This window comes from Siphateles boraxobius, unplaced genomic scaffold (genome assembly GCF_051911475.1).
Source record: "Siphateles boraxobius isolate OS27281-9 unplaced genomic scaffold, OSU_SipBor_1 66, whole genome shotgun sequence".
NCBI classification, from domain to species: Eukaryota; Metazoa; Chordata; class Actinopteri; order Cypriniformes; family Leuciscidae; genus Siphateles; species Siphateles boraxobius.
Genome location: NW_027509193.1, coordinates 16,204,967 through 16,493,324, shown reverse-complemented (window position 1 = coordinate 16,493,324; position 288,358 = coordinate 16,204,967). Strand labels below are relative to the sequence as shown.

At 39.4% G+C, this 288,358-nt stretch overlaps 4 protein-coding genes across 16 annotated transcripts; 3 read left to right on the top strand and 1 right to left on the bottom strand.

Annotated features, from left to right (window-relative positions):
- The first annotated feature begins 52,382 nt into the window (after positions 1-52,382).
- On the top strand, positions 52,383-210,538 carry rbfox1 (RNA binding fox-1 homolog 1). 12 transcript variants are annotated; one of them, XM_077212596.1, is made up of 13 exons: positions 52,383-53,346; positions 164,026-164,268; positions 173,012-173,155; positions 174,119-174,172; positions 175,092-175,184; positions 176,820-176,880; positions 183,741-183,794; positions 191,128-191,263; positions 192,519-192,558; positions 196,661-196,725; positions 203,592-203,644; positions 206,240-206,315; positions 208,511-210,538. In XM_077212596.1, coding segments are annotated over exons 1-13 (1,038 nt in total). In that variant the 5' UTR covers positions 52,383-53,328; the 3' UTR covers positions 208,512-210,538. The 12 variants fall into 12 exon arrangements, with proteins under 12 accessions (XP_077068711.1, XP_077068706.1, XP_077068703.1 ...); XM_077212590.1 differs by lacking the exon at positions 52,383-53,346 and adding an exon at positions 82,473-82,907; XM_077212599.1 differs by lacking the exon at positions 52,383-53,346 and adding an exon at positions 129,695-130,048.
- Positions 210,539-229,029: 18,491 nt separating this feature from the next.
- Positions 229,030-255,509, bottom strand: tmem114 (transmembrane protein 114). Of its 2 annotated transcripts, XM_077213851.1 has the most exons (5): positions 255,371-255,509; positions 255,133-255,254; positions 254,966-255,043; positions 250,655-250,792; positions 229,030-231,043 (listed from the first exon to the last, which is right to left on the bottom strand). In XM_077213851.1, the coding sequence occupies exons 3-5, from the start codon at positions 255,018-255,020 to the stop codon at positions 230,814-230,816; spliced, it is 423 nt and encodes a 140-aa protein (XP_077069966.1). In that variant the 5' UTR covers positions 255,021-255,043; positions 255,133-255,254; positions 255,371-255,509; the 3' UTR covers positions 229,030-230,813. The 2 variants fall into 2 exon arrangements, with proteins under 2 accessions (XP_077069966.1, XP_077069965.1); XM_077213850.1 differs by lacking the exon at positions 255,371-255,509 and having other exon boundaries at positions 255,133-255,310.
- A 904-nt stretch (positions 255,510-256,413) lies between these two features.
- Positions 256,414-264,333, top strand: mettl22 (methyltransferase 22, Kin17 lysine). The gene is made up of 11 exons (XM_077212604.1): positions 256,414-256,496; positions 256,741-256,882; positions 259,422-259,682; positions 259,774-259,814; positions 259,894-260,038; positions 261,565-261,636; positions 262,148-262,201; positions 262,477-262,557; positions 262,734-262,836; positions 263,133-263,301; positions 263,540-264,333. Exons 2-11 carry the CDS (start codon positions 256,771-256,773, stop codon positions 263,570-263,572), a joined length of 1,071 nt encoding a protein of 356 aa, XP_077068719.1. The 5' UTR covers positions 256,414-256,496; positions 256,741-256,770; the 3' UTR covers positions 263,573-264,333.
- A 16,092-nt stretch (positions 264,334-280,425) lies between these two features.
- On the top strand, positions 280,426-282,822 carry LOC143721753 (uncharacterized). The gene is made up of 3 exons (XM_077212503.1): positions 280,426-280,900; positions 281,088-281,177; positions 281,757-282,822. Exons 1-3 carry the CDS (start codon positions 280,480-280,482, stop codon positions 282,776-282,778), a joined length of 1,533 nt encoding a protein of 510 aa, XP_077068618.1. The 5' UTR covers positions 280,426-280,479; the 3' UTR covers positions 282,779-282,822.
- Positions 282,823-288,358: the final 5,536 nt, after the last annotated feature.

The following is a 288,358-nucleotide window of genomic DNA, read 5'->3' as shown; positions in this document are numbered from 1 at the left end:
AGAAAGTAATTTTGTGCTGCAAAAAATAGTGAAATGAAATGGCTGTTCTCTTGAGTTGTCCTGCAGGCTTCAACAAAGTACAGCAGGATCCACAAACAAATTACTCTTATAACCGATTATTTTTAGTGAATCAAAAACATGCAGCACAACCCGTGTATCCTGATTTGCGAAGAAGTTATTTTTATGGGCTGATTTATTTCAGTGAGTTAAAAACATGCTACATTCTAGTCCTACAAACAAAACGTTTTGAACAAGATTTTTTTTAGTTAATCAAACACATTCTGCAGGAAGTGTGTGTAGTCCAATTCATGAACAAATGACTCTTATGAACTGATTCAATTCATGAATTGTTACTGGTTCGAATCAGTCTGACAAATCCTTCATTGAACTGAATATATAATGCTGTGTGTGTGTGTGTGTGTGTGTGTGTGTGTGTGTGTGTGTGTGTGTGTGTGTGTGTGTGTGTGTGTGTGTGTGTGTGTGTGTGTGTGTGTGTGTGTGTGTGTGTGTGTGTGTGTCAAAAAAATAACAAATAATAATATATTCAAATAAGCATTTGAAATAAAATATACCTTTTCTCCGGTCTAGTTTTAGTTTCGTAGGGAAATAAAGTTAATCAAATAAAATAAGCACACCAAGCAAGGTGTTGACATTCAGATGCAAGTGCCTTTAACCTTCTCACATAAATATCCATATTCAAAACTAATATTATATTTCAGGAAACACACTAATGCCTATACGTCTTTCACATTTGCGTATACATTCTTTGGTGCGTTTCACTGAAAGATATATTAATGTGGCAGTTTAATTAGGCAGACCTACAGAGATATTGATTATTCACTTGCCCGGGGTAAAGTTTTCCTTTGCTTCGTAGTCATTTATCGATCTCTCTGTGGGGAAGATTGACAGTCACTGTGTCTGAATATCAAGTGCCCCACCATACTGAAGGCTGACAGTTTTAGATTCTCCACAGGCTTACTTGCACTCTCTCCATCACCAGCCCAAAATATCTCTGTATATCTCACTTCCCCTGTGTGCTATTGATAAAAATATGGCAGTCCTTATTAAAATGATGCATTACGTATAGTGAAATTTATTCATGGACATTATACTTAAGAGTCAAGGTTTGTTATAATTTCAAAAAGGGACCAGGAATTTAAACTTCCCACCAGGGTTTTCTCTCTCTGGGATTTGAGGTAGTAATTGTTTTGTGAAGACATATTCAAGAGGCTTTATTCATTGTGTGCGCTAGTTTTGCTTTCTAAAACAAGTAATAATGATTTTACCTGAGATAGACACAAGTTCAAAATCTGTATGCAGTTGATAAGAAAAAGATATCTGTGATAAGGATTATAGATTATGACATGCAAACAAACCATTCTCATGAATATGGAAAATTTAAGGCAAACTACCTCCCCTCAGGCAAACACATTCATGCAAAGCTTAAATATCAGTGCTTTGTGTTTTGCTTTTTAAGTTGTTACGGCAGGAAAAAAAGAAAAAGAAAAGTTGATGAATGATTTTAATGCTACTGCATGAGGTGCAAATTATAGAGAAGCTATGCCTCAAAAAGCATATCAGAGACTCATTACGTTTCCACGATTCTGTATATGCAGGGCTTCTCATTTATTTTTCATTTTAAAACAACCACACAGCCTCAGCGGTTGCCATTAGGCCATTAGCTTCATCTCATTAGTTGTGCAAAAGTTGGGCATTTTCTTTCATTTCTTCTCCTCCTCAACAGCCTTTTAAAATGCATTGGTTTCAGAGTTTGAATCGCAGTTCATACTAAGCCTGTCACTGTGAAAACCAACACCACTTGAAATACATTGATGCTGTTTTTGTGTTTTGATCCAATGTGTCCAGCCAATGCAGAAGATCCTAGATTTGAAACCACAAACAGGTGCATTGTAATGTTAGTTAATTATTTATTTTTTTCATTTCATCCTGATTCCTGACATTACAAACATAGAGATCAAGAAGTCGTAAAGGCTGTGAGTCAGAAATATCTAATTTGAAGGTGGGGGGTGGAATTGAAGTCATGTTTTTCCAACCCTGTATTATTTTATTTCTTTGAAACACAAAAGATATTAGGCAGAATGTCTGAGATGCTCTTTTCCTTAGAAGTAAAATTGGATGGTGGTTTATACCGACTGATGATGATGCATTGTGAAAAAAAAGGAATTCAGTCTTAAAGGAATAGCCGGTGTCAGAATAGTGTTTGGTTTTGTATGAATATTTTACCTCCAGTTGTTATTCAAGAGATCTGGAACATGTCCTGCTGTCTGAGGAAGTTTCATTGTACATGTTTAAAAAATCCTGGATTCATAACTCAACCTTGACCTTTATTTGAATCACTGTTTCTATTCAGACATTTGGTCTCGCCTTTAGCATTGCTTTTTTGTATAAGCACGATTGTCACTGATAGTGCTTTTGTTAACTTGACCTTACAGGCTTTGACTTTTAGTGATTTCAGAAAAAAAAAAACTGTATTTTGTGCACAATGTACACTATCATTCAAAAGTTTGGGGTCAGGAAGTTAATACTTTTACTCAGCAAGGACACATTAAATGGATCAAAGTGTCAGAAAAGACATTTAAAATGTCACAAAAGATTATATTTCAAATAAATTCTGCTCTTTTGACCTTTCTACTAATAAAAGAATCCTGAAAAAATGTATCACACTTTCACAAAATTAAGCAGCACAACTGGTTTCAACATTGATAATAATAATAAATGTTTTTGAGCAGCAAATCCGCATATGATTTCCAAATGATGACAGTTTCCTTACTGTCACAGGGATAATTCATACATATTCAAATAGAAACAAGTTATTGTAAATCGTACTATTATTTCACAATATTACTGCTTTACTGTATTTTTGATAAAAGAAAATCAGCCTTTATGCTCATTAGAGGCTTCTTTCAATAACATTATATATTATCTTACCGACCCCAAAGTTTTGAATGTTAGTGTATTTTGTGGAGTATGTATTCTGTTAGAAAAACCTAATCTAGCAGATTAGTTAGTCGTGGCACTAAGGTAAAATATGTTTGTATAATGAGTGCTAACCTGTATATTTGACTTCAAATAAAGCAACATACCTACTTCTACATCTCTCGTTTCAACTCTTGGCTGATAGTTTTTTTTTTGTAAAACACATGCCAGTGGCCTCAATGCTTTAAATTTTTCATCTTTGTACTGTAATCAGTGTTAGATCTCGTTCCTGTGGGGCCAACAACACCTCCAGTGTTATACCTCCACCTCCATACACATATGGATTTAGTATGAGCTCTTGCAAATTTCTTACTTTCCATTTTATCCTTGGAAAAAAATCCATAATATAGTTGGTGTCAACAAGGTTAACACCCTGAGATCGCTCCCAATAAAATGTTTGCTGATAACTCAACACTTTATGTTCACATTTTACCTCTATGACATTGATGCTAAAGGATTTATCAACATTTTATGCCTTACATGAATCAGTCAAATGTTATTGGTGTCTCGTGCACATATTTTCAATGTTAAACTACTGTTTTGAACCTACTTTTATAGTGTTTACCCAGAGGTCTCTTGATATTGTGTAGTTGCTGTGCTAACTTGTCTGTGTACAGCAAACCGTGGAAGGGTTAGCTGAACTGAATCAGCCTTTCCTCTTTTGTGCTGTAAAACATTGACACTGTTTTTATACAGTAACCACTAAGATAGTTTTTTAAAATATGAATACATAGACACGGATGCTGAGTTTTATGCCTTTGAGCAACATACATCTGGGAAGTGGAAGGTCAGAGAAACATAACTTCAGTCTTTGACACAAGAATTAAAGGCTTTATGGTATTCTCTTGATGGCATGGCCGATTTCCATGACTGCTAGCTCTTTAGACGTAAACGGATCTGAAAGGTCAAGCTAACAAGCGTGAAATGCAATGTCCGATTCTGAGGAAGGAGAAGCACCTCTGAACCCGAGCCCAGCGTTGGACAAATGGCGATGGCTGATGGCTCAAATCAGATGTGATGTTTCTGTACCAGCCCTGTTTCAGTACACTCCAAACATGCCTCAGCCCAGTTATCCGGCCAAACCTCGGCAGCGTCCAGTGCAGTTCTGATCCTGTAGAGTCCGTGCCACATGGTTAGTGGCCTGCACTCTTAGCCTCGGGCTGCGCTGTAATTGGCAGCTGTCCGCCATGTCACTGTTTCCAGTGGTTAGTAATGGAGCTACTGATGGACACTGTGGCATTTGAGTAAAGATCAAAGGTGAATCACGCTGTCACTGGGCAGCCATCTCGTTCGCTGGGGCTCTGGTGCCCTGCCAGCGCTCTGGCTTTGTATTAAGCTTGATTAGACTAACCCAGAATTCTCGGTCTCAGCTTGAGCATTTTTCACTAGGTCAACATCAGTGGTTCTTCACCGGTATGTTGCAACCCACAAATGGGTCGCATGTTAGGTGTGACAGGGTCTTGGATAGCAGAGAAAGAGAAACATCCTCAGAGTAAAAAAGTTGTGACTTTATATCTTATAATTGTGATTTTGTATCTTACAGTGTAACGTTACACTGTGAGATACAAAATCACAATTATGAAGTACTTCATATGCTACAACGGGAGTTTATTATTTTACATTTTCTAACAATTGCACTTTTTTAATTAAATAAAAAAGGGGATAATTTATATATACATATATTATCCCCTTTTTTATATATATATATATATATATATATATATATATATATATATATATATATATATATCCCAGTTTTAATATATATTATATTTATGTTATGTATTAACAGTGGTTCTCCACTAGTGGGTTGCAACCGGGAAAACATATGGATAAACATGAGGATATGGTAGGGATAGTAACAAGGAAAAGAAAATATCTTATTTTTGTTGTTGGATTCAAAGGATGTGCATACATTCACACACTATGGTAAATTTGTCCATCATTTGATAATTTAGTTAATACTACATAAATACAACATTTAGGCCAGTGTTCATTTATCCCATTTCTGCTTATATTAATGCATGACAGATGTCATTTTTCCTAAAAAAAACAAACTAATACATTAAAATCATTCAAATTCAGATTAAAAATTTAATGAAATTAAAATCGTTGTCATTTACTCACCCTTTCAACAGAAGAAAGTCAGTCATATTGGTTTGGAACAACTAGGTAATTTTTTTTTTTTTTTTTTATTCTGGGTGAACTGTGCTTTTAATAATTTTGCATATTGATGGGACCATATACAGTAGTTCAGGGTAATATTATTTCATTTGATTTTAATGTAATTTTTACATTCTAAACAATTGCTATATTGTTTTAGGTTAACACTTGGGTCCTAATGCAAAACTATTTACATGATAGGTACATTACCATGCCCGTTCCCGTTTGGGCTCCCTAACCCCAGAAATTACATCCGTCCCCATCATCCAGAATAACTCCACGTGCCATGGAGAACGCATCTCTTGTAAGCTACATTCCAGCGTAATGAATCGAGTATTTTTTTTCACAGTTCCGTTTGACCGGTTTGACTAGTAATGGCATCCTGGCTTGGTCTGTCAAAACCAGCTGCTTTTGATATATTCTGCTAGCATCTAAGCGTGACAAACACTCAACATGAGCTTGAGGACAGCCCGGTGACCTTTGCAAAGCTGGCCCTTGTCTCTGCTATTGTAATTACGCTAGAAAAAGTGTATATTTTCAAATCAATTCTGCCCATATTGGTACAGATGTTGTTGTTTTTTTTTTTCTTTTTCTGCAGTATGCCTGGATTATCCAGCAGCATGTTATTATAATGTCTGTTATCTATCCCATATAACTCTCATCACTGCCATTATGGAAAAAAAGTACAAGGGATGTTGAAAAACACATGCATGCACATTAAGCTTCCTTCAATTCCACACACTCGGCTGCAGTTATTTAGTCATTTCCTTGGCAGAATTTACATTACGTTAGAGTGCACAGCAGTCAGCTGAACTGTCAAGCCTGCCATGGAATCTCATGTTGTCACTCTGTCATTGTCAGAGCAGGCAGGATTTTCTCCCAGTGGATAGACAAGTCTCTGTCTAAACCCCTACAATGCACTCTCTCAGGCAGCTCACCGTCTCCATCTGCATCTCTCTACATAATAGATGTTGGCCACCTATACTGCTAGTTTCAATTTCTTCGGTCTAAGGAGCCGGAGATATTCCAAAATGAGCCAAGCCAAAGTCTAACCCGCCGGCCATTATTGTATATACAGCATTGCCACATGCATTGCCTGAGAGCTGTTTTTGACAGACTGTCAGTCTGTGTGCCTTAAAATTCCTCAAAAAGTTTTGTGTTGTTTGGCTGTGGTTACTTTCTGAGGTGAACTCAGAAGTGTCTCTCAGTAGGAGATGTTGTTGGGCGGGTAGTGCATGAGCTCTTTTATTTGTTATGCTAGCGCTTTTCTGTGGGTGACCTGAGTTTGAATCCGGCTCAGGTCATTTTCAGATCACTTCGCTCTACTTCTCTCTATCGTTTCCCGTTTCATCTTTGTTTGTCCTTGCCATTAAAGGGACTGATGATATTTCCATTTCCATCAGAGTAAAAACTGTGACTTAATATCTCACAATGTGACTTTATATGTCACAATATGGCTTAATGTCTTGTAATTTCACAGTGACTTTGTATGTTACACTGAGACTTTTTTACATTTTATTTCACAATTTTTTTAAATCTTAGATGGAAATGGGGACATTTTGTGGTCAGTAAGGAACAGTCTGGGTTCAAAGAAATTGCTACTTTTTTTTCAGAAAGGACGCATTAAATGCATCAAAAGTGACATTTAAAAATAAATGCTTTTTGAACTTTCTATTCATCGAAGAATCCTGAACAAATGTATCAAAATATTAAGCAGCACAATTGTTTTCAACATTGATAATAACAAGAAATGTTTTAAATATCATATTGAAGGATCATGTGACACTGAAGACTGTAATAATGATGCTGAAAAATCATCTGTGCCACCAAAGCAATACATTTTTAAATATATTAAAATAGAAAACAATTATTTTAAATTGTAATAACATTTTTAAATATTACTGTTTTTACGATATTTCTGATCAAAGAAATTCAACCTCGGTAAGCATTAGAGACTTCTTTACAAAAGAACAAAAGAAACATTGCCTTTGTACAAATGTTTTGTACATAAGCAAAAAAATGTTTTCTGAAAAAACATAAGCTTTTAATTTTTTTATTTAAGCGAGTAATGCCAACAGTGAAAAGTCCCAGTGCTGTTGCATTGTATAGCCCTATTCGGACGGGACTATAGTTTAAAAAAAACACACACACACATTTAAGTAAACTTCATGAGTTTATAGCAGTGGCTGTTTATAATAGATAAGTGAGCAGAGAAATCTAGACAAGTATCTTACGCTTACCTGACACTGATATTAAAATGGGCAGGCTTCGCAGTTTCCACAATTTGGTTCAATTTATTAATTGTATGTTATTTTTTCGTTGCATACCATCCATATTGAATATATAACGAAATTAAAGCATGCCAACGATTGGTGCACAAATGGTAGCTCAGGTAGCTCAAAAACACATGAGGAGAAGCGTTAGGATAATACAATATTAGCAATCACAGACATTCGCATTCGGACGGGATTCGATTTGTATAGGACCCTTGAGCTTGCAGAAAAACAGTAGGTAATTTGCCCCAGAATTTTTACATAGGTTGTTTGAGAAAAACACAGACTTGGCAGATCCGGATGGATTAAAATCGCAAAGTACGTCTGTGAAAAACCAATTTCTCTAACGACCGCCTGGAAAACTAGTCCCGTCCGAATAGGGATTATATCAGGACCCTAGCAATGCCACTCCACCAATCAGAATTCAGGACCGGAACTAACTGTTGTATAATATCCGATCATGAGTAAATATTTGGCCCTTAAATTCTATTTTATCTACTTCATTTTCATTCTCGTACATGAAAAAATCCACAGTGCAGTCTTCGCTGAGCATGTGTCTTCAAAATGTGGAAACGCTCATCTCCAGTGCAGAGTCAAGGTTTTTCTTGCTGTATATCAGACGTTCCTCCCTGTCTGAGGGAGCCACTTAGCAGTTGAGCCATGCGCAAAGTCTCCGTTTTACCTTTCAACTCTTTGAAAGTCACCTCAGATGTCAGGGTACGTTTCTTATAGTAAAGTGAAAAGACAGGTGCTCTGTGTTTGAAGGTGTGGGATGCGAATGGGCTCTGGCTGCCTCCCCACACTTCTGATCAAGGCGCTCAGACTTTATGCGGTGATTTCCACACGCTCCTATCAGACGACTCTTAAGGTGTTGTTTCCCACATCTGTCCTTTAACGCCTGACATCTTGATGAATACACTGTGTCGGAAGGTTTGCATAGATTTAGCAAATACCCATGGGCATTATTCATTGCAATCAGCGGGAACACGCCCTGCTATGCCTTTTATAAAGCGATACGAGTACAGTTATTCTGTAACTTCAGGAAGGACAGGTCAAAGAGAGGTTTGACTCTGGTAAAAGTCGCAAATTTGACTTGATTATTATAGATAGGATGTTTAATAATGAAAAAGCTTTGACAACTGTTTTGAGTGGTTGTCAGAAGTCATTACTATGTCTTGGCTCTTGTATCAATCATACAACTTTATAGAACTTGCCGATATGGAGATATAGTGCTGTAAATGTGCAACCTTTGACCCCATACTTTATCCAGTCAATTCATAGTCCCCTAAAGAATGTTTATCAGTATTGTAAATCAGCAATGGTGTAGAAGGGATGATGTAGATTAGGCTCCTATCAGGGAATGTTAAAAGTGCCTACAGCCATGCATGCACTTTTAGACAGACGTAACTGGTCATTGTGTCTTGTCGTAAGCTGTTTTTTAAGTGTGTGACATTAATTGTTGAGCTAAAGGATGTCAAAGGAAGTACAAAAAAGTCAAATTTTTAATCTTTAGCATTCTTATCTAAATGCCCTCTACATTATAAGAAAAGAAAATGTATTGTCGAACCTTTTTTGCATTGTTTTTTTAATACAATTATGAATTATGTATTGCACAATTTGTGTTTCTTCCATGATTCTATGGGTTTTTTTCTGCAAATAACAAAAAAAATACAATAAATGAATCATATTCTTAAAAAAAGTATTAAAATACTTAAAATAAAATACCTAAACAACCTAAATTTGCTTAAAGAAATGAAGGGTGTGACGAGATCTAATTTCTCGTCGAGGTGAAGAACAGCCTCAAGCCGCCTTTCCACTTTACATTTCAAACCACAGCCGTTGGACCAGAAGTCATGCATTTCCAATGGAGAGTAGTACGGGAACTGCGTGGAGTTCCGATCATATCCGTATGCGGAAATTTCAGATCCAATTTGAGCTTCGGGTGCGACCGTTCAGATGCGGCCGACCGGATGTGATGTATTCTAATCAAAACTATGAGCTAGAATTACCAATATTTTAACACTTTTATGTTATTCTGTAAACACTATTTAACCATTTATTGATAATTATGGCAAAAATTATTATATTTTATAATTGTTGATTTAGCTCTTTACAATCTAGCCTACTATGTTTTTGTTTAAGATGTATTGATGGTCATTTGTTTGGTGTGGATATATTCATACATGCATGAATAAGCGAGGTAACGGTTGCTTCGCAACCAATTTCAAAGTTCTATGTGACTGCCGCTAGGGGGCGAAATGCGAAAATCGTATGCGAATGTCTTGTGCAGTAGAAAGTTGCATTCATGATATCAGCATGAATGAGTCCAGTGTGTGGAAAAACCTTATACAGTGCTTGCATTATATTGTTCTGTCTTTTGCTGAATATGATAATCCATACTCAGAAAGTAGAACTGAAGTGACATTCATAACAAGATGATTAGTTAAAGGGCTGTCACGATTCCTCGATAAAAATTCGAGAGCACTATTAAAACAAATTCTCGATTGCAGTTTTATTGATTGCAAATATTAAGTGGACATTTGAATTAAATGTTGTTTGGCTAATATTAAACAAGATCATTGCTGATTTGATCATGGTGTATGTGTAAAAACAATCACCAGGGGTCTCATTTATAAAAGTGTCCATAGATTTCTTTGTAAAAGTGTGCGTACTCAAAAAAGCTAGATTTTGTGTACACAGATATTTTTTTTTTAATTTTCAGAACCTGCACAAAATTCACTTTATAAAACCCAGCCAGCAGAATATTGTGCATAAATCCATCTCCATCCTGTCTCCTCCCCGAAATTACCATATATGGAGCTTACAGCGCCTAGTATTACTATGCATAACGTCATCTGCATATCATTTCCATGCATATTTCCATCCGTGATACCCTTTTGAACAGTACAAGACATTAGGAAAATATGAGATACGGACTATGTGCCGTCACATTACATTGCTAAAAATCATTCATTGACCAGTAGCCTTGTTTGAGAATAAAAAAAAAATTGAAATTGTATGACATTTCAGAGAAAGTTTTCAGAGAATTATTCTCAATCTTTTCCACTTAACAAATTGTATATTTAATTGCTTTAAACAAATCAAATATGCAATTTTGCCTATAAGGTAAACATATATTTTAGGATGTTTATATATTTTTAGTGGAAACTTTTTTGTGCAGTGTAAATAAATTGTCTGACTCAGCACGCCACTGGCAAAACATTTTAAAAATAAAACGTGCATATCTTACCATTTCCTTTAAATTGTATTCTTCAAATACAATGGTATTTTCTATAATATTGGGAAGTGAGGAAAATGGTTATCATTACGCTACTGTCTGTCTATGCACAACACCAACAGCACACCTGTGAGCAGCAGAGGTTGTACAGTACTGTGTCATCAGACCTACGGGACAATGGACTGTTCAATCACCAAGCGAGTCCTTCGGTGTCTGTCATTATACCATCTATGTTGCTAAGCCATCTGCTTAGACAGAGTCAAGTGTGCATTAATGATCAGTATTCGCTTGAAAATATCTTCTCAAAACATGAGTTCTGCTATTTAGAACACAATTTAAAGCCGAATTATCATGCACCAAGTAATCCTCTCTGAAGTTAAAACATTAAAACACAGTATGCCACAGGAAGTGTTTAAAAGCAGCGCATCCACTACAAATATTGCTATTTAAATTCATTTAAAAATGTTGTAACTTCTGGATAATGATTTAATTTAATTTGAGTGCTAAACTCCATTAATTAGAGTGGCATATTTTATCTAAATGTGAAAATGGAAATATTCACATGGAAAACTCATACTCGTGGTCTAGGGTATCCGTACGGCGTGCACATATTTATGCTAAGGTTTATTTTTTTATAAATCCTGATATTTGCTAATAAAGTTGCCACGTTTATATATCAGGCCCCAATGCAGACGCCCTCTGCAAGCATTTTTTATAAGACTCAATGTACTGATGTACATTATGCTGAATACTGAATGTACTGATATACATTATTACATTATGTATTTTAACAGGGTTGTTCAATAAATCCTTAAAACTACTTGCTTTTGATACTTATTATATATGTATTGAAATCATTTTAAAGGCTATTCATTTAGGTCTATTTTTATTACCACAAAAAATATTATCCAATTACTCAATCATTTGTCTCATCTCGTTCTCGTTAACCCAATATCATGTCTTGATATTTGTATCAGATAATATCGTGTCTGAATGTTATTTGTCATACAGCTAGCGTTATTTTAGCCACATTAAACTGAATACCTTTGATTGTTTTCACAATGAACTGATTTATACTAATTCTAATCATTTTTAATAAATGAATTTAAAAATATGATTATTTAAATCAAATTGAATAGATGCAAATAGCTAATAATAAACTACTACGCCAAGATTTTGTTTAAGACTTCCATAAGAAAACCCACAACTAGTTAGTTTTGTTATTTCTTTTAGACATGGCTGTCGCATTTTACATAGCATCTGTTGCATCTTTTCTTAGAACTCACAGGACATTTATAAAAAAGAAAAAGGTGTAAAAGAAACAAAACAAAAGCTCTTTCTCTCTCTATATACACAGTATATACTGACTTGAACCATGCTACAGTATATACCCTGTACTCGTTTTGCTTTCAATAGTTCATTTTAAATGAACCTGCGGTGTGGAAAATTATTTTTTAAAAGTACAAATTGCATGCAGTTTCTCAGTTAGTACGATGTCTTTAAAGCTGCATGCTTATAATTATAAAAGAATTAGCTAAATGCAGTTAATCTAAATGGCTTTAGATGAAGTATACTGTAGGATGTCTCACCGCAGGACGCTCAAAACTACTTCAACTACCCAAATGATGTATTATAAAATGGCTAAAGACCAATACTAACAGTGATATAGTGATGACAATGGGTGCAGTGAAAGATACAAAAATTTCTACCTCACTGAAAGGATTGCAGTGAAGCAAAGAAACAAGTATTATCTAGGGTTTGTGTAGCATACGTGCTTGAGTTGAGGATGGACAGTCCATTTGAGGGTTGTCAGGTGGAGTTATTGAGCAGTCTTGACAGCTTGTGGGATAAAACAGCTATTTAGTTGGGTTGTTTTGGCTATAATAGTACTTAACCTTCTTCCAGATGGTATGGCTGTGAGTACACTATGGGACGGGCGAGTGGGATTTTTACCTGATACTGTCGATCTTCCTTCATTGCATTGCTGATTTTACCACCCGTTGCAGATTTCAAGCAGCTCCCACACCAGAGAGTGATCCAGCTGTTCATGATGCTGTTTTTGACACGTGGCTGTCAAGAGTTTGACCACTTGAACCTCTAATGTGGACAGCAGGCAACCAATAGCTTAAAGACGGCTAGATTAGAGTTAAGCTTTGAGGTCAGCTATCTCCAAAATGTTGAAAAACATGCCTGCTTCAATCGGAAATGCAGGAGAGAATTCTGCACTCACAAAGCGATTTCATGAGGTCTTTAAAAAACAAAGTTTGAACAAGTATAAAGGTTAAAGAAGGATAACAAATATAGACCTAGTTTTCTCTCCTTTGAAAGACACAAGGTGAATCAACTTCAACTCACTTTGATTTCCCATTGTTCTCTCAGCTTACATCCAGAGAGAGAAAGAAAGATATGAGATTACCTTGATCCTGACCAAGATGGATCATGAAATATTTATTTATTTATTTCCTGTGCATGAGGATGCAACTTGCGAGTATGACAGCTCTGAGGCCCCACGATGATCAGGCGCCGACTCTTAACAGGGTGGAGATTCCTTGCCTCCCAGATAAAACAGACTCAATCCCCAATGTGCCCATCTCCTGATAGGATTAAACATGTCAAAGTCCTGCCAATAAACCTGTCAGAGAACAAAGGGTGAGGTTTGCAAAATGGTACTCTGCCTCTAAGAAGTGCAAGTTGCTGACGATACCTCTTAAATTGAGATGACATTTTTTCAGCTTACGCATCTTAATGGGTGTGGAGAGGCAAGCGGATCCAATTCTAAGAAGGGCAAGCTAATTAGAAATCCTAGTCTAATCATGTTTCCTTTTATAGGTTGAGTTTTTGAAATAACACCGCCATTAAAATGCTAGGGGAAACACTAATGTAGAGGAAGAAGGTGATGGGAAGGAAGAACAAAAAAGGAGGTTGAAAAGAAGAATTTTTTTGGTCTGTTATTTTTAGATTGATTTTTTTCTATGAAAACATAGCATCTTTTTCACTTATTCCATAAATATACCTGCACAGTACACTCCTCCAAATGGACTTCTAAACCCGGCTCAATGGAACTATGTGCCTTTCAGCAATTATATTAAGTTTCTGCTTGCACTTTTCAAAGTGGAATGTTCAGTGAGCGGTGCTAAAAGTGTGTTCAGTTCCCTTTCGAGGGAACTCGCACTGCGTCGTAAGAATGACACTTCGGCGACGCTCCCTAAGCATACGCCTCTGAAGTATGAATGAAACTATTTAAATCCTGATTGGTGTTGCGTCATGACGTAACATGTGACACGGCACACACACGCTTTAGCTTGCGCTCTTCAGCAAGCGCTCTCTGTTGTTGTCTGTACTATTTGGTGTTGTCTGTCTCATATCAGCATTTAAAAAAAAGAAAGAAAAAAAAGATAATTATGGCAAGTGAACAATTCAGACGATGTGTGCACACACACACACACACACACGCACAGTGGTAGAAAGAGTACTAAAATATTGTACATTAGTGTAGGGTATGGACCAATCAGACACATACTAATTATTCATTATATACAAAGGTTTATGAAACTCCTCACACAGCCCAAATGAACAAACACAAGGGCAGAAACAGTGTCATGTTACAGGGCATGATAAGGAGATTTTACGACCTCCGAGGAATGTGGCCACATACTCAAGAGAGAGACTATGAAACAGAAACCCTCTTTAAAACAGACTTTGCTGCATTAATCATAGACTAACTGATCTATAAATGAACATGCATAAAACTGTGAAAGAAACAGTGTAAATGGTTTACTGTCTCGTGTACTATTAGGTATATATTATGGTATGTATCCTGGTATACAACCAACTAACGATCAATGTAACCTCACCTGTATCATGCCTCCTACCGAATTAATGCTCATTTAATGACTCACACTTTGATGTACATCACCTTCTTCTAGAATGCAGTGTGGATGTGTTATAGCTATCTGAGCATTAATGAAGGTATAATCATGCTAGGGACAAAGATCCGTAAATCAACTAAGAGCCACTTTCCCTCTCAGACATGTCACCTTTCTGATTGGTCGAGTTCAACCCTTAGGGGAGGATCTTTTCCAGGCCTTATTAGAGACAGTCCACATGTGACCTCACTCTCTTAGTTCTTTCATCCAGCCGCAACACTGTTCTGGTGATTCCGGGGAACCCCCTCCCCCTCCACGGGGGCCCCAGGGCCCAGCAGGCCTCGATTCCAACCAGATATGGGCTCAGGCAGGAGAGAGAAGACTCTGTCACAAAGAACCAAGGACAATCTCAAGACTTTTTGAACAAAGACTCCAACCAACAACGACTCCAATCACCCATCCTTCCGACTTCCTCACTTCTCCTGGGTGCTCGGCGTGGCCTCAACAGAGTCCCAGGCCTTCACCAAACCTGTCATGCGTTCCTGGAGAAAGAGAACGCTCAACCAACTTCCACTTGACACTGCCGGAACCATCAACGACTTCAATTTTCAACAACTTCAAGAATTGTTCCCATTACAAATGCAAGTATTCAATTCAATGAAATGTGAAAATGAAATTCTGATGGTTCTTCTCATAGACCCTCTTCCGGTTTCCAATTTCATCCTATCACTAACCTATTTATGTATTCATGTGTGTATGTTGTTTAGTTTATTTATATTCATATAAATATCTATATTTAGTTAATAAAACTTGTACATAATATGTATTTGGTTCTGTTTTGTTTGCAATACAAGTCACTTTACGATCACGTTTTTTTCTACTGGCTCAAAGTACTGTACAGGCGAAGAAATAATTATTCTTCGGTGGCCATGGAAGATACCCTTTTCTTAGAATAAATTAATAATCAAAAGAGTTCGTTGGAAGAACTGATTAATTGATTGTAATATTAATTCAGCCACATCAAGTTAATCCAATTAACTGACCCAAATATTTATAATTAATAATAACAAGATATTATTGATTATTAATATTCCCAAAAAGCTGAGTTCCTTACATTAGTAAAAGTATTGCTACTTAAATAATAATTTACTTGAGTACAAGTAGAAGTACTGAAAAATAATATGACTCAAGTAAGAGTAAATAAGTAGTTGGCTTAAAAACTACTCAAGTAACTACAACGTTACAAAGTACTTTCATATAATTTTTCTATTTTACTCAAAATGGGGCGATTATGATAGCTATACAGCTGATACAGTGATAGTGTATAGAGATACACTCTCATGTTATATCTGTTAAATTCATACTGGAAGCCCAGTACATATTGATACATACCTCCCGCAGAAAGTCCACAAGTGAGATTCATAGAAGTATTAAACTTATGACGTTTTAGGAAATACCTTATATGGATATAATAACATGCAAATAGAGATATTTTGACTAATGAAACATGAAGACAAACATGTGATAGTGATAATATATCTGTGTTCATCAAGATATCTCAGGTATTCTCATAAAGAATGATGTATGTCTTTAAAGGGATAGTTCACCCAAAAAGGAAAATCAGCCCATGATTTAGTCACCCTAAAGCCATCCTAGGTGTATATGACTTTCTTCTTTAAGACGAATACAATCAGAGAGTTATATTAAAAAATGTCCTGGCTCTTCCCAGCTTTATAATGGCAGTAAATGGCTGGAGAAGCCAAAAAAAAGTTCATCTATCCTTGATAAAAGTGCTCCAATTTTACTCCTGGGGGTTAATAAAGGCCTTCTGAAGTGAAGAGACGAATGTGGAAGCTCAGAGGTAAGAGCAAAACAAAATTTTGGTCGCGAATTAGCAATTTTGAAGAGAAATGTCGAAGGATTTCTATATAATAAAAGAGGAGCTTCAGTTTGTTGCACAGCCCTATTTGTTTAAACCGCGAGAGGCGTCTAAGCTTATTATACTCCTACATCCTACGGCATACATGTGTCCCGAGTCACTCTTGTAAAGTCAATTTGCGTAGTATACTTACGGTCGTCTGGCGGAAGCTAGTTATTTAAGATTATAAAGTTAAAAATATGTGTATTTTTCTTACAAAAACCCATGGCTTCGCTTGCGAAGGCCTTTATTAACCAACTGGAACTGTATAGAGTATTTTTTATCAAGATGGATGCACTTTTTTGGGCTTAAAATTTTTTCGTCTGAAAGAAGAATGTCATATACACCTAGGAGGACTTGAGGGTGAGGAAATCATGGGCTAATTTTTGGGTGAACTAACCCTTTAATACAATGGTAATCAACATAGCCTGTTTCATAGAATTTAATAAAATAATATATTCTCATTCTGTGTTAAGAAGCAACATGAAACCACAGAAGTAATTTCAAACAAAACTGACATGTATTGTGATTTTGGAGTAAAACATGATATTAAACACATAAATTGTAGTGTTTGACGGTATGCTACGCAAACATACTAGCTTTCCCTGGCTTTCACTGTTGTTAAGAGTAATTGTTTTATTACTAATTTTGAAAAGTAAGTCCAGGTAAGATCATTTCAATGTTTTCATTTGAATCCTTTCAGCAATAAAAAAGAGAGATGTAGGCCTACAACAGTATGAATAAAAAAGTGGCAATAATAAAAAATAAAAAAATAAGTGGGGTATGGTTAACATGTTAAATTAAATGCTCTTTTTTTTTCCGTTCTACCGTAAATTTCCTGGGAGCCCACTGTTGCTATAGTAACAAACTACACTTTTACATGCATCTGATTGACAGATAAATCATGCGATAATATTTCACTGTTGTTGAGTTTTTTTCAACTTTGTACAAAATTAGCTTTGTATATTTAATTTAACTGTGTTGTTAAAGAGGGCAAGCTTTACCATTCAATTGAACTGTGTCCATGTTTTTAAGACACTTACATTGTTCTTGCTCTGTCCATGCAAGTTCTACGTCCATGTTATGAGCCTACTTCAACTGCTCACTGCTCTGGTATTTTCATTGGGATGACCCATTTCATGAGTTGCCATAATTAAAATTTAAAATAAGAATATGAGCATAGCTCACTTACATTCACTAAAATTCAAAACACGAGCACCAGTGATTGAATGTCAAAGCGCATTTTGAAGTCCCGCCCCCCACCCGAACTTGAAGTTTTGATTGGTTTTGTACCACATTTTAATTATAAAAAATCGTAAAATCTACACAAGTACTGTAACGAAAGTATTTGTAATTAGTTACTTTCCACCTCTGCACACACACACACACACAGCCCCTCCCCTCCATGCACACCGCATCTGTCTATGAGGCATGCCGGACTGGACAAAAGCGAAGCAAACCTCTCGAGTGAGACCGAGTAAGTGAGACCGAGTGTGTCCGAGAGCGCGCTCGCAGTGCACGCAAGAGACCGAGTGTGTCCGAGAGTGCGATCGACAGTGCGCGAGAGAGACCGAGTGTGTCCGAGAGCGCACTCGACAGTGCGCGAGAGAGACCGAGTGTGACTTTTATTTAAACTTAAATAAACTAATATAATTTATTTTACTGGACAATTTAAAGCTCATAACCATTAATATTTTGTTGTTACCTGAAGTACTTCGAGTGCAGTGTTTGCATCATGCAGTATTTTTCCTGAAAAGTAGTAGGCTAAATGTGATGTTTTTACCTCAATAAATTTAAGGTCATTCCTGTTTTATTTGTGTACATTTTAATCATTAACAATAAAAGCACACTCTTTTTACGACTAAAATAACAGTAAAGGGTAAAAAAAATGAATTCCCAAAAATTTAAACCGAAAAAAAGGAATTTGGAAAAAAATAAAACGGATGTTATAGGGCCCTACTAATGGGTGAGGACACGCATCAATTGTGTGTGAATTGTTTGGCAGTACAGCACTCCCGGGCAGCTCTTGAGGGGGCTGCTTGTGGTGATTGTGAAGCACTCCCTATCAGAGTGCTGCGCTCTGGCCTGACTATTTTTGATAAGGATGGCCAGGTTTGCGTAAGGACTTGGATGAGGGCGAGGGACCAACTCCTGAAGATATTGCGGAGTTACGTAAAGCCACAGATTTGTCTCTCCGGGCTACTAAGGAGACGGCCCGTGCCATCGGCTGCTCCATGGCAGCTTTGGTAGCCACTGAGAGACATCTTATCTTGAATAAAAGAGAAGGATAAGTAATTTCTCCTGGATGCGCCGATCTCGCCTTCTGGCCTGTTCGGTGACACAGTAAATACTGTCTTCGACAGGTTTCAGGAGGCAAGGAAGCAATCCGTGGCATTCCAGCAATTTATCCCTCGCCGAAAATGGTCCTAGCCGATATTTTCTGACTGATTATCTCTAAGGGCTGTCCCCCCGCGGCAGAGCAAACAAAGTTCTTCTCGCACGATGTTGGTTTCCCGCTGTCTAGTACGCTTTGGGCCACATCAATTTCCAGCGAATGCACACCGTATCGTTCGTCTCAAAAGCTTGCAAATGGGCATCGACTATGGTCACAAAATCGGTCTCGATTAATCCCTGTCCGTCATCCGCTTCAGGGAGTCGAGAACAATGCTCTAAGAACACCCAAGGCCAGCCTCGAGAGGCTAGTTCCCTTAGTAGATTTTGTAGAAGCGTGGCAACGCCTACCAAATATATCTGCAAGGGTCCTGTGTATAATAAAATTAGGATACAGACTGCAGTTGGGTCACCGCCCCCGAAATTCGCTGGGGTGGTACAGACAGTAGCGGTTCCAGAGCAGGCTCGGGTAATGGAACAAGAAGTACTCTCTCTGCTGGTCAAAGAGGCCATAGAACATGTTCCTCCTCCAGACAGGGAGTTCGGGTTTTATAGCCGGTACTTTATAGTTCCAAAGAAGTATGGAGGGTTGCGGCCGATTTTAGATCTGATGCACTTGAATCATTCTCTGAGGATGTTCAGGTTCAAGATGCTCACTATTCCCATCATCGTGAACCAAATCAGGTCCGAGGACTGGTTAGGTATAAAAGACTCATACTTCTATATCTCCATCCTTCTGTGTCACAGGCGGTTCCTGAGGTTCACTTTCAGGGGCGAAGCGTACCAATATCGGGTTCTTCCGTTCGGACTAGCTCTCTCCCCTTACACGTTTACCAAGTGCATGGATGTAGCCCGGGCCGCGCTGAGGCTCTAGGGCATCCGTGTACTGAATTATTTCGACAACTGGCTCATATTGGCCCAGACTCGAAAGATGGAAGTTCGGCATCGAGATGTCGTCCTTGGTCATATTCAAAGCTTGGGGTTGAGACTCAACACGAAGAAAAGCGTGTTGATGTCCGCCCAGAGAACTATGTTCCTGGGAGTGGTATGGGACTCGACTATGATTTGGGCACAAATGTCTCCCGCACGTATCCAGTCCAGGATAAAGCTAGGCAACACCATCACTGTAAAGCAATTTCAAAGACTTGGTGGGCCTCATGGCAGCTGCATCCAAGATAATACCTTTGGGCCTCCTGCACATGAGACCCCTTCAGTGGTGGCTGAAAGCCTAGGGGTTTTCCTCGAGGGGAAATCCATTCCATATGATCAGGGTTACGCGCAGATGCCTTCGATCCCTATCAATATGGAAGAAAACTTTGTTTCTGTCCCAAAGTCCACTGTTGGGAGCTGTGGGTCTGGCCCCTGAGGGTGTTCAGTACCTAGATGCTGGCCTCTCAGCAATAGTGGTCGAGACCATACTTAGTTCCAGAGCTCCTTCCACTAGGAGATTACATGGCCTAAAGTGGAATGTGTTTTCCACCTGGTGTAGAGAGCATGAGTTAGACCCAGTTAACTGCCCGGTGGCTTCAGTTCTGGAGTGCCTTCAAGATCGCTACTCTGCTGGTCTCACACCGTCCACATTTAAGGTGTACGTGGCTGCCATTGCGACTTTCCATGCATCACTTAGTGATGGGCCTCTGGGGAGGCACCAGCTGGTCATACATTTTCTCTGTGGTACATCGAGGATGAGACCGACGACCAGGACCAGAGTTCCAACCTGGGACCTGGCGGTGGTTCTTGAAGGGTTATCGCTGGCACCCTTCAAACCACTTCAGTCGTCATCAGCTAAGGACCTGATGCTTAAGATGGCCTTTCTCCTAGCCATTACCTCGCTTAAGAGGGTGGGAGATCTCCAGGCCCTGGCAATATCGCCAGCTTGCTTGGAGTTTGCCCCGGGAGGAGTTAAGGCCGTCTTGCATCCGAGGCCTGGCTCTGTGCCCAAGGTGCCTTCCAATATGGCGTGGCCTACGGTCCTGCAGGCATTTCATCCTCCACCACATGTGTCAGCAGAAGAAGAGAGGCTCCATGTGCTCTGTCGTGTCAGGGCACTGAGTATCTACCTTGAGAGGTCCTCTTCTTGAAGGAGGTCGGACCAACTGTTGGTGTGTTTTGGGTCACCTAAGAAGGGGCTCCCTGCATCCAACCAAACAATTAACAATTGAATTGTAAAAGCTATTGCCTCGGCCTACCAGGTGTGCAATTTGAATTCACCTTTGGCCGTGAGGGCTCATTCCATTAGGGACATGGCGTCCTCTAGGGCCCTCTACCTGGGAGTGCCCCTCCAGGAGATCTGTGAAGCAGCCGGTTGAGCTACCCCACACACCTTTAACAGTTTTTACAGTCTGCACTTCCCCAACAGGCCAGTTGCATGAGTGCTCTCGTCCTAGCTTGTCCCTCAGACAGTTTCACTAGGGAAGGCATATTTTGAGCGTGGCATAGTGGGCATTCATTTTCCAAAGTGTCGTTCTTATAACACAGTGCGAGTTCACTTGAAAGGGAACGTCTCGGGTTATGTCTGTCACCTTTGTTCCCCGAGAAGGGAACGAGACACTGCTTCGCCTTGCCACGCCTTTATGCCTGGTAGCGGCTTGCTTCATCGTGAGGCTAAAGTGTGTGTGTGCTGGCGTTACTTTATATTTCCGGGTATGCCTACACATGTCAAGTCATGACCTTTCTTCTTGTCTTTTTCTTAAACAAAGCTGAGAATGAGTTCAAAAAGACTTATATGAGCCCTATTTATAATACTTTAAGATTCTGCATTCCCTTTTATTATATTGAAAAGACAGAATTTTCATTTTTGAGTGATCTTTAGCTCAGGGTTAAATTTGCCTTTTCCCAGGGTCTTTAAAAGGCATTAACCCCAAGGTTGCACATTGATGGTGGTTGAGTAGATGCCCCCTTCCATATGTAAAGCACTTTGAGTACCCAAAATCTCATTCAGACAACAGACAACAATTTGCCTGTGTCTATTAAACCTTTGACAAAATCACAGTGGAACATTGAAAACTGCATTGCCACTGCTGCTGACCCAGAGATTCATCTAGAATCATTCATTCAAAGCTATTTTTATTAAATATTTTTATATTTACATTTAAAAAAAGTCTGCAGCAATCAACAGTTTGTCAGAACCTTAAGTAAATTGCATGTTATTATGTTTATTTGTCTGTTCAGAATCATGATCTCTGTTCGAAACAAAAAAAGGTGATTCTCAATTTATCCGGAATCATGCAGCTCTACTTGAAACATGATACCTTTCGAATTCAAGGCAATACAGTATGTGAGTAATTGGACAGATTCAGTGTACTATATGCTCTATCGTAATTTAATTTTTTTGTTTGCCATATAGAACTGCACAGCATTTTTTTTTTTAGATATGGCAAGGATAACTGTTACTTTAACTTTAAAAGAAAACTTTTCTATAGTGTTGGAGTTGCAGACATGGATTGGTTTAAAAGCAGTTATTCTACTTATAAAAATGTATTTTTGTAATTTCTGTATAGCATGCGGCAATGCAATACAATGTCGATTACACATTCTCATTAAAACTGCATGATATCCACTGGCAGAGAAGAAATATCTACAGGAATCTGCATTTGAAACCGTATTGTTCCACAAGATTAATATTGCCTCAGTGTTTTCAGAATTTATTGGGCATAATCAGATTGTAGTAGCAAGAAGTGCACACCACGCACATATTTCTGAGTTTGCCCAAATGATGAATGATGTATCCAAATGGAATTTGCATCTTTCTTGGAATGTTAATTTTCACGGTTTCTCGCGGTTAATCTTCTTTTACATGTTTTTAATCATTTAGGGACAGATATTGAAATCTGTAATTTGATTAGAGTTTATTGCACAGAGTGATTTGATGTTTTGCTATGACATTAAAGAAGTGCAATCTTGTCCATATGCCTGTGCTGATGAACCTTCCAACACAAAGCACAACAGTTCTGTTTCAACACCCATTAGATCGCCATGTAACTTATTATCCATCACAAAAACAACAAAAAAAGAATATATATATATATATATATATATATATATATATATATATATATATATATATATATATATTATGAGAACAAGTAGATATGTTGTAATATAGCGTAATGTACATAATATATCTGTACTCCACATATTGTATGCATCCCTGCATTTTTAAACAGATATTTTTCTTTCTGGTAAATGTAAGCTGTAAATAACTAGATTTGACCGCTACAATTCTACCTATTCTGGCATATTTTATTTTATTTTATTATTTTATTTTATGTTAGTCTGATTATTTAATGTTTATTATAGAAAATAACCAAAACAGTCAACGTGTTTTGATTGTTATGCAACTTTAACTCCTTTATCCTATCAATAATTTTAAAGAGTGTCAGGACCTATTTTGTACCCTATTCATGGAAAGAGACAGAGAAATATATATGTACACCTCTTGTGGGAAACATGCTGAGGAATCATATAATTCAGGCTGTAATAATTCATCCCGTACTTACGCAGAATTCCAATGGAAGTATGCAGAGAATCTTTGATGTTTGACATCATAATATATTTTTCTGTCATTTCTTTGCCTTCCCCTGCGTGAATTGATGAATGTACAGAACAGGATTCAGCGTACAGTAATCCCTCACGTGTTCTTTAAAGGCAGCACACGAGCTTGTGGTTTTTCTCGTGGCATCTCCACGTTTAGAGCTTCGGAACTGCAGTGGGCCTCTGTCTCCGGCCCCGTTCTAATTTCTGAGCGCCTCTGTGATCCATCTGTCTCTGTCTATAACTACGCGTACCTGGCGTCTCTGGGGTTTTGCATCCTCTGTGCTTAGAATAAACATAATATCCCTCTGAAACCCATTAGATTATCCTCCTCTCTGCCTTTATTTAGGTTTATATTAATTAACACACTCTCTGTCAAGCTTGTGGAATAACCTGCTTTTCCTATGTAGCTCGACGACTCCATAGGCCGATGCCTTTGTAGTGCCTCTTTCCCAATAAGACCAAACTCCCGGAATGATTCGAACTAATAGAGAGCGTAAAGCACACACTTATTTCTGCATTCTGTCGTGGAGTAGGGCTTTAAGCAGGAGGCTAAACTGCAGGCGAGTTGCAATCCAATTATGCCCACCAGCATGCGTTTTAAGGGACAGGCCGCTCTTTTTCATTAACTGAACAGAGACAGCAGATACATCATGTTCCCCGGATGCTGGGGGAACAGGTACCTAATGGTTTGGTGAGTCACCTGTGAGGGGTAAGAAGGGGTGATGAATGCTGGAATTTGGTCTAAATGTTTTGGGTTTACACTGGCTAGTGGTACGCACTGCATAGAGGAGATCCGGAATAGTTGTATCATAGGGGTTTAGTGCAATTCCTCAAATTTTGAATTTTTACTTTTACTACTTTTTTTAAATGGTTTAAATTTGTGCAGTTTATTAATTGCAATATTTGTTGGCCAAAACAACTGCCATTTTCTCATTTAACCTTTTACATTTTAGACATGTACATTTTACATGTTAATGTAAATGTAATGTTTTTATGATTGTTTCACTGTTTATATTTTGCTGAAAATTCTATTATAGGCTGTTTAATGGCAGGTTCTATTGTGGCGACTTACCCGTTTGTGACAACATGCCCTGATACATGTGTTCAGTCGGTTTTGGAATTTTTCAATAGCTTTTTTAAATTTTTTTTTAGAAAATATATTATGTTTTGTACATGCACAACATGACTTACAAAAACAAACCTACCCTGAGAAATAATTACTCGAGTAAATAAGACTAGTTGCCCTGGTCTCCGTTATAGCCATGGACAGGGAACATTTAAAAGTATGTTGGAGACGTATTATTATGTTCTGTTATTTTCATCATGGTAACTTAACACTTGAGCTAACTTTTCCATTTGACGGGTTCTTTGAGAAAACCTTGGTTTAGTTGTCCTTTTAAGGCAGTTTTCCAATCATAAAAATTGCTCTCCAGTGGACCCTTTTCACAGACTGTGATGACTCGTTTTAATTGGTCATCAGCATTGTAAGTTTTTTATATTTTCATTTTCATTTTTTTTTATTTACCTTCATTTGTAAAACGATATTTAGTATAATATTACCTTTGCATCAAATTGCAAAACTAATTAACGTTGCTGTGAGGGTGTTTCTAATATAGCAGCTGTGCGGGTGACGGTAAAGTTGACATCTTTGTCTCTTCTGACTGCCGTTATCAATCTCTCTATATTTTTTTCCTATTTTAGAAAGTTGTGAAAACGCTGTTGTGGAGTTTTTCTGTTGCTATTTGAGCAACTGGGAACACAAAAATATATTTAATGCATTCTTTAATTTACCGCTATTCAATTTTAGTCAACAATGGCGACTTCTGCTTCCGAGAAACCTTGAAAATATGAAAAGAGTAAATTGCTGATGCTTGCAGACATTTATGCATTTCATTAACCCTTGCAGCTCTCAACAAAAAAAAGTTTTTTTCCACTGACCGAAAAAATGCAGAAAAGTATCGTCTCGGTTACATATGGTAACCCTCGTTCCCTGAGGGAGGGAACGGAGATGTAGGTCATGAATGACCAATAGGAATCTCGCTAGAGAGGCCAATCTACTTCGAGTGAAACTAAAAAAAGCCTATACACACTGGCGTGCAATCATTTGCATCAGCTACGCAGCCTCGCAGCGCGGGTATATAACAAGCAACTGCTGCAATTGCACTTCAGTTCTTTCCTGAGGAGCCAACCTGATAAGCTGGTCGACCCAGCGGGTGGCAGCAGATGAGGCGACGGGACCTACGTCTCCGTTCCCTCCCTCAGGGAACGAGGGTTACCACATGTAACCGAGACGTTCCCTATTCGGTCAGTCACTACAACGTAGGTCATGACTGACCAATAGGACTCCATATCAAAGCGCCACAGCCGCTGAACCCCATCCAGTGCCCTGTGCAAGCCTCTACACCTTCTTGCACTGGGAAAGCGTGCCCTTTCTGTTTAGGAAGTAGAACGCTGCGGAAGCCACTTCTTCAAAGAGTTATGTGGAAAATATATATGGACTAACCCGAAGGTTGTACTGCATATGAAATAATGAGTGACTTAGCCGAAGGGAAAGACACGGCTTCCATATTAGGAGCAGCCGTGGAGAATATACACATATGGGATCCCAGTAGGGTCACACATATGGAACCCAGCCCAGATCCAGCTCTCAAGGATTCAGCAGATAAAGGCCTGGCACTGGACGCTCCGCCCTGTCCGGGCCAAGGGTGTTGGAGGACTCGACAGGTTTTTCACTCTGGAGCAATAAGGGTGCACAGAAGGGTGCCAGCGCCCAGGAGGATGCAACGCCTCTCATGGAGTGTGCATGCAACCTGAGCGGGCAGGGCACGCCTTGTGCTTGGTAAGCCAAGGCGATGGCATCCACTATCCAGTGGGCCAACCTCTGCTTGGAGACAGCCTTTTACCTTCTGCTGGCCTCTGTAACAGACAAAGAGCTGGTGTGAGGTCCTGAGACTTTGGGTTCTGTCCACGTACAAATGCAGGGTGTGAACAGGAAAGAGCAAAGTCAGGGCTGGGTCTGCCTCCTTCAAAGACAGCGCTTGCAGGTTCACTACCTGGTCCCTGAAGGGAGTGGTAGGAACCTTGGGCACATAGCCAGGCCCGAACTCTTGGCATGATTCGTCGACCGAAAATGCATGCAGTTCTCCTACCCTCTTGACAGGGGCCAGTGCAACCAGTAGCAAAGTCTTCATGGAAAGAAACTTTAAGTCTACTGAATGCAAAGGCTCAAAGGGAGCATCCTGAAGTGCTCGAAGCACCAGGGAAAGATCCCAAGAGGGTATGGAGGGGGGTTGAGGAGGATTTAATCGTCTCGCCCCTAGGGCTGGGACGGTTAGCGCATTACCGCAATACCGCGGTCACGTGACTCCAACCGCAGGTCTGAGTTTGTCACCGTCATCACCGCCAAAAAAAAAAAAACATTGGCCTGCACATGTGTGCACGTTGTGTCTAATGACATGGAAACATTGATTCTAATAACATGGATTATGTCTAATGATATTGTGTCCTACATGGATTCAAGTTTTCTAAACTAAACTTTTCATCAAAAGATGGAGCAAATACGATCTTTCGCGGGTTGCGGAGCACAATGTTCCATGACACATAATAACATTTGTATTAGAGATGCGCGAATGCAACCGCATCACAAAACTCATCATCTGTCTGCCATCCATCCGCCCGAAGGCAGATGCACGGGGACTCCGCCCCTTTACAGGAACGAGAGTCTCGACCAAATTGAAGAGGTCCGTTGTAAGAGGCTTGTCTTCTCAGATTCACTCTTGAAAACAGCATCGAAGTATTGGCTACGAAGCAAAAAACTGAAGTGCAATTGCAGCAGCTGCCCGTTATATGCGAGGCCGCGCTGCTGATGCAAATTGCACTGCTGATTGCAAGCCAATGTGTATTGGCTTGTTTTTAGTTTCTCTCGAAGTAGATTGGCCTCTCTAGCGAGATTCCTATTGGTCAGTCATGACCTACGTTGTAGTGACTGACCGAATAGGGAACTAAAAATTACTTATAGTGACATAATTTTACTGTGTGTATGACTAAAGAAACCAGTGGTAATAATAAAAAAATAAAAAAAATTTTGCAGGAAAAGTATGGTACACTATTAAATATTACTGAATTGTATATGTGACCTTGGACCACAAAACCAGTCACATGGGTACATTTTTTGAAATTGAGATTTATACATTACCCGAAAGCTGAATAAATAAACTTTCCATTTATGTATGGTTTGTTAGGATAGGACAATATTTAGTCGAGATTCAACCATTTCAAAATCTGGAACATTGACATTGCAGAAAAATCGAAACATTGAGAAAATCACCTTTAAAGTTGTCCCTTTTCGCGATTGTGCTGAATTCACTCACAATAAAATAAATGATTTATATATTTACGGTAGGAAATTTACAAAATATCTTCATGGAACATGATCTTTACTTTAATATTCTAATGACTTTTGGCATTAAAGAAAAATCGATCATTTTGACCCTACAATGTATTGTTGGCTATTGCCACAAATATACCTGTGCTCCTTGTGACTGGTTTTGTTCTTTTACACAGACCCTCAGTTTAAATTAAATATTTTCTATGAGATTTTTGAGCAAATCTAAACTGAGCTCTCGTCAATTACTGTCAATTCCTCTGGTTTTACTGTGAAATCATTAGGACTTTATTTATCTTTTGGCTGTAAGAGCTGGTATATTCTCATGTGGCCCCTCTCAGAAGGAATGGACGTAAAATCAATACATTTTGGATTCTGCACCTTACTAGTGGTAACTCACTATAGGTCAGATTTAACAACCGTTTTGGGTACTGTAAAAAGGCTTAAATGCCAAAGCTGTTATTTTTGTTGACAAGGATACATCATTTGGGATCTTTGTGTGCCCCTACGGAAGCAGATGTACAAGCACAGAAATATGGTTATACTCCGAAATCTTTTGTTATACCCCATGATTCATACATATTCATCTGTCATCCTGGCATAAATATCAATTGGAAAATCTTCTTTTGACCTTGCAGTTTAGGTCAAGATACTTATAGGAGAATTGCCCAGTTGTGTCAGCCCCCTCTAAAGAAATGTGCTGAAAGTTTAACTTTGGAGATTGTATTCAATTTAAAGAAACACCAGCTTAAAGAGACTTTCTTTTTCAATAAATACTATACTTACTTAAAATTAATAGTGCAAAACAAATCAGCTCTAAGAAATATTAATAATCAATAATAACTGGTTATAATTTATTATGAATATTTGGATCAGTTAATATAATTAACTTAACGTAGTAAAATTATTTTTTACTTCAACCCACCTGTTTGTCCCGTGGACAAGTTAATTGTTTATTAATTATAAGAAATATTCATCTTCAGGGAAGGGAAATGTCTTTCTTACTGTACAGTACTATTAAGAGCATGTAGTCACAATCTAGATCGTAAGGTAAACTTCGTATGCAAGCAGAGAATCAGAACCAAATACATATTGTGCACAAGTTTTATTAACAAAAACACGAAAACATAACTAACATACAAACAATTACACATTCATTCATGCATTCAAAGGGAGATGGTTAAAGTGAGCGAATGAAACCGGAGGTAGGAAATGGAACTAATGAATCATTTTCAATGCACCTCATTAAAAGTATACTTGCAATTTGCCTTTTTGCAGTGGACACAATTCTTGAAGTTGTTGAAAATTGAAGTTGTTGATGATTCCGTGAGTGTCAAATGTTGAAGTTGCAATCGTTGTCTTCTGAATTGGATTGAAGAAGATATGATGAACTTGCATGCAGTTCATCTCTGTTCTCGTGGCCGGAGTGTAGCTTGTGGCCTGCCGGCCATGGGCCTGAGAGGACATGCAGAGCAGATGGTGGGAGTTGAGATGGACTTCTTCTGCGTTGAATGAAGACGTTTTGACCAACTCTTGAGGTTGTCCTTGATTTTGTCGTGCTTGAGAGAGAGTCCTCTCTCTCCTGAATGAGCACATGGCTGATTTGGTCAAGGCCTGGGGCCTGGGAGGACATGCAGGACAGCACAACACCCCGAACGTTTCTGTGAAGCCAAGAGAGCAAATGTTGGGTGTAGATGCAATATAAAGCCTCAGAAAGGTGCCACCCCTCAGGATTGGCTCGGCCAATAAGAAAAGTGGAAGTTCCAAGCGGGAGAATTTGGTTTATGGCTCTTTGTTTCAAGGGTGCTCATTTGCATGTGCACGCTGGAGGGGTGGTAGCTGATGAAGAAACTATGAAAGATTCTTGTAATAATAATATGTTGTTGTAATCGACATATCATGTACACAGTCATTTCGATCTTCAAACATTAACCAATTAGAGTTTACAAGAAAAACAACATAAAAGGAAAATCATGAGAGGGTAAAATTAGATACATGTTTATACCTTTCTCAAGTGGTTATATATTTAGAATATATAGGATTAACAGGGTTTATTTCTCCTTCTCAGAAGAGTGACATCTCTCAGGAATTCCAGGGTCGTAAAAATTCGTATCAATGTAACCGGACACTGAGTTCTGCCAGTGGTGTTAGTTTCAGGGGAAGTTGGCCACATATCTTAGTTGGGAGAGTGAGTTTGCCAGACTGTTCATTAAATATAATGAATAATTTGTGTGTGATTGGTCCAGACACTACAATAGATTAAATCATATTATACTAAGGGGCTGCTAAATGCTTGAATCTGATTGGTTGACGAACGTTCTATGGTGTGCAATTATTTTCAGGGAAACGCACGGCTAAAGTGGTTCCAGGCAGGTCTTGACCGCATTACATATAATTTTGCCAAATGATTTCAGTTATTTCAAAGGTTCTTTCAGCCTATAACAACAAAATAACCAAATCCCACAAGGACACTGACTAAGCATATAAATATAGTCAATTAATGCTCAAACGCACACACACATACAGCATGGACACACACTTGCACTGCTCTGACAATTTTAACTGTAAAATTGTTTAACAACTTAAATGCTTAATGACATTTCTCACTAGAATGGCACTGTTCCTGGAGCAGATAAACACAGATATTAGTAGATACGCTGCTGCCGAACAGTATTGAGACTCGGGTAATTCGAGCTTAATCTCCCCCCCCCCCCCCCCCCCTCTCTCTCTCTCTCTCTCTCTCTCTCTCTCTCTCTCTCTCTCTCTATCTCTCTCACTCACTCACTCACTCACTCACTCACTCTCTCTCTCTCTCTCTCTCTCTCTTTCTCTCTCTCTCTCTCTCTCTCTCTCTCTCTCTCTCTCTCTCTCTCTCTCTCTCTATCTATCTATTTACATTATCTGTTGTGGTTTCATTGAACAGACCCTGTAGATTGATGAGAACTTTGGATTTCAATAAATTTGGAGCTGGAGAAGATCCATTTCTTTTCTTCAGACAGATCCACCCACTTCAGCCAAACTCACCATTACCTGTAGCATAGCTGTAGAGCTGCGTGGAATGTGGTTGGAGAGAGGGAATAGCCTCTTTTGGTTGGCTGTGGGGAGGAGGTGAAAGTTGTCTAAAGCACTTTAAGGGTCTCTGAAGGGAGAAGGGAGAGAGAGATGTCATCAAGCAACTCTGCTGGTCACCATCTGCTGAAAAGCAAGTGGAACGGATGACTGATCAATGTGTCATTCCCTTTGCATTTAACATTAAAGCCATTTACATTTTATGAGGGAGAAGTTCCTCTGGCCATTAAAAATGAATCACAAGAAAGTTGTGTGGGAATATTGATCTTCTATCTGCTGGCCTTCTAAGAGAATGTGCTATCTCTTGCAGACAACTCAAAAATCTTACCCTGAATTCCTCATACCTGCATTGACATATTTCAGTGGCAGGAGCTTCTGGGGGATGAACTGGCTGTCGGAAGACTGATGGAAGGCTCTAGAACAATCGTAAAACCCCAAAGAGTGTGTTTTTGATTCTGACTTTAATTCATATTGGCTAGTGGTTTCCATTTTTTTCCCATTCCAGAGGTGAATATGGTCAGTTTCTTTTAAAAGACTTTTTTTTTCAACATTTTATAATAGTCATTGTTACGAAATGTTTGTCTTTTATTAAAGTCCCTGTAAAGGCAATTTAAAAAAAAAATTCTAAACATATTAGAAATGTTAGAAATGTATTGCTAAAACATATTACAAAGACTGTGAACTGTGAAGTACTGAATTGTGGAGTTAGACCATTAAACAGTTTTTAACCATTGCTATTTTCCGGATTTTTTGGGCGGGTCTAAAACGGGGCTCGGTGACGCACTGGAGCCCCAAAGCTCCTGGACACGCCCCTACTTGATGACGCACTGGAGCCACAAAGGCTGGCCGCTCCCCAAACAATATAAATAGAGCACATTCACATCAGTTTGCCGCTCAATCGCGATTTACTGTCAGTATCATTATTCATTAGTTACTAAAGCCTACAGTTTGCTAGCTAGCTATGCGTTCGTCACGGAAATGCGTACTACCTGGATGCGGTCACGTACAAAACAGATCAGTGTCCTTATTTAAATTTCCGAAAAACGATCACATCAAGAAGAGGTGGATTCATTTTGTGAAGAGCCACTTTGATGGAGAGCTGAGGAAGACCGCAAACACCTGCCTATGTCGCTTTTACACGGGATAGTTTTATAGACTTTCATCGGAGACAACTGGGATTCACTGATAATCCGCTGTCACTGGTGAATGGGGCCGAACCGACTATCTCCCGCCTCGGCCTTCATCCTCCCGTCACGCCGACAATTGGTGAGTGCTTCCCGAGTGGGCGTGGTTTCAGCGCAGACAACGGACACACCCCAGCGTTTGAGAGCAGAGAATACTGCTCATTTTTTCAAGATTTTGATAGCTTATTTTATGTACTTGCCGGCTTTTTTTATCATTCAAATTTGGTTGGGTGGCTAATAACACATTTTTCTGTGGTGTGACAAACTCAGAACACATACTTAATTTTGACTTTACAGGGACTTTAAAGTGCTTGCAAGGCACCCGGCTATACTTGATACATTGATAGAATTTTTAAGTTACATTTATTTATGCAATTTTTACAGAATTGTTTGTGATTGGTCTTACATTCTTTGCATATATTTTACCATTTACAGTCACATAATATGAAAATGTATCATTTACATTTTTTTGAATTAAAGTTAGAAAAGAGTACATTGACTTACATTGATAGAATATTGATAAAAATGTAATAGATTCTGCAGAAATGATCATTGTGTTATTTGCATAGTGATTTGTCTTTCCGCCTTTGCGTTTTTTTAACCATTTACAGCCTCACTTATGGAAATTTTAACTTTAAAATACTTGACTTACATTGTGTTACGTGTAGATTAACAGAAACAGTATTCAAAATGTCTTTTTCGATAAACCAGGAGAATACGCAGGAGAAAATCAACAAGGCAACTACATTTAACATAAACAACGGAGAACACTGAACTGGGAAAACCAAGGGCTTATAAACACAGGGAGTAATCAATGGAAAATGGAACTGTTGTGGAACTAATTACAAACCATGACAATGGATGATCGAACAGCAAAACATGGAGACAATGAAAACCAAACCAAGCAAGTCATGCACGTGACACAAATGATTCAGCATTTAAAATGTTAACAATGATGTCATTGTGCTATTTGTTAACTAAATTGTAATTGATCTACAGTACTCTTACTTCTTTAAATTTAATAATTTATAGCTGCCTTTACAGCACATTCGTGTGATCGGTGTCATGACAATGCAGAACCAAAGCTAAAAACATCAACTACCTACAATAAAACCTCAACATTATTCTTTTGCAGCCTTGCAAGCGCTGGTATTTCCTTCAGGAAATGCAAATCTACTTGAAAAATCATCATCATAAATATTCAATCGATTTTAAGTACATCTTGTAGATAATTGAAACATAGGCTATATATCTTGCTTGTTTGCCTGTGTGGGGCAGAGATGATATTTTATTAGTGCAATTCCTCAAATGCAGCTTGTTTTGATCTTTGTTTTCATTAACGTCATCCAGACCTATTGATTTACTGATTTCTGCATCTATTCCTCCAGGCAAATGCAAGTAAAGGGTCTTTTTTCCCTCTCCAGTGTGGTACGCCTTGGCATAATTCTGGTGTATCAAGACACAATACCTTCCACCTCAATACATCTGCTCTGGCCCTCTCCAAATCTAATGCTGCTAAGAGTAAATCCCCATTATGATGAGTCATTTGAACCGGAGTGGAAGTACTGTGTAAAGTATTCCTTGCGGCAAACCAAAACTTTCTCACGGTTATTAATGCACCACATCAGCAGAGCAGAATGTCACGATACATAGGTTCTTATGCATCAGTTTTTGCACTAAATATTTTGACAAGTTAATTGCAAGATTGTGGCAGATGGAGGTGGAGGGTGGCTTGGCTGGGGGATTGATTGCATGTCACAGGCTCCTGATTTAAACTTTAATGGTGTATCAGCTCAGCCTTACATTTCTGCATATGCTCCATACATTTATAGAGCTGTCCTGCCCACAACACTCTTGTTGAACCTAACTGACAAACCCTATAGCGCAAGCACAGGTAGGAGCTATTCTGATAATGAGCTCTTCCCGCTTTAGAAAACTCATACATATCCTTTAAAAGAAATCTTACAAATCATCTAGGGTTTGACCAGTAGGATTCAGGACAAGCTGTTATGTTATTTTGCACATAAATTCTCCAGAAACCCACTGAAACATCACCTACTGATCATCATTAACAAGATTATACTCAAAAAATTCATGGGCCACCCGAGCAAATGAGTCTTATGATTATGGCATATTCCCGGTCTTCAAATTATTTATCCGTCCCACATGGTGCACTTTTGCAGCTCTTAACAAAAAGAAGCTGGGAATTTTCGCCTGTGAGCTTGCCTCGATTAGCCAAGCAAAGCATTGCTTTATGAGGCCATTAAATGGGCGCACGCAATCCAAAATGCTCATTAGAACTTAACCTTCTAAGTCCTGAAGTAGCATTTTTATTATCCAGACAAAAGAAAATAGTCCAAGTCAGCAGTCCACCCTTTTTCAATTCCTAACGCCTGCACCCCTCCGTTCTTTTTATGAGCTGGTACAATCAATAAAGAATTGAAAAAGAGAGGCTCATCCAGCGGTGAGCATAATTTGTTTCTGAAATGTCTACTGTCGTACAATGGTATATTGACTCTTAAATAAAAAGCAGGATGACATACATATCGAGGGTGCAGGGGTGACGGCAAGTCGCGTGGAGCTCTTTTTATGGATTATTAAGTTTGGTATTATTGGACATGCACAGGCTGGAATGCGGTGGTAATTTCTGATTCTTAATTAGGGTCTCAAGCACATGCATCCCACCATCATGTTAGCTTTATGCCGCTTCAGGAGTTCTCACACACTGAAGCTGATTTTATGATGGGAAACATTAAAGAAAGCAAGATGTGGAGATGAAATTGTCATTACGAAGATGAGGATTGATGTGGCAAGGCTGATTTTTTTTATGGAGATGTTCTTTATAGGTGATTGAATGCTGGCTGATTGAATGGTTGAACAACAACTGGCCAATTCGTGGTATTTATTTTTTGGCGTACAAAGCAGGAAAATTTTATTGTGGAAAAAGCGGGATAAATCAGCAAACAGCATACTATGTGATCTACTAACCCCTCACCCTGGCTCCATTGTACATTTCGGATGTGGAGATCATCGCTGATGCGACCGAAAGTGACCCCTAACTTCCGGAACTGTGGATGTGTGGAGGATTTTGTGAGCTATTAAATATATATCAGCACTCTAGTAGCAATGCTAGGCACGGAATGAGAGTTTTTCCACACTCCAAATCCAAGCTTTTGTGTTTGTGTCCAGAAACAGACTTGCAGCCTTGTCAGAAATCTCTTTCTAAGACTCCTACCAGCAGAAAAGCTGACACCCACTACAGCCTACCACACAGGTTCTTTATGACATCACATGCCACTGCCAGCACCACACTTGTTCTTTATGACATCATCTGCCAAAGCAAATGTTGCAGAAACCGAGCCTTCTCAGAAAACACACAGCATCAGCAGATATCCCTTTAATTAACCACAATCCCTTTTGTCATGCATTTTATGACACAGAAAAAAGCGAAGCCCATATAGATGACTTGTCTTCGCTGTGCTCTTGCACTATTCAATAAAGTAGCTGCCATATTTTTGTTTAAGATTCAATGACACGATCAATAGAATCAATACTCATATCTGATTTTAAATAGGCGATCCAAGCCTCCGGTTTGTGCATAGACAGCTGGCATGTTTTACAAGAATTACACACATGGATTTTAATGTGTAATAGCGTGCATTGCGTGGTATCTGGAGGAGCATGCGTGGGTCCTGGAGGCTGCAGCAGCTGAAATGCCTGACCAGGGTAGAGAGATTAAAGAGCCCACATTCCTGCTTTGGCAGCTTTGCTGCGGGAGGCAGAAGTGCGACCATTGTTCTGCAGTTAATTGAGCCCCTACGGCCCAGCGAAGAGCCGCACCCCTACCGCAGGAGACAGGCTCAGGTCGGTCGGCCAAATGGCAACATGGTCAATCCGGACACTAAAGAGCAGTGTGGTGAGAGTTGGAGAGAACGCTGCTCTAGAGGGAGGATGTCTTCTCTGAGAATTTCTGTGCGCTGCGGCAGCGTGAAGCTAAAGGTGTGGTGTAATACACAATGTAGAGAGTTTGCTAACTTAAAGTAGCTAACTGCATTTTTAGTACCATGACAGTCAGTAGGGCTGCTATTCAAAACAGATTAAGGGTTGGTTCACACAAAATGCTTTTTTCATTGTTAAAAATGCAAAACACAGGTCAGTGGAACAAAAAAAGTGCACGGTCTAGAGATGCGTTTTTTGAGTTTAAGGGCCAGATTTACTAAACAGTGCAAATTTGCGTGGGAGCGTAATCCCATAAAAGTGCAGATGGGAGTGGAAAGTTCTGCACGTGATCTACTGATGACACGCAAATAAAAGAACACAGACACTGCCGGATCATTTCAATTGCATCAATTCAATGCAATCTACCAAGAGCAGCGCAAATTAGCGTCTGGTTTTTGACATGCTTTTTTGGCCCGTAAATAATGGCGCAAATACCAGTAAATTGACGAGCACAAATCTTAGTAAATCACCTTGCGTGATACATTTAAATACTCTCCTCCCATAAATTTTGCATCTGAAAGGGAAACTCCTACAAATCCATATGCAATAAGATCAGCCGCAAAAATAACTGTCCACGCCTTTTCAGCGCTAATTCTTTAGTAAATCCTGACAGTGTTTTTTTAACACCAAAAGATGGTTTGCACTTACGCAAGCTGTTTGGAAATCTGGCCCTAAAATTGAAGTGAAAACTTAAAATATAAGAATGAAACTAATTCGAAATTTTAATAAATAACATAATATTATATAAATAATACTAGAATAACACTGGTAAAAAAAAGTATCTTACTGTTGCCCTGTCATATTTGTTTATATTTTTTGATTCATTTTAATAAATTGATTGGTTCAGAAATTAGTTCAATTTTATATTTAGACAAATATTGCCATCCATTAAATAAATAAATAAGTAAATGAATGAATGTAATAAGCAGCTTGTAGCGTAGTTAATTACTGTTCTTTGACTAATTTAACTACTTAAAATTATGGGTAGTTTCAGAGTATTTTTTCCTGCTCATAGTGTGTGGAGAGACAGCAGACCTGGATCTATATGTTTTGGATCAATGGTTCTACAAACTGAAATAGCTTTCATTTTATTTTCTCTTTCTGTATGAAGGTAGGTCTGCATCCATGCCATGCAGTGAATAACAAATACTGCTTGTATATATATATAAGCAGTATTTTTTCAGAAAGAAACAAAATAATTGTATATATATATATATATTTTTTTTTTTTCTGATTTAAAATGGGCAGATAGTATGATAATTATGTTTGCTTGACATAAGATGCATTCCATTGAGAACAGTTAATTCCAGTAGCATGCAAACTAGGTAGTAGTAATTTTTTCTATGTGCAAAGGAGCTCCCGTACCAAATCAGTTATATTATCTATTCAGATGAACTCTGAGAGCTTTGAAGGCCACTTAATTAGCCTCCTCAGTGGTGACTGGATATTTGACCTTTAAGACTAAATTGAGTCTTTTATGGTGGTTAGGTTACTCTTAAGTAAGATTTCCAGGAGTAAAAAGAGGAGAGGGGCATAGGGAGAAGCAATGTTTCTTGATTTTCCCTCTCAAGCATAGCAGTGGGCCTCAATGGCTGAATTTGCAGCTCTGCAAAGTTGCCTCAAGAGAGGATGAGGCTCAGCCATGTTACACTTTCCTGACAACCAAGGCTTGCATCAACCTTATTGCGCATCACGTTGTGGGTGTGAGTGAGTGAGTGAGTGAGTGAGTGAGTGAGTGAGTAAGTGAGTGAGCATGTGCTATGGCGTGAAAAAAAACTTTAAAAAAAATGGTGGAACTTGTGGCAGGAAATGCATCACGAAATGTTAATGCTCCTTTCCTCCAATCCATTCCAAATGCCATGCAAATTGCTCCATAAGTCATTACCTGTGCTCATTGGCTGGAAGTGAAACTGCAGCACCAATCTCTGAAGCCTTCCTTGTGTTTGACCGCGGCTCATAGTAACCCGGCAGAATTACTGAACGATGCTGATGCCATGTGACTGCCAGCGCAATTCATTGCTTGGCCTAAAAAGCTTTGGATGCACTTAAGAGGTTGCAATGGACGTAATGAATAAATGAGTGCTATGAAATTACTCCTTCCGGGAAAGCACTTTCTATCTGTGTTGGTAAGCGATCGCATATCTGGCTGCTGTGGACACCTTTGTAAACATCTAAATCTCCTGGCATTGACCAAACCCCAACTGATCATTATTTCTACTTCCTCTTTTAATCAAGGGTTCTTCTCGAGAAACATTCCTCTTCGTCTTATACGCATAAATAAATGGGGACAGCGAGAGCAGGAAAAGGAGAGAGTGGTTAGGATTTCTTAGATGGCACACTCGTATCTAATGATTGTTTTTCATTAGAAATGGTCTTCGAAAGTCTGGATGTTAGTCATAGGCTTTGAATGCTTGTGTTTGGTTGGTTAAATAAAGACACTTTTAATTGTATAGCTTTTTATTTTTATTTGAAAGATTTTCACAAGTGTTTCAAAGCAGTTTTATATAGTAAATCATCCTTTAGTCATGTGACCTTCTAACCTGCTCTTCTCACTCTTAACCCAAATTAAGTGAGCACAAGGACACGGGAAGACCCCCGTTCAAAACAAAAACTAAATATCTGCAATGAGGGTCACAAATAACAAATTGGGCTACATAATAGACCTCTAAGAGGCACGCGCGCACATACAAAAAAAAGCCCAACCGAAGCCCTCCTCGAAGACAGTTGACATCACCTTTTATAGCCAATTTCCGGCGGAGCAGCATGGAGACAACGGACAAATCCCGGATGACTGACAGGACGGAAAGCCAATCAGAATCTGATAAAAAAAACACAGATCATGAATACACAAACATGACTGATCGTAACAGCCCCAGTGATGAATCCAAAGGCAACTTTTGTTTTTGCTAATGAAAATCTAATCACTAATTGTATGTGAATTATATGTGAATTAACATCCATTTTTAAACAGGAGTGATGCAAAGTAAATTAAAGTCTTTTGTTTGCAAGGTTAATTTGTGGGAGGCATTATTTATCTTTTTTGGGGCATATGTTTGATTGTATTGAGATCTAATAAGTCTTTTTTGACATTGCAATTGTATTGCAATACTTTTTTTTTTTAGGTTAGATAATTTCTCTCTACACAGTTGAATTTTCAGATTTCACATACATATACGTAGAACAATTAGCATATTTCCATATTCCCGAAATAATTGTTGTCAAGTTGAATATGCACTATAATAAAAAGTACCTCTGGCAACTAACAAAAGTGAAGGCAGGGTCAGTATTTTATATATGCCCCATCCTAAAATCATCCAGTTTAAGTGGTGAATAGCTCAGATGCTCCGACAGGATCTTTTGCGTTGGCATCTCCTGGCTCTGAGGCTTATTGCATTTTGGATGGTTTCTTAGTGTCTTTGATGGTGCTGTGCCATTCTAATCATTTTAAAAGTTTGGCACAATCCATGTAGATTTGACGGCAACAGAAATGGGATAATTGATGGAGAAAATGGCAAATAAATCCTGAAGTCTCCAAGCTGTGCCATAGCAGCAGTTCTTCTTTCCGCCGGAAAGCTGTTCTCGTCTGAGTTATGAGAAGGGCGTGTGCCTGAACTCGCCGGTTGTATCTCTGCTGCCTGCTCACAAACAGAACAGTCCATATAGAATAATTATTCAATGCATTATAGGCATCGCATTCGATATGGAATTGCTAAGACAAGTTATTCACTGCAGGATGCTGACACTGACCACGCCATGGCTCGTTCACTCATTCATGTTGTTTCTGCGATGTATCACCTATATGAACTAGATTAAGCAGCTATCATGTGTTGAGTGCATAATTCCATGATGTGTGTGAAAATGGCAAGCAGAGATTTATCTCACATCGTTTGTAACTGAGACCTTTCCGCCAGCCCCTCAGTGCCCGGCCATCCATTTGTCTGCCTCTGCATAAATCATTTACCATTGTAATTAGCACCTGTAGCCATCAATGAGGAAAGCCTGTTACTAAATAATACCGTTCTGACAAAGCAGAACCACCCTAATCAAGAATTAATTATCAGAAAACTGTATCATACTGTATGCAGTTAAGATTTGCCCTTAGTGGCGCATAGGTTATAAGAGTAGGTATATACACACATACACTGACGTTCAGAAGTTTAAGGTAGGAAAAACAGTCTCTAATTCTCACCAAGGCTGCAATCAAAAATACAATAAAAACAACACAATATTGTGAAATATTATTAAAATTGAAAATAACAGTTTTCTATTTTAATATATTTTAAAATGTAATTTACTCCTGTGATGATGAAGCTGAATTTTCAGTCTTCAGTGTCACATGATCCTTCAGAAATCATTCTAATATGATGATTCGCTTCTCAAGAAACTTTGGTACTTCTTATTATTAGTGTTTGAAAACAGTGCAGGGCTTAACACTAAGGATTTTTTTCTACTGGCCCAGTTGGGACAGTGGTTACATTTTTTACTTGGCCTGCCAAAAGTTTCACTGGCCTCACCAAAAAATATAAATAATTAAATTGTTGTTGTTTTGACCCGTGTAACATTGTATTCTTATAAATAAGCCACCAAAATTTTAAATGCCAGGGAAATTTTACAATTATTGATTGATTCCAATGTTGACACCCTAAAAAAAACTACTAGCCTAACTGATATACAGTACATGTCTTTAGTGTTACTTTTGATCAATTTAATGCATCCTTTTTTAATAAAAGGATTAATTTTTGAGGGGAAAGAAAGTGCTGACTCCCAAGTTTTGAACAATAGAGTATGTTTATATACTATAAATTAGCCAGTTAAAACAATGTTCTCAAAAAAACCTGTTTTGTTGACTTTGAAAATTTTAATTTGAGGAAGGAAGCATGGTATATTTCTTAATAAATTGCTAGTTTAATTCCACATGCCCAAAATGGGCAACATTAGCTCAAACCAAAGTAGAAATTATGTGAAATCCACCACATGTCCACTTAATTGTGATATTGTGTTAATATAAAACTAACTAATGTGATTTCCTGCGGTAAACAGAACAAACGCTTGATCAAAGCACTAGTGAAAGTGAGCTGCTTGCATGGACACAAGACAAACTGCATTAGCATTCGCCGAAGCAGCTTCCCGACATGTGATAAAATAGCATTCCGTTCAGTGTATTTGCATTTAAAATTGTAATTTCCATTCACATGGTCTATCTACCTGCTAGATGAGATTGGTAGCCCTTTAGAATAATTGAGAGGCACGAGACAGGAGGGATGAGAGATGTTTTTTCCCGAGCTATAAAACACACAGACTGCTCATGTGGGCCAGGAGAATATATTGATGGGGTTCCAGAACTCATCAGACAATTGTTCGGTCAGGCTACTTGCATTAATCGTGAAATAAATTGAAAAATGCAATCAATGATTGGAGAGAATGTTCTGTGGTAATGATATCACTTTGAGATAATCCAATAATTGAGAACTTGATGTATTCTGTGCTGGTATTTCTCTGCTCAGCCTGTCAAAATAAAGTATCTGGAGCCATGCGGAGTGAGGGGAACCGGCTCATGGAGGGCGACTAATCCTCAAGCTCCCCTTTAAGTGTTTGGGGGATCAGAGCCTCAATTAAACATCAGAGTATGGTTCATTCTCACTGTGTAAAACCAGTTGTCCGAAATGGAGGTAAAGGCTGTCCTGCATATAAGAATGAATTGGGTCCCGTTGAGATGAAATGTTGGAGACAATACTGCTTTTGTCTCTTATGGTTTTGTTTGTTTATTTGTGTTTTTAATCCTGTTCTTTCTTTGAAGAAACCTCCTCTAACAAAAGTAAATAAATGTGAATCTTTGCCCGTGACCATATCAATAAAGTATGAGAGAGCGGGGATAATTGTAATGCATGTAACTTTGCTAATAACACACAGTGCACATGCACTCACAGTGACCTTTTTGGGCATGTGTGAGTACTCTACTTGTGATTACTTTTACAATCATTTATGAGTTATAAAACAGAGTGAAGTTATCCCTCCTGAAAGATGTGCACTCTTCCCCCTTTTGTTTTTGGGCCTGATGTGGTAGTAATATTTAATAGTTCATCCATTATCCATAGCTTTGTTGTTACAGTTTGATTTCACTATTTTAGCCCGTCATTCATAATTTAGCATATGTCTAGTAATTGAGGGTATTATTTTAATTGACAAACATTTGATATGTACCCATAAATTGTAATTAATGACATTATACATTTTACTATTGCTATTTTTTTCTATTTTACTCTGTATAAATGTATACACATACTGTGTGTGTGCGTGTGTGTGTGTGTGTGTGTGTGTGTGTGTGTGTGTGTGTGTGTGTGTGTGTGTGTGTGTGTGTGTGTGTGTGTGTGGTGTGTGTGTGTGTGTGTGTGTGTGTGTGATAGATAGATAGATAGATAGATAGATAGATAGATAGATAGATAGACAGACAGACATAACAGTTTTCAACATTGATAATAATAATAATAATAACAAATGTTTCTTTATTAGAAATGTTTACCATATTACAATGATTTCTGAAGCATCACAATATTGCTGTTTTTACTGTATGTCTGATCAAATAAATCCAGCCTTGGTGAGCATTTCATATGTAAAATGACACTTTAAAGTTAATTTGCAAACTTTTAGGCTAAACATTTTCTGAATCAATGAGCAAAGTGTTCTAATTACCCCTATAGCAAGCAAATGAAGTAAAATCAAGCCGTTTGAAAACAAAAGATGTTGTTCTCTCTCAAACAATCCAGCAACTGCATGTGCAAGTTGTTGGATTGGTATTAACCTCAGCATACAGCCAAGCAGTTTAACAGCTGTATACATGAGGAACATTGCTCAATTGACGAGGGGGATCATTTAAGGTCCCAGAAGTCCCAGCGCATGTTTCTGTGTTAGTGCGTGTTTGGGGGGAGGGTTGTAGCAAGCAAATTGGCCTCTGTTTTGCCATTTTGTTTAAACTGAGCCTTGGAGAAGAGTTGGGGTAATTGTGGTGGATCAGCAAGAACAAAGCAGGATGCATCAGTGAGTGTGATCTCTTTTGAGAATATGTCAGGGAAGGCTATGTGAATCTGCAGCCCGGGCTGATGAAGGTCTATAGATTAATGAGCACTGAATTCAGCTCTCTCTCTCTCTCTCTCTCTCTCTCTCTCTCTCTCTCTCTCTCTCTCTCTCTCTCTCTCTCTCTCTCTCTCTCTCTCTCTCTCTCTCTCTCTCTCTCTCTCTCTCTCTCTTTTTTTACCCTGCCTGTTATATCGACAGCTTCATTTTGCTTTTAAGCCTCAAACTCAATATTGCAAGAGAGAACCCTTTTCTCTTGTACACGTTTGGATTGACAATGAGGAAGCACTATTTGTACCTTAATGTTAAGATACAAATTATGTCACTTTAATAATCACCTTAGTGTGGTTATCTTTTTTATAATTCATAATTTATTCTGTAATTTTAAACAAATGGCTATATTCTCTTCCTTTTTAATGATCCAGAATAATTGGATCATACAAAGTGATGAATGGGTGAATTGATATGGCCATGTTGCTGTTGTTTTCCGATGATGTTCATATGGAAGTGGAGGAACAATTTTAAATGTTGTTAAGGGTATAGGTTTTTAAGGGTGATCTCACAAAATGTCAGTTAAGTTATAAAAGCCAGTTGCCCATTCATTCATACCATTTTGTTTTTCGTCTCAAAACAATGTATCAAATTATTGGTCAATGAAAAAACTATATTGATGAGCACTAATCTGACCATTTGGGCAAATTATCGCCTTAAACGACTATGGATGTTACGACCCTTTATGATAAAGTGCATAAGGAAGAAGGTTCTTCTTTAGTCGCATTCCTTCAGCGTAGAGAAATTGCAGGCTCCTATGGACCTTATGAAGCCCCGCCCCTTTTTACCGCTGCACTCGTTGTGTTCCGTCTTTCCGGTTTATATTTGAAGGTAAGATCTTACAAATTTATGAACGAACCTCTCGTTTTAAATTACATTTTTTATGGCATCCGCTTCAAACATTACAATGCTCATGATACAATACTCTACAAAAAGTAAATCCACTTCAACTTATTACTCTTCGACAGCGATGCCATAGAAATATACAGGACTACCACAAAAACGGATGTTAAAACACAAAATTCTGAAGATGGCTGCGTGCTTATTTCTCTGGCAAATAAGCTCTATGGGCATGTTTTCTCTCAACAGCTTTGGCCACATCAGCTGCAAACCCTAGACGTATCTCTCATGTCCTCAAAAGTCTTAACTGTGCATCTAAAGGTATGAAGGCCCTGCCATTCCAGATATTCTAATATTGATGAAGAGTCTTAAAAGGCTTAGATCTGGCTGCCTCTTCCCCTCCACTCTCACTGATAAGCTTAGTGTTGTGAAAGTGCAGGATTCAGTAGGGCTACTGCAGCATTGGGAATTTCTGCAAGCTCAGCTCTCACTTTCTTCACCCACCCTCCTTTCTCATTATTCCTCAGAGCAGCGCATAAATTAGCAGTACCTATAGCTCTCTCTCTCTCTTTCTCTCTCAGCCAAACATTTTAGAAATGTATTCATCAATGCTTAAAGGGACTGAAATGGCTTTTCTAATACAGATGCTATTAGCATTTTATTAGCATTACCTTTGATCTAACATCAATAGCTTTAATTGAAATAAAGTGCAGCGTTTTCACTGTATAGAGAACCGTAGGCGTCAATTTTGGGCTTATCGTTATTCTAACATCAGTGGATTGCTGTATGTTATTATGGGCATTTTATGCCCTGGAGCATGTCATGATTCTGTGACTCCAGTGCTTCCTGCTATAAGTGGTGAAAGATATGGCTGTAGATTTATCCGGTAACATTTTCTATGAACCCTACATTTGTAATGCTTTATAAAATTATTATTAACAGTCTTATAGAAGGATAATTGTCTTATAGTAAATCTGATAATGAGTTCAATGTTCTCATAAATAATGTTAACCACACACACACACACACACACACACACACACACACACACACACACACACACACACACACACACACACACACACACACACACACACACACACACACACACACACACACACACACACACACACACACACATACACACACACACACACACACACACACACTTGTCTTAGATCAAATATTATATTATTATGTCTGTTGGAATGCTTGCCGCCTGTGCCAAAATACCTGTTTAAGGGGCCTTTTACACAACCCAATTTTCAACTAAAAATAGAAAACTTTTAATGTGTTTTTGCCAGTCATTGACAACGGCAGTTTGAGGCCCTGAAAAGGCAAACTTTGAAAACGGATTTTAAAGTGCTCGTTTTTTTTTAAACAATACCGTTATCGTCTCCATGTAAACTACCAAAACACAAATATGTGAAATTGGTAACATCATGCACATGTGTATTCTGTGTTCAGTCTACGTAGTTTTTCTTTACAGGTAGAATACGTCAACTACTGGCCTGGCTGGTTTTAGTCGTTTTGCGGATCCGTGTGAATGGGGATCGTTTTGACAATGTTGTCGTCTGTACGTGAGAAACCCAAAGGAAAAACTGTTGTTTTTTGTTTTTAATACATCATTGTTGTATAAAGGTACCGTTAATTCCATCTCTGGGGGTCTGGTGAAGTTTTCACAGATTTATCAGGGGATTGATTTTCAATCGTAGCACAGTGCCGACTTTCCTTTGTTTAGTTTCTGTTTTCTGTTATACTTTCTTCCTCTGTCTTGCTCTCATCCCCCTCTATCCATCGGTCCGGCTGAGCGCAGTCTTCTGTGTCAGCTTAATAAAGTCATTTTGCTCGGCCGTGTTCTGCCGCTTGTACTCGGCAAAGAGCTACTTATTGACATTTTTTCATTCCGCGTTTTCCGCTGCATGTGTAAGACCTATAGAGCTCATTGAGGGACTGAATTAGGCCTGCTCTGTCTCACTCCCTCTTTCTTTAGCTCTCCATCCTGCAATTCTGTGCCGCAACAGTTCAGTATTACCCTCCATCTCTGTCTGTCTCTCTCAAGTACTCCACGTAAGTCAGCGAGAGAGAGAGTGTGTGTATTCTGAGTGTAAAGGAGGGAAGCAGACCATTAGAGGTAAAGGATAAGCAAGTCCTTCGAGAGTCCTTTTGTCCTTTCATACGGAGGAGGGCTGTTTGCGCTACTATTGTTGGTTTTCCCCTTGATTTCATCTGGAAAGTATCATTACCGAACAAGAGCCTCTTCTGAGGGGTTTGAGCCCATCTCCACGCAGTATGCCGCAGCTTTTGTGGAATCGTGTGTGCCTGAGAAGCCCTTAAAAAGGAACTTGAAACAATTTACACCCTGTGAGCAATCAGACTCCACTCAACACAGGATTTAGTTCATTTAATAATGATTACATTTGTTAATGAAGTATACTGTACCTATAAAGTATTTTTAATGAACACATAATTGTTTTTAATTCACTGAATCATGTCCCCTTACCATTATGCATGCGTGTTTATATATATATATATATATATATATATATAATATAAATTCTACAATTACTTATTATCAGAGACTAGATATTGTATATATATATATATATATATTAGTCAATTTAGGAGATTTAAATCAATTATAATATAGTGATGCCTCAATTTACATGCTACATATGTATACAATTATTTATTAATATAAGTATAATAACTGTGTGTGTGTGTGTGTGTGTGTGTGTTGGCCAACTGATCAGTAGCAAATATGAAGCATATTAAAAGTAATATCACATATCAATATATCATGGCTGTCAACTGAATAACAAAAAATCTTATTTGAACAATAATAAAATATTCAGTATTTTTAATTAAAACACACTAATAATTATATAACACAGCAGAATAAAATATGTTTGTGTATGTATATATGTAATTTATTCTACTGTGTTAGTGTTAAAGAGTGTTTTGTTTATTTAAAATAGTAATGAAGAATTTTATCATTAGGCTACTTGAAAATTGAGAAATTACTTAAATTACTTTAATTGACAGCCATAATGATGATATAAAATGGTAATGTTATTAAAAAAAAAAATTAATTTTAATGTTTTTGATGTTGGCCACTGAACAGTAATCAACAATAAATTCACGTTTGTTATCGGCCCAAATTTTGATATCCGTGTATACCTAAAAACAAACAATATATTTATTTCTAGTTTCACCTTTTCTAATATCTCTTCAGGTATTGACTCCTCTGCCACACATGTCTGAAATAATCAGCAAATACTGACATTTAAAAATACTGTACATGGCATGAAATAATTAGCATATCAAGAAATGAACTGTATTAAAATGAATTACTTGAATGTTTTTAATCAATTGACAGCCTTCAAAATATAATGACACAATATAAAAAAGACAAAACATGAATGTTAGTTCTTGTTAAAAAATAACAGAGAAGAAAAAAAAGGAAATTTCAGATTTCAGCAGCACAGAACTATATATAAAAATGTATGCCAGCGGTCTGAATCCAGAAACATGCTGTGTGCCCCAGAGCTATTGAGAAGCTTCTCTTAATGACCTGCTAGGGGCCAGTGGCTGAAAGGAAAGTGCTACCAAAACAAGTGAGCCATCATTAAGGTCAGCGGCTCTTAATAATACAATTCCTACCCTACAAGAAAACCTAGTGGTGCCCTGATTTTCTTTGCTTCTTTTTAACAGGGAAAGGATATTAATTTGCATAAAACTTTCATAGGCATTTTGTTGAGCTATGCGTTAAAAAAATGCTGATGTCATTCCTGGAATTTTTTTATGATTAATTTAAAACTTTGCACACTATATAAACTTCACTATAAAAGCGTAACATTTCACAGTCAAGAGTGGTTTGCCAAACACCAGCGAGTTGCCGTTAGCAGAAGGCTTACTACGCAGATATTTTGAGGTGACAAGGTTAATGCATCTGTTTTTTTCTCATATCATATCAAATCAAAGCAATTTTCCTGGCCTTTATTCCCTCTATCTGTGGGTCATAATCCTCTTTAGGGTCTTTCGGCAGCTATGTCCAGTTACTAAATGATGAAAATCTTATTCGGCTTCACTCAGTGGCCTGGCTAATGGGAAATGAGCACACTTTGAAAAACAGCTAAGTGTTTTAGGCGGAGAGGAAAGTGGAACTGTTAATATCATTACATTTGAAGAGAGCGTTTGTAACACAGATTCTATTTCTTAAATGAAGATTGGCCAGTGCATTATGGATGTATTGACGGCAGGCATGAGGGGAAGATTAGTGGTATATCCAGGAACCCTCCCAGCGTAACCAGACCCTAATCTCTTAATTGTGTAGTTCTCTTTCAAACACTCAACAAGCATTAACAAAATTAGAAATATTGTTCTTCCCTCCTCCTTTTTGAGGGTTGAGTGTGATTGATTAGTGTTTGAGAAACTCTGTGCATCAAGGCATGTAGAAATACTCTGCTCAATAGAATTAAATGTGTTTTTTTATAACAGTGGTTCTCAAGTGGTGGGTTACAAACCAAAAATGTGTCGCATATTTCTACTAATTATATTAGTTTGTATTGTACAAGCCGCACAATCATATTTAGTTCATAAGTAGAAAACACTTCTAATATTATTGTCTTTGACATCACATCCAATCAGACTATAATATTTTGGGGCAGACACATCTGTCTCATCTGTGAATAGCAGATGCCGGCATAGACAGGTTGCTTGACATCCCCTCGTCCTCAAAATCCATGAGCAAAATCAATTAAAAGAATACACATTAAATATAGGTTCACTTGCATGATAAACTTTGTGTGAACAATGTTTTTTGTGTGAATTATTGACTGCTGGGAGACTATGAAACTAATGAAAATAATTTTAGTTTTAAAGTTCAGTTCAGCTTGATATTATTGGTCCAATGCAGTGCATGGTAGTATCAATACATTTCAATAGACACACATATTTTAAATGTTGATGTATTACACTGAAAAACTCTATATTAACTCTTTAAAATTTTATACTTGGTTTAACTCCTGTATTTTTTTTCTAACATATAATATAAGTATATTTTAAATGCAGAACGATGCAAATTTAAACCTTCACAATCAGTTGTTTTAAACCAAAAATAATACTTAAAAACAAACCTTCATTGTTAAAAATCATAAACACACATATTCTCTCTGGTAATTTGATTTCGAGTGATTTTAACACAGACATACTTTTGTTCAATTCTGGTACTATATTAGGTCGCCTCTTGAATGCCGATGTAAAATCTGTTTCCTGAAGCAAAACCAGTTGAGATCCACTTGCTTTATACCACTCCCATTATTTGGAGGGGAAAAAAGGGGACAATATTGTTATGTGTACCGTTTCTGGCATGGAAACTACGTCTTGCCTGTCTTATTCCCTGCTCTCGCCACCGTTTGCATGGTTCCATGTTGCAAACCTCAATTTTGACAGATCTCATTTTCTCTCCCCTCAGCCCACTCTAGATGATTGACTTGTAATTACTGAAGGGAGGTGCTGTATTTGGTGTGTAATGTGTTACTCTAATATTTATGTCTTTGTTGACAGATTCCAGGACAACCAATGAGTTGTGATACGGACCAACTCAGGGTAAGTGATACTTTGTGTGGTTGTGTGTGTCTGTGTTTTTGTGTGCTCCTTTGTGCCTCCGTTGTGCTTCTGGATGTTGTTGGTATCGACCTTTAATTAATCAATCCATGAAGATCATACAGCTGCGATTCATTCATGTAAAGACAAATCATTTCGTCACAATGACTTTAGAATGAATTCTTGTGTATCCTTCATGTTCATTTCAGCATCTCAGGCTGAGAAGATGGTGATATTAAATCAATAGACAAAACAAGAAAAAGAAAAACCTGCAGTTTTAGTCTCAGAACCAAAACCTGTTATTCCCTCATACTCTGCTGTGTCCATATTAAAAATACAACAAAGCTTACCTTGCCTTCTCATTAAACTTTAATAGTGGCTCTCAAACCCTCCTGCTCACTCACTGGCCTGAAAAGCCAGGGTAGCAAAGGTGTCAGCTTCACTCCTGATGAAGACCCTCCCAAAGATCTTCATCTTCTTCAAACACAGTGTATCTGTGTGGAGGGATAACCATGTGTCCTGATGGCTCTGCCTTGATCTCACATAGCACACAGTATGTATGTGCAGCCCTGCAGAATCATAGGAGAGATGCAGGATCGGTGGTACTGCAGTCCCCTCTCAGTGCTGTAATTTATCATGGTTTGTTGAAGGGTCTTAAGTCTGATAGGGCTGATATGATTAATACCCAGACCTTACTGTTCATACACACCCATCACTCTCATTTTTTATGGCAACTCCTTTCTTGATTATTTGTTTTTTTTAATTATATTTTTTTAATTTCCATTGAAATTAGAGCAGTAAAAGTGGGCTATATTTAATTAACGATTCATATATATTAATAAAACTAATAACAATAAGCAGGCCAGTGCTGATTTTTCTCTTGGAAACATGAAAATTGCCATCTCATTTCCTCTTGTTAGTGACTCACTCAATAATCTGAAGACTTTTTTCAGAAGTGCTTTTTGGAAGCTTGCCTTTGATTTAGATTTTAAGTGCAGGATCGAGGGTGATGTACATAGTACTTTTTAAACAGGAAATCGACAACCTAATGCTACCTTTTTTTCTTTTAGGTTATGTTTTTGTCATAATCCAAACAAATGAGATGCACTACTGCTTTTACTGCTACTGTTTCAGACTTGTAGCTTTTTTAATTGGGTTAAAGGGCACAATCGGACCGAGGAGACGGCAGCTGAATCGGTCTGCTCCATGTAAATGGACATGTCAGCTGCACTCAGTTTCCTTGACCATTAGACCTTTCTTGCCCCGAAGTAAAATGATTTAACGAAATTGTATGCTGAAGTATGTTCGTTTTGCTTGGGTGCACAAACAATGGGCTTTACATTGTACCTGCCATTTATCTTTGTTTAATATGTCAACAATCATTTATAGCTTTCAGAATGTTGTTCAGAGTATTGACCAGATTTCTCTGTATTAATCGTTTCGTTCGGGGGGGAAAACGCTCCATCTTGTTGCAAAAGCGAGCACAGCACTGTCTGTTATACATTTCAGTTTTTGGTCAGAGAGTTAAGCCTTTAAATTCTGCTGAAAATGCACTCAAAGTCAATCATTCCTGCTAGGCAGTACTCTATCATATATAATGTATCGAATAAAATATTTTAACTCATTTAACTTCTTACATTTTTTAAAAATGTCCAATTTATTTAGAAATACTGAAAGTCAGTTTGTAGTTTTATCCAGTGTCCTCAATTTTATTTTGCATCATATTTTGTAATTTCCCTTTAACTAACAAAAGCCAGTTCCATAATGGAATCATCGTCCCGGAAGTGACATGATTTTTAATGGGAACAGCACAAACAAGTCAGAAACAATCAATAGCAATAGATCTGATGAATTGTGTTTTATTTATTTGTGATACGTTGCTGTACTTCACTCTAAAACATCCCATCCTTTTAGATAAAAGTACAGAAATCATAATCTTTAAAAAAACGAAATATTAAAATGAATAAGTTAAATGGCACATACATTTTATACACAGAGAATATTTAATAAGTTAAAGCTCAAAAGACACTGCATAACAGGAATGACCCTATTCAAATTATCATTAAGAAATGTAATTTATTTGAGCATTGTTGTCTTAAATTGCTGTGACTGACGGTTTGTGTTGTGCCTTAGAAATCATTTACCTGTGGTGAAATCACTTTAACGTTGCCTTATTGCTTTAATGTGTGCGTGCGTGCGTGCATGTGTGTGTGTGTTTGTGTTTGTTAAATGTGTGTCTGAGCCTTTAGCTTAATCATTTGTCCTCCTCAGACACTCTCACTCTCTTTCTCTTTGTGACGGTTCTACTTTTTTTATTGTTTTCCTTTTAAAGGGGAGTCGAATTGCTTCCTGAGGAGAATTTTATATTTAAATTTCCCTCAGAATTTAATTTCCCTCATAAATACACTGGCAAATCTCATTGTGTTTGTGTCTCAGACACACATAAAACAAAACAAAAAATGGCCCTTGCTCAAATTTCCATTTTGTCCCCTCTTGGTTTGAAATTCATTTACAAAAAGGTTTTGTCGGTGTTTTCTGTTACTCTTGAGTTTCTCTAATACCTGCGTTTGATTAAAAATCTCGTCCCTCTTCTGAAGAGTAGTAATGAGTTTTAGCCTCATATGCGCTTGAGCTGGCTGGCTGCGTGTCTGGTCTCTCAGTAGCAGTAGCGTTGTAGAGTCAGCAGATGGCTGTAGAAAAGTGCTGTATGAAGGCAGCCAGTGCGTCAGAGCCAAAGCAACCCGAGCGGGAAGGCCTTGGCCCCAGTACTCGCTGCTTTTATCTCCAGCACATTCACTCAGGACGAGGAGCAGAAGAAGAGGGGGGGAAGTCATCCAGGCTGCAGAGTCAGGTGCAAGCTTCACATTTAGGAGAGGGTGGTGCTTTCTACCTCCTTTTCATCCCATTGTGCCATTTTTGACTGTAGTTTACTTTATTTTTCCCCCTTTTTTATTTACGTGAATCTCACATAGCTGAGATTGCAGTATTTTTTGGAGGAAAGTAAGTTGCAAGCTTAATTTTTTTTTTTTTTCCGGTCAGTTGTCTTCTTACCTTCCCTCAGGACAGAAGATGAGCCTTTTGAAGTCCCACTGATCTCTTCCCCTGCGCATCAGCTTCCGGATGACAGCGTCTGAGGATCTGAGCAGCATTTTGTTAGAGGGAAAAGTCCTTTTTGTGTATGGGGGAAAATCTGCTTCGGATCGTCCTATCAGCTGTGCGTTAACGTACACGTACCTTTCTTGAGGAGCCTGTGCTAGAGAACCCTGCACACTCTCTCTCTCTCTCTCTCTCTCTCTCTCTCTCTCTCTCTCTCTCTCTCTCTCTCTCTCTCTTTCTCTGGCACTTTGAGTGCACAGTTGTACTGGACTTCCTTGGTGTACGGATCTTCTCATTAAATAGATACGTCAGGAATTGGCGCCTAAGCAGGAGTTGTCAGTGAAAGGGTGAGGAGGACCAAGTGGGGAGGCAAGAAAGAGCGAAAAAAAAAGAAGAAGAGAAGAGCAAGAACAAGACTGCTAGAAGCATCTCAAACCTTGTGAAGTAGCTGCTTCTTCCTCCAAGTGTCAATTTTAATAAGCTCTATTATAGTGATATAATAAATTATACAAAAGAACTGTGAGCCTGAGAGAGTGGAAACAAGAAGGATTCATCCGGGTTTCCGTAGCTGAGCTCGATAGTTAAAAGAAGATAAGTAAGGAAGCGTTTCCTCACTGCCGGAGAGCCCCTGACTCCTCGCTCAAGATGATGATGTATTTGTGGGTAGGTATCAACCATCCCGACCGATTGTGTCGCATTCGTTGGTGTTTCCAGGCTTCGCAGTGCATGTGTGCTGTAAAAAAAGTGTTGTGTGTGTCATTATTGATGTTTATGTGTTTTCTCATGTGAAGAGTCTGATAGTCTGAGCATTTTTGTAGCAATTGGTTGCAGGATGGAAATCAGTCCAAATACATTTGATCCTCTCTGTATGCGATATCCTCTGTTGTGTTGTGTTTTGTATACCAGTTAGCAATCCGTCATTTTAAAGTTTCATCTCTCTCTCTCATCTCGTCCTTGCCGAGACTACTCTTTCTTTGGAGTAGAGAGTGTCAGAGAAGCGGTGCGTGACATGTTGATTCATAACTGCAGGGTTAAAGCACAGGAAGTCATTTTAGAGAGCTGTAAGCGTGTGTGTCTTGGCCTGCTCATTATCTGTCTCTTCACCTGCCATTACCACTCAAAATCAGTCCTAGCTGAGGAAATCTCGCTGCACTTAATTGCCCATGGAATAAATTTAAAGCACCCTGATGACTTCACTGTGAGGTTTTATCAGGAAATTAATCTTATTTGAACAGATCTTAATCTGATGGGCAGTTCAAGTGAAAATAGAAATAAGGAACGCGTTGATCCTTTACATAATGTGTCAGCCGGAGGTTTTTTATTTTCTTTTTTTTCCATTAAGAGTCATGTTTGATTTTGACTGACTGATTTTTTTTTAACCATAAAACAATGGACGCAAGATAATAATAATTATTATTATATAAATAATAATAATAATAATAATACATTTTCTTGTGTTATTGAAAACTGTTAAGCAAGACGAATGAGAACTTGTATTTTAAGTATTCTTACAATATTAATGATTAAAGCGCAAACATTAAACTTAAACTTTGTCAGTTGTACGAAGAGCTCGGAATCAAAAGACTTGATAAACACACAAGACAATCTCCAGTTACTTAGTCATGCATCTACGGCAAACTGAAATTCTATATTAAGAAAATGAATATTGAATGTTTAATTGGAACATGGGTGGTCTGGAAGGAATATGCTTCGTAGGAAAGATTCAAGGATGAAATTTCCCAGGAGATGCAGAAATTACTGTGCTGTATAAAAGTATACAGTTCTTACTAAATATTTAATTTGTGTCATTTTAAGTTGGCTTGTGACAAGAAATTTACTGAATATAGACACACACACACACACACACACACACACACACACACACACACACACACACACACACACACACACACACACACACACACTATTACTTTTAGTCTTTAGTTTACATAATAAAGACAGAATGATGTCCAGCGGCCTAATATTGTGGAGACATGGATAATACCAGAGTACATTCTGGGTCAAGCTGAATGTAACATGTTTTTCTTTTTAAGAGGCCTCTGGTAGCCATTCGACAATCCAATTCAGGCTCTCTATCCGACCCTTCAGTATTACTTTTGTCATAGATCGTATGGCTGTAAACTAGAATTAATTGTGTGTGTTACTTTTTTAGCCACAGGGTTTTCATCTTAACAGAATTTAATAGATCAACAGAGCGTTGTGCCACGTCCAAATTGGTCAGATGTGGTGATAGTCTTAATTGCAAAATAGACCTCATGTCTTCTAGCATTGTCTTCAAGCAAATAAATGAAAATAATAATAAAAAAAGAAGTTCAACGTAGTCCACTTTTATGCACTGCTGTCAGTTGTGGCCCGTCAGGCTGAGGAATGAATCACTGAGGTAGAGAACAGACTGAAGCAAACAGCAGTGTCAGAGCTGCGGTGCTGTCCAGGCTGATGTTATTGCCTTTCTTACTATTTACTCCCCCCTGCTGCTGAAAAAACTGCTGTGGAGGCACTTCTAGCCTCTTGTCAGAGTTGTCTTTCAATAGATGCTATGAAAGCAGTTTATTCAATTGATTGATAAAGGCTGCCCTCCATGATAACCAATAGAGGAGCCACAGGGCCATGCGGCCATGTAGGAGGCACATATTGCGACTTAACTTCTTGACACCAATATATTGGTAAACGTGTCACTTTTCTGAAAGAATCCGAACCTCTTGTGCTCAGTTATTTTTTTAAGTGCCACAATTTAAACTGTAATTATATATGATAATGAATAAAATGACTCTTATTAATGCAAGCATAATAGAATAGTTTGAAAGGTTAGGCACTTTGTATGCATAATATCATGTCATGCTATTTTTCATTTTGAATGTTGAACATTCAAGCTCTTCTCATTTAAGTCGTTAAGACACAGAAACGCTACGACCGGAATCAGTAAATATATAAATATAATTTTTTATTAAAATTTTTTTTTGTACATTTGTATCATTAGATATTTAAGTAAGTTGAAACCCAATACTTAAATTTAAAAGTGTAATCCGGCAAATTCTCTCAAAAAAGTTCTGTTGTCACAGGAGCGCAAATAATTTTGGGGTAGGGTAGGATGCGAAGAATCCATCCATTGTATCCTTCACTGCCCACGAAATGAAGGATGCATTTTGATGCCGCGTTTGATGGAGGCTTTGAATTGGGACAGGCTTTGACGTTTCACTGCTGTGACGCCATCTGCCTTCGAAGGATGCAGCCTCTGAATTGGTACGCAGTCAAAGTGTGTAGAGAGAGAGAGAGACTTTGAGTATGATAGAAAAATTTAAGTGTACTATTGGCCATTAAGATAAAGATGTGAAGTGTATTGAATCTTTAGCTGTTTCTTTCCATAATTTCTTTGTTTTTATGGCAATTTGCATGTTGGGAACCCCCCAATGACCCAAGACCCCCCCCACCACCCCCCCCCCTCCCCCGACCCCACCCCCCCAACCATTTTCTCCTTTGTTCAGGGCGTCTATGTGTAAAACTGCGTCTATACGCATATAAAGTTTATACATTGCATGTGTCGTAAGATGAATATGTATGTAGCCGGGTAACATAAAAATGAGAATTAAAAACATTCAATGTATTCACAGTGGATATAATTGACATTAATGCAAGACAATTCAGCACACACCATATGGTATTTATACACCTTCTAATTCCCTCTTTCTCCCTGACAGTAATGATGGGACCTGGGTGAGAACGCTCCACTGTCAGTTACTATCAAATATGTTCTTATTTAATTAGCTGTCTTGCAGTAGAGCGCAGCTTATATATCATAATTCTTATCTAATATACTCAATCCTGTCTTATTTTATTTCATTGACTGTGCTGAAGTGCTTAGCATGTCTCTGGTTTCAGAGGGCCTGGGCAAGTTGCTCTTAAATCAAGAGCGATTGAATAGCATTAATGCTAATGCCACAGCCGTTGAGGCATTGCTGCAAAGATTTAAAAATTGCCCTTCTGATAGAGTTTTACAATGTATGACAAATCAATGCATAGCATTTTCATAATGAATGGCTTTGGCATTTGGAATGCCAGTCCCCCGAGCAGGCTTGGTTGCTGACCTGTGACAAGAAGTGGTGTTATATTTCATTATATTCCTCTGACTTATACTCACTAGCCCCAGTCGTGTGAGAGAGGGGCAGGTGCTCCCTGTCTGGTTCCACTGGTATCCTAGCATGCACTAGTGTCAGTCTGTCTGTCTGTCATCCATCTATCTATCTATCTATCTATCTATCTATCTATCTATCTATCTATCTATCTATCTATCTATCTATCTATCTATCTATCTATCTATCTATCTATCTATCTATCTATCTATCTATCTATCTATCTATCTATCTATCTATCTATCTATCGTGATACCACATTGTATAACCGAACTATCTTTTAAATTTACTGTAGGGTACAATAAGAGCAATAGGGTACTACTATGGTATAGTACATCACTTTCCAAAACATCTGCTTTTCAAGATGCACGTGGAAATTAGTCTGATCCTTGACACGATCGCGGGCAGCAACTCAAAGTTGATTATGTGCTAATTTGATCGAAAACTTTATGTTTTTGAAATGTTGTAGATTTAAGTGGAAAATGAGAATCGCTAAAATTGTTAAATGTATTTTGAGACAAAGGTCTTTTTAATGATTTTCAGTTATGTTCAAGGTTAAATGAAATCAACAGTTTTTCAATAGCAGAATAATATATAAAATGGTATTTGTGGTAAAAGGCACCCCTGCTGTTGGGGCGAAAGGCACAATAATTAACATTATAATAAATAGCTGGCTGACTGTACCATTTGTTGACATGACATTATTCAGATGGGAAATATCACATATTAAATAGGGTGTCCATTTTAGAGTAAATCATTATATTTATAATGAAACCTTCAAATTTAAAAAAAAAACATGATAGGTATTAATCATATCATATAGTAAAATATCATGTTTATTGTTACTACTGTGAATCTATATTTAATTATTATGTGATCTCATTCAATGCTTTCAGAATCTTTACTTTTTAAATAATTTTAATTTAATTTAAAATATTTTTATATTAACGTATTTAAATGAAAGTGTATTTATTGAACAAAAATTAATTCTTTTTTATATCAAAATAAACAGAAAATAGTACAAACTTTGCTAAAGTGATTGTTTTGAACAAGTACTAACTTAGACATTATTAAAATCATATTATTTTAGCTAACATATTTGTATCAATACTTTGTGCCTTTTGCACCATGTGTGGGATAAAAGGCCCACCTTGCCACCTCATACATTTATACGATTTTTAAACAAAACACACCACTTTTATGATTAATTTTAACATAAAATCTGTTGTGCCATCAATGCTCAATACAAACATATGTATTTATTCTGCAATCATACACTATGTGAGTAGAGAAAGCACATTTTTTAGGGTGTGCTTTTAGCCCGTTGTACCCTACTCACACTTGGATTTTGAGTGTGTTTGGTTAACTTGTGACTGTGAACCAAGCCGCACCTGCCACTATGGTTACATAGAATATAAGAGAAGCCTCACTGCAAGCTGTTGTATGAACAGAACAATTCGAGAGTCACACCCGTTGGTCAACATGTTTGTCCATCCTGAACTCAATCTCTTTCCAAACTCAAGGATATTGCCTCTGAGGTTTACTCGCCATTGTTTGGTATTAGATTACAAGTGCATGAGGACAGATTCAAATGACCTGCCATGTCATTACCTGTTCATTCACGAATACTGAAAGCACAGTTGTGTTGGTCATTATCGCCTGTCATGAGATGACAGTTTGTGGCTTTTTTCATTGGTCTGTTATGATGATTGATGGAGACAGGTGGCTGTTCTTTACAGATGGCAACATATCAAAGTGGCATCATTGTAATGACAGAGCAGCCTATGACAGATATCAAACCAGTGCTTAGATGCTTTTATGTTACACTGCTCAAAATCCAGAAATGTTTTACTCCCTATTGGTCATTGAAACCTTCCATCTGATTCCACCGTGCCAGGTTGTGATGTGGCCATGACAGTTTTAATCTGATTTATAAAATGCAATATATGTATATATAAAAACCTCTCTGGGATTGAACCGTAAATGCAAAGCAAGAATAAGAGGAAATTTTGCCTGGATCAATGACATTTTAAGAGATTGTCTGCTTTGTTATAGATATACTGAAATCATTACCCTCCTAATGAAATTTCCTGCTATAGAAAACAAAAATGTAGAAGCACTACAAGCTCTTTCATAAACAGCCTTTATTACATAAGTATATTCATCACCATAAAAGCATCAGGCCTATACACATATGGTCTAGAGCTTTGCAGTAGTGGAGATTTTTATTGGGGGCTATAAAATACAATACAACAGCATCACATACCACAGAGAGGAAGAAAATCACTTTAGCGCCTTACACTTTTTCGCGCTCTTGGATAAAACGGTCAGGCCAGGAAAACACCTTTGTGATAACAATTGCAGCCAGGCAGCCTAATGCACTTTGAAGCCCTAGTAAAGGCCCGGATGAAACTGGAGATTATTGCCATTTTGAGAGAGATCAATGAAGCTTTGCTAATAATTCACTGTGGGAGAACCTCTGGGGATGTGGTATTTATCTACAAATATCAGCTCTGGCCAGACCAATTGCAGTGTTCTCGCCTCTGGTGCCCACACTAGTTCAGTTGACCTAGTTGATATTGAATGTTTCCTCTTGACTAGGAGGGAAAAAATGAGGAAAGGAAGAAGGGGGAAAAAACATGATTTTGCTAATGATGTTATGTGTTTGAACAAACGGGGACATGGTGCAGTACACTTGATGTGAAAGGGTTAGTTCAGCCAAAAATGATAATTCTGTCATTGTTTATTCACCCTCATGTTGTTCCCTGTCCGCTCTTTTCTGTATAATGAAAGTGAATGAGGAATAGGGTTGTCAAACTCCAAGATAAATAAATAAAAAAGCACAGGAAAAGTTTTTTATAAAAGTCTTGCACTATTTTCCAAAGCTTTGTGTGAGGAACAGACTAAATTTGAAGGTGCTATTCACTGTACATTTTAACATCTTCCCCAACGGTCCTTTGAGAGTTTTTGTGAATGAATAATTTGAATAATTTGTTCACAAAGTTACTTAACACAAACACTTACTTAATGATCTGGTCATAGCGGTAAACTGCTCACTGTAGCATAAGACTATCAGGGAATATGAGGTAATTTTTTTTATACTTTTACTTATTTATTTATTTACCACAGTACTCATTGACTTTAATTATACTGAAAAGATAGTCAGAATAGTCTATACAATCTCTTCTTTTGTGTTCTGCAGAAGAAAGCAAGTCGGTAAAACTTTACAATAAGGTCCCGTTAGTTAAGGTTAGTTAATGCATTAATTGACAATGACCAATACATTTTTTTAAAGTTTTTATTAATCTTAGTAAAATTGTTAAGAAAAAAATAATTGTTCATAGTGACTTTAAGGACTTAAGTAATATCAAGATAACATTTTTTTGAGTTTAAAAATGTATTAGTAAATGTTTAAATTGTAATGAATTAAAATTAATAACTGCTTTATTAGTATTTTTTCATTATCAATCAATGATTCAAGTATCTTTGTTAGTTTATACGGTGGTGCAATGCTGCCATATACAAATTATTTTTTCCACTCAATTTTGTCGTAATAACGAGATATGTCATTAAAACAATATATTTTCTTGTAATAAGATATGTCATTAAAATGACATATTTTCTTATAATAATCAGATGTTATGTTGTTAAAACAACATATTTTGTATGTGACATACAAAATATGCCTTTATCCACTGATCTATTATAGAAATTTTTTATCGTGCCTTTATCATTCTGTGTTCTAAAACTGTGTTAATTATTTTTATACCGGTAAAAAGGAAATATTTACAAACATTATAAATATGTATTTTAAGTTATTTCCACAACAAATCCTTCAAATCCTTCAATATTTTTATTCCTAAATATGTCCTGAATGGTGTACAAATACCTCTGCCAATTATCTGACTTATCCTCGCCAACGAAGAATTTATTATCTTCATATACATGTGACGGGTAGGTCCACGGAGGCTTCCATGTCGTTCCGCCATCTTGAAAAACTATAATAGCAGAGAGGGTCAAAAAGTACTAGGCCAACGCATTTCCACAACGCTTTTTCGTTCAGAAATCGGCGTCACGTAACTGAAAGCAGCAGAAACGGAGGAGCAGAGCAGTGAGAGGCTTGTCGATGCCCTCAGTCAGTAATTCATACTGTAACATTCGTTTGTTCGTTGTGAAACCCGACGAAATGCTAAGACATCCTGTCATAGCTTTTTGGTACATATCAGCTACCGTAGATGCAACACGCATTTGAAAAAGCAAGCCGCTGGAGAGCACAATTCGTTTGAATGCAAAATACAATTTCACCGCTAGATGGGAGAAATTCCTACACAATGTCCCTTTAAATGTAATGGTATTCAATACAAAACAAAAATGAAAAATATAAGTATGAAATAAACCTAAATTATAGTGGCATTAATTAGCCTACAAACAGTATTTATTTTAAAGCCTAAACAAATTTATTTAAAGCGAAACTGAAACGGAAACCGGTGTTGGGGTCCTCTCTCATTTGGCACGAATCCAAATTTTTCTTTATTCGCACTTGGATGCTAAACTATATGTTGTGTCTCATTATAACAGGAAAACATTTTGTTTATATGACATATGTCATTATCACAAAAAAATATCTTTTTAACAAGAATATGTCATATGTGATACCAAGTGAGAACAGAATATTCTTTCAACTAATGTACTAGATTGATTTTAATTTAATAAATACATTTTAACCTCAGCAATCACTGTATATTACAACATGGCTCAATACTAATGTATCTCATGGGTTTGTGTTTTAATGGGGGTGCTTCAGTAACGACAGGGAGCAGCGCGCTTAGTAAAGAGACAATTAAGGCAACAACTTGGAAAAATGAGTGTGTGTCTTTCATGATTTTTTTTCCCCATCTTGGAGCGTACACTTTGTAGTCGTTAATTTAATTGCTGATATTCCCTGAATCCCTGAAGAATATAAAGGATTAATCATCCAGTTCATTTCGACGAGAGATATGGCCTTAAGTGAATTGCAGTTTTACCAATTTAACCCTGTCTGCCCCTGAATGTGACAAGATTAACATTTTCAATTAGCAATACGTAATTGCGGTGCACGCTCAACGGCCTGCCTACATCCTCAAAGGTGGAGGGGCCATTTCAATGGGCCATGCATTTGGATCTAAAGCCCCCCTGTCTCTGTAAACGCACCCTCGACGTTCTGTCTTCAGCGATGGATGAGAGTTTTGAGTTGTGTCTGTGTGTTTTTGCAGGCACGAATTCCTGCATCTTTGAGACAACAAATCTGCAGATTTGAGGATTATAAAAAAGTGTTGTAAAAATGACGGTTTCTCCTTTCTTTCTCAGGGGCGTTTGTGTTGATAAGGCAGAGCAGGATCAGCAGTCTCTCCCCTGTCTGTTTTTTAATGTCTGTGAAGAAACAGATATTGATTTAATCAGACCAGACTGTTGCGGCAGAAAGGTATATACTGCAGGAAAAATGCCTTGTGCGTTGAGGTAATAAATACTGCAGATGGACTCGTGCGAGCCGTTAAGCAGAACCTTTTGTGGGCCCCATTGACTGAAGGCCCCTGTGAATGAAAAGGCAGGCGAAGACGGAGAGTTTGTATTTTAGAGATAGGTGACTGATTTCACACTCAGAGATTTGTGCTGTGTCCTGCACATGCTAGGATCTTGCCAGATAGCGGGGCAGTCGCATATCAGCCTTTCCCTTCAAGGTGCTTTCTATCGCATCGACTTGATAATAGAAAAGCAGCTTTTTGAAGCTGACACTGTATTCATGGTTCCCCATCAGTGGGGCATTACCTGTGCAGACAGATGCATTGTGGGTATGTTTGAGATACTGTGGAAATTTCAAATGCAGGGAATTATCATTTGTTTGACAGTGACCAATGAGTGTTTACATTCAGCTTGATTGTGTTTATAAATGTTTCTTCCTCACATATATAACCAATCATTGTTAGAGGTAACCATTCAAGCCAATCAGCTTTCAGCATCACTATATTACGTCATCAAGTTCGCTGGTTAATACAGCAAGTGTGGTGAAACTTTTTTAATATTTACAATGTCACAACATTTTGGCCTCAGGAAAAGTGAGACTGAATGGCAGGGCCGTATATGAGTGTGTGGAGGTTTTCCTTCACATAGGTGAGTAGATGTTAGATGTAATTGGGTCCTCCACTGATGTAGGCTTTAAGTGTTTATAATGGTCAAAGTCTGTATATGAATCCATTGTTTATGTTTTGTTGATTTTTTAAATATATTGTGTTGTGTTGATGATAGGTGATTATATTGCGTCAATAACTATTGTAAAATATCAGGGGAATATCGTCTGTATAAGAAAATATATCAAATTCAAACCTGCTTCTGTCTTTTACAGGTTTGATCAATGGTAATTTACATATCATCCTCTTCAAATTATATCTTCTTGGGCTGGGTATACACTTTCCGATTAATCCGTTGAATTATTAAACGATGCCGATGTATTTTTTTTTAAATACCTAATTGAATCTAAATGCTTGTTTTCAGTAGTTGTGTGAAAATGCATTTGTGTAGCATTGTCAATCTTGTAGATGTGAATGTGTTTTGCTGAACTATAATGCTGCCTTCACGTGCTATCGGAATTATCATTAACTACTTTCCTCTCAAGTCAACATTTGAATGCAATGAGCTCATAATCACGACTTCAGAAGTGGGAACTAGGACATTTCCGATAGCATGTGAAGAAAGCATAACTCAGACAGCCACATAGCTTGTTTCAGTGCCACAGAAAAAACTTTACATGATTTCCCAGTCTATATTGTTACAATAAATAGCTAGAAACATCTCTCTGTTGAGTTGTCTTTATGGACTGTGTGCAAAAACCTACAAAACAGTGCTGGTGTAATCTGATTCCCAAAGCAAATGACTCGGTTGTTTGTCTTACTGAATCAAAATATGTCTGAAACAGAGGGTATTTTGATTCATAAACAAACTTCTCTTGTGACCCGAATCTTTTTCCGAATCAAAAACATCTAGCGTGAACAGTGTAGCTCAGTTGCTGAAAAATTGACTCTTTTATTTAAATAATAATTTGGTTCTTGTTAATGGATCAGAAACAGCGGAAACAGTATAGTCTGACTCATAAACAAATTAATCTTATGAGCCTTTTTTGTGTGTGTGAATCACAATCATGATCGATTCCTAAAAACAAAAGCATCTTATGAGTCGGTTCTTTTAATAATTTGTTTAAAAAACAGATTTGAAACAGCATTAGCATATAGAGAATATATTTCAAATGTAAGTATAATGAGACATTGGCATACTCGGGTGATGTTTTGTGCAGTTTGTGTCATTGTGAGCTGATAAACGTCGTCTTATAAATGGAAGTCTCACTGTCTTGTTCTCCCAAGGTTTCTTGCTCTTTTATGTACTTTTCTCAGAAAGTTTTTCTTTGCTACTGTCACTGTTCTTTGGCTTGCTATAGGCACTATGCTTTGTAAAGCTGCTTGGAACGTATTGCAGTTGATTGGAATCCAACAAATTTGAATCTATTCATGTGTTTAAAAAAAGACACAAAAGCCACACATATAAATTGCAATTCAACACATTGTGTTATTGCTTAGAAAACTCCATCGAGCTTTTGCACTAGCCTGACCCATATTTTCCGACTGGACACTAATATCAATCCTTTTTGTAAATCCAAGCTACCATTTATCCTCATTATTCCTGTTATCTAATTCAGAGCTGACCACGTTGCAGAGCAAGGATTTGTCCAGCTGTAACAGAATAACATGAAACTAGGCATATCCTAAAAGGGCTGAGACAAGAAAAGAAGTTTCTAGGTGGCTCAGATTGGCTCGCCTTTCATGTGGTTCCAAATTGGAGTCAGTGTAGGCAGGGAGGGGCGAGGGGGAGCTCGCGGCCCTCATTAGGCCCCTCTCTCTCCTCAGGTTGACCAGTCTGCAGGCCTGTAATGAGCTGGACATTATGCACAGCAGAGGGGGGAAGCAGGTGATCCGCTTGTGTGTCAGAGAAACATCACATCCAAATGCTTCATAATGAGAGCCAAATCCTGGCCCACGATGGCCTATTTGACAGCACAATATCTGTGAATGATGCCTTAATTATATGAATTGACTCATCCTAGTGTTTTTTTTTTCGAGGTTCAAGAGACACTGTTTTGCACTGCCCCATCCCCCCTCCCTGTCAACCAGATGTAATTTGCAAGTCACATTGTCTGCCATCGCCGTTCACGTAACTGTTGGGCAGCCCTGCGCGGTTTGTCGGTGAGATGTAGCGGTACCATTATCAACTCATATCTTTTGTGAAAACTGTGCATTCGTATTACGTGTTCAGTCAATAGGCACATAGTGTTTCTTTTCAAAGTAACATCGCCAACTACTGGCCTGGATAAAACAGCATTTTTCGTTGTTTTCTCAGATCTGTGTGGACGGGATCATTTTGACAACATTATCGTCTGTACGTAAAAACACAAAGGAAAAACTTTTCTGTGTTTAGTTCAACCATTTTTGTGTAAACGTGCTCTTAGAAATATGGTGTCACATACTCTCTGTTCTTCTTTTAAATAAGTCATTACTTCAGGACCATTGAAAAGTATGTTCTATATACTGTAGAATTAATGTAATTTGTCATGTTGTCATGTAACCTACCAACGTCAGTTGGGTCACTGCTATTCAAAAATCCTCTCTTGTGACCTCATGCATTAGTAAAATGACCATTGGATGTGCACTTCAGAATCTCGCCTGAAGTAGTAGGTAATTAATTCACTTTTTGTCTTTTGTTTATGAATATTGTAAATTCAGACATTCTACTAGTCGTCACACTGTTTTTACCTACTAGGGAAGAATATTTGAATGCAATCCTTTTTTCTTTTAAATTAATGAGCGCATTTCCAGGATTTGATGTCATGAATTTGGCTCATGAATATTAATAATAATAAAAAAATCTATCTATCTATCTATCTATCTATCTATCTATCTATCTATCTATCTATCTATCTATCTATCTATCTATCTATCTATCTATCTATCTATCTGTCTATCTGTCTGTCTGTCTGTCTGTCTGTCTGTCTGTCTGTCTGTCTATTTGAAATACTTCTTTCAATAATTAGTTTATAAAATATATAAAAAACAAAAGGTATATAAAGTTTATTCAAATGTTTTGTGCACATCCCAATTAATAGTCTGTCAAATATAACATTTAAACAATTTCTACAGAATACTTTGAGCCATTTTCAATGTAAAATAAGTTTGCTTTAACACATTGCACGGTGATTTGAACGAAACAGTCATTATTGCTGGCTAATTCAAAAGCTCAAATGAACTTGTGAAATATTTTAATTTGATATTTTCTGTGTAAAAAATTAGTTGAAGACAAAAATACTTTGACTAAGGCTTTGGCTTTTACTAGGTAGTTTCAAGGAATTATTTATTTATTTTGCCAAATAACCCTGCGTATGTGTCTACCCCTGCAACGCTCACCCACTTCCCCGGAAAAAGTTCAGGCTCAGGATTTTGTTTTGCTTTAATCAATGTTTATCCACCTATTGATACCCTTCACCATGTCCCCTTGAGAGGAATTTAGCTAGTGGTCAATCAGGTAATAACCAGGAGGTTTTTAGCGAGAGATAACAAGCCAAGTACACCTTGGATTATAGTATGGATTACAGTCTAGTTTCGTTCTACCTTAATGGCCGCTGAGCCGTGTAGAAATGCTGATTGATTCTGATTGATGAGAGCTTGTGTCTCAGGGACTGTATGAAACCGAAAGTGTGTTGTGGCTGCGTTAGCATTTGCAGATACACTAATCATACACAATTAATAAATCATTGCTAGTTCAGTTAGTAATTAGAGAAGGGAGGCTACAAAGCACTCAGAGCCGTCAGGTAATTAACGGGTAGGAATCTTAATGAAGAAAAGGTATTCTAAGAAATACACTAGCGCTCACAGGTTAATTGTGCAGTTTAGTTATTAATACAACGCGATGACAGTAAGCAAAAAAACAAAGGAAAACAAAATGACCTCAATGTTAGAAAGAAAAAAAAGCCTCATAACTTCTGCTCTGCTCCATTGCTGCAAATTTGCTTCAATATTAGCAAAATTCTGCTGACAGGATGCAAGCTGTGAGGGAGGCTTAAAGTTTCCAGGCACTCCGGCTGTGGCACACACACATTCTCATCACAGAGGGCGTCAGCTCTCTCTCCACAGCATCCCGCATGCTTAACGCCCCCCCCCCCCCCCCCCCCCCCCCCCCCACACACACAGATATACACACATGCCATTTGCTAGGAAGCCTTTGAAACAATAGGGAACATCATTAGCTCACTGGAAAGCCCGGCACAGATTGAATAGGCGAGGAGAAAGGGTGTTGTGTCAAATAGTCCAAATGGAAAAGGCGATGCCCACGGGGAGTGTTGCTCCACCTCTCAGTCTATTGACGTGCAGAGAAAAGGGATGGCACTGGGGAACAACAGAGAATAGCTCGTATCTCAGCGCAGACCTCTTCTTGGAGCCCTTACATTACCAGTTCATTTATCTTAACAAAACGCTATTCAAATGACTCCGCCTGATGGGTTTGGGAGACTTGCGACAATCTTTTTACCTATTTTGTTTGTCCCTAATTGCACCATTAGTGTATGACGAAAACTTCAAATCAAACATTGCAGACATCTGTCAGTAACTTTATTATTTAGTGAACATAAGGATCCCTTCACACTGGTTTTGCAATTAATTGTTTTTTTTTTTTTCCTCCTGGCCAAGGTCAAAGTTTTCTTGATTGTAGTATAAATCAAAAAAAAAAAATTTGTGAGACTAATGCTTAAAACAAGATAAAAGCCTATGAATTTGCCAGTGGGGTGTAGAAAATGAACTGACACTACTGTAGAAAAGTTTGGGGTCTGTACGATTTGCTTACAGAGGCTACATTTAGCTGATCAAAAATACTGTAAAGTTTTAAATAACTTTTTCTTTTTTAATTTATTCCAGTGATGGCCTGGATTAGGCCTACTCCAGTCTTCAGTGTCACGTGGTGCTTCAGAAATCATTCAAATATGATGATTTGCTGCTCAAGAAACATTTCTTATTATCACAATTAAAAACACATTGTGTTGCTTACTATTTTTGTGGAAACGGATGTTTTTTTCACATTTGTTGAATGAATAGAATGTTCAAAAGAACAATATATTTTATTTTTTGTAACAAATGAGTTTTTACTAGAAGCAGTTAGAAGCAGTTAAACTAACTGCAGGACAACAATATGCAAGTGCTATGACCCTTCTCAGTTTAATCTAACGCAGTACATGTCATTTTTTATATATTTTTTTATAAATAGAATAGAAGAGAAGAGAAAGTTATAGAAACATCTACTCAATTTTGTGGAATTTAAACATTGTTTCGCCAAAATAGACAAATTAGTTATAGTAAACAAGCACACAGTGGTCTAAGATTTGTAGAACATTGTGAATGGCAGCCGTTCAAGGTACAGATCGCATGAAGGACTAGACGTTTGGCATCATAATTATTAGTAAGGTCAATTGTTAGTAATAGTACAAGGAAGTCTTATGATTATCACGACTGAGTCTGGATCCGGAACAAACCACTGGTCCATCTCATTGATTGGCGTATTCTTAGTCTTGAGTGTTTGAAGCTAACGGTCTTTTCGTCCACCCGCTGCTAGCAGTGACATATAGTGTAGCGTGCAGAGCAGAAGAGCAGGTGAGGCATGCGCAGAGATCCGCCGCAGCCCTGCATTGTTAAAGTGGGACCTAAAGAAACAGAATAACAAATTCATGCTGCATGTCGAGCTGTAAATAATTTAGTAGGAAGCTGTCCACTGCTTCGGCTTGTTTGGTTTGCTGACAGCCATGTTTAATAATACTCTTATTTACTGACCCCAGAACTTATAAAGTAGCGCTTCAGCGAGGACCTAGACTTTAAAGAGATTTGAAGAATAAAAAGTTCGCTATTGTGCAGAGCTGTTTGTGTATTCAATGACTTGAAAAAAACAAACAAATGTGCTGTACCATAGTCTTCAGGACTGTTGGGTTTTGACAGTTTGCCACTCTTTGATCACTCAAATTTCTGGAATAAACCAGTAGACAGAGTTCACAGTAAAACCGGGACTGTAATGGGCTCTTCCATGCGGCATTTCGTGGCATGTGTTGGGACCTCTGAATTTTTTAAAGACAGATTTTTCCACTATGAATAGATGCGGCATGAAGACAGTGTGACTATGAATATATTTTCCCTAAGAAATAGATGGGGGTATTAATCAGAATTATGGGAACAGTTGATAGGCATGGAATATAACTTTGATCCATAAAGATGAGGTGACATTTTTACGCTCACCCATCTTATAATTTATTAAAGAAATGTTAAATTTGACATAATCGAGTCCATTATATGAATAACACTAAATAAGTTATTATATCAATATCTAATGCCTAACCTTATATCATTTTCATTGCCACACATATTGCATGAATTATTTCTCAAAGAACAAAATATTACTTTGGAGTGAGAGTGAATCCTTGGGATTAAATTTTGAATATTTTTATTCCTGTTCCTCTCTGTAGATGCCGGAGAACACGGTCATTGCACAATTTTGCAAGGTCTTTCATCAAAATTGAGTGAACCTTTAAGCTAACCTTGTAAACAGAAGTTGAAAAATAAATAAACTCAACAAAATGTAAGCCACACAGTTTTGAATGCTCAAAAAATGATTTCTGTCAGCAATAAATAGTGCATTTGGAAGCTTGCGTGAACAGATTTCAAGCAAAAAAGGCAGATAAAGGCAGTTGATGACCACGAGAGTCACGTATATAGCCACGATAACCTTTATACATTTACCTTTGAACAGTTTACTGTATTTTTCATAGGTTTGTTCTGGATGAAAATATTGTGGAAAACCATTAGCAAAGCTTTATCATAGCATGCCTATTACACATTATTTGATGCATACTGTATAGCTACTCATAATTAAATATTTGCGGTTATAAAACACATTAGTCATTGAAATAGCCTATTTTTTCCATATATTTCTATAGCCTACATGCTTGCAGGTGCATGTGGACGCAATTAAGATAAGAGCATAAGAATGATTTCTGAAGGATCATGTGACTGAAGACTGGAGGAATGATGCTGAAAATTCAGCTTTGCCATCACAGGAAAAAAAATACATTTTAAAATATATTAAAATAGAAAATTGTAATAATATTTAACAATATTACTGTTTGTTTTTTATACATAAATGCAGCCTTGGTGAGACTTCTTTCAAAAACAATATACACTTTTGACAGGTACTGTTAGGATAAAGAATAAAAAGTCTTTATATGTGTTTGTCTTTACATTAATGTAATCAGCTTCAGCTTATTTGTGGAACTTAGACAGTTTGTGCAGACCAGCAGAAAGGATGTGAGAGTTTGATGTGACAACGTCTTTTAATTGTACTATGAATTACAGCAGTCCTTTTTTAAGCTACAGGTCACCACTCGCACCTCCGATCTTGTCAGGCACGGATACTCATTTCCATTAAGTGCGGCCTGCACACAAGACTCTGGTGAACAAAGGTTTAAATCCATTTAACTTCTCAGCTCTATTTTAGAAATAGCAATTCCAGCTCTGTCACAAGCGCAGTGGAATGACAGAAAACACTGCCTATCTGAATTAAAGATAATGAAAGATCATTCTGCAGCTACAAGCAATAGCCTGTGATGATCTCCCACATTCAGTCGGCCTTCTTTTTTTTTTACTCAGACAGAACATTGTGTCGTTCGTAATTCCTTTGTTGAACAATTAATGAGTAATGGTGGAGAGAGGGGGGTCTCAATTGAAATATTCTTTTGCTGAGAATGTTCTGCTACCCTTGGGTATTTATTTTAAAGTTTGTGTTTAATCACACAATCTCGACCATGATGGTTGTGACAGGTAATTTCCGTAATGCCGCTGACAGAGATGGATTACATTGGAGGCCTATTTGATCCCATGCTTTTGTGTGCCGGTGATAAGACCAGGTAAGGGTTATCTTAGTATGAGTGCTGGCACAATATAGCTACCTAATAAGTCCCAGGGTAATACAGTGTGAACGTTGAGGGAGTCGTTGTGCACGACAAGAAGAGTATAGCCTTAAATAAAGAAAGAAAGACAGACAGAATGAACGAGTCACATTTATTGGTGGGAACAGATTCAGAAAAAACGTGTGTCAGTATTTTTTCATTCGAATTTTTTTAGTCAGTAGTAATTTTTGGCCATATTGGACATTTATACCCTTAGTTTAGGCATAAATCTAACAAAATGTATTGAGTCTTATCCTTAAAACATGGTGGTGGGTGGTGGGTGGTGGGTGGTGGTGGAGGGGGGGGGGGGGTTCTGTAAAATTAAATTTTTACACAATCAATTAAATTGGTTTTAAATATTTAAAAATATTACTAAAATAGTGCTGCTACTAACATTCAGTATTATTATAATACATGTATTAATATTAATAATAATTAATTTATATATTTTTTAATTAAAATATATTCCATCTTACTAAATTTGTATTAAATGTATGCTCTCAAGAAATATATTTTATTTTTAGTTCATGATATTTTTGAATATCAAGTAGTACAAGAAAGTCTTATGACTTGAAACAGCAAATTGAAAATAAAATGTTTTCATAAATTTGGATTTGCTTTAAAATTTTTAATTTGCACTTCATCTTTATACTGATGAAGGCCTGTAGTTATTTTAAGATTATAATAAGTAATTAGTTTAAGACCACAAAGTTTTTGACCACAAGTGTTGCTGGCTTTTTTCTTTAATCCAAACACTTTGTTGAGTGGGTAAAATTGCGTCAGTTTTACTTTTTCATATTTATCGGTGGTAAGATCCAGTGTGTGGCTATTTCCTGTTGTCTCACACTCTGAGAGAAAGTGCAATGCATTCCATACATGTGTGAAACCTTCATTGGAATGCATCAGATGGCTACCGCAATAGTTTTTTATAGGCGTCTCATTGACTTCAATGATATCTAGGTGCTCGCTTTTCCTTTAAATTGGAATCAGTGATGGAACAGTTGGAATATTAATGCTTTTCTGAGTCGTTTAGCATTTATGAAGCTATGGCAAAGCAACATGAGTCCCATTGTGGACCTCCTGTAGTGTTCTATCTTCTCTGTGGTGCATTTAATAATTGGTACTCATTTTCATTCCTGCCACCCTAGTAGTTCAGCAGCTGGGTAATTACTGCAAGCCAGCTTTAAGACTATGCATGTCAGTTCTGTGTGTGTGTGTGTGTGTGTGTGTGTGTGTGTGTGTGTGTGTGTGTGTGTGTGTGTGTGTGTGTGTGTGTGTGTGTGTGTGTGTGTGTGTGTGTGTGTGTGTGTGTGTGTGTGTGTGTGTGTGTGTGTGTGTGTGTGTGTGTGTGTGTGAGTGTGTGTGTTCCTCAACATGTTTGCCAGATAATTTCACCCATTTCTGTCGGTCTCCTCGCTTTTTTCGCATTTCGCAATTCACTTATTAACACCTTGCATTATTTGTAACACACAACATCGTGTTACATCACATTAACACGAGAATTGCATCCCTCAAGAAAACTTGCACTCAAGAAGTGAATTTATCTCTGTCCAGGAACATCTTGATCCCATTTGCCCCGGGGCGACAGAAGGCTGAAATCTCCGGTCAAGGCCTGTCATAATAAGACACTGACATGATGTGCAGATGTAATCTACGGGCTGTTAAGCTCATTGTGCATTAATTTGAGGAAGCTCAGACCTAAAGTTCTTTTTATGCAGCGCTGGAAAAGAGGATGTTTCTTATACATTGACATAATTACTCAGGAGACAGTGTGCTCCCTCAATTAACACTGCAGGGAAAAGTGGAATTGGCCTCTTTTTGGATGTTGTGGCAGATTTAAGGACCTTTGCGGTGAGCAAACAAATGGAAAGGCCTTTAATGAGCAGCAGGAGTTGGACTAATATGTTGGAAAATTTAGTACGAATGATGGTTATTTTAAGTAGTGAGGTAATTGATGATATTACGGGAGAATGTGGTGGTTGGAAATGGAGGATGTGAATGGATCATTTGGAGTTTTGTAATTGATTTTGCGCTTCAATAAAGGGGTAGTTCACCTAAAAAAATTATAATTTGTAATTATGTAAATGTCACTCCAACCCAACTATTTTCCAATGTAAAACAGAAGTTATTTAAAAATAAAATGCTTCAGTGTTTTTCCCCCCCTGGGTGTCCATACAATGAAGGTCAATGGGGTCCAGTTGACTTTGTTTGGACCCCATTTATTTTCACTGTAAGGAGTGGACTGTTGAAAATCAACTTCTTTTGTGTTGCAAGAAAACAATAAGTGATACAGGTTTGGAACTACGTAAAGAAGAATAAATTATGGCAAAATATGAATTTGTTTAGATAAACAATGCCTTTATAACATTGCTAATACAGTATGCTCAGTGTAAGGCAAAATCTTGCAGAAGTTTATTTGGAGTTTGCTTCAGTCGGAGTGTGATGTCTGTAATGGTTTGCATCAAGATTTAGTTCTGTCAAATCTCATAAAACATCATGATGGCGAAGCCGGTTTGTTTGCCTGTACATGCTAAAAGTATAACCGAAGAAACGGTACCATCTGTCCTCCTTTTAGCAAGACTGACTGGCTCAGAAGTTGAGCACAAACATCAGACATTTTGATATAATTTGCCAGCTGCTGGGTTAGCTGGCGTTTGAATTACAGGTGCCGCGGCGGGTTGGTTGTGATTTGAATGAGCAGGGCGTGTCTCAGAGCAGCAGCTGATGATTACAGGGAGTGGTCTCGGGAGACGAGTACTCCTCCGATTGTTCCCTACCTCACGCTGCCACTTAAATGAAGGCGAGTCCCTCCGGAGGGCCTTTGCTCTTTTGCAGTCTTAATAAGGAAGTGGGAAGCTAATTAATGATATGCTAATGACTACAATGCAGCATCCCTTCACAACACTTTCTCAATATTGATGTGTTTGGACCCGCTGTTGTATTATACTGTAAATGGAGACGTCTTTGAAACTGAATCACTTAAAATGTACCTCTTTTTCTGAAGGGGTTACAGTGTTATATAGATTTTTGGTTTGCTCATAGTTTTAGTCTTTTTTATGAAAATGTAGTTTAACTTCATTAGTAATATTTTATCATTTTATATTCACTGATTTTAGTCAGTTTTACTAAGAATTATGTCTAATTGTAGTTGACAAATTTAAGCTATTGAAGTTACATATATTGAGTACACCATTATAACATTGTGAATGTTTATGCAGTAGTTATTCATTGTCCATGCTTTAGTGTGTCGTTACAGAAAGTAGAAATTTACAAAAGTGACATACATATTGATGCACTCTAGCAAGTAACTTAGGTCAAGATCACTTGTACATTTGTGCCATTTTATGCAGATGCAAGTTGTAAGATTATGTTTATATTGTGCATATATCTGATTAATCTGGTATGTATTAGATGCGCTTCGGTAACTTAATTAATCCAATAATAACGCACTTCCATTTGCCAGTGTTCATTCATTGTTCATTGTTCAGCTTTAACTCGCGCAGCTCAAATGAATCAGTCCCTGACATTATTGACTACGACTGGAGTATTTCTTCTTCAAAAACATGCTAGTTCATTCTAATATTATATTTGAAACGGTTCTTATTATAACTGTAGAATCTATCCACTAATAAATATAGAATGCCCACATGAATGTAGAACATATTTAGGCTGGAACCCTTGTACTTCTATTATCTCACTGTTTTTCATTATTGGTGTGAATCTTTCTTTACGTGTGTATCTCTTAAAAAAAAAAGAAATTGATTCACTCGAATCAAGACAGCGGCATGCTCAGTGGCGCGGGAATTTCAGAGCTCCACATATTAAGCGGTTAATTAATGGACTCCTGTCCTCGCGCCTCAGTCGGATCTGTGGTGGAGGAGGCCTGCACGTCAGCTCTGATGGATCGTGGATCCGTCAGCTCTGAGGCTTTTCCTGTTGGTCGGTGCTGAACCGTTACTTCATGTGACAGCCCCTGGTCCTGTCAGAACGAATCGCCCCCTCCTCACGGGCTCTGCAGCAAAGGAAAGTGACACGTTAATGGAAGCTAAAGCACTCTAATGGCAGTGCCTGGTGAAAGCACGGGGAAGTCATCCACAGCGTTTGCCCCAGCTCTCTAAGATGTCGCTCCGAATCGGTGTCTGGGCGTAAAGAGCACCTCCCTTCGCCCCGGCCCTGTCCGCAACCCTTCCCCTGTCCCCATTTTTACAAACATCCTTTTAGTGTGTTGTTTTTTTTATAGCCTGTATATATTTATATATATATATATATATATATATATATATATATATATATATATATCTGCTCTGGACCTTTGGGGTTTCGATTATGAGCTGAAGAACTAATTGGTAGAAAAACACTTCAGCATTACTTGTTATGATTTTAGCACCCACAAACATCTAATTAGCACTCTACCGCTGGCCTCCATCTTTTCTGAGCGTTTGTCTTCTATTTAAAGGATATTCTGTTTCCATGGTTTTTATATATAGGAACACTGGAGGAGAAAAAAAGGAGAAAATAGACAAAGAAGAAAAGGCACTGATTCTTTTTTTCCCCACACGTTTCCACAGAGGTGATTAACGGTGAGATGGGATTGTTTTTGTTGCCAATTAAAAAGACAGCAAAGTCTTAATGCATCGAAATGAGCGCAGATCAGCAGCTGCTGTCAACCCAAAGCTGGGGGTGGACAGCTAGCATCTCTGCAGCTTCTGCTCTAGGTAACCAGCTGTGTGGAGGTGCTAAGGATCGCTTGCCTCGTCCCACCCAGTAATCAATTTGCAGGCCCCTAGCACAGACAGCAGCGGGGTAACAAACGACTCGCATTTCTGTTGCTTCCAGACGCACACTCAAGTGCTAATGAAAGGCAGTCTCAGCTGCCATGCAATCTGTCTGCACTCCTCATTGCCCCCGAAAGTCCCCCATGCATTGGGCCCATTGTCTCCGCGCCGCCGTATTTTTGCCGGAGCCCCATCTGTTTCCGTAATTACTGTCATGTAAACTGACTTTTCCAAATTGTGCGATGTCCAAAGTAAAAGAGCGGCAAGGAATCTCTGATTAGCCTCCCGGCACTGATCGTCACTGATGCGGCCGTCTGTGGCGTTTGGAAAAGTGTCACATATCAGGCGACGGTTTGAATTCCTATGCAGAGCGTGACCGTGCAGAGTTTGTGCCCTTCTATTTCCAGCCCAAAGTAGAGAAAATATATCACTCCTATTCGGTTATGGTGTTTTTTTATTTTATTTTCCTACTGGAAATGATTGGAGAAGTTGCCTGCATTCTCCACCAACCGGGAGAAACAAACAATACTATTTACAATGAGTCTCAGCCATCACAGTCTGAACGCCAGGCTCATCGGCCCGGCAGCCCGGCTAGATAATGGCTGATTTTTCTGCACAAAACCCATCACACTGTGGCTGAGGATGTTAGCCATCACCCTGACTTAGGATTTACATTAAGCAAGCCGGGATCGTAATGAAAAATAACACTAACAATGACCAAACCGGCTCCCTGCAATCCACCTCCATGTGACTTCATCAATCTTCCCTACACGTTCAGCACCTGCTGCAGTCCTGTCAACTTCCTGACACGGGGTGGAGGCAGCCAGTCCTTCCTTATTAGTCTGTCAGCGATGGTGATGCTCACATCGGGTGCACAGCCTGAAATGAAGCCCGGGCCTGTAGCTCAGCACCCTGCTACTGAAATACACCCAACCTGATCCTAAATGACAATGTGGCAAGCACTGCCACAGCTCATTTACTTAGACACTCGGAGGGATCTAAACACGCCAAAAGTTGCGTTGCACCTCCGAAGCTGCCGTGGTTTGTCGCATACATCTGAAAGATGTGTTGTTTGTCATATGTATATGGATTTCCTTTGTCATCTCTTTCGTGTTTTGTCCTCTAAGTGGGACAACAAGGTGATATTAGTTGTCGTTTTGATCGAAAACATCACAAGTACGTGCTGGCCTGTTTAGCAAAACGCATCTCCATCTTTGACTTTGTTTTCCTGTTGATGTGCGTTTGAGAGCTGGCCATGCATTAATAATTTAAAAAAACATATTGGAAAAAACCAACCATGTTCCCTTTTAACAGCAGAGTCAATTGGTTGTGGTGTGGTGGGAAGCAGTCTGCTTTTAGAGAAACACAATTCAAGAGGAGGGATTTGTATTCGTGTTTGTCATATTTAACTGATAACGCCACAACAGACGCAGAGCGTGTATTGCAAATGAGCAAATGGCAAGGCAAACTAAGTATTAGCCACTGACACGTTTTTTTTTCCTTCAGGTGTAAATGCAGCAGGTCCTTCTCATTAGTGTTGATGTGTACCATGGCACACAATAACAGTTATTACATCGAGCTCACTTCTTCTGTCAGTTACTGATAAAATGTCAGTGAAATTCTATCTAAACCCTAAAAGCTTGAAATAACCGTGAACTGTTTTCCAGCTCAGGGTATGATTAAATTTTATTCTCACCTTAAATGTTTTCTTCCTTATTCTAGGGTGGTTTCTATTGTTGTTGTGCTGTTATATAAAAGCACAGATTGTGAGAAACTGTCATGATCTGCTCTGAGAGGTTGAGGATCCAAATGCAGTATTTATTGAACAGGGTAATCCAAAGACGTAATCCAAAGTACAGGCAAGGTCAAACACAGACAGGCAGTCCATACAAACAAGTACAACAAGGCAGGAAACACGGGCCAAAGAGTAATCCATGGAACAGGGAAGGAATCCAAAACCAAGAGACATGAAACCAGTGAGAATGCTCGGAATTTCAGTGTAACACTAATCAAGACTTCGAAGATAATGGATGAAAAAAACAGGCTTATATGGGGTGAGCTAAACAAGATAATGAGATAAATGAGACAGGATAAAACACAGGTGAATGTGATAATGGATGAAGAGTCCGGGCAGTGGGTTATGGGAGATGTAGTTTGTGAGGGAATGACAATAGTCTGATGTGGAGTGCCCTCTGGTGGCTCTCAAGGGCACTCCAGATTATGACCATAACATATCCCCCCTCAAAGGAGCAGCTTCCAGATGCTCCTAAAATTGTCCAGAAGGGAGGTGGAGCGGAGGTGGGCCTGGGGGCGGGTTGGAGGGCCAGGCCCGTGGAGCGGAAGAGGGCCTGGATACCGAGGCGAAGCAGGCTGGGCCGGCGGCCAGGGCGGAGCAGGTGCTCTAGGGGCAGAAGCAGCCATCTTGTCTGAAGACACTGGCGTAGACACAGGTGTAGAGGCGTCCATCTTGTCCGAAGACACAGGCGTAGAGTCGGCCATCTTGTCCAAAGACAAATGCGTAGATGCTACCATCTTGTCCAAAGACACAGGCGTGGTGGCGGCCATCTTGTCTGAAGACACAGGCGTGGTGGCGGCCATCTTGTCCGAAGACACAGGCGTGGCGGCAGCCATCACGGGGCGAGACTCTGGAACTGCGGCGGCCTACTTGGCTGAGGCATCATGGGATGGAGTTGATGTGTGTGTTGCCCACACACACACAATATGCCCACACACACACAATAGCCGTGGCCATGATGATCAGCGCTGTATCATCCGGAGCTGACTCAGGCACAGCGGCCTCGGCGTGAAGAAGCTCAGCTCGGCAGGCATGACGTGAAGAAGCTCAGGCTCAGCGGGCATGACGTGAAGAAGCTCAGGCTCAGCAGGCATCGCGCTCAGACGCTCAGACTCGGCATGCATGACATGAAGACGCTCAGACTCGGCATGCATGACATGAAGAAGCTCAGGCTCAGCAGGCATCTTCACTGGACATGGTGGTGAACATGGTGGGCCAAGCTCTGCGGCCACCAGCGCTTGGTGCATACTGCCCCCTCCCAAAAAATGTCTTAGGGATACGTCCTTAAACTCCCCAAAAGTGAAGGAGGAACCAGTCAAATGAAGGGTATAATCTAGGAAGTCGCTCAGTGATCCTCGGGGACCATCACGGATTAAAGTGGATTTTAACGGGTTGTTGAGTACATAACAAAAGAGGTCAATGAGAGCATGGTCTGGGAGGTTAGTGAAATTGGCAATACCTAGGAAGTCCTGAATGCGGTCCTCCAGTGAGCGAGTTCCTTGATGAAGGCGGACGAGACGTACTGCTGGATCCATAGTGGCAAAAACCTCACGGGCAAAAGAGTAATCCATGGAACAGGCAAGAAATCCAAAACCAAGAGACATGAAACCAGGGAGGATGCTCGGAATTGCAGTGTAAGACTAAACAAGACTTCGCAGATAATGAAGAAAAACAGAAAAATTACATAAGAAAACCAGGTTTATATGGGGTGAGCTAAACAAGATAATGAGACGCAGGTGAATTTGGTAATGGATGAAGAGTCCAGGCAGTGAGTTATGGGAGATGTAGTTTGTGAGTGAATGACAATTAGTCTGATATGGAGTCCCCTCTGGTGGCTCTCAAGGGCACTCCAGCTGGTGACTGTTACAGAAACGATTAACAGTGGTAATATGGTACGTTTGGGTCCATCTAAAAGTAGAACAGGGCCAAATATTTTTTGGTCCAAAATGTACTTTCTATCCAAAACTATTTACTTACTTTTCAGAATTGTTCCTGGTCTTATTGTGCACGTTAATCTAAAGAAAAAAAGAAAAAAAAAATCATAACTTTCATCAAAAATGTATTAACTTTTCGCAGCCTCTGCTGATGTAACCAAGGCTGTGCAGGTGGGGAAAATAATATTCGCCAATAAAATCATGTTTCACTTGACACAATTTCAACAAATCCCAATGGATACTGTGAATTCCCGCCTTAAATTTCATTCAGCTGGTTTCACTCTCTAAGTATTTCTTAAAGGGAGAGTTCAGACAAAAAATTAACTTTCTGTCATTATTTTTAACTCTATGTCATTCCAAACCTGTATGACTTTGTTTTGTTAATCACAAAAGAAGATATTTTGAAAAATGTTTCATTCTTTTTTTATGCAATAAAATTAAATCAGCTCCAAAGTCATTTTGGACCCCACTGACATTCATTGTGTAGGTAATATACATTATTCAAAATACCTTGTTTTGTGTTACTTGGCAGTTAAAAAATGCCATACAGTAACAAGACAAGTAAATAATGACAGCATTTTCATTTTTCTCAATTTCATTGCAGACATCGTAAATCCATTTTATTTTTAAATGTCAATATCTGATGTAGAAATATGTAGTAAATCATTATCCTGAAATCTTAACCAGTTTTTCAGCATGGCAAACATCAGAGCTTTCTCTCATTTCATTATTAATAGAATTGTGCTATTCCTAATTCTTTGGATGAATTTGACATTAGGTGTTCTCACAGTGCAAAAGGAAAAAGCACACAAGCTTTAGAAACCTTGTTGCTTCCCTCCAACCTCTCTCCTCCCCCTCTTTCTGCCCATCACAGACAGACCAATAACACAATGTACACAAGAAATCTGAGAGAGAGCCATCACTGACAAACAAAGAGATAAACGAGGTTTCTCTCTCTCAATATGCAGTCCCTGCTTATTTATTCAGTAAAGGCGAAGACAACAGACGCACTGCAAAGGGCAGCCATGCCTCATCACATGTCAAAGGCACAGTGACATGCAGCAAAATAAACACTACTATCTGCAATGAAACGCTGACCGAATCCTCTTTTCTTTCTTTCTTTCTCTTTTTTTTTTGGAAGATGCACTGGTTGATGGTCCAGTTATTATTTTGTACTCTGTAGCATCAAGAGAGGAAAAAGCTAGAAGAAAGAAATTCAGGAGGAAAGGCCGAGAAGACGTCTATGGGTGGGGAGGGGGAAGAAATGGTCTTGCCTTCAGGCTATGAGAGGGGTGGAGAAGAGAAAGAGTAAAATGGAGCAAAGCAGTCTGCTGCCCTCTCCATAATACATGTCTGCCGGCTCCTCAGAAGACCGTTTTAATTACGGCCCCTCGTGCAACATAGAAAAACATTGATTTTTATGACTCTGCTCTTTTAAAGTAACAAGGATATGAAATCTTGCTATGGATTTGCAAGTCACCTTAGGTTGAAACATGGTGCAAAGAGGGGGGGGGGGGGGGGGGGGGGGGGGGGGGAAGATTAAAGAGAAAGAACACGAATAATTCAACTTTTTTTTCCCCCCTACTGTATCTTTGCACTTTCTGCTTAGACCTTGGTCGGCCTGTCGGTTGAATATCAGTTGTATTTAACATTAAACTTCTGTTAATGAATTTACAATAAAGACCTTGCTGCTGATAGGGAGATAAGGCCAAAGTGATGTTAAAAGGAGCATGTTGAACAATAAATTCAAACATTTGTGTGTGGTTTAATTAATTATTTAGTGCCTAACATTTGGCCTAGTGCACACAAAAGCTCTTTTATGATTTAGATAAGCATACTCTCTTGCGTTGGCCTTATATGTCTCAGTTTGCTGAACCCTTTTTGTCCTATTTCCTTTTCACTATAGTGTTCAATGATATGGCTCATTCAAAAAAATGTTTTCCCTGATTTCATTATATTTTAACAGGCCTTTCAGTCATTTGGTAGAGCACTTTTTGAGGATGTAACTCTGTGAGTGCTGTATGTAATTCACAGAAATCATTAGCTATCACTGCGGTTTACAAAAATACAGTTTTCACCATCAGCATTGTTTCCAGGATATAAGCAGTGAAAATCAATCATAACGTGGGATTGTGTTTGTGAATTTTTTTCAAAGGCAAGCATATTTTTTGATGCAATAGTTTCAGAGGGCTTCTGGATCAACTAAATAGTAAAATAGGGAGAGAAAAAAATAAAATAAATTAAAACATAAACCAAATGGTCCTTAGGTTCAGATGGTTCTGCATTGATCTCAGTGAAATGTTTTATTTATCTATTTATTTATTTGAATTCTGAAAAATAAAATCTTACAAATCAAACATGTTTTTGATGACAGTGGTTGTCTATAGCAATGATACATTTATTTTGAACCTTAATGGACATTTCAACTGTTAGAGACTCATAATAATAATGATAAAAATAAACAGTTGGGTCTATTTTTAAATAATAATAAAAAAAAGAAATATTGTAATAATTGTATAATCGAACCAAAACGTGCTAAATAAATATATATTTATATATTTTTTTTTCTAGGTATACCCATTAAATGGGTTAAATATTTACATTTTTTTTGTAAAATACAAAAGAATACCAAATACCAAATACCAAATTAGCATTAAGTCAAACCCTCATCAATTGATATCACAGTCAAATGTTTTATTTTGTAAATGTGGAATGGTAAATTGTGTTATAAGTGATTATAAATTCACTAAAGGTATTAGGTTGGACAGGTCTTCCTTAAAGCACAAAGCATTACAGACTGATATGAAATGATTTTAATGGAACACAAATGTGATGGCAGATTGTTTACGTGGCTGAGAGGTTCATTTCTGTGCGCATGCTTTATGTGGCGCCATAATAATAAATTATAAGAACAATTCAGTTTCACGCAAGAGAAAAAAATGGAGAGATTCCCCCACCCCCGTTAAAAATGAATGTGTGATTTAGGATTGGCCCCCGCCCCGCATCTCTTCGCCTAGGAGATTCAGATGCTGCTCAATGAAACAGACGGTGCGCCCGGACTCTTCTGACAGCGAATGGAAAAACAGATCTGCTTCAACTTCACTACGTCCAGTCACCAACTCTCGTACCTCTTGCCTGTGATCAAGTTTATTTACAAAAGCGAGAAACGTGCCAAATAGACTTTCGTGTGAACTACAAAGTTGTAGTTTATTACTGAAATCAGACAAGCGCTGTGTTTTCGCTCACCACCGGGACACTCGTGCTCGCACGTTCACATTCGCTTGTAGCCGGTTATTCTGCCGCGTTTGCGCACCCTCCGTGGCTGCTTCAAGGTTCATAACCGCAGCCGATCCTGCTAAAGCAGTCTTAACGAACCCGTGAAACTCGGCGGACAGGACAGGACGAGCGGACGAAAACACGATGCAGCATCCCTTGACGGGCGGAACGTGCGTCGCCCTGCCGAATGTGGACATGTGTCCGCAGCTCTCCTGTGCCTTGACTTTCATGTACTTACAGCAGGTGAGTGAGCACGCGCACGCGCGCGCCAACGTTCCTCTCCGAACCCGCGGAATAGAGTGCAAATATGAGAAACGCGGTTTGTGGCAAGCCGGCTTAACAAGTATTCATTTGAACGAATGCATTTCCATGTTACTAGTATCTATGTTTTGTTATTACTAAGTAGGCTAATTATTCATTAGATGCAGGCGCGTCTATTATATTAAGATAGTCACTACTTCTTCATAAGGCACTAGTAGGCTATAGCCTACTTCCTTTGCTGTAGTTACTATCCCAAATCACTATCCTGTACAAGTAGTAGGCCTATATGTTGCAGACACTGGTGTTTATTAGACACTAGTATATTTCAGTTGTTAGTAGCCAGTTTTAATTGAACTTTAAAGTAGCTATTTTGACTAGTCATTGGCCTACTTATGACAAGTGAAAAAGCAACTAACTATTGAGGATATTTTACTATGAAATGTTAGTCATAACAATTGGGATGGTTTCTCATAAGCTTGTAGACTAGTAACTATAAAATACTAGTGTAAAAATGGAATTCATACTAGCCACTAGAGATAGCCTGTTATAGAATCTATTGACTTTTCAGTTGGGAACTTTTGAAACTGAAAAAGTTACCAGCTATGACTGGATCACTACTAAAAATAAATTAATAAGTGCTAGTAACATAAATACTAGACAGAAAGGAGTGAAAGTTAAAGGGGCTTGCCACAAACGGTGTAAGTGGAACACATATGAAAGTGGACAGTGTGGTAAGAGAGGGATTTTGTCTACTAGTGTAACTGTTGGTCATGAATCTTTTGAGAAACATCTGTCGCTATTTAAGTTTGTGCATGATCAATTTAAATAAATAATCTGCCATGTCATCCGTAGTCTTAAAAGTAGTCTATATATAACCAAGCATCCTAAGGTATTTTAAAAGAGTGCAAGCTGATTTTCCACGTCTCGGGTTGAGGTGAAACACTTCATGGTTTTACCGTGTGATAAACAATTCTGCTGACTCTTATGACTTTGCTACATGATATCCTCATGTGCTCAGCATATTGTGTGTGCATGTCTGTTTAATGCCTTTTGCTTGCCTTTTGTTATACATGTACAATCCTCTTAATTTTTAAAAAATATATATAATTACACTTATTAGATCATATTTAAATCTCTTTTATGATTAACTTGGTTCATGCTGCAAAAAAAAAAAAGATTTTTAATTTAGAGTCATTAATGTTCTAGACTACACCCTTTGGGCATCTTTTCATCCCCTGATTATCTGATACACTTCAAATCATCAGTGCCTTTTCCAAACAGTGAATCAGCTCCTAGAGTGTTGACAATTCAAGGGGATTTATCAAATCAAAAGTTAATCTATGGAATCGATCAGTCTTCAGATCCTATATGCCATTGCATGTCTCTCTCCAGACTCGGCGTGACTGAGATCAGTGATCTCATTTAACTTTCATCTGTCGCACCGAGCCACCATTAACCTTCAGTGACACCTCTAACCTTTGTCTTATCCAATAGAAATTGCATTCCATGTCAGTTTAATTGCAAATACATCTGAGTGATAAATATATTTTTTTCTAACAAAGAGACAGCTTTTATTTCTCTAATCAAGGCAGAGTATGTCAGTCATTCATTTCTATGGGAGAACAAATGATATTTTAACTTTATGATACCTTGTTGCTTAAGGTGTAAATTTATATCTTATTATTAATTATCAATTTTAATATTTTCTTGCTATTATCAAAGTTGTTATGGATTTTATAAAGCAATTCATTTTTTAGTTTGGTTTTTGTTTGTTTGTATTTGGCTAAATTTTCTTTTCATTTTAGCTGGGATGTGTGTTCTAAGGTCATCATGACATAGAGGTTGATTGATTACTTGATCTTTATTTTTCTGATTCTCAAATATGTATGTGCCTGCACAAGCATTTCTGTTTTTGAGTGTGTGTGCGCACACATTCATGTGTGTTGAGTGAACTGGGAATCTGGGTCTTTGAGACTATTTATAGCTGAGATGCAAGACATTTTGAATACATCTCACTACAGCTGGGGTCTCATTCAGGACTAGGCACAGACAACACGACTATGCTTTTTGGGGGGGGGGGGTTTCTCGATTTGATTTCTTTACATGTGGGTCACGTTACCTAGCATGCGGAACAATGTTGTCTAGGAATAACTTGTGTTTGATTGTGCATCAGCAGGGCCACTTAGTTCGAGTGCTTAAGGAATGTTTGCATCCATTGGTAGAATTATTTTCATCTATGCAAACTAATTACTTCAATAAAACAGGAGCGTCTCTTAGCGACAGATTCAAGTCGAACAGAGACGTTTAATTATTTGCCTCTATTTAAAGTCACAGCAGTCAGTGCATATATAGCATATGTTATCCCTATGTAAATGTGTGCTTTTCCAAGCACATTTTACCAGTGCTATTTGTTTGCCTTCACCCTCAGGACTATGGCGTTTTGTACAGTGCTTGTGTCAGTAGCGGGGCAGGTTTAAGCAGCTGCCAGTTAGACCTCACCTGACCCTTAAAGCCGGGGGCGTCCTGCACCCGCTCCTATCTCCCTCCTGCCGCAGGACCCCGGCCTGACCTGGAGTGGGCGGTGTGGGAGGTGTGGTCACCTGGTCTTCACGGCTAAAATCAATCCGAACCAAAGTCACATGGCTATTGCTTTCTTTCAGCAGACCTTTTACAGCCCCCATCTCACACTCTCTCTCTCTCTCTCTCTCTCTGCTACTCCCATCTGTGCTGACTATGCGTAACTGCTCCTCTCTCTTTCCTTCCCATTACATCTGCTCAGTGCTGTTCATTTATTTAAGTACTAGCGCACCCATACACCATCACGCCTCCTGGACACTGCTTTTCACTGTTTCTTTCTCAAAAGGCTCATGCACATCACAAACACACACACATATTCATTTAATTCATTTTTTAGTTCTGTTAGAGAGTTGAGATTCTATGGTAAACACTATAAATAAATAATATAAATTATATACTAAATTAAAATATAAAAAAATGTATAAAATATTTGTAAAATGAAATGAATTATAATGATTATGCATTTTTATCCAGCTGTTATAACCTTAGACCACATGGAGTGTTTGTACTTTTAAATTCATTATACATTATATAGTTCAACAAATAGAACACCTTTTACAGAACCTTTTTCATATTTATGAAAAACTTGAACCTAAAATCTTTGTTTTTATTTTAAAAAGATCAATGTACTTATGTGTCATCCGCTACCTATTATAAAGCAACGCTTGCGTCAATTTAAAAAGTGCTTCTTTATTTCTTTATTTGGACTTTTGGCTTCAGCATTTGTTATTCGTTTATTTATTTATTTTCAATCTCATCCAAAGAGTAGTGTTCAGAATTCATTTAAATTCAGATTCAGATCAAAATATGGTAAATGTCATTATTTCATTTTTTTAAATAATGTTGGAAATGCACTTTTTTCCCCCTTCAGGTTAGAATGACACTTAAAGTGATTGATACTGAATTTCAAAAGTATTTAAAGTGTAAAAAACAAGGAGATGATTAAGAGCTCAAGCCTGAGAGTGAACCTGTCCTGTCATTGTGCTGGGGTAGGTTTCTGAAAGGGCAAATATGCAGAGAGTGATATATGCGTGTTCAAACAAAGACAGTGAATTTAACATTTAACCTTCAATTTGAAAACCACCTCCGCTGTAGATGTTTTGTTTTTAGGGCTAATCTCTGATCTCTCGATGCTTTAAAAGACAACCAGAAAGTTTAATTTCTGTTGTTGCATGGCATTGAAATATATCCTTGGCTCTTTGTATAGCGCTTCATTTGTTCCATCCCTTTCCCATCTCGCAGCCCTCAGCGAGTTGCTGAAATGAGAGATTGGTCATGTCATCAAGTCCTGATGAGTTTTCAAACCCTTCAGTAAGCATTGACAGGCAGGTAAAGGCCAGGGCTATTGCGTTTGTCATGGGCCATGATTCTAAATGATCACATCCTTTTGTCTGCTCTGTTTGAATGCTCTTAGTGGAAGTTGGTTATTGCTTGAATGCAAACAAGAGGGTAGTGAATGTCCTAGGTCATGTGTGCGTATTGTGCACCGGTGCATGGCCCTCTGGGAGAGAGAGATTGAACGAAAGGAAGAATGAGGTGGGAGATTGCTGAGGGATGACAGAGAAAAAGAGAGAGAGGCAACGCGTGTATGGAAATGGGGGCGGAGACCATCTGCCGGGCCTTGCTGGGCACATGTGTTCCTGTTTGTGTGTTTGTGTGTAGAAGAGTGATTAGTCTCTCACATTCATAATAATGTCTGTTTGCTTTTGCAGCTGTTGCACAATTTACCAATCCTGTCCATACCCCCCTTTTTTTGTGTTATTTTACAGTTCAGTTGAAGCATCTTTATAATGGTATTGGATTTGTTTTATTTCTGGAAGACCATGTGTGATAGTGTTTTCAGTATGATGCCGTAATATGTGCATTTGTCATACCGTTCTGTGGTCAGCCCTCATCCCTGTTGACTGTTATTAACAAAATACCAGATCTGTTTCTGTTTTTAGCAGTTTTAAGGATGAAGTTATCAAATAAATTATAATGTGCATTAATGCAAAAATATGTCATTACTCTAAAGGAATAGCCAATCAATGTGCAATCGACCTATTTGTATTTAGTTGTTTAATTATATGGAAAACTTTGGCCTTGCATCAAGGTCATAACCATGTCTTGAACATCGGGTGGGACAAAAAAAATTGCTGTGGGATTGGTGGTGATGCTGTCACAAATATAATGGCCTTTTTTTTTAAAGGAATTAAAGAAATAATAAACTTAGTAAAGTCATTCACATTCAATTACAAATTAAATAAGTGATATTGGCTATTTTCAATTCAAAACTGAATTTAACAAAACTCGAATAGTTTGCCTCATTGGACATTACTTTCATTTCTGTCATAAAATATGTTTAGCTACTTACATCTTACACTCTCTCACACTCTTTCACTATGTAAAACTAAACGGTCATGTTGAAATTTGCGCTTGGTTTTTGTGAACAGTAAAGCCTGCCGCCTTTGATTTGATTGGCCATCTCAAACATTTTGAGTGCTGTTTTGATTACTTTTTGTCATCCTAATATAAAACAGAGAATATCAAATATTGGGGTGGGACAATTTGACCATATTTGATTATTGGGTGACGTCTCTGTCAATGTCTATGGTGTTCACGGCCCTGTTTCACACAGTTTCTTTTTTTTGTGTTTTTTTTGTAGTATCTCATGTCATGAGTGCCTCATTTTTACGATGCCTTGTCAAGTAGTTCAGTTGTGCCTTGAGGCTGCTGATGTCTGTAGTAGCAGCTGGGACTGCAAATCACAGACCTGCTTTGATAAAAAAATATTGTATTACTGAATTTATGTAAGTGATTTTTTTTTAGTTAATATCAATCAATTAAAATGTTACATTGACAGCTCATTTTTTATTATTACTATATATCATTTTGATATTTAAATAAAGAAAAGTAAAAATATCTGAGCAAACGTAAAATTAATATTTAATTCTAAGATGGCATTGAACTTCTATGGCTAATGAATATTAATACCTTAACTTGACCAGACAGTCTAGGAAGACTACTGTAGCCTACTTTGCAATCTCAGCTTTAACAAATGAATATTCATGAGCTCAGTATTCGTCACATAGTGATGTGATTATCCTCCCAAACTGCTATATGTGGTCAGCTCAAAAGTGGTGTGTCTAGGTTTAAAAGCGGCATCTACATCAATGTGTGCTGACTAACAACAACGTCTAAACCTGCATATAAGACTGAAGACATAGAGCAAGACGGAAAGATGCGATAGACTGATTAAAGCGAGGCAGGAAAGCATCGAGAACAGAAGCAGACAGAAGCAGAAAAGATTGAGCCGAAGCCCCATAATGCGCTCGTGTTCGTGTTTGTCTTCTGGCTGCCTCAAAGCAGTGTTGGGGAAAGTTACTTTTAAAAGTAATGCATTACAATATTGCGTTACTCCCCCAAAAAGTAACTAAGTACGTTACTTAGTTACTTTTTATGGAAAGTAATGCGTTACATTACTTTTGCGTTACTTTTTCTCACCTGCATGGGCTTGTTTGTTTGTTTTTTAATAACAGCTAAAACAATCTATTTTTGCCAATTGTTAAGGCCCTTTCACATCAAAAGTTAAATGAATAAGCCTAAGGCTGAAGGAAATGCATATTTACTGTAGACGGCGCCGCTCAAACAAACCTTTCAGCTGCTGCTGTAATTGATTAAATAACAATAGGATACAGGAGAAGGAAGTTCAACACTCTTATTTCCAAACCTAATCTAAAGTCATTTTTGCTTATTAGTATGATTGAATTAGATCATTGTAGGTCAGCAGCAAAGACATTGGTTAATAAAGTGAGATTAAATACATAAAGTATATTTGTGTAATCTAACATAGTTAATTATAAAACTTTTGCACAAAATTCTGAGATTGCATTTGACTGTTTTTATTCATTTTGAGGAATACTGAATGTTTTTGTGCAAGTGAGATGAGTAAATGCATGTTCAATGCAAATGCACACAACACCTCACTTTATTTCTCTCAACATGGGGACAGGAGAGCTGTCAGTCAATAAATGTGAAAAAGTAACTAGCGTTACTTATTTGAAAAAGTAACTCAGATATTTTGTTGTAAATTGAAAAAGTAATGCGTTACTTTACTAGTTACTTGAAAAAGTAATCTGATTACGTAACTCAAGTTACTTGTAATAAGTTACCCCCAACACTGCCTCAAAGTAATTATCCAGCTGCTGAGCGGCCAGGCTCGAGCGATGTTTTATGAGCTTCTGTGTTTAACACATCCAAATGAACAAATGTCAGCTCCCGTCGTGCTGGTTAACTCTGTCCAGCAGGGCCTTCACTCAGCTGTGACAGGCCTTGCTTAATGTGAGCACTCCCTGCTTATGGTCAGTCAGAAGAGGCAGCGAGACCGGAGCCCGATACGGGGAGGAGGTGGAGTTGGCATGTTGAGGGCTTGCTGTAGATTATTACGGCCACTGTAATTGCTCTGAAATGGAACTGCATCCCAGCCAGCAGGCAGCTCATTAGAAACAAACCCCAACATATCAAGTGAACCTCAGGGAGCTGTGGAGAAAAAAAGAAAAGGAAAAAAGGCAAATAAAAGCAAGGCAAAAACCTGCATCACCAGCCTCCACATCTACAGCTGTGTCTATTCAGTTCCTAAAAGAGTTGTTCAATTATTCGGATCGGTGGGAAAAACTGGGACAGTTTTTTTTGTTTTTTTTCGCGGGGAAGGAGAGGGGGAGGGGCTGAAGTCTCAATAATGTTAATCAATATTTAATCAGATGCACGAATGTGGCGCATATAACAATATCAGGAAAACTCAGTGTTTTGCGCTATTCGTATCGTTCTTTCTGTTGGAAAAGTGAAGCTGGTAGTTGGTGTTAATTGTGTGCCGGAGAGAGTCTCCCGAGGAACGCTGTCAGCGCAGGGTTCTCGTCTCACTCACTCACGTCTGATTGACTGGAGCCGCAGGCTTGCGTCGGGCTCCTCCCTGGCCAAGGGCGTGCATACGGCCTGTTCTGCTCACAAGATAATTAGACAGGGAGCGATCTTTCCACTGCAGTGCCTGCCCAAACTCAAACACGCTGTACCGGCCTCCAGCTGAGCAAGATCTTTGAGTTTTGATCTCGGTCGCTTCATGTATTTGCTGATCTCACAAACGTACAAGGGGGTGATAAATTAGTTAGTCAGGCTGTGATTTCTAATGAGGATGCATCATAAAATGCAGTGGCACACTCCACTTCAAGCCACAGAAGAGAAGTGGCTGATATTGTCATTGCGCTTTTGTAATAAATTTACTGTGGAATCTTTCTCCCGGCATTCTCGCTCTTCCTTTTCTCCACTTATCTTATTATTTCCTACTATTTGTCCCTTTAGTGCTTTCTGACTTGATTTGTTCCGCAAGCAACCCTGAGCAGTGCAGAAAGCTGAGCGTTTTGACATATATTGGAGGTTATAAAAGACTGAAGGATGGGTGAAGATATCCGGGCATGGCTTGCCGATGATTCGTCATATGTATGTGCACGTGGCCCTTTAAGGCAAGTCAGTTCACACGGCGACCATCTTGGTAATTTCCCCCAGCAGCTATTTTGTTTGTCGGTAATAGAGTGCTGCAGGGATGACTTATGACTTATTTCGTAGGCCAAAACCCAGAAACGAGTTAGCATTCTAGCACTTCCAGTTCCATTGCATGGGTTTTTGGTTAAATGCTTGAAATAAGGTCTGTGGTCAACACAAGCTTAAGATATTTTCACATTTTATTCTCCCTTTGGGAATTATTATATATATATATATTTTTGTTTTGAAAAATCTGTTTCTAACAAGGGACTACAGAGGTTGTTGGGGACTTTAAACATCATCCCACCAAAAAGGAAAACTCATCTACACACTAGTCCACTTTCACGGCCTCATTGTGCTTAGAACCATGCTCTTGCAAACTATTCTAAATCAAACTTTCAGGAGAAATGTGTTAATTCTAATGTGTAATTTTAAATAAATACTAATAAGAGTTTTCGGAAGCTTAGTAATGGTGACGACAAAGGCACATGGCCATGGTGTAGTTTGTTTATAGTCTACGTTCAGCTTTTTAATTCTGGCAATTGTATTTAGGCTTTAATATCCATAAAAGTTGTTTTCATTTGTGAAGATTGTCATGATGAATGAAACATGTCAGAATCATAAACTTTTGTAGCTCACAGAGATCGTTTTCTGTAATTATACAAGCCAATAAACTTGGGTGATGCTAACTTCTGGGTTGGCCAACAAAAATACATCATCACTTCAGCACTCTATTGGCAACAGAGGTGGCCTTTGCAATTCGGAGGCCCGTTCGAACAAACAATTAGAGGCCCCCATGAAACGATGGGAAAAAAAATGAATGAAACTAAAACTGCCAGTAGGTGGCGGCAAATCATTGTCTTAACGATTGAGTCATTCAATCATTCAGTCAAACTATCCCTTAAAAATGCGGACTCATTCAGTTGCTCTGAGACGCGCAATGGCTTTACTGTGGATTTGTTGCAAAAACAGGCAAGGTTCCAAGTCTAAAATAAGTCACCTAACATTAACCTCTTGTTTACTGAACTGTTGTATAAAATCATTTGGCTATAACATTTGCAATTGTGCTAATATTCGGGAAAACAGCAACTATATATAGTTATAAATATTGAAAACAAGAACTCATACAAGGACATTTTTGCCATATACATTTTGATTTTTGAGTGGCATTTTTTCCCCAAACCACCATTAACTTCAGTGATGGCGGGGGGGCAGGGCTCTTTTTCGGGCGTAAGCGGACATAGGCCCCTTCTGATGCAAGGCCCGTTTCAAGTGAAACATAGCAAAGGGCGCTACTGATGGGCATACAAGTGCGTCTTTTGTGTATTTTAACGGGGAAATATAAAGTTGTTGTTTATAGTTAATTTAAATCATATATTAACTATAAACTATATTTTTCAGGCTGGACCAACTAATGTGCATGGATTTTGTAGAATTTCTTTAAAAAAAAGTGATTGACTCTTTTTAACTGTTTTATTGAGTCGCCATGTCTTGCGTTATGATCTGTCTTACACTTACATGGTCTCTGTTGCAACTCGGTAATATAGAAAGCCTTATTCTTGTTTGGATTTTTTCATAAACCCTGGTCATGTGAGACACCCGTATCCCGTAATGTGCTTTATTTGAGGTGACGGGAACGAGTGCAGAAGTTAATGTAAATGAAATAGATGGGGAGGAAAAGATAGTATGTGGATATTAGTAATTTGAGCAGGGAGGTTGTAACATGGCAGCTTGGATTAATTAATGCCCTGCTTGAGGGGAGGGAGAAGTCAGAAAGGCAAGCATAGGCAAAACCATTTTTGAGTCCTCTGCACCTTTCTGCATCTGTAATATGAAGAATGCCAGTTGAAATTTTTCATTTTTTATTTTTCATATATGTGATATTTAACTATAGCAGTTTGTAAACAATTTTTCAAGACACAATATGAGTCCTTTTCTGTCCGTCAAATTGATGAGGAGTCGTGTTTGGCACTGCTTTATTAGCAAGTCTGTCTTTTCAATTAAATTATATTTTGTTGGTCCCTCAGAGTTTTTGTCTTTTCAGTGTTTGTTTAAGAACTATCAATTCATATTCATATACAAACATTAGTATTCTATTTATGCTGCCCCAGAATGCACTGTGCGTCTGGTTTATTCAAGAGCAAGATGAATGTGCTGAGAGGAAAAACACTCCAAAGTCATTGATATTGGTGCATTATTTTGACATCATTATGTGACAGTTTTGTCTGAAACATTATGCCATTATTTATTGATACAGTATGTATTATATATTTTTATTAAAAAAACTAGATTTGATTAATATGTATATATAAAATTACATGTTATATTTTGTATTTATATATAAAAATATATGTTTTTAAATTTATTTATTATGTAAATATAAAATATCTAATGGAATTTTATCGGATAAAATATATTTCATATTTCATATATTGGTTCTGTTCTGTGACGGTCTATGGCCAGTGACAACTTAAAGCCATCACATGCATTTGAACAGTCCTGACAGTTGTGTCGTCAATCAAATGGCGTTCATGGCAGACATTTCACCAGGTGTCCATGGCAACTCATTTCCCTGTCTGGTATGGGATGAGCGGCCCGGCATTAGGCAGTGGACAGGTTCATCCTCCACAGGGCCCACCCACAGAGACGCAGATCAATATCTGCAGACAGCAGCGCAACAATAGAGAAGTCTTATCACAGACCCCAGCAAGGGCCCTCAATTGGCTCGTCCATTTTGAACTTTCAGGCCTTTGATATTCAAACACAGCTCACTGAATAATTGAAGAATCACCGTCATTACAAGACTCTAAGCTTTCCCCCCTCGAGAACAGGAAGTGCCAGCCCAGGCGCAGTACGGGTCAAGATTGTTAGACTAATTCCACCTAAAATGACAGAGAATCTAGTACTAAGTCTACCCCATTAAAAGGCAGAAAAATACAATTAGGTTCTTTTTCTGGAGATCTGGTGGTGACCTAATTATTTTGTTTTGCATCTTGGTGTTGCACAACAGTAAACCCACTCAAAGGAGAGGGAAGGAAAGAGCATAGAAAAAAGAATCAGCGTGCACGCTCCCTCTATTCAACCTCATTATGTCTACTGGCATTTTACCTCCTTTTGATGATTAAGTGAGAAGAGAGGCAACGGGCTACATGTTGTCTCCTCACTTCTGACACCATCTCTCTGCACTCTGCTTTCCTCTTTGTTTCTTTACAAAATGTGCTTTGCTGGAGACGGAGAGGGTGCTTTAATGTCGGATTCCCAAACACACTAAATCCTTTATTTTATCTGGGTCAAAACCGCCTCAAGAGCCTCATCAAAGGCCGAAAGGCTACAGAGGTGCTGCCTGAGACAAAGCCGGGGTGGAAGGCTTTAAATAATTTTGCCTTCCCTTGTATTTTTTTCCCTCGCTCTGCCTGAAATAGCAGCTGCGGTGTTCACTATTTTGTTATTTGGGTACGCCTCTGGACATCATCTCCTTCTTTCCTTTCATCCTTCTTTTTTCCTCTCTCCATGTAGTTGTGTAAGGCCAGCTAAATGAGGACAGTAGAGTCCGTCTCCGGCTGTTATGCTGAGAAACACAGGGAGATCTAAAGAAAGGGCCACTGCAGGAATCCTTGTCACACTAGTCGAGCTTAACGGAGGGGCCAGGTGCGGCCCAGATGATGCCAGGGGCCCCGTGGCCGTGAAAGGAACAGGGTCGTGTGCCGTTCAGAATTGAATAGAGAATGCCTTTAAATTCCAATTAAATGGCTGAATTGGAATTGAGTTAGCAAATAGGATACATAATTCAAATTTGAATGCAGGGAAGTTGAATTAGGGTTAATTACATTAAGTTTTTTCATTTTTTACAAAAAAATCAGCTTTTGTTAATGATGAATGGATGGATAAGGTCATAATAGATAGTAGGTGGATAGATGTGTTCTTCCACCTCGGAAGAACACTAGATTTCCTACTTTTTTTTTTTTTAAGTTCTTTTCCTGTCAATCTCATTCATCTTCCTGTAGGGTGTGGCCAATTCAATTAAATTAACATTCACAAATTGAAAGGGACCCAGTTCATTACTTCTGAAATTTACACAACCCTGGAGGAGAATACAAGGTGACACTGCAGAATAAAAGGTAAATGTTTGTGGCCAGGTCGCAGAGGTGCGTGAGTAAGGTATTACGCATGACTGTGTCCACAAGATGTAGTGCTACACAACGACAGCTGTGCCATTGTCTCTTTTGTTTGCACATGTGCCAGTGCAGTATAGAATTATATATGCAGCACTACCAAGGGGACAGAAAATAATAGCCAGATAAGAAAGTATGAGTCCCTCACGGCTAACCACAGCAGCTGGACAGAAGGCCAACCGCAACCTGGAAACAAACATGCATTTGATAAGTAGCCATGTTGACTTTTCTAGAGGATATACCAGTGGGCGGATTGGTAAATGTTTTGTGGGAGCCCATTATTCTGGGCTTTTCTCTGTATGCCTCCACAAATAACCACAGACCTTTTTTTAATTGTGTCATGCTGAAGGTTTTAAGTTTCTGCCCAAATATGAGCTCACAAATAAGCAGCTGTAGAGATAAAGAAGCTTTTTGTACGTTGAGAGGTTTGCTGCTTCTATCTCAGTTACGTAATTTCCTCAAGGACGTCGCTGTGGCTCTCCAGCCAAGACCGCAGCCTGGACCGTTCTTGATGCTGTTCTCTCCGCTCCCTCCTGCAGCCATTGGACTGATCACTCCTGTAAACACTCTGCTACTGTAAATTGATCCCAGCGTGGGCTTATCAGAGGTAGCTAGCCTGCAGGTCCGTGACTCGGAAAAGCAGAAAACCGTATTAACATTTAACACATTCTCCCTATACGACGGCAGATAGCAACAGCATGTCAAACCCCATCTTCCTGACATCATTGTGGTGAGGCCGGGGCAATGATCTGAGAATTGTTCACTAACATGAGAGCCTCCGTCTCTTGAAATGTTTTGGGTGAGGGGTGGAGGTGGTGTTAGGGGAGAAAAAACATGTTGTTGCACATGAAATGTCAAGAAAAGGTAACGGCAATGAGGGCTGGTTAGGAAAAATGTGGCCGAGGAGAAACAGGTGCGGGACACGGTAGGTGTCTAAAGCCTTGGATCCCAATGCGGCATGTGCTACGCAATTCACAATTCATTGACTAACGGCTAGTGTGTCTGCCTGAAAGCAAAGGGAAAACCTACAAACAAACAAGAGCACTGCGGTCCCCATAGATGCACTAATTTCCTATGAAAATAATGAACGCCTGCTATACAGTATGTGTAGAGAATGAAATTTTGATGAGAACCCAGTTAGGAAAGAGGTCATTACTGTGTTACATTTCCTTGTTTATCTATTTAGAGATACAGAGTAGGAGAATAAAGCTTCTCTCCTCGGGTTAGGTCATTTAACAAAGCCTCTTGCGTTTATCATTGGAAATAATAATTATCTGGTATTTACCCTCGTGAAATTACCTACTCGGGCAGAGGAGAAGTGCAGCGTTTGAGCTGAGAGTGTGATGCTGAGAGAAACTGAATACCTTTAAATGCTGGATCTGATAATGGTAAACAAATTGATTTTGGCTCAGTGGGTAGTCATAGGAAACTTATCTGATGTGCAAAATCCAGGCGTGAGTCTTAATTCGACTCGCCTCTTCACTACGAACAAAGCGTCTTGACGAGGGAGCCATCCGTTTCACCTCCATCAAAGTGTGCAGATTCATTATGACGTTTGCTCGAATAAGATTCATGACGACCTTGGGAGCGATTACCATCGGCTCGTATGCATGCGGGAAGCGAGTTTTAAAAGTTGATATTCCACCACGAATTTGCATGATGAATGCTGGGTCATTAATATCACATTTCATGTAGTGCCAGATTTAGGCGGGGAGACCTTTTAAAGATGCCAAAATCCAATCCATGAGAATCTCATGTGGTTGGGGCTAAGAGGGCCGGAGGTGCTGAATACCAAGGCTGTAAATTATTTGCCTCCCCATAATGCGACACCACACCTTCACCTCCATCGCCTGTAGTCCCTCGGGCCACACGGTTTTGTGTTTCTGAGTAAGAGTATAGGCTCTTAAAGCATCAGACCAGCTGTCATGAAGGGAGAATTCATGACTGTGAGATAGGCTTATGGATTGCTGTTACAAATCTTTGATTATGAGTTATTAGATTATTTGTTTACTTGGCCTTTTCAAGGGGATTCATACAGCTAGTAATATACTACAAGCAAATATCTTCTGAGGGCTCTGAACAACCATGTAGAACAATAGATTTTTGAGTCTAACTTGAATTGACCACACCATACCGGAAGTTGAATTGGAATTAGAATTTTTCATTTATTAAATCAGTCAGTCAGTCAGTCAGTCAGTCAGTCTGTCTGTCTGTCTGTCTCTGTCTGTAGTTTTATCGTTAAATCTGTCTATGATTCACTCTGTAGATTTATCAGCCTATAAACCTATGTTAAGTTGTTTGAATTGTTGCTTCTTTTAATTCTACTACCTTAATAGCACATTCTAATTGCAATTCTACGTCCTGTTGGCTGCCTCCGTTCAAGAAATTTAATTGGAATTTAAAAGACATAATCAATAATTAAATTCTGAATGACTTGAACCCTACCATGAAGCTAGTCCTTCCCACTTGTACACAATAGATTTGCAAAAGCCCACTCATGAGAAACTTTGTCATTCATGAAGAAGAGGGTTCACAAATACTTTAAGTATTAGGACAAAAATGACACGTTGAGATATTCTGCCAGCTAGCTGTAGAATTTTCCTTGAAACACTCATGAAATATGTCAGAGATTTTCTAAATATTCTACGTTTTTATGACAACAGAATGCAGCCGTCTTCCCAGAGTGTGGCGGCCCGTTAAAATGGTCATTGTTTGGTTGTGTAAGGAGCGGGCTGTTCTCTGTGCACTTGATTCATTAGTTAGTCTCTGGAGTGGGCTGACGGCAGGCAGGGGTGCTCCTCTGTCACCCTAATGGAATGGAAATTCACTTACATGCACAGACGGCTGCCGTGTCTGCGCACAGACATGTGAAGGCGCCAAAGGGAGGTTTTCAGCCTCCCCTGATCTGATTTGCTTTGATTGGAAATGCTTGAAGACACTCACCATTGTGTGCACCTCTTGTTTACAAGTGCACAAAGATGCGTGAGCTTGAACATACGCTGCATTACACCTTTGAAACGTTTATGTATGCTCTAAGTGTTTGGGTAGTTCTGTGGTTGTCCAATCTGATGACCTCAGCAGGAAATCAAATGGTGGAAGAGGTGAGAAGACATATTTATACCTTGGTATCATTCTGCTAATATTGAAAGTGCTGTACAGTGTTCTAGGTGTTATATGCATGCAGTTTAGCGGATGCACTGATATTGGCCCGATATTTTTCAAAACCTGATGAGCCGCCTACGTATATAACTTTTAATGTCATAAACTTGATTATGATTTTGGCCAAATTCAAAGACTAAAAAGCATAGCTTTGTGCCTCTTTGTGCTTCTACAATGCTAAATATATTAGCAAAAACATGCTATTATTGGCCGATATTGATATATTGTGCATTTTATAGTTTTAGTGGGAACCCCTTACAGTAAGGTAACGTTTAATTTGTTGACATTAGTTCATTCTTTTTGTGAATGAATGAACAATAATCAACTTGTTTATTTATTTAGAATTCCTTAATCCAGGTTAGTGTTAAATTATAAATAATATTGCTAATTGTTAATTCGTGTTCATTCATAATGCATTCATATAATTCAACTTAAAATTGAACCACACAAGTTTAATTCCATCCATTTGACATTTAAAGCTTGAAGGGTTTACAGTACTACTTTTTTTGTAGAGACCGTTTCTTTAAATGCTCACAAAAATGTTGTTGGTGCCAGGATCTTTGGCCATTATTCTGTGGTTATACTAATTACAGGTCTCACAGTGGAAGCCCTTTCGGTGCTCTGAAAGTGTAACTGAGTGGAATCATTGCCATATTTGTGTTCTCACCAGAGCCTCATTCTGTCAGAGGTGCTCCCACACATTTAGACATGCAACAGCAGGATGAATTTCTCATGCAGGGAATAAAGTAGCAGCCAGCCACCAATGATTTGTGCATCTGTAGTTACTCCATTAGCTGGTTTGATAACAGAGAGAGAGGTGTTGAACTGGCTCACTCATAGAGGAAACCATCATCAAAGACTACTGCAGACCCTATCATCTGTTTTGTGAATTAAAAATGCTGATTGTGACGGACTCGCTGCTAGAAAACTGCATTTGATTTGTCTGCCATGGAACTTACGTTAATTTACCTGTTTAAAAGCATAATTTCATCTTGTAATGTGCTTTGATAAGTGAGCAGAAGTTGTTCTTTTTTCCCTTTACGTACATTGGTCCTACGGTGCATTGAAAACATTATATTAATAAGCTTCTTAATCCATTTTCTATGACTGTCTTGCTCAACACAAGCTGCAACCTCCCCAAAGGCGTCTGATCTCAAATGTGAAGGCATTTTGGGAGACGGGTAGTATGCCTGCTAATTAGTGGAGACTCTCATCCTTTGAACCCTAACAATATGCCACATGTCTAACCTCTGCCTTACAGTTAAGAGTCAAATGTCTCTTGGGTAAATTATTCTGCATTTGCTATTTGCACTTTTTGGTTCGGGGCTTGATTTGCCATGCCGTAATCACTGCATGTTACTGTTTCTCCCTCTCAAGAAACAAGCACACGCTACAGTTCAGCCACAAGTGAATTGGGAAGAAAATAAAAGATATCTGCTGGCAAAACTGTAAACAAGATTACTTTTATTTCGCCAACATTTGTATTATTGCTGGAGTTCAGGAATTGAAATGAACATGAAAAACAAATTACTAATGTCAGGAACTCTTGCCAGGAAAGTTAGGATCACTTGGTGAGGGAAAAAGAGGGGGAAAGTCTTGCGTTTCATTTTAAAATGCCCCACGAATGGCACCATGTGAGAGCCAAATTTTGAAACTCGAGATGATGCTGAATCCATGCTTGGGTAGCTGATGGCATCACAACACAATCGACTGAACCGCCATTGATTTCTGCATTTTTACCCCCTCCCCCCTTTGGCTCAGACTAAAACACATGAATCAAATCAGGGCATTACAGTAGGAAGACAATCTGAAAGCTTCCTGTCATCTCACAAAGTCTTTTCTCTTTCCCCCGCAAGGCCCCTTCGCCGTTTGCCCCCTTTCCTTCTTTATTTCACGTCATAACGTTGGAGCTGCACCCCAGCGAGCGACTCAGCACTGCTGCACTTAGAGCAATAATTGGAATTTTTATGGTTGAGAAAGCAAACACTTTTAATACAGGCAAAAGCCCTCATGCAGTCCATGTGGAAGACAGTGGGAAATCAAAAAGATGGATCACCCTAATCTGTGTATTGACATCTCTCATGGCTGAACAAATGGTGCAGTTGAGCTATATTCGCCTGTATTGATCCCCAGGCTGCTTAACATTCATGCCCTTGCTCCTGGAGGTTGACCACAGGGCAGGAGATTTGCACTCCAGTCCAGCCTTTCCAGGCCCACCAGTACCCCCACCTCACCCTTAGCTGACTCGTCTCAGCCTCATCTCATACACGTCAAGTAACTTATCAGGCAGTCGGAATCCATATTTTACACATGCGTTTCTCTGAAAGGGTGTAGACTTTGCATAGTAAATCGATTAAAGTTGCTAGTACTGTTTGAAAAATTCAAGGATTGTGTAATCATGAGTTTTGAAAATAGCAGCTTTGAAATGGGCATACTTGCCAAAAATAAATGTTCAATCTTTTTAATCGTTAGAGCATAGTGAATATGTAACACATTAAATCAATATTTTACTCATATGTCTCATCTTACATGGTAGTGTGAGTAACAATGAGTGAGTCATGGAGATGTACAAGATAGAAGGACCTGTCTGGATGAACGGTATAATTGATACATATCGGTTGTTGGCCCTATATTAATTTATTATATCATATACATATACATTTAAATAATAATAACAAAATATCTATGATATTGTACTTCATTGCTCCTGCAAACTATTGGCCAATAATTGGCTACTGGCTATACAATTATAATAATTTGGCTTATCGGTATCTTCCAGAAATGTTACATCATTGCATCCCTATATTGTAAACATAGTGACATACTACAGCATTGACGCCTGAGCTCTTGCTTTGTTTTGTTCTTGTGGTTTCTTGTAAGGTCTCATAGGCAATTACTAATGACCATCTATCCTGCTGATGGGACAAAATGCAAATGCACTTTCCGGAGCTTTTAGGACAGATGAGCTCCCCCGCCTCACCCCAGCCCTTATTATGCCTCCCTGCTTAGTGAGGTGGATGTAGAGTTGGAAATCAAGCCATGAGCTATTTAGTAGTAAATTAAATGGCAGGGAGCCCATGTGATTGGATGGTTAATAGATCTTCTCAGTCAATGCAATGATCAGTACAGGATCCTGTTCGGTTTTTGATGGCGAGTCAAACCAGATCAATTTCAGTGTATTTGTTTACCCAATCACACGGCGGATTAACTCTCTCAATTTCTAAGTATGCATTCATGCCGTCTCTACGTGATAGGTGATGAGTGTGCCGAAAAAACAACCTTTTTTCTTGAATCAAAGAGATTGGTTAACACTCTGTGCCTTTTCCGCTCTTATACAGGCACATGGTCATGTGTAGTACTGTGGCAGGGCTGTTTGATCTGCATTTGGCACACCGCTGCACAGAGTTCTGCTCATCTGAGAAGTGGGTCATACAGCATACACCACATTAATCAGGCTCCTGTTGTTGTTGACCTGAATGAGAAAATGCTTGGATCACCAAAAAGATGATTGATTGTTACAGATCTGGCTGATCCTAATGAGTCTTTATAATCTCTGCTCTGTTTATGTCATGACTGTATATTTCACCAATACGACCTTATTTGCTTCCCTCCTGAGGTTTCATTCTCCATTTTTTTTCTTGGAAACCAGCGTATTGCTAACACAGATTTTGAGGCACTCAGGGTTTTTGTGGCTTTGTTTTATGCTAGTGTGGGGTCAAACCAGGGTTCAGGCTGCTCCACAAGCTACTGTCCAATAAATAATTATAGCCAAATGGCACCTAGCATGCTATGTTAATAGAGGCTGAAATTGCTTTTGAAGGTCCTCATAAGTCCCCCTTATAGATTAAGTGCCTGCATTGGAAAAATAACAGCACCCAGAAGAAAATGGGTGAAAGTAATCAGGTTTAATGGACTCAGAAGCTCAGTGAGAATTAAATAACCATTGATTTGTTGGAATGTTCCGGTTATTACCAAACGCTACTACACACACATCAGTGAGGCTGATGATATTGATGTTGGGGCCTTTTTTATTTGGTCTTTATTGTATTAACCCCCCGTGAACTTGATTGTTCTCCGAGTTGGCTCTTCAATTTATCAGTCCTGCAGATTAGAGGTGGGCAGCTCCTTTAACCTTTGCTAAATTTAAAGAAAAGCTTCCAGTGGTAAATAAGAATTATGGTAATGTCTAATTTGCAATAGCTCTCATCCCCCGCTCAAAGTGTAAGCACATATTTATAGTAGCTAGCGCCGCATATCTTATGGAGGTCATCAAGAAGATCTTTATTTATTAAGTCGCCGTGAAGGCTGTGACCATGAAATGGTTCCTGCTGGAAGAAATTCCTGCATTGAGATTATAGATCTAGTACACATATACACTCCTTATGAACCCATTATCTCAACCGCTGGGACTTCATATGGGTAGTAATATCAACAAAACCTGATCCTTTTAATCCATTTTAAACCCAGAATATCGCAGCATATTGAGGAGACATCAAAACCCAGCACTGGTGTGCCAGTAAAACAAACGCCTGAACGCTTTTCCTCCGTATGCAAGAGCTAAAGGCTTAGCCTGACAGAACAATCACCTAAAGCAACAATGGAGAAACATCCTGAAATGTTTTAACACTTTTATGTTGGATATAATTTATATGCTTTGCTTTTTTTGTGTGTGTTCAAATGAAACTCTCGAACCCTCTGAAGTGAGTCGCTGTACTGTGAGTGTTTATTGTGCTTTTACCTCAGTAATGAGCTATATTTAGATTTTACAAGCTTGTTATTCTGATTTAGACTGCTGGGTTTTAAAAGCCAATAGCAAGTACTGTGAATCTAGCCAATATGTTAATTTAAAGCAGATGATTTGTACATGTCTAAAGCCTTTAGTGCATCTATTTTTTTCCCTTGTAGGCATGGCTCTGTCGTTGCTTCGCAAGAAGATGTGCTATTTTATCAAATTAGTCAATGAGAGACTTGATCACTTGGATAAATGTAGTGGCTGAATCACATCATGTTAGTGATCTCACTGAGCTTTAGTTTAAAAAAAATCTCCACCATTGCTTTATTCTCTAAAGGCAATAAAGTCCAGGACTCTTTCCCTCAACAAAAAAATTATCAAACTCCCATCAAACGGAATGAAACATGCTTTAATCTCAGGCTACAGCCCGAGCCTGCTATGCCACAAGCTATATTTAGCTTTCCAGAGGTTGTCTCCGTGCCGTAGTGGAAAATGATCTCTTACCATAAGTAAATGCGCAATGTTGTGCTTTGATATGACATCAGTGCTGTGATATTTCTTGTGCCAGTGAACCCTGGGATGAACATAAGGATGGAGAGTCAGGAACTAGGGAACTATTCTAAAATGTGACCCGAGAAGTCTCCTTTGAGTGAGTGCGAGTGTTCGTCTTATGTTGAAACCCCCAGATGGATGATGAGGCTCAGAGCTCTGAGATGTCACATCTCATAATGTGGACAAGACCGCTTTCATCTACTGCTGCTGAATCTGAAGGAACCAAGTGCTTTGCGGTGTTAAAATGAATGTGCCGGTTAGCCCAGCAGAAACCGCATTTGCTGTCGATAAGGCTATGCTAAAAATATTGTTATTGGTAATGAAAACTATAACAAAAGTGAACAGTGGAAATTAAAATATGTTCTACATTTTTGTAAAAATTCATATTTTTAGTAAAATGCGCAAAAAAAAAAACTTACTGAAAACAAATAATAGAAAATTCCAAAAATAATAATAATAATAATAAAGGATTCTATATTTGAATTAAATAATTAAAAATAATTAAATATATAAAATAAATAAAACATTATTAGTATGTAATTTGTATGTAAATTGTTTCACTTTTTTTGTTTTGTAAGTAATTTCTTTCACTACTAGTTTTAAATAGTAATAACAACCTTGCTGACAACCGCCCAACTCCTAACCAATGTGGTTTCTATGAGGCTATGTGACATGTTAATTCAAATAAAAAATGAATACAAACATAAAGAAAACATTTTTATAAACATAAGATTTTAATTTAGATAAAGTACAAAAATAAATTAAACCTAGTGAAATATTCAAAGCTATAATAACCCTTGTTCTTGTGCATGTAGATGCATTTGTAGTAGTGTTTGTCATTATACAGATTCTTTGCTGTAGTTGTGTACTGTAGTTGACTCAGATTTGTAAAGCAGGACCTGTGGTCAGGCCAGTGTTTGGCCACAGAGAGTTGGAGCAGGCGGTCAGGCAGTGTCAGGGAGGGAAGGGTGGGGGTGGATGGGGACATGAGCCCGGCAGGTCGGCACAGATGATGGGTCCAGATGGAGAGGTACTGGGCAGTGCCAGGGGCGGAGGAACCACGAGGAGGGACCACTGCTCCACAGGCAGCACAGGGCCTCTCTTTCCGTTCATGCCAGCTTGCACATTACCAGGCCCTTTGCTCTGAACTCAATTCGGCACCCGTAACGCACAAGGTCTCTGTACCAATCTTTGAAGGACGCACAGCTAAGGACATACTCAGAATGATGAAGGGTTACCTTTTCACAGAGAAATAAATATGCCACGCCATGAACAGTAGATAAAGGGTGGTTTTAGTTAAAACGTCAGTTAATCACTGCTAATGGGCGAATAATCACAAGTCAGCTAATTACATCCCATACAAAGGACAATGTTTATGAAAAAGCAACTTTTGCTGGATACATCAGCAGTAATCAAAAAGATTTAATTGGTGCTGATAAGAACGGCATAATATCTAGAACAACCAGCATGCTTTTGTCATCTTCAGGGAGAGGGTATTTCTTTACCTGCCTTTTACTTAAATTAAAAAAAATTGTCGGTGGTGCTCAGCAAGGTATTGTTATCAAAAACTATTGTTAAAAAATATATTTTATTTTTTATGGTATAATAATAAAAATAACCTTGTTGATCACCACCCTACTCTTAACCAATGTGGTTTCTACAGGGCTTTGCGACATATTAATTCAAATTTCTTTACTTGCGTTTTACAGTATAGACCCCGCCCCGCTTGTCCTTTCTTCCAGTGGTCCCTCTGTGGGCTGAACAGTTCTGGAGGGGATTCAAAGTTAGACAGATGGTTCCTCACAAACACCTCCTCCAGCACTTTCATCCCTCATCAAACTATTAATTCATCTGTGCGGATGAGTACATTCACATGGCGCCATCCGGATGAATATTAATGACATTTTTGATAAGTCCCTACATTCGCTTTCCCAGTAACTCGTTACATGGTTCGAGCTGATTAAAATGAATCATTTACATAATTAACATATGGTTCTAGCATTGGCTTTAATATGCTGATTATCCCTATACTTTTTTGTGTGAAGTCAGTGAAATTGAGACCATGGCAATTGTTTGAAGTGAAAATGGTGAACTCTATGGAGGACGCGACTTATTAGCCTGAGGGCTTTTAAGAAAGGTCTTCGTACATGTACTGAATACAGCAAAATATCACAAACAAAAGCCTTTTTTATGGTCCTAGGCGACGTGTTGTCCCCACGGAGTTTGACTTTTCAATATAAATGAGGATTACCATTGCGGTCTTTGTCATAGTTGTTGACAGTAATTGCTATGCGAGCTAGTGCAGAACTGGTTTGAGAGTATGCTAGCTGTAATCATCTCCAAATCCATGTGGGTATACATTTTTCACAGCGCCATGGGATCTGTAAAGTATGGTGACTTTTATAGTAGTAACTGCAGATTATTCTTTGTGAATCAGTTTGTAGAACGATACCACACGCCGTTGTCAGCGTAATTAAGAAGAGCAGCGCAAGAGTTGTTTACTGTGCATTTTTAGAGCTGAAGCCCGGTACTCCGACGAGGCCTCTGCAGAGTCTGACAAACATTTGCACAATGAAGGCAAGGCCAAACTTTTCTCACTTATGGAGTAATTGGGGAGCACTTCACACCATATTCAGAGACAGTGACAGCACTTCACACTGCGCTGGAGAGTGGCTGCTGGGATTTATCACGGCAGGTCTTAGAGATATCCCTCCCCTGCTGAAACTCTCAAACCGTGAAAAGACCGTTCTCACTCCTTCCCACAAAACCCTTGCTAAAACACACCAGTGTCATCATCTGCACCGTCTCCATGATGTGCCGCTTCCTAAGGCCATTTCCCACGCTCCGCATCCACAGTATAATCAAGTGATTTAGACTCATGGACATTGATAACACATACATGAGGTGCAGTGCAAAATAACTATTGTTTTGGTCTTTTTAGCAACTTTTTATTTTCACAGATAGTGGAGAAAAAGACAGGAAATTATGCTGCAACCAAGTGTTGGTAGAGTAATGCTGTAGAAATGCATAGAGAAAATGGTCAAATGAGTTTATAAGTATAGCTATCTATCTGGCTGTATATCTATCCATCTATCTATCTATCTTCCTGGCTGTATATCTATTCATCCATCCATCCATCCATCCATCCATCCATCCATCTATCGTATAGCCACACCTGCCAACCTATCTGTCTATCTACCTGTAACACAGTTAGACGTTGTGGGAAGGAGGAGGTGGGAACCGGTGAACATTTAAAGACTTTAATAATCATTAAATAAATAAACACAAAATGAAAGTAAAGACGGCAGTCCCTCACGGATGACTGCCTTCACACATAATTAAACAAAACATCAAATAAAACAGTCCAGGCCTGGTCCTCTCTCAATCTTCCCTGTCGTCGCTCCTCCTTTTATCCTTCCGCTCCTCCATGAAATGCGAGACCGGTGCGTCGTGCAGGTGTCGCTCATTATCAATCATGCCACCGGCCTCGCGCCGTTCTCTCATGGCCCTCAGCCTCATCCTGCTCGCCACACTACTTATTCTGTTTATTGATCTATGTCTTGATCGATCAATCGGTAAGACGTATAAACCTTTTTTCAAAACTTTCAAAACGCTTCCAGCCAGCATTCAAAATTAGTCTTGACAAACATCGATTTTGTAGTTAAAAATTTCAGTTGTATACATTTCAGCTCATTTCAGTTCTGCTTCCTTACATTTATATTCAAACTGCAATTTGGAATTAAATAGGAATTTGAAAGGCAGCTATCAGTTCAATTCTGAATGGCACACAATTTGCTTTAGGAACACACTGGGGTTGCAAAGAGGTCAAAAAATACTATTTTATGAAATTAAGAATTCAGTTTCACATGTCCCATCAAATTCAAAAGGGATAAAATGACCCGGCTGGGACCATTTCTTCCACAGGCACGACTCCACTCTCTCTATGCCACACTCTCACTCGGCTCCGAAATGCGACTGTGTACCTGTAGTCCTGTTCAATATGCAGCACAGTGCTCCTCTTCCTTCTCCAGCCAGAGGTACTGAAAGAGGCATTTTTGAACCGGAGCCAAAGTATCTGTTTTCACCATCTATTTTTCTTTGACAGGCATTATTGCCTATCAGAACACGATGATTAAAAACAAATGCAGGGCACAGCGTTTGTATTGTTAGTGCATTATGCAACTGTTCTCCACAGATGGATCTAATGAGAGCCTATTGACCTTTTTTTAGCTCTCAATATAAGTAGGCTAGCTAAAAACAAATATTGAGATTTGGGCACCGTACGGATAAAAGGCTTGGCACAGAAATGTCATTTTCACCCATTCGCGCTTCACCAGAGGACCAGCGTCTTCCCATGCAGAATAAATGCTTTGCCAGTTAAAGTAGTTTATTCTTGGATCTTTTGTTTTGAGTGATCGGGAATGCTCACAATGGATTAGCCCTGTTTGGAGCCGTTTTCTGGGGCAAGTCGCATATCTCCCTATGCACTATATTTTACAGAAAGTTTGAAGAGAGAAGAAAGAGAGAAAGGAAGAGGAAGGGAGTTGGTGTAGATGAATACAGGGCCATACACAGGAAGTATTACACTGTGAGCAGTGTTGGGAGTAAGTCGTTACAAAAGTAATGCATTACAGTAACATATTACGTTTTGCTGTAACGCAGTAGTGTAAGGCATTACTAATCAATTTTCAGTAATATTTTACTCGGTACATGTTCGGTAAGGCTTGCGTTACAACAGACTTTTAGTTTTAATTGTAAAACAAAACAAAAAAAACAAAAAAAACAAAAAAACAGCAAGACCGCCAGACATTAACAAATGAAAGATGCAAGTAAGCTAAATTACCTGTTCGTGGTCAGTCAATAGCCGCGTGTGGTGTCCAAGTCTGTAATTAAAGTCTAAATGGCAGCGTCTGATATATTTGTATAGTGATTTATTTTTTACCGGAGTGCCGTGAGGTATGATTTCGGCCTCTGTGCTCACGCTGGCCAGTGGAAAAGCGGCTAATGGTGAAGATGGCATGAAGAAGACTACATTCGCGAGATGGACGTATGCGCAATTAGGCTATTCGTTCTGTGTTTTCTTTATAAACAGTTAGGCTATGTTTATGTGGTATTTTTCATGTTTTCATCACGCAATCATGTTTTTGATGCGGTGGTGACGCGTTCATGTAAGGGCGGCGGCGCTGCCGATAAAGCACCTAAAAACTGTCACAAAGAACCGGCAAAAGCAATGATTATTAATATGTCAAATATAGCAAGGAGACATTTGGATTTTTAAATTAATAAAGTCAAGATGAAGTTGACGATGCTGACTCGCGATCTTCGCAGTAGGCTAGTGAATGCACCAGAGAGAAATGCACAGTTCATTTCATAAGCAGAGAGCAGTCTGTTTTCTTTCGTTTTGAATTGTTCTGTTTACAAGTAGACATTTCAATATAGATATATTTTTCAGGTCCGTACAATTAATATAAAACGAAATTCACTTTAAAGAAAGGATTCGTGTCTTCTGAGTAAGGTGTCTGTGAAAGTTTTAAAGCAGTGTTTTAGTGCCGCTTCAGAGCGGTCGCGTCCGTAACGGAGAACTGTCACGTATGTAGGTAACATTGTTTTTTCCTCATAAATGCGAACACGAAAAATAAAATAAAATGAATATTTTATGTTCTGTGGAGAGCCAACCCTTCTTCATTAGATTTGCGCAGTGTAATTCACAGAATTACACAAAAAAAAATCGTTGCCTCCTAAAAGTTAAAGATTTTTTTTTGTCACACATGACTGTCGATTTCCCTAATATTAAATATAAAACGCATGTGTAGACTGATATTTTTCTAATATCTGGACTCCTTTCTGGGAGGAGCCTATGGATAAACAGACGTTTCAATATTTTGGTATTAATGCATTTTCTGAGAATTTATATAATTATATAAGTTTTGATTGCAAGTCTGCAAATGTCATGTCCATAACGCTGGAATTCAGCGTTAATTTATCCTCAACTAGTTTTGTGGTGTAGGTCTACATATTTTATATTGTTAAGTTAACTTCAAATAATACTAATAGTAATTTAAAGATGTGGTAGCATTGGATCTGACGGTATGGATAAGGCCGGGAGTTGTAAGGGGTGTGTCGCCATTCTGCAGGTTCATGGATCTGAGTGTCGCGATTTCGGTTTCATATCGCATATCGTTACAGCCCTAGTCATTTTAGAATGTTAAGTTCTACTTCTGTATAGTTATTTTGGTGAAAGTAACTCAAAAGTAATACAGGAGTAATGTAACGCATTACAATTCTGAGACAGTAATATTGTAAGGTAATGAATTACTTTTAAATAACAGTAACAATAAATATATAATGTATTACAGTTTGGAAGTAACTTGCACAACACTGACTGTGAGTGGGCAGGTTAATCCATAATACTGGTGGTAATAAATGAGCGTTATTGTTGGTTAGGTGATACATACAATAGTATTGAATATCCTCAATACTAGTATTGAACAGAATGTCTCTGTTTAAAACAGATTATTTCGTTATAAAACTTGAGATTTGTAAATTCTCCATTGAAAACTAATCCCCAAGCAAATGCGTTTCTTTGGACCCGAATCACTCCAGCAATGTTTTCTCAAAAGAAAAATACTTTTGCCCTCTGTTTTTTGTGCCCAGCCTATTGAAATCTCAGATGAAAGGTATTAATTGAGTAAACATTTGTTTGTTGCCAAAATGATGGATTGTTCTTGATGATACTCTCCCTGTTTAATATGCTTACAAATTAGGCATGTTAACAGATGTTTGCTTGGCTTACACCTTGCCATAGTTCAGCCTCAAAATTAGCATTTGTTTATCCAACCTTGATTAGGGCGGCTATGCTTGCTCTTTCCTGATTTCTGCAAATTGCTTGAGGGAGCGCACTTAAATATTGGCTAATATGAGATAATTTAATAACACAGTGGAGCTGTGCGAAAAACAAATTACCAGGCTACTAGTCAGTAGTTAAGCAGGGAAACATGCCCTGCATTTGTAAGTTGCTGTAATTTGCTGCATACATTTGGAGTTATGTTAAACTGTGTATCATTAATCATTTTTAACTCGATGCAGGGTCCTGTGGACCAATCTCATAAACTTAGTCTTCATACCCCTGCATACTGATGAAATTAATACGGTATGTCTCAAAAACTGAGTGTATCACGGTCTTTGTAGTCTCAGACAGTGTGTGTTTAATACGGTTCAATGACTTTCAGGGAGTAAGCTTTATAAAATAATTTCTGTCCTTTATATCTTAAAGTATGGTCGCAGTAATTTTCATGGCACTTTCAGTTGAGGTTCATCTTATCTTACCTAAACAGTTACAGTCCAAATTGTAATCCAATTTTTGTCGTAGCTTTTTAATATCAGTGGCAGATCATTAGGTCCACGTTTTGTGGTAATTAAACCTAAGGATGCATAATGTTGGATCATATTGGTGACCTGCCGACCTGCCGAATTGTGGATGTTAATTTTCCCTTTTTTACATTTAGATCACCTTTGCCACATTTGAGATGGGGATGCAAGAACCACAGTGAATAAAAATTATTTTGTTTTGTAACATTTACCCCATCCATCACGCTTGAAATGGTAGTATTGTGTCCTATGTTGGCATATTTCCTATTTCCTTTTTTTAGCAATGCTTTTTTTATCATCCAAAATATGAACATAGTTCTACTGGTGCATCCTTAATTAAAACATTGTTGAAACTAGTATTTGCATGTATGTGAAAAAGAATGCTTTTAAGACCCATCCAAGCTCTTTTGTAGGTGCTCAACCAATCAGTTTGGTCGAAGGCCCCAAAACCCCACCGTAATTTGCATCTGGGCCACAATCATTTTAAAGAGTGGTCCCATTGGTACCACATGTCACTCAATGACTATTTAAGTTACAGTTGCCACTCTCGTTGTCTCGAAAACATGTGCACACATGGATGCATACACCCTTCCCCCTGCTTTTTTTTGTCACATCAATTTAAAGCAATCTGTCCTCTGGGTCATGTCAGTCTTCATGTTCTCACCCATATCAGAGAAAGAGAGAGGGGGGGGGGGGGGGGGCTGGAGGGCTGAACACCTCAGGATAGGACTCCAGTGTTATGGCACATTCATGAGAGACAGACTCCAGCTGTCGTGTCTCAGTGGGCTTTTTGCCTGGTCTGGTTAAGAGTCTGCTGCTCAGGAGAGTAGCTAGAGAGAGAGAGGAGATGACTGCACAGCCCCACTGGTCCCAGGTGCAGGATAGAGGAAGAGGAGGAGGAGGAGGAGGAAGAGAGAACGAGACCGTATGTCTCACTGCAGAGTACAGACCCTTTATCTGTTGTACTAGCCTTTAGGTCTTTAGATCAACCCATCTCATCCTCTCTGTTTGACTTGGAGTTTTCAGTTCTCAAGCCATTTTCTCATTTCTCTCTCTCTCTCTTTCTCTCTCTCATGTACTCAGAGTGGAAGCTTGTATCTGTGAGTAGCCGTGCTCCTGGTGTAATTGTCATGACAGGGTTATGGGAAATTGCACCATGTCAAGCAAAGCCGGTACACATAGTGACATCTGCTGTGTTGCTGACCAGACATATCTGCTATTGCACTGCATGCTTCACACTGTAGCTTTTGTATATAGGATATTTTATTTATTTGTGCCTATCTGTTATGTAAATATATGCTCTCAAAAGGATTCGATTACTATTATTTACTAAATAAATAAGCTGGTCACAGTTTGACAGAAATAGTTCAAGAGAACAGGAATTTATTAAGTATTAAAAAAAATTAAAACAAAGAAAAAAATATATATGTATACATATATTATTATTATCATTATTTTTTTTAATTTTTTTTTAATCAGCAAATCAGCATATTAGTGACACTGAAGACTGGAGTTATGATGTTGAACATTTATCGATGATCATCCATCCATCTATCACTTTGTTGCTGTCATGTGTTTTATTCAACACAGATATTTGTAAAATGAGTTTGATAAGTAAAAGTTATAACGCTGTCAGATGTATTTCTTTTCTGAATCTCCTGCATTCACACTTCTCTCTTCATAAATCTATGATAATGCATGTCCCAAAGATTTCCATTGGCTCGATGACATGACAGAGAATAGTAATTCAGAGGATCAGGAGATGAGAAGCAAGGAACAGAGAAAAAGAGAGGAGGAGAGGGGAAGGATGTAGAGAGAAAGAGAGAGAGAGAAAAAAAAGAGGAGACACCGTAGGGTAATTGTGATGCAGTTGAAGATGAGGCACCTTAGGGATTGTGAGAGCTCATGGTGAGATGAAAAGCCACTCCGGGCCAAAGGTTGCTGTGAGAAAGTGACATCTGACTGAGGTTTAACCTCTCTCCCTCTTGCTTATACACTCGAAACGGTGACACGGAGCAGCGTAATCATCTGCTCAGCATTTCCCTTTTGTTAATCGCAGACGATAGCAGCAGCTGAGAGGGGTTTTCTTCCATTTAATGAATTGACGATTACTGTTATAGATACAGAAATATTATTGTTGCAGTGAGTGGCAGACTAAGTGTTGGAATGAGTGGAGTTATTTCCAACCCTGTGAGTCATAGGCGCCTCACTAGAGATCGTCTCCCTGAGCAGGAATTTGGAACGAGAAAATTGTGGCACACATGATTTTCCACAGTCTCGGTGTCCATTGTAATCGAATATAGGGCCAGTGGCCCTGCCGCAATCACCAGCCAAGCTCTGCATTTCGTTGGCCAAAATTGCCGCTATGGGTTGATCAGGCTCCTAAAGCGCAAAAATAATAGCAAATGTGTTGTGTTAGGTGCTGAGAAAGAGCAAAGCAAATGAGCTGTGTTGATGAAAAGCACTGCTTCCTAATGCCAGGCAGGCTAATAGAGAGTCATGCTAATACGTTTCGCCACAAGCCCCCCTTGGCACTCTGGCAGGTAAGGGCTCGAGAAGGGGGAGGACGAGGGGGAGAGCCAATTAAATTCCCCTTTTTTGAATATTGACCGGCTTGTTATCTGTGCTGAAACCCTGGAGTCAGAATTGCTAACCTCGGCAGCTTTCACAAAATGCTTTTCAACTGCCCAGAATTATGTGTGAAAAAATGCTGAGGATGGCAGGATCAAATGTGCGGTTTTTAGTTATCAAGCTTAATACCTCCATTTATTCTGGAGACTGTGTGAGCTGCAACAGTTTTTTTTTTCCTTCCCCTTCCCAGGTCAGTAAAATGGCCTGAGGAGAAGCAGTCACTCATTCAGCGAGGATCTGCTAGGAACAGTGCTGTCACTCAGACGTTGTGAGAGGCATTTTCCAGCGAGAGTAGTGCAGTTAGCCTCAGTCTCCCATAAGGCCCTGTACTCATCCCATAAAGCGTTGCTCTCCATCAACTGAGGCGCATATTCTTTTCCTAAGTTACAGCGTGCCATCATCATCTGTCAAAGTATTGCTGGAAAAAAGAGTAACTCGCTCTCCATTGACCAGTGGCAGCAATGAAGAATAAAAAAAAATGGGTAGCCTATTTCGCTCTCCGCTAACTAATGGCAGCAGTGAAGAATCAAAAAAAGATATACAAGATCATCAGACTGAAATATGTAAGTGTAATAAGTTATAGGCACCAGTTTTCATTTCAGATCCAATCAAATAAGCATATTACACATTTTTGTGGTTGTGACAAATGCATAGCTTGATATTTAAAACCATCTTTTTTCCCCAGTCTGTGCCTGCATGACATTTATAGGTTTTTAATAAAATGTAGGTAAATATTGCTGTTTTGTTTAATTAACCTCAGTGGCTATTTGGTTGAAAGGATGCATTATATAATAACACCATATTATATAAAAGCCAATTAGATTAAAAAAAGATTAAAATAACTAAACAACTAAATAAACACAAGTAACAGTGATATTTGTTTATTTTCATATAAAATACCATTCAAAGTATGTTTTTTTATGTTTTTGAAAGCAGTCTCTTGCTCACTAATGCTGCATTTATTTGATCAAAAATACAATAAACAGTATTATTGTGACAAGAATTGACCCTTCGCAAAGACCCACCCCCCTTAGTTACTGTCGCTATGGCCGACAAGCTACGCCGCTCTCACGCACTCACCATGTTCCCACGCAGTGAAAAATACATCGCGGATCAGAGAGGAGACTGACAATACGCTGACAGACAGGGCAGACCAGGTTACTTTTCGGTCACTTTTACTTTTCGGTAAACATATTAAACAAAGACTCACCTTTCAAATTTGGTCATTTTTAAAAAGAAATTTAAACAATAAATACCGTTTTGTGACTCTTTAATGTGTCGTGACAGATCCCTGTAGAGCCTCAGTTAAAGCTGCTCGTGAACCGATCATCTCTTCCTTCTAGTTCATTTATAGCATCAAATAAACATGAATGAACATAAGAAGGAATGTTGTTTTAACTGCGGAAAGGCGTCAGTATATTCAGTTTTTCAAGTTCAAATCCTCCCATGTTAATCTACTAACTCTCCTGACTGCTTTGTCAGACAAAATGGCGGATGGCGAAGTATGATTGGTCAGATCACCTGTCAATCAAGCTCCCTGCGAAGGGTCAATTGTTACAATTTTTCTTTTTTAATATATTTAAAAAATGTATTATTTAAATTCAGCATCATTACTCCAGTCTTCAGTGTCACATGATCCTTCAGAAATCATTATAATATGATGCTCAAGAAACATCTACTATTATCAATGTTAAAACAGTTGTGCTGCTTGATATTTCTGTGGAAATCATCTTTTTTTCATCTTTAATAAATATAAAGTTCAAAAGAACCACATTTATTTGAAATAGAAATATTTTGAAACATCATTAATGTCTTTACTGTCCAATTAAATCAATATGAAAAGGTTAATTTAAAAAAAAAATCTTACTGACCCCTAGCTTGTGAAAGATAGTATGCAGCAATATAACAAATAAACTTCAATATTTGACTAAATATATATGTTTATTAAACGTTTTATGCTATGGAAAATTGTCACATGCAGGCACTGAGTGATGGCTGAATCGTTGAATCAGAAATTTAAATGTTTAAATGAAATAATTACACTTTTTGCTACTGATGCTAGTAACATCTGCGTCTTAAGTTGTGACACTAATGTGAAGACACAATCTTTAGGATATTTAATGGCCAAATGAAAAACTTGTTAATTAACTGTGATATTAACATTGTTGCTTAAAATCGAAATCATCATATTGTGAATATTTGCTATATCGCTCAGCAAGTTTCAGTGTGCCAAACATGATTTGGAAGGCTTTGTGAATGTGCTGTTTTTCGGAAAGAAAATCTCTTTGTGGCTGCCAGTTGGTCTAAGTGCTTGTGTAGGGTTTAATTTAATTAAAGTGCATCATAATTTAGGCAGGACAGAATGGACAGAAGGCTACGTCTCAGAAAGGCTGAGGCGCTCAACAACCCCCCCTTTCCTCTCCGAGTCCAGTCTGAAGGGAAATGCCAGCGCTTGACCATATAAAATAAAGATTCATTGCCGCCGAAGCTCTGAACGCAAGCGAGCAAATTAGATTAATCAAAGTGTCACCAGTGTCAAACCAAACAAATAGCAGAGGGATTTAAGTCAAATACGATGTCTGAATATGTGTGCATGTACTGGGGTCTCAGCTTGTTGTGTGGGGATTTATGACAGGGAGTTGATGGTCTGGTGGAAATAACCTTTATGCACCAGACAAACTGGGGAATGCCCTGGGAAGGCCTTAAGGCCAAACAAATCCAGATTCATCATTCAGCCCCCTCAACAGCAACTGTCCATGGGGCTGATGGAGACCTGCAAATGCATCCCATGATGCACAGATGGGCAACCTGCAGTTTTTAAGGCCATTTTTCTGTCAATGGTGAAGTAGTATATCATAGTCACTGCTGAAATGTGTTTGTTTATTTTTTTTAATCTATTCATCTATTTGAATAGTTATTTTTACAGTAAATGAGTTTTAATGGACAACACTGAATGGACAAAAAACAGATTCAAGTGGACCTCCTTAGCAAGCTAAAATGAATACATTTTATCACACTTTACTTATATAATAGGCCGGTACTTTACTTTACTTTACTTTACTTTACTTTACTTTACTTTACTTTACTTTACTAGCATATATAAGACAATTTTAATGTATTCATAGTCACTACATAACATTTATAAATAATTATTTGATTATAATACTTATATTATTACATTTTCATAAATAATAGTAACCACAGTTATGATACTGTACATAATACTTACCATTTTATGGTTACAACATTGAAGAGTGCTGTATAAAGCATTATAGCATAATAAAATTCCCATAATAGACCGGAAATGTTGCCGAAATGGAGCGAGGTTCAGCTGCCTTTTAATGTATATATGTGTATGTACTGTATATATACAGAATATATGACAAAAAAAGAAAACCTCTCTCTGCTCTAGAATTAGGTCTAAATAGATGCTAACTTTAATTATATGCCTCTTATTCAGTGGAGAATTGGAAACAACTGTGACATGCACTATTTACCTCTAATTATTATCCTTGTAGAGTAAAATCCATCCTCCTTTCACAAAAAAAGCAAAATTATGTATATATCATGCATTTGATAAAGTTACATGAATGTTTTTAAGCATCATTTATTTTGTTTCCCCTCTTAACATCCTGCAAGCTCTGACAGAATATGTGATTGACACCCCTAATATATCTCATAATATTGAGTGTTGGTCATGTGTTTTAAGATTCATGACATGATGTATCATAATTATGTTTACAATATTTCATGAACACAGCTGATTATAAGGCTTATTTGTGTGAAGCATATGATCAAACTGACTGATCTGACTCCTATGTGAATTTTCAGAAGGGTAATTTCTCTTCCTTTCACATTTGGTGTATTTTTGAAACAAGGTCCAACTCTTGCGTGCTTCATTGAGTGAAAAGCTATTTGTAGAATTGCCGGAATGATTGAACCTCTCCAGGCGTCTCCACAGCACAAGCAGCTGAGAGGTGGATTTAAATGACTTCTCTCAACATCTATCATCTTTTTTTTATGTATAATCTATGGCCTATTTCACTAACCGTCACTCCGTCTTCAGATGCCTCGATACCCCGACTCTTATGGGTAGACTGGAAATGTCGGCGAAATGGAGCGAGGTTCAGCTGCCTTTTAATGTGTTTGATGAGAGGGGTGAGATGTAAATGACTCCTGTGGGAATATGCTTGTTTATTTCACTCAAATATGAGAACATGCTGAAGTAAATGAAACACGGCTGAGGGACATCAATCAGAGGAAGGGGCTGTTTATACAGTAATTACATTCATGGATTAATGAAAGGAATCTCTCACTCTCCCACACCCTTCTCTCTCTCTTTTTTTTTGCCTGTGGAGTGTTCGGGTGTTTGACAAATAATGTGTCCCTCCTAGTTGTGGTTTCCTGCTTAATTTTAATATTTTGATTCTTCGCTCTAAGTAATGGTCCTCGGTTTATTGAACGATTAACCCACAGCATGTTTAAAAAGCTCTGAAGTCACTAATGCAAAAATACCCCCACAGATCAAATGTGGAGTATTTCTGCATTTCTTCATCAGCGCCTATAATGGAAAAATATTTCATTCAAATTGTGTCAATTTTGTCAGGAATGAATGTGGTCTCAGTTACTAAATCATCATTGGGCCATTCGGACACTCAATGTAGAAATTTAGGGCTGTAGTGTGTATTTCTTTTAAGATGTTAAAGATGTTAAGAAAGCTTAATATGTCGAGACAACTATAAGAAATCTACACTTATTTCCCATGATAAAATGTGAACACTGTCTCTGTGGCTTTTTCCGGCCAGCCCAACACGGCAACAGTGGCTTAACCAATGGCGTGAGCCTGGGGGCGGGGGCTATCTGTTTAGTAAACCAATGGCAAGCAGGGGAAGTGTTTAGGAAACCTGTTTGAAAATGTTCCGCATGTCTGTGACGGCAGAAATAAACTCTTTGAAAAGCTTTTAATTTCAATGGAACAAGTTCAGAAAAACAAAAAAGGTATGAAAATGTATGCCATAAATCATTATTAAATCCCTCTAAGGTAAAATCACTATCAGTATTCAGACTACAAACCGAGGGGACCGTCTTGGGCATCAGGTACATTAGAGCTCTTATTACAATCATAAACCAATAACGAATGAATATGTAAAAGATCGGCACAGGAGAGGTATTCCAGGGAAAGGGTAGCATCCCAAAGGAAGAAAACAAATGGCACCCTTCACTCTAGAGATGGAATGGCTCTAGTTAAGATTGATTGCTTTGGCGTCTCGGCAGTAAGGTAAAGAAAAAAAATAGAGAGAGAGAAAAGGGAGGGTGGTTGGAGGACTGACCCTGTAAAGCTGCTGATTTCAGCAGTCTTGTTCAGGGGCCTGAAGTCTCATATATTGCCTCGGCTGACTGTGATTTGTCTGGAGCCCTCTGTCGATTTGTGAGGACTGACACGGGACATGCCACCTCTGTAAAATACCCGAAACAAAGAGTGTTTCTTCACGACTGGCTAATTCTCTGTGTTATTTCCCATGCTGCAGCAAAAAAAAAATGACTGACTTTTTGGGCTGGGACGTACCCCAAGGTCTTCTTATGTCAGGGAAGCTTTCCTTTAACGCTAGAGGACTGTTGACACATGAACAGTCCTCGAGGACACTTTTTAAAAGCGTGTCCTGAATGAGCTCTCTTTGAGTGGCAGCATGCTACATTTGAGGAGAGAAAATGGAGGTCGGAGTCAGTCCTAGAAGCATTACTGTTCTTTTAGTGGGATTCTTCAGAGACCTCTCTTAAACCTGTTAGTGACACTTCAAGCTCTATTCTCTAATCAACTTTGAAAGCACCAGTTTGAGCATATTCTCTTGTTCTTTGTGTATTGAAAATCAACAGCGTTATCGAAGCTGGTGCCTCTTTCTGCGGTCTTCAGACTCGCCCTCGCTACTGACGTGCCTCAGTCACACTGCAGGACTGCAGTTGTGAATCAATACAATTCCTTAACCTGTCACACTCCCAGCATTGTCACAATACCAGTTTTATGAGGGTGATTTAGGCGTGGGCTGAGTCAATCAATCACGGAGAGGGGGCCGTACTAAATGATCATTTGATGTGGTGAAGGATGGCGATGCAGGGAGATTGCTATGCCGGCTACATACCTCAGCAGTAAGAGAGAGAGAGAGAGAGAGAGAGAAGCAGAGAATGAGCACAGTTAAGACAAAGGGCAAGTGTGCAGCTTCCTGTTGGCACCTGGGGTTTATAGGCCCACTCTAAGCAATTAAAGTTATGTCTTTATTGTATGTACACTCTACAAAATGTTGCCTTTTAAGGGTACATCAGCTTGTCACTGGCGCGGTAACCTTAAAATACTTAGTACCTTATTTATCCCTAAGGTTCAGAGTAGTAACTTAAGGGAACTTGTTACTACTCTAAGGTACTAATATGCACCTTTTATGGGTGGATATAAGAAATCAAATTTTTTTGTTACAGTGTACATCATTTTACCTCATGAAATCACAAAAAATGGGGGCCCGAGCTTTCAAGCTTTAAAAAAGGACACAAAAGGACCATAAACTTATCATGTAAGTAGTCCATATGACTCATGCGCTATGCAGTATATTTAAGTCTTCTAAAGTCATACAATTGCTTTGTGTGAGGAACAGATTGAAATTTAAGTTGTTATTCACTGATAATCTCCAAAGAGCTGTTCACTACTATAAAGGGATCAAATCTGTCAATTGAGCTCAAGAATCAGCTCGATTCATGAACGAATGACTCATTGTTAGACCAATCCATTAAAAATATCTGACTCAATAGAATGCTTATCTTTTGAAACTGTGAAGTGTATGCCAAAGTTTCCAGTTGTAATTGGCTTTTCAAAACCAAAATTTCAAAACACAAAAAATATCATATGGCTTCAGAAGACATATACACTGAGAAAAAAATGATGTAGTATTTACTTAGAAAAAATTTTACTCGGAAATTTGAAAAATACAAAACAAAGAAACAGCAAGTAACACATTGAATTAATCGACTGAAAGACTGAAAAAGTATTTTCATGTCAAAGTGTATATAATCAACAAACCACATGGATCACGGAAAACAGTGGTCTACACATTCTATAAAATATCTCCTTTTGTGCTCCACAGAAGAACAAAAGTCATACAGGTTTTAAACGACATGAGGGTGAGTAAAGGATGAGCACATTTTCATTTTTGGGTGAACTATCTCTTTAAAGGCACTGGTTTCTTAGTGTCTGTTCTTCTACAGTGTAATAGATGTGGTGAGGAGCTTGAAGATTATCGGATTGTAAATACTCCTCAAAGCGGCAGGGTGGAGAGAGGAGGGTGGAGGCACTCCCTGAAGCCCCGGCCCAGACAATGCAGTCAATTAAAATGAGATTGTGTGTGTGAGCGGAACGCACTGCAGAGAGAGAGAGAGTGTGTGTGTCGGTAATGCAGTGGGGGAGAGTGCATGAGCATTACGTGCCTGGCTCAGATCAGTTAAGTGATATTTGGGGGATTCTCCATCATGGCAGGCAGGCAGGCCAGCGGGCTGATGGCTTCAGCAGTTGGAGCGGGCTAAATTGAAGTGTCAGGTGGCAGAATTGTATTTTATTTTCTAATATGCTTGGCTGTTAGCTGTGGGAATGTTTTTTAGGGCCGGATGCGTACAAAAGGGATTGAAACCGGCGCAGTGGTCTTATCGTGTAAGACGGCATTTCTCAAATTTATGGCGGAGATCGTCCGCCCCATCCCCTCGGCGCTTAAAGGGTTGCTGATGATTAATTAGGGGGAATCGGAAAGGCCACACTTTTATTGAAGGTTTTTAAAATGTAACACTGTCATAAGAGGCATGAATGATTTTATTTCCACCGTTTCCATTATACAGCCAAGCTAGCACAAGAACCGGTCATGTTTTTTTTTCTTCCTCTCACGCATTAAATGAAAAATTGCTTTCATCCTGCAGATATCAATAATGTGATGCCGGGGTCTACTAGAACAGCTATTAGATTACATTAGTGGAAATTGTGGTACAAAAGCCATGTTTACCATTAAACCATAAAAGATCGGGGGGGGGGGGGGGGGGGGTGTTCTTGCGTTAATACTTAAAGCAATTCCTTTATTGCCTATTTACCTTTAATTGCGCTTGAAAGGAAGGAGAGAAATGAGCAGAGGGGCTGAAAGAGGTGGAGAGATGGCATATGCGGGTACTTAAAGTACTGTATCATTTGCAAATAACATTAAATTCAGGGCTGACAGAATTTTTCCATTTCTGTAATGGAGGGTGTAATGGTTTTATGTTGACCCCTGCCAATTGTTTGGTAATATTGGGCTGTCAGCCGGCTTCTTGACACCTTGACATCATCCGTGCACTTTTATTTGTGAAATGAGTTAGTGTGAAGGTGGCTAGGCAGCATTTCTTAAAAAAAACCACAAAAACAAGACCCTCATTAGCAAATTGGGAAGCTAGCGAGCACCAATCTAGTCACTCTTTCTTTTCTCCATCCATCCATCCATCAGTCCTGCCTGCCTGCCCACCCTCTGGTGCCCCCACCCTCTATACCAAAAAAAGGAAAAAAGTCCAAGTGGCTTGCTCTGATAAGTAGGTTAAGCTCCTATCTGTTAATTAGGCTATTCCAGATGTGACTAATTTACCAGCCATGGGCATACAATATGCTAAACACCAGGGAATTAAAGCGATGGAGAGGGACGCTTCCCATGTGCATTCTCTCTGATAGGACAAGTCATTTCAAAGCTGCAAAACCAACACAAGTTGCTATTTTAATCATCGCTCACCCTATCTGTTCCCACATAATAGTGCCTGCTCGAAATTAAAACATTAAAAGAAATTGAGATAATTGTCATTATCTGTTAAGTCGAAATCCTTGCCGCTTGCTGGAGCTGTCTGAAAATGCAAATTAGATTATTATTCAATTATCACATTCTAAAGATGAGATACACATGCTTGGGTTTGTATACAGTATGTGGACGGACTGCGGACATCCTGCTGAAACACGAGCAGGTCCTTGTCCTGTTCCTGCAACAGCGTGTGTGTAATTTTTTCGGGCCCCAGCAGATGCTGCCAAAGTGCATTGTTTGTACAGCCAGAGATGAATCAAGCATATGCTGGTGTTCTGCACTCGTTTTTCATCCTTGTGATTAGATTATCTGTTAAATTAACCTGGCAAACTAAAGAATTCATTTGAGATATTGAGGGTATTGTAGGTGGGTCAATAACTTATAAGAGTGTCCATGATAAAGAGAAAAGAAAGTCTGGTTTAAGACACATGCCAAGTTCTTAGAACCATGTACTCTTTGTATTCATATTTGTTTTATGTAGTTTGAAAGACTTTTTTTTTTACTATTTTCAAGAGAAGTTTACATTTAATAAAAATTTCTCTGAACCTTTAATGCATGTGAGTGTGCACAGCTAAAGCATTTCAAGTTTTAAATATATTAGTATTTTAATTAATTAATTAATTTAGAAATATCATGCATTTTTACATAATATAACAAATTCATAAATATTACAGTTTAGGGGAGCACCTGATTTTCTTTTTTTACTACGTGGTCTAACCATGCGTTTTCATATAAAGGTCAAATTAGGGGTCCTCTCTATCATATAATCTATTTATTTATATATATTTATTTAATATAATTTTTCTGAGATATAATGATAAATGACTATGGCAACCTAAGACTTAATCACCCACCCCCCCACCCCAGTTATAATTTTTTTAATTCATACATGAAAAACTTTCTTCATAGAAGAAGAGGTGTAAGTCATTGTATGTATGAATTGCATTTTTTATGTATTTTTAAAACAATAGATATAATAGGTTACAAAGGGAAAAAACAGTCATGTCATTGACCCAGGCACAATTATAAATATTCATCGGCAGACATTTTTATCCAATGTGACTCGTGGTGCATTCAAGGTATATTTAAATCAGTTTGTGTGTTGGTTGTAAATCAAACCCATTATGTATCCCGATTATTCTGCACAGAAGAACTTTCAATGCCCCCGGCCTGCTGTAGTGCTCCCGAGGGTCGTCTCTTTGATACTTCTTAATTGAAGACATCACGTCTTTGCTGTTGAACACCACGCACCAGGCTACTATATGCTGCAGAAACATTTACATTTTTCCTGGCACATACAAAGTGTCTTACAGCAACAAATCTCAACTCCTTTCATTGGAAGCCTGACTCCACAGTCGTCTGATAGAAGTGGGTTAACCAGATCCCTTCGGCCATATTGCAGTTGCTTGGAAGAAGAAAGCCCCAGAGTGCCTCACATAATCTGTTTTTCTCTGACTCTCTCTCGCTTCACTCAATCATATAGCTCCTGCATCCTTTCCTTAATTAATGCATCACAGAAATACATGAATAAGCAACTTGGTAATACGTGCCCCTCTGCACAGCACAGATCTTGTTTCTTTGTGGTTTCTTTTTAAAACATGGTTGTTCAGAGGAGTCCAACTGATCTTGGCTGTTAGATGGTCTGGGCTATTATGGAGATGTGTGAATGGCCAGCAGGCATGTCTTACTGGGATTTCAGAGTGTGTAATTCTGCTGTAGTCTCAGAAGTTGCTAAGCAATCACTTGAATTAAATTGATAAATTCAATTTGTATATATATATATAACTAAATAAAAATATATAAAAAATATATATATGTAATAAAAAAAAAATTTTATACTCTATTTAGTTATTTAATTTTGGAGCATATGTGAGTTAGTGAGAATGTAGTACAGCTGAAATTCATTAAGTTTTAAAAACATAAAGCCGTTGAAGCCGTGCTGCAGCTGTAGCAAATGAGCATGTGACGCATTGGATATGTAGTGCTCCCATTGGGACACAGGTTTGAGTCTTGCTGATCAGTTTCTCTTTGCTCTCACCAATATTTTCCTATATCTCTATACTATCTACACTAAGTAAATTTTCCCATTTTGTATGAACTTGTAACTTGTACATACCTATGGTGGACACCAAGGTATTGCTATGCCATTGCTAAAGTGTTTGGAGGGCTTTTAGTTTGTTGGTTTAGTGTTTTTTTTAGAATATGTTTTATTGGTTGTAGTTTGTGCTAAGGCAAGCAGCACAGGTCTTTCCCAAACCCTCCCCATTACACTGCTTGGAACTATACACCTGGTGGAAACCCATTCAGACACAGGGAGAACATGCAAACTACACTCAGAAAGGCTTCCTGGCTCAGCTGGGACTCGAAATGGAGACCTCCTTGCTGTGAGGCGATAGATAGATGGATAGATAGATAGATAGATAGATAGATAGATAGATAGATAGATAGATAGATAGATAGATAGAATTTTGTCATTCTTTTCTTTTAAGCTACCTTTTCAACAGCTGTTACTCATGTTATACAGTATGTTTTTAAATGTTGAGCAGATCTCTGCGAAAAAGTTTAAGATGAAACAAATGAAAAATGTCTCTGTTGATTATTCAAGGATAAAATATAAATAGATTTCAAGGACATTGCAGAATCGGCAAAAATGTAACTATAGCTATACTCGATATTTGTTGAACTTTCATTTTGTTACTAGGTTTGTTGGGATCAGCAGCGGAGCAGTTGGGTCAAGTGAATCTGGAGTCTCGGGGACTTGGCGAGTTTATTAATGTCTCTAGGCACAACCTCCTGACCCTGTCAAATCAAATCTTCTGTGTGCTGATCCACATCCTCAGAAAGAACGGCCTCAGATGATAGATTTTGAGTGAACTGCACCCCTTCAAAATGGCATGTACCAAAGTGCTCTCATTGCTCAAAAGCCAGTTAACCCCCATCGCCTTTTTGACACAAAAGCAAGAGACCTGGAGTGCCATTGTGTTTTTGGCCACTTTCAACTATATAAAAGCCATTTGTTTATAAAACACATTAGCCCACTTTCTCAGATCGTGTCCGGGGGGAAAACAGCCCATGTCTTTTATTGTTGTGAATGTGGTCCCTCAGAGTTCGGTTCTTTTGGCCCCTCTGTGTGGCTTTGAAGACTGTGGTTTTTGCTTTGTATTCAGCCATGCAGAGTGTTTTTTTTTTCAGTGTGTGATGAACCCTACTCAACAGTGTGTTAACTGAAATGGGAAGTGACAGATTCACTAAGGGATAATCTTCCTGCCAAAGAAACCGATATTACCCCTTGCTTGCACATTACTACCCCTTGCTTGCGCAAATATTCATAATTTAATGCTTTTAAAAAAAAGTCTAATGTTCACCAAGGCTGCATTTATTTGAATAAAAATACAGTAAAAACAGCAATATTGTTAAATATTATTACGATTTAAAATAGCTGGTTTCTATGTGAATATATTGTAAAATGTAATTTATTTCTTTGATGGCAAAGCTGAATTTCTTCAGTGTCACATGATCCTTCAGAAATCCTAGTAAAATACGCTGATGTTGAAAATAGTTGTGCTGCATAAAATTTTTGTGACATTGTTACATCTTTTTTTCAGGATTCTTTGATAAACAGAAAATTCAAAAGAACAGCATTTCTATGAAAAAGAAATATTTTGTAACATTACTGTCGCTTTACTGGCTTACGGGTTATACTGTGGTAGGACTAGATTGAGGAGCTTGTGTTATGCTTTGCGAGGTGTGAGGAGTCAGGGGTAGGCGTAATGGAGAGGGGGAGGGGCCAGGCCATTAAATAAAGTGTTCATTGCTGGCTTTAATTAAATGGTGACTGTGATCTGAGTGGAGCGGGAGATTGGATTGTATGACATATCTCTAGCCTACGCTGAGAGCTCACATCAGCTGTGTCAAAGATATCGGGAATGGAGCATAAAGTCAATTACAGCTCCAACAGTGAACAGATAGAAGAGAGGAAAAACACTCCCAAATGCTGTCATTTGAGAGCGTTTCAGACACTCTTATGACTAACTACAGCAAAGGGGGTTGGGGAGCAACGCAGGTGGACACGGCGCAGTTTGGACATCGTTGGGTTGTTGGTGACCCAAGGCCGTCTGAAGGAGCCACCCAGGAAACCCTTGTGCTTTGGAGCTGAGATTAATCCTGGAAGGCAGTTATTGTTTGCGCAGCTTGAAAGGTACTTCAGGTGCTCGAGGTCACAACTTCATACTCAAATTATTTCAACGAGGACTTGAGGAAGCCTTCGGCACTGCGGACGCTGCTCCCAGGGCCCTCTCGAGTCTGAACTCGACGAGGCAGCAGGGAATTCACAATATGCTCGTATAATCAGCACAATTAAAATGGCTACGCTTTGGCATGAGATAATGCGGAGGAAATCCTGTTTGTGTATGTCTGCCATTTTGTGGGTACAGTCTGTTCAGACCAGTGGTCTGTTGAATTTTGCTTTAGCGAGAATTATGTTAGATGTCGATTTCCTCTGGGAAAGTGCTTAAAATGTATGAGCCAAGCTCTGTCCATTGTTTATTTTGTTTGTCACTGAATTGCTTTATATGGTTGTCACAAATATGAATGTCACGGAAACAGATAAACAGCTTTTCAGGATCAGATCGAAAATTGTGATTAAACTTCAAAAAATAAACCATTTTTTATTTAATTTCTTTAGATGTTTTTCAGCACAGATGAAAAATTGCAGGTCATACATCTAAGTTTTGACAATATAATTGATTTTCTATTGATGTAGTACCCAGCTGCTCTTATCCTTAATTCTATCACAGAATTTAATGACAGAAAATAAAGGCAATAAGATCTTCGTAAGCCCAGTGAGATGAAAAAGAGCTGACAGGGGCGGACAAGAGAACCATCGCCTAGAGCCGTCCATGTGAAACAACACTTATGGTTCGTCTTTTCCCCATTCTTAATCTACAAAGTAGAAATATTTCTTGAATATTGATGGGATCTGGACATGTTTTCCAGAAAAGAACCAATTCCCAATTCTGGTTTTGCTTGTTATCGAGCTATGCAGTGTACATAAACGCACATTTAACCTACGATTAATCTCAGGCACTCCAGTGCTGAGCGCTTGTAATGTGATAGAAAGTTCTGGATGAGCTTCAAGCCAGGTTTGGATAAAGTCCTCCGCGTGTGCCGCGGCTGAATGAGACAATCATTTTCAATGGGCTCCCATTGCTCGCTTTTACTCTCAGAGCCCCCTCCTTCCCCACATGGAGCGGCAAGGATTCAATGGAATGAATGTTTGTTGATTTCCCTCTGAAATCAAGAAGTAGATTAGCTTGAATTGGTGGGGAATGAGGTGAGGAGGCTAGGTGGCTCGCTATCGCCCGATCCCATTTCCCATTTCCTGTGTGTGCGCACTGGAGGTGTGAGAGAGAGGGCAATGGTAATTACCGTCTGTTTCTCTGGCGCAGTTATGCCACTGATACACATCCATGCTCCCATTATCCCGCAGATCAGCCAAGCAGTTTGTGTTTGCGTTCGGAGAGTATCAGATTCCAGATCTGGCCCAAGATGTTACAGAAAATGAGAGAGAGAGATGTCACAGCTCAACCTCCCGTTCATACTTTGTATGAGCTTCTAGTCCATCTTGTTAGTGTTCCCTTCCATTTTTTTTTAAACGTTGAATAATGAATTTGATAACAAATGGAAATGTGGCAGCCTTCGCGGGCCTGACTGAAGTGCTTAATTAGCTGATTACGACGAGCCAGAATTGGCCTCTCACCGCTCACATTCGGTCTGCGATTTCACATGACTGTCCTCTTGCCATATCCAACTGACTGTTCATAGCCCCCCTGCGGTGGCTGCTTTTTGTGCCAAAATGTGAAATTACTGTGGCACATACAGCCATTGAAATGTGCTGCCCCGGTCTGGATTGAACCAATCTGCACACAATACAATAAAGCTATCAGTTCTACGAGTGTGGTAGGATTACTCTTAGCACACCTCGAAATTACATATGAAGTAAAATAAGGTTAGGTTAGAATGGACATTTGGTTGACTAGCTTTTAGATGGTTTGCACAGTAAAACCTGAACTGATGTTAAAGATCGAATCCCGCATCAAATAATGTATTGCTTGACTTGATTTTTTTATTTTTTTTATTATTGTTATTATTACTATATAAGCATAATTTTTTTTTCAATTGGTTCCAATTTTGACAAAAAACTCCAACATTCATCAAAATAAATTCTTTAGCATATTTTATAAACATCCTTAAAATAATTAGAACCTTTTTAGAGTAACATTCGTGAAGCCAATGTCTTAACGACCATCGTTTTTTGTCATGGTGAAAAATAAAAAAAACGGCAGCGTTTTAATTTACAGATTGTTCAACAACGTAGCCCTGGCGAAGACCGCACAGTTGCGCACAGGAGCGAAATAAGCCTTTCCTCTGCATCAGCTTTTTCACTTAGACTGTAACACAAAACTACATGTAAAGCATCAGATTTTGTGGGGCCGATGTGCAGCCTCAATAATTGATGAGCTTGGCTGAGTGTGGAGGTTTGGAGACTCGCTTCGCTTTACTGCAACGGTAGAGAAAAATAGAGAGGTGAAAGTGTTAGATATTCTCTCACATGGTGTAGGTTGTTATGCTGTACCACCCACACTTTAGAGCAAGTGAGCTGTGAAATGTATTCATTGTATCATGGAAAATGGAGGCAAGGAATTGCCTGTAATGTCTGACAGCAAGGGCAACCAGCCAACATCACCTGCATTATTCCCTTCCCCTCTCTTTTTTTATATATTATTATTATTATTATTATTATTGTTGTAGGTTTGGGAAATAGCCAGCAATATCATGTGATTTGGGAAGAAATTGCGCACCAATGAGTGACCCCTCCCTCCGCAGAGAATCAAATGGGAAGTCCGCTCAAATAAAGTTAATAGTGAATTAACTGAAGGCAGCATTGCTGGGCCCCTACGCAGTGTTCCTCATTAAGCGCATTCCCCTCTCCTTACTCCTCTTCCCCCCTTTTTAGCTCCTCATTTGTCTTTTATCCTCTCCTCTCTTCCCTCTCGTGAAACCGCAAGGCAGCTACTGTATTTGTACCTAGAAGGCGAGGCGATTTTTTTCCACACAAAAAAAGTGGATTGGCTGCGATGTATAGGAATGAGGCACGCAAACCAATGGAGTGTGCCGTTGGCCCCTCCCATCTGCATATCTCCGCTCCTCCGCAGCTTGCAAGAAAGCAGCCTGATGAATAACACAGAGGGGACTTGTCTCTGGGATTATTAATTTCCCATCTCTCTCTTTCTCTCTCTCTCTCTCTCTCTCTCTCTCTCTCCCTCTCTCTCTCTCTCTCTCTCTCTCTCTCTCTCTCTCTCTTCCCTCCCTGTCTCTCTCTCCTTTCCCTTCCCTCGTTCTGTCTCTGTGTGCTTCCCCCTTGCGCGTGGCTTTTTTTGTTTCTTGCCTTGCTGTTTGAAATGATCCTTTTCCATTCAGTGTGAGAGTGCATGAGTGTTGCTTCATGGAGCTGTGCGGCCACTGTTAACACTGCCTGGTAGCTATTCTTCCACACAAGAGCTCTCGCGTCACGAGGGGGTGAGTTGGTATCTATTAAAATCAATATAGTGTCGTGAGTCCCGGGGCTAAGGCAGTGGGGTGGGTGTACGGCAGGTTTTATAATGAAATTTTCAATCTGAGTATGCCTGCATCTAAGTCTGACCTACAAAGGAAAGGGAATTTCTCGCCGAGGACTCCAGTTGAGCACCGGTGCGCTGACGGATACGCGTATTTGTGTGTGCGTGTGTGTGTTAATGTCAGAGAACGCCTGGGTCTCATAGTGTGATCAGTCAGAGCAGCGAGTTGCTTTTGTTGCTAAACACCGGGCATGCTTTTATCACAGCTAATGGGGATGAGTGTGAGAGACCTTGATTTTGCTGGGGGAATGGCAATGGGATGGAAATGCGAGCTAATGATGGGTAATTGAAATAGTGGGAAATTATAGTTTGTTTTGTTGATATTCTCTCCCTTGCACACGCTCGCTCTCCCTCTCTGAACCTTTGTTGGAATATTGATGACTCTCTCAGGCTGCAAAAATGATAATGATTATAATGACATATGCATCGGAAAGTACTTACGAGAGCAATTACAACTAACAATTGAACTTAACACACTTTATGTGACACTCTTTGGCCGTGACTTGACTCTCACATGAAGGGGCGCTATAGTGAATGTTGTTCAGTACAGATCTGTTTGATTGAGAGTGTGGATTCATGTGTTTGTACTGCAGAAGAAGGTTGAAATGTAACTTCTGACGGATCATTTGGTTGCGACCACATGGCTGTGTTTTGATTGGTTGTTAGTGTGGAACATAATTTGTGGGAGGAGTTAAGAATGCAGCTGCTTGTTGTGAAACAACAGCATTTCAGGGCCGTATTTGTATACTTATTAACTTACAATTTAGCTAAGATCTTTTAATATTTGAATTTGATTAAATGTGTGGAATCACATAGAATCTCACATGTAATATATACATGTAAAATTGTATTAAATTCTGACCACATGGCGTTGATTGGCTGTTTGTGTGTAGCCTCATTTGTGGGAGGGGTTTGGGGTGTAGTTGCTTGTTTTTATTTACATTTTGTGGCTTACTTTACATTTTTAGTTTCACCAAGTAAAAATATAAGTTGAAATAAGCAATCATACTGTATGTCCCAAAAATGCTAATAAAAACCATTGTCAACAAATCAAAACACAGTCTTGTGTAGACATTGAGTGGTATTTTGGAAGTTATATTTTTACCAATGTATACTGTACAAATGCTTTATGTGATTCCACTCATTTATTAAAATTAAATGAAATGTGTATTTGATTAAATGTGTGGCATTGTATATTTGTGCAATATAAGCAGGTAAAAATGTCAACAAATATAATTGGTTCTTTTTGATTGGCTGTTTGGGTGTAATATAATTTGTTGGAGGGGTGTAATATAATTCGCTAGTAGTTGATATTTTTAAACATATTTTATTTACAAATTGTACTACAGTTATGTCCTAAAAAAATATAATAAAAGCTTTTGTCTCCACAAATTTAGCTAATCATGTGTAGACACTGAATGATATTTTGGAAGTTACATTTGTTCTAACTTATACTGTACAAATACTTAATTTGATTTCACATTTTTATTCAATTGCTAAAATTATTTAATATGACGAATCACATATTTGTACAAAAATGTATGCTAATTTCCAGTGTATCATTCAAAGTTAACTATATGTTTTAATTGGCTGTTCACGTGGAACATCATTTGAGGGAGTCATGTATTACAAATTTGTACAAATATTCAGTAGGTTCTATTTACATTTGGCAAGAATTATTTTTTTACTTATTCTCATTTGAACTTTTTAAGCAATTTTCCCTCAAACTTTTTTATTGCTTTATTCTGTTGAAAACGAAAGCTAATTTTCAGATTAAAATTAAGTAACCCCCCCCCTTTTTGTGTGTGGTTTAATCTCCCACACTTTAGTATACATTGTCTACCCCCTATCGTCGTAAAGAAAACATGATTCTCTACATAAGCTGACATATCTTTTTATACCCTCATTAAATTGTTTTCTGTAGCTTTGTTCAGTTGAAAATGATTTTGGAAGAAATAACAATATGAGAGAGAGAGAGAGAGAGAGAGAGAGAGAGAGAGAGAGAGAGAGAGAGGTTGAGAGAGAGAGAGAGAGAGAGAGAGAGAGAGAGAGAGAGGTTGAGAGAGAGAGTGAGAGAGAGAGAGTGAGAGAGAGAGAATACCCCACATTCTGTTTATGTAATTTAGTGAGTCATAACGTGGGTGCATGAGGCATTATGCAAGTTCTGGTTGTGCTTTGAAAAATTGGTTATCTCCACAGCCCCTACAAGGCCCACAGATGGATGCGCCTCAGTTGTGGTGCGCCTGAGCCCTGGCAGTGCCAGGGCGTCTCAAAGCAGGGAGCCCTTCTGGAGGAGGACAGGTCTTTTTTTCTCGAGCCGTCAGAGCTTTGGATTGGTAAATCCTGTGGGCTTGACCGAATTGAGGAAGTGCAAAGCTACATGAGGGTGAATAATCATAGTGTGCAGGAGAGGGGATTTCGCAGGGCACTGCATATGCCCTGTGCCTACAGTTCAACCCGCCGCTCATTAGATGCTGAATACATCATGCAGATTTCTGCCAGTCCTCTAATTTCAAATGCAGCTCCTCTTGACAGGAATTAGAAAAGAGAATATATAATCAAATGTGTGTGTGTGTGTGTGTGTGTGTGTGTGTGTGTGTGTGTGTGTGTGTGTGTGTGTGTGTGTGTGTGTGTGTGTGTGTGTGTGTGTGTGTGTGTGTGTGTGTGTGTGTGTGTGTGTGTGTGTGTGTGTGTCTCTGTTCCTGGTAAACCCTATGTGATGGGGACAAAATGTCCCAGCAAAGATAGCAATATCCAAAATCCTTGTCCTTGTGGGGACATTTTTTGGTCCCCTAAGGAAAACAGCTTAAAATATAATAAGTGATGTTCATTGAAAATGTAAAAATGCTGAAAAGAGAATATATAATCAAATTGGTGTGTGTGTGTGTGTGTGTGTGTGTGTGTGTGTGTGTGTGTGTGTGTGTGTGTGTGTGTGTGTGTGTGTGTGTGTGTGTGTGTGTTTTCCCCATTTTTCCATATGATTTTTGATAACACTTTTACAGTAAGGTCCCATTAGTTAACAATGAGCATTAGATTTGTTACAGGGTTTATTCATCTTTGTTATCTGTCTATTGTTAGTTCACGTTTGCTCAGGTCTATTAAATAATATTTGTGAACAGATGCAACTTTCACTTTTATTAGTGTTTTAAGAAATGTTAGTGAATGTTAATGAAATGTTAATGAAATTAGCATGCACTGACAATGACTAATACTTCCAAAGGATTTATTAATCATATCATATTAGTAACTAATGTTAACAAATTGTAGATTGTTACTGTTTTAGTTTTTGTTGTTTTTTTAATTTTAAAAAAACGTTGAAAACGCAATATTATATTACACATAATATCACAATATTATTCTCAAATAAATATGTTTAATATAATCTGACACGATATATTCATGAATTTCCTTAAGAATGCTTGCTAAAAATAAAACATGCGCCCATTTTCGGTATTTGATTATTGCCCTTAACTTAACAAAGATTCAGTCTGTTCAAACACCATGTACGTTGACTGTAAAATATCCCCGGGCCGCAGTGATTATATGTTTCATCGTTTGGAAAATGCATGGCCCTTGAGTGTGAGAATGAAGTATAGTGTTAGATCACTCCCTCTTTTATTTCCCTTGGAAGCTGGCGAAGGGTTGCTGCGTACTCTGTTATCATCAGTGGGAGTTAGTGCTGTGTGTTGAGTACAATCAGAACGTGTTTATTGCGGCGATTATGTAACTGGTTATGGTCTTAGCCTGTCCTGTGCTGTGCTGCCGAGGCCTCGCGACGCACATTACGCTATTTGCTAGTGTTGCTGTTTCGCTTGCTGCAGGGCAAAGGGGTGGGGGGTGCTGGTTAAACCACACACCGGGCAGACGCCGTTTGCTATCAGTTGTGGAGTGGAAATAGAAACGGAGCATTCTGCCACTCGCCGTTGTGTCATACTCATATTGAAATGATAATGGAGCACATGCCGATGTAACGGGGGCTCCGCTCTCATCCCCACAGGGAGTTGAAGGAGAATACCACGGTCGATAGTTCTGCACCACAGAACAAAACTGAACAAAAAAACTGTCCCTGCACTCCTGGTGATATGTATAAATGCTGCCTTCTTATTACGGCATTGTTAACAAAACACCACGTCCTAGGCAAAGGAGCCATTAAAGAAAACAGTGCCTGTTATTAAGTCAATGACTGAGTGAAGCACACTGGGGGTGATAAAATGATCATATTAATACCTTGAACTCCTGCTTTTGCTAAATGGGGCAAGTATATTGCTTTGTAAACATTTCCACATCAATAGTACGGTGCCACAACAAAAGATAAACGCCAGGTTGAACAAGGAGATAAAGCGACTGTTTCTCAAGATTAAATAGAAAGTGATGCCAGCTTGGCAGCCAGGCCGTGTGTTGCATGGATTATTTATAATGGGCGGGAAAAAAAATGCAAATCATACAATTACAGGCCGTAAAGCCAAGTATTAAAATAAGAGAGCAGAATTAAGCTCTTTAGCTGATATGATGAAAATAAATGTATATATAACATTAGCATTTTGAAAAAAAGAAAGAAAAAGAAAGTCAGACTCAGAAGACTATACTATAATAATAATATAATTTTTTATTTATAACTTTTGTTTGTGTTGCGCATGAGCCTTTTAAAGGGTATCTGTGTTTTCAATCTCCGTACTTAAAGCACAATAGCTTCACGTCTACTTAGGATATTGTTTTTTAATCTACACAGGCAGCTTTTCTAATGTATTACATGACAGGAAATTACCTCATAAAGAGTCATGAAATTTTTCCTACATGGAATTGTTGTGTTGTTTGTAGATCTCTGTGTTGTAAAGAAGGCCTCCATAATCCATTTACTTCAATTTGTAAACACACAAATGACACCGTGCACCAGCGCAGATGTTATGAACCCTGTATTTATGCAACAGAAATCTTCTAATACCTTGTATATCAAATCATATTCAAATTAGGAAGTATGTCTGCACCTTGGTTTTGTAGTGGAAAGGCATAAAATGGAAAGAAGCATTCAACAAACGCATTATTTTTGCATAAGTAGTGCATAAATGGACTTTTTGTGGTTGTTGTTGTTGTTGTTTTGCTCATTTAACTTGTTTAAATTGTTTATTATTAAGTAGATCATTTAATATCAAATGTACATTGTCATATTCTACATACACAATAATGGATTTTTTTTATTATTTATGTTAAATGTACATGGGACAATATTTGTGTTTTGTCCTTGCTAAGTTTACTTTGCACGTATTGTGCTTGAGTTTATTGAAAAAGGATAGAAGTCTGTGGCTAAGCCTCTGGTTTGTACATACTGTTGGCTTTGATACAGGAAAAAATGAAGATGCCGTGTGGGTGTGCAAGATTAGGCTTATCTTCAATTGCATTGTATAGGGATATCCACGGTGACATTGACAGAATAGAACGCTCCTTCCTTTAAAACAAGCCAAAGGAATTTGCCGGTTGAAACAGTGGAGTCGATCAGGAGTGGCCCATGCTGCAGTTTGTTTGTGGTGGCGTGCGTATGCATGATAGCCCCAGCTCAGGACAACAGCGGGATGAATAAAACGCTCGGATTGTTCACACTCATTGTCCCGCTGCGGTTGCTCTTTGTCCTGGAGATACATTCGCTTAGCTCTCAACATCATGTTCTTACCACCCCGCCACAGCGGCTCTGTCCTTCAGGATGTTTGAGACGCCAGAGCATCTAATGGCCCCTGCCAAGATACAAAGACAACCACTTTTGAGATGGGGATGCACACGCCACAACAAATCAAACTCATGTTGTTGTGTCAAATAATATGTTGATCAAGTAAAATGTCTTATTTGGCAAAATCACTGTGATTCTAATTTCTATTGCTGAGAGATAGCAACATTTTTTTAGGGATGCACTGGTGATATATCTGTACTAAATTGTTGTTGTTGTTGTTTTTATTTGTTAGCATCAGTCAGTATTGGATATTTAGTTATACATGCCCTATTTTTACATTTAGATTTACTTTTTGCAAATATCAATTAATAATCCATCTTTCATACATTACATGATGTTGTGATGCCTAAATTCACTTGAAATGATTGCTTGACTTTAGTTTTAATGTTTTATTTTTAACTTATTTAGAAAATATATCGAATTTTAATTTTGGTCATAACCAGTGATGTTATTGCTAACTAAAACTATTAAAAATTATTTAAATCGGAAATCTAAATAAGGCTGAAATGATAAAAAACTTATTTCAGTTAGTTGGCAAAGAAACATTTCTAATTTCCATTTAAGTAACTAAAATTACCAAAACTGAAATAAAAATTAATTATGTTATGTAGAATTATATAGAAATAGTTGTAAAAAATAAAACAAAAACTAATAATGACAAGCATAAAATTACGTAAGCCTTAAACTAAAATTAAAAGGAAAATCTAAAGATAATTCAGAATAATAATAAATACTGTAATAGTATATAAATAATACTAAAATAACTCACAACATGAAAATACTAAATATTGCCACATCATTTTTTTAGCCAATAGTCTTTAGTTAGGTCACATTCATAAACCATGACTTTATACTTTCAGCATTAGAGCAAGATGAATAGTCAATATTTTCGGTTTGTTTACCTGCAGAAAAAGACTGTAAAACTTTATATATATACAGTATGTTTAAAGTGTTTTTTAGGAATACGCTAGGACATAGATGACTTCAAAACTTATATTACTGGACTAAGAGTAACCAAGTAAAATAGTAAACAAGTCCATAATGAACATATTTTTCTACAGTCAGTGTCGATAAAAGCGCAGAGGTCGACACAACAGCTACTGTGTCAATCATTACAGATATTTTTCCTCAGTGGCCGAGCTGACTTCTCACTATACCTCCAGCTTGCGTGATTGATGTCGAGCGAGGTTAGCAGAAAAAGAATGCACTGTATTCTTTGACCGGCAGTGGGCCGCTGTCCTCTTTCTATCTCTCCCTTGCATACCCCCCTCCTCTCTCTCTTTCAGGAGAGGCCTGCTTCAGGACTACCACAATTTTTCAGCTCCAGCCCCGAGCACCTCTGCCCCCAGACTTAGCCCAGCTGCTGCGGTCCACAGACACACTAATTGGCCCTGATTTAGTCGGCTCTGCTTTAAGTGCACTCTGCTGTGTGTGCTGCGTGGGGCTGCCATGTCAGTCCACTCTTTTCCCACTGGCTCTTTAGGCCATTACCTAAATGAAGTGCTGCCACTGGAAGTTGGTGAGCACATGCTAACGGTGAGGTATTGATTTGTGGGCTATTTCAAGTGATGATATCTCTTTCTTCAACCCTGAAAGAAGAAAAACCATCGCCAGAGAGCTGTTTTTTATCGTGCGCTTGGATGATTTACAAGTTAATTATACATTTAGTGATAACACGGTTTGCTTTCATAAGGTTCACTTGAGGGCTACACACTATAAGTAAAGAAAATAAGCCATGAATAGTCAATTTAATTTGTACAGTGTTTTTCACATTACACAATGCTTCAAAGCAGCTTTACAGAAAATCAAGATGTTAATTTTTATAATATCGTATGTCTTATACTGCTGTCACAATTAGCTGATTGCTGTTTTACATTTTGCAACTATAAACAATCATGCAGTTGAGATTTGAAGTAGTATGTCGTTGTACGTATACTGTATGTATGTGGGCAAAGTTGGATAAACTTATATATCCAACTTTATATAGAGAGCTGTGATTAATATAAAAAATCTTTTTTTTAAACGACATGTCTCTGTGTAAAAAAAAAAGTTATATATATAGGTCTCTTTCTGTGATGCACAAACGTGTGGAACAGATTCAGCATCAAGTTGTTTACGGCGTCACATTTCAGAGATGCCAAGGCCTGAATCAATTTAACTTCACAGCTAGCGGGGCATGGATGGAAATATGGACAATTGTGCGGCTACACCCTGCCAGTCCTCAGAATTAAAGCCATTAATCCATACACAGGTGATTGTTTTAGCACACCATCACAGTAGATTCAGCAGGGAAAAACATGTTCGCTTGAAGAAAACCAACAGTGTTAAAACAAACAAGTTTTCCACTCGCAAATCCTGTTAGGAGACTCAACGGAAGCTGCTCTGCTTAAAATCATTAGCATCTCAAGTTTCTCAAATTAAATATGTATATCAGATGCATGTTTTCTCAAAGTGCACTTTGAAACGCATGTGGTCCGGCAGCCCAGAGTGGCGAAATGACTTGGGTTTGCCGAGCATATTATTGTGTATTTGACAGTTCTTGACAGTTCAATTTTAGCCTTGTGTTGGGCTGACATTATTCTATCAGGACCCTCCATAATCTGAGCCTGTAGTACGCCGGATGCGGCAAATGCTTATTTCCAAGACCTCTGCGGCAGGGGCTAGACTGCGCCATCACTCATATCTCAATTACCTAATCTAATGCATCTCAGTGGGCTGCTGCCCGAGCTTCATTTACTGTAAGTGCTAGAAGCTCCTCTGCAATTGTTATGTGTGCCAACACCAACCTGCGCCGTCCATGGGAGAGTGAGCTTAATCGGAGAGGGGCAGGGAAACACACCAGAAGAGGGGAGGGGGACACGGAGGTGGAGAGAAAGCGAGAAAGACTCGGGGAGATAAAACAAGTTGGTGGGGGGAAAAAAGACAAAGAGAGAACAGCAAGCAGGGCTCTGTTAGAAGGTGTCATGCATCGGCAAGCGGAGAGAAAGAACTCTGTAGTATAGATGGTATTAGCAGATATGACCAGGCTGTGAGGAGAGCAAGAAGCAGAGCTCCTCTCCTAAAGTGTTCGCCTCCTCATTTTTGGGAGATGGTAGCACGGTTCTAAAACGTAGTGAGCTGCCTGCTGCTTACATAGGTAGCTGACTACTAAGGCAGCATGTTGTCATGGAACTTTACAGCTGACTAATTTGGAACGCACTGTGCCTCAAATGTTGTGCACAATTAATTACAATTCAGTTTAATATTTACATGTTGCACCATAATTGAACCATAAAATACACTTCTCACAAATATTGGGTATTTAAATATAGATTCATTTATAATTACTTGGCTAGTTATAATGCATTTTTATCTGCAAAGATGATGCTGTCTTCGATTTAGGCTAAAATGAGATCGCATACTTAAGTTACACTGGTATTCAAAAGTTTGCGGTCTGTAAGATTTTTTAATGTTTTTGATAGAAGTCTGTTCTGCCCACCAAGTCTGCATTTATTTGATCAAAAATACAGTCAAAACAGTAATATTGTAAAATATTATTGCAATTTAAAATAACCTTTTTTCTATTTTAATATTTTACTGTGATGGTAAAGCTGAATTTCCAGCATCATTACTCCAGTCTTCAGTGTCACATGATCCTTCAGAAATCATTCTAATATGATGATTTGCTGCTCAAGAAACATGTCTTATTATTATCATCAATGTTGAAAATGAAGTATATAGAAAACTTTTATAAAATGTTAAAAGTCACTTTTGGTAAATTTAAATCATTCTTGCGAAATAAAAGTATTCATTTCATTACAAACAAACAAATGAATGAATGAATACTGACCCCAAACTTTTGAACATTGGTGCACTTTTTGGGATAGATTTTACATTAGGAACTTCTTAAAATTCTATTTCTATAGATGGGTGGATTTTTAAAAAAAAGACATTGAATATCTGGGGTTTAAAATCTTGCTAAAAAAAGGTTAAGAATATACTAACTAAATTAAAAAAATAAAACATTTGAAAAAGAAACATTGTGGCATATTATTTAAGATCTACAAATCAAATTGAAATAGATTTGGGGAGTTTATGCAGCACAAGTGTCATTAATGCATGTGAAGAAATAGTAAGTATAAAGAAATTCTGAATTACATGCAAATTTTTTAATTAATTTATTTATTTCATTTGTATGTACACTATACTGTATAATGTGTATAATTAGAAGCTAGTGTTTTTGATAATTTTGGACTCAACTGTATGAACTAAGGCTTGTGAAAACAAATGGCCTAAGTGTCTGCTTGGTTTTTCTAGAGTGAGAACAATGGATGAGAACAGCAGGAATCTGGAGATATTTCACCCAAACTAGCCTCTCCAGCGAGACCACAGGCAAAGGAGCCTGTTCCCCTCCCCGATCATTTCGTGACAGCTGGAGAGGGATTCGTCCACAGCCTGATTTACTGTAGTGTGGATGAGATTCACATACTAAGCTGGCTTTTAAATCATTTTCAAAACTGTCAAGTGAAATGCTTTCCAGTAACACTGGTGAGCTAATATATTAGCGTTGCCTTGGAAACGCAGGGAAAGAAATTGTTTGATGTATCCTCAGAGGGCTTAAATGAGGGTAGGATGGCGGCGCGGCAAAAGTTGCTCTCCGCTTGTTTTTGCATTCTGTTCCAGTTAATTGTCTTGGATGGCTAGTAATTAATCAATGCGTTTTTGTCAGGTCGCCGCGCACGCTCTAGAGATCTGTCAATAAGTCACGTCAGACTCATCAGATATATCAGTGACACACTAGAATCACCACAACAATTAAAATTGCAATTAGTGCAGGCTATGCGTTCCCACGGCGGCACACTTGCTTGCGTGCACTAAGTGTGTGTGTCAGCGTGTGTGTGTGTGTGTGTGTGTGTGTGTGTGTGTGTGTGTGTGTGTGTGTGTGTGTGTGTGTGTGTGTGTGTGCGTGCGTGCATGTATGCAGATCATCAGCAGGTTTAAGCACAGAGGTGTGCACTGAGAACTCCACCACTAATATGTTTTGTCAGGGAGGCGAGTATGGGTGATAGAGTGGCCATGTTTACATCTGTATTCCCCGGTGACAGAGTGCGGTTCCCACTTCCCTGTCTGTCTATTACGCAGTGCAAAGGTTGGCCTGTCAGCTCTGTCTGTCACCCCCACTCTGCATCAGGAAAACGTGCCACGGGCCAAGTCTCACACACACACACACACACACACACATGCATAATCGCACATCCCTCCCGTTTGCCCAGTGACCTGTGCTTTTCCTGGTGTGTGTTACAGAGACTGTGCAGTGCTGGGATCAGCTGACACAAAGCTCCTAAAGCCACGGCTTTCCTGCTCAACCACCGCAAAGCAAATCCGCAGATCTACCTGAGCTCTTATGATGCACAATTCCAGCTTGTAAAAGCTGTAAGTTCACCCAAAAAGGAAAATTCGGTCGTAATTTACTCAGCGTTATGACATTTCAAACCTTATGACTTTAAATCATCTGTGGAATGCAGAAGATGTTCTTAAGAATGTACTAGTTGTTCTTTTTACAATTAATGGGTTCTGGGGGTTTCAAACTTCACAAAATGTTATAAAAAGGTCCATATGTACATATTTATTTTAAGTCTTTTGAGCCATACCATAGCTTTGCATGTGGAAAACACCCACTTTAGATCTCTTTGGTGTTTGTGGTGTTTCATGTGAGAAGTATTGATGCAAAATGAATCGATGATTTGAGTTGAATCTTTTCAATTAATCATGGTTTCATTCACTGATCTGAATGATTTATTCACAAATCAGACTTGATTTGGTGGCTTGAGTTTAACTTAATGATTGTCAGCGAATAATGACAAGGCTATTAGCCTATATATTCTCAAAATATTACGACTTTATTCTTTATTCGGAAGCCCTGAACCTCAATTTAAAACAAAAAAAATTCTAGCATTTCGAGATTAAAGTCGAATATTTTGACTTTATTCTCATAATGCTAGATTTTTTTTTTTTAACGTTGAGGTTCAGGGCTTCCGAATAAAGAATAAAGTCGTAATATTTTTAGAATAAAGTTACGAGAATACAGTCTTCCATAGAAGTTCTTGTTTATTTTAAAAAAATGCACTCGTGAAGTCGAACTGCTTCTGATGGATCTAAATATAATAGTAGATTTTACTTTTATTTGGGCTTTCAACAAAAGGAAATTCTAACAACATGGCATTGCCATTTGTTTTAGGACGCCTATAGACGAGCATGAAGACTCCGCCGGAGTAGGTACCACAATCCTGGTCCAAACTTTTTGTGGCACGTTGACTCGTAGCCTACGTGTCTTCGTGCTCGTCTATGGGCAACGCCATCTGGGTCGAGAACACTTAACAGTAATCATACTGTCTCCCTCTTCACCGTAAATCCTTTCTGGATACATTTTAAGTGCATCATTCTGTATTCAATCATTTGGCCGGATCCTGTGATTTCCTCAGATATAAAGCTGGCTACCTCCATCCAGTCGGAAAAGAATTTTTTTGAAGCAGTAAGTTCTTCAGAATATGACTGAATGTCCTTTTGTATTAAATGAACTAAAGTCATACAGGTTTGGAACAACATGATGGAGAGTAATTAATGACAAAATATAAATTTTTAAAGGTGAACTATCATTGGTAACACTTTAATTTGATGATTCTCTTTTTACTAACTTTGCAACTAAATCTCATTAGCATATTAGTAGACCGTGTCTTCTTAACATCGTCTAACACTTATTTTTAATGGTCCCCAACAGACATTCTACTGACTATAAGTAACTTTGCAGGCCACTGTCTACAGTCTACTAATACTCTATTGAGAGTTAGTTGACATGTAGTGCCAAAGTTACTTATAGTTAGTAGAATATCATAAGTGGAACCTCATAACTCTATCCTTTTAACAAAACAGGACATTTCCCAGCAGCCTCTTTTTTTAAAAGTGAGATGGGAGGGGGTTATGATCCTGGGCTCAACTCAGATAGGAGAAAATACCTGATATGAGGAGACAAAGAGCTACATATATTGAATTTAGAGAGAGAGAGAGAGAGAGAGAGAGAGAGGCAACACTGCTTTTGTGTTTGGTAAAGCAGAAGGCCCTTGGGGCTTTGCGGGGAGCCACAGCGATACTGGAAATGGGCCCGGCAGTTTATGACACTTCACAGGAACCGTCGGATGTGTGATAGGAGATGCTGATGTGTGGAAGCCCCCGATAACCCCAGTGTAAACCCTTGGGCTTCCACCAGTCATACCTTTAATTTACAGTGATAACTTTTCACCGCACCTCTCAACCTCACATTCCCACAGTGCTTTGTTAACATTACACAGCTATCGTGGAACATGGGTGAAACGTATGTGTGTGGCCTGTTTAACCGATGACATATGTGCTCAAAGTTGCACAGGCGTACCAAGCGGACATGTCGATGCCTGGATGATGCTGAAATACGACCTTTTAACTTTGAGCGGCTGGCGTTTGCAGTGAAAACGGTGATGAAAATAATTTGATGGAACTGTTTTCGTAAAGTAATTTGGGCCATTTGACGCCATAACAGATGGGCCATATTCAGAGAAGTTGCATCCTCTGCTAAAATTAATAGCACAACTTTTACAGCAGCTGACACTAATGTTTTTATGCTGGCTTTTGGAGTATTTTATGTCACTAGTCGAAACTAATAGCTTGGGTTACTACACAGTGTAAACATTTATAATGTCAATTTTAAAACATCTGGCAATAATGGGATGTATCTTGTTAGATGGCGAGGCTTGTCAACACAGGGAATGTAATTATGACAGATGCCAGTTCTCCAAGCTCACTCATAAAGATACATGTGAGTGCACACACGTGATGCCAACCCTCCATTCTGCGTTCGCACAGAAAATCACTGGGCTGCTTAACAAGCCATTCAATTAATTGTTTGTAACTAATGTAAATATTTTCAAACTGTGCAAAAGCATGAAATTGGCCAATATAGGGAAAATGAAACGTAATTAATCCACAGCTCCCATAATACAGATAAGGACAGATAATGCACATGAAACGACGTGCAATTAATTTCACTGGTTTAAAGGCTTTTTAACTAAGATAGAATTTGTATATACAGGAATGGATGACTAGTCATCTACTGGTCGAATAGCTTATGCAAATTTTTGTTTTAGTTTGACTATTTTTAGCTTTTAAAGAAGATGATTTAAGAGACAACTGTTTACATATTTTTATTTATTTATAAATGGTATATATATATATATATATATATATATATACATATATAACAGTTATGTACACCCTGAAACAGATATATTTGAACTTTTTTAACGTCTTGCATAAGTATTGCATTTTTAAGAGTTTTTTTTTTTTTTAAGTTAAAAAACATTTTTAAACACCTTTTAAAAAAACATCTTATAACCAGTACATTTTGATATTGTGCACCATCCAGCTGTGAACGTCCCGGGTTACGTATGTAACCCTAGTTCCCCGAAGGGACGGACGCTGCGTGAAATCGCAGTGGGAACGCCCTCAGCGTGACGCGTCTGAAGCATGAATGAAATCAGTCAATGGAGAGAATGAGCGTACGGCGAGTGACGTCATCGACCAGGAAGCTATAAATATCCCCTGAGTACACAACACGCCAGCTTAAAAGTTACTGAAGCAGCGACCCAAGGGGATGCCGAGAGTATGGCAGGACACGCAGCGTCCGTCCCTTCGGGGAACTAGGGTTACATACGTAACCCGGGACGTTCCCCTTCAGGGACTACCGCTGCGTGAAATCGCAGTGGGAACGCAATACCCACATCCCCATTCGACCAAATCCCCGTCGTGTGTCATTAGGAGACACAAACCGACGAGAGAACCTGAGCCCCGGGAGTGGAGCTAAGATCGAGGGAATAAAATCTAACGAAAGTGTGCGGTGAGGACCAGCCTGCCGCATCACAAACGTCCTGAAGAGAAGCTCCTGAAAGAAGAGCTGTAGAAGCAGCCATACTCCGGGTGGAATGAGCCCTTACAGCCAAAGTGAAGGCTGATGGGCCGAACCATAAGCAAGTGGGATGGCCTCGACCACCCACTTGCTCATCCTTTTTCTAGATGCAGGACATCCTTTCTTAGGTGACCCAAACAGACGAACATTTGTTCCGATCTCCTCCACAGGGCAGCTCTGTGGACGTAAGCATCAAAACCCAAACTGGGCAAAGCAAATTAATATTCTCCTGGTCTGACCTCAGAAAAGGCGGAGGACAGAAAACCTGCAGAACTATAGGTCTAACTGAAACAGTTGGAACCTTAGGAACATAACCTGGTCTCGGAAAGAGAAAGGCCTTAACCAACCAGGAGCAAATTCCAGGCACGAGGGAGCCACCGAAAGTGCTTGAATATCTCCAATTCTTTTTAGAGATGAGAAAGCGAGAAGAAGGATAGTCTTTAGAGTAAGAAACTTTTCCGAAACTTCCTCGATGGGCTCGAAAGGAGCAAGGGAGAGACCTTCTAAGATGACGGCCAGATCCCAAGCTGGTACCCTTGTGCGAACTGCAGGCCTCAGCCTCAAGGTGACACGAAGGAAGCGAGACATAAGCGGGTGTTTCCCGAGGGAACCTCCACTTGAAGGGTTGTGGTAAGCAGCTAAGGCCGCCACATACACCTTCAGTGTGGAGTGGGATAACCCTGTGGAGAGACGGTCCTGCAGGAAATCCAGGACTGTACCAACCGGGCAGTTAACTGGGTCCTGCTGGCGCTCTCCACACCAAGAGGTGAAAAGTTTCCACCTCGCGGCATATAACTTCCTCGTGGAGGGAGCTCTGGATCGGAGGATGGTCTCAACGACCTCAGCCGAGAGACCAGAATCTATGAGCTGGGCCCCCTCAGAGGCCAAGCCCACAGCCTCCATAGCTCTAGACGGGGGTGAAAGATCGACCCACTCGCCTGAGAGAGCAGATCTCTCCTGATCGGTATCTCTAGGGGAGAGCCGTTGAGGAGAGACACTAGGTCCGCAAACCATACCCGGGCCGACCAGAACGGGGCTATTAGCAGGAGACTGAGCCCGTCCCGGCGAACCCTCTCCAGAACTCCTGGGAGCAGAGCGATCGGGGGAAAAGCATACAAGCGTGACCTCGGCCACGGATGTACCATCGCATCCAACCCCAGCGGGGCTGGATGGCTGAGAGAGAACCACAGCGGGCAGTGTGATGTTTCTCGAGAAGCAAATAGGTCTACCTCGGCAAGACCGAAATGTTTCCATAGGAGTTCCACCACCTCGGGGTGAAGACTCCATTCCCCGGGCCTCGGCCCCTGTCTTAACAGGATGTCTGCCCCCTGATTTAAATACCCCGGGAGATAAAAGCTCTCAGAGAAAGAATTTTCCCCTGGGACCATAGAAGGATCTGACGTGCCAGTTTGTAAAGCGGGCGAGAACGCAAACCCCCCTGATGGTTGATATAAGAAACCACCGATGTGTTGTCTGTCTGGACAAGAACATGGTGGCCCCTTAGGTCTGGGAGGAAGTGTTTCAGAGCCTGAAACACCGCCAACATCTCTAGGCAGTTTAAGTGCCACAGACGATGATGGTCCTCCCACAGACCCTGAGCCCACCCGTGAGAGAGGCATCTGTCATTAGCATAACGCGACGACAAGGAGCTCCTAACACAGGGCCTTGGGACAGAAACCAAGGATCTTTCCACATGATCAGGGCGTGATGACACCGTCGCAAACTCACGATCATGCGAAGCGGATTTCCCCTCGGGGAGAATCCCTTGGTCCTGAGCCACCACTGTAACAGTCTCATGTGCAAGAGGCCAAGAGGTATCACGTTGGACGCAGCTGCCATGAGACCTAGCAGTCTCTGGAACTGTTTTACAGTGGATGACTGGCCTAGCTTGACCTGATCTACTGCAGAGAGAATCAAAGCAATACGAGCAGGTGACAATCGTGCCTGCATCGTCGTTGAATCCCACACTACACCTAGAAAAGTGGTTCTCTGTAATGGAGAAAGAACACTCTTTTTGGCGTTGAGCCTCAGCCCCAGTCACTTGATATGAGCAAGAACGACATCTCGGTGCCGAACCGCCTGTTGTTCCGATTGAGCTAGAATCAAGCAATCGTCTATATAGTACAGAAAGCGGATGCCCTATAACCTCAGCGGGGCTATAGCAGCATCCGTACACTTCGTGAATGTTCGGGGTGACAGTGCTAGGCCGAACGGAAGAACCCGATATTGGTACGCTTCGCCCCCGAAAGCGAACCTCAGGAACTTCCTGTGTTGAGGGAGGATAGATACATGGAAGTAAACGTCCTTTAGATCTATCATGACAAACCAGTCCTTGGATCTGATTTGAACATCCCCAGTGACAGACACAGCGCCCTGTAACGTACTGGCAGGGAACAGCTGGTCTGGGCACTCCACAACCCTCCTCGGAGGGGGCGAGCGTCCCTCGGGAAATCGCTCGCCGAGTCTCTCTACGCCCTGTGAAGGCAGGGTTAGTAGAGCAGACCACTGAGGGCATCGGAAAAGACAGGGCACCGTGTTCTCTACGCCCTGTGAAGGCAGGGTTAGTAGAGCAGACCACTGAGGGCATCGGAAAAGACAGGGCACCGTGTTCTTGTGCAGTGAACTCAGGTCTTTCACGATAGGGACCACCCTCAGAACCCTGACGTTCAGCACGTCAGGATTTTTTTTTTTTTTCGATGAAGTAGTATCCTAACTCCCTGCTGGGTGGGGGACCCATTCCGCCAGGAACTCTACTAAGGGAACCAGCCTCTCGAGGCTGGCCTCCGGATGAACATCCCGAGTGACAGACACAGCGCCCTGTAACATACTGGCAGGAAACAGCTGGTCTGAGCACTCCACAACCCTCCTTGGAGGGGGCGAGCGTCCCTCGGGAAATCGCTCGCCGAGTCTCTCTACGCCCTGTATAGGCAGGGTTAGTAGAACAGACCCCTGAGGGCATCGAGAAAGACAGGGCACCGTGTTTTTGTGCGGTGAACTCAAGTTTTTCCCGATGGGGACCACCCTCAGAGTCCTGACGTTCAGCCCGTCAGGACTTTTTCGACGCGGCCTTTCTGGCGACAATGACTGTCCTCAGATCAGTCCTGCCCCGAGAAGGCCGCGCCGGAGAGCACCCCGCCTCGTCCCTCCAGTTTCTCTGCAGGGGGGCACGAGACGTGACACTCCGCTTCTGCTGTGCTCTTTTTGAAGACGAACTCGACGAAAGACTTTGCTCTGGTTGAACATTCTGCGTGACAGACACAGTGCCCTGTAACGGCGCACCGGCAGGGAACGACTGGTCTGAACACACTAGAACCCTCCTTAGAGGCGGCGAGCGTCCCTCGGGAAAGCACTCGCCAGACCCTTCTACGCCCTGTTTCGGCAGGGTTAGTAGGACGGGCCCCTGAGGGCGCCGGGAGAGACAGGGCACCCTTAAGGGAGGTGAACGCAAGTCTCTCTCGGCGGGGACCCCCCTCAGATTTCCTTTGAGCAGGTTGGCCTGAAAAGCCTGCATAAAAGTCATCGTATGCAAACATGCAGCCGCCTGCCGAGCCACCGAGTAAGCCTTCCCCACCAGCACAGAGGTATATATATTTATTTATTTATTTATTTTTTGGTGGAAGAGCCGGTGCTTTAAGTGAAGACGATGAAGCAGGAGAGAGATAGCTCGCAAGCGTCTCCTCCGCCTACAGTATCGTCACATAACCAGCAGATTTAGCACCAACAATGTTACCATAAGCATTGGACTGATTTGTGTAAATTCTGCTTGAAACCGGTCTAACCCAGGTCTTTGAAAACTCAGCATGAAGATCTGGGAAGAACGGTAAGCACCGGCTAGAAGGTTGAGGTCGTGCAGACAGAAATCTATCATCTAGATTGCTTTTAATTCTAGAAACCTGTCTATCAGCTGGCCACTCGATACTGTTATTTTATTATTATTTTTTTTTAGCTTTTCAACAGCCCGAGATAATACATCCATCAAACCTTCTTCATTTGCAGTATAATGTGATAAACTAGTTTTCTCTGATAATAAACTTTCGACATCCAGCTCCTCAGAACTGGAAAATCTCAATTCAACATCATCATGTGCCTCCACCCGGGCAGAAGTAACCGCCGCAGCGCGTGCTTCCAGAGCCGGGTGAGAGGCACTAGATCTCGTCGGAGATAGCTGAGATAGGGCGGAGCCCGTCTCAACGTCGCCAGCGAGATCCATCTGCGAGCCCCAAGACAAGCGCCGCCGCTCTGCCTCAACAGAAGCGGGACCCGAGCCTCGGGGAGCTCGCAGCAAATCACTCTCCTCGAAGAGCGATCGCCGCGAGCGCAGAGTTCTCAAGGGAAAACGCTCGCAATGCTGACAATCGACTCCCTCGAGAGCCGACTGGGCATTGCTGCACTCCCAAACAAGCCACACTTAGCTCGTGTGAATCCCCACCCGTGATGTGCCGAGTACAGGGGGGAACACACTTCTTATACTGCTCGCTCATATTGGTTTTTTTATATAAAATATATATAGTGAAAACTCCTGACAAAACAGACAAACACAATCGACAGATTCAGACACACACAGAGCTGCTGAAGTAACTAAAAGCTGGCGTGTTGTGTACTCAGGGGATATTTATAGCTTCCTGGTCGATGACGTCACTCGCCGTACGCTCATTCTCTCCATTGACTGATTTCATTCATGCTTCAGACGCGTCACGCTGAGGGCGTTCCCACTGCGATTTCACGCAGCGGTAGTCCCTGAAGGGGAACTTGTGATCACCTCCTAAAATGTATGGGACTAAGGATTAAATGTTCAATATGGGCCGTGTCTTTCCCATGCTCAACATAGCCCGTTGCGATTACCCTTAAGAAACGCGTGTCTGATCATAAATCATGTCAACCCACACTGGTCTGTGTAGTAGAAAATATGTGTATCCTGTACCTTCTGTTTGAGCTGTTCATGTCATGCACAATACTGTCTCATCCTGTTTAGGGCATCACTGACATGCTTCCAAATGCACATGCTTTAATAGTCATGATTAAAGAAAGATTGGAGATGGAGCTCGTTCGCCGGCCTTTCCGAAGGGCCGTAAGTTCATTTCTGGCAGAGACATCTGTGTGTCCTGGCCTGCTCCTGCAGCTCTCTGTAGGTGTCCATCTGTGTGTGATTAGTTCTGCTCTTAGTGTACCTGTGCGCTCGCTCCAGAAATCATTAGGCCTGGTCATACCTCTCCTAGCTACGCTTCAAAACATCTGTCATACACAGTCATCAGAGACCCTGCAACATCTGCCAGAGTCTTAGCCTTTGTTTCCTCACACACACTCCATTTCTTGTTCTCCTTGTTACCACTGTTGTTACCCCCCCCCCCCCCCCCCCTTTTTTACTTCACACAAACCAGAAATAGGACAGCTCTTTGATCAAAGAGTATTAACGTCCTACCCCTTACTCGCCATTGATCCACAGATAATATGTTTCCTGCTATCTCAAAGAATGTTCCACCTGGCCTGAAAGCTGACGATGATTTCAGTCCATTGGTCTTAAATTAAAAGGGAAAAGATGGAAGCTTTTATAATATTTTATAAGTGAAGTCCAAAAATTTTAAATCTAGGATTCGTTGTTTATTTAAACTTGGAATTAAACAATTTGAATTATTAATAATTATATTATAATTAATATAATATATAGTGCATTTTTAATATTGTTTTTTCGATTTTATGCACACACACACACACACACACACCCACACACACACACACACAAACACACATGTATATATTCACTTGGTCATTATCACAAAATAAACTGGGTGATCTGGTCTTATATCATCATAAAGTGCTTTATTTTGCAATAATGACCTAATCACTATACATTATGTCTGTTATTATTCAATAAATGGGCATGGAATATTGATCTTGAGTTGAAATTGTTTGTGAGAAGAAAGAGACAGCAGAGCAGAGTACTGAAATGAAACTAGCACAGCTAGGTAGGAAATCAGTTGTCTGCAACAAAAATCCATTTTACAGTTTTTAGTCCATTATATACCTTTTTATATAAAATTATATCAAATATTTAATTGCGGAAAGCTGCTTATGACCAATCAGAATAAAGTACTCCAAAAAGCAGTGTAATAAATAAAAAAATTCATAAAAAATATTAGGCTAACTTCATATGATACAGTGTAGACATCAAAGCTAACAGTAAATGACATGATTCCAAGGTTAAACATGATGCGTGATTAATGTTCTTACTGCATGTTCCTTTCACCCAGAATGGGAGGAGGGCAGGGAGACAGAGAGAGAAAGAGACACGGGAGAAATAGTAGACCGTGAGGAGGGGGTGGGCTGGATGGAGGAGAGAAAGGCGAGTAAGGCAAGGAAATTAGCTTTCTCCAGCCAGTAAGAGTGCGTGGCTGCCTGACAGCCTGGTTCAGTGCCACTTTGCCACTTTGTTTCAGCTGTGTAAATAATGGTTGTAATTAAAATCACCTGTACCTGACAAGCATCAGAGTATCTGCAGGAGATGCGCTGGCCTGATGAGCACTTTGTGTTCATGCTGCTGTCGCATTCATGGCTGTGACAACTGACATTTTGCATGTGCATCTACACAACTTCATGAACTGCACGGGAGATTAGGGCCGAACCTTGTTTGCACGCACACACAAATGTGCACTTGCAGTTCGCCACATGCATACAAAGTGCAGGTCAGCATAGGCTGACCTGTTTCCTCAAGTCTGGTCCTGAAGTGTCGCTGCCCTGCAGAGTTTAGTTCTATAACTGAACAAGCTATCAAGGTCTCATAGTTCCTAGAAAATTGCAGGTAGGTGAGTTTGATCAGGATTTGAGCTAAACTCTGCAGGACAGACGATTTCGGCCAAGAATTTGAGGAATGCTGTTAGGAAAAATTATGTCAGTATTTACTCACCCTCATGTTGTCCCAATTCCGTAAGACCTTCGTTCATCTTCGGAACACGAATTAAGATATTTTTGATGAAATCTGAGAGCTGGATCACTCCTCCATACTAGTCCATAGGCTTCTAAGGGATTGTAACTTGCAGGCCCGAAAAGTTATTAAAGACATCGTTACAATAGTCCAAGTGGCTACAGTGGCTCAATCTTAAGTTTATCAAGGGACGAGAATTCTTTTTGTGTGCAAAAACAAACAAAAATAACGACTTAATTTCAACTATTAATTTCCTTCTCTGTGGGCCTCTAGTCAGTTAACTTAGTGTGATGGCCGACGCTGGTCATGTGGGTGATGCGTGTGACGTACAACAACAGAAGCTTACGCTTTTACACTAGTGAACTGACTCGAGGTATTCAGAGTATTCTCGTATATAAAAGTATTCTCGTCGTTTGATACACTTAGAATTGAGCCACTGTAGTCACTTGGACTATTTTAACGATGTCTTTAATATCTTTTCGGGTAACAAGTTTCAATCCCTTAAGAAGCCTATGGAGGAGTGATCCAGCTCTCAGATTTCATCAAAAATATCTTAATTCGTATTCCGAAGATGAACAAAGGTCTTACGAGGTTGGAACAACATGATGGTGAGTAAATACTGACAGAATTTTCATTTTTGGATGGACTATCCCTTTAATAAACATAAGAACTTGTCTGAAGTTCACTGAGGCTGTCAGCTTTATGACAAGCTGAATCATTTAGAAAAACCTATAGTCAGCCGATTGTATTTCTCTTTGCATTAGGTACCTGTAATAATAATTTAAATGAGTCATCACATTATTACTAATTATTTTAGACAAAAATACACCAAATTGACTCACAAACAGCTGGAAATTTCAATGACTATGTTTACATGTGCACCAATAATGGATTTAATTGCAGTAAGATGTTTATTTGACATGGGCAAACCTCTTCACTCCCATTTACAAGAAGTGTGGTTATTTTTACCACCATTTTACAAATTATGAACTCAGATACAGTAGGCATGTTACTGTCCGCTGTTTTATCTACTTGCATCAAATGCAAAACACATTTGATGTAACGGAAGGTTATTTGGAGCTGTGATGAACATTACGATGCTGCTGTAACTGGGACTGGGTTTGCCTACGCTGCATTACTTTCTGGATGAGGATACGGAGCAGAGACTGCGCAGAGAGTTGTGTTGACTGAGTTTAGCGATTCTGAGAATAGGGAAAACTTCAAACTAATGTCAGAGTTCATTCATGTATTTATGTGAACAACACACGACATCCGTGTATGTCCAAGCACATGCGCACTATGGTCAGAGTGGTAATTGTGGTGTTTACATGCATGTTTATTGCGATTAAAATCAGGGTACACCACATAGTTAAATGTGAGAATTGTTACTATGATTATGAGCTTAATCGCATTAGTTTGATTAAAGTATTGTGTTTACATGAGATAAAGTTTAATCTCAATATAGCCAAAATCCCATTACAAACGCATTATGAGGATGCACGTAAACTCACTCAATGATATATTGACTTAATGATGTCCACGTTTTCATTTCAGATATTTGGTGATTTTATGCATGCGCATGGATCCTTGTATACACTGCTAATGTTATGAACAAAACATTCAGGCTGACTCAGAAAGATTTGTGCAATTTAATCATAAAAACATAAGCTACAGTCCTCCTGATAACATTATTAGCCATTTGCTGTGTTGTGCTACTGCTTCCCTCCAATTTATGTCTTATTGTGATCACAGGGCGATGACTCAGACCCCATCCCAGACTGAAGCTAGTGCGTGTTAGCCGCAAGCTACTTCGCCTTCAACACCCACAGAAACACAATTTCCTTACGAACATTGTCACGCCACATCACAAACAAATCGTTGATCCAGGGCTGATCTACAATTCATGAAACATAATAAAGAAATGAAAAAGCCAAGTATTCAACACTTTCAAAGGCAACACTAGCCGTCTGTGTGAGATCTGCTAATAGAATTACCCGCACACTGTTAAAGCATAGCCAAAGCACGCTAACTTTTAAGTAAGATTTCTGAGGCTCTCTTAGATAACCCTAGAGTCGGCCTGCTGCTGTGGCATTCTCTTTGTTGTATGTTACTTTTAGCTCATTTATAATTGACTGTTAAACTACTATATTTAGCACAGACACAATGGACCAATTTTGCAGGTTTCGCAAGAATGCAGCCACAAACTTCTGAGATGGCCTCCTTTTGTGAATAGTTCTTTAATTCTCCTCTACATCTTGTCTCTACGGTGACAAATCTATTTCACCCATAATGAGACCCCTTAGAAATGGGCAAAATGGAGAAAGAAGGAGGGAAGCGGGGCTGCTGAAAAGATTGTTAAGAAGTGATTCACGTCCCGATCCGCGTTCAGCCCGAGGATCTGTGTTTATTCCATATGAACCTGCCTTCCTGAGTCCCAAAGGACAACATCTATTAAGTGAGCCTGACAGTTTTCAGGCTGTCTCCATATGGCCGAGACCCTACTGCTGAGTGCCTTTGCCTGCCACGCGTTCCCTTTTCACCCACATGACATCCACCACATATAATTACAGCACATGGGAGCCCAAGCGTGCGCGTGTGTATATGTGTGTGTTGTAGGAGGAAGTGGTACAACTTCTCAGCACAAGGAGGTTTTTGGGTGGTGACCCTGACTCTCTGATTAGAAAATTAGCCCAAAACATGGCACACTAACGACCTAGGCTTATTAGCGACAGTGCCAATGTTTAGTGGGCGTGCTGGGCTGAGCTGAGCAGTGAGTGGCGGGGAGGGCCGACAGTCTCTGGAGGAGCAGAGAGGGATATATTCTGTGTTGTGGGGGAGAGAGAGAGAGAGCGATGTATCCGACACCGTTCAAACCCCTCCAAATTCAACTAGAACATGAGATTTGCGACACGGAATGGAAAGCAGATTTGTTCCAGTCGAGCGGTGGGGGGAAGGCGATGAATTTGTGATCTGGAAATGTATATGAGCTCCTCATCTGAAGCGGCAAGCCAGCCCTAGAACACGCTGGCCGAGACTGATGTGTATCAGAGGAAAGCTGGCAGGGAGAGGAACATCTGCAGGGGGAAGCGGCTCTGACTACATACCCCCCATCTGATTTGACCAACCTCTTATTTCTTTCTCGCTGTTGTAGTTTCAATCTATATTTGCTCAGTAGGGGTCATCCCTGAAGGTTCAAACATTATGCGTGTCATGAGTTTTTAGTCTTGGATCAATTTATTTAAAAAAATATATTTAAATATATTTTTAAGAAATATTATAATATTATAATATTATATATATATATATATATATATATATATATATATATATATATATATATATATATATATATATTGAGAGAGAGAGAGAAATATTGTTATATTTTTCTGTTTTTTTTTTTTTAATATTTTTAATATTTTAAAAATGAAATGAGTATGTATTATGTCAAAACCAGCTCATGTTTTTCCACTGTATATTGGGGCGTTGAGTATGGGAGGGTGTGGTTAAGTCCATACCACAAGGCAAGTACCCCATTTGCATTTATGCTCTTTTATGTGTGCCGCTGTTCTTGAAGGAGGATGAAAATCCTCTGCAGTTGTATAAAGAAACCTTAAAAGTGATTGTGTGCACAAACGTCGTATCATTTGGTTATTATGAAATGATGGCCCAGGAGGCAATGTACCAACCAGTAGTGCTGGTCATTATATGCGGTTGTCTAGGTAGTACTCATCCGAAATTCCGAGTAGCACGAGGATGCAGGCTTGGATCCATTTTACTGCCTCTTCATACCGTGCACAATATGTACTCAGCGACTGGTAATACACAAGCCAAAAGTGTTTATATTTTCTCTCAGAGTTCAACAGGGAAAAGGAACTGGGTTATGATTGCATGGCTTTGTGTTCAAAATACACCCACTTCAGGCTCTCATGCAAGCCAGCTATTGAGACCTTATTATTGCATCTCACTGACTATAAAAACATCATCCAATGCCATTAGACCAAAGCAAAGACTAAGTCTGTCAGTGAAACCATGCCTCAAATGGGTATTCTCAACTCACAAAATGGTTGCCTGTAGTTTTAAGCTGTGTGTGGTTGGATAGACGTGCGTGCCAAAGCATTCACAGTCTAAAACAAAAGTCTGAGAGCCAGCGAGGAAAATTGTATGTGTGGACTCTAAAAAAGGAAAACATAACATTTACAGTAGTCTTCTCAGAGAGTTCACCATATACTTTTAAAGGTTTCCACAAGCCCAGATCTGATGAAACTGACCTGGTTAACAGTACATGACTGATCTGAAATCAGAATAATCATTATGTGTCATTAGTCCAATAAGAAATTAAACAAAACCATTTTAATAATGTTAACATAAAATACTCTTTACAGTATGGGATACCGGAGACAGTTGTAACTTGGAGTGGGGTGTAACACGATCAGTGTAACCACTTTGAAATTTGGATCAGTTCAGTTGGTTCTCTAACTTAACTCTACAATATAACAATTATTTAAAACTTTCACCTAAATGTAAATAAAAAATACAAATATTAGGTCTGAGCAGACAGCTGAGGGTTGTAACACTAGTTTTAACAAAATGGGAAAGTGTATAAGCAGAAATTGATAAGTATGGATTTGAAAGAAGAGGTTTATTATTATATAGAAATAATTGTACCAGCACCTGGTAACTTACATCCGGTGCAATTCCTGATTACCATTCTCTCTAGAACCACTTGACCTGAAAATAAAATGGCGGCCCTTTTTATTTGCTGTCCATTATTTGTATAGGGTTTCCTTTGTTTGCCTCTTAAAAAACCCAGAGCTGCCACAGTCATCACGGTAATGTCTGATTTCCCATCAGGTGACGATTTAGCTTATTAAGGTTGCACAGATGGAGATGCTTCTGGAGGAGGATTACCAAAAGAGTTTGTCGACACACTGTTCAGAGGACCGCAGAGATGTTTGCCTTGTGAAAAATGGCAACTGCAGCCCCACTATGCAGGAAGTGCCATTGGCGAGTGCTTTAAGATGTTTAATTAAAGACGCTGTGTGACAGGAGGGAGACCTGCGCGGGGTCCAGGGACTATGCGGCTAATCCTCTTCCTGCGCACACTATCCCCTTGCGAGTGTGATTGATGAACTGATTCCTCTTTACATCTTCATTTGCATGGTGTGCTAATGCCAGCACAGGGCTGAGCGGCGGCAGACGAGAGCTCTTGCGCTAATGCCGGCTAATATGATAATGGGAAACAAGGCAAGGTTAGTCACCACTCGGCTCATCCGCAGTCTAGCCCATTAACTTTGGGCTTCAGTGCACCACTTTGCTCGCAAAATGAGGTGTCCCGCAGGCAACGTTAATCTGTTAACAAAGGGTTCTTCGATTTCGTCAAGGACGTTTAACTTGTTTTTGTGAAATGGTTAAATTAAAAAATAAAACCTGTGCAATATTCTGTGCCATTTTGTAGTGTAAATAGTGTGAGTAATGTGTTCACATGAAAAATTCCAAAAAGAAGAAGTGCACTTCAAATTCCTAGTTGTACTTAATTAACGAAAGAAAGAAGTGTGGAATGTTGAACACCTCATGCACTTGATTGTCCCAGCTTTCCTTATGCAGCAGAGGGGAAGGGGCTGTCAGAATTCGATGTTTGATGCTAAAATAATGTTATAGATGTTATAGAGTTCATGGCGCATAGTATAAGTGTATAATACATAGCATGTCATTTGGGGGGCTGTTGTATTTTCACAACGTCTGCCGGGTCCCTTTTTCTTTTGAGTTTGCATGTTTAAAAGGTAGCCTCCTGCTGGGAAATGGGTTACTTTCAAAATAGTTCACACCCATGCGCTACAAAACCTCTTGCATTATTAATTTGTTTACTCTGAGACAGGGAGTGCGATTTGATGTCTGGCTTACCGAGTCATCACGCACTCACCAAATGGCGAACTCCCCCAAAAGTGTTGGATAACGCTCACTGTGTGCGAACGCTAAAATGTTTGATACGAAAACATAGTGCGAAGCTCAACGGGAAGGAAGAGCGTCTGAGATAATGAACGGTCGAGGGGGTCCTGCCCCGCTCTATTGCTGCATGTCACTGGGGGTCTGTTGGGGAATGGTTTGCCCTCTAAGCTGAGAGTGTGTCCAGCTGAAGTGGCACTCCATGGACCTGGACAGAAGCCAGCTAACTGTCTGAAGCAAAGGGGCAGCATGCCGATCCTTAAACACCCTTGCTCGCATGCGTACTCACACACACAAGGAGCGCCTGTGGTGAGAATCCTGCATTGAGCGAGAGGAGAAAACAAAGGTGAAGGTTGATCGAACGACCAATCTATAGGAAAGAAAGGGCAGGCCCAGCAGGGGCTCAAGAAGGCCTTGCCTCAGCCTTTTTCTCTTTTTTCGAAGAGTTGGCCCAGGATTTCGCTGTGCAAGTCAGTGTGATTGAAAGAGCAAGGACAGTGGATCTTGATCCTGTTTACCTCTCAGTCTGGCCCAACCAAAATCACAGCATTGATGGATGGCAAGAGGTCAGTACTCACTTTCATTGAGTTGCACGTCCTTAAATGAACCAAACCATAAACAGACCTTACCATACAAGCACCTGATACTTGATTAAATAAGCATTATGGTTCTTGTTTACTGAAGAAATCAAGCATACACAGTGTGATTCCTTCCCATCAGGAGCGATAATATGAGTGTAGTCGAGCGTCTTATTTAAGTTCCTGATTTTTTTTTTTAACATGCTGACAAAATTCGGCTTGGATTTGTAAAGTTTACGCAATCCTATTCTAATGTGAAAGAACTTAGACGACCACATATGATTGCTCAGAATCATTTTTGTATTACCATTTTGTTTATTTTTTACAAAATAACTCAATTTGTTACTGTGTGATATAATTTGACTTATTTTCAGAAAATATATGGATTTTAAAAAAAGGTGGTTTTTAGAGAGCATGTTTTATTAATAGGCTATTTTCCTTACATTTTTTTAATTTGTTGATTTGTTTTCAGAGGGGAAAAAATTATCTTGTTTCAATATTAAATTTTTAGACTCAAACTCCCATTTAGACTCCCATACTCTTCATTATGGAGCCCCTAAAGGGACTTGGAAATGAAACAAAATAGATTTCAATTCTTTTGCATTCTCTCGCAAAAGTTTCACGTTCCCCCTAGAAACGTTGTGTTCTCTTGCAAAAACCTTTGCGTTCCCCTAGAAATGTTGCTCACAAAAAAATCTAAAGTTTTGCAGCCAATTTGCATAGTTTCTCGGGGGAAAACAAAACATTTCTGAGAGGACACAAAAGCATTGAAATATATTTTTTCCTCCAATTTCATTTATTTTCCCATCACCATGCCCCTTTAGGCTCCATTCTTCATAGTTTAAACCTATGTTTAAAAAAAGAGGGATTCTGAGATTAGTGTTCATTTCACCATCAGCGATACAATCCAAATCCAACAGATGCACATTCACAGACAGACAACAGCCTCGCCTTTAACATCATTTCACAATCTATATCACAGCTCTAAATTAAGTTTAGTTTACATGCTTGCTTAATAGCCTGAATCGCTAACATTTCAGAGTGTCGAACATTAGTTATGAACAGAGAGAGAGAGAGTAATTTTGGAGCTTAGCTTTCGCTTGCATTAGTTCCCTCCTCCTTCTCCACCCCTCCTTTCCCTTCCGCTCACATACTCACACACTCACTCTCTCCCTCTCGCTACACAGTGGTTGAACACACACCCTCATCTATAATTGATGCTTGCTTTAGGCAGATGCTGCAGGGATTGGGACTAAGGCAGCTGCTTAGTTTATGGAGGAAAAAGGGAGCAAGATGGTGGAACAGGTATTTTTTCCCTGTTATTCTGCTTACCAAGCGCATTAGTGCATTTTTTTTCCCCTGCCCGTCTTCCTTTTGTGCTGTGGCTGCACAAGAGAGCGAGTGGCTTGTGAGTGAGTGAGTGAGTGTGTGAGTGTGTGTGTGTGTGTGTGTGTGTGTGTGTGTGTGTGTGTGTGTGTGTGTGTGTGTGTGTGTGTGTGTGTGTGTGTGTGTGTGTGTGTGTGTGTGTGTGTGTGTGTGTATGTGTGTGTGAGAGAGAGAGTGTGCTCTTTGAAGAAAGAGGGAGCCCCCTTCAGCAACTCTTTTTCAGGCTGCCTTAGCAGCAGCTGTTTTGCTCTCTTTTCACACATTTCGCCATCTCTTTCTTTCTCATTTCTCTCCAATCCATCTCTGAGCTCTGTTTCGTGTTGGTCTAGGTGGCTAAACTCACAAATTTGGCAGCACACAATTAAATGAGCCGAATTCTGTCCTCCAGCCTGAGAAGAGTGAGTGAGGCAGACGAGAGTTAGACGCGCTGCTCTTCAAACTGTTTATTTTGCTCCATAATAGTCAAACACTACCGGCAAGAACTTTGACACGTACCGCTTTAGTGCTACTGTGCTCCACCTGGCTTTCCATCATTTTTAAGGCATTAGCATGCGGTTGAACTCATCGTGACCGTGAGCTGCGTCTATTCGCGTACATGCAGAATTTAGAGCGACTTCTTGCCTACGGGAGTGAGGTAGGAGTAGTCTCGTTGTGTGCAAAATTATATTTGCAAAGTGTTGTAAAAAGCTCCTTACCCTAACATAGCCACTTTTTTATAGCTGCGTATGCTTAAGTGTTCGCCTGGAAGCCGAGCAAGTGATGAATCCAGTGCGCTGCCACGTAAAACATATTTCAGTCCTCCAAATGTGGTTCTCATTAGGGTGGAGGCCAAAGCGTTTAGCTAAGGCTGACTGTCTGCCATCGCATTTTTTCTCCCAGTGTTTGCCAACAGCAATTTTACGAGGGCCTCCAAAAAATCTCAGCGACGGCACGACTACAATGACCGCAAATTTAGAGCTCCTAGCAGACTTGCACCGTCAGGGTCTTCCCACACCACGGAGAAGCACCACTGTCTTTACTCTAACTTTCCTTCCACCCTCCCCTTAACGTCTTTGACACTTGTGTATAAAGAGTTTAGCACTCCTGATCAAATGATAGTCTAATTATGGCGTGGTGTGCCCGCTCTTGAATATTAATGTGCTATGCGAAGTGCTGATGGTGTTAATGGAAAACAGCGTGATGTGTGTAACATCTGCTTAAGGAACAGCAGGGATTTTTTTTACAAGGTCCCTTTTACAGAGTAGCAAGTTGCGGCTTCCCTCCTGGCTCTTCTCGGCTCATTCAACTTGCCAAGAATGAAAATCCTGTCATTATTTACACGTTATTCCAAAGCCGTGTGACTGACTTCTGGGGAATGCAAAAGGTGAATTTTTGAAGAACATCCTGGCCACTCTTTTCAGTATTTGCATTTACAGATTTGGCAGATGCTTTTATCCAAAGTGACTTGCATTCAAGGTATACCTTTTTATTAGTTCATACATTTCTTGGGGATCGAACCCATGACTTAGCCGTACTGGAGCTGTTAAGCATAAAACATGATGCAGAAGTACCATAAAGGTATCCTAAATGTGGTCCATATGACCGTATAATCTTTCTAAAATGTCAATTTTCACTACTAGTAGGTAATTCGAAACCCAGTTTTCATTTATTGCCTTCCACTCCAGTGGGCAACCAGATCACTGAGACAGTGAGGTAAACTTGAACAAATTATTTAGTCCAGTTTTCCAAAACATAGCAACTTATTCATTGAAAAGATTTGATTTAAAAGAACTGTTCATGGATATGGCATCACTATACATGTACTGTACACTATACACATACACACTATACATACATGTCCCTCACACATCATATGCTGTTGTATAGGAAAATCATATGGGTTTGGAACAACATGAGAGTGAGTGAAGACAGATTTAAATTTTAGACTGGAATACTCATTTAAATCACAGATAGAGCTGTGGACTTTTTCTCCTTTTATCCTACGCTTTGTACGTAGGGGGTGTTTCTGTGTAGTGTGGCATTGTGGTCAGAGGAGAGAAAGTGGTGGCAGAGTGTATTTTGCTCTTTTTATAATGTGCAGTTGTCCTGTGTCAGAGTGTGTTCTCAACAGGCCTGTGGGCGCTGGGATCTCTCTGCCTACATAACTCATGGTTTGGCATGGAGAAGATGTGAATTTGTGTGTATGAAGTGTGTCACGAAGTGTTTCCTCCTGTAAGAATGGAAAATAACCAATTCGATCTCTTTAATATCTCAATCATTTCTCCTAGACTGCAGTAAGAATAAATGGAGAGCGAACAGAATTTTTTTCTTAAAGCTGTCTAAAAAATTGTCTCCATATACTTTCTTAAAGGAATAGTTCACCCAAAAATGAAAATACTGTCATAATTTACTAACCCTCATATAATTCCAAACCTGTAAGACTTTCTGTCTTCGGTTCAATCAGATGTTGTCCAATGGCATCCATATTAACTTTCATTGTATGGACAAAAGTAATTTTCAAAAACGTTTGTTTCTGCAGAAGAAAGTCTAAGTCATGACATGAGGGTGAGTAAATGATGACATAATTTTCATTTTTGGATGAAGTCACCTGCTTCTCTGATTTTTCTCCTAAAATGTGTTTCTTTGGTATCTTGAGAAATATGAGCACACTGAAAGTCTTTCTTAAAGTCAAAGAAATGAATGCAAACACTTCTCTTCAAATTCTCCCAATGCCTAATCTGAGCTACACTATCCACACTCATTATGGCTATACATCTATACTTGTATGTATGTTAACTATTGACATTTGTCACTTCTGACCATGTTGTTATTAAAACTATTTTTTTAAAGTTTTCATTATCTGAAATAAAACTAAAATACAACAACAACAAAAAAAATCTATATTTGATGGAAAACTTGAAAAACTGAAATAAAGCTATACGTATGTTTTTTTCAAATACAATAGCACATTTTACAATTTACTAAAAACTGAAAATATAAAAATAAAAGCTAATTTAAAAATATGAATTATACTATACTTGAGAAATAATATTAAATAACACTGGCCTCTGAGCAATACAATTTTCCAGATGGCTTTACAGAACAAAAACACCATCTGTTTATACAAAATCCAGACAAATAAAGAAAGGTACTGTACCATCACCTAAGGTTGAAACAAATAGTATCCACGTCAATTCCACACAGCCATTCAGATGAATGAATTTTTCATGAAATTTCCCCATTACCTGTGCTGTCGTGCATCATTTGACCCAAGTTTGTTGTGTGTTTTCATTCTGCTAATTTGCCGTTGTTTATTGATAGCGAACGCTAATTTAGGTGGCTTTTTGGTCTCTCGTGCACGGCTTGCAAAGTTGTGGTTTAGCGTAGATTTGGTGTGCGAGGTCTATAGATGTCTCCATGCATAAGTGGATAATCTGGGTGCTAAGAGGTGGATGAATTGGTCCTGATCAAATAAGAAAGCTCGAGATAAAGGTCTGATAAGCGTTGTGTACGGAAAGCATTTGTCTGTGGGTGTGCTTGTTCATTTGTTGTCGGTCCGGTGCATGCTAACACTGTAATTTAATTGGCCCAGCTGTATGAAAGAACTTGTGTCTGAAGCTGAGCGTGTGCTTCGCTAATAGTTCAACACACAGAGAGCACGGATGATGGTAGATGAAGCTTGTGTATGTGGACCTCAAATATGGACCAAATGTATGAGGACATAATGAGCATGTTGGATACATAAAACCAAGTATAGAATCATGTCTGACCTCTTTTGTCCGAATGAGAGTAATTCCCATGATCCAACGTCAGGCTGAATACCAATGAAAATGTGAATAATAACTTATTTGAGTAACTTAACGAATAATGAACTATACTGAATTATAGAAACAAAATATCCATTAGACTGATTATCCATCAAACACAAGGATAAAGCATTTTCATGAATATTTTTCAAAATATTTTCATGAACATATTTAAAATAACAGTGCAGTAGTAAGTCTTAAGCCAATATGACTAAAATGTAAACAAGTTTGCAGGATGTTTGAACACTCTTTCTGGACTCAAAGTTATGAGTTACTTGTCACTATCTCCTGCTGTAACTATGTAACCTGCATGAAGGGTCGGTGAATGAATCTGAATTAATCTATTTTTGGTGGATTTGAAAAAACTAAGATGACTCAAAATCCCCACCACTCACACAAAGCATTTATTTTACAAAGATTAGATTTATAAAATAATACGTTTGCAATAAATAGCTGTTGTTGCAGCTAAAATAACTATAAACGAACGCCCATGGTTGTGAAACTGGCGTGTGAACTGTCATTTAGTGAACTATGCTATAATGTCGCTAATATTTTGCTGTTGTTCTCTGTTTTTTCAGGGTAATCAAGACGCCCCAGCACCCCCAGAAACCATGGCCCAGCCTTACCCATCGGCCCAGTTCGCTCCCCCTCAGAACGGCATTCCTGCTGAGTACACGCCGTCCCATCCTCACCCGACTCCAGAGTACCCGGGCCAGACCCCCGTGGCAGAGCACACCCTGAACATGTACCCCCCTGCCCAGACGCACAGTGAGCCCAGCGGACCAGACAACAGCGTACAGTCGGTCTCCGGCACAGCCACAGTAAGCGCCGCTCTCTACAGAATATCTCTCTCTTTCTCGCTTTCTCGATCTCCGACTCTTCTTGATGGCATTGCTGGTCACGGTTCAGGTTTTATGGATTGTGCTGTGGATTGAGGTGCCCTCCGTGATCTGCCCTCCAAGGACATCAGTGCTGTAGCCTGCCTTAATATTTCATATGTTTCAGGGCATTTCCATGAATAATTGACTATCTTTGTGTTATTTCACTTACTCAGAGTACAAAGTGCTCTCGCTGAATTTAGTTTGGAGAGGTTTTCCCTCTAGGTTTTTAAAATAATTTCAAGAAAGTTTTCTGTTCTAAAATTGTACGATTCAGCGCAATTCTGCACAGTAACAAGAAGTCGCTGGAGAATTTGGTTTATTAAAAGAATAGTTTTCCTAAAAATCAAAGTTATGTCATTACTTTCTCACGCTCATGACGTGAGCTGTAAAATGTTGGTCTGTTCCTCATGCAAAGCTATTATTTGGCTTCAATAGACTGTCTATTTGTTAATTGTGGACTCAGTGATTTATTTAAATTATGTAGGTTTTTTTCATTTGATAAATATTATAAAATATTATATTAGAGTTCTTATATAATAATACATTTAAAACTTCATTATTCATCATAACCTATAGGTCAGTTGAGTAGAATCATTCAGTGTGAATTGTTAGTTTATTGTAATATAGGCCTGTGTATAATTCATAGCGTTATGTAAAGAACTCATATAATTCAGATGTATCCCTTTGACTGGGATTTTGTAATTTGATGATATCAGATGTATTTTATATATTCTACAACAATCTGTATTTATTTCCCCTAATAATATGTATTATCACCCTATTAATGCTAGTCATTTTAAAATATGTTAAAATTAAGCATTAAATGTGTTCACTAGTTTGTATGGCACAAGATGTGCAACAAATCTTCAAAAATGTCTACTTTTGTGTTGCATGGGGGAGGGGGGATTAAAGCATGCATGTTTGGATTGACGTGAGGGGGAGAAAAATGATGATAGAAGTTTAATTTTGGGGTGACCCATTCCTTTTTAGGAGAAACTCCTTTTGTATCCCATAATTAGACCATTTGCTAAACAGACAAAATGTTTAAACAGTTTTACTGATGATTTGAAGGAAAATATGAGCTTTCTTGCGAACAGCGGCCAGATTTTCATTGCCTATCCTACCTTAGCGTTCAAATTTCTTTTCTAGTGCCAGAGCAGAAGGGAGCAAAACCACATCTGGAAAAGCCATTATCCCCCCTCCCCCCCCTCTCTCTCTCTCTCTCTTTCTCTCTCTCTCTCTCTCTCTCTCTCTCTCTCTCTCTCTCTCTCTCTCTCTCTCTCTCTCTCTTTCTCTCTATCAGTCTCTTTCCTTCACTTTATGAGCCTAGAGAAAGCAAAACTTTACAGACATCCAAAGCTATGACCTCATCTGGCTGGAGCTGTTTTTAGATCCAAGTCGTTCCTCAAACTGATCCTTCATCTACAAACAAAAGAGGCCTAGACTGTGATACTTCCCTCATTCTCATCTTCCCTCATTCTCATATTTTCTTTGTTTGTTGGAGGAGGTGATAACCAATCAGCTCCCAGAGAAACGTTTTAATACGATAATTGATGATTTTCATTGCTGTTTTGACAGAGCGCAGTGCCACATTCTCAGTGGTCAGTGTGAGAGAGCTTGTGGTGGATTTCATGAATGCATATGGAACAGTATTTACTTTCCAAAAGCAAACAATAATATATCTTTGTAGTAATGTTTTACAATACATTTCTGTTTGTTAACATTAGTTGATGCAATTGCTAACATGAGCTAACAATGAACAATACATTTATTCATCTAGGTTAATGTTAATTTCTACATAAACTACTGTTCAAAAGATTGAGGTCATTAATTTTTTTTTTTCAAAGAAATTAAAGGGGCTTTCGGCAACTATTTCAGCTTAATAAAACCGTTAAGAAATCATTTGGATGGTTTAATAACCTGTTCTGGTGAGAATGGTGACTCCCTACCCCCACCCCCCCACCCCACCACCCAAACCCCCCCACAACGTTCCTAGGCGTTCCTACCCACCTCGTTAGACACAGCTCCACACGATAAAGCTGGCCGGCTCCTATAATAACAAATGCACATGAGCAGTGGTAGAAAGGGGGAGGAGGGTGCCGCAAGTGAGTTTTTTTACGACATTGTTGTGAAATATACGCCTCAAAGCTGTAGGGGGAGCTCGTTGAGAAAACATGCAACAACAAAAGTGAAAATGAGCGAAGAAATTGCTAGAGTTGCCGAATGCCCCTTTAAGACTTTTATTCAGCAAGGATTAAAGGGTTAGTTCACCCAAAAATGAAAATTTGTGTCATTAATTACTCACCCTCGTGTTATTCCAAACCTGTAAGACTTTCGTTCATCTTTGAAAACACAAATTAAGATATTTTAATTAAATCTAAAAGCATTCTGTGCCCCTGTTAACAGCTATGCAACTATCACTTTGATGCTTGAAAAAGTTCATAAAGAGATCGTAAAACTAATCCATACATTTACATTTATTCATTTAGCAGACGAATATGATTTGAGTGGTTTAGTCAAAGTTTTCTGAAGAGACATGATCGCTTTTTATGATGAACAGATTACATTTTTAAATTTAGGCTTTACAATAAATGGAGGGACAGATATCTCTTAGATTTCTTTAAAATATCTTCATTTGTGTCCCGAAGATGAAAAAAAGTCTTATGGGTTTGGAACGACATGAGGGAGAGAAATTAATGACAGAATTTAAAATTTTTTGGTGAACTATCCCTTTAAATATGTTGTATATGACAGGAAAACGTGACACAAAAGTGCCAGTAAAGACATTTACAATGATATAAAAGATTTTTATTTTTATTTTTTTCTAATAAATGCTGTTTTTGGCTTTTACAAAATTATAAAGCAGCACAACTCTTTTCAACATTGATAATAATAATAATAAATGTTTCTTGAGCATCAAATCATCATATTAGAATGATTTCTGAAGGATCATGTGACACTGAAGACTGGAGTAATGATGCTGAAAATTCAGCTTTACCATCACAGGAAAAAATTACATTTTAAAATATATTCAAATAGAAAACAGTTATTTTAAATTGTATTAATATTTCACAATATTACTGATTTTTTACTACATTTTTGATGAAACGTCGTTGAGTATAAGAGACTTCTTTCAAAAAACAGCCGACACCAAACTTTTGAACAGCAGTGTATACTAATACATTTTTAGCATATGAAGTTTCTCAAATTAACAATTGTTTAGATATAATAATGAGCAATTGGTTATTTATATATTAACATTATCCTAAATTGATAAATGCTGTAATGAAATGTTTCTTTTTAGTTTATTATACCTTATGACGTGATAATGTTAATGAATTTAAACTTATTGTAAAATGGGTGACACTTTACAGTAAGGTTTCGTTAGTTAACATTAGTTAACTACTTAAGTTAACATAAACTAAGTATAAAAAACACTTATACAGCATTTATTAAACTTAGTTCATGTTAATTTGAACATTTACTAATAAATCAATCAAATCAAAAGTTGTATTTGTTAACATTAGTTAATCCACTGTGAACTCACATGAACAAACAATGAACAGTTTGTATTTTTATAAACTAATGTTAACAAAGATTAAGATAAATTTAATTTCAGCAGTTTTGTTATGGCTGTTATTATTAATTGTCACCTTCATTTCAGGACATTAGTCATCAGATTCTCAGTAAACACCACGGGTGTAATGATGGTCACACGCATTACGCAGAGGTGGACCTTTAATTTAACCGACCTGAGTGGTTGTTAAAACCAGCCCACTCACAGATCATTTTAAGTTCATTTAGTTTCGGACAATACAGAAAATGGTGATGTCGGAGTGGGTGAGCTGTTTACTCTGTAATTAGCCCGTCCATTGCCTCCAGTTTGACCCATTAAGGTGGTTTGCGGGCACTGTGTGAACATGATAGCCAGGCATTATCTCATTGACTGTAATCAGTCAATCGCAGTGACATGCAGGTACTGCTTCCTCTCAAGTGACCTTTCGCTACTGGATAGTGTCACTTCAGAAAGATGAGTGGTTTATTTGGTCTCAAATTTGTTTGAAATCTGTTGATTATTTTCTCAGTTTTTTTCTAAATAAAGGATGTTTCACAAATGGTGTGGATGTCAGCTCAATATGTCGGCTTGCTGCTCTGACTCCTGTCGTGCTTCATTGGCCGCCTTCCCCGATGTGGTCCCGAGAGAGACGGCCCCGGCGTGCCCATCCTCATCCAGACAGAGTGAGAGCTGATTTCCTTAAGGGAGGGCACGTGTGGACTGGGCCGTACCGGCAAGAGGGCAGACATCTTGCAGAACGTCCCCCTCTCAACCCCTCTGGTGCAGCTTTTTGGGGTCGACGGATGGTTGTAGACGCACAGATGATAGTGGAGGTTGACTTAGACAGCTACTGCGTTTCATCCTAGTAATGTTGCTGTGCTGAAAATAGCACATCTTAAAATGGCATCATTGCTGATGTACGTTATCTGTCTTTTTTTGCCTCTGCGGTTCACTGAGTGCAGGAAACCCTCAGTGTTGTACCTCTGAGCTATTGTGCAGTTGTTTGTGCATGAGAACGTCTTCGCAAATGAGCTTGCAGCACTCTGAAGCACTGAGCGCTGTGGCTTTGGTTGGTTTATCTTTCCCAAATGCTTGGTTTTTATTTTTCTGCTCATGTAAAACCAACATTCCAGCAAAATATGCGTCTGTTATAATGAACGACTATTAATGAATCCTTTGATACCAAAAAAGATTAACTGGAAGCCTTTTTTTTTACTGTTTGTTATTGTTTTTCCCTCCATGTTGAAGTCCTCTGCCAGTGAAAAGAATGCGGCACAGATGGCACGCTATGTAAACTGTCAGCCGTATGCATGCTATACACACTCACACACACACAGGCTATATTTTTACCTGGCACACATCCCAGAATTGTTCCGAGAAAGGAATGATAAACATTCCACTCCTTTTAGGTTAAGTAGGTTACTGGCCGTATATATATTTATATTTATATTTATATTTATATTTATGTACACAAACATATATATTCTACTAAATAAACATTTCATGAAGAAAAATGTCACACACACACACACACACACACACACACACACATACATACATACATACATACATACATATACATATATACATAAATTAAATATGGAATATTTATCCCTTATTCACTTTTTTATGAAATGTACAACACATTATTACACAAAAGCTCCCTTATGGATCAATGACGGTTTATGCAATTATTACACATTCCCCCACACTGAACAATTCCTCGGAAAGGAAAATATTTTGAAGGCACTTTATACTCCAAGCCCTCACTGTGAGGTTATCTTTTTGTGTCCAGCGCTGCCATATGTGTGTCCGTGTGGGCTCTTAAACTCCAGCGGCTGTGAGTGTGTGTGTGTGTGTGTGTATGTGTGTGTGTGTGTGTGTGTGTGTGTGTGTGTGTGTGTGTGTGTGTGTGTGTGTGTGTGTGTGTGTGTGTGTGTGTGTGTGTGTGTGTGTGTGTGTGTGTGTGTGTGTGTGTGTGTGTGTGTGTGTGTGTGTGTGTGTGTGTGTGTGTGTGTGTGTGTGTGTGTGTGTGTGTGTGTGTGTGTGTGTGTGTGTGTGTGTGTGTGTGTGTGTGTGTGTGTGTGTGTGTGTGTGTGTGCTCAGAGCACACACCGGCAGCCCTGTCACTGTTTGCCGTTTAGCACTCAGTGTGAGATCAATGAATGGTAAACACTCACAACTCTGTGAGTCCCCAATCAGTAATTGAGTAGGTCTCCCAGGCTGAACCGCTGTCCTCCCTCACATTCCTGTCCTTATCGCTCCATCTTTCCCTCACCTTTCCTCCCTACAGGGAGCAACACAATCTCTGGCTCCATAGAAATAGCCACAGAGGACTTTCTTCTTTTTTTTAGGCCGCTTTGGAATCGATCGTGATTTGTCAGGATTGGAAGTATCGTATTGTGCATTGCATGTTTGAATAATGAAAGCTGGATTTCAAGGCAAGTTAGATGCCCGAATATTTCAACACACACTGTGAATGTGATTCAAAATGTGTTTCGCTTCTGCCCCTGGCCCCTATTTTAGTTCTATAGATTTCTTCCTTCTCCCCCGTCTCATCCCATCACCCTGAGATCAGTCACCGTGGCCTCCGGCTCCCCACGGCTACTAGACAGGGGCGAATCGATTAATTGATTTCGGAATCAATTAATTGAGCCATTAAGGCAGCCATATGCACGGACCATGAAATGAGATCTCTAAAACCGCACATATGGCTGCCGACCGCGCCGTGCCTCAACCTAAAGACCCGCTGCATTCCTTCCTATACCTTTATTGAAAGAGCAGTAAATGGAAAAGCATATTTCCAATTATAACACCCCAGTTGTCTCTTCTGCTGAGGGCCGCTTGCCTCACGACACCATTAAACGGAGCCTCCCGCAATAGGAAAAGTGCAATTTTGTTAAAGCAATAAAGACGGGGCACATCTTGTCAGTTTTACATTGGATGGTTTACTACACTGCTTTAGCGTTTTATCTTCCGTTTTTCTTTGTACTCTGCCTTGAGGAGTGGGTGTTCTTTTGTTTATGACTTGTAATAACACAAGACAGATTTTTTTTTCTGCAGCCTTTCATGTATTGAAAGACTAGTATTTTTCAAGTGCTCTCTCATGTTTTCCCCCCACCCTTGCATTTCAGTCGGGTGGGTATATCGTACCCTGTACAAACATTATGATGACACGATATTCATATTTACAGTCCCAGCAAGCTGTTCTTTATTCTTCATGAGCTTTGCTTTTTTTTAACTTTCTGTTGCCGCTTTTGTCAGAGTCGCCCTGAGCACTGCCTGATTTAAATAACAATGCCACACGCACACAGACACACGGTCCGTTCCGTTGCCAGTATTTCCAGTGAAGCTTGCTTTAACAGTCTTGAGCATCTGTAATGTCAGAGAGGCAGTTGTTACACTGGGACTCAGTCATTCTTTTGTTCCAGACAATATGATTTCCAGAGCGCTTGAAGCATGACAGGACAGCTGCAGCAAGCAGAAAGTTTAAAAAATATCTCTGGGCATAACTGCAGGCTCGAGGCAGAACCTCCGCTTCCCTTTCTCAAGCGCTACAAAAGAAATAAATGCACATAAATTCACATACATGTGAACATGCTCATACTAACACACATAATGGGTGAATTACATTCGAGAGAGCACCACTATGGCCTCACTCCAAAGGGCAGAGACAAGTTTGGTGAGGTGAAAAATAAAATGCATATTCACGAGAGCAGAATCATTCATTGTGAATAAATTATTCTTTTGAACGGGATCGTTTAAATTAATCACTTGATTCAGCTCACAAAATTGGCCTGAATGATTCATTCATGATTTAGAATGATTCAGTTCTCGAGTTTGACTGATTCAATGATCCAATCACTGTGGTTAACATCAAAGAGGAATATTATAAATAAATAATAACGTATATTTAATAGTATTATAAGTGAGTAAAGGCTTACATTTTAATATGTTCATCACACAAAGATAACATATGACTTTAAAAGGGTATACACTACCTTTCAAGTTGTAGATATTTTTTTAAATAAATTAAAATGTTCAGCAAGCGTGCATTAAATTGATCAGAAGTAAACAAAAATATATTTGTTACAAAAATATATATTTAAAATAAATGCTGTTCTTTTACCATAGAATGCTGAAAAAAAGAAATTACAGTTTCCACAAAAACATTATGCAGCACAACTGTTTTCAACAATGATAACAATAAGAAATGTTACTTGAGCTGCAAATCAGCATATCATTATGATTTCTGAAGGATCATGTGACACTGAAGACTGGAGTAATGATGCTGAAAATTCAGCTTTGATATCACATGACATTTTCAAATATATTATAAAATAGAAAACAGTTCAATTTATAATGAAATAACATTTCTCGAAAGTCTGGTTTGGAACAACATGATTGCAGAAATGTATTTTTTTGGTTAAACTGTTCCTTTAAGGGCTCAAAAATGCCATTTGGAAGTTGCCCACTGACACACAAACGTACACATGGGAGAAAAATAGAAAGTTAAGTCTCCCAATGTAATACTCTCTCTAGCTAAGTCATACAAATACAGAATCACACACACACACACACACACACACACACACCCAGGGCTAAGCCATTTTCTCTCCCAGGCAGCAGTCCAGGCTGAGAGGCACACAGTTGCAGGGAGCAGCCAGCAGTCATGCGTGGCCAGAGAAAAAGCGAGAGAAAGCAAGATATAGTGAAGCAGCCATGTCATATATCACCCACAGCTGCCACCCACTGCCCCAACCCCTGCAAACACCGCATTACAAACTACGCCTCGTTTTGTGTGTGCGTGCTGTACATATGTTTTTCAAATCTGCCTGAGAAAGGGAGGCAGGAACAGGTGGTAAAAGTTTTCACCAGCTATATTGTTAAAACAAAGCTTTGGGTCTGGCTCCGTGGGAGCGCCTGGAGGTACAGGCACGATAGACTGTACATTCTGACTGCAGCACTGCAATGGACCAAGTCGAAAAGCACATCAGTGGTGCGGCAGACACCTGTGTGCAAAGACAGCATCTTCGCTTGTTGAGATTATTTACAGTTGGCGCATCAAAATTTGCCAGGCTTACTAACTGATATTCCCTGATTTCTTTCCCTTTTTTCCTCACACAGCAGACAGACGATTCAGCACAGACAGACAGCCAACAGCAAACACAGTCATCTGAAAACACAGAAAACAAATCGCAGCCCAAGAGGCTCCACGTCTCTAATATCCCCTTCAGGTTTAGAGATCCAGACCTCAGGCAAATGTTTGGCGTAAGTACCTGTTTTCTCTCTTTCTCTCTCACCGTGCAGCACAGGTGTGTGAGGCATGTGTTAACGTGCTGTCCTACTGCATGCCCCATATTTGAAGTTTGTGTAATCTGGGTCTAGTCTTGTTTTGGTAGCACCATAGGGCATAACTGAAGGATTTCTTTGAATATTGAATGAAACAAAAATATGCATAGTTTGGGGTTAGTAGGATTTTATTTTATTTTTTAAATAAATGAATACTTTTATTCTGCAAGGATGCATTAAAATGATCCAACGTGACAGTAAAAACGTTACAATACATTTACATTGTTACAATGCATTTCTGTTTCAAATAAATGCTGTCTATTCACTTTCTATTCATCAAAGAATCCTGAAAAAAAACGATCAAGGTTCCAATAAAGATATTAAGCAGCACCGCTGTTTTCAACATTTATAATAAATATTAAATGTTTCTTGAGCAGCAAATAACACTGAAGACATGAGTAATTATGCTGAAAAATATGATTTGCATCACAGGAATAAATTACATTTATTTATTTTAAGTTTATTTATTTTAAAATACAAAAGAGGTATTTTAAATTGTAATAATATTTCACAATGTCACTGTATTTTTGTACCTTTGGTGAGCATAAGAAACTTGTTTAAAAAATAAATCTTACCAACCCCAAACTTTTGAATTGTGTATAATTATTTATTTTAAGTCAAAATCAAAAAGAGCTTCAAACAACTAAATTTTCGTGTCTTTTCTTTTCTTTTCAAATAAATTGATAATAAATGATCCATTAAAATTGAATATGAACAATTGGTGATTTTTAGATGGATTAAAATAACATTTAAAACGTGTAGCTTGATACACCTAGATTAAGTAAATGTTTTTGAAATTAGAAAGTGAGTTTACATGTCCAATCAAATTTAGACAATGTGTGTCTGTATGTATGTCTGATTTGTGTTCTGTTCTCTTTCCAGCAATTTGGTAAAATCTTAGATGTTGAAATCATATTTAATGAACGAGGATCAAAGGTACGTGTGTGACTTACTTCCTTTGCATGCTCATATTCTTAGACCAATCAGAACAGTGCAGTGAGTTTAGAGGCTTAAATGAACACCATGTTTATTTAAAAAGGGAAAGAATCCAATGATGAATCAGTATCTGTATTGTACAGAATAAATGCTTGTTGTAGTCATGTTAACGTATGTAATGCAATCTCATATCAGCTGCTGTGCTAGAGTTATTAGTGCCCTGTTCAATGGAGTGTGTGGAAATGTGTTTGGCACTTGTCTTTGTTCTGTTATGGTGTCAAATGAAGAACATTCTCCACTGAGCTCTGTAATTGACAGCGTTATTCAGTGTTATGACACTTAGCATCATTCCTTTGCACAAACAATTTTCTTTATTGAAATATGAATTATGTTCTTCTGTTCCAGCTGGGGGAGATAATGATGCATGTTAACAAGTTCTTTAGTTCACAATCCTTTATCATTTGTCTTATGAGTTGTTTTTTCTTTTATAATGACTTTTCTTTATGTTGCATTATAGACTTTTAAATGACAGTGTTTATTTTATTCCACTTTTTCCCAATAGATTATGTTTACTCTAAGACTTGTTATTAAAGGTATACTATTTTGTTTGCTTTTGTTTTTCCTCTTTTTTTACATTTCATTTAAGTGACTTTACGTTCTTAGACGTGCTATTGTATTTCATTTCTCCTTAGAGGTTCTAACAGAACCCATAAATTATGGTTAATCTCGATGCTTTGCATGGTGCAGGAGAAAAGAGGAGGAGAAAGAGAGAGGGGGTAAATGCAGCAGTAGCAGCAGCAGCAGCTGTTTTTGTGTGTGAGAATGGCAGAGGTAGAGCCACAGTGGATTTCTTGGGTGTATGACTGAATTAATAATGTGCATGTTGTTCTCCCCCCTCCCCTCTCCCACCTGCATGCAGGGTTTTGGTTTCGTAACTTTCGAAAATAGTGCCGATGCGGACAGGGCCAGAGAGAAATTACACGGCACGGTGGTAGAAGGTCGTAAAATAGAGGTGCATGTAACAAATATTTCCCTTCTCAATTGTTTTTGTTTTTGTTTTATTTTATTCATTTTTGTTTGTTTGTTGTTGTCTTTCTTGATGTTATCCATAATTCTGTTGTGTGTGTCAGTGTGTGCCTCACTCTCATCTCACTATTTTAGAGAATCACTCATCTTTTCCTGCGTGTGCTCCTCTCTCCCCCCCAACTAGCCCCCCCCCCCTCCCTCCCTCCCCCCCATTGTATCCCTAATGTCTTTCAGTTATTCTAAGATTTTAAATCAGATAGACCACGGTGCTCGCGTTATCTAATTGGTTGGATTTAGTTGGCATTCACTTGTGTTTATTCGATTCTTCTCTGTTCTTTTGCATAGCATATTTTTGCTTAATAAGCAAATGGGTGCAGCAAGTCATCAGGCAGAGTGCAAACAGCATTTGTGTGATGATAGCCAGAGGCCTTATTGCAAAGTTGACGAGGGATCTGTGCTAAAAGCATCCCAAAGCCAGCAGCATTTGTTAATTGGCCTGAAGACGCTGCTATTAGACGGGGCTGCTCTCAAACACAAGCCTTTTAAATCTACAGCTACAATGAAACTTACTTCACAGTCTAGAAGAGAACTGTTGTCTACTTTACAGTCAACGACAGTGGCCATCCTTATAGCCGATTCACATTTAACAGTTGTGCTTTTTTTGTTTGCAGCTTTTTTATTTTCAATTTTTTAAGAGTTATTTTCGGATGTGACGTGGTGCCATCTTTCAGTAAGATGTTGCCTATTTTGCCTTCTCATTTTCCCCCCTTTTCCAACGGTAGCTGGTAGGCCCCTCACCAAACTCAGTAACAATACATACACACGCGGGCGATGGCGGCGAATGGTAAGTGGAGAGAGCCATCTGCCATTTCACGAACTCCGCGCTGATACCTCGTGACTGTTTTTTGACTTGATGTTGAGTTCTTGATGCTGTTTTCTCTTGGTACGCGTGTTACTTGAGTGAACACTTAGCTTCCTGAGAGCCTCTGATTGGATTGAACTGAATCGTGCGCATCCTACTCAGATTCTGAACTCCATGATTATGTTAAATAATGCACCCTCTTTTTATATACTTTGTTAGCTGTCCTTCCGGCTTGAATGATTTTCTTTCGTTATTATTTCTTTTTATTTTCCTTTCTGATTATTATTCTTGTGATGAAGCAAAAGGCTCTTGGAGTGTTGAATGCTAAATGTTGCTTTGTTTTTACGACTGTACCTCAACTCTGAAGGTTTAGTGTATGTTGCACAATGCCAAACTTTTTGTTTCCTTCCATTCCTACGCTCTCTTGTTTTTCTTTTAACCTAGTCATTCCCTCTCTACTGCATGCTGTCTCATACTCGATGCCTTTCGTTTGTTGAGTGCATTTTGTGTTTCTGTTTTTCTTTACTCCATGTACTCCTTCAACTTGATCATCATTTGATGACGCATGTTGACGAGTCTTTTTATGATGAGACTTTTGCATATATTTTCTTTGCTTTATATGTATTACCACTTTTCTTTAACTGTTTGTTATGATCTATAATCATTTTGAAAATCTTCTATGTAATGCATGCAATATTTCAATATTTACAGCTTTAGCTTCAGTATGGTTCTTGCTCACTAGCTCCTGTTTGTACTCAGGTAAACAATGCAACAGCACGGGTAATGACGAATAAAAAGACCGTCAACCCATATGCAAACGGTAAGAACAAGTTCTCTTGATATTGACAATTAATTAGTCTTTTTTTGATTTATTAACTCTTTAATAAGGGCGTTATTACACATCTTCTGAAAGATTACTGAATCTCCGGATAAAAACACATGCTAATATGATGCAGAAATAAAATATGTATAAAATAACGTGATCATCAACATTAAACAGCAAATAAATCAAAACTGCCTAATGTTACAGAGTAAAATGTCGACCCAGGATGCGCTGTAGGACTGTGCAAGCATTAGGGGTGATAAAGAACTCAATCTACTCCATCTATGTTTTGTTAATCATTCTGAATCCGATCCAGACGTAGTCTTTGAGAAAACCCTGATTTTCTCAGCTTTTTGCTCAAAATACTGCTCTTTTTATGAAACTTACCCACATTCAAATGTTGATAAAAAAAGAATGCATTAAAGGGGCATTCGGCAACTCTAGCTATTTCTTCGCTGATTTTCACTTTTGTTGTCGCATGTTTTCTCAACGAGTTCCCCCTACAGCTGTGAGGTGTATATTTCACAACAATGTCGTAAAAAACTCACTTGCGGCACCCTCCTCCCCCTTTCTACCACTGCTCATGTGCATTTGTTATTATCGGAGCCGGCCAACTTTATCGTGTGGAGCTGTGTCTACCGAGGTGGGTAATACATCATACACATTGAGAGTGGCGTGTGTGTTTATATCAAATTGCCGTAAAGCACTTTGTGTTTCTCGCTCGTTCTCGCTTCTCACAAGACTTCCTATTTCCAACTTACCGGGACGTTAATCCTCATGTTGCAAGGTAGGTTTTCTGCCTAGGAAACGCTGGGGGGAGGGGGAAAAGTCACCATTCTCGACAGAACAGGTTATTAAACCATCCAAATGATTTTTAAACAGTTTTATTAAGTTGAAATAGTTGCCGAATGCACCTTTAAGCTAGAATAAAACTGTATTTGTTTTGTTATATTGTTTTGTTTTGATATATTGCATGTTCAGATATTCATACAACAAAATATTCTGGGGGCCATGAAACTTTTCTGAAAATGGTATATGGAAATGGAAACCTTTTAAAAAAAAACTCTGGTGGGGAAAGATTTAAAAATTGATTTGCAAAAGTGGTTCCTATTGTGTCAGTTACCAATATTCAACTTGTGTCAGTATATGCAATTTTTTGAGTGTAAAATAAAATAATAATGAAATTATAATATTTTATATCATTCAATTTTATTGTATCATTTGATACACATTTGGAGTTCAAAAGTTTGAGACCATAAGTAAAAATGCTTCTATAAAAATATGCTTTTTTTCTTTACAAATTACATCAGTATAACAATTTAAGCAAAATGTTGACCTGATAATTCTTTAACTCTTTCCCGGACAGTGTTTTTTAAAAAGTCGCCAGCCACCACCAGCATTTTTGATAATTTTCACAAAACGTTCATGGTCCCCAGAATATTTTGTTGTATGAAAATCTGAACATGCAATATATCAAAAGGAAGAACAGAGTCTCTGCTTTTAAACAACAACAACAACAAATGTTTTATTCTAGTTCAATATATTCTTTTCATCAACACTTGAATGTGGGTGAGTTTCATAAAAAAGTAACATTTTGTTTCTATTACTTCTTTCTGCTTCTTTTTCCCCTGTGTTTTGATCTGGAGATTATGTACTCTTTCAGAAAATGCTTAATTGCGCCACCCCCTACCGTATAACATTGAAAACATGGATTGCCAGAAAATTCTGTCAATGGCGGGGAAGCGTGTCATAAAGGATGGAAAATTCCGTCAATATTCCATCAATGGCGGGAAAGGAGTTAATGATAGCAGCATGCCAGCATGATTTGAGAAAAATCCAAAGAGCATCTTGTGCAGATCAATGTCACAGATTTACTCATCTAATTAACAACCTAGAAATAGTGCAGAACATTAAATATTTCATATTCTTGTAATGCTTATTTACATGTTTTTTCAAATCATTATAATATCTGTTTATTTCCAGTTTTAAATTACATTTTGAATCCCATTTTTCCCCCAAGTGGTGTCATGCTTTGGGACCCCACTGTATATATTTACATTATAAGGGGTACGGGACAAAGTTTAGACCTTATACTGAGTATGCAACTTCCCAGACAGGAAACTTCACAGTAACACTTAACTTTAAGGTGACGTAGTTACATGTAACTACATACTTTCTATAGTAATAACAGTAAATTATGCATAGTTACAAGTAACTAAACCTAAACCAAACACTTAGTACATGTAGTTAATTAATATTATTCAGTGCTTATTTGAGTAATTACAATGTAACTATGTCACTTTAAAGTAAAGTGTAACCAACTCTACTTATTCACAATCTAAAAAACATGGAAATCGGAGAAGAAGAGTGCTTGCAATTGTCATTCCCTTTCGTTCAGTCACTCCGAGTTACGTCAGTGACTGACGAATGGGGGTTTCGCTAGATAGCCCTATCACCTTCGAGTATTAGAAAGCGAGCCAATGGTATGAAAATACCATGGGTCTGCGGAATTTGCATCGCGAACTGACGGTCTCGAGCGCTGCTTAGCTTGTTTGGGCTTTAATCACGCTCAGGCAGCGCTTAAAGATGAGTCATGTTCTTATTACGGGAACATGGCCATCGCGGTGTTAAGGTCGAGGCTCAATGATCTCCATGGAGATAGAGTCCCCTCTGCCACACCCCAATCTATCTCCTCCTCGAGAGGGGATACTTTGGCTGGTGGCCAGGGTGATCTGAGGGTTACGGTGTGGAACAACCCAACGAGTTTTCCTCGGGCCACACCCCCGTGCATATCGCAAGTCGTGGAGCTTCCGGATGAAGCTGGTTCCTCTCTGGGACCCAGTGTTTCATTAGGGGCTCCGGCAGATGATGCTATGTGGCTCACAGCATCAGAAGGCAGGCTTGATTCCTCTGGAGATGAGGATTCGGCTGCATGGCCTCCCTCGGGAGTGCCAGCATTGTCCAAATCGGATCCAGAGCTGACGGGCAGCTGAGAGCATCGGGTTGGAGTTGTGCCCATCACCCTTCCTCGAGCATTTAAGGCTGGATGATTGGTTCCTGGGGGCGGCGCGTGCTGGCAGACTGAGCCCCCTCAGTCTGCTTCCCTCCGAGGCCACCCTCCTGTGACTCCCGCCACTCCTGCTCAGCCCAAGCAGCAGCCGTCACCCGGGCCGAAGCAAAGAGGTCGAAGGAAGGCGGCACAGCCTGTCTCCGCCCCTAAGCATGCCAAACCAGCCCCTCGTCGGCAGCACCCTAAAACTGTTAAAGAAAGTACTGACTCCCCTTCCTCCGTGCCCCAAGAGGTCGTGGATGGCAATGTTCGACGCTATGCCTCGCCACTCTCATCCCCCTCTGTCACCAGACCCCTGTCAGAACAGGCCGCCACGGAACGCCCGTCCTTCCCTGGCCTCCTCTGTCAGGACGCGGAATTTGACCACGCCCCCACGCTGGGACGCTATGCCTCCCATGTCTGGGCCGGTCATTTGACATCGCTGCCCCATCGAGGGTACGCCTGTAGTTCCAATGACCCCGCTGGTTCAGTTTTTGGGAACCTGACTAGAGCTTCCCAATCTGTCCCGCTGGCTCGCGCGAACGATTCCTGGGACGCTACGCCTCCCAAGTCTGGGCCAGTCATTCCGCATCGCTGCCCAATCGTGGGTACGCCTGTAGTTCCAATGACCCCGCTGGTTCAGTTTTTGGGAGCCTGGCTAGAGCTTCCCAATCTGTCCCGCTGGCTCGCACAAACGATCAGGTTCAGCTATGCGATTCAGTTCGCACGGTCTCCTCCCTGCTATACCACTATACCTCCTCCTCGATACCATGGTGGGTGGCAATGCCCCTGTCATGCGTGCGGAGGTCTCTGCCCTACTGGCAAAAGGGTGCGGTCGAGACTGTCCCTCCAACCGAGATGAAGTCTGGGTTCTACAGCCCCTACTTCATTGTACCCAAGAAGAGCGGTGGGTTACGACCAATCCTGGACCTGCACATCTTGAACCGAACCCTTCACAGGCTTCCATTAGAGATGTTGACAGCCAAACACATTTTCGACTGTGTTTGTCCATTGGGTTGGTTTGAAGCGATCGACCTGAAGGACGCATACTTTCATGTCTCCATTCTTCCTCGACAGTCCGTTTCTACGGTTTGCTTTCGAGTCGCATGCATACCAGTTGTGATGGATTATCACGATTAATACCGTTCCCAATTATACTATATTCCTATTTAGAATATTTGGATAACTTCGCGGTAACTAAAGAGCCTATCCTTTAGTCGTGTCCTCAAGAGTTAGGTGATCAGTCTATACAAAATCTTATTCTATTATAAAATTAATAATAGATTTCCCATTTGTATTATAAGTATACCTTTTAATGGTACTCTACACAACCGTGTTTGCAATATAACAACCCTGTCATATGCTGCCTCTTTGGCTAGGCTATTTGATCAATCATATCTTACAGTGATTATTCTCATCTCAAGAAAATACTCGCCTGCAGCTGTCGTCTTCTCCAGAAAGGATCCTCCTGGTCCCGTTGGAAGAATTTGACTCATACTCAATAACCCAAGGTTCAGTCAGATGATTATAATAAATGTTTTAACAGAATTTATTAAAAGAATCAAATGAAAGAAATACTTGTTACAGGTGACATTTATAAGTACTAAATAACAGAGGTGTAATAACTAGGCGTCAATGCTTCTTGCGGTCAATAACTGCTGGAGTATTGACTTGTTGGTTGCAAGGAAGAGCAAAGAATCTTCTCCGAGTCCAATCCTTTATAGTCTCTTTCCCAGGCCTTGCCTTTACATGTTACATAAGCATGAATACACAATGTGGGTTTTAACCCGCCTCTCATAAGCATTAGTAATTTGGCTTGGTAAGCAAAAACGATAATGGTTTAATAAGTCAAATAAGCATATGGTTTCTAATTTAACAATGAATGCTATGGTCTAAGAAAACTCGAGTAAGCCATTAGCATAGTTTCCTTGTTGCAGACACGAAGTGTGTGTGTATGGCCTACCATGCCTTATTGCGCTTAAAACGAGTGTCCAGGCATGTTGTTGTCTCAATAGATGCCTCCGCCACGGGCTGGGGTGCCATGTGCAATGGACATGCTGCCACGGGCTCCTGGACAGGACCCCAGCGCCTTTGGAATGTAAATTATCTCGAGTTGCTGGCAGTATGTTTGGCTCTGCACAGCTTTCGGGCGTTGCTCAAGGACCAACACGTACTAGTCATTTCAGACAACACGCCGACAGTAGCGTACATCAACCGACGAGGTGGTCTATGCTCCCGCTGTATGTCGCAACTCGCCCGCCATTTCCTCCTATGGAATCAGAAGCATCTGAGGTCACTTCAAGCCATTCACATCCCGGGAGAGCTGAATCTTGCAGCCGCCGAGCTCTCACGGTTTCCTACATGTATGGCTATTGGACGGGACGTGGCAGGTTTGAGTACCCTACCACCTCATGTGGTGGCTTCCTTCATTTCAGCTAGAGCCTTGTCCACGAAACACACCTATGCTTTGAAGTGGAACCTCTTCGTCACCTGGTGCTCTTCTCGCCGAGAAGACCACAGAAAATGCCCGATCAGCTCGCTTACAGACATTTCCAGACATTGTCGACACCCAACACTTTTGCGAGATTCTATAATCTCCGGGTAGAGCCAGTGTCCTCTCATGTACTCGCTGTCACTAGCCAGTAATTAGGACCTGCTCGGTGTCATCGCTTGCTGCGCCATTCAACTCCACGGACTGGATACGTGCGCTATTTCACTCAGATGAGTTCTTCTTAGACTCTTGAGTTTCTCCTGCACTGTTGATGCCATCACCAGAGTGCATGCCCATGTCGGTCAGCCCTCATGATCGGTTTGGTGCCTACATGTGCATGGTTCCCCAGTTGGGCAACCCCCACATGTGTATTTTCACAGTAAGTCTCCTCCGAGCACGGGCTGGATACCTCTGAGTTCTCCATATCTGTATCCAATACTCGGGTCATATGTGTATTTTAAGTCCTCCCTACGCATAGGCATGGTTACATATTCCATTTGGGATATGCTACCCAGTGTACCTTGGTATTCTTGCGTTAGCCTGGTCCTTCACTCATGCTAGTCACGACAAGAAGATGACAGCCACAGTGGCGAGATTAGATTGGGACCCCCATTCGTCAGTCACTGACGTAACTCGGAGTGACTGAACGAAAGGAAACTTCATTCCCTGAGGAGGGAGCGGAGGTGTTACGTCCGCCTGCCACTACCGCTGTACCGCTGAAACAGCCGGGTCGCTCAGTCTCGGCTCCTCAGCAGGTAACATACTGGGAGATTGCACTCGTGACTCCTTTTATACCCACACGGTGGGGTGGAGTTTGCGATGCAAATTCCGCAGGCCCATGGTATTTTCATACCATTGGCTCATTTTCTAATACTTGAAGTTGATAGGGCTCTCTAGCGAAACCCCCATACGTAACCGAGACGATTTTCTGAGTATCCTCTGAAATATTTTTCACAGCAGTTCTCTTTTCTTCCTCACCCGCAAGTTTAAATGGAAGTGGAAAACTGAGACAGCCTTTTAGATCAGATCTCAGTTGGTATCACAGGATTTTTTTTACTTATGGAGGGCTTAAACAGACAGGCCATTTGTAGAGGTTAGAAATAGAGAGAAATCTGTCAGGCCACTCAGGGCCTTATCCTGGCTCTGAATGACAGTAGTGCTTCAGTGTGGTCAACCTTCTACTGAAATCATTACACATGGGCCTGGAGGTTCTAGTTAACCAGAAGACAACTCTTGTGAAGGATCAGATGCAGAATTCTTGTGGTGCAGACCGAGGGTGGCTAATATCAGATGGTCTCCCTCTCTTTCTCTGTCTAGGCTGGAAGTTGAATCCAGTCGTGGGTGCAGTCTACAGTCCAGAATTCTATGCAGGTGAGTGGATCCTCATTTCAAAGAAACTGGCTCTGTAATGCATTATATCTTTAGTAAAAAGTTTGGGTATGCATACATGTTTTTTTTTTTTCTATTTTACTTTTGGACATAAAATAGCTCCAAATAAAAACAGTCTAAAAGGAGAAATCTGGGGGAAAGTGTGTAAAGGGGTGTCATTGGACAATATCAGAAAAACAAAAAAGTATACATTTCACCTCTAAAACATTTTTAATGAATTGATATATTTATAAATGTAGAACTTCTATAAACTAAAATGGATCAGATAATACTACTATGCTTCCAAATAAATAAATAATTAGCAGAAAGCAAACCTGTAACACAGAGGGTTAAATGCATTTGCATTTAGGGCTAATGGGCAGTTTCACTAATGTGCTTTGTGTGTGTAAAAATGGTTCTCAACCCACATGCCCTGAATCCTCCGTTTATGAACGCTGCAGAGGATATGAAATGGCAAATTACTCTGATACCAGATATGATCATTTCACATTCTTTTCAAATAGTGTTTTTCTCTTTTGTTATTTTATTTTCATTTACTGAACTTACAGTGGCTCCAAAAAGTATTGGCCAGTAAAAATGTCATTTTTACTCATTTAATGTTATGTTTACTCACTTAATGTTATGAACTACACCTGTGGTTACTCTGCTAAGACATCAAATAAAATCAGAAATGTTATTTCTGAAAAAAGAGCATTATTTGTTGCAGATGCCACTTGGTTTGATCATCTGTTTGTAGTGCAAAGAAATTCCAAGACTTTAAGTGTCTGGAGTCTCTGTCAGTACTGTTAATTGTTTGGTTAGGAATAACAAACAGAAATTTGAAACAGGTTGGTGTTTAGCTGCATTATTTGATGAAGGCATAGTTGTGTGCCTGGTGGTTGGAGGTGTGTATAACGGGTGACCTTAATCTACGAGCTCTGGCATAGGCTTGAAAGAGCTGGCAAGCAGGAAGTGATTATTCTAATCACCCAAAGGGCCTGTTTCACAATGTGCGTCTATGTTTGCTGGTCTATTGGCAAGAGGCTCTAAGACGCCATTGTCACAACTGCAAACACGGTACACATCTTTGAAAACATAATCCAACAGCTTCCAGACCCCCAGGGCTTCATTTCATGTTATGGGCCTTTGAAAGTGAGCGGGTCTCATTGGTTGAAAGACAAGCTGGACTCTTTTTCTCTCGTTTCCTTCAGTCATCTCCTCCTCAACCTTGGCCATCCCAGCCTCTGACCTTCCTCGAACATCATTACCTTCCTCATTAAATGGGAAAATATCAAGATTTTATGATAAGAAGAAACGAGAAGGCAAAATATCCAAGTGATGGTTAAATCTAATTGTCTGTCGACGCAAGGGCATCATAGGGCTGAAATATATTTTATAAATTAAAATCAATATTTTCAATTTCTCCAGATAGTCGTTTGCCTAATTCAGCGCACATTCTGTTAATTACAAAATGGCTCATTATTGATTTGCTTTCGTCTCACCTTTCAAGTGTCCAAACAGCCCACATCCCATTAAGGTGTGAATGTTTTGTTCTTACAGCGATCGCCGTTTCTTTTCTTTCTTTTTTTTAGATATCGGTCTTAATTATAATTAAAACATCGTTAATACGCCCGAATTGTGCCGATAACAGAAAACGCCTTGAATCCTTTTGTTTGCCTAAAGACTGAAAATAGGTATTGGCACATTGCTGCTTAGATTGCAGATGGAGAGACTGCACAGAGCGATTGACCATGCCGTAGAGTTTGAATTGTGATTGGAAAGCTTGAAAGTTAGCTATAAACAAATATCCTAAAGGACCGGGATGGAAAAGGAGCATCTTTGATTCATGAGAGGTTAGTTTCTCACCACTCAAAGCATCTCTCACCTGCGGCAGACTGTTGATTTCAGATAGCTTAGATGTTCATTAACAGTTCTCCGGCTGAGGGAAATGAAAGCTAACGGCAGAAGGCTGAGGGATGACCAACACGCCAGACCCCGCTTGTCTGCTGGACTGATCTCTGATTAAGTGTTATGCCTGACAGAGATAGGGCGGATGTTTGAAAATTAGACTTTCAGCAATTTACGCCCAGAGATTATGCAAATGCAGGCCACCTCTGACCACAGGAAATTTGTGAAAATCTTCGCCAAAGATGCTCACAAATACACCTTTCTTTCTCTATTGCATGCTTTCTTTTAGGAAATGAGTTCACACATATGAACAAGGTTAAAAAGATGCAGCTCTAGCAATTATTTTTAGAAGCCATATATGCTGTCTGATAACACATGCACTCTTAAAAAAAGACAACTGTTTCTCCAACTGTAGGCAAATAAAAGACTCGTCTAGTAGACACACTTTTGTTTGGACACATGCATCTCAAGAGAATTCTGTCGTGTTTCATCACATGTAACGGAAATGTCCTTATAAACATTTATGGAATAAAATTGCCAACTTCATGTTAAGGTTTATTTCATAGTTAGCATTTTATGTATTCTAAATACACACAATGAAATAATATTTTTTACAGTTACATTTTTGTGTAAATGCATCACATTTTTGACACACAATAAAATATTGAATTGTCAAGTGATATTGTTTGTAGTGCAATGAAATTGAAGTATTTTATGTGTGTATCCGAATGGTGTCCGAATACTTGTTTGGGTCTCTGTCAGTACTGTAGAAATATCAACCATAAAACAAAATTTTTAATTTTTCACACTTCACATATCATTTTATCTCGAGCATCATTGACACAACTGTCTGTAACCAGAATTATTAGTGACAGAATTGGTTTTGTGGAAATGGCAGACATTTGATATTTTCACACAACACATCTATTTTTTATTTTAACCTTTGATGTAGATTGTTATAGTTTTAAAGATTCAATTTAGATTTTTATGATAGATTTTCATATTTAAAGATTCCTCTTATGACCCAAAGAAAAAGTCAAAGTCTGTTTGATTTAAAATCAACCCCTGAGACATAAGTTGAAGAAACACATTCATGAGACTAAACACCACTCAGACTATCACATTTCTCTGACGGAACACACACACATGTACACTCATATATTGACCTCAATTTCTCATCATTAATGTTTATTGGCAAAGAAATAATTAATCACAAATTGTTAAACTCATTTCCTTAAGTGAGAGGAAAGGAAGGGCGTCTTCTCTGTGCCCAACATTCAGATTATTGAATTTTCAGAAGAAACAGACAGGCTGAGGGAGTTCGACCATACTAACTGAAATGGAATATGGTTGGTCGTAATGATATAGAGGATAATTTGTATTGACTGACAGTTTCGCAGCACTAATGTTTCAGTGTTTTAGTATGACATCACTGTCCTTGCTCTCTCTTTGATTGAGTCCTGACTGAACGAGATACAGCGACCGCCTCTGGCACTTTTAACATTGCTCGGCTTTTTTGAACTCGCAAAGACTGAATGATAAGTTTGAAAAAGGACGTGCAATTAACAGAGTGCAGGAGAAGAATTTGAGAATTTTCAAAAAGGCAGCAGCAACACGGAATGAATTTGTGCAGATAGGCTATCGTGGAAGACAACAAGCGGCTTTTAGCGGAAGGACGAAGCGTTTTAAAGAGAAATGAAAGTACTTTGGTGGCTGCTTCTGTGTCATACAGTGAACGTTTGAGATTGCATTGTGGGAAGAAACAATATGAAATGACCCTGACTTGTGTTCAGAGGTGTTAAAAAATGTACATTCATTAAGACTTGAAACGTCTTTCAAAAGCCTGCTCACAGTGAGATTACATACATTTGGATTATAAAGTTACCAGTTGGGGAGGGCTTGTAAAGAACAGTGTATGTGAATAGTGACTGTCTGCTTACATTTAAAAAAAATATATATATATATATATATGTGTGTGTGTGTGTGTGTGTGTGTGTGTGTGTGTGTGTGTGTGTGTGTGTGTGTGTGTGTGTGTGTGTGTGTGTGTGTGTGTGTGTGTGTGTGTGTGTGTGTGTGTGTGTGTGTGTGTGTGTGTGTGTTGAAAGGAAAATAATAAGAATAATTCAGAATAATAATTATTTTCAGAATTATTTATTAATTTATTTTTGATAGTTTCAGACTTTATTTTAAATAATTGTATTAATATTTTTCATGTCTTATTTTGTTTGATTTTTGTCTTTTTTACTTTCATTTAATTATTTTCATAATTATTATTTTTATTAGATTTTTTTCATATATTTTTCAATAATTCATCCAACTTAGACTATATCACTCCTTCAAACATACACATTACAGTGGTTTATTTTCATAATGTGTGTTTTTCCACAAAAATTTTAATTTTCTTTTAAAAATAAATATGAATAAATATAGATAGATATTCTTGTTCCTATAGCTTTCAACAAACATGAGTATTTCCCCATATATAACCACAAGCTGCAAAATAATATATACACAATACACAAATGCATTGCATTTTATATTATCTGAAAGCTGTGAGATTTCTCGAATCTCGAAGTGGGTCTTGTTTATATATGCATTCATAAAAGAGTCTCTGCGGTGTGCTGCACTGTGTAAGGTTGCAGAGTGAAATGCACAGGGCAACCTGAACCTCCTGCAATGTGGCAGCCCACCCGTCAACTGCCCCTCCCCAAAACACTTCCCACACAAAAGCCAATGAGAGAAATTATTGCTCTACAAAGCAGTTGTACACTTTTATGGCTTTGATGCGGAGGCTACCTCCCGTCGGCCAGAGCATCTGCTTGACTGTAATCGCTCTCAAAGCAATAAAACGGACTAGCTCTCCTGTGCATCCCCCTGGAGCTCACTGCTGCTGCTCATGCTCCCATTTCTCATTCAGCGCCACTTACTGTAGCTCCCTCTCTCTCTCTCTCTCTCTCTCTCTCTCTCTCTCTCTCTCTCTCTCTCTCTCTCTCTCTCTCTCTCTCTCTCTCTCTCTCTCTCTCTCTCTCTCTCTCTCTCTCGCTCTCTCTCCATTTTCATCTAGCCCTCCACCCTTCATCGTTCTAAATGAAAGTGCATAGTCTAAGTTGTTTATCCTGTGAATATTCAGGCTAAATACATCTCATATTTATTTTCCTCAGGACACATTCTACACATCAAAGTGAAGCTCTTGCAAATATGCAAACGTGTATGCAGCATATTTCAAAAATGGCTGTCAGATGGGCTGCCTGCAATTGAAGGAGGGAGGAATACATGTGACTAATGAATCTTCATTGCTTTTTAAAAAAGCATTGCTGCATTAATGTTCCATTGTAGCAATTTCAAAGGCATTTATCAAACTCTTAAATTGTTTGCATAATCTGATTTTTGTTGTTTAGCCTCCTAATACACCACAAACATTTAAAGACATGAATAACATGTACATTATATATTATATATATATGGAATACATGCTTCTGATAATAAAAAATAAAGTAACATTTATTTAAATCGGAATCATGTTAACATTAGAAATATAACACGTCAGTGGTAGGAAGGTAATGTCTTCCTTCATTTTCATAAATATAATAATTTGGAATGTAAAACAGAGTCCATTTAGCTGTATTTCTCTCTTTAATATACTAAGACAGCCGTGGTGCACTGCGTGAAAGCGAGACATATCCAAGGTGACAAAGAGTCAAATGGAACAATTCTTTTTACCTTTCTACATCACGCAAACCCCTTTCTTAAATCTGAATTTTTTATCGTCTAAATGAAAGATTCATGCTCCTATTAGACATTTATATGATCTCCTTTTGAAAACCTGTAATGTTAAAGAATGAAGCAGCTTTCACAAACCCCCCCTCTCTTTCTTCCTCTCAACCATTTCAAATTAAGCCTCTTTAAAGTCATTTTCACCACCGACGCCCTATTAAACTTAATGATCATTTAACAACAATACAGAGCTTTCTGTTTTCACCCAGCCTCAGAGGTCTGTATGTCTCCTGTAGTTGGCTTATTACTCATTGTTAGAGTTTTTGGCTAATTGCAGGTGTAAATGGAGGTAGGGCACCATTCCTCACAGCTTATATTAGTTGAGACTTGTGGAATTATAGTTTATTTGGCAGTTTATTACACGGCTCTCTGGAATACTTGATTCTGATTGGTCAATTGGGGCATTCAAATATTACATTATATAACCATATCGTTTTTGATAGTCCCTAGCAACATGGTTCTTGTTTCATCTCTTTTATCATAACACCCTCATAAATATCATTCTGTGGTGAAGTAAATACTACAGAAGTAATTTTTTTTAATTGAATAATTAATAAGATTGCATTTTTCATTGTTTTCCAGCTGTATTTACACATTTTTCACATTGCTTTTGTAGTTAGGTTGAGTAATTTACTGTTTTGTGACAGTCCATTTCCTACTCTAAATGACACATTCATACTCAAAAATGATCCAACGAATGTTACCGTTAGTGTGTACAAGTACTGAGTTCTCTGTGTTCTGGAGGGTACAATTAGTATTAGTATTATTACCAAATTACTTCTATTATGTTGATATGTTGTCTACACAATATCTACTGTGTTATTTACTTGTATTTAAGTAAAGCATACACTTTAAAAGTATGGCTTAATTCTGTGTTATATTGCTTGAGTAAAATGTATTTGAAATGTAAAAAGTAAACGAAAAGTTGAAATTACTCAACAAACTTCTATAGCCTATTTCTAAAATCTTTATTTTTTAAACTTATTTTCTTTAATTTTACTTAACTTAGTTTAGTAGATTTTACTTAATTCCATACGTAAAATTTACTTGCAAAAGAAAAATATTCTGTATATATTTCTTCTTACATATTAAAATAATTTCAGTACTTCAATACTTTGTCCATTTAGTAACTTATTTCATACAGCAAGTAGCCATGTAATGTTTATTTTGCAATAATGGTTGGCTGACTGTCCAAGTCCAAGGTTTTGTGCTGAATAAATTCTCCTCTCAGACTTTTTTGCTACTGCACTTTAAGGCATATATATGTAAGTTAACTCTTTATCATTGGTTGATCTTCACATACCAGCATAGTTCACACTGTCGTTCATCAGGGTGGTTCATCAAGTTGCTGAATACTGAATGGGAGTTAATGATGGTGATGTTACAGTACATCAAACTCTTTTATTTGAAAACTGCATGAAAAGCCTGTTTTTGACATTTACATAATGATGGTCCCAGTGTTATTTTAGTATTGTTTGTATACTATTATAGTATTTTAAGTTTGTCATCTAATATTTCTTTTATTTTATTTCAACAACAACAATTTGTTTTTAGTACGATAAACGTACTGTTAAATGTACAACGAAAAAAGTACTGTTATAACTCTTTCTTTTCTAATTGTTCCTCATGTATACACTGTATATTTTCCACACAGTGCCAGGCTTCCCATACCCAGCAGCCACGGCGGCAGCGGCGGCGTACAGAGGGGCACACTTAAGAGGAAGAGGGCGCACCGTCTACAATACGTTCCGGGCAGCCGCGCCTCCCCCACACATCCCAGCCTATGGAGGGTAAGTAGCAACACTCTCTTCTCACATATACACACACAAGTTCATCTTCTGACAAGTGCTCCCCTTCGTCACCGGGCTGCTGTAACATGCATGCATCTCGACCTCACCACACAGAACCAGTGCAGCATGTAGCCCGTGCATCCTGCAAATAATGATGACACTGAACTGTCATGCCGTTCTGTCATGGTTGATGGCCTTAAGCGTTCCCTTAAGCGTTCCGTTATGTAATGTAACATTATGTACGTCTTCTCAAACAACTGAATGCAGAAGGATTTTTCTGATCTATATTATTTTGGTTCTAATTTCATGTGCGTAACTGCAAGCAGATGATATTGAAGGAGATTTGTGGGAGTTTAGAAACAGGGGCTATTGACAAAATTCCACTTCCTGCTGTCTTGACAAACATGAAAGTTAGAAGGTTCACAGAGAAAATAAATAAATACACGTCATTTAAACTGGTACAAAAACAAAACTAAATTCAAAGGAAATATCGGTGGATGTTAGGCAGCAAAAGAAGAAATTTAGAGATTTTATAGTTTGTCAAGGAATTATCAGCATTTTAGAGCTTCAAATGTGGCTCAGAAATGATTACATTTATTTAATTCAAATGAATGACATCATTGTCACCTTCAGTAAATGTTGAATGCCAGTGACAGTCAATAAGAGATTTTCAAGATCTTCAGATCTTAAAAATGGGGAAAAATAATAAATACATTATCTATTTAGGTATTAGGTAAAAAATTATCTACAAAACAAAAGTATGAATGGAGTCTGTTTGGTCTTGAATTAATTCCAGAAGTTTAATACTTAGAAGAACAATTCCTGACCAGAATGTTTGGTTAATATCAATAACACATAATTATAATAATAATAATTATTATTATTATTATTATTATTATTACATTCATTTCTATTAACTTTTTCTCCAATTTTACAAAAAAATCTTCATATATATTTAAAATATATATATATATATATATTTTTTTTTTTTAAAGACTAAAATATGATGCAAGTATGTTTCAGCTCTCAGTGGCCCCTCTACAAAGTCATTACTCCACGTTCTCCTTCTAAAATGCTTCAGAAGTAATGAGGGCCTTTGGAAAGTATCTTATTCAGTGTGTGTGTATTTCTTATTCTGTTCCACTAACCCTGGCTAGAGGTGGGGTTGGTATTGCTTGCATGGGAACATGCACTAATATTGATGTGTTTTGTTTGATGTTTGTCTGTGTGTGCGGGTGTGTTTGCATCTTTCCAGTGTTGTTTACCAGGACGGATTTTATGGTGCAGATATTTATGTAAGTATCCGCATGTCGTCCTTGAATGTTCATGTACATGCCCTCACCCCATCCATCCCTCTGACTGTAAACCGACTAGCTGATACATAGTTGTTTTTATTGTTAGCATTTTTTTATTTTTTTTATTAATCCTTCATTAATTGTATCAAGCGACTTTCACACATGAGTAACACATGAGTTTATTGCCAGTTAGGGTGAGACTCAGAGTGACCTAAGATTGAGCACTAGAGCATGGCATGCTGGGATTGTACAATGTGAAAACTTATATGTACCTACAGTAGACCTACACAGATTCATGATTATTGTCAGGGTAAATATATTTAAATCGGCACATTGGAGCGGAAAGTAATACATTTTTATTTGTTACTGGTTACAGTTTTATAATCTAAAATTATTCCATAAGATTGATCTCTTAATTTTTATTCAAGATTTTTTCAAATGTAATTTTAATGAAAAAAAATTAGCATTGAAGGGGTTGCATGTAAAATTGTAGGTTTTTAATGAATGGTGAACTTTCAAATCTTCGCTGCGTTCGTTGGCAATCTACGGGCATGTTTGAGTTTATTTGGAACGTCGCGTTTTGAGATTAGCAGAAGCATCTGGAGCCGAGGTGGGGTAACTACCAGGGACCGAAAGCTTGTTCTCCTCAAGGCCATGTCTCATTGAGCCTGACACAGCCTGATGTATCTCCCCCAATTCGGCCTCCTCTGGGACGAAACAAATTGTACTGGGTACAAATGTGCCTGGAAATGACGGGAAGGTTGCTGTAATGCATCCTCTGTTCCCTTGTCATTAGAGCAGTGCCACAATGGCTGGGATTGATTGTTACGCTGCAATAAGATCATCTAACATTCATTAGAAACTATCCAAGAACTGTATTTGTTTATTACCAATCTTAATTTGCTGAGTGCTCTGCTAAATGTACTGAATTTTGTATATGGTCTGAAAAATTAAGCTACACTAGCATAGAACAGACATCCTTTAGATGGGTTAAAAGTTAAACAAAGAAATACTGAACACATACCACATGCAGGGGTGCAATAAGGCAGGAAGATCTACCAAATATAAATGACACAGCGTGTGTAATATCTCTCGATTTAATCTGTAATATAAAGTGCTTCACAATTGCCATTTCACATGAGTTTTCATTTCTAGAAGATCCAGAAATCCCCAAAGCCACACTGTAACTAGCAAATCCATTTGCAACATCAGTAATGATTGGAAACATTTTTGCTTTAAAAAAACAAAAAAAATTTAACTTACGAGCTATGGACATATGATTTGTTTTTTAAACTGCTGTTTGAACTGATGTAGCTACTTCAATCTGTCACACCACATTAAAAAGCATCAAATCTTTATTGTTTTGTGAGGAAATAATACAATATATTCAATGCAGAGACTTCAAATGTCTCAAAAATACAGATGAGCAAAATAAAACTTAATTGTAATCGTGTTCCTACGCAAACAGCTCATTGAAATGATAGAGCATGTCGCATAATAAGAATAAATCGGTTGAGTGAAGGATTAAATTACTTACTCATAAAGACAGTCCCTTGTTTCTTTCATGGTTTTGATCAAATCGGTTAAATGAATGATTCAGTGCTTCAATGAATTAATGACTCACTTATAAAGACAGTCACTTGCTGCCATTTACTGGTGTGCTCATATAACTGCAGAAAGAGTCACTACCATTAATGCATAGTGTGTCTATCAGCACCTTCCAGATGCTGATAGACTCCAGTCTGATTTGGGGACTGGAACTAACTGTTGCATATTGTTAAATATGCACTAGAACTTTTTTATTGAAGCCCTTATTCTGTATTATTTCCTACCAGTTGGCTCAGGCCATCAAGCGGTCGTGGCAGGCAAACACACACACACACTAGTATGAGAAAAGCACCATGTGCATCAATAATAAGCTCAGTATGTCCACATGCACTCCAGACAGATACGAGCAGTCAGGACTCAGTGGAGCCCTATATGTTCCTCTCTCTCTCTTCGTGAGTCATAATGATAAATTGTGGCTCCTCAACAGATGCGCATCTCAGCGTTAAAGTCCTGACCACTCCTCTCACCGCACCTGCACACCCTGTCAGTTTCCCCGAGGTTAGTTGACCAAGCCTAATGGACCTTCAGAGACATGTAGATGCCCGCGGCCCCCGTCTGTCAGAGATGACAGCCCTGGTGACTAAGGGGCCCCGTTCGGCCGTCCCGCTCCGCAGCTCATCACACCGGCTTTAAATACAGCACAGATGCATCGCGGCCATGTGTCAGGCTCGGCGTTGTGCGAGCAAATGAAATGGTTTGTTAAGGGGCCAGCTACTCAGTGGGAGTGTCAAATTACCCCGTGAGTCATTATGGAAGGAGTTAAAGGACGGAGGTGAGCTGCGTGGAAGTGGGAGGGTGAGGAACATAGGTTGTGAGAAGGAACTGCTGTTATGTATGTGTGAGTGCAGGGAGAGGGAGGTTGGTAATTACTACAGCCTGAAGGCCTGGTGTGGAGAACAGCAGGGTCAGGAGACCAGTAAGCCCCGGAGAAACAGAGAAAGAGCAGGGGTGTACAGATGGACTTATCGGTTGGTGTTTTCTGTGGACTGCTAATGGGAGTGGTAAATGAAGCTGTCCCTCCTCAAAAACAAAAATGGATGAGAGGAAAATCAACAGTACATAAAACACCAAATATTGGGAAATTTTACATTGCATTATACAACATCATACAAGCAAGACTGCTGTTCTGAATATTTAGTAAAACAGGCTAATTGCGAGTGTATTATTGGTTTTAAACTACAGTTTTGTAAATAAGAATATATAGAGCAACTTGCATGTCAGACTAAATATTTGTCAGTTTATTAGTTAGTTAAACAACATCGGCCTGACCAATCAAATTAGAGCAGATATTCCCAACCATGGTTTGTTTATGATTATAGATTAGGTTTTAAGTCTTTCTTTCTTTCTTTCTTTCTTTCTTTCTTTCTTTCTTTCTTTTCTTTCTCTTTCTTTCTTTCTTCCTCCCTTCCTTCCTGTGTAGCTGTTGCACTGTTAAAAAAGACCAAATTGGTATCTAATTGGTGCCAGTCAAAACTTCCAGTGATTTTATTTTACGTTATTCAACTGTTTTAAGTTTAATTACTAATGAAGAAAATCAAGCTCTGAAAAGTAAATCAACTGTAAAATAAAATGAAAGACATACTACAGAAATAATTTTGAAAAGTTAAATGGATGAAAAATAAAGATAATTAATTTAAATAAAGATTATTTATAATGATAAAAATATGTTTGTGGATCAAGTATGATAGTTTGTATCGATGACACTGTGCATTTATTTAAAGACTCCAGACAGAGGCATATATCTGGTTTAGTATTCATAAAGGGTATAATGGGGCTGTGGGTTTAGATAAGACAAAAATGGTTGACACTAAATTAAAAGACATTAATTAATTATTATATAAAAAAAAGTGAAATCCAAAAAAATCCACAGCACAGCACTGACCCTGTGGGAGTATTTTAAGCAGGCAGCTCCATCTCGCACAGTTATTGACTATGAAACAACACCGTTCAAATCAGCAGACATATGCGCTTTTGACTGGATGTGTTTGTTTGGCCTTTTTGCCGAACTGAACATCAGATGTTACCGTTCCACATGTTGAAATTATTTCTTTCTCTGTCGTTGGCAAAAAGAAGTAGTGTAGTATGACAGCGCTACATAATTAATCCTCAGATGTATGCATGAGATGAATAAGAAACTAGGGTTGACTCACACCAACATAAGGCTGCTGCTTTGTAATTAGATTATGCATATTTAATAGCTATGATTATGACATGTGCGTCCCCTCTTTTGGAGCATGCCGGCAATTGCGTGCGCCGATACCGTGAACTCTGAGTGAACAAATGCGACGTTGTTGCGTGCTGCTCTCCAAAAGCACTCCATGCCTCTTCATCTCCATGAGATTCAGTTGTACAGTCTCTGTCACAGCACATAACATCAAACCCAACTCCCCCCACCATCGCTCTTTTATTTCTCACAAACATATTTTATAAAAAAGTCCAAACATCTGTTGTCGACGTTCCCATGTGAGCGAGTGTGTGTGTGTTGTGCTTCTAGGGTGGTTACGCTGCCTACCGATACACTCAGCCTGCTACTGCTACCGCCGCTGCCTACAGTGACAGGTAAGACACACACCGCTGCCTGCACATCACTGACAACACCACCTTACCAGGCCCTCCGGCGGGGCCCTTAACACCCAACCCAGCCTCGCTCTCTCTCACCCTTACTCCTCTGAGGTCAAACTCTCTCCCTTCGTCACGAGCAGAGGCAGGCGTGTGCTCAAAAAAAAAAAAGGCCAGCCTGATTTATTAGCCTAATTCCCCTCGCCAGTGGTGATGGGGAATATCACTGTGCCCAGTGCAGTAATTGGCAAATTAAATCAAATGAGATGTCACTGCAAATGTAATGGTGAAGCGCATCCATGGTGGAGCAACTGTAACTGCAGAATGAAGTGGGATAGACCTGACAGTTCCTCAGAGATGAGACAAAAGCCCGTTTGGCAGGGCGACCAGAGGAAGTCGTCTTGGCTGATTTTGATTTCCTTTTCTTTTCTCTCTCATTCTCTCTCTCTCTCTCTCTCTCTCTCTCTCTCTCTCTCTCTCTCTCTCTCTCTCTCTCTCTCTCTCTCTCTCTCTCTCTCTCTCTCTCTCTCTCTCTCTTTCTCTCTCTCTCTCGCTCTCTCTCTCTTTCTCTCTCTCTCTCCCTCTCTTGTCAATTGTGAGTGTAAGCTTATTGCAGATGGCACGCAATCAAGAATAAAGCAAATTCGGAGCCTTGATGTGATTGTAAAACATTCGCATGACACAAAAGCATATCTACTCATGCCAAATAATGATCGTAATGCTGTCATCCGACATGTAACAACTGATATTGTGCAGCCATAACTAGATGAAGCAACACTTGATTATCATGTCATCTTAGCAGTGCTGTCATAATCTGTCAACGGTGTCCCTGCATGCATGTTGAAAGTTGTGTGCCGTGAATCACACCTGACCGGTTGTGCGTGGTGCTCATCAACATTACATCATGTTTATGTAATCATCTCAGGAGTGTTTGTGCGTATGCAGATCCTAGTGTCCGCGGCAAAGGCAGATCATTAGCCACGGATCGGGACGCAACGCACCCGAGCACACTTTTGGATGTCTGCCGGCCGTGAGCTGCATGTGGTAGAGTCTTTAGTGTTAGTAATTGTTGCCAGGCTGGGTGGTTTCATGATCAGTTCAATAACCACATGTGTCCTCCTCACATGCAGGGACTTCTCTGAAAAAATACAGTAGACTGTCCTCAGAGATTAGAGTAATATCGTCCTAAGAAACCAAGTTATTGATTCCAAGGGCTCTTGTTGCTTTTCTGTGGCTACTTGTTATGAGAAATCTTTTATGGTATAGCGGTAATCTGATTTTCGGTTGGTTCGATTACTCTCGGCTTAGGCAATCATGTAATCATGTAAAGATGCACTAGCTTGTCCAAGTTAAACATTCAAATATTTTATTTACTTATTTACCAATAAATGAAACAGAATCCATGTTAAATAAAAAAGAAGAAAAGAAGTACATCAAGAAGTACCATTCAAAGGTTTGGGGTCAGTAAGATTTTTTCCTGTTTTTGAAAGTTGCTCAGCTTACTATAGCAAGTAAAACAGTAATATTGTGAAATATAAAAAAAACAACTTTCTTTTGTAATATGTTTTAAAACATTAATGTAACTTTTTTACTGTGTTTAATTTTTCAGCATCGTTACTCCAATCTTCTGTCACATGATCCTTCAGAAATTCTTAAATACTGATTTGCTGCTCAAGAAACATTTCTTATTGTTATCAATGTTGAATACAGTGTGCCAATTAATATTTTTTGTAAAAAACTTATATTTTTATACTTAATATTATACTAATACTAATACTTTTAGGATTCTTTGATGAAGCACTGTTCAAAAGAATAATATTTTTATTTCATCTTTGCTGAATAAAATAATAATAATAATTATTTCTTTTTTTATTTACTGACCCTAAACTTTTTAATGGTAGATACAGTCAGGGATATTTCTAGTATAGCTTATAGGATAGTATAGCTTTTCACATTTACATTTACTATACATTTAAATATTTGGAAGACTTATACTTAATACTTTAATAAATGCAAGAAGTTTTCCTACCTTGACATTCTCTGACCATCTACATCATTTATTTTTTATTTAACATGGATTCTGATCCATTTATTGGGAAATAGATCAATAAACGGTTGTGACACTACTGTACATCTTATGAAATCAGAGATTTTTTCTAAGCTAAGCATCAGTATTACTATTGCTCATACTTAGGGTATCAGACAGTATCAGATATCTGTGCACAGCTCGTCCTGCTACAGACATGAATCATGTGTTTCAGCAATTGCTTTAAGTGTTTTGTCAGTAATACAGATCTTAGTCTCTCTTTTATTATGTTCTATAAACCCCCCAAAATTGCCTGTGGTTCAGTTTGTATTAAAAAATGTAGTTATACTAGTAGACATAGTAATTGCTTTGCCAGTGGGCAGAGCTAATGCTAATGCTCGAACTGATTAAATTCAGAAAGTTTCTTTAATGTTGTTTCGCTCTCTGCAGAAACCTGCTTGATTGATTATGCAAATGAAGAGGCCTCTCAATAACATTTGAATTATTTTGTTTACCTTTAGACACATTTTTAGAATAATAGCAGCTTTGGGAAATTGAAACCGCAGCTCAACATACAAATTAGGTTTTCCGATACAAATTCTAGCTAAACGAGTTTGCTTAAGACTAGTCTTTCATTATAGAACTTATAAATGATTGTTATTGAGAAGTCATTCATTTTTTACATTTTTCAGATTTAAAACGATTGAATTATTCATTTCCAATGTAAATTACTTATAATCTCTCTTCCCTCATAAAAAATTTAATTATTCATATCTCAATGAGTAACGTTTTTTAGACAGTTGAAGTATAATCGTTCAATCTGCCTCCATTAAAATAACCTCTCAGCATTGTTAGATGTTATCACCTCGTGTGAAAGATATCATCTCTGATCTCTGCTAATCCTGCGAGTTGATCTCTTGCCTTCCATGGTGGCGGATATCAATACCCCAAAAGCTTTATCTTAACAAAGTGGCGCACTCCGACACCCTGCCATCCCGCAGCTGGTCTCATTAGCAGTTAGCCTCTGCATCTGGTTCCTGCTGTTTGTCAGAGCTTCACTCGCTCTCTGTCAGAGATGTCCGGGGTCGATGCGGAGTCCGGGTCAGGGCCGTTTCTCTCTCTGAAATCACCGCTCAAGGCTTGACCGCTCCCATCTGAACATCTGTGGGCCGGGGACACGTGGGTCAGGAGTACACGATTTTCCTACAACCCACCATGACCTCTGTCCCCGCGACGCTTGTTCAGGAGAGGTTGAGGTGGCCCGTTGTGCGTGTTTCTGGCGCTCCCTGGACTGAGCTGCAAACCTCAGGGGTAACAGCTGTGCGGGAAGCTAAATCAACTCTTTAAACACTTGTATCAAAGGCCATTCATTCAGTTTATTAGTAAATTATGCTGCTAACGCATACCAGACATGCTCAGGGGTGTAAAAAGCACTGAGAAATGATACTGAAGTGACAGTATGGGATTTCACATAGCCTAATTAAAAAAAATACAATGTATCATGCTAAAAATATACTTGAGTGAAAGTATTTCTAAGTAAAAAGTCAACTTTTTCCTTAGAAAGTGTTGACATTTGAATGTTGTTATGTGAGGCCTATAATGTTTGTCGTCAAGAATATAGTTATGATGTAATTAAACAGCTTTGCTTTGCTTTGGATCAAAGATTATGTTGACATCTCTTCAAGGATGAATATATGACGAATACAGTTATGTGAGCAAATTAGATTTTATTTAAAAGATTCAAAGGGACATAATGAAGACCAACAAAAATATACACTATACCATATAAAAATATATATTTTTAAAAGAAATCAGTACTTTTATTTACCAATGATGCATTAAATTGATCAAAAACGATGCTAATAAGAAATGTTTCTTGAGCAGCAAATCATATTCGAATGATTTCTGAAGGATCACGTGACACCAAGACTGGAGTAATGATGCTGAAAATTCAGTTTTGACATCACTGGAATGAATCACATTTTTATTCAAATAGAAAAAATTACTTAATTTTATTATTATTATTGTTGTTATTATTAAATTTTTATAACTGACCCCAAACTTTGGAATGTTTTAATATATGGAAAGATTTACACTTCTAAAAAAGCCTACATCCTTTATACATTAACTAAAAAGTATAGTGTTTTCATTAGAAATGTTATTAAGTAGAGTTACAAATGTTTAGTTTTTGGTAAAGTACATATTTCCAAAAATGATACTTTATTTTTATGAATCAAGTACAATTACTCAAGTGCTTGACACCCCTGAATGTGTTGGCCAGATGTCTGCATTTTGCCTGGAAGTGCAAAGAGATGATACATTATACAGTGTAGTCTAGTGTACTACTGCTCATATGAAGTGCTTGCAACTTTAGCGTCTTCATGAAGTGCATGTGTAGTCTTTAATGTGTATGATTGAGTCAATGGTCATATCTGAAGCCAATACATATATCTAATTTTGTAAGGCACTATGAATTACAGAAAGTGCACCATTTTATGCATGTATTCAAATGCATGTCTGCATTGAGCTTTACTCCTGTGTGTGTGTGTGTGTGTGTGTGTGTGTGTGTTTGCGTGCGTGCGCGTGTGTGCGTGCGTGCGTGCGTGTGTGTGTGTGCATGTTGCGTGTGTGTGTGTGTTTGCGCATTGGGACGGTCAATACTGTCATGCCAAATAGAACATTGTATTCAAAACAAACCCCCTAACATGATTAAGAGGGCCGATTCAATCTGAATGCATAGCAGGAATGAATGATTCATTTAGTTATTAAATATAGCTCCAAGCTGCAATTAAAAATGGGCCTGGCAATATGGCGGCCAATGTCTCTAATTAGACGTGAGATCGAGCCATGACACATCATTTGTCACACCTGTGAAGTGACTCATGAAGCATGTGTAATGTAACCAATAATATGGCTCATGCTAGTCATGTTTGTTTACCCAGAATGCACCATTTACCCCAATCCTGTTTGCACTTAAATAGTCCCTAGAACATTTCTTTTTTTATAGGCTACTGTAGTCCTGTATACTCTTTCTGCTGACTTAAATCTGTAAACAATAAATGTTGATTAAATTTAAACTAAATATATATTTCACAATTCACAAGATTAAAGCTGCACTTAGTAATTTTAGTCTTTTTTTGCGCACGTTTGGCTGTATGGCAGTCGTATTGAACTTACTGGCACCTAGTGGCACTTATGATTGAATTACTCTGCATTCGCTGCACTACTGAATAGTGCTGGAATTGTCTTGAATGGTCACTAAAAAAATTGTATTTTTCAATTGTTCTTAATGTACGTCATTTTATAGTTATCTTGATTTGCCATTTGTAATAAAATGTTCTTCCATAATCCAACTATTTCTGATTGAAAGAGGATATTTATAAAAAAATAAATAAATAAATAAAAAAGGTAGGATTAGATTTGCATATTTCCACTGCGAATCGATTGAACCAATGTTAGTTTTGTTCGTTTAAGAAACATGAATAAAAAAAACTTTGTCTAAATAATTTGGCATTGGTCTTAATTGACTTCAGCAGAAAAAAAGTCATTTCAGAAGAAGAGCATGTTACATTCTGATTAAAGATAATGAAAAACAAACAAAAAAATATTCATAACAATTTGGACTGATCAGTCATTCACAAGACGACCAGGAACATGCATTAGGAAAATAAATATGGTCAGTTTTGACTTTTATGTTGACTAATACGATTGTTTTGTCTCTTATGCTCACCAATTTTTTTTCATTTAGTTAATGAAATGTTATTACAATTTAAAATAATATTTTGTATTTAAATACATTTTAAAATACATTCCTGTGAAGGAAATGATGAGTTTTCAGCATCATTGTTGCACAAGAAACATTTCTGATTAATATCAATGTTGCAAGTTGTGCTACTTTATATTTTTGTGGAAACTGTGATGTTTTACAGGGTTCTTTGATTAATAGAAAGTTCAAAAGAATAGCATTTGTTTAAAATAGAAATCTTTTGTAACACTTTTGATCAACTTAATGAGTTTTGACTTAATACTATAATTTTTTTTTTGTTAAATCGTACCTTACCCAGATATTTTTCAAAATGTACTTTTTATTTCTTTATGTAAAACGTGTTTAATGAGTGCACCTAGTTATTTTGACATTTTAAAATATATCTAACATTAATCTGTTCAGAATACAGAGGTAGTTTTCCTTTTCTTTCTCTTCTCGTCTCACTCCCAAGAACAGTTTACGGTGTATGACATAAGCACTTTGATGTATAATATTATCTGCTTTGATTTCCAATATAATCCATGTATAATGGTCGCAGTCTCAGGTGTTTCTAACGGGCTCGGTGACCGGCTTTTATGTGACCGATCAAGGCCATCCCAGCACTATTCGGTAATGCTGTGAATGCAGTTCCTTGACTTTTACAGAACAATAGTGATGGAGGGAGGGGGTTTACAGAGCAGAGGACGTTTAGAGCGGCGAAATCAAAAGCGTCTCGAGCACAGCTGCAGTTTCTATTGAATCGGTCCACGTCCGAGGTTTTGATTTAGTCTCATCTCTGATATACTGTATATGTCTTTTTTACCCCTCTTCTTTACTCCCGCATTTGCATCTCTAATCCCCCCAGCATGCTTTTCCCTCTTCCTCCATGTTGATACCCGTGCAGCGTGCAGGGCCGCACACAGAGAGCTCTGGTTGTTTTTTGCTTGTGAACTAAAACCCATTTATGCCAAGCACCCTCACCATCCGTTCCCTACCCCCTTTCCAATCCCTTAACCCCGTCCCCCCTACACCCCCCACCTCTCGTCCATCCAGCCAGTCAGCAGGCGGTATTGTAAATTTTATCTTCTCTTGCAGAAATCATTTCGTCTTCGTTGCAGCAGATGAAATTTCTTGTAACACCTCCTCAGGTAAAATAAATAACTATAAATGAATACCAAATCACCCTCACTTTCTCTATGCACCCATGAGGGAGCGAGCATATATTATCCCCTTTTTTAATGCACCCTGACAGTGAGTGCTTCTATTGCCCGGCTGTCTCCTTATTTCTGCCCCCTTTGATTAGTAGATGTTACGTTTTTTTCTTACTACGTTTCTCTTGAATGCTCTTTTTTGGACGAGTGGAGTAGTTTTGGAGTACTGCATGAGGATAGCTGGAAGGCATCGCATTCATCGTTCTCGTCTTCTGTTTCTCTCTCCCATAGCATTGCTTGGAAGAGGCATGTGTTCCTTGAAGAGTGAAATGAACACGCTTGTCACGAGCTTGGAATCTGTGATTTTCCTTTTTTTCCTTTCTTAATCTTCCTTGTGTTCCATCGTTCCTTTGAGTTCTCCACCATCGCCCTTCCCTCTCCATTAGATCTGTATGTGTGTGTGTGTGTGTGTGTGTGTGTGTGTGTGTGTGTGTGTGTGTGTGTGTGTGTGTGTGTGTGTGTGTGTGTGTGTGTGTGTGTGTGTGTGTGTGTGTGTGTGTGTGTGTGTGTGCTCGAGAGCGCTTTTTTTTCCTTTGGTTGGTTGGTTTGTTTGTTTGTTATTATTTTACAGGCGTGTAGTGCTAGTGATGTTGTCATTGTGGTATCAAGGTTGCTCATGTAGTGTATGGTGTCTTGCACATTGGCTATAGGTGGCTAGATCTTGGGAATGACACTAGTGTGATTGTTACTGGTTTGAGTTGTCCATCCACACATTGATTTTGTGACAGCCCTATTTTTACCCCTAGCCTTTCTTCTTTTTCTTTATTCCCCGCCTCGACCGGGGAAAATGAATATGCTAACAAGGCTGTAATTTAGCAGACGGCACTTTCTTGAAGACATCAGCTGTTTTCTGTAAAACACAATTGGAATGTGTAATTTGGAGTCTGAAAAACTTGCAAATTATGGTCTAATTGTCCCAGTTCAATAATTGCTGATAACCCCGAAGGCCACACGTTGACAAACCAACGTAATCAGATCCGCAACTGGCATTAAAGCCCCTAAAGTACAGCCCGGCATTGTTTAAAGAAATCATAGAAATGAGCTGTCCATGCGGTCTCCTGGTGGGAAAAGTCAATACATTTAGAGGAATGGTGCTGCTGGAGCACACATTTTCCAAAATAATGAGCATCAAGTCAATAATGCAGATATATCCCAGCCATCTGAGATTTATTAACCTGTATCTCAGGGCCCAAATCTAATTTAGCAGTATGTTAGAGTCACTGGTGTTCATTAACTAACATAGAGCTTACCAGTCTCATAAATCAGGGGGTGGATGGGGGGGTTTGCCTTCAACCTGTCTCGATGGGCGGCAGGAAGAGTCTACTATGACCAATCTTGGAAAGGAACACACGGATAGTCACAAGGACAAGTTTAAGTTTAAATTTGTAGCACTGCTAGAAAAACAGACGAAAACACCAACAGTGTCCTTCAAAGAAGCCATTAATAGCCTCAGTTCTTGCATTTCAGGTTACTCATCCAATCAGCGTTTTCCCCTTACCTAATTCTTTAGGAATAATTCACCAGGTGCTATATCCTTAGGGGTCACCTTTTCAATCTTAGCTCCTGAAGAGCGCAGGTTTGATCACTGCACTGCATACTCATTAAAACGAACCCCTGTAAACACAGATAACGCAGGTCAAACAAAATACTTGGCTGCGCATTGAAATATGAAGACAGTGCGACTGTGTAGTGAATAACAATGTCTGTACTAATTTGCAGTGGATTAACTTCTTAATCGCCAGGAGTGGCGGAATATGTAAATTGACTAAATTCTCTGCCTTTAGATCGTCTCTTGAGTTGGTCCAAAAACACCATGCTTGCATAATAATGCTCGAAGCAGCACATATTCCAGGTTGTTTTAACTCGCACTTTGAGGGGGAACAACGTGAGATCTTAGGATAAAAGATACTTGAAAAGTACATTAAGCTCACATTCACATTAAACTGGAACATTTTCATCAAGGATAATGAACAGATGTTTTGTTTTGTTTTGTTTTTTGAGCAAGTACTGTAAAACATTGATCTCTGGTCTGTTTGGGGTTTTGTTTTTTTTTCTCCTGTGGTATATTTTTTGCCTTTTTGATCAATATGCCTAAATTGAACTACTAAAAAATTGAAGGGTTTTTGTGCAAGTTTATTGAACTAGAAAAAAACAAGCAAGTTCCTCTTGGTACCGATTTGCCAAAGCTCGAACTGTATGTACAAACGGATGTTGCCGTAAGCACTGCCAACCCGTAATCACAGAATAAGAATGAGCAGAGCATCTAATGATGTCTTGCACAACTTTCCCTTCAACTTTCAAACAGTGATGTCTTCCTCTGCCCTGTGCAGCATGACTGCAAGAGCCATGTGATCTTCTCCTCTCTGACTTCATTTGATTGTCATTTTCCAAACACTCTGAAATCATCACCATACAGTACGTAGTTGCTTCAGTCCGTGGTGTTGTATATGAATGTATGACGTCTGTGTTTGCATAGAAAAGGAGCGATTTTCAACTTGCGAGCATGATCTGACCGACTCTTTGTTTCCACAGTTACGGACGAGTTTATGCTGCCGACCCCTACAACCACGCACTTGCTCCAGCAGCCACATACAGCGTTGGTGCCATGGTGAGTGTGATTTTTTTTTTCTGTACCTGGCTCTTCCTCGTTTCCTCTCTTTTTTTTCTCTTTCCTCATTACCCCTTTATTTATCCCTTCCCTGCTCTTTTCTCTGTGCACGCTTGTCATGTATGCTCATTCTTCTCCCTTTTCTTCCCACCTTTTCCTCTTGCATGGATTTTAGCACTGCTGACATCTCCTCACTTAAACTTAATTGAATTTGTCTCTTGTGCTAACGGCAGCTGAAATGCCACATTAATCCTCCCAGTAAACGTGATAAATGTCTTAATTTCTTGGCAGTGTAGTGCATGTTAGTTATTATATTTCTAATTTTGTGAATATCACCTAGCCGTGCGCTCCTCTTAATGGAATAATTAGTCATTTTGATAATTAAATCCATCACCTAAGTGGTGCTGTTGCAACAGCTAAAAGAGGGATCGAGCAGAGGAGAGACGGATTGATGAAAGAGTGCAAGGAAGACCATTGGGAGTCTCCGGGTGCCCACTACTTGTTTGTACGTGGACTGCTTTTGATCGCAAAATGTCCACATTGCATACAAAACGCACACTGCAAAGATCAACTTCTTAATCTGTATTTTTGTCTAGTTTTCCAGTAAACTTGCTTAAAAATGATGTGTAAGTTTATTAACTCTTTTTTTCAGAGATTTTCTTTTATATAAATTTAATTATTTGAAGGTTTATTTTTCTTACACCATTTGCAAATAGTTTTTTCTTGTTTTAAGCATAATACTCTCTAAATGTGTGGTCACATATACCATTGCTCAGCAAATTTTTGCCGGTGAAAATGTGAAAGGTGAAATTTTGCAATTCAGTTTGTCATGCTAATTCAACGCATTGACTAGAGGACTGCTGGTTTTGAAAGTGACTTTTGTGTGAGCATAATTTTTTGGTTTTGTTTTTTGGAGTTTTTTTCAATTCTTTATTATATAGCACAGTGGAGATTAGACAGGAAGCTACTCAGTTCGCCCGATGATGGAGAACTTCCCACGAGGCTACATTGCTTCTGACATACATCTACACTATTACCAAAATATGTCATTTTTTGCCTGCAAAACTGCACAAAAAAAAAAACCATGTGACCACACCTAAAAAAAAATTTTTTTTTACTTTTTTTACTCAGATTAAAAAAATTCTCAGATATATTATACATATATGTTTCACAGATTTTTGCCTGAAGATGAGACGAAAATACAGGTTAAAGGGTTAGAAAATGAAATGTCTGTCATTAATTGTTCACCCTCATGTTGTTCCAGACCTGTAAGACCTTCGTTCATCTTCGAAACACAAATGAAGATATTTTTGATAAAATCTGTGAGATTTCTGACCCCTTCATAGACCGCAATGTCATTGCAACTCTACGTGGTTCAAATGTAATGCTATGAGCGACGCAAATAATTTGTGTGCAAAATAAATAAATAAATAACAACTTTATTCAACAATTTCTTCTCTTCCGTGTCAGTTTCTGACGCTGTTTACGTGAGCACCACAAAGTATGCGTGTGATACTGATGCAGGATCCAGCCAATACCGAGCTGGAGTTCTGACGTAGAACCGGAAGCCCTGCACTGTGTTTACAACGTGAACAGCATCAGATACTGACACGGAAAAGAAGAAATTGTTGAATAAAGTCGTAATTTTTGTTTGTTTTTTGCGCACAAAAATATTCTTGTCGCTTCATAACATTAAGGTTGAACCACTGGAGTCACATGGACTATTTTAACTGTCTTTACTAGCTTTCTGGGCCTTGAAAGTGGTAATTAAATTGCTGTTTATGGTAGGATCAGAGAGCTCTCATATTTCATCAGAAATATCTTCATTTGTGTTCCGAAGATAAGCAAAAGTCTTACGGGTTTGGAACGACATGAGGGTGAGTAATTAATCACAGAAATGTCATTTTTGGGTGAACTAACCCTTTAAGAAAATGATTTTGCAGAGTATGAAACTCTACATGTTGCTCATTTTTATAATTTGCTCTGTTAACTCATGTATTCTTTCACCCCTGTCACGTTTTTAAGTAGCTATATGCATCTCTTCTGGCATGAGGTGTGTCGGTGTGCTTGCTGCATGATGGAACGTGATTGGTTTGCGTCCGGGGGGTATGTACGGTAAATAGCCTGAATGCTAGCGGAGGTCCCCTCTGAGCTGTGTCAATTAAACGTGTCCAAACCCATGGCTTCTCTTCCAGAATGCTTTCGCTCCCTTGACTGATGCCAAGACCAGAAGCCACGCCGATGATGTGGGTCTCGTTCTTTCTTCTTTGCAGGCTAGTATATACCGAGGTGGATACAGTCGTTTCGCGCCATACTAAAAAAAAAAAAATCCTTTCAAAACCTATTGAGAATCTTCCTGTGGGGGTAAAGGAGGAGTAATTCAGAGGCCTGGGTATTGCAATACATGCAGTAGTGCATCATTTTAGCATCTCTTAAGAGAGAGAAGACAAAAACGGATATTTTTCATCTTATACCTCAGATATTTTGTGCTGTGTATTTTAATATTGTGGGTTTTTAATTTCTAAAGATTACATAGATTGTTGGCTGTAGAGGTTTCTGTGGTGATCTAGAGAGCTGCTAGATTTTAAAAAGATGAAAAAAAAATAAGCAGATACAAATTGTTAGGGCTTTATCATGTAAATGAGTTATGTATGATAAATATTCAAGTCACTTCGGGGTTATCATATTTTGTAAGAGTGTAAGTGACTAGAGTCGTCCAGTGGTTTACGCTTTTGTTGACATCGCCTTTCGTCTTTCTTTTGGTTTCTTTCGCTTCTGGGTTCTGTGCCATAGAGCAAGAGTGCGCAGGGGGTTGTGGGTAGGCGTAGATACAGGCGTCTGCGTGGTGGGAAGACCGAAAGACCGGGGACTGCCAGTAAAGTCGATGTAGTTCCCCGAGCGCAGAGAAGACACAGAGCCGGTCAAAGAGACCACTGAGGTATCGATTATTTAAACTGTCTTATATCAGTCATTACTCAAAGCCAAAGGTTATGTTCCTGGGGTGTTCAATGTGTATATTCAGACTATACATAGCAGCTCGTAGAAACTCCCCAAAAATTCATCATGACAGTCTTTTACTGTTTAACTATTATCTAGTCCTTAAGTCAGACCCTCGCTAGTTTAGCCCTACCACGAGTTGTTCTTTTTATATTACAGTACTTCCAGTACCTCGATTGATATAAATGCTGACTTTTATAATACGGGAGAGACGAAACACGAAAAAGAAAAAAAAGATGGCGACGGTTGCGCCGGTTATATTTTACTTTTTCTTTCTTTTTTTATTGTTTTTTTTTCTTTTCTTTTTTTTCAGAAGTTAATAAACTGATTATTTGTACAAGATGAGAGTGGCAAAAAATAAACAGTGTATTCAATTTGATCTGTGCAGTGAAAATGTTCTCTTATACGAAAAACACAACTGTATAATGTTTTAGATTTAGTGTGGTAGACCAACTGTTAGAGAAAGGTGTCTCATTTTTTATGGAATCATACACAGATTTATATCAACACTTTACAAGTAATGCAATCATTATGTAGATATAATCATAGTATTTTTGTCAACTGTACAATTTTGCACACACAACCTGCAATTTTTTCATCACCACTTCTTCTCACTTGTGAGACGTTCCGTTGTCCGTTTTCTTTTGGTTCTCTGCTTCTTCCAAGTGTTTCGTTTTGATATCATTTTTAATGTGACATCCTTTGTACTATTATTTTCTAGAACACAGCCTTTACACTTTGAAACTGTTTGATTATTGAGAAACTGAGAAATATATGACTTGTGAAAAAGATATCTATATGTAAATAGGAATAATGATAACTATGTCATTTACAAGTGCTACACAAACAAGCTGTCGAGGTGTTCTTGAAGAGTCGCAGCTTGACTGTGCATACGCGAAGACTTCCCTTCATGTTGTTTACAAGTATACCTAATTAGAGGTGTTTGTCACATATCTCATTTTTCTTTATTTTGTATTTATAAAAGTTTCAATTGCATTAAATACAAACAAAAGAGCAGCTTCAATTTATCCAGCTGCAAATATCCTCTTGTGTACAGTGTGGGTCACATCACACAACTTGGCAAAAATATCTTACCCACTGCTGTGATTCTGCTCTTTCTGCTTTAAGTACGTGTTGTGGACAGGCTTTCTCCTTGTCATTGTATGTGCATGCACTATGATCTGCATAACAATAACCATCAATAAAGTTTCTCAAGATAACGGGAATTTGTCTCAGAATTTCTTTGCACAATGCCGGGTGGATCTCATATTCAGATGATGGAGTGCGATTGTCCTCTGATCTGATTTCATTGCCGAAAATTGCATCGAAGAGCTCAAGGCGAAGGGGAAACGATCATATCTGAGGAGGTTAAAAGGAATTGATGCTTCCAGGTCTGAGGTGGTCATCTATACGGCCTTGAGAAGAACCGAGATCGGATTCTTGCAGTCTGATTAGGTTATCCCTAACACTTTCAGGGTTATGAAACATCTCCGGACTGCAGATATTTCTACAAAAGAAAAGAATGACACACAATACGGGCTTATTTTAGGGTGCAGTTAAAGTTAAAGTGGAGCAAAATCACAAATGGCTGTAGATTTTTCACAAAAGTTCTTCTGAGGAACATCATTTGCATAACGGCCCTACAAATGACAATATTCTGAACATGGTATGAAGAACATTACATTGGAGAATGATGAGGCCCTCTCGTCATCATCAAACCTGAACCTGTCTGCCCCTCGTAACTGTAAGTAGCAGATATTCATTATCTTTCTCTCATTTCGCCAAGGTATGACGGGATTTTATAAATTATGTATACTACAGATAGTTCTAATTGAAGAAAAGAAGAATTACCCCACATTCTCGATTTGATCAGTATAATTGGAAAAACTTAGCCAGGGGTTCCTTGGAAAGATAAGCAATATAAATGTTTAAATGTGATGAAGGAGTCACATTATGCTAGGTAATTACAACACCTCTTCACAGAAATGGGTGATCAATAATTAATGTATCTTGGATCACAAGTCAGGGACATAATTTAAAATTGGTTATTAATTCTATTATGAAAAATGTACATTCTCTTCAGATTATGTTGCCGGGTCCACAGGGAGAGGTAAAGGAGGTCTGAAGATTTTAATTCAGTCTCTCTCGCTCGGCTCACCGCTCTGTCCCCCTTCCCAACGGCTCTATGAGAGCTGTCAGTAATGTGATGATTTATGTTTCTGAATTAAATCACGTATTAAATGAAGTAATTTGGGGCTCTTTGCTCAGTCTGATTGGCTGAATGAGTCTGGATTGATTATCATGCAGATTGGAGGTAGTGGACGCTGGCTTTCTCACCATCGCTCTCTCATAACACTGCAGACTTACAAATCACTGTTGTCACTAGGATTCAAACTTTTTGGATTCTATGTATGATTGTACAAGAATTCAGATGTCTGCAATGGTTTGGTGGTCCTATAGCTGCCTGGTTAAAACTGGTCATCCAGCCTATTCTTAACCTGGTCTTCCAACCTGCCCAAGCCGAAAAGTGCCCAAAATCGCTCCATAACCAGTCAACAGACCAGGCCGGAAGACCAACTGAGACTATAAAAGCATCTTATAACACCATAGTTTTTTACTCCAAAACTGTCCACAACAATATTAAAAGTTAAAAATGTTAAAACTATATTCACATAAATTAGAAGTGTTAAAATAAGTTATTAGGGCAAGAGACCCCAGATGAATTTATGGGTAAAAAAATGTACTAAGATAATCACCATGCTTCTCCAGTTGATTGATTACATTTAGAATAGCACAAAAAATGTGTTACAAGTTTTCTGAAATGTTATGTTTAAATTCGCAAAGGAGGCATTATCTAATTAAATATGCACTAATATGCATATCTTTTTTTTTTGCAAAAATCTGAACATTTGATAAAGCCAGTTTAAAAAATATATATATTCAAAAAGTTTTTAGAGGGGATTTTGAGATTATAGAGATTTATATTAAAGAGATTATATCTCTTGTTTTTATCACTCCATAAATCAATAAAATACTATCAACAGCCAGAAGTCAAATTTTTTTAGGAGTAAAATTTATAAAATCAGGCAAATTATATATGAACAAGCCCCTCTGTAAAACCCTTAAGAATATAGATAGGAATAAAACTGTAAAGTGTGGTGTATGTAAGTGCTACTGAAGTGAAGATTTTTGACTCCGTGCAGGAGAAAAAACTCATTTTGAATAAACAGCCTTTAGAGATATATACTGTAATTGAAATCAACACAAATAGATAAAGTGCTATAAAAGATACACTTGAAAGTCTATTTTGGATGTTTTCTTTCCACTAGTCTGAAAAAGAACTTTATAAAAAAAAAATTGTCTGAAGTGTCTCGCCCTAAAATACTTTTATAATTAAATTTATTAAATTGAAGAATTCCGGTTTGGGGAGGAGTTCAATTAAGAAATATCTTGATATTTAGTTTTTTTAAAGCTTGTTTTTTCTTATTTTATTTTAAAAGCCTGTTCACACCACGGACGATAACTATAAAAGCTTTAATAATAATATTTTCAATTTTATAAGAATAGTGAAGTCTACACCACAGCTATAACAATAACGAAACAGAGGAACAGATATCACTTTCAGAACTATTCTTTCCATATGCTCTTTCTATTCTATGCTCGCGCATTTAAAGTGGCAGATGACATAAATGCAGCATGCGCTTATAATAAAAAGAACGTTATCGTACATTGACGTGAACACTAATAGTTTTCGTTCTTGGTATGAACAGGCCTTAAGACATCTTGAGAGCCTCTAGTGGATCCTGGCCACTCTTTTCAAATGTTATACAGGATATATTTTAAATGTAGCTATAGCCTACTGTATGTGTTCATTAAAGAGACAGCAGGACTGGGCTCCCGGAGTAAAAGGCCATACGCCCCGACACTCATAATTACAAAAACTGTCATCCTAATGCAGTTTACAATGCGTCTCAGAAGCCATTCGTCACGTGCGCGATCGGCACGAGTTGCTGTCATATCTAAGATTTGTGTACTGCACATAGCAGCCTCTTGCCTGTGTGAGCTTTATCAGACACTCGCAGTTAAATTGTCACCAGTCGACTGGATTTCATGCAAACTTTCTCTGCGCTCGTGACACGGGCTGATACAGGAGGTGCACATTATGAATGAATGACTGAGTTAGCTGGAGGGAAGCAGGAGGCAGCAGGGCAGAAGCTAATCGCCTCTCCATCATATCTGTTCTGCTCCACTTTCTCCCGCAGAGTCTCTGATAATAGACATTTCATCAGAGATTAGGCACCAGGCCTCTAAACACTGCTGCAGGGGAACCCTTGCCTCGACTGAACGCCGCTGAGGGAAGCTCTTCGCCCTCCTCCTCTTCCTCCCGCAGCCCTGTCTTTATCCGGAGTCTCCAAATGACTCATCAGACCCGTAATGCAAATGAGAGCTATGTTGAGATGCCTGGGTCTTGTTTTCATTCGTCTGGAGCCCTGTGGAATTCACCAACGGCGTGATGCGACCTGCCGTTTTCTATTTCTAAAGGCCAAAGATTTCGTGTGTGCTAGATTCAGTTTTACTGCAGTTCACGTGGGATGACGTGCAGTGGAGTTTGTCAGCATTCCTGAGATGACATCGCCACTCTGCAGAAAGAGTTGATGTGAGTGTGATGTAAGCCTATGCAAACATTAATGCGTATCACTCGGTGTGAAGACATCAAACAGACAGTTCAACTGCTGAGGCACACTGTATCTTTAAGCTTTCTTCTGCCATTTGAATGCACTCATGAAATAGGGTTGGCTAATCCTACTAGTTCTGATTGGTTAATATAGTGTTCTAGCCATGCTTGATAAAATACAAATTCATACCCCATACATGCTATGCTAGGCAGTTTACTTTACTAAATACTCAATATTTGTTAGTGCCCTTCAACATGATTGAGAGTGATGGCATAGGCTATAGACTATACCATGCAAACCTTTGGGGTATATTTTTGAAAGAAATCTCTTATGCTCACCAAGGCTGCATTTATTTGATCAAAAATATTGTAAAAACTGTAATATAATGAAATATTAGTACAATTTATATTTTAATATATTTCAAAATGTATTTTATTTCATGTAATTTATTATTGAGTGAAAAGTTTGTTTTCAGCAGTCATCAGTGTCATTCTAATATGATGATTTAGTGCTCTGGAATCATTTCTTATTATCAATGGTAAAATAAGTTTTTTTTTCAGGATTCTTTGATGAATAGAAAGTTCAAAAGAACAACTTTTTTTAAAAATATAATCTTTTGTAACAATGTAAAAGCTTTTACTGTCACTTGATTACATGTTGACTAATTAAGTGCATCCTTGCTGAATAATAGTATTAAATTACTTGATTAAAACTATGGTCATTTAGTTATTTTTAATACGTCCATTTAATAAAATAAAATATCTCTTTTACATATTGAAGTGAATATAATTTGAATGACTGTTGTTTAATTTAAAAAAAAAATTAGATATTAGTTAATTTGATGTGTTTTCTTAACTGTTAGCCCATGGTTATGAGAATTGTATTAGAATGATGGCTATTCACAATATAGCAGGAGTCTTATTGTTTTCGCAGAGCGCCTGAGCTATTATGAAGAAATATCTATTCTCTTTGCATCAAATGATTTAAAGTATCCATATTGGGAAACAGAAAATGGCATTAGTTCAAAACCATAATATCGGTTATTAAATTGGCAAATGCCTGTGGTGGTGGAAACAAGTTTATCTTTATAAAGCTGAAGTGATAAAGGATTAGCTGAAACGCCAAAGAGAGTTGTGACTCGTGTCTTCTCCAAAAAGAGCCTTCAGATATTTTGAACATCTGCAGTATAAAGCTGCACTAGGAAAGGCATATGGATATAATTGCATTAGCAAAAAGTGCTATGTTTTTATTCCAAATGTTTATATGCTCAGTTTGCGGTGTTGATAGTAGGCCAAATGTGCACACATGGGAACTGCTTTTACTGTAAACACAAGCATTATGAAGTATGACTCAGTATACACTACAGGGCCTCTGATAGTAAGAATGAACCTCCCTCTGAAGAACCATTTTTTTAATCATGTCTCTGTGGTGTGCGTATTGAGATGCATATTTACATATATCTACAAGTCTTCTATGAACCATCGCCATTACAGGGAGGTTATATAACAGTGCCTTAGGAGCTGATGGAAGTGATATGCCTTCTAATATGTCAAGTAGCATCAGCTAGGCTGTTATTGATGGTGTTATGTATAAAATTACATTAATGCTGAAATTTTAACCCTTAATGTCTAGCTGCCATTTTTCAGTATTCTTGACGAAAATGAAAATGTAGACTTTATTCATCCAGTCCGGACATGTGTTTGATTTGATTGATTTATTTCTGGATCAAGACGATAAAAAGACAGTGATCCAAAGGAGAACATGCTCAAGTAAAATACTTATTTCCAGCACAGTCCTTGGTGTTACACACAATGAAACAATAGACAAGAAACAAGCAAACAAACCAGACTAAAAAGACATACAGTATGAGGAGAGGGATAGAAAAAAACATCACATAGAAAATAAAAACGCTGCAAAAACTCTCCAATTTATCAATAAATATTCACCTTGTTCCATAAATATTTCTTGACCTGTGTTTTAAAAATCCCTCTTGATGATAGGAGTTTTATAGCAGTAGGCAAACTATTCCATGCTATGATACCAGTATAAAAAAAAGGTTTTTTATAGCATTAGTAGCTCTAGGAACTAACTATGCAAGAGCAGATGCTGGCCCTAGTGTTATGACTATGCTGCGTATGGACCATGGTTAAGTTGGAGCATAAATATTTCGGGGCATGACCATTAACAATGTTAAACATATGGTTCAGCTTAAGTTGTTCTACTCTTAGATGTACAGGTAGTAGACCAGCTCTTGTAAACTCCGCCCTACCTATATGAGTACGGGGGGGGGGGGGGGGGGGGGGGGGGGCTGCTTTTAAGTACCGTATAACATTGTTTTGCAGCACTTGGAATTTGTTTTTAAGTTTCACAGATAACCCAGATAACCATGCAGAGCAAGCAAAATCTACATGACATTGAATCAAAGTTAGTACCAATAGTTTCTTTACAGAGAAATCAAAAAGCTTTGTCTTGCGATATAAAAACTTCAACTTACAGGCACAGTTAGCTAAAACCTTGGCTGCAATGGATTCACCTATAAGTGATTGATCCAATGTTACACCCAAATATGTGACACTTGATTTGGATTCAATTTCAGACCCATTACACATCACATTTAGGGTATTTAATCTTTTTTACTTCCTTTTTGTACCAAACAGGATTGATTCAGTCTTGCCCAGAGATGCATAGAGAGCTTATTGTCTTCTAGCCATGTAATTTTCGTTGAAATTAAATCTGTTAAATATAGATTCTTGCATTACTATGATCCATTAAATAAAATTTAACTACTCACATTTATAGTTTGATTTCAGCATACCAAAAAATACTCAATGTTTTATTTCTGCTGTCACTCATTTTATTTGTAGAGTTCAAGAACATCTGTTCGCATTTACCCAAGGGCACTGGGTTGGTTTGGTTTAAACATTGTTCTCAATTATGGATTTACATGCAAAGTTGTGTGCCCTTTTAGTGGGCTACTTTTTAGAACACAACCCTCGAGACCTTCATGAAATCCCTTGAAGTGTGCCTTTGCTTATTTGTTTTGGCACATTTAGTTACAAATCATGGTCCTCACATGTCTAATAAAATCTCATGCATGAGATTTGCATCTGATTTGTGCAGTTCAGAATGTGAGCAGTGATTCCATTGTGGAATGCATGGAATACATGAGCATGGAAAATCTGATTATCATGGTCTGATAATATGCAGACTTTCGAGAGTCATTGTTTTTTGTGTTTTATCTTTTTCTTCCATCCTCTTACCAACCCTCCTTCTTAAACATTTATTTATGGAAGCAAGACATTTCCATTTTTTTATATTAGTTTCCTTTGTGTGTGTGCATTTCTCTTTCAATAAAAAAGCAGCCTTTAGTTCCATGTGCATCACTCAGGATCCTAGTTTTAGCAGCACAATATAATATCATTCTTACGGTTTTACAGGAACACGTTTTGTACAATTCAATGGCTCAATATCCCATAAATGCTTTCTCGTGAAATATTACCAGTGTGAGATGAAACGCTGATTGGTTTTTATTAGCTATAGTGTAGTGGTGTCAGTTGTATGAAAAGAGTTTATTACCGCTATTGTAATTTATTTTTGTTTTACCAGCTCTTCTTATCGACCCCTCTCACTCTTGTTCAACATAGCTCAGCTGAGACATGCACACGTTCTACACGTTCATTCTCAATGTTCTTTCTCCACCTGCCGGTCATATGGAGAATTACTGTTAAAAAAACTGCAAGTGTTGAAGAATATCCACTGTTAAAAACTCGAGACGCAGGGAAGTGAAATAAAAGAAAAACAAAATACGCGTTGTTTAAGTTTAGCCTACTTATTTTAACTTGAGGGCCACGAACCATCACTTCTGTGTTTATGCGCTGCTTTCCTATCGTTCTTCCATAAACGCGCTAAACCGTTGTGCTTGCGTCTGTTGCAACGGTTTAGCGCGTTTATATGGAAGAACAATAGGAAAGCAGCGCATAAACACAGAAGTGATGCTTCGTATTGACAATAGATGAGGAGAATGAGGATCGCTCCCTCCTCCTCCCCAGCCTCCATCCCATCAGTTCCAGACTCCTTTGCCCAAATAGTGTACCTCACAAGCCCCATCTCCATACCGTTGACATCTAGGTTGACTAAGTTTTGACATGGCAAGCAATCTAACCTTTTTTCCTCTTCTCTGTCTCATTAACTCCCTCACGCGCACTCTTTCCCTCCATCTCTCCGTCTCACGCACACCCACTCCTTCCCTTATTCTCCCTCCCTATCTGTCTCTCTCTCTCTCTCTCTCTCTCTCTCTCTCTCTCTCTCTCTCTCTCTCTCTCTCTCTCCTGTCTTTCTACCTTGCTGTTGGCCTCCTCACACCCAGCACCTCCATATGCTTCTCTTTAATATTTGATCAGCTCCATCTTGTCTGCAGCACCAGCGACTTCATGGGATAAATAACGTCTGCCTGCATCTCATCGCCTCCCCGCATGTATCTGCAGTGCGTAATTACGCACAGAATTTATGAGAGGCAGCAGCTTTGTTTATTTGCAAACTGCTCGCCGTAATTGATGCCAGTGTGAAGTGCGGCTGCTTCTGGCCCTCACGCGCAGACCCCGCGCACTTTTTATATATATTTTACGACAAAGCAGCTTGGCCGCTAGAGGTTGTGCTCTCGCAGCGTGGTAAATAATAATCCCTCAAAAAGACTGTCTTTAGGCTGCTTAATAAGTAGCCGTAGTCTGGGGTTTATTGTGGGAAGTAAACCCCAACAGGGTAAGGCTGATGTGATGCACGCGGTGTTGTGTTGGGCTAGGGCTGAGCCGCCACCAAGTGGATTTCAATGCGAAAAGCATTGTGTTGTGATGTTTTTTTCTGGCAGGAATAATCCTTTAATTGCACTGCAATAATTGCAATAAATTCACTTAAACCTTTGTGCCCCTCAACTGCTGATATTATTTATTTATTTGCTTGCTTGCTTACTTATTTATCCTAAGGAATTGTGACACAAACACTGTGACAGTAATTACTGTAATATAGTACACTGCAATTTTCTTTTAATTTGTTTGTCTCACTGTACTGTAAACATTTGTAAAACATCTTTAAACAATGTGCATTTACTTAAATTTAAATTGTTAATAAGCTTTTTTTTAGAGTAAACCCTGACTTAAAGGTACACTATATTATACAAAATTATACAAAGGTATACAAAATTAATTTGAATAATGAATTAATATTTATTTGAAAATGTGTTTTTGTCTTGCATACACTATGGTATAAGCCTATTATAAGTGTTTTTTATTTTAGACCTGATGTGGTTTTCATGTGAAATTGTGTATATGCATCACTCTCCCATGCATGTCTCGTCATATCCGTAAAAAAAAAAGTTGATCCAGCTATGACGCATCTATGGTGTGGGAGCAGCATAGGTTAGTTGTCGCAACGAGTGAGAAAGGTTGACATGGAGAAGCTAAATCTCGAATCTCCAGGGAATCACCCGTTTAAGAAAAAAAACTTTGAACAGAGGAGTTCAACGCAGGCAAAAAGAAAACGTGACAGATTTCTCAACAAAGCAAGTGTCACGATCACCAGATCTTGCTGGTATTGATATCCACTAGAGGGAACTCACCTATTGTTCATTGCCATTCACACATGGACTACATTTACCAGAAGTCACATCCTGGTCTCATTATCCCTGATTGCTGTCAGTGTCTCATTAGCATCATTAGCTCACCCTATATAAGCCTGGTCAATTCAGTCATTCATTGCGAAGTCTTGTTTGTGTCACTACTGCATTTCTGAGTGCTCTATTGATTATCTGTTCCCTGGTTTTGACCCTGTTGCCTGTTTTCTGGATGTACCCTGTCTGCCTGAGTTCCTGCCCTGGTATATGTTTGGATTGTTTGCCTGTCTTTTGACCTTTGCCTGTTTTTGGACTTTGATTGTGGATTACCCTTTCAATAAATACTGCATAGTAAATAAATAAATAAATAAACGCAGAGATGGCGTTTTTTATACTCAACAGGTGAGTACAGTGTTTTATTGAACTCTAACAGAGTTCGTTGTAAAGCGTGATCTATTATGAAGGGTCATTTCATTACCTTTGTTGTAGCGATGTACTGGTGTAACCGGTCCTACTGAACCCTCCAAGCGGGATATGAATCGTGGTCTCCAAGTCCGGGCGCTCTAACAAGGAGGCTTAAGACTGCATCCTATAGTGTCAGTCGCTAGAGCGCTTCTTGAGAGTGAGCTTTACGCGCATAGCTCTTACTTGGCCAATGACATTTACACTGGCATTTACTGTGTCTATTCATTAATTTTCTGTTTTATGAGCAGTAGGATAACGTCCTGGTTGCGTATGCAACCCACCGTTCCCTGAAGGAGGGAACGGAGGACGTAGTCGATGGTCGACTGAAATGGGATCTCGCTAGAGAGCCTATCCTCTTCGAGTACTATTGAACGAGCCAATGTAATTGGTGTGCGTGATTCGCATCACACACTCCGCCCCCGCGGTGCGGGTATAAATACGGAAGTGGATGCACGCACTAGTTGCTTTTCGCTGAGGAGCCGGGAGTAACCCGGGGTCAGCGGTGGTCCAGCGGTAGTGGCAAGGGGACTACGTCCTCCGTTCCCTCCTTCAGGGAACGGTGGGTTGCATACGCACCCAGGACGTTCCCTTTCAGTCGATAACGTCGGACGTAGTCGATGGTCGACTGAAATGGGATCACCCTTTGAACACGCCACTAACGCTGCCACCTTCCAGTGCCTAAACCAAAGCCTCCTGATGCCCCCGCAAATTTAAGGCGGGGAAGGGCAGGGCTTAGGCCAGGGAAGTCACTGCTGTTCCTACAGGACCACTGGGAAAGCGTTCCCCGTACATTGGAAGGAAGAGACGCTGCGGAAGCCACATCCAACCCAGAGGGAGGTAACGTGGAGAATACACATATGAACTGGGTGGAAACCGGGCAGTCTAACATATGGAATGTCACTGGGGTGGCTCCAGCCTAAGACGGGGGGAGACACACCGGACAATGACGGCAGAGAGACTCTGCTGAGGGAAGACACGGGCTCGCCGCAGGGAGCCGTATCGTGGAAGAATACACATATGGGGTCACCGTAGGGACCGGAACATATGGACCCAGCCTAACACAGGTTCCACACTGCTTACGAGTGGTAGGTCTAACGCCAGACGTTCCGTACGTCCGACGTCGGAGGGGTGTGGAGGAACTCAACAGGGTTCAATTTTAAGGGAACTCAACTGGAGTAGAAAAGCGGACGTATCCAGTCCATAGGAGGGGAATGGCGCAGCAAGCCAACACTTGAACCGGGCTCACGGTGAAACTGGCTTCATGAGAAGGGAGCCCACGGGAAGCAGCGGTTCAACTAGGTGTCGTCCAGCCCCCAACTCTAGAATCTGTTTAGCAAAGCATATCGTCAACGTCCAGGCGGAGCACTTTACACTCATCATAGAGGAGCTCAACACCTAAGTGGACATGTTGCATCTCGGATTTTCACCAAAATGAAGGCAAGCACTAAGTGCAACTTTGCATGGAAACAGCCTTCCCTCTCTGCTGAGTTCCAACAGATATCTGTAGAGCTGGTCTGAGGTCTATGGCTTGCATTCTGTACACATCCAAGCGAACGGACCGAGAAGCCAGGGCTGGATCTGCCTCCTCCAGGGCAGCGCTTGCAGGCTCACCACCTGCTCCTATTACGGGAGAGGTAGGAACCTTGGGCACAATCCGAGCCGGGGTCTCAGCTTGTGAGAGTTAGCCGGCCCAGACTCCAGGCACAATACGTTGACCGAAAGCGAGCAAGTCCCTACCCTCTAGTAGAGACCACGCGAGCAGGAGAACTGATATAACAGAATTTTTAACTCACTGCCTGCAGTGGCTCAGGGGCGGTCTCTGCAGTGCAGTCCCACCAGGGACAAGGCCCAAGAGGATAAAGAGGGACACAAGGATTTACAAGACCTTGCTCCTCAGGAACCTGACGATCAGAACGTGCTTCTGCACACTTCTGCAACACGATGAGCGTCGTATAAACACCGAGGCAACATCATTTTGAGGGTGAAGGAAAACAGCTTACTGCAACCCATTTTGCAGGAAAGAGAGCACTGAAGTGATCGAAAGCTTTCAGGATCTCCTCTGGAGAGAGACGCACTCAACGACTAGGTTCCACTTCTAAAGGCGTAAGCACGCTACCCATTTCTAGGGGGTGCTCGCAGAAGTGATGGTAACTATCACATGCCCTGTGATAGCCACCTGAACCTCCACGTTCAGATGTAAGACCGCCCGGAATCTCCGGGGGAAGAACGCGGGTGCCCTCGTGCCCCGTCCCTGAAAGAGTTTTCAGGGGAAGTCAGGAAGGCTGTCGATGGGAACCAGGTCTAGTTGGGCCAATAAGGGGCAACTATGAAGACCTGTTCCTCTCCTGACTTAGCACGTAGGTGCAAGCGTCGGGCGCAAAAAGACAGGAGCGTTGCTCAGCACAACATGTGAAGATCACTGGGCTTCAGGAGCATCTTCTGCTCAACACCTGAGTGTGATAAACTCACTGAGCTTCAGGAGCATTTCTGCTCAACACTTGAGTGCGAAGAACTTCACTGAGCACCAGGAGCATTTCTGCTCAGCACTTGAGTGTGACAAGTTCACTGAGCTTCAGGAGCATTCCTGCTCAACACCTGAGTGTGATAAACTCACTGAGCTTCAGGAGCATTTCTGCTCAACACTTGAGTGCGAAGAACTTCACTGAGCACCAGGAGCATTTCTGCTCAGCACTGCGTGTGACGAATTCACTGAGCTACAGGAGCATTTCTGCTCAACACCTGAGTGTGATGAACTCACTGAGCTAAAGGAGCATTGCTGCTCAACACCTGAGTGCGATGAACTTCACTGAGTTTCAGGAGCAATTCTGCTCAACATGAAGTGTGATAATTTCACTGACTTGAGCAGGCGCAAGGCGACCATGAGTCGCAGTCACTTTTAGAAGGCTCACTGGGGTTAAACGCATTTCTGCGGGCCCCTGGGGCAGCTGAGACCCAGTGTTTGTCCAAGGGTAGTAAAGAGATACTCAGCCCGTGGGCGAGATTACTCTCTTCCAGCTGACCTGAGGACCCAACGGGCTCTGGAGCACTCGAAGGGAAGGACACTGTACTGATACTCCACCCTTACACGCAACACACAGGATGGCCTGCGGTACGGAAGGTAGAGATCTGAAGCACATGTCTTTCAGGTCGGAGCTGCAGACCAATCTTGGGCCAAGATGGTCACGACCCACCACCTAGTAGCACGAAGAACGAGTTTACAACTGGCCTTCGTACCGGCTGGAGGAGCGGCTATATCAAATCCTTCGCCAGCAGGATAAGATAAGCACGCACAAGTCAGGAGCACTGCTCAACACTCGGTGTGATGAATATCACTGAATTTTCAGGAGCACGTCTGCTCAACACCTAATGTGATGATTATCACTGACTTGAGCGGGGTAGCCGAGCCTGAGATGGGGCAGCAAAGTAGAGAGAGTGGTGTTAGTGTGCTGTGCAACACTTACCTGTCTCCACTAGCGGCAGGGGGCGTGTGAGAAGGCGGATGACCGGGTCCTCGAATGCACCAAGCTGCCTGCTGGCGACCAAGGGGGAGCTGAGGGGTGTAAGGCTATACAGAGTCACACCCGCCAGACTGGCCCTCTTGGGACCCAGGAACAGATGAAATTGCTCCCTCTTTTAAGTGTGGGTACCGCTTGCTCCGCTTTTTTTTTTTTTTTTTTTAGGGAGCCAGCGGCGGAACAGACACACACACAAACAAAGGCTCCACCCGGCCCTCACCCGGGGGGAGGGAGTGATCGTGCCACTCCAAGAGCATCTCATCCATTCCTGGGCGGCCCGCTTCGGAATGCTTTCGCTGTTGCTTGCCACCTGGCTTGGCAGCGCCTGGAGCGGGCTGGGCATCTCTACTGCGGCCGGCTCCATGCTGAGGCCTGGGTGGAGGCTGCTGCAGAGGGCCAGGAGCGGCGGCCGGGGAACGCCCACGGCGACGAGCAGGCGGAGGAGCTGCCACCGGCGGCGGGTGGAGGCAGCAGCTGGCCACCGGGCAGGATGTGCCGGATGACCTCCGTCTGCGCTTGAGCGGCAGAGAACTGTTGGATGCAGTTCTCCACCGCGTCGCCGACCAGCCCAACCTGGGAAATTGGGGAGACCAGGAACCGAACCTTGTCCGCATCCGCCATACCAACCAGGCTGAGCCAACGAAGGCGCTACTGGACCACCAAGGTGGACATCGCCAGACCGATCACGCACGCTACGACACCCGTACCCCGGAGGGTGAGGTCGGATGCAGTGCGGTGCTCACCTATGAGCGCACGGTCTGGATTACCCTCGTGCATGCCATGGGTGCCCTAGCCTGCAGCAACGCCATGGCACGCAAGAGGAAGCGGCTTGCCCACAGGCTTTGTAAGCTCTGCCCATCGGAACGGACAAAAAATCACAGGCCTTAGGGGGGAGACGAGGATCCCCCCAAAAGGCAGCGGCCGCCGGACACAGGTGCACCTGTGTCGACAGACCGCTCCAATGGAGGGACACCTCGCAACCCTTCACCGTTCCTCCATCAAGGGTAATGAGGGGGAAAAGCTATTCAGGCAGTTTCTGGCAGAGAAAGATGCTGTTCACCACCTGATAAGCTCTCCATGCATTTCGGGAAAGAAAGGTACTGGGGCGGCGAGCTGAGAACCAGCGCGGCCCGCCCCAAGATACCAAACTCCAGATTCCAACCGAGACTGAACGGGACACGGTGGAGGTTCCACTCGAGCCCGGCAGCCTCGGCGGCCCGTTTCAGCATAGCTGATAATTCTGGATCCGGCTCGGGCAACATTGAACTCCCGGAGGGAGACAATGCAGCCGAGTCATCATCTCTAGAAGTCAGCTCACCCTCCGATGCTGCAATCGGCGTCCTGTCCTCCAGGGGAGCCCCGAGTGAAACCGCTGGCCCACCCATTACAGATGGACCAGCAGACAACACAGGAGGCTCCAGTGGTTGCAGTGGAAGGGAGGAGTGAGGAGCCCACAGGGAATGGTTACCGGGCGGGACATCCAACACTATCCTCCGGTCACCCATCCCACACAGCACCCGAGGGTGGGGCATGGTAATGGGGACTCGCTCTCCGCGAACGAAGGCGAGTCTCGCCCTCAACACTGCGACAGTCATGTTCCCACAGTGAAAACATGAGCTGTCCACAAAAGCTGTCTCAGCGTGCTTTAAGCCCAAACACGTGACACAACAGTTGTGACCATCAGAGAGAGACAGGGAACGACCGCACCCAGAAACGCACAGGCGGAATGACATCTTGAAAAAGACGCAAACGCACCCCTGTTGCTCTTTCAGAAAATAGGACCGTCACCAGTGCCGGAGCACACAGGGGAATGACCTCGGCAACACTGAACAGAGAACTGAAACAGTGAAGCACTCACTTTTCCGCCCTCTAACCAGCCATCAACACACACAAACATTTAGAAATTTGTTGCTGTTAAAACAGCAGTTGAGAGCTCAAAGCTCGCGATCACCGCGGCACTCGCACTGTAGAACACCAGCACTGGGAGAGTCTTCCTGAAGAACACCGACACACTCGCTCGTTGAAGACAACAGCACTCTCAGAGACATCAAACGATCGGCTCCGAAGCGAAAGGCAACTAGTGCGTGCATCCACTTCCGTATTTATACCCGCACCGCGGGGGCGGAGTGTGTGATGCGAATCACGCACGCCAATTACATTGGCTCGTTCAATAGTACTCGAAGAGGATAGGCTCTCTAGCGAGATCCCATTTCAGTCGACCGTCGACTACGTCCGACGTTATCGACTGAAAGGGAACTACATTCATCCGCAGTGTCACGCAAAGCCAAAGCACAAACAAATTTTAATCATTAATCACACTCTTATCGTGAAATTAGGCATACATATACATTTATCTTGTTTAATTTTGTCATATGCTTTATAAACTTTAAGATTGAAGGGGGATTCTCACAAAAAAAAAAATTTCTGCAAGCTTTTGAAAAGGTAAATTTAGGTCTTTCCAAAAAAGGACACTGTGAGACCAAATAACCAAATGATATAAGGAGGCCATATAATTAATACATTTATGCACACCAAAAAGTGTGCCTGATAAAGACCTGATGGTCTAAACGTTGCGCTACTAAATAAAACATTTTTGGAGCTGCTATTTTCAGTGTGCGGACTTCACGTTTCTTTTCCGCCCATCAAAAAGCCCATGAAAAAAAAAGCCCATGAAAAAAAAAAACTTACAGAAAAAAAACTATTCAGTGTATAGTGTGTGTAGGAGCCATTTATACATGGACCTTTTCTTGATAGGTCAACATTGCAATTACTTATTCTAGCCACTTGGTGGGAGTGTTGCACTGTGTGTGACACGTCACGTTAGGTATATTAACAGGTGTGGCAATCAATTAGGAAAGGTGTGGATGGCGGGGAACACACGGTTCTTACCGTAGCCGTGGGCACTTTACCAACAGCACGACAGCACTTTATTGCTTAGCACTGGTGAAATACCATTTTATGTAAACCATCTCCTTTTTTACTTTTACAATAAACGGGAATACCACCCAAAGAGAGTTAATGTTTGGACTCCGGAATTTCTGCTACGCGTTGAGAACACCATGCCATCTACACCAAGGCTTATAGAATAGCCTCAACAGTGTGTGTGTGTGTGTGTGTGTGTGTGTGTGTGTGTGTGTGTGTGTGTGTGTGTGTGTACAGTGCAACAGCAAAGAGCTTGTTTATTAGACGAATCAAGTTGTGATACCGAACAGTACCACATGGAGATGCCAAAAAAAAGCCCCTAAACCAGCCTCCTTGACCTGACTGCAAAGACCTACTACAGTACATGGATCAATTCAGAATTACTAAACACAGCAACATACACGACAGATAAAAACACTAAGGAGTATGTGTATGTGATGCACTGAAATGTGTAAATGTGCATAAATACAATGTGCGATCAGTGCGTCGAGAGCGCACATGCAGGGTTTGTTTGTGCATCAATATAACAGACTCATGCGAGCTTACTTTACGACTCCTGTTTTTGTTGAGAGTTGTTGTTGAGGCCATGAGAGTTTTCTGAAAATTATAAATTTTTCCAGTGGCTGATAGTGGAAGAGTTAAACAGACAATCAATGCTAATTTGGAGAGGCACAAAATAATAACGAAAGCACTGGGCAGGGCTTGGGGCCAGCATGAAAGACGGTACTGTCTCGATCGGGCCAGTGCTGCATCGTCACAAAAGTTTATCATTCAAGCGCAAGAGTGAAAGAGAACTTACATGTGCTGTGAAGTTTTGTGTGGGCACACGGAAAGCCGTGTCTCAGACAGTGTGCGAATATTAAATTGAGTTTGCTTTAAAGTCTTCTTGCGCTTGAACGGACAAATTCACACAAAAATAGTCAACATGCCTGTCTTGGCAAATACCTTATATCCCGAACATAGTTGTCTTAAGTGAACGTAAATGATCATGAAAGACAAAGCATGTGTACAGTATCAGTGTATTGGATCAGTGCATTATGTCCTAAAGAGACAGCAGCCTAATATTCTTGCAAAAGACAAAGAAATCCTTCACTGCTCTTGACTGAAGAACTTTAGTAGGCTAATTTTGAAGGAATAGTTCACCCAGCAATAAAAATTCTGTTGTTTATTCACCCTCAAGTTGTTCCAAACCTGTATGATTTTTTTTCTTCTGCTGAACAGAAAAGATGATATTTTGAAGAATGTCAGTAACCAAAAAGCTGACTTATTTTTTTTTCATAGGCTACAATGGAAGTCAATGGGGCAAAACATACAGTAAAAAAGATAATATTGCGAAATATTATTACAAATAAAAATAACTGTTTTCTATTTGGATACTTTTTTATACAATTTATTCCTGTGATGGCAAAGCTGAAATTTCATCATCATTACTCAGTTTTCAGTGTCACATGATCCTTCAGAAATTATTCTGAAAATTTGCTGCTCAATATTTATTATTATTATCGATGTTGAAAACAGTTTTACTGCTTAGTATTTTTGTAAAAACAGTCAAACCGAATTTTCGGGATTCTTTGATGAATAGAAAGTTGAATGAACAGCGTTTATTTTCATTTATTAAATGTATTTTTTTTTTTTAATTTATTAAAGCATTTATTAAATAGAAATCTTTTCTTTACATTATGAATGTCTTCACTGTCACTTTTGATCAGTTTAAAGGATAGTTAAAATTTTAAAAAGTTTAAATATATTCAAATAGAAAACGACTATTTTAAATTGTATTAATATTTCACAAAATTACTGTTTTACAAAACATTTATAATTATACAATTCAAAAAACATTACGTCTGTCCACCAGCAGAGAGAGACAAAGATTGCATAATGTAAAATCACATAACGTAGAAAAGGCCTCAGAAAAAAAGAAAGAAAAAGAATGTGGCGCTTCTCATCTGTGAATACAATCAAAGCGTCTGCAAACAAAGCTGTATTCAAGGTTGAATGACTCCACAGGACAGGAGATAAGTTCAAGGTCAACCTCAAAAAGCTAGCCCTTAAAATATTCAGAAGGAAGCTTCTTGAATTGAAGCATTACTTCTGCTCTGAAATAGCATTACATTTTATGCTTGACCTGATATTTCTGCTCATTGATTGTCCTCAAAACAGTGCCTGGTCGCGTTAAGATAATTTTTGTTGTTGTTTTTTCAATGATTTCAGGGCATTTATTGAATCTCACTAAAGATACACTTCTAGGCAAAAGGATGTTTTATACACATATTATATTAGTCATCATAATATAAAAATAATATAATCAATTTCTGATTTTGTATTTATAGCAGGGTCACTGTTTCATTCTGTTAACAAATGATTATAGATCCTTTTGGTCATTTTCCAGCCTGTTAAATCATCAGTTTATATTTTCAATTCCTCACTGTCTTACAATACGCTAAACTAAATAGAAGTAAACATGTACTTTAAGTACATTAACAGCAATATGCATTTAAATATTTACATGTGAGATTTAAGCTCAAGACATCATCTTTTTGTTTGCATTCATTGGGATTGTTTATTTTTGTATTATTTCAAATCCATCTCAAACAAGCTCAAAATCAATACTTCTCACCTCTCAGATCACTGAGATCAAAATATATGATGAAACCGCTGAAGCAAGAAACCTACAGCCTGACAGTCAGCATTAAATATCATAGGCTTGGTTTCACAGACAGGGCTTAGATTAAGCCAGGATTAGGTCTTAGTTTAGTTAGGACATGTACAGTAAGTAACTTTAATTTATAAATGTGCCTTAGAAGCATTACTGGTGTGCACCTTAAGACAAAACAATGACTGAATATATTAAGATATCCCACTGCAAGTTACTTTCAGTTAAAACAGCTCAAACATGCATTTTAGTTTGGGTCTTTAAGCCTTGTCTGTGAAACCATGGAATAGGGTCTTTTCTACAAGTCTCCTAAATCAGTAATTGTGGAAATTAGTCAGACAGATGCAGCAAGGCTGTTGTATTTTGCAAAATTGCAGTGTAATTTTCCAAATAATGCCATGCTATCAGAAACCTTTGTGTCTGTCGTCCATTTACATAATGATTTTATAACAAGCTTATCTGTGAGGGACAGATCCAGCCATCTGGAGAGGGTGAAGCATCTGCTTTCACTTCCTGATCTGAAGAGATTCAAGATTTTAGTCTTGTATGAACATAATAAAATTATAACTGTGAATATTTATTCAGCTAGATCTAGATTCAAGTAACAAGGTCTGATTGTCATGTAGGCAAATTGATAGCAATTAACGAGGAATGTATTTGCAATTACTGGCTGCTTTTTATTTGCTTTTTAAATAAGCACTCCACATGAAAATGCGTGTTGCTATAAATTAGCATAAATTAAATCAGAGGGTACCACCTCTCTTGAAAAATAAAACAAATATTAATATAAAATATTAATGGTTCATGTTGACTATGCTGCACTTTTATCCTCAAATAGAATTATTCAACATACACAAATCCCTTTAAAATGACAAAGAGGCTAAACTGATCTTTTATTGTGATTTGAAAAAAAATTGCAGAGACCTCTCGAGGAGTATTAAATAAACAAAATAACATTAATAACTTACTTAAAAACAATAAGCAAATGCAAGTTTTAAAAATTCAGTTGCAATGGTCGAAAAATGTGTTTCTAAAACATCAAGGATTCCCTTTATTTTTTCGTCTGCTCAACCCCCTTAATTATTTACTTGAGGATATTTTTTGTGTTAATACATTCTTCAACATGTTTACTTGTATATTTAGCATTTCGACATGTTTTTTATTGTTATTGTTGTGTTAAATATTATTATGTTTTAATTTTATTAATTTAGTATTGGCATTTGTCACAAACATCAAAAAAAACTCCCAGAGGAACCCCTACTGTATAAAAAAAGTTGCTGCCTTACATTAAGGACAATCAACTTGGAAGTTTAAGTAATTTCAAATTAAATTACATTAAACTGACTAAAAAATTTGTTGAATCTTGTATAACTTTTATAACTTGTATAAATTGTTTAACTTATTTTGATGAGTTAAAGCGATGTAAAAACATATGTTGTCACAAATCATTGATCTTTTTTTTTCTAGGGGTTCACAGACCTCAAAGATTGACCCTGTATTATGAGATAGAACTGCACTGAAATTTTCATTTTCCCTTTAAAAAATATGAAAATGTAAACATCAATTTAATTTTCAGTGTTTATATGTCATTTTCGATGCCTTCATGTGGTGCAGTTCTCACCTGTCCTTATACAACCCTAATTCAGATCATGTTGCATCATATAATTATTCATCTTCATCCTGATTGGTCAGCTGGCTCACTCTGGCTGAGGCCAGTAAGAATGCCATGGCAGTACAGAGTTCTCCAACAAAAGAAACAGAGGCCAGAATCAGAGACCAGCCAAAGTAAATCTCTATGTCCTCCAGGGTTTTGTGGCCAGAGATACTCACAGCCTCTTTGAAGGCGGCCGCAGAGTACGCCATGTAGACGCAGATTCCAGCTAATGAGAGCACAGCTGTAAGGAACAGAGCAGGAAGAAAGTCACTTGTAAGACATTCTTAAGTGCTAGTAAACCGTAATCACTAAATGAATACATTGTACTGATAATAGACAGAATTCACATCCCATTAAGGATGTGGTGCTTATTATTATTGTTATTTTCACAACCAGTCAAAAGTTATCTATGCTAAAATAAGATATTTTTTATACAAAACCTTTTGTAGATAGTCAAAAGTTTCCGATGGTTTAAAAAGCATTGCAAGTTTAGCATTTATTTTACTTTAATATTACTCTACAATGTGTAAAATGGTATAAAAAAATAATAATAAAAAGTTAAAGTAGAAGGTATTTCTATTGACAGGCAGTGGAATTTACTTCTCATTGGAAACACATATTTTGTAAATGAACCACCACACCTTCTGTTCCACAGTCTATGGAGCACAACTCTGCACAATAGGGGGCATTGTAGATGAAAGCAAGTCATTGATGCTGGTACTCTTTTTACTTTAAAAAGCCCATGACTTTTGAGAACCTATACAATCAGAGCCTATCAGTTCCTTCAGGTCATTTAAAGAAGAGGCTCCAAGGAATTGAGTCATTTAATGGCTGTGATCGGTAATCTGATGACATTTAGGGGCATATACTTTACAATGATTCAATCTTTTGATGTCAGTCTCATTAAGGACAGAGTCCATGTTGGGTTAAGTTGTTGCCATGGCATCCACAATGCAACACGATTCCTTTTTACTGTCAATTCCTTTTCCTTTTTACCGAGCAAGTCTTGAACGAGAAAGGCTTTTATCCCGAGAGGGCTTTCAAATGAACCTGTATTTTCTCACAAATTATGTGGGTAGGTATTTCATTAAGTAAAATGGGCCCATAAAGAAATGTATTCCATTGTCAGTGCTCAAAGTTATATCATAAAAAGGACCGTGAAAAACACAATGACCTGAACAAATAACTCAGAAAAAACTGGACTAACAAACACCAGCATTTTAAACTTTACATTGAGTAAAATCAGGTATGTTGTGAGCATTAGAAGAGACTTCTTAAAAAAAGGACATAAAAATCAAATATCAAAATCATTCAATGTATATGTCAGGTGCGGGGGTGGTGAAAGGAGCGAGGACTCAGGTGCAGAGTTGATGGCCTTTTAATGATAATAAAATAAAACAAAACAGACAACAAAAACTACCGAGGGGGAAAACAAGACAGGATTGAACGACTCGACAGAAGCACACAGCAGGGAAACACACAGTGTATACATACAACAAATACAGGGCTGAAAACACAAGGAGAATAGAGAAGCAAACAAAAGTGGGTAATGAGGGAGGATAGGTGGGGCAAATGAATCAATAAACAAGTAACAAGATGGGCGGGGTTAGACAATGACAGGAGAGCACATGGCACAAGGAAACATACATGACAAGCCATGTGCTCACACCAAACATGACTTGAACACAAGCACATGGCCAGTAAAACAAATCACAAGCCATGTGCTAACACAAAATGAGACATGAACACGCAGCCAATGAGAACACTCATAAGCCACGTGTTAACACAAAACATGACATGAATGCACGTGAAACAAGGCACACAGACAAAACAGGAGTGTCAGGGCTCTGTCACAAAACCAAGAAATAGACTAGACCAGGGGTGCCCAACCCTGCCGATAGGCTCCAAACCTAATTAAACACACCTGCCATTAATTTTCAAGTGATCCTGAAGACCTTAATTGGTTGCTTCAGGTGTGTTTGATTGGGGTTGGAGATGAACTGTGCAGGACAGTCGATCGGCAGGAGCAGGGTTGGGCACACCTGGACTAGACAGAAGTGATAGAACCCTGACAGTATATACATGCATAACGTAGAACAGCAACTAATTTAAAATGCACACAACATCACTCAAACGCAAGAGAGTAAACAATTTCTTTATTTAAAAGTAACCAGTGATGGAGAGGCCCTGATGTTTAAAGGTAAACTGTTCCAGAGCTTTGGGGTGACTACAGAGAAAGCTCGATCACCTTTTCTTTTACAACGAGAACAAGGGACAGATAAAAGTAACTGATCACAAGATCTTAGTGACCTAGAGGCTGTGTATGGCATAATAAGATCACAAATATAATCTGGGGCCGAACTGTGTAGTGCCTTGCATGCAAAAAGAAGGATCTTAAAGTCGACTCTAATTGGTAGCCAATGCAATGAGGCAAGAACAGGGGAGATATGATCCCTTTTCTTAGTTCCTGTTAACAATCTGGCTGCTGAATTTTGAACCATCTGTAACCGAGACACTGTAGTTTGAGGTAGGCCAACATACAGAGTTTCAGTAGACCAATCGAGAGGAAATTAGTGCATGAATCACAATTTCAAGGTCTTTAGAAAGAACATTTTTCACTTTTGCTGTAGATTGGAGTTGAAAAACTACTCTTTACAACTGCATTTACATGCTTATCAAATTGGAAAAGAGATTTTAAAAATAGACTCCAAGATTTTTTCCCTGATTGTGAAGGTTGTTACTTAAGGAACCTAGTTGTGGTTTAATGGAGTTGTTGGTAGCAGCAGGACCCACTAGAAGCACATCGGTTTAATTTTCATTCAGTTGCAGTGAGTTATTTATCATCCAGGTCTTGACTTCATCGAGGCATGTGAAGAGATTATCTAATGAAAAGTAATTTCCTGGTTTGATTGAAATATATAGTTGGAGGTCGTAGGGCTGGACAATAATTCAATATCAATATATATCGCGATATTTTTTTTTCCGATAACGGTGATATGATTTTTAAACACATTTTCGATATTTCAATATACATAGCAGCATTTGTCACTGACTGACGTTAGGCGCGCAGCCGTCAGAAAGAGCAGAACACAATTGGCTACTTTCCTGATGACGTAAACCAGAGACACGCAGCCACTGCTCAGAGCAGCGGATCTCCAACGCGGCAAGTTTCAGCCACAGAATGAGCGCCCCTGACAGCAATGCAAATGTGACTGAACGAGCTTCCACAAGTGAGGAGAAAGCATACGAAATAGTTGATAAGAGAGGAAAGACTAATCTAATTCAGTGGTATAAATTCAGTGGTGTCTCGGTGTTTCAGCGTGCTGCAAAATGTGCCGGAGTGTGAATGCCGAGTCCGACTAGCAGCTGGAACACATCAAACGAGGATCAGGAGATAGACTGTGCCGATGCGCGCGTCCGCGGCCAGGAACGTCGCGTCCACACTCTAAAAACAGCTCACCGAAAGTTCTAATGAGCAGGTATCGCTCCCTGTGAATGTCCTGACGCGCGCACACACACGCACACGACGCGCAGAATCCAGTTCTCTTTCTTTAGCGCTTGAATAATAACACACACATTTATGCCAAAATGTCCGTTTTGTCAATTGTATCCTCACAAGAACAGTCTAAATGAGTTAAATAAAATCTTGTAAAAATGAGAAAATTAAATGCGTAAGATCCTCTCATCAGCGACAGATCTTAAAGGGACAGCAGCCAATTCTGTCTGTCAGTTAAGTTAACCAAAGAAGAAAGGGGAACAGAGCAAATTACTCACTGTTCTTGTCTAAAGAACGTGTGTAGCTTTAATAAGCATTAATCTATATTTAATTTATAATTTATGCAGTTCAGACTATTTGATAACCTTATTCAATTTCTGTATATTTCAGTTTTATTTACACACAAAACATTAATGGTGAACATTTTTGACTTTATAAAATGATTATCTCAAGTCTTGAAAAAAGTAAGACATATTTGTTATACATAGTTTAGTAGCCTACTTTTATTTTTGGCAGAATTTATCATTATAATCAACTTAATTATTTCCTGGATTTTGTAACACCATGGTCCCTAAATTTGTGTAAATGCAGGAACTGGGATTTAAATCGGAAAAAAATTCCCCCATTTTGTGTACCAAATGTTGCACAAATGTTATGGCAAATGTAAATTTAAAAACAGAAATGCATTGCCATTTTACATATTACATTGTCATTTTGCATATTACATTTCAAACTGAATATTGCAACCCATATGCTTTCATAGTCTTGTAGCAGGTATTGAGAAGAGAGTATTATTGTTATGATGTGTTATTTCATTGCTTCATGTAGTTTGTTATGGTGCAGTAGCGAAAGACTCCAGCAGATTTCTTAGACTTGGCAAATTCATTTTTCAGAAGATTGTAGGAACAGACATCTGTTATGGGCGTTCTTGGCAGTTTTTCTGAGGCTTTTATATTGTTCATATCGATATCGGAATTATATCGTATCGACCGAAATTAAGAAATATATCGTGATATAAAATTTGGCCATATCGTCCAGCCCTAGGAGGTCGTCAGCGTAACAGTGATAATTTATGTTATATTTCTTGAATATTGAGCCTAAAGGTAACATGTAGAGGGAAAACAGAAGAGGGCCAAGAATGGATCCCTGTGGAACACCACAATGGATCGACACAGAGGGTGAAGTGAATGACCCGATATTTATAGAGAAGTTCCTTCCCTTTAAAAATTAGGCGAACCACTGTAAACCAAGACCCTCGAATTCAACAACACACTCAAGTTGATTTAGAAGAATATTATGATCAATAGTGTCAAATGCGACACTCAAATCTAAAAGTATCAGGATAACAGAAGACCCAGAATCAATGGACAAAAGAATGGCAAAAGAATGTTGCAACCTTCAACTGTGTTGACTCAGTCTTATGCAGCGCTCTTAAACCAGATTGAAATGGGTCTAGAATATTAAAAGTATTGAGGTATGAGGTAAACTGTAAGAGTGCAGCTTTTTCCAAAATCTTTGAAATGAATGGGAGTTTAGAGATAGGCCGGTAGTTGTTATGTACGGTGTGGTCAAGGTGAGGTCCTTTCAATAGGGGCTGTACAATAGCATGTTTCTGGAACTTTCTGGAAAACCCTAACCCTAACCCCATTTATTAAAGAGCTATTTATTATAGCTAAGAGGATGGGGCAGACTGTCTCTAAAACCTCTCTAAACAGATGACCAGGCAATACATCTGATTGACAGAATGTGAATTTTATTTTTAAGTAATTGAGATGAAGACACTGGTTAAAAATACTGGATGTAAGGACCAATTTAGAGTGATGTATGTAAAGAGGAGAGAGGTGTGATCTAATATCCTGTATTTTCTAAACAAAAACTTCAGAAAATTGTGTGCATGTCTCAAGATTCACATCAGGAACTGAACAAACCACAGGATTAAAGGGTTAGTTCGCCCATTTAAGACATGAAGTTGTATGCAATCCTTACCAGCACTATAGTGTATACACACTGACCCACTCTGTTGTCACCCCCCTGGTCCGAGTTCTGACCGCTGGAAGTTTTTGAATGAAGTAATCCCGGCTACTTTCCGGGGCCACAAAACTGTGCGTTTTTACGTGAAAAAAAGATTTGCGTTTCAAAGCTTGATTAATTTAACACAAAAAAAACACGCCGGGCAAAATTCATACCTCAGTTTTAATGCGGCACTATTTTCCTTCCGTTTCTATCAATCCGCGCTGCTGTCAATGTCAACAGTGCGCACGTGACGATTAGCTGTTGATAGCGCGACTCGCCGACAACATGTCCGACTACGAAACTTCAGATGATGAAACTAATTTTAGCACAGTGTCAGACGGATCAGATGAAGACAGTAATTTTAACTCAACAACAAAGGGATATCTTTATGAACCGGAGTATACCGATGCCGAACTTGAGCAGATGGACAAAGAACGGGAAGAGAGAGAGCGAGAGGACAGAGAAGTTGTCCAATCTGATGCTGGGCCCACCACAGCTGTAGCAAGAGGCAGGATGAATGACAAATGGTGGTGCACTTGTTCCAATTGTGAAGTTATGCCAACAGAGCTTGAAAGCTATTGCTGCCACGAATGGGAACTCATCATGCCACAGATGCAAAACCTTTCAATTGACGAGGACGCCAACGCACCGTCTGTCTACATTACATCCAATGACGTGTTCCCTGCGATGCTAAATGCAGGTGTCCTGGAGACGTTCTTCTACATCCCTAAAATAAATTGGAAAAAGCGACCCAAACCAGCTGGACTTGACGGTCAGATGTCGGCAGAGTAAGTGTGATCGCTCATCTTGCTTTGTAGTTTTTTATTTATTAATTTAACGTTGTCTTGACTAGTGTTGGCTATATAATAGTCTATCTGACTGCATTATTATTATACTGAGTGGACAATAATACAATCATTAATAAATTAATAATTATATGGAGTTGACACCACGAAAATCCTTTATTCGAGATAATTTAGCTCCCGCTGAGTAGCCGATGGCAACCAGCCAAAGCTGTCTCATATTCATATTTGATACAGGAAAACGATGAAATTTGAACTTTGATCCCGGCACATCCTTGTTGTCACAGCCTGGGAATTTACAAGTTCGCACCATTGTTAATTTAATATTTTTTACCTTGTTGTCGATCGATTGTGTAAACACTATGGAAGAGCTGATCGTCACGTGCGCACTGTTGACATTGACAGCAGCGCGGATTGATAGAAACGGAAGGAAAATAGTGCCGCATTAAAACTGAGGTATGAATTTTGCCCGGCGTGTTTTTTTTTTGTGTTAAATTAATCAAGCTTTGAAACGCAAATCTTTTTTTCACGTAAAAACGCACAGTTTTGTGGCCCCGGAAAGTAGCCGGGATTACTTCATTCAAAAACTTCCAGCGGTCAGAACTCGGACCAGGGGGGTGACAACAGAGTGGGTCAGTGTGTATACACTATAGTGCTGGTAAGGATTGCATACAACTTCATGTCTTAAATGGGCGAACTAACCCTTTAAGAACCGAATTCATGGTTTTGTAGAGAACTTTGGGCCTATTGGCATTTTTTGCAATCAAGTTGGATTTTGCCTCACTAACAGAGTGCTGATAGACTGTTAAGTAGTCTTTCAAAATTTGGTAGGAGACTTGGAGCCCATCCTTTTACCACCTGCATTCAGCCCTCCTGCACTCTTGTCTGAGAGTACGGATAGATCCATTTAACCAGGGCTGAGGACTAGATCTGACCTTACACTTATTACGCTTAAAGGAGCTGTATGTAAGAAATTTATTTCAATTAATCATAAAATGGCCCTGATATGTCACTAGACATTAAGAAATCATGTTCATTTCAAATACTTATATCACTGACAACAGTAGTCCGGCCAGGATATTGTAATTTAAAAAGTGAAGTTGCAGCCCTCAACTGATGTTGATGTTGTCATGTTGTGTTTTGGTCTGATGCGCCACCCTCCACCTATCTACCAATCACAAAGTCAGTAGTGTTGGGGCATCCGGGTTGCCAGCTCTGCTCTAGTTACCACAGCTGCAGCTACAAACGTGTCGGAATCGGATAAAAAAAAAGTCTAACGTTGCGAAACCAAAAAAAACTTGCTATGAATCCGAAATACTTCGTGACAAAGTCCGAAATAGAACCAGGATCTGTATAGATGCCTTTGAAAGATGGAGATGGCAGAAAACGGAGAAGAATTTCTGGACAGGTAACTAAGATTCATCTATGTTTGGCTAACTTGTACTTGATGTAAATAGACATTTCAAATATTCATGACAGTCGAACAAAGTTATGCATGTTCGTGCAAAGTAACGTTACGTTAGCTCATATGGAGGAGGTGGGTCATCGACTTGAAAAGGTAAGGAATTGTTTGGGTAATAAAAACGCTGAATCGTCATTGCTAAAATTAACAATGAATGCATTATCAGAGCCCGTTTCTCTGTTATTATGCTGAGACCCTGAGGAAAACAACATTAGCACGCCCATTATTGTTTATCATGCAAGTTCTACAGCCAAAAATAATAGAATGACATGTAATCTTTCACATCACATATTTTAGCGTTATGGACGTGTACTGCAGGGTAAGTTAAAAAATACAGCTGGTCGTTTTCACTTATAGCGTCAGCTAAATGAATAGGTGTATCTTTGATATCGGTTACACACAGTGACAGAGGCTTGTGCTTGTGCTTGTACTTACGTTAATGAAAGACACCTACCATTACAAGTTAGACTAACAGTTACTGTTCTAATGCACTGTCACATACGAGCGTACATCTTTACAATTATATTTGGCTGATCGCCATTAGTACATTTTTGCGATATATAATTACTTTGCAAAACATCTCTCATTTGAAGCATAAACATAATTAACAGAAAAAGCTTCTTGTAGCAGCCTACGTTCCTGCTGGATCCTGCAGCCTATCTGGCAACTTCGAGTCAGGAAGGAGGGGAAGGGGATACACTGCTCTACAGTAATTTGAAAGTGATTGCAGTACCAATTTTGGCCACAATCTTACATACTGCTCCTTTAAATGGAGAAACTACTCGGTTACTCACATAACCTCAGTTCCCTGAGTTAGTGAACGAGTATTGCGTAGCTATACGCAGTGGGGGAAACTCCTTTTCCTCGATTTACTGAAGCCTTTATGTAAAGCGCATTTGCAGCTGCACAGCTAGAACATAAGCGTCTGGCTCGCTCATAGGCTGCGCTGCGGCAACTGCACATCCGATGGCGCGGGCGCCTCTGACGTGCGACCAATGAGATCACCCTGCGTCATCCACGTCAGAGCCCGCCAAGGGGGCGTGACCTCAGTCTATAATAGTCCCCAAATTCGCCATTATAGCAGGTTTAACGACTGAAGCGACAACTTGCCATGTTACTATAGTGCGGCTGGCTACGCAATACTCGTTCCCTAACTCAGGGAACTGAGGTTACAGTACGTGAGTAACCGAGTAGTTCCCTTTCGAACGGTCACTTTGTATTGCGTAGCTATACGCAGTGGGGACGCCATGCAAAACGCCGCACTGAGTAACTGGCTGCCACTGCAACTCAGGCCCCTGAGCATACAGAACAAGCAATAACCGCATAATTATGTATAAATAGACCAGACACCGTCAGGTCTAATATAGTACACATCAGTTAGAAATAACCCAACATACTACACCAATGAACCCAGGCACTGTCGGGGTTATTAGTATATGAACATATAACCAGTCAAGTGGGTTTATATATGAAATTATAACCGGCCAAAGCGGGTTTTATATATGTCATATAACCGGCCAAAAGCAGGTTTTATATATATGTAAATATAACCGGCAACAGCGGGTTTATGCATGAAGTACAACAGGCCAGCAGTGGGTTTTATATATATATATGTGAACGTGACAGTGCACAGTAAGATATGACAAGACCGGCCACCGACGGGTCTTAATCATACCGAAAGCACCTTCGCCTGCGGGAAGGCACTTCCCTATTATAGAAACTCATAAATGTGGAAGGCGAGGACCAGCCGGTCGCATCACAAATATCACTAATGGGAATGCCAGATGACCAAGCCCATGACCAGGCCATACCTCTGGTCGGATGGGCCTTGATACCTATAGGGCAAACTTGACCCGCTGAGGTATAAGCCATAGAAATAGCATCCACTATCCATCTAGACAGTCTTTGCTTAGTGACTGGATCCCCCTTGGATCTACCACCAAAGCAGACAAAAAGCTGTTCTGATTGTCTAAAAGACGCAGAATGCTCCCGATAGATTCTCAGCGCTCCGACAGGGCAGAGAAGATTAACCTCTCCACCCTCTGCAGAAGGAGGGAGGGCTGATAATGTCACCACCTGGGCTCTGAACAGTGTTGAGAGCACTTTAGGAACGTAACCATGTCTGGGCTTGAGGATGACTCTGGAGTCATCTGGACCCCACTCCAAACATGCAGGGCTCACAGAGAGCGCCTGCAGATCTCCCACTCGCTTGATAGATGCCAACGCCATAAGGTGAGCAGGTCTTCAGCCTTGCGGTTTTTACATCAACCGATTGGAGTTCGAAAGGTGGACCTTTCAGAGCCCCCAAGACCGTGGAGAGTTCCCAAGGCGACACAGACGGAGGTCTGGAGGGGTTCATTCTCCCTCATCTCACGACCAGGTCGTTTCTTCCCAGTGACTGGCCAGCCGTCAGAACATGATGTGCTGCTATGGCTGCCACATACACTTTGAACGTGGACGGGGAGCAACCCGCGTCCAGCAGCTCCTGTATGAATGAGAGAACCACAGATATCTCGAATTACTCTGGGTCAGCCTGATTTTTCGAGCACCAGCTGGAAAAACCTTACCATTTTGAAGCATACAGGCGCAGAGTCGACAGGGCCCTGGCTTCAGATACAGTGCTTAAAACCTTCTCAGGAAGGTCCTTGGGTACCCGTTGAGGGGCCAAACATGGAGGGCCCATAAATCGGGTCTCGGATGCCACAATGTCCCATTCGCCTGTGTGAGGTGGTCTTTCCTCAGTGGGACAGGCCATGGGATTGTGTCCAATAACTTAACCAGTTCCGGGAACCACGGTCTGGTTTTCCAGAGAGGGGCCACCAGAAGGACTGGGCACCCGCTCTCTCTGACCCTTTTGATGACTTGTGGAATCATCGAGACGGGGGGGAAATGCATAAAGGGGACGGTTGGGCCAGACATGGGCCAGCGCGTCCCTGTTCTTCGAGAAGAACAATTTGCAGTGGCTGTTGATTCTCGAGGCGAAAAGGTTGATTTCGGCCTCGCCAAACACCTTCCATATCAGACTGACCGTCTGTGGGTTCAGGGACCACTCGCCTAGGGTAATGTTGCCCCGTGAATGCATATCCGCGCCCACATTCTGGACGCCCGGGATATGCGCTGCTCTCAGAGAGCTCAGGTTGGTTTGTGCCCATATAGAGGAGGTCTCTCGCCATCGCATGCAGGTTCCCTGACCTGATGCACCCCTGGCTATTCATGTAGGCCACCACTGACATATTGTCTGTGCGGACTAAGACGTGGTGACCTCTGAGGTTCGACAGAAATGCCTTCAGGGCCAACCCAACTGCTTTCATCTCCAGACAGTTGATATGTAAGCTCTGCTCCGTGCTCGACCAGAGGCCGGATGCCGGGCATGCCCTCGTGCAGCGCTCCCCAACCCAGATTGGACGCATCTGTTAGAACTACTATCCTCCTGGAAATTGTTCTCATTGTCACCCCCTCGTGGTGCAAGTTCTGAGCCCGCCAGGGAATCAGGGTTCTTAAACAACCGTGATTCACCATAACGCGCTAACTGCCTGACTGCCATGCATGAGTTGGCACACGGTGTTTCAGCCAATGCTGTATCGGGCGGATGCGCAGTAATCCCATGCGGAGTACTGGCAATGCTGCTGCCATGAGACCAAGCAGTTTCTGAAATCTCTTCAGTGGCGCGTGCTCGCGCAATCTGAAAGTGCCTGCAAGCGCTCGCATCGAGAGTCGCGCTGTCATAGCTCTCGAGTCTAAAACTGTGCCCTGAAAGATCACGCTCTGCCTGGGGGTTATTTGTTTTTTGAAACATTGATTGTGAAACCCAGGCATTTTAGATGGCCGAGAGTCAAATCCCTGTGAGCTAACAGCTCGATTCTCGACTGTGCCAGCACCAGCCAGTCGTCGAGATAATTTAACACACGCACTCCCTGATGTCTCTGAGGAGAAAGCGCTGCATCCACACACTTCGTGAATGTACGGGGTGCCAACGATAGACCGAACGGCAGAACGGTGTATTGATAAGCCCGGCCCTCGAAGGCGAATCTCAAGAATGGCCTGTGACGAGGATTTATTTGAATGTGAAAGTAAGCAAATTTCAGATCCATTGTGACAAACCAATCCCCCGGGCACACTTGCGCGAGGATATGTTTGATAGTTAACATTTTGAACGGCCGTCTCATGAGAGCTTTGTTCAAATGTCTCAAATCAAGAATGGGTCTAAGACCGCCGTCTTTTTCCGGAATCAGAAAATAGCGGCTGTAAAAACATATTTTTTAGCGTGGGGGGGACTAATTCTATCGCCCATTTTGCTAATAGATTTTGTACTTCGGTGCGAAACACGTGACCCACGTTGCTTCTCACCGAAGTCTCGAGAACCGCCTGAAATTTCGGGGGTCTGCGAGCGAATTGGAGCGAGTAACCTCGCTTTATAGTGTTTATGGCCCAACTCGACACATCGGGAATAGCTTGCCAGGCTAGAACCCATCTGGCTGGGGCTTGACACACTGATTGGGGCTGGTCGCCTAACGTAGGGGGACCTGATACCCTTATATTGTGATTTGTGCACACATTGAGTATTGGACTGACTGTACAAGCATTTGCGTGTGGGGAAGTCAGTGTTACAACGGGGGAGGGGCCGCCTAGTGTAGGAGGACCGTGAACCCATATATTGTGATTTGTGCACACATTGAGTATTGGACTGACTGTACAAGCATTTGCGTGTGGGGAAGTCAGTGTTACAACGGGGGAGGGGCCGCCTGATGAAGGGGGACCGTGAACCCATGTGTTGTGCTTGTGAAACTGATAGCTAACATTTTGAACGGCCGTCTCATGAGAGCTTTGTTCAAATGTCTCAGATCTAGAGTGGGTCTGAGGCCGCCGTCGTTTTTCAGAATTAGTAAATAGCGGCTGTAAAAACCCGTATGTTTAGCACAGGGGGGACTAATTCTATCGCCCCTTTTGCTAATGAATTCTGTACATCGGTCCGAAGCATGTGACCCATGTTGCTTCTCACCGAAGTCTCGAGAACCGCCTGAAACTTTGGGGGTCTGCGAGCGAATTGGAGCGACTAGCCTCGCTTTACAGTGTTTATAACCCAACTCGACACATCGGGGATAGCTTGCCAGGCTGTAACCCGTGTGGCTAGGGCTTGAAACGCTGATCTCCCTCGAAAAGGACCGGAGATGACTGAGCTGGAGAGAGTGAAGCACGCAGGGACGTGGCCGGCGTGCGTTCACAAACGTCTGTGCTCTCTGGATGCCGTTGGCTGCGGCGCTTCTTCTTCCTCGGCTGTAAGTAGGGCCGGAGAAGGAAGCGCGGGTGACGCGGCGCCGCCGTCTTGAGAGAGAGAGCTAGCCGAGTTCGTAGCACGGAGATAGGCATGCACTCGCAGGCTTCACATCCGCTGACAGAGAGTGCATTCTCTGCGTGGTAGAGTCCCAGGCATGAAATGCAGCTAGCGTGTTCGTAGGCCTCGCTTAACACGAGGCATATGGAACAACGCTCGTACAGATATAAACACATAATAAACAGATATTGAAAAGGATATCGCCAGATAGCCACAGTAGAGACGGCGTCAGGAGAAACACGGTTGAGATGTGTAGTCTGCTGAACTGTAGCTCGCTCAGGCTCAAGGCTTGTTCGACGGCGAAGGCTCAATAAATGGTCAGAGACGTGAAGTTTGTCGCTGAAGGAGTAAAATCTGCTATAATGGCGAATTCTGGGAGTTCCCTTGGCGGGCTCTGACATCCGACCAATGAGATCACTTTGCGTGATTGGATCACGCCCGCGCCATTGGATGTGCAGTTGCCGCAGCGCAGCCTATGAGCGAGCCAGAAGCACATGTTCTAGCTGTGCAGCTGCAAATACGCTTTACATAAAGGCTTCAGTAAATCGAGGAAAAGAAGTTTCCCCCACTGCGTATAGCTACGCAATACGAAGTGACCGTTCGAAAGGGAACTGTGTTTAGAGCAGTACAACAGGTGGAGTTGAAAGTTTCAACCAGGTTATTATTAGGCCTATTTGTTTGATTCACTTGCATTGATAGTCAGATATCTTCTTTCAGCTGCCTTCTCAAATGTTCACTGCAGCAGCAGTGTTTATCCCTGGCATGTAAATGCATTTAATTTCATGATATTTTTTTCAAAATTATCTCTTAATCTTCAGCAGAGAAGTGAATTGAGCCGGCTCTCTTGTGTCACACTTTCTGGTGCATGCGCTTTAGAGCTAATCGAAAACTCCCTCTATTCCCCGCTTCCAGGTTTTTGCCTGCACCACTCTATTCTGTTTCAAAAACAGCGCAACCCCTTTGCAATGGTTTCGAGAGCCCTTCGCTTCTTTAATAAGAATAAATCATAATACAAGTAAATATATAAATGTGTAGTTTTGTGCCTGCTCAATTTGTATTAATCCCTAGTTCAAAAGCACTTCAATTGACCCTTCGCAAAGACCCGCCCCCCTTAGTTACTGTCGCTATGTCCGACAAGCTACGCCGCTCTCACGCACATACCATATTCTAATACAGTGAAAAATACATCACGGACCAGAGAGGAGACCGACAATACGCTGACAGACAGGACAGACCAGGTTACTTTTGATATTAAACAAAGTCTCATCTTTCAAATTTGGTCATTTTTAAAAAGAAATTTAAACGATAAATACAGTTTTGTGGCTCTTTAATGTGTCGTGACAGATCGCTGTAGAGCCTCAGTTAAAACTGCTCGTGAACCGATCATCTCTTCCTTCTAGTTCATTTATAGCATCAAATAAACATGAAAGAACATATGAAGGAATGTTGTTTTAACCGCGGAAAGGCGTCAGTATATTCAGTTTTTCAAGTTCAAATCCTCCCATGTTAATCTACTAACTCTCCTGACTGCTTTGTCGGACAAAATGGCGGATGGCGAAGTATGATTGGTCAGATCACCTGTCAATCAAGCTCCCTGCGAAGGGTCAATTGACCATTCCACAATAATCTTCATTTATTTTGATTATATGTGTCACGGTGAGATGTGGAGATAAACCCAAACGCAGACAGTATAAAATAAGACACGGTTTAATGACAAAAAACAGGAAAACAAAACCCACGAGGGGGCAAAACAGAGGGAACACAGAATACCAGACTGACTAGACTAAACTGGGAAACAAATGAACAAGAAAACAAACAAGACTTCAAGAGATTCTAACAATGACTAGATGTACACAGGGTACTCACGATCAACGTATAACAATGAACCGACACAAGACAGCAAACACAAGGGGATTAAATAGGAAGACTAATCAAACATAACAGGTGACACGGGTGAAACACTAATGACAGAATCAGGATAACAAGGGGGCGGGGTAACGAGACGAGACAACACAAGCACATGACCAAAACACAAGGCCATGTGCTTGCACACAGAACATGGGTCTGTCATGATCCTGCCAAAATACTAGAACTCACAGACCTGATGGCAGAATCATGACAATATGCCAACACGAGCCTTGCCTATAAACTCATAGCTTTAGGACAAAGGCAAAAGTTTACATGAATAAGACTACCTGTGTTGATTGAAGCAGATTCATTAAAACTGCTACGGTACAACACTACTGTACATCACTACAGTACACAAGTAAATTTGTCCCATTCTTTTTTTCATACATTTTATTCTTATACTCATTTATTCATACATTTGAGGGTTGACCATCATTTGGCAGAATGCCACAATTAGAGAGAAAGGCAAAAGATGTAGAACTTAAGGGTAGGAAAACAGCAGGGGTGAATCAGACTTATGTCACTTGGTTATTGCAAAATAACAGGTAAGAAAAGGTATAATAATTGTGTCTTGGCCAAAGGAATATTCAGATGTTCTGCAGGCATCTCTGCTTTGTTAAGGACAAAAGCTTAGGCCGCGCCACAGGGGCCTATAGTGCACTGCCTCACCTCCTCAAAACAATTTTTTCTAAAGGACGACTATAATGTTGTATTAAAATGTAAATGTTGAAAAATTTGGGATGCACTAGGCTACCTGTTTCAGCCGCATATATGCCCATAGAAAATGAATTTCTGTTTTATTTCAATTTCAATTTTAGTACAATGCAAATACATTAAAGAACCATATATGTGTACTACTGAGCATTAACTTGTTTCATGAAGCGGAAGATAGAATCACCTATCACAGAAAACTTTCTGCATTTTTACATTTTCACTAAGTCTGTTTATAAGTGCCCCCCCCCCACCCCACCCCCCAAAAAAAATCCCGACAAGGATTTCGGAGATTGCCATCTTTGTGGGGATATTTTGACCCTATAATGTAGGGTTGCACACACACACACACACACTCTCTCTCTCTCTCTCTCTGTTCTCTTCTCTTCTCTTGTCTTCTCTTCTCTCTCTCACACACACACACTATCTCTCTTCCCTTCTCGCTCTCTCTCTCTCTCTCTCTCTCTCTCTAACACACACACACACACTCTCTCTCTCTCTCTCTCTCTCTCTCACACACATGGGCATGAATAGCCTCCGGGTTCTGATCGCGCGCCCTTGGTGCTTGAATACAGCGGCTCGCTGACAGCGAAGGCTGGCTGTTTCACATGTGACATCCCGGTTGCTTTGAACGGGGAACGTTTTGAGATAACTTTGTGATGCGCGAGCAGCGCCAGGTGTTTACTAGTAAGTGTGAGCGCTCGTAAGCGGGCACGTAACTTACATTCGTAACTTGACCGATATGAGGCTGTTTTGGCCGTGTGACAGAGCGGGCAGAGAGTAGGGTGTGAGCACAGAGTTGTGGGCACATTTCCTACATCTAGCACTCGAGTGGCATTTGCCAGCTTTATGAAAGTGGGCTCTGTGAGTGTGAGAGACACAGGGGTATCGTGCTTGCGTGTAGGGGTGAACACTGAGATTTGGGCACATTTTCTACACTTAGAGCACCACGGCGCGAGCCGGATAACCAGATGTTATACTCTTGAGATTTTGCAGGCGAGCGGGTTGCATTACCGGGTCGTTGGCTTCCGAATACATCGCTGCAGTAGCCTTTTCTAAGGGGACTAACAGGGCGAGATGTTTCAATGGTGGTCCGGCCGCGGCGGGCCTCAACCATCTTTTGAGAGATTTGTCTGGGTCGCCGTAGCAACGGCGGTGGTGTGCAGGCGAGCGGTTGCGTGCAGGCGAGCGGTTGCATTACCAGCTTGTTGGCTGCCGAATACCCCGCTGCAGTAGTCTTTGTAGCCTTCCTGGATTGAGGAAGAGGCGGAGTGATGAGAACTCGACCACTCTTCGCTGTCCGATGCCAGGATGGAACAGCTGTCACCTGGGTCTATTCCTTCAGCATCGTCCCCTGAGGCGGTGGCAGTGAGTGCCGAAGCTGGCAGAGGCGCGTCTGGGAGGGGCGGAGAAGGAGAGAGAGAAGCTTGCGGGATGTAACGTAATCCGGCGAGCTTTTCAGTGTAACCTCAGGCTCCGGTGGTCTCTGTGAACGGCGCTTCTTATTGCGCAGTCCAGAGGGCGGAGTGACAGCTTCCACGTTGAAGGTCTCGAGTCGAGCCCGCAGGGTCGACAGCGGAAGCACTTCACAGTGCACACAGCCTCCGAATCAAGGGCTGCGTGGTCTGGGCCCAGGCAGAGAGCGCAGATCACATGGCGGTCTCTCGCGCTGAGCGGGGCTCTGCACGAGCCACAGGAAATGCGAGGCGTTTTTAGAAAAACGCCTCGCGCTCTTTTAGAAAGTGAGTGTCGCAACGGCGAACACTCACAGAAAGCAATAGCACTAAAAGGATACTCGTCGACGGATGGCGTGGCAGGCACGGAAGGCTGAAGGCGGCAAAAACGACCAGCTTCCTCAGGCGCTTTCCTCTGCGTGCTGGTCGCTGGTTTCGACGGCGGCGGCTTCTCTCAGAGTCCAGCAATGCGGAGAGCTTCGCTGAAGAGATGAAAATCAGTGATGCATACTCTAAGCATGACTTATATACGCTAAGCCACCCCCATTCTGGCGGGCTGTGGGGCGCGACGTCACGCGCAATATCTATTAACCGTGTGTGTTATTGGTTATTTTTTTGAACGATGACAAGTCGGAATGACAACAAGCCGAAATGAAATAGGAGTAACGAGGCTATTTTTAAAATGTAAGGAGTAAAGTACAGATAATTGCGTGAAAATGTAAGGAGTAGAAGTAAAACGTCAGCTGAAAAATAATTACTCCAGTAAAGTATAGATACCCAAAATTTCTACTTAAGTAATGCCTGGCTCACACTACAGGAGTTTTAGGCCGATTTATGCCCGATTTCCCCCTCCCGAGAATCTGAGAAAATATCTTGTCGAGGACCTCGATCCGTTCCGATGTTCGGCGCAGATTATCTGGTAATGTGAGGCGTTCACAGATCGAAATCTTGCACCTCCAGATCTGCTCGCATACACATCGGGCCACCCCGATCATAACAAACATGATTGATATAATTAAGATTTTAAATCGGGATGAGCAAGATTGTGGTTACGTCTGTACTGTCACAATAGCCAATAAGAAACAAGTAGGGCTGTCGGGGTGAAAGCATTTCCATTGAGGTAATGTTGAGTGAATCAACAGCGTAAATGCAGTAGAATCTTTATTTATTTATTTGCTAAATAAATAAGCATTACGCTGTTTTCAGCAGGCACAAAGACTAGCACATGTTCAGTAATGAAACCGAAACTAAAAAGCGCATTGAAACGAAGTGGAGTAAACAGAAGATACAATGTAGAAAATAAGGGTCCACATAATATAATAACAGAACATAAACCTGAAAATAAGATTGTTAGACCATTGTTATATAACAGTTAAGGTAGTTCCGATCCCCGAATCTCACTCTACGAGAGGCTTTCTTCTGATATTTCACCAGTATTGGCATTGCTCGTATCTGCGCAAGACAGGTTGTCACTCGGTCCAGTTAGACTGATACGCCACTATAGGTGGCGGCAAGGGAATGTCTTTGAGTGAGTCATTAAACTGTTCATTCAACGGAAATGTAAAAAAAATTGGATTCACTCTAAGATATATGTAATGAAACAAGCTGTTAATTATTTTAATATTTAATTCCACTTTACAAGGCCCAGGTGAGCAGCAACGCTGAAGCTGATGCTTTACTTCATAGAGATCAATGGCATTGATTCATTGTATTGACCAGAGGTGACACCATTCATTAGAAATATCCTTAAAAGGATGGGTTTTTAAAAAAAAAGATTTTACTTTCCTTGGTCACAGCAACCTTTTCACGAATATGACTTGATATGAAGGACAGATATTTTGTTTACATCAACTTTTCTGCTTCCGATCTGTTGCGTGAGATCACGTGATCATGGTGGAATCATACCAAGGCGCTTCCTCTGGCACGATAATCTTAATAACATTGTATAGTGTGTGATGTGCCGCGATTTTCAAATCTTGTAGTGTGAGCATGTTTAAGATTTGAGGGAAGAAAATCTGCAAAGATTCTCCTTAATGCATGAAAGAGATGACTTTTCTCAACAACATCTCATGAAGCAATTTTGAAAGTTGTTTTTAAAATTACATGTGATCTAGGACCTTTACATGCCAAATCTATACCTCACAGTCGTTTTCATCAGTAATGAAAATGCAATATGGTGTTGGTGTATGCTATATCCTGACAATGATTTATATAAGTGCCATTTTATCAACGTTTTTATTTTCACCATAGAAACAAGTATGACTTTTTAATTTACACCAACCATTGATTAGGTGTAATATTTAGCCTCAAGATTTATACTACGTCTAGGGCAAAAGGTGTTATATTATACGCACTGAATGATGCATTTCTTAGCTTAGTGTATTTTTAAGCTACAAGATTTTGTGTGTGTGTGCATGCGTGCGTGCGTGTGTGTGTTTGTGTGTGTGTGCGCGTTTGTGTGTTTTGAGCTTATCTCTCAAATTCAAAAGATAATTCCAGTCCACCAAGTCAACTGTTCATAGTATTTTTTTCCATCAGTTTTTACCACATTGTGTATTCATTACTATCAAAAGTGTCTGAAGCTCCAGATGTTCTGTCAAGTGTGACTTGGGTAGAATTAATATTCATGCTGCAAGTGGCTCAGTCAGAGGTGAAAGCGAAGGTGGTACTCACCGCCGAACAGAAGCAGGACTCCGGTCAGGAGCAGCAGCAGGTAGGCTCTTGCCAACATACTGATGAAGCCCAGCATTCCTCCAACAAATAATACAATCACGCTGAGAGGCAGCAGGACGATGAACGTTCCTTGCATGTCTGGAGAGAGAAGAGGTCTGGATGTGTCAGTGGGGATGCTCGCAATTTCAGCCAATTCTTGCAGATTCTTTTGTGGCTTGTGGCTCCGATCTTTGTCATGCTAATTGTACTAATTTGGAAAAGGTTATTTCCATGGTTGGCATAGCAATAAAATGGTGTTTCTGTCCGTTAAGTTGGAATTGTTCCAATTATGTCTTTTTAATTCATCTATCTACTTTTGCGAAAACACATGTGCTCTTGAAAATGTTTTATTTATTCATTCTAAATGGAAATCAATAAGGCTATTCAGGATCATTTCGAAGAGCTTATGTAATGATGTTTTTTCCACATTGTGTTGATCATGATGAGAGACATTGTATGAAGTTGCAGTTTGTGCTACAGTTTCCAGATGCATTTAGCATCTGCCACATTTTATAACATTTTGCAGTTTTGATAGCAGACTATTAAAAATACGATGTTGCATATCAATGTTTACATGTAGAATAAGAGCGACCCAGCCCTGGTAATAAGAATTAGTTATTAAAGGAAACTGATGGAGTCAGCCTAGGAGATGCAGGTGAGTTAATGTGAAAAGCTATTTGGCTTTCTTTGTGTAGGCTAGGGGGGTCAAAGCTCAGCTCTTGCGACTTTGAAAGTACTGTATCCTACGTCTAGCCTAGAAATCTAGACGCACCCTAGCGGCAGCAAAAATTATTTTGCAGAAAGGGTGGTCTAGCAACTCTCCATAGACTTTTGAGCTGGAAAAACCAAACTCTGGTCAGGCCAATCACACCGAGTTGGTGGGCGGGCTTAACATAATGACGGCAGAGTTGTGACGGTTCCGTGCATAGTTCCGCGTGATTTCCCTGCTACTTGAAAACAAAGAAGATGCTGCTGGCGAACAGCGGTCTTTCGAATTGGCTTTGGCCGCGACTCTGGATGACTTGGAGTTAAGAGAACGTCACTTAAGTCATTCTTTAAAAAGGAAGATGTGTTCGGAGTTTTGACGACCGGATACGGCAAAAGATTAATATATCAACTAGATCCGCTGGTGCAAAAACGCATGGACTCACTCAGCCACAGCCGTCCGTTGCTCTGGTTGGTTGTAGCGCTGTCCTATTGCGTGCAGAGGGAGTTTGAAAGACAACCGTTTATCCCGCCCCTCGGATTGAGGTATGCCAATTGTGAGTTCCCAGACATCTTGATAGGTCTGGCTTGCCAGGCTATCCTACGTCTTTATGCTAGGCACAACTGAGTAGCTGACATTCCACACCTTCCACTTGGGATTTCATCTAAACGTACTACTTTTTACATTTAAATGATGTAAATGAAGACATTTACAATGTCACAAAACATTATAATTTACTAAATATTTATATTTCACATATATAGTTCTTTTGAGCTTTCTATATATATTCAAAGAATCCTAAAAAAAAAATTAAGCAGCACAACTTTTTTCAACATTGATAATAATAAATGTTCCTTCAGCAGAAAATCATCATATTAGAAGGATCATGTGACACTGAAGACTGGAGTAATGATGCTGAAAATTCAGCTTTGCATCACAAGAAATAAATTACTTTTAATTCAACTAGAATTTTTTTTTAATTGAAGTAATATTTTACAACATTACTGTTTTTACTGTATTTGTGTGTATATATATATATATATATATATATATATATATATATATATATAGTACAATTTAAATGTAACATTTCATTATATTTTTTTATTTGCTATAAAAATTCCCAATATTCAGTAAATAAAAATCATTGTATATTTATGTGTATTCATATAATTTATGTAGATGCACACACTGTATTTTTTATACTGTCAGTTATGCTTGCCAGCAGAATTAGAGACCTAAGAGTTTGTATTGATTCCAGAGTTTTTTATTGAGCATTAAGATTAAAGATGATTAAAGATTCAGCATGTTCAAGGACATGGATTTTCTTTAATGGCTTCACTATGAACTGCAAAATGAGATTAGTAATGATGGGAGGTGAAGGAGACAAGAAAGACTGAAATTTGTGTTTGCTGAAATAAGATATATGAATTTTAATGCCCTAATACCAAAAGGACCCAGACATGTAATCTTTTCATTTTAGTGAAAATAGTCAAAGGATATCTACTTCTAATGTTAATGCAAAGCCCAATTTACCAGTCATTTTAAGTTGTTGGGTCCATCTTGATATGTTTGGACATTTGCTACAAATAAACACAACAGGCAGTACAGACAGTGACAAGCTCTCCTTTACAGTCAAGTCAAAAATCACACTGTCAATTTACAATTTAAATCAAGTCAGCTATTATTTTCTTTCTGCAGCAGCCACAATATTGTCAATCCGTAGGAAGATTGAATTGGACGGATGCTTTTCATTCTCGCTTCACTTGTATTGCCGACATTAATCTGCACTATTTTTGCCTCATTATTTCAAGCCTCAGGGTGTCCATGATGATGTTCAACACAGAAATCAGGTATTTCTTTTACTGTTTATCCAAAGATTATCTTTTAGGCAAACAATTCAGCGCAAATGGAGAGGAAAGATATATTGATATATGGGGTAAATGATAAATGCAAAGCATAAATGCTTTGTGCAGCAATGCTTTGTGTAGCAGAGGCTACTATCTAATCAAAGCAACACCCTGAAATTATTGAGTCTATTGTTCAAAGCAGAACAGAAACTAAATCCAATTTGAGCCAGTTTAGGGGTCTTGAATCTGAGATAATCTTGCTTTTACAACCTCATTACAGTCTCTTGAGGCAGGTACAGATAATGTTTCAGGTGTAGACAGAGCATGTGAATTTAAAATCTCATTCAGTCCTACACAAGTGCCTCGAATGACTCAGACAAGAATATTGCTTTTTTCATAGTGTCTGATGTATGGGATGGATAAGAAGACTTTTTTTGGTTAGATACATTTTGCCAATTTCCTTTATCTTTCGCTATTCTCAAGGGCGTTTGTACAGTTATCAAATATTAAGACACTTTGAAAGCAGCAATAATTTCAATTCTACATTATTTGGCTCAATTAAAACAAAAATAATTATAACTGGTGATTGTTTGGTTCTGAAAAGATGAATAATTTGGAGTGAATTGCACATTAATTATAGGTTATGGCCAATATTGAGACTATGAAAAAAAGAAAGGAAAATAATGTTGCAGGGTCTGTTGGCAGGTGGTCTCGCAATATTAGCAGTGTAACACATGTCATGATTCACACTGGTGCACTTGTTACAGCTGTGTTTCTACCACAGCTCCCCTCTAATTGAAGAGTGTTTCCATGACAATCAAAGATAATAGGACAATTAAAAGAATTTGTATGATGGGATTCAGGTTAAAATGCCCTTAAAACACCTTTTCTGTTCTGAAGCATGCAGCCCATGTCCAACAATCATAGATGTGTTCAAAATTACTTACATTTTAATTCTGATTTTAATTAAAAAACTTTAAATCAAGGGAGGAAAAAACAAAATAAAAAGAATATGAAAATATTATAAAATGTTGTCATTGTTATCTTGAGATTCAATTATTAGGCTTTATACTGTGAAACAGTGATTTTACTGTAGTTCTAACAGATTAGTGCTATCCAGCTCTAAATGAAAGTGTTTTTTGGTTTGTTCTACTGAGATACATCAAATTATACAATCTTTCTTGAATCACAATAGTTATACAAAAACTGAGAGCAATTAGGAACAAGAACCTAAAAATGTGTTAAATGGCATTTTATATATAATATATATATATATATATATATATATATATATATATATATATATATATATATATATATATATATATGTATTTTCAGTTTTTATTATAGGCTTTCTGCTAAATATATAGGGTAAGATGTGTTTTATTATTATAGACAACAGTATGGCTAATGGAATCTATATTTTTATTTGATGTCAGGTTTGATGTTAGGTAATTGATCAAATCCTTGTAAGTGAATACGTAAATACAGCAAACATAAATAACATACAGTCTCAGTAGCCTATAAAGCTAAACCAAGGAGTTTTCAACTAAATAGACCACATACTTCCACAACAAGTTTTTTTTATCCCTTAGATAGCATACCTGAAACGTTAAAGATAATGATTTTAAGAATTCGTTTTTTTCTGCTGAGTGAAACGTATCAGTAACACACATACAAGATCATGAGGAGGATATGATGACACACAGATCTTACTTAGTATCTGCCTTTGTGAATCTGATAAGTTTCTTCCTGCTCCAAAAGGATTCATGAATGGCCAGCACTGGTTATGAACTGTAAGAGAGAACGATTTCATCTATCCACATAAAAACCTAAAAATCACACAAACAGAACGTCAAACACAAACATGTAATGTGACTTACAGTTACAAGTCCGCCACAGTCCAGAATGTGAGCTCAGGGACACAGATGAGCTGTTTTCTCTCTTAGAAGTGTCAATGATGTACCAAAAATCGGTTCCAACTGCCAGAACGAGACCTACAAAACTGAGGACACAAAAGGTGGCCACAAAACTGGCTAAACCTGTGAAAGTGACTTTCATTTTGTCTGAATGCAGCTTTCTTATCTATCTTATGAAGAGAAACTCCTCCTTTCTCGCTACCTTGAGTGAGTTCCTTTCCCTCAGCGGCGCTGGGCATCTGGAAGCCCCTCGTTGGATGCTGTGATGTTTATCCATTTCTGTACAGTAGTGCGATTTGACCGAAAGACGGCAGTAGCCTACGCCACTTTCAGATGCGCGCGAGTGCGCTCGTTCTCTCGTCTTTGATTGGCCATGACATGTGGCACAGATGAATAGCTACCGCTGGTGTATATTAAAAAAACATAAACATGATTAGATATAGACGTAATTGCAACATATAATTCCCCCTCTAGTATGCAAACCTTTGTTTGTTTGTATTAGATAGGGATCTCTGAATTCATTGATTGTACTCATTTTAGTTCAAACAAAACAAATGGTGTTGTTTTCAAATGTGCCAAATAATAAAATAATATGGTAACACCTTATTTCAATGTGTCCTTGTTACACGTATTTACTAATAATGACAAAGATTTAGGCATAATTACATAACCCTAAACCAAACTCTAATCCTACCCTAACTCTATCGTAAGTACATGCATTGATTTAATATTGCTCAGCACTGAAATGTAGTCTATAATTAGGCTACACTGCAATAGGGACTAAAATAAAGTTTAATAGCCTACTAATAAAAAACTAAATTGAATTATGGGGTCATAATTGTATTTATACATAAATATCTTATCATTAATTTATTATAATATGAAAAATAAATGTTTTATTAATAACAAGTAATATTGCATCAATATAATCAACAATAATACATTAGTATAGCCTAATAACTAACAAACATTGTAAAAAAAATTGTTGATATTAATATAAATATTTCAGGTTATAGATGTGCCAAACAATAAAATAATATTAATAAAAATTAAATTGACATAATGGAGTCATGCAGTAATTTAATTCAATTCACATCATTATAAAGTGTCAAGTGCGTTCGTCTGCTGCTGTGGAACTGTTTTCAGAAGGTTTTTACACACACGGTCTGCTTTTAATGCAACACTAATGCAAGTCTAACCTCTCGTAAGCTGCAATATAAACTTTATCTCTACGGTATCTCGTCACATTATTACGCTAATATTTTAGTATGATCGAATGCACTTGACTACACTACAAAATCTGTAAACTCCTCCTCGTCAACTACTCGGTAAATATCAACTACTCTATATTTAGCTTCCTGGTTAACCCCCAAAAAATAAGGGAACGTTTAGAAATAAAGTAGCATTAGTTTGAGGGTATTGGTCACGCCCACGCCCACTTTTAAGATATTTCTACTTAGAAAAGAATAATCGCTTTCAATCGCGCCCCAACAAAAGAGTTCTTCACCAGACCACTTGCGTATTGCCTTTAGAGTAGAACTGCCTGAAAATAGTCTTAAAATAGTTTCCCAGAGTTCGACCTTGATAGGGTGCCATGCAGGGATGGTTATGGATCAGGTCACATTCAGAAGTGACACTGTTCTGTCTGATGTGCACCTGCTGTTACCAAATGCTTGCCATCTCATGAAGAGACTCAACGGCGTAGGACAGCCAGGTAAGGAGAGCATTTTATTGCCTATGTTTTGATTGTAGGCTATACTAGTACCTACTGTTGGAATTGTCAATTTTTTACATGCCACAATCTCCCAAATATGATCATCCTCGTCTGAGGGACCCCCATCCTAAGACTTAAAAGACAGCTATATATTTCATGATTTATAAAGACCGAATCAGCATACTATAGTGATTTCTGAAGGATAATGTGGTGGGTCTTCCTAGCTATTTCATGCATGCTATATTTAATAAGCATACTGTGCACAGTATACATATATACCACAGGTGAATGTGATTTTACCAAGTAGAACATCCTTGTTGATCCTGGAACAACATTCCAGTCAACCAATGAGATTGTACATAGTGTTTTTCAGCTGCAGGGTCACAAACCAAAAATGAGTTGCAGGTCTGTTGTGGGTCTTCCTGGCATTTCATGCATACTGTGCACAGTATACATACTAAATACTGCATGTATATGTTACTATGCTATTCTGAGCCTAGCTATTTCCTTTACACCATGTTTTGTTTTGTTTTCTTGCTTTTCTTTCTGCTTCTTATTTTTGGCATGATTACAGATAACAATCTCCGTGCTCTGTATTACATGTGTATGATAGTTTATCTTAACCGACTGTAATTTAATTTTGTATTAATAGCCTTGACCCCTGTCCATTTGGTTTCCATGTGTGCCTTAAGTATTTACGCTCTAACTGTTAACCATTCCCTGTATACACAGGTTTACCTTTATAAAGTTATTAGCCTATGAACTTAAGAATGACCAGCAGGCAGTCAATTCAGACTTATAATCACACACACATTCACACATAAAGTAGGATTTTCTTATGTGGCCTAACTGAATAAACACAGCAATTTGTTCCAGTGTTGTATTCAGGGTTGATAACGCCAGAGCTCTCAACATTTATCACTGCAAGGTTCTGTTATTTTTATTACTGTGTTTGAATACTGTGCATGGACAGCATTACTGGGTGGCCTTATTTATATATTACTTACTTATATATTCTGGCCTTTAAACTCCAAATGTGAACATAAGCTCAGTTGCATAGGCTGAGATTCATTATCCTCACCAAAGCAGCTAGGCTCAAATGAAGCTGAAATATTTCTGTATACGACCTATCACTATTTTTAGAAAAACAAAAAGAGTCTGATTTCGAACAGCAGAGATGAGATGACGTTTACAACGCTAGACTGGAGCTGACACTGTAAAACCAAGCCTTATGGTTCTGCTCGTGAATAATAAGATGATCAATCTCACTTTTAAACATAGTAGATTATTAGTAATTAAAAATAATCCAGATTGATTTTTAAGATTCACCCTTTCCCATTCAAAGTTTCATTTTTGAAAACCGCATTTTTTCATTGGTCCAAACCCACTAGAACTCATTTCTAATATTTTTTATTCTAGACCTCTTTAATATGTCTGTGCTTTTGTTGCCATATCCCATTCAAATCTCTGTTTGTCTGTATTAGAGTACATTTGAAGGCAGTATTCATTGATTTAGTGTTGTTCAACTGCAGGGTTGCAGACTCAAAAATGAGTTGCAGGTCAGTTCTTATTGTGAACAGCAGGGAAAACAATGCTAAATGCAGATCATAAAATGCAATAATAACATAATTATGCATTGCATACATTGCCATTCAAAAGTTTGGGATCAGCAAGTAATCCACTTAAAATAAATGCTATTCTTTTGAATTTTCTATTAATCAAAGAATCCTGAAAAAAAATATCACTGTTTTCACAAAAATATTAAGCAGCATGACTGTTTTTTAACATTGATAGTAATAATAAATGTTTATTGATCACCAAATCATCTTATTAGAATGATTTTTGAAGAATCCTGTGACACTGAAAACTGGAGTAGCCTAATGATGCTGAAAATTGCCATCAACTGAATAAATTACATTTTAAAATATATTAAAATAGAAAACTTTTTGCATCAAATAAGTGCAGTTTTGGTGAGTACAAGACACTTTGTAATAAAAACATCTTTCAAAAAAAGCCCAAACTTTTGAGCAGTAGCATATAAGCAAAATAAACCTTTAAATTTACAATAGTCAAAAAAAATTTCTTTAAAGGCCAAACAATGTTTTTTTAAAATAATTAAGTCAGTTTGGTTTCAAGAAATCTTGACTAACCTTATAAATGGACCTAATCAGTTTTAAAAATGTACAGCCTCTTTGGTAAAGCATACAAACTAATCAGTTTAATCAATACTTTTTGTCCTTTTTTTGTCAATACTACAAAAAAAAAAATCATCTAAATGATGTAGAGACTCTTTTCTTAGAACTGGATCCATGGCCCAGTCAAATGTCACTAGACAGACTCATGCATGGCTATTACCACTGCAGAAAAGGCAGAAATCACATATCTGCTCAGTGCAAAAAGGCCTCTGTCATTCTGTCTGCCACAGCCAGAGTTCATTAGCTCATCATACTGTAGCTGACTCAAGATCTTTGCATCTGCAGTAGCGGAGTTCACACCTTTTGTATATTATCTAAAAATAGATTTGCATTTGTATGTCTAGTCTTCACTTCAAAGTTTAGGATTCTGCGGGATTGCAATGGGAAGGACTCAAGCTGTGATTCACCTGTCCATGAGAACTCTGATGCATCAGATGTTCCTCGGGATGAAGATGGGGACCTGGATGTGGTGAGAAGGCCCAGATACCCCACCTGTAACAGAGATGCAGTATGTCCCGTTATCATCAGTCAATCTGCAGTGACGCTGACCGACCAGGATGAAGATTCTGAGGAGGAGGATGGTGCCTGTGACATCATTAAGATTGGTGAGGGCTGCATTAGAGATTTATGTGATTTAAAGGATTGTTTTGTCATATTGTATGACACCTTGCATCTCTTTAAATATCTTCTAAACAGAGCATACTATGGCGACGTCTCTGGAGGATGTAGGGAAACAGGTGAGGACAGCGAAGAATGGGTAATTATGCAGTATGTCTACTCTACTGCACTGTTCAAAGTTGTTGCTTTTCATTGCAGATCTGGCGTGGTGCTTTCCTATTGGCTGATTTCATTCTGGCACAAGCAAGCATGTTCAAAGGCGCTACTGTCCTTGAGCTTGGAGCTGGAACGGGACTGACCAGCATTGTCATGGCAATGGTGGCTAAAATGGTGTACTGCACAGGTGGTGATGTAATATAGTTGATTTAGTAGTTTAAATAAAAAAGTGCTTTTTAAAACAAGCAAAAGTAGAGAATAATGGATCAGGGACTGTTGATGCTGATAATTCCCTTGCTAAAGGCTGTGTTATATATATACGTGCAAAAAGGCTTGGTGTAGACAATAAACGACAGCATTATCTTCCAGTCTCCAAGACTGCAGAACAAATCACACACAGGCACGTTTTATTCCCAGATGTTATTCTCTACAGACTTTTGTGTCAGTGTATATTATTAGGGTATGGACAAAAGCTGCTCTTAGGTTTGTGACAACAATACCTTTTTACAGTTTCTGGAATGTTTGATAGAGCGAGAGAAACATTGATTTATATCTTCACTGTTGAGTAGACTGGAGAAGCCAGTGGTTTAATTGCTTTGTGCGAATAATGTTACAGTATTCATTAACACATTCCCTCCTGTGAGATATATGCTGGATCTTTTCTAAGACCTCTCTTTATTTGACTGCCGCTGTGCGGGGAATTACAATAGATTATTGTGATCTTGTAAAAATCTGGAAGGTGCTTTTCCACCACTAGATTACAAAAAACTAATTTGATAAATATTTATATGTTGCAGAAAGAAATGCTCATGCAAATCAGCCATGAACTGGATCAAAAGATTTCATAGTCCACAAACACATTGGGCACTAGGGATGCACTAATATAAAAATAATGGATGATACCAATTAGCTGATTATTTTTATGTCATGGCCAACAATCTATTAATTAAAGTGAAAAAAAGTACTCTTAAAGTGAAAAATAAAGTCAGTCATGTGTGAATCCGATGTGAATTTACATTATAACATTATAAATGTACAATATTTTTAGATTTGCTTATAATTGCATCTACCAGTGTTTTTTTTTATTGTTATTTATATTAATATATGATGTATATATTTTTTTTCATTCAAATTTGTTTTAATGACCTTAAAGTGGCCGTTTGATGATGGCAAAGGTAATCTACATGTAAAAATATGGGAAATGAGCATGCATAATAAAATATACAATATAGGCTGATAAGATTTTTAAAAAAATCTATCATATTGGCTGATGACTGATAAGTAACTTGTATATTGTGCATCCATGTTGGCCACTAAATAGAAATGTAAGTAATGTACATAACTTTTATTTTTTTTAACGAAAGATAAGTAGGCTACACTTGGAAATTCACAAAAATCCCAAATTAAAGTCTTGGTGAATAAAGTTTTGGACTCTCCCCTTTTTTGAAAATGGTTGGTCAGGTTGGCCATGTCCACACATTATTGGACTTTATTAAACCTTTTTATTTCGTCTCTCTTTAATTTTACACCAACAGTATGTGAACACATTAGCATATCTTTCATAGTAGTCTTTTATACTGTACCAATTTGTGAATTAGTCACAGTACATTTCAAAACATTTGAGCTTTGTGATTGGCTTCAGAAGATAAATAGCTTGTTATGATGGATGAAGGTTTTTAGCTCACTAAATGAAAGTCTCTTTGTGTTTTGCAGATGTTGGTGAAGACCTTCTGAACATGTGTCAGAGAAATGTGACTTTGAACAAGCAGCACTTTGAACCCCAAGGTAAACATTAATACCATATCAGGATTTCAAGCAGCGTTCTCTCTTTAACGAGTTTTTCATGTTGATAATGTGTCATAAGGAAAGAGTACTTCCTCTAGCAGAGCGCCTGTGCCATGTGCTCCTCGGTTTTGTGCCTCTGTAATTGTGTAAACAAAACAGGCTAGTTCTTAAGTGAAATACAGCACAAGTAACACTGTGCAACACACACGGCAAATACAGATCGGTTTCATGCTGAAGAGCCTCAAAAAGCTAATTTATTCACATAATGTACTGTCTTAAGTGTAAATGTCAACATCATCATAAGTGTAAAGGATAGAGTCTGTCAGGTAAAACATGAGCTCATTGATGTAATCCAATTGGTTTGCCATTTTATTCAAACCATCACTCCTCGTATAGGTGGCTTCCATAACTAGTTTGTCATTTTTTTTTTAATGTATTTCATACAAATATGAAAATTTGATTAGCTCTTTTTCTTTCCTTCATCTTGATTTCCCTTCGAAACTTCCACCAGAGAGCGAAATAAAGGTGCGCCAGCTGGACTGGATGGCAGATGATTTCTGCACAGGTAAGAATTCAAGCAACCTCAGTTGTGAGATGCTAATTGGTGAGCCAGAACTGTCTTAACATGACCAGTTATATGATCTATTAGAGCTGTGCAGTCTGCTCACCTCCTGTAGAATCCATTTCTAAGTGGAAAGTATAGTCTATGGACGCTTGACACAGTATAATTCACAGGGCTTTCTCACACTCATAATACCAGTGATGCTGACTTGTGAAATAGGACTTCTGAAAGTCAACATGTGGTTGTCATCTCATTTCAGATATTTCATCTCTCCCCAGATGCTGATTTGGAGTTCTGCTGGACTGACGCAGAAGTAGCAGACTTGCATGATAATACCACGGTTTTGATCGCAGCAGATGGTACATTTGCAAGGAGTGCTTTTCATAATTATACAATGAATTCATTACCTTACTACAAACTGCAGAGAGTATTAACATAATGAATGAATAACTGAAGGCGCTCTCAGTGAGCATGATAAAAGCCTGATTGATGGTAATTTGTTATTTGTTAAGAATGTTTTATACTTCCCCTTCAGTGTGCTATGATGACGATCTTACAGACGCTCTGTTCAGAATACTATATCGACTTTCCAGCAACATGCGGCACCCCGGCACTTCCTACATCTCCATAGAAAAGAGGTTAGAATGGCCTGTTACCAAGACATTCAGAGTCACGTATCCTCGTAGCTCTTTTTTTTTCCATTCACATTCATCATTGTGACTGTCAGCAGTAATAAATTAAATTTAAATAAAATAATTAGTACATAATCAAATAAATAGAACAATTAGTATACTTTAGGAAAATCATCTATTTTAAGGAAATATTTGATATTTATTATTTAGTCAGTTTACACAGTCATCCAATGGAGAAAGATGATTTTGGGCTCCAGATTGGTGTAGTTGTTCCATTTTGAATGGTTTCTGTATTTCCGCAGATTGAACTTCACTCTTCGACACATGGACGTGGCTTGTGAAGCTTATGATCACTTCCGTCACTGCCTAGACCAGTTACAGCAGATGACAGATGGAAAGATGAATTTCACGGTTGAGCCTGTGAAGATCTCCTTTTCACAGTTCTTTCAGTATGAAAGGGTGGACCAGCTGGTGAGAAGCACTTGTCTGTATTTATAATTATAAATAATTCAATTGTTTGTTTGTTTTTAAAAATGTATCATATACAGTAGTATCCATCAATCATTTTATCTATAAAGCACAATAAAAACAATGGTGGTTGACCATTTGGGCCATTAGAGGGAGCTGTTCATGCTTGTAGTAAATTGTGTTCTGATTGACAGTGTCAAAATGTATTTCATTAAGGATTTTATCCTCTGCTTCTCTGCAGGAACTTTGGAAGGTGACAGCAGAAAGACTTTAATATGCAACACCACGGTTTTTAAGTTTCCTTTTAACACCATGCAGAATGAATCTGTCTTTGTAATTCCTATTTTCCTTATAATGTGAAATTCAAAGTCTTTAGTTTGATAATTTGCTCTTAAATTTGTTCATTAAAAACTACAATTATAAAGGAATGCCATTTCAGACAAGAATGTTGGTGCTTATGCATGTTATACTGTGACCAGCTTTAATTTTTAGAGTTGGTTTGGGGTTGGTTTTTCAAAGGATCATTGGGAGAGTTTATGTTAATTATTTTGACATATTTTATGAAATGTTGAAAACAAACACAAATTCATTGTCATCGGGGTAATATAATATTACTACCTATGCCAAAATGGTGTTTCAGCAAATATAAATTTTAAGATACTGAAGAGCATCATGAAAATATATTTATTTATTCATTTTATGGCTTAAACTAGATATGTGTAGATTCTTTTAGCGCCCCAAACTGCGCGCGCATCTCTATCAGACAGCAACACTATCGTAGCTGTACACTAGAAAGGCCTTGCTAGCTGGATGCGGTCATCCTAATGCCTTGTTTTGGGGATTACTTTTTAAAACAACAGTGACAGATCCAGCATGGACAATTACCGGAGTGAGGGAAGCAGCACCTGTCTGAGAAAGTAAACAGTCTGAGTTAAATTTCAAATGCAAATGGAAAGTTTGTGCAATTTGTTTGTTTTTGTGTAAGAATGCATCAGCCTTGTAATGGCATTAAATAATTACTGACTTTATCACAAAGCACTGGTATCATGCAGTTTGTGTTAAACTGTGTTTGGGTGGTTATTAATAATTATTATTATTATTTGTATTTATATAATGTCTTAAAGGCAGTGGCAGTGTAAAGGCAGTGTACGTATCGTTACGTTCGTGAAGTGACAGAATTGACCCTTCGCTAAGCCACGCCCGAAAACCGCCACTGGCCAATCGTGTTTTAGCAACCGTAACTAGGCGCGGGAGGTCTGGCAAGCTTTCGAGCGAGGGAAACATGCCGAAGCGTTGTGCGTATGAATTGTGCAAATCTGATACCCGGTATCCTAAAAGTTTGGACGGGGGAGTGGGATTTTTTTCCTTCCTGAAAATCTAAAAGCCGAGGAGAGAAATGATGTGCGTGGATCCATCAGTGGGAGACCCCATTCACAACTAAGTGTCGACAGGATTAACAAAAACACCTATTCCTTGGTAGTTGGAAACAATTACGGTTCTTTGTTCATAATGCATATGTTTTAACGTAACATAAGACGTTTAAAGACAAGACGGAGGCTCTCACTGACATACTTTAAAATATATTTCAGCATTTTGTTAATCGACGGCCTTACGTTACTGTTACCCCTGACTGAGTAACTTTAATCCAATCCGATCGCGGTTCTCCCGGTGTTAGTGTTATTCCACAAGATTTATGGATAAACTGTTTGATTTATAATTATTAGATTATTTTCACATTTCACTTTCACTGTGCACGAACATAGATGTTCCTAGATTTGTGTGTTTCCCATTTGAATGGTCAGCGTATGAAACGGCTGCTGCTTGCGCTGGGACTATAGGCTTTAGCTTCAATTTTTATGAAATTAATCTCTAATCGGTTGCATATTATGTCGTGGATATATCCCTCGAATGCATACTGCAGTCCCTTTTGTCTTGCTCTCTTGGATATTTCACATATTCCTCAAAAATTACTAATTATCTCATTGGGAATGTCTGACACCGGTGCATACACAGACGTGCTAGACGTGAAATCTTGTCAGGCGTAGCAAGAGTAACTAGGGAGGGCGGGGCTTAGCGAAGGGTCAATTGCCGTTCATTTAAGCCGACCTCACGACTTAAAGGGTTAGTTCACCCAAAAATGAAAATGATGTCATTAATGACTCACCCTCATGTCGCTCCAAGCCCGTAAGACCTCCGTTCATCTTCAGAACACAGTTTAAGATATTTTAGATTTAGTCCGAGAGCTTTCTGTCCCTCCATTGAAAATGTATGAACGGTATACTGTCCTTGTCCAGGAAGGAAATAAAGACATCATCAAAGTAGTCCATGTGACATCAGTGGGTTAGTTATAATGTTTTGAAGCATCGGAAATACATTTTGGTCCAAAAATAACAAAAACTAGGACTTTATTCAGCATTGTAATGTCTTCCGGTTCTGTTGTGGATCCGCGTTCAGTGACGCTGCTGACGTGTGTCTGGTGCGCCCAAGCTTCGTTTACAGTCTGAGGGAGACGCACGCTGGGAACAAAACAATCTTCACAAACATGTCTAAGGATTTCCACACAGAGGAAGACTTGCATTTTTTTTGCCCAGCCATATTTATTTGAACCCGAATACACGGACGCACCAGATACACGTCAGCAGCGTCTTACATCATCAGCGTCACTGCGGACTCGTGAACGCGGATCCCCAACAGAACCGGAAGACAATACAATGCTGAATAAAGTCCTAGTTTTTGTTATTTTTGGACCAAAATGTATTTCCGATGCTTCAAAACATTCTAACTAACCCACTGATCTCACATGGACTACTTTGATGATGTCTTTATTTCCTTCCTGGACAAGGACAGTATACCGTTCATACATTTTCAATGGAGGGACAGAAAGCTCTCAGACTAAATCTAAAATATCTTAAACTGTGTTCCAAAGATGAACGGAGGTCTTACGGGCTTGGAGCGACATGAGGGTGAGTCATTAATGGCATCATTAATGACTCACCAACGAAGCTCCAATGAAAGCCACAGCAGAACTGCAGCACACAGCAGTGTTTGTGAACAAATCTGCGGCCGTGAATCATTAGAGTCAATGATTCAATTATTAATTCATAAATACATCCACTTGCTTCGTTACTGAATTAATGACTCGATGAATCACCACCTATTGGCAGTTTTAATTTAACATTTAAAAGCATCACTTTTTTTTACCATCATTGCGCATTTCTCTATTGATTTTTTTTATTTATTTAAATCGATTTAAGGGGCAAATATTTTCCCTTAAAAGGTGTGACTGAAGAGTGGGGGTAGTAAGATGTTAAGAGCCTCATGGGGTACAACTCTAAAAAGATTGAGAACCACTGGGACTGGGTTAAGGAATAGTTCAATCAACATCAAAGTACGTATACTAAGGGCAGAAAGGCCTAATATACAGAGGTCACTTACAAAGTTAGGTTAAAGATACAAACAAAGAGGGATTCAAACAAATAGCATATCAATAACAATGTTTAATTTACAGACAGTGAGCTGAAGAGTAATATACAGAATCAGATAAAATATGTGTTTCTGAAGGAGAGAAGGGTGGATGTTGGACGGATGTCTTGAGGAAGAGCATTCCACAACCTCGAAGCCACTACACTAAAAGATTCCCATGTTACCAGACTATTGAAACCGACAGAATATGACACAGCCCCACCTCAGATATTTTTCACCAGCCACCACCAACTGTCTGTGACTGAGAATATAACGTCGGGAAGCGTGTTTGTGAAGGCGGGACCAGGGGGTGATTACCGTTTGATTTGACGCGGAAGGACTACTTCAGAAGGAGCACCAGGCTGGCTGCAATTTGACGATGCACGTGCCATTTTTTTGTAACGATAGCCTATCATCGATAATTAATCTGTTTATTGATTGATTTGTCTGAGGGACGGTTCCGGCCCACTTTAACCCACATTCACACACGTTTAAAGTCGTTTCATGCTAATATACAGCAACACAGATAAGAGGTAAAGTGCCAGAGTATTATTGTTGTTACTTCTTTGAACACTAAGAGGGTACAGGAGTAAGGAAAGGACTCGTAAATCAGATGATTACGTATTCATGTCAATTTGTCAGGTCGTACCAGTTTTTCTTGCTTTGGCTAATTGTTCATGGAGCCATTCGATTTATACCCAGCGGGCACCTTAACACAACAGACATAATGCATCTATTTAACATCAATTTTTTTATTATAATTTATTTTATTAATGCTGAGAACAGGAACATACAAAAGAGAAGGCATACGTACATCACATAATATCAACCAAAACAATAATAAAGGACACAACAGCAAGAAGAAGAAAAAAAGGAGGTAGGGCTATTATATTACATAAAATGTTCACATAGATATCAAAGGCAGTGCGATTCTATCTATTTAACATCAATATGACATCAAACATTGTCAAAATTACGTCACAAAATAGGTCAAAAGTGAAAGTCATATTGACGTCACGATGTAAATTTGATGTCAAGATTTTGATCTCTGCTGATGTCATTTTGATGTTATTTTGATGTCATGCTTTGTTGGCATTTTAATGCTATTTTGATTACCATTATTGAAGACACCTGATGTTAACAAGCAGAATCACCAAAGTAGAAAATACAATTTTTTTTTTTTATATATATAAAATTCATTTTGGTGATCAGTGTTTGCTTTAGTTGAGCTCTTGACCCTTAAACTATTAATATTTCAATTTTGTTTGGGTGATGTAAATGTCACTGCCAGATGAACATTGAGAAAAGGTGATCAGTTGGTGTTGGTTATGTTTTGACATAATCATCACTTGACCTAAATCACCCAAGTCATTTAGAGTATCTTTACCTTGTTAGTTATAGCAACACTATGATTCTATAGCAAACAATTTTTAGCATTTTCAATATAATCCAAAATATTTCTTAAAAGCTGCTCTGATCGGAAGACTTTGAATTTTTTTTTTATTTAGACATACTGACATCAATAATCAGCCTGTGAATCTCAACAATGGTGACAATAATAAGTTGCAGTGCATTCTGGGTGACACCATTTAAAACTCATTCATGGCTCCCATCATGCATTGCGGTATGAATAAATTATGATCTGATTTGTTTTAGTAATTTCCTTTTCCTAATTGAATATTTTGTTTGTCACCATTGTTGAGATTCATACACTGATTCTAGATGTCTGTTTGTGCCTAAAATACATATTTGTTTTATCAGAACAACTTTTAGGAAATCCTTTGGATTAAATAAAAAAATCAGGATCATATGCTATAGAAGACTTTGATGCTTTAATTACCAGTATAAATCAAAGTCAGAGATTAGGCTCTAAATGAGTTCTGTGATTCAGGTCAAATGATGATTATGTCAAAACATAACCAACATCAGATCACCTTTACTCTTTGTTCAGCTGGCTGTTTTCCATCCAGTTTCAGCAACCAAACAAAATCTAAAGTTAAAAACTTTAGGGTCAAGAGCCCAACTAAAGCAAACATTGATCACCAAAATGGTGACTTAAAATTGTGATTTTCTCCTTCAGTGATTCTGCTTGTTAACATCAGGTGTCTTCAATATTGGCCAATCATCACTCAATTAATCACATTAGCAGAGGTCAAAATCTTGACATCAAATTGACATTGACACTTTGACATCAATATGACTTTCATTTTGACCTATTTTGTGACGTCATTTTGATATAATGTTTAATGTCATATTGATGTTAATTTGACATATGCCCACTGGGTAAATCAGCCTGGTATTGCTGTTTGTTTATGGTGTTTCAATGCACAGTTGAAAGTTAGAGAGACCCTGAAAACAATAACTTGAAATGTATTGCTACCATTTAAGTTTCCTTGATCTTTATGTACATAATCGCCCAAACCAATTAAGTAGCCTACATATTTTTATAAATAATGGTGGCTAGGCTACATGTAGTTTTTGTAATGATGTGTGCACTCTGAATGTAACATTGGCATTGGATACAATGTGCGAAATGTGTATTTTCCCGATTGTAATCGTTAAAAATCTCGCCTAAATCTTTCAGCGGCAATGTGGAAATGCATCAGAAGCATCACTTTATTATACAGCCTTTATGACATCAAAAACAGGCAAAGCAACAAATTTATAGTATTCAACATATCTTTTTACAGAAATAATCAAATATAACCCCTTTGTAATCGTTAACATTTTCATAAGTAGGCCTATATGCCTAACTGTAACTATAAAAAAAAATTCTCAGTAACTCATTTAGCCTATTTTGTAATTAAATGACGCAACGCCGTTACATAGCTAGTTAGGCTTACTCACTGATGACACCCACGATATACCAACATTAAATCGAAATCACGATATTGCTTAGACTTAGAGAGCGATTTTCGGATCGCAAAGGCCGCGATTTAATTGTAGAAATATGCGTGTTTTGAAGCGCGCTGATAGGCCCTACAGAGTTCATATCCGGACGGGAGCAAGCTTGTTTGTTTCTATGGACGTTTTTGGACATATTGTAGCCTACTCTTTTACGTCTGTAAATTAAGAAATAAAAATGTACATTTTAGTATTGATTTTTTTTTTTTACAGTTGTAGCCTAATATAAAATAATATAAAAAAATCATGCTTTTAATAAATACTCGATTTCTGTTATATCGAACGTTTGATTAAGATTATATTGGTGGGTCTTGAGATTACTGGTCCTCCTGGAATGGAAAAGTTTGGGAACCCCTAGCACACGTACGTCTGCAAGATGTCTGTTAAAGATCACTTCATCTGGAAAGGATCTGCTTACTAACATCTGACGATGTAGCACGCCCGCCGTCTGACTGGCGTTGCTGCAGTAAATGAATTCTTTTGACCTCTGTTTGATAAAACAATGAGACAAACCAAGTTGTGCTGTTATCAGTAACGAGTCGCTCTGTAATCGCTTTATTACAATAATTCAAAGATTATATATATATATATATATATATATATATATATATATATATATATATATATTCAGGTAGTATTTTCCTCTGATAACTCAATACTCTTTCCCTTAAAACATACATCACCATGTATTACAGTCTCTGTTGTCTGTGCAAATGTATCCTAACTACTGTATAACTAAATAGTTGAGCGAACCATTTAAACTGAATTACAGTACAGCGAATATACTTAATAAAAAAGATCATTAGAACATCCAAATATCAGCAGTAACCTATATAATATAGTATGCAAAAATATATATTCAACAATAAAACGTTACATATGTATGTATCTACATATACATATACTTCAATCTTATAACCCATGGCGATTGCTTAATACATCGCTTTTTATGCTATAAACACAATTATAAAGCTATAAACATCACATTACTTTGGGTATCCAGTGTGCTGGAGCCTCTAACCATTTAGATTGTATAATCCTAATACCAGGCCTAACGCGGCATGTACGCGAATGAAACGTAATTTTCATAAACACAACACCGTCTCTATTAAACATCTTAACTTTAGTCAGGAAATGTATAACCCTCTTAAAACAGTGTACACACGGCATCAACATATTGTTTCATATTTTCATGTCCCTGGTGATTGATTTCACCACCTGTTTGCTAAAATAATGAGACAAACCAAGTTGTACTGTTATCAGTAACGAGTCGCTCTGTAATGGCGGCTTCTTCTCTGCGACTCAAAGTTACTCACATAGTCTCCGATCAGCACATTGTCTCCGCCTACTGTTCACTGAGGGTATTACTCATCACAAGTTCAGCATAATAACAGTAATTGAAACAATATCATAAACACAATAAAATAAATCAAATACATAAAGAAAAATATAATTATTCCTGTGACTATACATACAGGGTGTCACACTCTCCCCGACAAAAGAAATGGCTCCAAACAACACTGACCCTTTAACTCTTATAAACAGTTTACTCAATAACACAAACCTTCTCCTCACATTGTAACCAATTTCAAGATTTCTGTCATGTGTAATATATGTGTGTTCATTGTTCACATTCACGTGTGTGTGAATCTTAACCCTGTGTTCTTGTACGCACTAATTCTCTAATATCCACTAAAGGCAGCATAAGTTGATAAGGTAGGATAAGACCCTATCTGATAAGGAAATGTAGGTAGGACGTGAGCACAAGTCACACATACTGGCCCCTGTACCCCAGAGTAATATGGTAACTGCTGTGTCTGCATAAATTGAGCAGCCCCTATCTCCGTAGGCAGTTCATAATTGGGCTGACCCAATGAGGGGTAAGTGAAGACCCGTGTGGGTTTTCTTTCTCTGCTTGATCTTCTTACATATCCATCTCCTGCGGAGTTTCCCATTGGACTAACCATTTGTCTTTCTTCCTCCACAGGTACCATCTCTCCCAGCTCATCATTCATCCTCTCAGATTCTGGTGCAGCAGGTAAATCAGTCAATGAGTGAGTTGCCTCCGGCTCAGGTAAGTATTCTTCCTCTACTCCTAGAGTAATCTCTCCATGCCTCGCAGGTCCATCCTCACTATTTCTCCGTCTCCAATCTCCTCTTTCGTAAGTGTCAGGTATAGTCCTTCTCTGCTTAGATCTCTGCGGTTCAGAGGAGCGCAACCGAACATCCGAACATGAATCACTCGAATTTGCTTCCTCTGGCTCTCTTGCTGATTTTAACAATCTTGGTTTCCTTCCCTTAGGTCTACATGACTCATCAACTCCCGGAGGTGGCGGGTCTACAGGTAGGTCATTAACCAGGTGAAGCAGGTTTCGATGCAAGGTACGTATCATTGCTGGATTTTGGCCTCCACTGGACTCAGGGTACACTTGATAGACCGGTCCATCTCCTATTCTTTCTTTGACCACGTGCACTCCCAGTATGATCTTAGCTTTCCAGGCCCGCCCCGTTCACTTAGGTTACGAACCAGAACTCGATCTCCTGGTTGCAGCACAACACCCCGAAGGTGCTGGTCATAATATTTCTTGTTCCGTGCGCTCGCTTGTTTACTGTTGTCCGAGGCTAGTTTATATGCATCCGCCATCCGGTGTGCCCACTTCTCTGCATAATTTCGAGGTTAGTAATGGTCATCCTCTGATTTTAGTCCAAACTACAAGTCAACGGGCAAGCGAGGGTGACGTCCATACAGGAGGAAGAATGGAGAGAACCCCGTCGCTTCGTGCTTAGTGCAATTATAAGCATGCACTACCTTCGGGTGGTGGTCTTTCCATCTATCCTTTTCCTTCTCTTCCAGCGTCCTCAACATTTGTAGCAGAGTGCGATTTAAACGTTCCGCTGGGTTTGATTGGGGGTGATAAGATGTTGTTCTTGAGTTACTGACCCCTGTTAACCGCTGCAAAGTTGCGAAGAGATGGTTCTCGAATTCACGGCCTTGGTCGTGATGAAGCCGGCAAGGATAGCCAAATCTTGGGATATAGTCGTTAAATATCCTCTCAGCCGCTGTCCTTCCAGACTTGTCTCTTGTCGGGTACGCCTGGGCAAATCTGGTAAAATGGTCCACCAACACCAGAATATATTCATATCCGCCCCGACTCCGCTCCAGGTGCATATAATCAATGGACACCAAGTCCAGTGGACAACTTGAGGTAAGACTTCCCATCGGAGCTCTGATCTTCACGACGGGTTTCTTCTGCTTCACGCATCGGCACTGCTGGGTTACATAGTGCTCAATCTCCTTTTTCATAAAAGGCCAGTAGAATCTGCTCCTTGCCAAGTCTAGAACTCGTTCCGTCCCTACATGACCCATGTCGTTGTGCAACTGTTTCAAGGCCAACTGCTTAAACTTAGCTGGAAGAACAAGTTGAGATCTGTGATTGGTCTTACGATAGAGCAGGTCCTCTTCAAAATCCAGTTTTCTCCACTCATACAACAGTCTCTTCAGGTCTCCTTTAGCAGTTTTCATCATTTCAGATGTCAGTTCTCCACCACTCTCCTTTAATTCTATCACCTTACCAACAACAGGATCTTCCCTCTGGGCAGCTTTCAACTCAGAGCGGTCAAGTGTCGTGAGACTCTCTCCAAAATGGCACTCTGCATTCTCTTGACGTGCATTAAGAGCCGCAACCCAGGCAACTTCATTCTCTTGGTCAGCCCGACTTCCTTCCCATGTAGCCCGGACCACCTCCTCTGTGAGAACTTCGGTACAGGCCGTCATAAACTCATTGATATCGAGGGGACAACGAGAGAGCATGTCCGCGTCCGCATTCATTTTGCCTGGTCTGTAGCGAATGTCAAATCTGAAGTCTGCAAATTCTCCCACCCACCTATGTCCAACAGCGTTGAGTTTGGCCGTTCTGAGGACATACATCAACGGGTTGTTGCCTGTGAAGACTGTAAAGTGTGGCGCATAGAACAAATAATCGCGGAACTTCTCACAGACAGCCCATTTAAGTGCCAGGAACTCAAGCTTTCCGGAGTGGAGTCTATAACTTCTCTCGGCGGGAGTCAGAGGTCTGGAGCCATAGGCAATAACTCTGAGTCTTCCCTCTTGCTGTTGGTACAGCACAGCCCCGAGTCCCTGTTCGGACGCGTCTGTATGGAGCACAAATGGGAGTTCAAAGTTCGGGTAAGCAAGTACCGGGGGGGTTGTTAGAGCCCCAATGAGTCTCTCCAACACACCTTGGTGCACGCTCATCCACTCTACTTTTGCACGGGATGGTAACTGGTTCCCTCTTTTCTCAGTTTTACCAGACTTATTCTGCCCCCCAGAGGCTACTGATCCCCGAGACTGGAGGAGTTCGTACAGTGGCTTAGCGATCCGTGAAAAGTCCTGGATGAAGGTGCGGTAGTAACTGAGGAACCCCAACAATCGCCGCAACTCCCCGACAGTAGTGGGCTTTTGGTCTCTCAGGGAGAGGACAGCTTCTAGGTCTTTTGGGTCGATGCGGACACCATCCTCCGAAACTAGTCTCCCCACATATCTGACCTCTCTCTTGAAGAGTTCGCATTTTGCTGGCCTCAACTTTACTCCATGATGCCGCAGTACTCTGAGGACTCTCCTTAGCCCCTGAACATGGTCACTGAACGTTCTACCATAGCAAAGGATGTCGTCGAGATACGGGATACATAATTCGTCTCTCAGTGAGTCCAGCATCCCCTCCATACTCCTCTGGAACGCCGCTGGTGCATTAGCCAATCCGAAGGGTATGCGCACCCACTCATATAGACCCCAAGGGGTTGTGAATGCCGTAAGGTGCCGATATCCCTCCGCCATGAATCCCTGGTGGTAGGCCTTTCCCTGATCCAGAATTGAAGACCATCGGTAGCCTCCCAGAGTGTCAATGAGGTCCTGGATCCGGGGGAGTGGATGTCGGTCTGGGACTGTCTTCTGGTTTAACAACCTGTAGTCTATGCACAGTCTCAGCGTGCCATCTTTCTTCCGAACGCACACCACCGAGGCTGCATATGGAGACTTCGACTTGACCACCCAGCCTCGAGCTAGTAAGTCCTGAACGTATTCCTTCACCTCCTTATATAGGGGTTTTGGGATGGAGGCATAAGCTCGCTGAACAGGGATGTCGTCCTTCAGGTTAATCATCATCTGTAAGCTTGGGATGCACCCAATATCATCATCTCCGCGAGCAAACACGCTGGATTCTTCATAAAGCATGTCTTTGACTAATTTCTGCTTCTCTTCTTCCAGATGGCTTACATCGACCGGCGGATGCCACAAGCTGTCTGCCCTGCGGACGTCCTCATCTTCTTGGGAACCTGGTTCTTCTCCATGGCTCACTGGTGAGACACCTCCGTTTACCAATTCTTGCTGCTCCGTTTCGATAATGCTTGATATTGGCTGAATACTTCCTAGAGGTGTACGTCGTCTGATAGTGACTTCACAAGCAGTAGGGTTTCCCAGGGGAATCCTAACAAAGGGCCGCCTGTCTGTCCCCTCTAAGTCCATCAGACCTTCTCCAACGTCTAGTTGAGTTAACAATGTACTCTCCTCACTGGACTCGAACAGTACTACTGGCTCAGAGCATTCCAAGCTGACTGACACTTCACACTTAATCTGAGTCACCTGACCGGGTGGTACGACCACATCTCTAGGGCCGACTGTGACAATAGCCCCGGGATTCACATGGGGTCGTTCCTGAATGAAGCTCACTATCGCGTTGGCTTGTTCGCCTTTGATGTCCAGGGCCATCTTTAGGAGTTCTGCAAAAGCACATAGACCCTGCTCTGTGTTCTTCTTTCCTCTTATTATCTCCTCGACCACATTAAAACCCAGCAACGGCCGCTCTAATGGCATCTTCCCCACGAGGAAAGGCACTTGAATAGCCAAACTTGGATCATCATTCCCGGGCAGGTTCACTGTCAATTCTACCCATCCCTCGAATGGCAATGGTTCTCCATTAACAGCTGAGACATTGAAGTCGCCCCCATCGACTATTTCTGACAGTGGTCGTAGAGCTTGATCTAGTAAGTATTTACTCTTCCAGTTGCAGTCGATTATACTAACTTGCGCTCCTGTGTCCAGTAGAGCAGTTACTGCAAACCCATGAATGTGGCACTTGAGGGTGGCTTTCTTTCCAATGAGCTGGGCTACTCGGTCACAGGGACTTTGTCTTTGACTTGGCGAATCAGTTGTCCTACCCATCCAAGCTTCTCTTTCCTTAGGCTGGAGCTGTGGTTGCTCGGTCACTGTTCGCCCCTCATCAGTGGCCGCTGGTCATTTCCCGACCCCTTTTCCCTTCTTAGACAGCCCACCGCACGATGTCCTTCCTCACCACACACAAAGCAATGACTGCACGAGGTAGCATCCTTGCTACTACATTTGGGACACATTCGTCGAAGTTGCCTTCGCTGCAGCTGGGAGTCGATGACTTTGCACTGACCTTCTGTCGTTCTCGCCTTTGCAAGTGATTCAACGGTCTTGGTAAGGGCTTCAATTTGTGCACTTAATCGGCGAATCGTCTCGGTTTGGTCGTTTTGTCTACTGCAATCTGAGTCTTTACCTCGGCTGGACTCCCACTGGGCGCTGAGGGCATTCGACGCTCTCTGCCGTGCAGCTTGTCCCAACTGACGTTGTCTTTCACTTTCGTCACTGGCTATCTGGGTTACTTGGCGCAGGAGTGCCTCATCTGTCACCAGGCGATTCGTAAGCAGAGGTTTCAATTCGGTGCGTAACTGGTTGTACTTTACACCCATGCCCTGATAAATCGTCCTCAGAAACACATTTTGAATTGTTTGTTCATCATACTCCAGGTCTGTGACAGTTTGTTTGGACAGAAAAATTAGTTTCTATTTCAGTCCAATCAGTCTATACAGGAATTGTTGAGGAGTTTCATTGTCATTCTGTTTACCGCACATTAACTCCTGGAAGAGCTCAGAGCTACTTCTCTCATTCAGATACGATTGAAGGAAACTCTTTAATTCTAGGATTGTCAGTCCCTCCTTGTTTACTAACATGTCCTTAAAGTTTCCTGGCTTAATGACTCTCAAGACCCCTCTGATGATGTCATTTTCACTGTGGTTAGCTGCCAGTCCCTCATCTATTTGCTTAGTTACACTTGTGTAACTTATATCAGAAGTACTGTCACCAATCTGCCCCCTTGAACTTTGAACTCTCTGTGCTGAAATGGCAGTAGCTGGAGGTCACGGAGAGAGATCATATTTTCCCATTTTCCACTGCTGAGCTCACCAGCTACATTCACAGGTAAGCTACTGCTACTTTTGGGAGATTCTGCTTTACTTGGGTTAACCTCAATCTTGTATTGTGCTAATTTTCGCCCTAACTCTTCATAGCAGTCTACTAATCGGTTATACTCCATTGGCTGTGTCTGTGTGTCAGTGGCGTGTGTAAGTTGTTGTGGTGGTGTAAGTGACACAGCGTCATGCAAAACCGTTTTTACATTCTTTTTCTGGATTATCACATCTACATTGTCTTTTAACAGTAACAATTGAGACAACCCTCCATCTTCTAACTCCAGCAGCAAATCACTGTTCATGTACTCAACAATGTACTCAAAGCAACACTCCTCATCAGTTATATCCAACCTGTGCTTTCCTGGTGCTGCAGTTGGCTCCAGACAATCCACCAGGCTGATCAGTTCATCATGGGTGAGTTGATGAAGTCTTTTCTTGATTTCCCAAACTGTTGCTTTTCTCTCGCTCGAAGTCATCTTATCGACAATCCAGCAGCTGATGGGTTCACACTTGGCTGGTACCACACTGCACTACTCCTCCTCAGCCAGGTAAGCCTTTCACCACCGTGCTTTGGTTCTCCTGCCGCCGTTGAGCTGCCTTTTGTGGTCCTCACGCTGATCACCCGTCACTCAGCCCTTCTGTGGTTCATTTGAATTGGATCCGCATACCAGCAGGTGGCGCTAGATCCCGGACGAGCCCCCAAAATCTGTAGCACGCCCGCCGTCTGACTGGCGTTGCTGCAGTAAATGAATTCTTTTGACCTCTGTTTGATAAAACAATGAGACAAACCAAGTTGTGCTGTTATCAGTAACGAGTCGCTCTGTAATCGCTTTATTACAATAATTCAAAGATTATATATATATATATATATATATATATATATATATATATATATATATATTGTATAATTAAATCACAATCTCTTGTGTCACCTTACATGTGACTCACTCAAACAAAACACAAATAAACATGTTACATCACTCTTGTAAGTGTCTTTCCTTTTATACTCAGGTAGTATTTTCCTCTGATAACTCAATACTCTTTCCCTTAAAACATACATCACCATGTATTACAGTCTCTGTTGTCTGTGCAAATGTATCCTAACTACTGTATAACTAAATAGTTGAGCGAACCATTTAAACTGAATTACAGTACAGCGAATATCAGGGGCGGATTGGCCATCGGGAATACCGGGAACAATCCCGAACGGCCGGTCCATTTCAGGCCGAAGACCGGCCGGTGGTCAAAGAGTTTTTTTTTTTTTTTTAATGATACACGACCGGCCTAACCGGCCTAACCGGCCACTCAGCTGCAGCGGAACACTGTGTGTGTGTGTGTGTGTGTGTGTTTCAGACCGGGCTAAGCCAATACTTTCAATCTGAGGGGGGATACGAGCGGCCCCTCCCAACTTGGACTGATCCTCGTTTTTCCTGACATTCGATTGGCTCAAACTAGGCGCCGATCAAAGGAGTTTACTTTTGGTCATGTTTGGCGGGTTTGTGTGAATGCAACACAGACGGACGGTAAAATGGTGAAAATTAGGAAAGAAGAGAAAGAAATGGGTGGGGCCGAAAAAATAAGAATTAGAAAGAAAAAAATGTTGGCACAAGAGGCAGCTAAATGCTGCAGTCATATTGATGAGTCGGGAGAGAATGATGAGGAGGAGGAGAAGGGGGAAGAAGGAAAGCAGCAAGAGAAAGAAGAGCAGGAGGATGTGGAGAATGGAACCAGTACAAAAACAGTGACACGTACAGGGGCAGTGTGCAGGGCTGGGTTGCCAATCATATTAGGCATATCAATCAATCAATCAAAGCTTGATTAAGGACACACAAAATAGAAAAATACAGAACAATATTACATATTTACATGATAAAAGGCCAATAGTTCCACATACTAGATAATAACCTGACTGAAGCACAGATTTAATTAGAAAAAGTATTATTCTTAGTCATATTTATTACTGATATTCTTCTCATGTTCTTCTCATCTGTACAATCAGTAAGCAGAGGCAGCGTCCAGCACAGGGGAAGCTGAGCCAGGGAGAATTGAAAGTGAGGACACACACAAATCTCTATTGTATGGGACTGCAGTATTTGAGTGGGTATTTGTTAGTTTTTGTAACTATTTTATCACTTCGACTGACTGTACACATCACATGCTGGTAGTTAGCAGTATACTCTGACTTGTGTGTTAGAGATTAGGTTTATCTGACCTGATTGTGTTTAGTGCACCACTTGCTTAGTTAGGTGTCATCCTAAAATTTCTTGAATGTCTTCAGTGTAATCTGATTCTCTTTATACAATAAAAACACAATTAAAATAAAAAAAACTGCAAAATACTTCTGCTCATGCGCCAAGGCCACTCACATAAAAGGCCTCTCCATCTTAAAGTCCCGGGCTTAATTTCAGTCCCAGTACGTCCCTGGCGAATATACTTAATCAAAAGATCATTAGAACATCCAAATATCAGCAGTAACCTATATAATATAGTATGCAAAAATATATATTCAACAATAAAACGTTACATATGTATGTATCTACATATACATATACTACAATCTTATAACCCATGACGATTGCTTAATACATCGCTTTTTATGCTATAAACACAATTATAAAGCTATAAACATCACATTACTTTGGGTATCCAGTGTGCTGGAGCCTCTAACCATTTAGATTGTATAATCCTAATACCAGGCCTAACGCGGCATGAACGCGAATGAAACTTAATTTTCATAAACACAACACCGTCTCTATTAAACATCTTAACTTTAGTCAGGAAATGTATAACCCTCTTAAAACAGTGTACACACGGCATCAACATATTGTTTCATATTTTCATGTCCCTGGTGATTGATTTCACCCACCTGTTTGATAAAACAATGAGACAAACCAAGTTGTGCTGTTATCAGTAACGAGACGCTCTGTAATGGCGGCTTCTTCTCTGCGACTCAAAGTTACTCGCGTGATTTTTTTTCCCAAACCACTTCAGCGGAAATCCCGCCCTGCAGCCGATTTCATTGGTTTAGGTTACAGTGACGGGTAGGTTTAGGGATCAGTGTTTGGTGTAGGCAATCAGTACAGTGATTGACATGACCAATGAAAACTTTTAAATCGGCTGCAGGGCGGGATTTCCACTGAAGTGGTTTGGGAAAAAAAATCACGCAAGTTACTCACATATATGCTGCGTTCCAAACCGCATACTTCCCTACTATTTAGTATGGGAAAAGAGTAGGCGAGCGAAAAAGTATGTATTAATCCAAAAGAGTAGGCGAGAATTACCTGGGTGACGTACCAATTATCGCGAGATTTGGACTTAAGTGCGTTCGAATGTGCCTACTTTCCTACTATTCACAACTTTCCTGCGAGTCTTATTGGGCGTCGCCATGACACACGATACTTCCTGTTGCCGGTATCTAAGTTCCGGTTTAGCCTTAGCAGGGAGACAGACGACAGCAATGAAGCTAGCAAACAAGGGACACTACTCGCGGGAACAAACAAAAGGAGGAAAACTGATTACTTATAAATATTAAATGTGACAGACTACGCAATGGCTCCTTGTGGCTCAACGTGTGCCGTTGTCGGGTGCACAAACAACACGCGAAAACTGAAGGACTTTATGAACGGGATCTGTTTCCAACATAAACGGACCCGCTTGACCTGTTGCCCAGCACCCTACGCACTCCATTCAATGCCGAAGGACGAGACAAAAACAAGAGAATGGTTAGCGGCCCTAAAGCTAAAAAATCCACCGAAGAGAGTTTATGTCTGTTCTTACCATTTCATCGACCACAAACCAACGGAGCTTCATCCGAATCCGGAGTTATTCCTGGGTTATGAACGACAGCCAGTTAAGAAAAGGCGAAAACTCATCAGGTGCCAGGATAACTTGGAGGTAGCACTACAAGCTAACAGTCAGACATCAGCTTCGACCAGCAATACTGAAGTGCAGCACGAACAGGAAGAGTCTCGTAAGTAATTTGTGTGACATCTTTATATTATATATTTTTTTAATTGCCCAAATGTAACCTAATGCTGCCGCACTGCTGCGCTCAAGTTGGCTAAGTGTTGTGATGGTTCAATAAAGTAGGCTATCTATCTATCTTTTCTGGGTTTCCAATTTAACTTACCCAGTTTGTGTTTAAATTGCTTACATAGATTACAGCGCATGCACCCACTTCCACTCTGACACAACTCCGGAGGTTTCATTCTTGGATGAGCGGCAAACATCCACAACCCATGAGGATGGTAAGTTAGCCTAATACATTGTTTGTTGTTCAGTTAGATTCTAACCTGTATTATGCAAAGCTATGTTGGTCAACTAGGTCAACCAGAGATGATAATGATTTGTCTAGATGGAGGCTATAACGTTTTTTTTAAATAAATAAATACATAAATAAATACATAGATTAATAAATAAATAAGGTTTAGGCACCCCTGGTAATTCAGTTTATCATCTGCTGGGTGATTTTGAAGCAGTAACTTCCTTCGGATATTTTGTTTACAAATAGTGACATTTGAGATATGAAATTGCATTTATAGAATCAACTTCAACAATGTTATATAATAACAATACTACAATAGTGGGTGCAAAAGTTACAACAGCCTGTAGATGCTTCCTCTGGTCTCAGTGCTTAGTCCCTGGTGTCTGCACAGAAGATAAACTGAAATCTTAGTAATGAACAGGGGTGCCTAAACTTTTACATAAAACTGTAAGTAGTATTGGTATAGCTATAGATAACATGACTTAACTTGCCACCTGCTACTGAAGTAGTAGAGCTCAACATTAGGCCTGAAACCTGATTTTGATTTTCATTGTCAACTTAGATTGCAGTGAGGACACCTCTTCTGACACAACCATCAGGACAGCAACCAAGTGTTCGATACAGACCCAGTGGGAAGACCCTGCCTTACTGCATCATGGTTATGCGAAGCTGGCCACCAACACTAAAGAAGTCCATCATCAAGCAACACAGTGCAGTGTGGCGCATAATATTCTTCTCAATGATTCAGACTCATTACTGTACACTGGCATTCCACTTCAAACATTTAATACTCTTGTTTCGGTGCTTGAACAGTTTGCGGGGTCTTTTAAAATGTCTGTAAGAGACCAAGTCCTCCTAACATTAATGAAATTAAGATTGAACCTCATGATTGGTGATCTGAGCAGACGGTTCTTCATATCAGAGAGCTTGTCAAGTAAGATTATATCTTACTGGATTGACAAATTGGAGGAAGTTACAAGAAACCTCATCCCTTGGCTTCCTCGGGAAACTATTCGGGCGACTATGCCACAAGCTTTTAAAACTAAATACCCCAACACAACATGCATTTTGGATTGTAGCGAAAGCCTGTTACAAAAACCAAAAAACCTAGACTCAAGAGGAGAGTCCTATAGCCATTATTATTCCCATAATACAGTTAAGTACCTTGTAAGTATTGCTCCATGTGGATTGATAATGTTTGTCTCTGCAGCTTATGGTGGACGCTGTAGTGACAAGTTTATTACTATGGACTCTGGGATTCTGGAGTACTTACAACCGGGTGATGAGGTCATGGCAGACCGTGGATTCACAATTAGAGACATACTCTTCGAAAGGAAAGTTAACCTAGTCATACCCTCGTTCACAAAAAAAGGTGCACAACTCACTGAAGAACAGGTCACTTCCACTAGAAGAATTGCAAATGTTAGAATACACGTGGAAAGGGCCATCAGACGCCTAAAGGTGTTTAAAATCTTATCACAAGTAGTGCCTATTTCCCTGGTCCCAAAAGTAGACAAAATTCTACGTATATGTTCTGCCCTTGTGAATTTGCGGGGTGATCTCATTCGTGACGGCGAACAATAGGTCACTTCATGCATTTAAAAAAAAAAAAACTAACGGGGAGCGTTCAGTGCAGCTTCAAATGAACTCCAGAATTGTAATGTAGAGGTAATGAAATCACATTTAATATTTGTAATTGTTGAAATGTTGTCCATGTCAGACATTGTCAGTATACATTTGATTATTTTTTTATCAACATGGAATTAAGTGAGTTGTAATAAACATGAATTAACATTTCATTGCTGTAAATTGAATTATTTTCAACAGTGGGCACTAACAATGGCACTTGGTCACATTTGTCTTTCCTTACTCTCTCTTTACATTTTCCTCACAATTTCAGTGTATCTCCCATCAAACTTAAGCCGCCCCTCAGCAAATTCATCAACAAGTTGAGGCAGCATGGATGAGAAGTAGAATGCTCTCAACCGTTTCACCTGTTCTGTGACAAACAGCTCATCAAATGGTACACTAAATACCAAACTCTCATCTGGTGTCCAGATCATCAGTCTGGCTGTCTTGAGACCTGTGCAAAACATTCCTAGTTGGACTTGCATGTAATAGCCCCGGCTACCAGTTTTCTGAACCTCAAGTTTTCCATCCACTACCTTAAAATCACTGAATCTCTGAGATAACAGTTCACTGAGTGTCTGGTGATTTTTATTTGGGACGGGGCATTTAATCTCTAAGAGCTCACAGGAGTTGATGATTCCATCTGGACTTGCTGATAACCATGGCTCTGCCCCACATACAATTGTGCCTGTGTGTGTTATGTTCATTCCCTGTTCTTTCAATTGGTTGCAAGCTGTTTCTTCATTTTCTTTCCCATAATTAGTGGCATAGTTACCACGAAAGCTGGGGTAAAAGTGCTCACACAAAAACTTTTCACTATTTGTGCCTGCACGTACAGGCACCTTCTTTGCTGAACTGGCTGTGATTCTAAGTTTCCTAGAACTGTGCCACAGATCAGATGCACTCTGCCCCCTCGTCTCAAGTTCTAGTGTATCAGCTTGTTTGCCATCCATACTAACATAAGCCTGGTAGAATTTTTGGCATTTCACACAACTCAGATCATTGTCATGATTTTGATGTGACAAAATTGTTAAATCATTGATGGTTCCCTGTTCTTTTGAACTCCCCTTTGGTTCTGCTGATGGAGTGGCATTGTAACACTTTTCCAGTAGTGTATTCTTGAGAAGAAATAGAGGTTTTGTTAGAGATTTGTCCACACTCTCTCTAAAGTCTTTGTGGGACTGATACTGTGGTGTGTTTGGGAGCTGACTGCCAACTGCCCTAGTCTCTTCCTCATACTCATCCTCTGCCTTGTGGTGCCTAAAATGAATCTGGCTCAGACGCTTGGGCTGAAGGTTCTTGGATGTTCCTTCATTCCATCTCCGCTGTGTGTCAGTACATGCAAGCCCTGTCTTTCCACTAACCACTGCATTCTGGACCTGAATCAGCCATAACATAATGTTGATGACATTTTTGTACATTAACGGCATTGCACACTACAGTAGGCTACTGCATAAATTCAATATTTCGAACACAGACATTGTCCTGCACTTTACTTAGAATAAAAACTGCAGTTAAGCTGTTTTTGTAAGGGGTATTCTTTATTGTTTTCAATAATTTACAGATTTAATGTGTAGCAAGATCAGTGTTGTGCAAGTTACTTCCAAACTGTAATACATTATACATTACTTGTTACTGTTATTTAAAAGTAATTCATTACCTTACAATATTACTGTCTCAGAATTGTACTGCGTTACATTACTCCTGTATTACTTTTGAGTTACTTTCACCAAAATAACTATACAGAAGTAGAACTTAACATTCTAAAATGACTAAGGCTGTAACGATATGCCATATCTTCATGCCATTTTCACCATTAGCCGCTTTTCCTCTGGCCAGCGTGAGCACAGAGGCCGAAATCATACCTCACGGCACTCCTGTCAAAAATAAATCGCTATACAAATATATCAGACGCTGCCGTTTAGTCTTTAATTACAGACTTGGACACCACACGCGGCTATTGACTGACCACGAACAGTTAATTTAGCCTACTTGCATCTTTCATTCGTTAATGTCTGGCGGTCTTGCTGTTTTTTTTTTTTTTGGTTTGTTTGTTTTACAATTAAAACTAAAAGTCTGTTGTAACGCAAGTCTTGCCGAACATGTACCGAGTAAAATATTACTGAAAATTGATTAGTAATACCTTACACTACTGCGTTACAGCAAAACGTAATATGTTACTGTAATGCATTACTTTTGTAACGGGTTACTCCCAACACTGAGCAAGATCGCTCTAACAGCCTATACCTACCTTCCAAATGACAGCTGCTGCATGGCTACAAGATTTTCCTAGCCCTGCAATGCATGAACAGCCGACTGTTTCGATTATACCAATCGGCCTCGTCATTATCCAAGCAAGTTGTTTGGGCTTGTTGATGCTCTGACTCGGCTCGACCTCAGCCTTAAGGAAGATGAACTCGTCGTATTTTGTACACAGTATTTTTCCAATTTTGTTGCTGTGTAGATAGTTGTAAGCCTCTGTGCTCTTATAATTTCGTAGTGTCTCACCATCAACACCCTCACTAAGCACGAAATAGTTAACGATATCCACATAGCTAACGTCTGGCCACAATTTCATATCGTCTACCCATTCCGTTAAGGTAGACGGATGGGGCACTTTAACTGTTCTATCGCCAGTTCTCGTAAGATAGTCAGGTCCATGGGACCATCTGTGAGATGTGCTCATTTTGCCAGCGGCGTTGTTGTAAGAGTATAGCACTTCTACTCCTAAATACTAATAGCGTTTAGCTGATAGCAGCAGCTACAGGCTAATGTAAACAGGAAGTTTGATACCGGCTTGTTCTAAGCATTCTACGTTACCATAGCGATTCATGGAAAGGTCAAAGTTCGGGAAAGTTGTGGATATAGTAGGCGAAAACAGTACGTGAAGGAAGCAGTACGTTCGAAACATCAGTATTCATAAAAGAGTAGGGGAGAAGTTCCCGGATGGCTTACTGCTTCCGGCCCGATTTTTGAGTGCTCAACCGATGGATACTCTTCTATCCCAGGAGGCCACGCGAGAGCATAGGTCATTATCAAACATCACGGAGATCAGCGACGCCGGGGGTTTTCAAATGTGAGTAAACACGGTTCCTTATGTGTTAAACTACAATAGAGTAGACGTTTTAACTGTTGAAGGTGTAAAGTAGTTAGACAGTATAGTATAGTTGTGATTTTGCTGTAAAAACATGTTTTGTATAGCTAGCTAACAGGGGAGCTCTAAGCACACGTAACGTCTCTAAAGTGGATTTACATAACCATATACATCTTAAACACGCTTATTTAAAATGTCTATTTACATCTGAAAGGAAAATATTGTAAGTATTGACATATTGCAGATGAGCACATCACAACATGAAAAAGACATCTGAGTGATGTATGTGTGGCATTATCATAGGATAGGATAACGTGAATTCACTGTTGTCAACACTGTTGACATTAGACTAATGTGCTGTAAATAAGGTAAATAAACAAATCTATAAAGTAACTAAACATGTTTTTATTCAGACTGGTGTGAGCACTGAGGATGAGGAGCCCAGAGCTGAATCCTGGAAACGGTGCCATGGATGAGACTGTCATAAGATCTCTCCATCTGCCCTTATCGCCTCAGATTGTGAAGCGCAGCGCAGCAACAAGCTCCGGCACGAAGGCACGGTCACCTCTGGTGAATTCATCAGAATAAAGCCGCAGAATGGGAACCGCTGTGTTGAGATGGCAGTAGGATGTGGGCTTCAGCGCCCAAATACATGCTTGTAGTTTGAATAAAGATTTGTTTCATGTGCATGCATTTGTTTATTGTGTGATGGTTACTTTTATTTGTTCTTTTACTCACTTATTCATGTTTCTTATTGTTGTCAGTATATAAAATATAATTATTTAATGTATGCATTAATTCATTGCTTGACTGACAATTGAGATGTTCACATTTTGCTTGTTTTATTAAATTATATCATTTTTAGTATATAAAAAAAAGTAATTTAATTAAGTATTGGTCAGCATTTAATATTATTTTGTTTAAGTTTTGGGGTGGGCTAACAATGCAATTCATTCTGAGGTAATATTAATTTTTTATGAGCGATACTTGCATTTTTCGAGTATAAAGTCAACAGTTTCTCCAAAGGAGATCTTCGAGCAGCGGCCCGTCTCCTTGTGCACTGCAGACAGTAAACGCAGAGGAAAACTGTTCTAGGTTGTGCTGTCGAGTTACTGATGTTATGAAGTGTTAGTGCACCTGTCGCTCATATAATTTAAACTTATAAACTTATTACATAAAGATCATGGAAAGATACTAGTTGTATCTAACAATGAACAATCATAATGATAAAGCAGAAAACATAAAGATCATTGGTTTGTGTACATCATAATATGATATTTATACACAGGAAAAAGAACAATAAAAAGGCTAAATATCTTTAAATATAAATAGTTCTTCATAATACATTAAAAAATAGTTTTGTTGTTATTGTCTGAGGGATGAAACGAGAGGTAAATTCATCAAGAAAAGAGGAAAACTTGAAGGAGAAACTTTTTGGGTATAAAATAAAGAAATTAACAACATATTCAAGAGATAACGATTTTGGGGTTTCTTAAAAAATCGTTATAAGGAACTGTGGGTCACATTAGAAGGGTTTAAAATATAACAACTTAAATCAACCCTAAATGTATTCACAAAATAAATTGGCAGCTGTTTCTTCAACAATACCACAAAATGAGCAAGTTTCATCAATATCAAGATATTTACAGATAGATGAATTAAACGTGTCGTTCATCTTTTAAGTTGTTGCGTTTGTGATAACGTGTCGTAGGTCACATGATAACGTCAACATGGCGGATGATGTCCGGATCGCATTCATACTCAACGAGATTTGGCTATAAAGTACCTACTCTTTTAGCGCTCGTTAAGTAAGTACTCATTGAAATTAAGTACCTACTCATTGAGTATGCGGTTTGGAACGCAGCCAACGTCTCCGATCAGCACATTGTCTCCGCCTACTGTTCACTGAGGGTATTACTCATCACAAGTTCAGCATAATAACAGTAATTGAAACAATATCATAAACACAATAAAATAAATCAAATACATAAAGAAAAATATAATTATTCCTGTGACTATACATACAGGGTGTCACATAGACATCTTTAAGATGTCAGTTTAACATACATTCTAAATCATTAAAGACATTTTCTAAACGTCTATTTGACAGGAAACGTCCTATAGAAGTATTGCAGATGAGAAAACACTCTAAAAAGTATGTCTTCCAGATGTAAACACGCACATCAAATAGACGCCTCCGTGATGTAGCTACGTGTGCTATCTGAATTAGAGTTTTAAGTATCCCCTTTCTTCCGCTGCTTTAAAACGTGTATGCCTTTATGTATTTTTAATGTAGGCTATTTGTAAAGTGTTTTAAAACTACTTTGCAATAATTTATGGGATTTTTAAACGAAAGACTCAGTCATCTGTCAGCCGTGAACGAATTGTTCTTTTGTCGGAGTGATTCAATAACTCTCATTACGCCACCAACTGGGATACAG

Excerpts from the sequence above, each read along its gene's own strand:
- rbfox1 (XM_077212588.1), top strand. The coding sequence starts at position 82,809 with ATGCAGCATCCCTTGACGGGCGGAACGTGCGTCGCCCTGCCGAATGTG. Across the intron at positions 164,269-173,011 it reads CGGTCTCCGGCACAGCCACA|CAGACAGACGATTCAGCACA; the intron begins GTAAGCGCCGCT and ends TTCCTCACACAG. Across the intron at positions 192,559-196,660 it reads TTTATGGTGCAGATATTTAT|GGTGGTTACGCTGCCTACCG; the intron begins GTAAGTATCCGC and ends TTGTGCTTCTAG.
- tmem114 (XM_077213850.1), bottom strand. The coding sequence starts at position 255,310 with ATGAAAGTCACTTTCACAGGTTTAGCCAGTTTTGTGGCCACCTTTTGT. Across the intron at positions 255,044-255,132 it reads ACTGTGGCGGACTTGTAACT|TTCATAACCAGTGCTGGCCA; the intron begins GTAAGTCACATT and ends TCTCTCTTACAG. Across the intron at positions 250,793-254,965 it reads TTCACAAAGGCAGATACTAA|ACATGCAAGGAACGTTCATC; the intron begins GTAAGATCTGTG and ends TTCTCTCTCCAG.
- mettl22 (XM_077212604.1), top strand. The coding sequence starts at position 256,771 with ATGGTTATGGATCAGGTCACATTCAGAAGTGACACTGTTCTGTCTGAT. Across the intron at positions 259,683-259,773 it reads CTGTGACATCATTAAGATTG|AGCATACTATGGCGACGTCT; the intron begins GTGAGGGCTGCA and ends TCTTCTAAACAG. Across the intron at positions 262,202-262,476 it reads GGCAGATGATTTCTGCACAG|ATGCTGATTTGGAGTTCTGC; the intron begins GTAAGAATTCAA and ends ATCTCTCCCCAG.
- LOC143721753 (XM_077212503.1), top strand. The coding sequence starts at position 280,480 with ATGGCTCCTTGTGGCTCAACGTGTGCCGTTGTCGGGTGCACAAACAAC. Across the intron at positions 280,901-281,087 it reads GCACGAACAGGAAGAGTCTC|ATTACAGCGCATGCACCCAC; the intron begins GTAAGTAATTTG and ends TTGCTTACATAG. Across the intron at positions 281,178-281,756 it reads ATCCACAACCCATGAGGATG|ATTGCAGTGAGGACACCTCT; the intron begins GTAAGTTAGCCT and ends TTGTCAACTTAG.